This window comes from Cynocephalus volans, chromosome 12 (assembly GCF_027409185.1).
Source record: "Cynocephalus volans isolate mCynVol1 chromosome 12, mCynVol1.pri, whole genome shotgun sequence".
Classification (NCBI taxonomy): Eukaryota; Metazoa; Chordata; class Mammalia; order Dermoptera; family Cynocephalidae; genus Cynocephalus; species Cynocephalus volans.
The window spans coordinates 72,138,539-72,426,896 of record NC_084471.1 but is presented as its reverse complement, the minus strand read 5'-3'; the positions used below and the strand labels follow the sequence as shown (position 1 = coordinate 72,426,896).

Genomic DNA, 288,358 nt, shown 5'->3' with positions numbered 1-288,358 from the left:
TAGAGGTGTGGGAGGGGAAGGGCAGTTAGCGAGAAATTGGTTAGTAGACACAAGGAATGATTACGTTTTATTTTCCTTACACTTAGAATAAAATCTAAATTTTATTTGGATTTATACAATTTTTATTTATTTATTTATTTTTCAAATCAGGAAAATTACTATATTTATCATTACACAATGTAATCATTTTTTTTGTGGCCTTTACCAATTTCTCGTTAATCCTCCTCCCACTTCCACTTTCACATTTCTTTTTTTTTTTTTTTTCATGACCGGCACTCAGCCAGTGAGTGCACCGGCCAGTCCTATATAGGATCCGAACCCGCGGCGGGAGCGTTGCAGCGCTCCCAGCGCCGCACTCTACCAAGTGCGCCACGGGCTCGGCCCCACTTTCACATTTCTGGTGGCCTCAGTTCTGTTCTCTCTTTTTGAAAGTTCAACAAATTATTGTGATTGTTGTATCTTTCCTTCTTTTGCTTTTTGTTTAGTTGTTTATTTTTATTTTATTTTATTTTTTTTTAGCTCCCACTTAAGAATGAGGACATGTATTTCTCTTTCTGTGCCTGTTTCATTTCACTTAACATAATTTTCTCCAAATTCATCCATGCTGCTGTGAATGGCAGAATTTCATTCTTTTTATGGTTGAGTAGTATCCCATTGTGTGTATATACCACATTTTCCTTACCCAGTTGTCTATCAACATATATTTAGGTTGGTTTCAACTCTTAGCTATTGTAAATAGAGCGGTGATAAACATGGGAGTGCAAGTATCCCTTCAACATGATGATTTCCTTTCCTCTTGGTATACACCCAGCAGCGGGATTGCTGGATCATGTGGCAGTTCTATCTGCAGTTGTTTGAGATAATGTAGTTGTTTTCCATAATGGCTGCATTAATTTACAGTTCCACCAACAGTGTAGGAGGGGTCTCCTTTCCCTAAATCCTCACCAGCATTTTTTATTCTCTGTCTTTTTGATAAGGGCCAGTCTAACTGGTGTGAAATGTTATGTCAATGTTGTTTTGATTTTCATTTCCCTGATGGTTAGTGTTGTTGAGCATTTTTTCACATGTCTTTTGGCCACTATTATATCTTCCTTTAAGAAATGCCTGTTAACTCCTTTGCCCATTTTTTAATTGGGTTACTTGCTTTTTTATGATTAAGTGGTTTGAGTTTTTTGTGTATTCTGGATATTAATTCCTTGTCAGATGCATAGTTTGCAAATATTTTCTCCCATTCTGTAGGTTGTCTTTTTGGTCTGTTAACTATTTTGCTGTGCTTTTCAGTTTGATATAATCCCATTTGTTTATTTTTTCTTTTGTTTCTTGTGTTTTTGAGGTCTTGTTCATAAAGTATTTGACCAGTCCTACTTCCCGAAGTGTTTCCCTATGTTTTCTTTTAGAGGTTTTATAGTTTTGGTCTTATACTTAAGTTTTTAATCCATGTTGCATTGATTTTGGTCTCTGGTGAGAGATACAGGCCTAGCTTCATTCTTCTACATATGGATGTCCACTTTTCACAGCACTATTTCTTGAAGAGGCAATAAATGTATGTTCTTAGTTCCTTTCCAAAGATGAGTTGGCTGTAAGTATGCGGGTTGGTTTCTGTGTTCTCTATTTTGTTCCATCGGTATGAGTGTCTGTTTTTAATGCCAGTACCATACTGTTTTGGTTACCATAGCCTTGTAGTATAATTTGAAGTCAGGTGGTGTAATGCCTCTGGCTTTTTTTTTTTCTTTTTTGGCAGCTCAGGATTGCTTTGGCTATTCGGGGTCTTTTGTTGTTCCATATGAATGTTAGGATTCTTTTTTCCATTTTTGTGAAGAGCTCCAGAAATGGATGATGGCCCCATCTTACAACAGAAGAGGGGATGTGACTATATAAATGGGAGAGAAAGGAAAAAGCACCCAGACAATCCAATGGAAAACTATTACTCTGGTAATGTATAGCAATAAATTATTGTAAGAGTTTTTTCCTGGCAGTTTTGTGCCCATGGATCATAAGTAAACCATTGTTCCTCTGTAGAATGCTTTATTTCAAAGAACTCATCAACCTCAAGATTTCTTGTTTAACCCTCAAGCTTTCTTAGCTAATCCAATTCCATAGTTGTCACACCAAATTCATCTTTAGAGCTAAGAAATTCAACTATGCAATACCCTTTTTCTCAAGGAAAAAAATTGTGACAGGGACTTTTGTAGATTGTCTTTAGTTTATTAGACTTTGTCATCCCAATTTAACTTTTTGTATGTGACCTGAAAATATTTTGAAATATTAAATACTCTAATTAGTGTCAAATTTTCAAATGTAAAATCAACATAACCATACTACTTGGAAACTTATGTTAATGTTGAATTAATAATACAGAGGACTTAAAATAATTATTTAAGGACTTATTTAAGGTAAAAGTATATTTTTGAAATAAAAAGACCTAGCTGTATGGCTCATCTGGAGCATAGTTCTCATGTGGATCACTCTCCAATTTCAAATTTTTGGAGCTGCTCCTAATCTAGCAATCATTTACTGTTGTCATTTTAGCTACTGAGAAGACAGGTTGTCCTGACTACTGAAATGATTAATTTGGTAGGTGGTAGGTAGTGTATTAGTCAGTTTCTGTTGTTTATAGCAAAATACTTAAAACTGGGTGATATATAAAGAAAACGAAATTTATTGCTTACAGTTTCTGAGGCTGGGAAGTCCAAAGTCCATCTGTTGGTGGCCACAGTGACCAGGGGTCTCACACTGCAAGATGGTGGAAGCAGAGAGAGAGAAAAACAGACTCTCCCCTCTTTTAAAGCCCTCAGAACCACACCCCTAACCATCATTTTAATCCATTCACTACTGCACAGTCCTACAATTCAATCACCTCTTCACGGTTCCACCTTTCTATTACCATAATAGATTTTCCCACCCTCTTAACAGTCACAGTGGGGACTAAGATTCTAACACATGAAACTTGGGGGACAAAACTCAAGCTTTAATGAGTTTTGGGGGGGACATAATTCTATCCACTACAGTGGGGAAGATTTTAAACATATAAAATCTTCTGAATTCAAGTAAAATTACTTTGTAACATTTCAAAGTCCAGTAGTTCTTGGGCCAACTAAATCTATGCAAGTTCATTTAACAACTAAGGAAAAGAAACAGACTGTTACTAAACCAACGGAACTCAAGCAGCACTTTTGATCATCTGCCATGTGTCCAGCATTGTGGGAGATACAGAGAGTATCTTCCAGAATTTTACAGAAAAATAGCTCATGGAACAGATGGGACAATTGTGGACACTGCCGATTCTGCATACAGTGGTAGCCTGCCTATCATGGCAATTTATATTTTTGTGTTTCATTTCTCTACATGTGGTGGATGCCCTGGACGGTGGGACTGATACTCACTTGTGTTTATCACCCTCTGCTATGCCCCACCTCAGCTCTTCATTAGCTCCCAGCACAGTGATTGGCATGAATGGACAGAGGAATGAGAGAAGAAAGGATGAACAGAGACTGAAAACTGAGAGCCCGTGGAGATTGGTTCCAGGATCTCCTTCAGATACCAAAATTGATGGATGCTCAAGTTTCTGATATAGAATGGTGTAGTATTAGCTTATATTACTACACACATCTCTGTATACTTTAAATCAACTCTAGATTACTTATAAAACCTAATAGGATATAAATGCTATGGAAGTATTTGTTATACAGCATTGCTTAGGGAGTAACGACAAGAAAAAAGGCCCATACGTATTCAGTACAGATGGAATTTTTTAAAAAATAGTTTTGATCTACAGTTAGTTGAATCCAAGGATGCAGAACCCATGGATATAGATGGCTGACTATACTTCCATTTCCTCCTACAAAACAGATGCCAGAAATAAATCTTCAGGGATGAGAGTCTTCTTTTTTTTTTTCCCTCAAAAGAGTGGTTGAGTAATCAATGATGTTTAAGTCCTTGGAAGTCACAATTCAATGGTCTCTCCGTAGCTCCGACTTGGCTCCTCTTCTCCCCCTTTCCTCCTGTCCTCTCATCTCCTTGTGCCTGTGGAGTAACCAGGTCTACTCCTATGACTGGACGAGCTGATCAATTCAAACAAGTAGGTGACACAGCTTATTAAGAGAGCCACACTAGGCTTGTCGGCAAGGGCTAGATCACGGAAGATGGGTAGTGGTCTGGGTCAGCCACTCGTGAAATTCAAGCAGGCAGGCAACATGATAATAAAGGAAGAGAACTGATGGTGACCAAAATATCCCCAGATAGTCCATCACCCCACTGAGGCAAGGGAGACAGAAATAAACAAGTGGGCAGGAAAGTAATTTCATCTGATATTATATTTTAAAAGATGATACATAAATAGAACAATTCATTTAATGACTTTTAAATATCAGAAATAATGTGGAGATTAGAGTAGTATAAGATGGTCTCCAAAATTCTTACTATTACCAGAATTTGATTTTTTTTATAATAAACCCCACAGGCCTTTTGGAGAGTCTGTGGACCAATGCCTGAAGTCAATTCTGAAACTAGAAAAAAATGATTTTCTTTTTTGTCAGCATTTCTTTCCAGCCAGTAGATTTTAATCAGGATTCATGTGGAATAATGGCTAGTTATCTTTTATCTATTTGATATAAATTTAGTTTAAAGACCAGAATATTGTATCTTTAAAAAATAAAAAGGAGTCAATTTTGTTGAATACTACTGATTATTTTTTTTACACAACTGAGTACATGTAACCAAACATACCTGCGGCAGCTTTGTGGATACCCACTGTGCATTTTCCCTATTATTTTTTAATTATTTACTTATTCATTTATTTATTCATTTTCCCTATTATTTATTTATTATTAATTATTATTATTTATATATTACTTATTTATTCATTCATTTTCCCTATTATCTAAAAAATGCAAGAGGCAGAAGGACAAAGATTAAACCAATACTTGGAAAAGTGGCCAGAATAAAAGTGGCAAGTTTATTACCAAGAGTGATTTTTAAAAGTTTGCATATTTATGCCACAGGCTCTTTAGACTCACTGATTAGCTTCAACAATTAACTGGTGACATTAATGCTTTTTTAGCACTTTTTAATACTTGTATTGTTAAATATTTGTGGTAATAAATACTTGTAGAGTAGGCTCAAGAGGAGATGCCATCTCTGCTGGGCAGGAAGAAGTAGAAATGGAGGGAACTTGCCTCAGTTTCTTTAAGTTCTTTACTATCAAGAATGAACAACTAGTTTACCAAAAAGTCACTGCCCCAAGGCACCTCTACCCCCAACCAGGGCATTACTAACAGAGTGTTTCAGGGTTCTCACAGCAATTTCACATACCTAAGCACCAACCTGTGAGGGTTTGTAGAGGGGGAAACTGAGGCACCTAGATCTGAAGTGCCTCTCCCCGGAGAACATGGAGCCAGCAAGAGGTAGAGGCCAGATTTAAAGTTTCTCTAGAACCCAAGCCCTTTCCACCATGGAACTTGGCTTTTCCCAAGTAGATAGCACTCATTTCTCAACAAATAGAAGCCGGGAAATGTGCAGCCTTGGAATATGAATTAAGTCTTCCTCTTAAGGCTTATAGGCTTCTTAACTGAGAAGACCTCTTAAGACCTCCCCCCACAAATTCTTAACACTGCCAGTTATTATTCACCTAGCAAAAACAGCCTTTCTGATTTACAGGTTTACATGGAAAAATAAAATTCACCCCAGAATACCTTAAGAAATTTTCAAAATAATATGTATATTTTTGAAAACATTCTAAAAGCTGCTTTGAGAACTAGAAAGGCATACAAATACGAATAAAATGAAGTTTGAAAAGACCAGATGCTCTGGGAGGAAAGAGGTGGTTAGATCCTTTGAAATTAGACTGGAGAAATGGTGGTAATTACATGCGGACTGGGAAGGACACAGTGACACCTGGTCTCCTCACAACTGGAGACATCAGCAGATGAGGACCTGAGCTTTGCTTTGTGCCTCACAGGCTCTTATTGGCATAGTCTTACATACACATAATGTTAAAAAATTGTTTTCTTCAGAGAAGAATGCAAACTAATGTCAGGTTTTCATCTAGAGGGGACAGACACACACATACACTTTTACTCATAGATCCTGCTGGGAATGAATTTGGCAGAAGAGCACCCCTTTAGATCATTCTTTTCAAAAATCAATTTCATGGGCATTTCTTACAGCCTTCTCTCTCAAGATCCTTCTGATAGTGTTTGAAAGTATAAAAAATATGCCTAGCACATAGTAAATGCTTGTTGCATATTTCTTGGCTAAATGATTGATACAGGATGGATTGAAGAGAGGAGAGAAAGGCAACAAGAAATCCAGTTAGATGACTGTCACATGGCCCAGGAAGAGGTAATGAGGACTTATTTGGGGGCAGTGGGAAGAAGAGGGCAGATGCCAGGGCCAATAGACAGGGAGAGGTGACCTCTTTATCGACTATTCAGCAGCTTCTCACAGTCTGGAGAAACTACTGAAGACTCTCCATCAACTTCCCTTATGTCCTTCTCAGTCCTCAATCTCTATGCAAAAGTTTCTTCCCTGCTAATCACCTGGGAAGTCAACAAAACTACAGCACTTAAATATTAAAAGCAATTATACTCCAGTAACCGTTGGAGGCAACTGCTATACTCTTCATGATATATTTTATGCATAAAATATTCATTTTATACAGTCAGGTTTGTACAGAAACCTGTGCTCAAAAATTGCACTGGTTTCATCTACTGATGCTATGGACTATTTTGGTGGAGGAGGTAGAGGATAAAGGGGGGGGAAAGGGTAACCTGAAATCCTAGAATCCTAGTGCAGACTTTAGGGTTTTCAGGAGAGATTAAAATATTGGAACAAGTGTTAGTTCAATTCAATGATTGTGTATCAAGTGTCTTCTATGTGTTTATTGATGGGACTTACAAAAATGCTTACATTAAATTGCTGTCATAAGATTTTTAAGCATCTCCTCTGTGCATTTGACCTGTTCTAGTCAGTGTTCCTCCTTCTGATGCATCCTAAGTTGGTAAGGTATGTTGCTTCCATTCTAATGGGCAGTTAGCACAAAGAACTCTCGTCCTTTTTCTCTGTTTTCTCTTATGCACGCCTTATTAGCAGCTGGTTAGAGCTGCTGAGAAAGAATGCTATTCTAGAGACAGGATTTGGTATCAGGCAGAAGTATCTGGTACAGAACTAATCACACTTTTGGAGTAAAGGATTGTAGTGCAAAGTGAAAAAACAAAGGACATTTAAGACTAAAGAAGGATATTTTTAAGTTATGGCTCATGCACAGCAGCTAAAAAAGTATGTCAGCGTTCCTCTCACTCATGTGACCTGGTACTTGTGCCATTCACTTCAGAGTTGAAAATGATCTTATCAATATTCTTTTATTTTGGGGATTTCAACTTTCTCTTTTCCAATATGCCCATATAAAATGAGCCATCACCATGGGTAAGGGTGGGTAGGAAAAGGTAGAGATGAATGCTCTGCATGTGGAAAAAGAAAATCTGAAATATGCTGAAATGTAGTACTTGTCATAGGTCATGTGGGGTCAAAGATTCCAAACAATTCCTCTTAAGGGCACTGAGTACTAGCCAGAGTGCATTCCAAGTTCTAGAAATAGAGTTTCAGCAAGTTCTGCCAGATGCCTTGTACTGGCAGGGTTTCCCTTTATTATTCCCTTTGACTGCCAAGAAGCCACTCTCCCACTGCCATGTGCAGGTCAGTGGCTGATGTAATCAACAAATCAATCAATAGGTAGCAACTGGCTTTTAGAAACTGGCTCCATTGTGAAGGCTTCTGCGGGGTTGCATTCAGCCAAACCTGCCAAGGGCACATCGAGAAGGAATTGTACTAGGACATATTATTGTTCTCAGCTCCCATTCATTCTTCTATGAAACTTGCATGGGTTATTTTGGACAAGGAAGTGTGAATTTGGGATATTCCAGTGAACTCATCATCTCTACATTCCTCAAGGCTAAAATGATTAAGTCCCATATGTAGCAAACTTTTTCTGCCTTGTGAAGCAATTAAGGCAAGGATGGTGGTATCCAGCCCCTGTGACTCCACTTTACCACTTGTATTCATGGTGGCTACTAATTATCTATCATGAAGTTACTGCTAAGCCCAGCTGCAAAGCTTTCTCAGTCCAGCATTCCAGCAATTCTACTGGCATTAGTATTTGCCTAGATTAGGGAGCTGTGGCTCAGAGCTGCCCCAGAAGAATTATCCTGAGGAAGCTGTATTTAGGACAGGATTCCTTACTTGACCCCTCACTTACCCTGAAGAAGAAACCAAACCTCACAGTGGCTCAAAAACTAACCTAGGCTTCCAGGAAATGCCAGGATGAGCAATGCTGACCTTCCTGGTCTCATCCTAGTCTGTACTTATCGTAAATCTGGATTTATCTCCAGAGAAGAAAAATGCCAACCTTAACCTTTAATCACGTTTCACAGTCTCATTTTGGGCTATGCTATATTAGAGTACATAATTTTTGTTTCATTGAAAAGATGACTCTTTGTGACTAGTACTACTCTTCAGTAATTAAGTGATAACTACTTTAGGAGGTTTCCTTCCCCTGGAAATAACTGGATTCGTGCAAATAGGAGTGATAGAAGGAGAAATTATGTGCATAAAGTATTTCCGTGGTGGTAACAAAATTCATTCAGCACATACTCATTAAGTACCAGGTACTGCTTTAGCTGAAGGTCAACATAGTAGAATAGCACATGAGTCCTGCCTTTGAGAGGATGGAGAATGACATGTAGCCAATAGCTACACCAGTGTGTGATCCTTGTGCAGTATGAACAGTGTGCACATTCATGTCGAACCAGATGCTAAGAGAGCACAAAGAAGGGAGTGTCGGACACCAAGTTTATAGCAGCGTCTCAGAAAAGGTGACGCTGTTTAACATACATTATTGTCTTTCATTAGACATTCTCAAACAACCAAACCCATGCATAACAAACTGATGGCTTTTAAAGTGTGCCACTGGGTTCTGTAAACAATCATGTCCTCAGGTCATGCTATGGCCTGGTCAAGATTTGAGGCCACCACTGATTTTGTAAATGATTGAAGCATTACTACAGACCTGTGGGAAATAAATCACAGAGCTGTCTCGGTTGGCCTTTGCTCTCGGAATGGCTTGGCTTCTCATGATTGCAAGCTAACAAAGCTATTCAGGATAACCTTTGGCAGGCAAATTTGGAAAGCCTCATGAGCCATTGAGATGATCTTTGCAGAGCTCCCACTGGTGCAGCCGGTGGGATGATCCCGATTTAATAGTTTCTACTTTGAATGAGGATACACGACCCCGGTCAAGTATGCAGGGTGGCAATGAGGTGAGTTTGTGTGTGAAGCGAGCGCTGGCAAGCACTCAAGTACCAAGCCCAGCTACCCAGGGAGGGATTCCGCCAAGCAGCCCCGGCTGCCCTGTAGCCAAGGGCAGCTGGTTACTTATTTTGAGGCTTTCCACAATGGCAGATTTTTGAGTCACTCTCTCTCTCAAAACAATGCACAAAGTTAGGGCTTTTTGGCCATGGTCACTCCTATTGCCTGATTGTTTTTATTTGGGGCTTTTCTTTGTTCAGGATTATCTATCCTTGCATGTGGATTTGATGGAGACTCAAGGATTGAAAGGAGACTAATCTTTGTGCTTTATCATTTGTTAAAGCCCACTTAATGTGAGAGCCACTCAATGGGCCTGTTTGGTAGTGTATGCTGGAAAATGCTTTGTACTTAGACTTTGAAGACCTGGATCTAACACCTGAGCTCAGTCAAGTATTAGCTGTGTCCTTTAAGTCAAGTGATTCAACCTGTCTGAAACTCAGTTTTCTCATCTGTGGAAATGGGCCCTGGTTATAGAAAATAAAAAGATGAATTTTATTTTTTGTTATCCCAAACTGGTTTCAGCAGAGGTATTTTTGCTATCTGGCTAATTGTAAATGGATAATGGGCAACTGTGCTAAACCTCAATTGTCATTTTTGGAAGAGAAGTTTCTCAAACTGTAATTGCTTTTCCAACAGGCATACAACACTTTATCTCCTTTAATTATTTAAAAGGAATTTTGCAACTAATTTTTCCTGGAGCAGTTGTTACAGAACTGTTGTGTGTGACATGATATATCTCATAGAAGCATTCTTGAGAGATTTCTTTAGCCATTATACCAAACACTAAGCTAGTTGCTGAGGACATTGGCACTGTCCTCAATGACCTTACAGTCTTGGGAGGGAGAGAGCCAAGTAAACATACAACTACAACAGAGTATAATAAAGCTGAGATACATTCATCCACAGGGTGCTAAGAGAAACAAGCAGATAATATGTACCTCCTGTTGGATGTTCACAACCACCCCTCAGAAGTAGTCTTGCAAAAAATTGAACTTGAATTTGATCCAACTCCTGCCAATTTACAGAAAATACGAGAGGCAGGAGAAGGAATTAATGATACCCCAGGAATGCAATCAACAAAATAAAATTCAGATGGCAGGAAACTCTACAGGACAAAATGCCCCGTTCCTTCAACAGCAACAACATCACAATAAATTGCAAAGAGGAAAAAAAATGAGAGCTTAAGCAGCAGCACTTGGAGATTACAGGATGTAAAAGACTTATTAACAACTAGAATGTGTAGAATCTTCTTTGAACCCAGATTCAAATAAACTAACTGTTAAAAATAAAAAAAGAATATTATAAGAAAATTGGGGACCCTGAGAAGCCCCCCCACCACCACCCAAACAGAAGAAAAGAAAGTATCCTGTGACCAGGGATCCATGGGGAAGCCCTGGGAAACCCTCCCACCACTTGACCAGAAAACAAGACATGTCCAGCAACTGGGGACCCAAGAAGAAGCAGGAAGCCCTCCCACCACCCAAACAGAAGGCAAGAGAGTGTTCTGCACCTGGATACCCAGGCAGAAACCCTGGCAGCCTCCCAACCACTAGAACAGAAGGCAAGAGCATGCCACAAACACCACTTCCATGTAGGTGGCCCACCACAGCCACCACCACAGCTACTGCCACTGCAAGGATGGCTCACCACCACAGTAGCAGAGACCACCCTGCAGGCAGCCCACTGAACACTTAACTGCATTGACACAAGGAGAATCACCAGAAGAGCCTGCAAATAAAAGAGGAAGTTTTTCCCCTCAAAGCCCACTCCAGAGTAAGAGAAGAAACAACTGCTCTACCAGATGACTAGACATCAATGTGGAGATGCTAGAAATATGAGTGAACAAGAAAATATGACACAACCAAAGGAATACAGTAATTCTCAAGTATTGGACCCCATAGAGCAGGAAACACTTGAAATGACTAAAAAGGAATTCCAAGGAATGATCTTAAGAAAACTGAGAGATAAGACTCAATTAGAGAACACAATGAAATGAGAAAAAATTTCCAGGATATGAAGGAGGAAATTTACAAAGAGATTAATACCTTTAAAAAAATGTAGCAGAACTACTGAAACTAAAGGATTCATTCGATGAAATAAAAAAACACAACTGAGAGTTTAAGCAGCAGGTTAGAGCAAACAGAAGAAAGAATTTCAGATCTTGAAGATGGTCTTTTCAAAATAACCAAGACAGAGAAAAAAAGAATTTTTTATGAAGAAAGTCTAAGGGCTAGCTGACAACCTAAAGTGCACAAACATCCAAATCATGGGTATTCAGAAGGGGAGGAAAAAGGAAAAGGCATTGAAAAGCTATTCAATGAAATAGTAATGGAAAACTTCCCAGGTGTAGGGCAGGATATGAACCTTCAGCTCCAGGAAGCTAAAAGATCCCCAGAGAGATTCAATCCAAAAAGATCCACTGCAGGATACATTATAGTCAAACAGGTAAAACTCAAAGACAAAGAGAGAATTCTAAAATCAGCAAGAGAAAAACATCAAGTCACCTATAAGGGAGGCCCCATCAGACTAACAGCAGACTTCTCAACCAAAACTCTACAGGTCAAAAGAAAATTGGATGATATAATCAAAATACTAAAAGAAAAAAGTTGCCAGCTAAGAATACTATACCCAGCAAGGCTATCCTTCAGAAATGAGGGATAAATAGTGTATATTCAAGACCAAAAAAAAAAAAAAAAAAACTGCAGAAGTTAAGACCAGTGTTGCAAGAAATTCTCAAGAGAGTTCTGCATATGGAAAGTGAAAAATGATATTCACTGTCATGAATACACAAGAAAGAACAAAACCCACTGGTAAAAACAAAAATGCAAAGAAGAAAGAGAAAGAAAAGAAATCTTACCACCTCAAACAACCAACAAACATTGAAGATGAATAATAAAAGGGGAAGAAAGACACAAAAGATATTTAAGACATCTGAACAAAAAGCAATAAAATACCAAGTAAGACAATACCTAAATGGTACTGTAACACTAAATGTAAATGGATTATATTCCCCCATTCAAAGGACACAGACTGTCGGGTCCACTGCCGGCTGACCTGAACAGCCCTAGCCTCGTTCCTTTTGGTGGGCGAGCGAATGGCCCGGATTACTCTTTCCCTCCGGTCCCCTTTGGAAGGAGATGAGGGAAGAGAGTCGTGAAGAGAGGTGAGCACACCGCTGGCCCCAACCAGCCCGGTTTGAAGGACACTCAGAAGCAGCAGGGGTTCTGTCGAGCAGTCCTGTTTATTATCACACAAGCACTTGCTTTTAAAGGCAAATGGGGAAGGGAGGTTTTTTACATAATCCTATCAGCTTAAAGGTCAAGGGCATGCATCCTGTCTCAATGCCTAGCTATTGCAACCACGCAGTGTTCACGAGCACAGAAGCACATATTTGGCCAATAAGGGCTAAGGCAGGGTTTCTGCAGACACCCCCACCCTACTTCCTCCCGGCGCCGTCTTAGGCTGCCACGTTAATACGCCCTTGTGGGCCCATAATGGCGCCATTTGTAATGTCACTTAAGGTGCCGTTAGCTTTTAAGGCCCAACAACAGACTGACTGATTGGATTAAAAAGTGAACCCAATTATATGCTGTCCTCAAGAGACTCACCTCACCTGTAAAGACACACACAGACTAAAAGTGAAAGGATGGAAAAAGATATACCACACAAATGGAAACCAAAAACAAGCAGGAGTAATTATTCTTATATCAGATAAAACAGACTTTAAAACAAAAACCATAAAAATAGACAAGCCACTATATAATGATAACATGATCTATCCAGCAAGTAGACATAACAATCATAAATATGTATGCACACAACACCAGAGCACTTAGATATATAAAGCAAACACTATTAGACCTCAAGAAAGAGACAGACCCCAATATAATAGTAGTGGAGGACCTGAACATCCCTCTCTCAGTATTGGACAAATTATCTATGCAACAAATCAACAGAGAAACACAAGATTTAAAATACACCTTAGACCAATTGGACATGGAGGATATCTACAGAACATTTCATCCAACAACTACAGATTATACATTCTTCTCATCAGCACATGGAACATTCTTCAGGATAGACCACCTGTTACATCACAAATCAAATCTTAGCAAATTAAAAAAGTAATTGAAATCATTTTGATGGAGTTTGGATGTGTTGTCCCCTCCAAAACTCATGTGGAAATTTAATCTCCAATGTGGCAGTGTTGGAAACTGATTGAGTCATGGGGGTGGATCCCTCATGAATGGATTAATGCTCTCCCTGGGGGCAGAGGGGTAGTGAGTGAGCTCTCGCTGTATTAGTTCCTATGAGAGCTGATTGTTTAAAGGACCCTGGCACCTCCTCTCTCTCTTGCTTCCTCTGTCACCATTTTATCAGCTTGTACCCACCAGCTGCCTGCCACTTTTCTGCCATGAGTAGAAGCAGCCTGAGGTCCATGCCAGATGCAGCTGTCCCAGAATCATAAGCCAAATAAACCTCTTTCTTTTATAAATTACCCCGTCTCGGGTATTTCCGTTATAGCAACACAAAACGGACTAAAACACATTTCAAGTATCTTTTCAGACCACAATGAATTAAAAGTAGAAATCAATAACAAATTAAACTCTGGAAACTATTTATATACATGGAAATTAAACAACAGGCTCCTGAATGGCCTATGGGCCCAAGAAGAAACATAGATAATCAAAAAATTTCTTGAAACTAATTAAAATAAATACACATCATACCAAAACCTGTGGTATATTACAAAAGCTGTACTAAGAGGAAAGTTTATTACAATAAATGCTTGCATCAAAAGAATAGAAAGACTTCAAATAATGACCTAATGCTACACCTTAAAGAACTAGAAAAAGAACAATAGTCCAATCCTTAAAGTAGTAGACAGAAAGAAATAATTAAGATCAGAGCAGAACTAAATGAAATAGAGATCCATAAATGATATCAAAGATTGATGAAACAAAAAGTTGGTTGCTTGAGAAGATAAATAAAATGGACAAACCATTAGCTAGGTTAACAACAACAACAACCAAAAAAAAAGATCAGAAAAGACCCAAATATCAAAAATCAGAAAAGAAAAGGGAGATATTACAACCAATACCACAGATATACAAAGAATCATTACAGACTATTATAAACATTATACACCAACAAATATGAAAACCTAGAGGAAATAGACAAACCATTAGCCAGGTTAACAAAAATAAGAAGGAGAAAAAGAGAGAAGACCCAAATAACAAAAAGGAAAAAGGAGACATTACAACTAATACCATAGAAATACAAATCATTAGAGACTATTATAAACAACTGTATGCCAACAAATATGAAACTCTGGAGGAAATGGATAAATTTCTGGACACATTCAAACTACCAACACTGAAGCAAGATGAAATAGAAAACCTGAACAGACTAATAACAAGCAATGAGATTGAAGCAGTAATCAGCAGTCTCCCAACAAAGAAAAGCCCAGGACCAGATGGCTTTACTGCTGAATTCTACCAAACCCTTAAAGAGGAATTAAGACCAATTCTCTTCAAACTATTCCAAAAAATTGAAACACAGGCCAACCTCCCAAACTCATTCTATGAGGTCAGCATTACCATAATCCCCAAACCAGACAAAGAAAACTACAACAACAACAAAAACTACAGACCAATATCTCTGATGAGCACAGATGTAAAAATCCTTAACAAAATATTTGCAAAAAGAATACAGCAGCACATCAAAAAAAATTATACATCATGATCAAGTGGGATTCATCTCAGGAATGCAAATATGGTCAAATATACACAAGTCAATAAATGTGATACACCACACCATCGAAATCAAGGACAAAACCATATAACTATCTCAATAGACACAGGAAAATCATTCTAGAAAATTCAACATCTGGGCCGGCCCGTGGCTCACTCGGTAGAGTGCGGTGCTGATAGTGCCAAGGCCCCGGGTTCGGATCCCATATACGGATGGCCGGTTCGCTCACTGGCTGAGCGTGGTGCTGACAACACCAAGTCAAGGGTTAAGATCCCCTTACTGGTCATCTTTGAAAAAAAAAAAAAAAGAAAAGAAAATTCAACATCTCTTCATGATAAAGGCTCTCAGCAAATTAGGTATAGAAGGAAAGTCTCTCAACACAATAAAAGTCATATATGACAAACCCATAGCCAATATTATCATGAATAATAAAAAGTCTTTCAGCTTTTTCCTTAAGAACAGCAACAAGATGAGAATGCCCACTCTCACCACTCCTATTTAACACAGTATTAGAAGTACTAGCTAGGGAAATAAGGCAAGAAAAGAAGTAAAGGGCATCCAGATTAGAAAGGACAAAGTCAAATTTTTCCTGTTTGCAGATGACATGATACTATGTATAGAAAAACCTAAAGACTCTTCCAACAAGCTCTTAGAACTGATTAAAAATTTCAGAAAAGTTGCAGGATACAAGAAAAAGTCACATAAAAATCAGTAGTGCTTTTACACTCCATAATGAATTAGCAAAAAAAGAAAACAAGAAAGCAAGCCCGTTTACAATAGTCGCCAAAAAAATAAAATACCTAGGAATCATATCAACCAAGGAGGTGAAAGATCTCTGCAATGACAACTACAAAACACTACTGAAAGAAATTAAAGAGGACATAAAAAGATGAGAAGACATTCTATGCTCTTAGATTGGAAGAATTAGCACTGTGAAAATGTCCATATTACCCAAAGTGATCTGGAGATTCAATGCAATCCCCATCAAAATACCAATGACATTCCTCACTGAAATAGAAAAAAAATAGTCTTAACATTCATATGGAACAACAAAAGACCACGAATAGCCAAAGCAATACTGAGCGAAAAAAAATTAAGCCAGAGTCATAATACTACCTGACTTCAGACTATACTGCAGAGGTATAGTAACAAATGCAGCATGGTACTGGCATAAAAACAGACAATTGGACCAGTGGAACGGAATAGAGAACCCAAAAATCAATCCACATACTTACAGCCAACTGATCTTTGACAAAGGCACCAAGAACATACAATGGGGGAAGGACTGCCTCTTCAATAAATGGTGCTGGGAAAATTGAACATCCATATACAGAAGAATGAAACTAGACCTGTATCTCTCACCATATACCAATATCAACTCAAAATGGATTAAAGACTTAAATATAAGACCAAAACCCATAAAACTTCTAAAAGAAAACATAGGGAAAACACTTCAGGAAGTAGGGCTGGGCAAAGACTTTATGAATAAGACACCAAAAGCACAGGAAACAAAAGAAAAAAATAAACAAATGTGATTATATCAAACTGAAAAGCTTCTGCACAGCAAAGGAAACAATCAACAAAGTGGAAACACAACTTACAGAATGGCAGAAATTATTTGCAAACTACACATCCAACAAAAGATTAATATCCAGAACATACAAAGAACTCAAACAACCTCACAGTAAAAAAACAAAGAGTCTAGTTAAAAAATAAGCAAAGGAGCTGAACAGACATTTTTCAAAGGAAGACATACAAATGGCCAAGAGGTACATGAAAAAATGCCCAACATCACTAATCATCAGGGAAATGCAAATCAAAACCACACTGAGACATCATGTCACCCCAATTAGACTGGCCAGTATTAAAAAGACAGAATAACAAATGCTGGCGAGGATGTAGAGAAAGGGGAACTCTTCTATGCTGTTTGTGGGACTGTAAAATAGTACAGCCATTATGGAAAACAGTATGGAGGTTTCTCAAACAACTACAGATAGAACTACCATACGATCCAGCAATCCCACTTCTGGGTTTATACCCAAAGGAATGGAAATTATCATGTTTAAGGGATACCTGCTCTCTCCATATTCATCGAAGCTCTATTTACAACAGCCAAGATATGGAACCAACCTAAAGTTCATCCATGGACTACTGGATAAGGAAGATATGGTATATATACACAATGGAACACTACTCAGGCATAAGAAAAATGAAAATTCTGCCATTCACAGCAACATGGATGAGCCTGGAGAAAATTATGTTAAGTGAAATAAGCCAGGTATTGTTACTTTGCCTCCCACGGATTTGTCACCTCTCTTCCCCTGGGTGACAGAGCCACAAAAGATTACTCAAAGCCCATCTCTTCCAAGCAGTGAGAGACCCCAAAGGGATTAATTTCCTGGAACCCTCAAGAGAGAGTCATTCTTTCCTTTGGAAATTAACCACAAACTGGGGTTCTCTTCCTGCGTTTATTCTCCAGACCAGGAAGTTACAGGAAAAGAACATAGGTGGGGTTTAACAATAGAGGCTGGTAACATCAGTGAAACAAGCAAAGTGACATCCTATAATGCAATTTACAAAAGGCTGAGTCAATCCACCAACAAAAGCTTGATCCTAGCAAACACTGTCCTTCCCCACAGCAGCCTCCCCAGTATTTTACATATCGATCAAGTAACTTGTCTGTCCTTGTGCCAGCAACTTTGCTGTGTTACAGAGACTTTAGCCTGAGAAAAGTTTCCTATCTTTTGCAAGGTCAACATTTCTATATGTAATTTTAAAAGGTTAGGCTAATCCTGAGACTATAGGGCTTTGGAGACTAGGCCCTGTGAAATACATTTGCTCTACAAACGTCGGTGTACTCCACAAGGCACCATGTGTCCTCAACCATAAGCAGGTGCAAGGAAGGAAGGAAGGAAGGAAGGAAGGAAGGAAGGAAGGAAGGAAGGAAGGAAGGAAGGAAGGAAGGAAGGAAGGAAGGAAGGAAGGAAGGAAGGAAGGAAGGAAGGAAGGAAGGAAGGAAGGAAGGAAGGAAGGAAGGAAGGAAGGAAGGAAGGAAGGAAGGAAGGAAGGAAGGAAGGAAGGAAGGAAGGAAGGAAGGAAGGAAGGAAGGAAGGAAGGAAGGAAGGAAGGAAGGAAGGAAGGAAGGAAGGAAGGAAGGAAGGAAGGAAGGAAGGAAGGAAGGAAGGAAGGAAGGAAGGAAGGAAGGAAAAACCACAATAATACATTAAACTTTCAGAAAGAAAGAGCAAATCTGTGGTTACTAGAGGTGGGAAAGTGGGAGAAACAGGGGAGTTAAGGAGGACTTAGGTAAGGGGCATAAAGAATAATTATGACTTGTAATAATGAATATGCTAATAGTATTGATTTGATCATCACATATTGTACACAAATAATGATAGACAACAGCATAACCCCAAAATAGGTATAATCAATTATGCTTCATCTAAAAAAAATAAAAATTGAGAAAATACAAGCCATGATGAGATAATTGATATTAACAAATTATTTTTGCTGCAAGATTATGGTGATGATAATGTGGACATGTTTATAAAAGGGATTCTTATCATTTGGAATTATACACTGAAATATTTACAGATGAAATCATAAGAGTCTAGAATCTGCTTTGAAATGATCCTGGAAAGTAGGGTTAAGAGGATAGAAAAAACAAAACTGACTCTGATTTGATAACTATTGAAGCTGAGTTTTGAGCATATGTAGCCTATTATATTATTCACCCTAAATTCATATATGTTTGAAATTTTTCAAACTAAAAAATCTAAAAAGAAAACAAGGCCGACTGCATCAAAGATGGCTGAAATATTCAGTAACATTCTGAAAGCAAGACTGATCACAGGCAAAGCCACTGCTCGTCAACCCTGCTAGTTATTCACATAGACTACAAGGTGAATGGTGCTCTTTGGATTTGAGGGGGCAGGTGCTACAGCGGGTGCTTGACGAGGCCAATTTCAGTGCAGTGTTTGGAAAGGGAGATGAGTGTTGATGAGGAAGTGACAACAATTAATGTAGATGCCTTTTTTTAAAAGCATGGAGTGAGGATTAGTTAGAAGGGAATTTGGATTAAAAATAGAGACCTCCCACCTAAGATAGATACAATCGAAGCCATCGTAAAGGCATACAAGAAAAAGTCAGTAGAGAGACAAAGGCACTGCAAGAAGAGTAAGGAATGAGCAACATCTAGGAAGAGATATGAGGAAAGGAAGGTGAAAGAGTTGGGGTTTGAAAATATTGACAAGTACTTAAAATAGCTGTTGTGGGCTTTACACCACAATACGTTAGAATTTTGTGTTGTATATGTCTACTTGATTATATACCAGAAACGAACTTGTGATAGCTTAGACAAAAGATCATTTATTATTTGACTCCAGGGCTGTTTCGTGGAAACCTGAAGGAGGAATGCACCCTGACTTCAGGAAGGGGTTGAAGCCAGAACTGGACCTGTGTTTCTCTGTCTGTTGTCTCAATGAGCCTTCGCACGAGTGTTTCACTCTCTCTATGGACTGGCGTGGAATATGGACACCGCACAGTGCCCCAGAATGCAGGTAATACATATACGTGTCAAACTAAAAATGTTCCCAAACTGCTGCAAATTCACAGGAGAGGCAATTTAATTGTGTTTCCAATCTGATCAACTGTAACCAGTGAGCAGAATAAAAAAGTAGAAACAAGCAACTGGAGCCCCACAAATTGGAGCAGAGAGGGAAACAGTTATGAGAAAGGCTGGGAACAAATGCCTGTAGATTTCTACTAAAGATTTAAAGGTAAAATAAACTGTGATCACACAAGTATGTAGTTGGAAAGGGAGGAGAATTTTGATAAGCTTCAGATAATTGTGCGTATCCTTCTTTCATACTACAAGAAAACTTAAGTGATATTTCCTTAAAGATTAGTTGTATGTGGGATATGAAACTATATTAATGAACATTTTACACACTTTAAAATCCATTGGTCTACCTTTAAAACAAAAGCATGAAAGTACTAAAATAATATACAAATAAATACTTTGATAAATTTAGGGAAGGTCATTTCAAGCATGACACATTAAAATAGAAAGCATTTAAACATCAGGAAATACTTTAAACAAGAGACAAATGATATACTGGAAAAAATATTTGTAACATGTAGAGCAAAAGACTTGATATTGTTAATATATAATGCACCATTTCAAATTAATGCAGAAGAAAGTACACATAAATAGAAACATGGATAAATGATACAACCAGGCAACTAACCAAAGAAGAAATTCAAGTGGCAAATAAACATAAAAATTTTCAAATTGAGCAATGTTGTTAGAGGGCACATAAAACCAACACCATTTTGTGCCCTGCCTGCTGTGTTGACTCCTGCATAACTTCATTGATCAGTTATACCTTAACCTTACTGCCTGAGCCATCCTGCTATAGGGAACGGCATGGGAGACTGAGGAGTGAGGCCCCTTGTTCAGCAGGCTGCAAGAGGATCTTGTATGTGTGTTACGGCTCTGTGGGAATTTCTTGTTTGTTCACCTTTGGTTGCTTGACAAGGCTTCCCAGAATTAAACAGCCTAATCTTTTGGCTTAGTATGGCTTTGGGAAATTCCCTGGAGTTTCTCAAAGGACATGTTAAAACACATCAAAATTAACTGGTTTATTCAAAGGGCATTGTCAGTACTAAAGGTGTTTTTGATGCATGTTCCCGGTATGGGTTGGCTCAATTTAATTTTATTAATCTTTCTTGTTACTGATGTGTGCATGGACCCACTGTGGCTGTGGTCATGCTCTTGTACGTGTGGAATGAAGTTATTATGTTGGATTTCTATCCACATCCCCTAGGGAGGCGGTGGGTCTGAGTACAGTGGTGTTTACAATTATTTGATCATTAACCAGTTACAGATTTCTTTGTTTTCTCCCCACTCCCACAGTTTCACTTGACTTACCAAGAACATGTTGTTTCCCTAGTAATAATAAGAATGATATAGTGCGTTTTTGTTAGTTTGAGTAGGATCACTTAACTTTTCACTTTGTCCCCTGTGCTGTTCCCAGTCTATTGGCAGGGAAATAAAAGGTATAAACATTGTGATTTTGATTATAAATTAAAATGATCAATATAGAGAATAAGCAATATTAAATTGTCAAACATAACTAATCAATGTTATTAAAATCAAGTATAGTAAGTATAAATAAGATTTTAAAAGGGTTAAATTATAAGCTAAGAAGGTTAAAATTATAGTTCAAACTAAAAGTCTGACGCTCCTTAAAACCAAACATGCTGCTATTGTATAGTTTCCTGGCCACAAGCCACAGGCTTTGGGGTAAACTATTGATGCATGAGTGGGTGCTTTTATCATAGCATGAATGCTTTGGAACGTTCTGATTTTTCTTTTTCTATAGAGATGAAATAAGAAATGTTTTGATTAAAAGATAAATCATCATGTAAAAGATTAAGTAAAAAATATAAATAAAGCAAGATTCATGTGGTCGTTGTCCACACTTGCACTAGACATCTGTGGTCCGTCTCTTCCTTTTCACCAAATCCACACCACCTATTCAGGTCCAACGAGTCCTACGGAGCTGGTCTCCAGCACCTTACGGCAAGCTGTAAAAAGAGTATATGTTTCAGGGAGTAAATGATTTATTGCAGCAAGTGCCATCAGTGGTCTGAGCACTAAAATCACAAGACCCCCACTTCATGGATCACAAGATACATGGTGAATAATGTTATTACATTATTTTTCTTAAGATGTTTCCCTGAAGTTATTCTTAGTAACAGGGGCTTTCACTATATAAACACTCTCTAACCTGCAGAGAGAGAGCTCTCCTTGGCTCACATCTGATTCTTCACTGCATCCAGCTTCCTTGTCTGTAAGTTACCCTGATTAATAAATTTCTCTGATTACTGAATGGACCTGATTGTTTTGTTCTCCAGCCGTAAAGTACCTTCTCAATTTGGAGGACATTATATTTTAAGCCCCTCCTCACATAAATATTCTTTAAAATGCAAATTAAAACTATGAGCTACCACTTTTAACTCATCAGACTAAAAAACATGAAAAGGAGTGATAACACTGTGGTGGCATGAGTGTGGACAAATAGCTGTCATATACTCTTTGGGGGACTATATTAGTTTCCTACTGCCACTGTGACAATTTACCCCAAACTTCATGGCTTAAAGCAACTCAAATTTATTTTCTTACAGTTCAGGAGGTCAGCATCTAAAATGGACAGGCAAGCTACATTCCTTCTGGAGGGTCTAGGGGAGAATCTGTTTCTCTGCCTTTTCCGACTTCTAGAGTCTGCCCTCCTTCTTGGTTCATGCACTCCCCACCCCCCACCCCTGCCCCCACATCAGTGACTTCTGTTTCTCTGGTCACTTCTTCTCTGACTCTGGCTGTCCTGCCTTCCTCTTCTAAGAACCCTTGTAATTACATCAGGCCCACCTAATCCCCAAATCCTCAACTTAATCACATGTGCATATCACACTTACCATGAAAGGTAACATATTTACAGGTTCTGGGGATTAAGTTGTGGGCATCTTTGCGGGGAGGTGGGGCATTATTCATCCTACCATGGTACTAAATTGACGTAAACTTTCTGGAGGAAAATTTGGAAATATGCATCAACATCCTTATACAGTACATATTGGGTACAGTAATTCAACTTCTAGAAATTCATCCTAAACAGTAGTCAAACGAGTACTCAAAGAACAGGATCTGTCTGCATCATTGTTTTAGTAGGAAAAAACTTGGAAATGTTCTAAGTAAAAATCAGGATTTGGGTTAAATATATTATACCTCATCCAAATGATAGAATACCATATAGCTGTTACTAATGATGATCCGATTTATCTTTATTGATATGGAAAAATTCTCCATTGATAAATGAGAATTCCAGGTAGGTTAAAAGAGTTTACATAGTGTAATTCCACTCTGGTAAACACACATGATGTATAGATTTATACATATATGTTTGTATAGTAAGTTAGCAAGGGCATGCATGAAGGTTCTAGAGTAAAATGTTGCTGAGTGAAAGGACTTATTACTTTCTCTTTTTGCTGTGGAAAATGTAAGTAAGAACTAACTTAGGGACATTAAAAGGATGAGGGTTTAGCCAAAGTCAGAGGCCATGAATCTGCAGTGAGAACAAGGGAAAACAAGATTCCGGACATTGGCAAGTGGCTGGATCACAGAATCCAGGTTAGAGAGGGAAACGAGAAAAGTCAGGAGGGGTCTCACAAATCAGGAGGAAGTGGATGGAATACTGAAATGCAAGTCTCTTTCTAGAGAACATAATCTCAAATTCTCTGCTGCTCAATTTTTGAAAAAATTAGGAAATAATACTCGTGAAAAATTGTCAGAAGAATATGAAGCCTCTCCACTTCTCTTGTAGAAGTTTGCGCAAGAATAAGTCAAACGAGCAGAGAGAACCAGGTACTAAATCTAATTGTTTGGGGGCCTTTAGGATCACTGTCCATAAGGGCATCAGTGCCTGGGTTTCAGCCTACAGCAGTAATGCAAGCAGAAACAGCCACACAAAACTCATAATGGCGTTCATGGTGGAAGACAATCTATGGCGCAGCTCAGGGTCACTGTTCAGGGCCAAAGAGCCAGGTCATAGCCTGCCCAGGGTCATGAAGCCCTGCCAATAGCCCTCTGGCACTAAAGATATAAATGCTGTGACCTTTCCGCCCTTTTCTCCTTCTTACTGCTTGCACAGCCCTAGGTGTAGATCACCGCTGCGTTGCTTTAGATAGCTGAGAAATGTTCCATTTCCCGGAACAATTTGCCCTGTGGTTTTTCCCAGAAAACATCTGCATACTTCGTTATCTGCTGATTCCCTCCTGCTGGCTATATAAGCTGTGACCTTCTGGCTAATAAACTAGACTTGATCAGAATACTGTCTTGTCTCCATTTCTCACGTCTCTTGTCCCATCCAATTCCCACTCCCCCCTCCAGGGTCTACGTCGAATATCCCGCGGGTCGGGACAGGTCACCATGCTGAAAACGTGGTTTCTGCTAAACAACTGCTGTCTTGTATACAGTGTGGTGCATCTGGTCATGTTTCCCTCTTTAGCTGCTAGAAACCTGAGAGCAAAAATTGTAAACAATTTTGTAACTGTGTCTAACCCAACAGGATAACTTTTCTACTGTCTTCCATGTGCTGTTCTATTTTTATTTTTTCTTTACTTTGATTTCTTTTCCTATAAATTTATTTTCTAGAAATTGTTTCTCTTTATTTTGTTCAACTAGCTTTTATTTTGTTTTTTTTTTTAAAGGTTGTCATGTGCCAGTCACTGCTTTACAAGTGTTAACTCTAATACTCATAACAGCCCTATGAGAGACATAATATTATTATCTTCATTTTGTAAATGAGGAAACAGACACAGAGAGGCTAAACTTGTCTAAGAACACAGCATGGTTTAGTTCCAGGGCCCATGCTGTCACCCACTGTTCCCTGCTGCCTGCCTCTTTACATAGAGCATGTAAAAATATCATACAAATAAAAAACTTCCTTGACTAAAAAAAATAACCCAATGCCACTTAAGTTTTTCTTTTCCAAACATGCAAAGACACAAACTGAGTTTCTTAGGATAGGGTTACTGTTTTGAATTAAGAATAATTTAAAATGCTTCTTTCACCTATTTCCCATTTCTTTTTAAAAAAATAATACCCACATATTTTGTAATTATAAAAATGATACATACTTATTGCAAAAACTGGAAAAAATGCCAAAATGTTTAAAGAACTCACTAGTAATTCAATCAATAATAATCTTTTCGTATGTTAAGATCTCACTTTCTATATGCATAGGTACAAACATGTATTTAGATAATTGAGATAATGTGGTATATACAGTTGGATGACTTTTTCTTTTTTACTGGATATTGCATCATGTGTATTTTTCCATAATATTAATACTCTTCATGTGCATCATTTTAATAATATGTTTTAATGAATGTGCTACAATTAGAGTTAAGATAAGAGCTAATATAAATAATGTTATAATAAACATCACTGTACACATATTTTTGCCTACATCTCTCATAATGTCCTTAGGATAAAATTCTATAAATTAAAATATTTAATTTTCTTATTGAATTGTACTTATTAATTTTATGAGTTAATTTATAATATCTATCAGAATAAGATTGTGAGAGGTTTCAGTGAGATAGTGTGTTCCTATTTCCTGACCTAAGTAGAAATAAACGTTACAGTTATACAAACATTTGAAGAATATTAATCATCTTCTGGCAAATTCTTCTCCACTATAAAAAGAAGGGAAGGAAGGAAGAAGAGAAAGAAAAAAGGGAGGTTGGAAGGAAGGGAGGAAATAACTGTTCTTGTAGGATCTTTTCCCAATTTTTAAATCATTTTTCCTTTTCTCTGTATCCTCTAAGCCTTGCCTTAATGACCAGACTCTTTCTAACATGAGCCTCTGAGAAGAGAGGTTCTCTTACAGCCTCTGCATAGATTCGGATCAGGGAACCCTGACCCAGTGACTTGTGGAGAGAGATTATGTTTTAGCTTTTTTAAGGTAAAGAAGTCAAAGACATTAGTTTCTTAGAAAATGCCTGACCTTCTTTATGAAGTCTAATTCTGTTCCCACTTGTCATAGGTAATAATTTTTCAAATTTATATCCTATGTAATGTCGATTCACTTTACTGACCTTTAAAAATACTGATTCATTCAATAATCTCCTTCTATTAGAGTTTACAGTTGTTTGTAATTGAGGAAGTTGGACTGAAATAAAGCCTCCTGGGATCCAAGGAGAATTCATCTTTCCTTAGCCACCTCCATCTCAAACTGTGTTAGGCAAACTTCTGACATGGTCCCCAAGATTACAGACGCAGGAATAAACGTGGAAGGGATTTATAAATATGATGGGATTTCACTCCCATAATTAGGTTATATTATGTGGCAAATGTGAAGGGATTACACAGATGTGATTAAGGTCCCTAGTCAGTGACTTTGAGTTAATAAAAGGGGAGATTATCCTGGGTGGGCCTGACCTAATCAAGTGTGCTCTTTATAAGAGGGTTCAGGCCTTCCCGGAGAGATGCAAAGCAGCATAGATGCACTCCTGTTGGATTTAAAGGAGCACATTGCTATATCATGGAAAACGCCAAGTGGTGGGAAACAGCAGGCAGCCTCTAGGAATTTAGAATCTCAGTCTTACTCCTGAAAGGAACTGAATTTTGCCAATACCCTAAAAAGTTAGAAGAGGATCCCAAGTCTCAGATAAAATTGTAGCCTCAGTCAACACCTTGCTTTCAGCCTTGTGAGACCCTGAGCAGAGGACTCAGCAAAACTGTATATGGATGCCTAACCAACAGAAACTATGTGATAATAAATGCGTTTTTATATAAATATAAATGTATTGTTTGAAGCTGCTAAATTGGTGGTTATTTGTTATGCAGCAATAGAAAACTAATATACAAACACCGCTGTATTTATCTGTTTTCTTCATTAATGAAACATAACATAACCATGCTACTCCTGTTTCTGCACCCATCAGTAAGGCAAGGTCCTGTGGTAGAGACATTCCTGTATTGTTTGCATGGTTCCTCCCCGCATCCCAAATCTTAGATGCATATTTTGATTAATGATGACCACCCTCGATCTAAGAGATTCTATGATATCCCACTACCCCATGCTCCCACCCCCTCAGATACTGGAATCATTCTAGAATAACACTCCAGCTCAGGGTGTCCTAAAGCCCTTCAGCCTATCTACAGAGCAGTCTCTAAGTCCCACAACAACTTTTCCGGCTGTGATAACAAGAATGTGCACAGAAGCAAAGTTGGGGCTGGTCTGTTGCACAGGCGAGGTCCTGTATTCCGCTGCTGCTCCACATACTGACCTGATGCCCATTGAGACAAGTTTTCCCCCTGCTTCCATTCATAGACACAGTTCTCTTTCAGACTCAATGGGGCCCCCAAGTTCTCAGCATCCACCCCTCACAGAAGCAGTGTTTTCTCCCTTACAGGCCAATGGCTCTTTTTTCAGATTGTCGAACACAAAATGTCTTATTGTTCACCTTTCTCTGGGATTGACTGACTATAGGAATACAGTGGTGGTTGTGGAGAAGGGTAAGAAACTGGTGTAATCTTTTGCACCTCAAAAATATTCACCAATCCTCAGGTATCTGAGCTATCACATACACACACACACACACACACACACACACACACATTCTTTGGAAGGTCATCTCATCACAGATATATAGCCCTGTGGTTACTCTTGAATGAACCCGGTCTCTGGGAGATATTTTGAGAAGAAGGAGAGGAGACAGATTGCTTATTCTGACACATGCATCATTAGATTGGGGCAATTATTTTAATTCTTCAGTCTACTTAAATGGATATCCAAAGACACTATTAGTCAATATCCAATTTAACAGTTTTATAAAAAAAGACAGTAACAAAATAAATTTGAGTCAAATATATAGCTTCATATAAATGGTATCTTCAATACCTTCAACATAATATATGATGCTATTGTAGTTTTCTTTAAAAAGAGCACCAAAACAGCTCCGTCTCTAACACTGTACATAAGATGGCTAAAAAATAGCTAATAAAATTATATCCCCACTGGGTACTTGATAGCTCATGTCTTACCTTAGATAAATATATTTTTGTTTCATGGGGTTTTTTTAAAGCCTTTGCTTGAAACTAAAATCTGACCAACACTGTAGAGCAGGGATCATTCCTGAGTGTCACTGGAACTTCCTTGAAAACTTATCCACATAGAACCATTCTTTCCTTGAGTATAGAATACATTTACAGAAGAAAAGAAAATGTAAATGAGATTGCAATCATAAACACCATATTTCCTATTTTTAAAAAATATGTCATTAAAAGTGTTTTGTTTTTAAAAGTAAGGACATAAGGACATAAATACATATAAACATGAAAGTGTTGGCAAACAAGACTTCTTGGTTTCTGACATTCATTTATTTATGTCTCTCTGGTGAAACAAACCCTCACCTGGATAAGTTAAGGACTAGAGTAAGAACCAGAAAAGAGGAAATAATTTAGTGACTTTGTACAGACTACAGAAGGTCATGAAAGTCTCTCCCAATAAAAAGGTCTTCCTGCTGAAGTTGAGATCTGTGCTTGGAGGGTGATCAGTGTTTTTTGTAATCTAGGATGAAAGCTGGACTTATCCTGGGGCAGATCTTCCTTTAGTTCTGGAAGGGATCACTTCTGTGACCCAGTTTGGTTATAGATCTATAAGGCATTTCATTGTTTTGTTAGAAAGACCCAAACCAATAAAATGTCACTAATGCAGATGTTTCGAGTAACATATTGAGTGCTTTCTTAGCAATGTACTTTGGCATGTATTTTTGGTGAGACTAAGCCTTTGCAGAATCAGAACCACCATGGAGCAGCATAGAGATGTGGCTCTGCTCTGAGACACCTGGCTAAGGACGGAGAAATCAGCCAGTGCTCTGCTCACCAGTCCATGAGGTGCTAGTCTTCTCACAGGAGGGGCACCTTTTTCTAATCTTCTTTTAAGTGCCATAAAAGCTAGGTTTGCTGAGAGACATTTTACCTACCACAAGGTGTGCCAAGAAGGATCTGGGGATCTGATCTGATCTTCATCTTTTACTGAACAAAGACTATGAAGTAAACCGGGTTGATTTAGAAGTACCTAGACTGACTGATTTCGTTCCACAGACATGTTAAGCCTGAGTAACACAGACTTCAGGAAATATGGGTCAACTGTTGAGAGTGTCTTGTCTAAGCAGTGGGAATTCGGGGGAGAAGTTGGCAGACCACAAGCTGCAGTGGAGGGTGGGAGTGCTCCTAAACACATGAATGTTCTTCCTGGGAGCCATCCTGGAACCAGAAAGGAAATAAAGCCAGGACTGGGAAAAGAGTTTCTGCATCTGTGAGAAACTGAGCCCAGATTTAAGGTAGGAAGACAGGGGCAAAGAATCCTGCAAGATGGCATCAGTCTGAAGGTCAAGGAGAAAGAAGGCCAATACCAGGCTGGCTGGTTAGCTCAGTGGGTTAGAGTGTAGCCTTGTAACACCGAGGTCAAGTTTTGGTTCCCCGCACAGGCCAGCTGAAAAGGGAAGGCCAGTATGGGATGACCTGTGGATAGGCACGGATAATGGACTTAATGATAGTTAGACGTTTTTTGCCCACATTACAGTCCATTCAGTAATCTTTAAGCTCAATAAAGTTTTTCAAAATACCCAAACTTTCATAGTTTTGGAGAAATAAAGATGCCTAGACTCATGTGTGAGTTGCAGTTGTAAGGGAGAAGCCACTACAACGTGAAATAGCAAGTATCTGAGAGTGCAGCAGCAGCCTGGAGCAAGCTGGCTGGCCAAGTGACAAATGCAGGGCAAATGTACTCATGGGACGTGGAAGCATTCATTGAGGACTCTCAGAAATACCTGGTAAGGGGAACCAGATAACCTGGACTAAATGCAGTTGTTCAAGTCAGGAGCTTGAATTAAGTTAATTGGTACTGAAGAAAAGGTTGACCCTAGAAGGCTGGAGGTCGTTAAGACATGTGAGATACCCAGGGGGATGGGGAGAAGGGGCAGGAACGTGTATTGCTGGCTCTGTATTGCCACGGCAATTTTTCTTTTAGCCCATAAAAGGAAAGCTGACAGTTCCATTCTTACAAAGGGACTAGCATTTTCTTAGATGTAATCTCGTTTTCATTTTCTCTCTGTTGTGAGTGACATAGTGATTAACTATAAACATTTATGCAGAAGAATTCGTATTCAGATTCTTTAAGAACTAAGTATTTTTGAGAATTAAGATATATTCTTTCGATTTGCATGCAAAGACAGAAAAACAAATCAGATTATGTATTATTTTCTCTATAACTCTTGGTGTTGACTAGTTATCTGTCTGTTTTTCTGTCTTCCAGTCATCAACTCAGATGCCTACAAAAACCTGAAACTGCTGATAATTTAAAACATAAAATTAAATTAGAATCCCAATTCAAATAATTGCATATTATTTTGAATTTTAAATATTTTAAATAGAACTGCATGTTATTTCCAGATGGTTGGGACTAACCCAACCTGAAAAGGGTGTATTAAAATAATGGCATAAAGCCTGAGGAAAGCAAACAAAATGTAAAAGCAAGAAGAATGTTTATTAGAATTATTGATCCATAATTTCCTTGCAAAGCTAATGACCTAAAGGAATCTAAGGAAATGTTTACTTTTGTCCACTTGCAACTTAATATTAATCTAACCATATTGACTTGAAGTGTTGAAACTGAGTCAATAAAAGAAACTTCTATGATAGTGTCATAGTTTTACTATTTCCATTGCAATTGAACACCTTGGAGAGAATTTCACTGTAAAACACCACTGCCAAGCACTATGGGAACCACTTGCTTCTATTTATCTCCAACATCCATAATTTAACATAAATCATAGGTTTTAGGTAAGATAATAATTTTAATAAATCAGAATTGAGTGTTAAGCAAGACAACAGTGAAGCCACCAAAACTTATATGCAAAATAGTTCATTAATAAGTATTTATTGGGTGCTTTTTGTAGGAAGGCACAGAACTAGATGCTGGCGTTGAGGATGTGGGTAGGACCTATGTCATTTCTGCCTCTCATAGCTGACTGTCTAACCTGATGTTAAATAAATGTAACAAGTTACACAAAAGTGCATGGGTGGCCTGGATGCGTGGAGTACAGAACAAGAAGCATCAGTGCAATGTGGGGCAACCTCGAGTGTGGTTGGAGTTCCTGAATGATACAGGGAAGAATAAAAATATTTGAAGAATTAGGTCAGATTTTTTCCCCCAGATTTGAAGAAACTATAAACACAGAGATTCAAGACATTCAACAAATCACTAGCACAAGAAACTTGAAGAAAACTACACAAAGGCACATCATAATCAAACTTTTCAATAAAGCAATGACAAGTGACTTTTTAAAGAAAATAACAATATATTGTTGGGGTTTCTAAAATATATAGAAATAAAATATATACAAGCTATAGTACAAAGAAAGGGAAGGGAGAGATGGAAGTATGGAAGAATACAGTTGTATTGTTCTTATACTTTACCTGAAGTATTATAATTTCACTTTATGGTAGACTGTGGTAACTTAAAGTTGTAGATCATAAACCTTAAAGCAACCACTAAACACAGTAAGGAGGTATAGCTAATGAATAACAAAGGAGATAAAATAAAATCATTAATAAAAAATTAATCTAAAATAAGACAGAAAAAAAAGAATAGATGGGACAAATAATAAAAGCAAGATGACAGATTTAAATGCAATCACATCAACAACCACATTAAATTTAAATGGCATATGCATCCCAATTGAAAATTAAAAATTAAACAATTAAAAATTGTCAGGTTGGATCAATACAGGAAAGCCCAATTATATACTACCTACGAGAAACACGCTTTAAATATACAGACACAAATAAGTTAATAAAAAGATGGGATAAAATACAGCATGCTACACACTCAAAAGAAAGCTGGAGTGTCTATTTTAATACCTAAGCAGATTTTAGAGCAAAGAACATTATCTGTAATAAAGATAGTTATTTCATAATGATAAAACGGTCAACTCACTAGGAAGAAATAACAATCCTAAATATTTATGCACTAATAACAGGGTTTCAAAATACTTGAAACAGTGGCAGGGTACGTGCAAAGAGAGGCAGTGAGAGGTGGGAAGGCCGGCATTGCTGAGGCACGGAGTGGGAGGCAAGGAACGGGCACAGGTAAGACACTGCCCCAGACTTCCGGTCAAGATGGCGGAATAGACGTTCCCTAGCATCATTCTCTCCCACAAATCAACCGATTTAAACTGTAAAAACAACATCAAGTGCATACAGAACCGGGAGATGTCCAGCGGGGGAGGCAGAAGCTCCACAGAGACCACATGCCCTGCAGGGCCGCCAGTCGCACAATCCGGCAGATAGGCTTCACTGCTGCCACGCGGCTCCATTCCCAGCCCAGCCCAGCCTAGTGCACACAGAGTGAGGAAACGTCCGGCAGGGGAGGCGGAGGCTCCACAGACCACACACCCTGTGGGGCCGCCACTGCATGATCCAGCAGGTAGCTTCACTACAGGCACCTGGCTCCATTCTCAGCCTGGTCTAGTGCGCTCGGAGCAGGGAGACATCCGGCAGGGGAGGCAGGAACTCGATGGAGACCACACCGCTGCCACGTGATCCAGCACCCTGGCCCAATGTGTACGGAGCACAGAGATGTCCAGCAGGGGAGATGGAAGCTCGATAGAGGCCACACACCCTGTGGGGGGCCGCCGCCACGCAATCCAGCAGCAGGTAGGCTTCACTGCTGCCACCCAACTCCATCCCAAGCCCAGCCTAGTGCACACGGAGCAGGGAGAAGTCCAGCACGGGAGGTGGAAGCTCAGCAGAGACCACACACCCTGCGGTACCACCCTGTGATCCAGCAGCCCGGCAGAGTCCAAGCTGACCAGAGAGGTGGCACCCCAGAGAGGCCCAAGACCCGAGGCAACCACACACGCAAGGCACTAGTGGCCAACTGAGCAGTCACTGAGGTAGCCATACCAAATTGGCAACCAAGGCAACATCTTAGTCAGTCAATAGTGTCAAACCTGTGGACTGTGAAACCCCCTGCCACAATGAATAAACATCAAAGAAAAGATACCAGAAATATGAAAAATTAAGAAAGTACACCACCAAAGGATAATAACCCTCAAGCTCTAGATCCTATAGAACAGGAAGCCTTTGAAATGACTGACAAGGAATTTTGAGTGATAATTCTAAGGAAACTGAATGAGATACAAGAAAACTCAACTATACATCATGATGAAATGAGGAAAAGTATACAGGACCTGAAAGAAGAAATGTACAAGGAAATCAATGCCCTGAAAAAAAATGTAGCAGAACTTGCTGAACTGAAGAAGTTATTCAGCTAAATAAAAAACAAAACGGAGAGTTTAACCAGCAGGCTTGCAGAATTTGAAGAGAGAACCTATGAACCTGAAGATGGGCTGTTTGAAATAACACAAGCAGACAAAACAAAAAAAGAAAAAAGAATCAAAGACATTGCAGAAAATCTGAGAGAGAGATCAGACAACCTTAAGCACTCAAATATCCAAGTCATGGGTATTCCAGAAGGGGAGGAAAAAGGAGATTGCATTGAAAACATATTCAACAAAATAGTGGCAGAAAACTTCCCAGGTATAGGAAAAATCACAGATCTTCAGATCCAGGAAACTCAATGATCTCCAAATGTATTCAACCTAAAAAGGTCTTCTCCAAGACATGTCATAGTCAAATTGGCAAAACTCAGAGACAAAGAGAGAATCTTAAAAGCTGCAAGAGAGAAGCATCACATCACCTATAAGGGAGCCTCAATCAGGTTAACATCAGACTTTTCATCACAAACCCTAAAAGCTAGAAAGGAATGGGATGATATATTCAAAATACTAAAAGACAAAGATTGCCAGCCAAGAATACTCTACTCTGCAAGGCTATCCTTCCGCAATGAAGGGCAAATAGTATATTTCTCAGACAAACAAAAACTGCAGGAGTTCACCACCACATGACCACCCTTACAAGAAATTCTCAAGGGAGTACTGGGTTTGGTTCCTGAAAAATAACTACCACTGCCATAAAAACCCCGAAAAAATCAAAACCCACTAGTATAATAAAAATGGCATATATGAAGAGAAAACAAGCAAACAAAAAGGCTATCTACAACCCAAGGAACGAACAAACACAGAAAACAAACAGTAAATCAGAAAGCAAGGAACAAAAGACACCTAAGACAACCAAACAATAATCAATAAAATGTTAGGAATAAATCAACACTTTTTAGTAACAACTCTTAATGTAAAAGGCTTAAATTCCCCAATCAAAAGACACAGACTGGCTGACTGGATTAAAAAGGAGGACCCAACTATATGCTCCCTTCAAGAGACCCACCTCACCCATAAAGACTCACACAGACAAAGAGTGAAAGGATGGAAAATGATTTGCCATGCAAACAGAAATGAAAAACGAGCTGGAGTAGCTATTCTTATATCTGATAAAATAGACTTTAAACTAAAAACCATAAAAAGAGACAATGAGGGACACTACGTAATGATAAAAGGATTGATCCATCAAGAACACATAACAATCATAAATATCTACGCACCCAATGTTGGAGCAGCCAGATTTATAAAACAAACTCTATTAGACCTAAAGAAGGAAATAGACACTAATACCATAATAGCAGGGGACCTGAACACCACACTGTCAATATTGGACAGATCATCTAGACAAAGAATCAGCAGAGAAACACAAGATCTAAACAAGACTCTAGACCAATTAGACTTGGCAGATATCTACAGAACATTCCATCCAACAACCTCAGAATAATCATTCTTCTCATCAGCACATGGATCATTCTCCAGGATAGATCACATATTAGGTCACAAATCAAGTCTCAACAAATTCAAAAAAATTGGATTTATCCCATGTATTTTCTCAGACCACAATGGCATAAAATTAGAAATCAATAACAAACGAAATTCTGGAAACTATACAAACACATGGAAACTAAACAGCATTCTACTTAATGACATATGGGTCCAAGAAGAAATCAAGCAGGAAATCAAAAAATTTATTGAAACTAATGAAAATAATGATACAACATACCAAAACCTGTGGGATACTGCAAAAGCAGAATTAAGGGGGAAATTTATTGCATTAAATGCTCACCTCAGAAGAATGGAAAGATGGCAAGTGAACAACCTAACACTTCACCTTAAAGAACTAGAAAAAAAGAACAATCCAAACCTAAAGTTAGCAGATGGAAAGAAATCATTAAGACTAGAGCAGAACTCAATGAAATTGAAACCCAAAAAACAATACAAAAAATCAATGAATCAAAAAGTTGGTTTTTTGAAAAGATAAATAAAATTGACAAACCATTAGTATGGCTAACAAAAAAAAGAAGAGATAAGATTCAAATAACAAAAATCAGTAATGAAAAAGGTGATATTACAACTTATTCATCTGAAATACAAGGAATCATTCGAGACTACTATAAACAGCTATACACCAACAAGTTTGAAAATCTGGAGGAAATGGATAAATTTCTGGACACACACAAGCTCCTCAAACTGAGCCATGAAGACGTAGAAAATCTGAACAGACCAATAACAATAAAGGAGATTGAAGCTGTTATCAGAAGGCTCCCAACAAAGAAAAGCCCAGGACCAGCTGGATTCACAGCAGAATTTTACCAAACATTCAAAGAGGAATTGACACCGATTCTTTACAAACTATTCCAAAAGCTTGAAACAGACACAAATCTCCCAAACTCATTCTATGAAGCAAACATCATCCTGATACCAAAACCAGGTAAAGATATAACCAAAAAAGAAAACTACAGGCCAATATCCTTGAAGAATATAGATGCAAAAATCCTCACTAAAATACTAACAAACAGAATACAGCAACACATACATAAAATTATTCACCACAATCAAGTGGGATTCATCCCAGGGATTCAAGGTTGTTTCAACATACGCAAATCAATAAATGTGATACACTATATTAATAAAATCAAACACAAGGACCATTTGGTCATTTCTATAGATGCAAAAAAAGCATTTGATAAAATTCAACACTCATTCATGACAAAGACCCTCTATAGGTTAGGTATAGAGGGAAAGTATCTCAACATAATTAAAGCCATATATGATAAACCCACTGCCAATATCACCCTGAATGGGGAAAAGCTGAAAGCTTTTCCTTTAAGAACAGGAACTAGACAAGGATGCCCACTCTCACCACTCCTATTCAACATAGTGTTGGAGGTACTAGCCAGAGCAATCAGAGAAGAGAAGGAAATAAAGGGCATCCAGATTGGAAAAGATGAAGTCAAACTGTCCCTGTTTGCAGATGACATGATCCTATATACTGAACAGCCTAAAACCTCTACAAAAAAACTCTTGGAGTTGATAAATGATTTCAGCACAGTAGAAGGATACAAAATGAACACACAAAAATCAATAGCATTTCTATTCTCCAATAGTGAACATGCAGAAGGAGAAATCAAGAAAGCCTGCCCATTTACAATAGCCACCAAAAAAATAAAATACTTAGGAATTGAGTTAACCAAAGATGTGAAAAATCTCTATAATGAGAACTACAAACCACTGCTGAGAGAAATGAGAGAGGATACAAGAAGATGGAAAGATATCCCATGCTCTTGGATTGGAAGAATCAACATAGTGAAATGTCCATACTACCCAAAGTGATATACAAATTCAATGCAATTCCCATCAAAATTCCAAAGACATTTTTCTCAGAAATGGAAAGAACTATCCAGATATTTATATGGAATAACAAAAGACCACGCATAGCCAAAGCAATGCTGAGCAAAAAAAATAAAGCTGGAGGCATAACACTACCTGACTTTAAGCTATACTACAAAGCTATAATAACCCAAACAGTATTGTACTGACATAAAAACAGACACACTGATCAATGGAATAGAATAGAGAATCCAGAAATCAACCCACACACCTACAGCCATCTGATCTTTGACAAAGGCACCAAGCCTATACACTGGGGAAGAGACTGCCTCTTTAGCAAGTGGTGCTTGGAGAACTGGATATTAATATGCAGGGGAATGAAAGTAGACCTATATCTTTCACCATCCACTAAAGTCAACTCAAAATGAATTAAAGAATTAAATATACACCCTGAAACAATAAAACTTCTTAAAGAAAATATAGGAGAAACACTTCAGGAAGTAGGACTGGACACAGACTTCATGAATACGACCCCAAAAGCACGGGCAACCAAAGGAAAAATAAACAAATGGGATTATATCAAACTAAAGAGCTTCTGCACAGCAAAAGAAACAATTAACAGAGTTCAAAGACAACCAACAGAGTGGGAGAAAATATTTGCAAAATATACACCTGACAAAGGATTAATATCCAGAATATACAAGGAACTCAAACAACTTTACAAGAAAAAAACAAGTAACCCAATTAAAAAATGGGCAAAAGAACTAAGTAGGCATTTCTCTAAGGAAGATATACAAATGGCCAATAGACATATGAAAAAATGCTCAACATCACTCAGCATCCGGAAAATGCAAATCAAAACCACACTGAGATACCATCTCTCCCCAGTTAGGATGGCTAAAATCCAAAGGACTCTGAAGGATAAATGCTGGTGAGGTTGCGGAGAAAAAGAACTCTCATACATTGTTGGTGGGACTGCAAAATGGTGCAGCCTCTATGGAAAATGGTATGGAGGTTCCTCAAACAATTGCAGATAGATCTGCCATATGACCCAGCTATCCCACTGCTGGGAATATACCCAGAGGAATAGAAATCATCAAGTCAAATGTATACCTGTTCCCCAATGTTCATCGCAGCACTCTTTACAATAGCCAAGAGTTGGAACCAGCCCAAATGCCCATCATCAGATGAGTGGATATGGAAAATGTGTTATATCTACACAATGGAATACTACTCAGCTATAAAAACGAATGAAATACTGCCATTTGCAACAACATGGATGGACCTAGAGAGAATTATATTAAGTGAAACGAGTCAGGCACAGAAAGAGAAATACCACATGTTCTCACTTATTGGTGGGAGCTAAAAATTAATATATAAATTCACACACACACAAAAGAAAAAAAAACGGGGGGGAGAAGAATACATAACAATTACAATTCCTTGAAGTTGACATGACAAGCGAACAGAAAGGACATTGTTGGGTGGGAGGGGGGGGAGGGAGGAGGGAGGGAGGTTTTGGTAATGGGCCACAATAATCAACCACATTGTATATCGACAAAATTAAAAAAAGTAAAAAATAAAATAAATACTTGAAGCAATCTCAAGGAGAAAAGAGAAGTCCATAATCACAGTAAAAGTCTTGAACAGCACTATCAACTATCTTTACCTAATTGACGTGTACATAACATTCCACCTATCATCAACAGAATAGACATTCTTTTCAAGTGCACACAGAACGTTTACCAAGATATACCATATTTTGGGGCATAAGATAAATCTCAATAGATTTGAAATCATTCAAATTATGCAAAGTATGTTCTCTGCTCATGATAGAATTAAATTAAAAATAAGTAATAGAAACATATCTGGAAAATCTTCAAACATTTGGAAGCTAAATAACACACTTATAAATACCCCATGGCTCAAATAAGAATTCAAAAGATAAATTAGAAAGTATTTTGAACTGAATGAAAATGAGAGAATAACAAGCAAAATTTGTGGGAGGTAGCTAAAGTATTACTAAATGGGGAATTTATAGCATTAAATGCCCATAAGAGAAAACAAGAAATGTCTCAAACAAATAACTTCAGCTTCCACTTAAAACCAACCAACCAACCAGCCAAGCAAAATAAGTGTAAATTTAATTCAAAGTAAGCAGAAGCAAGAAATAAAAAAAATCAGAACAAAAGCCAATTAAACAGAAAAAACAAAACAAAACAAAACAAAAACAGGAAAAAAATCAATTCAACCAACATTTAGCTCTTCTAGAAGATCAATAAAATTAATAAACCTCTAACTAGACTGATCAGGAAAACAAAAGTGAAACTACAAATTACCGTTATTAGGAAAGAGAGCAGTAACATCACTGTAGATACTACATGCATTACTGGGATAATAAGAAACTATATGAACAACTTTATATCAATAAATTTGATAACTTAGATTCCTTGAAAGACACAAACTACCAAAGCTTACTCGAGAAGAACTAGATAACCTGAAGAATTCTATATCTATTAAAGAAATCGAATTTTTAGTTAAAATCTTTTCACCAAGGAAATTCCAGACTTGTATGACTTCACTGGTGAATTCCACCAACATTTAAGAAGAAATAATAGCAATTCTGCACAAACTATTCTAGAAAATTAAAAAGAGAGAAATGTTTCCAAACTCATTCTATGAGGCCCAGCTTACACTGATACAAAAACCAAATAATAACATTATCAGAAAATTAAAATTACAGACCAATATCCCTCTTGAGCATAAAATAAAAAATGATCACGACTAATTGGTGTTTATTCCAGAATGCAAGATTGCTTTAACATTCAAATGTCAATCAGTATAATTCTCCCTAGTAATAGATTAAAAAAGAAAAATCACATAATCCTCAAATAAATACAGAAAAAGGACTCAATAAAAATTTAACATCTGCTCTGATTCAAAATAAGCAAAGAAACAAACAAAAACTCAGCCATCCAGAATAGAAGGGATCTTCTGCATCTAAAAAGGGACATCTACAGAAATTCTGCAGTTACCATTGTACTTAATGGTATGCTTTGCCCCTAGAATCAGAAATAAGGCAAGCACACATAAAAAGAAAAATATTCTTGATCTCACTTATATGTGGAATGAAAAAAGTTTTTAATACATAGAAACAGAGTAAAACAGTGGTTACCAGGCATTGGGGTTGGAGCTGGGGGAAGCAGGGAGGATGTTAAGTCAGAGATTACAAAGTAGCAGTTATGTAAAATGAGTAAGTCTAGAGATCTAATGTACAGCATGAGGAATACTGTTAACAACATTGCATTTTATACTAGTAATTTGCCAAGAGTATATTTAGGTACTCTTACCACCAGAACCTAAAAAGAGACAGACCTGAGGGAAGGATGTCTGCTTCCACTAATTTTATTACAATTTTAAGGTAGGATCTGACCAGTGAAATAAGGCAAGAGGAACAAATAAAAGTCATCCAGTTTGTAAAGGAAGAATTAAAACTATGTTTATGGACATGACCTTCTTTGGAGAAAAGTTTATAGAATCAACAAAAATGCCACTATAACTAATGTGAGTTAAACAAGTTTGCAAAATACAAGACCAATTTTCAGAAGACAATTGTACTTCTATATACTAGTGATGAACATTATTAAAATTAATTTTAAAAAATAATTTCATTCACCTTCGCATGAAAAAGAATAAAATATTTAGGGATAAATTTGGCAAGCAAAAGACCTGAAACCACAAAATATTACTGATTAAAAAATAAAAAAGACCTAAATAAGTAAAAAAATACTCCATGTTCATGAATAGGAAGATTTAATATTGTTAAGATGTCAGTTCTTCCCAAATTGAATTATAACATTAATGCAATCCCAAACAAAATTTTAGCAGACTTTTTATAGAAATCAACAAACTGATTCTAAAATTCATAAGAAAGTGCAAAGGACTTCAAATAGCCAAAACAACTTTGAAAAAGAATAGCAAAGTTAAAGGATGTTTACTACCCGATTTTTAGACTTATTATAAAGCTTTGGTCATCAAGACAACGTGGTGTATTGACATCAAGAGAGAGACAAATAGATCAATGGAACAAAATAAAGAGTCCAAAAACAGACCCACACATATGTAGTTGATTGATTTTTTTTATAGAGGTGCAAAGGCAATCCAGTGGAACCCATTTCAACAAACAGGGCTGTAACAAGTGAATATCCATAAAAAAGAAAATTTAAGTGAACTTTGATTTATTTCTTGCACCATTTACAAAAATTATTTCAAAATTGATAATAGTCTTAACTATAAATTCTAAAGGAATATAACTTCCAGAAGAAAATACTGGAGAAAATCTTTGTGAGTTGGGCTAAAGATTTCTCAAGTATGACAACAAAAGCACAATCCACAAAATAAGAAATTGATAAATTAATTGGTGGTCACTAATTATCCATGCCAGTTTTCTTTTCTTTCCTTTTCTTTTTAAAAATGATTAACATTTATTATCTCTTATGCTTGTGTGGGTTGGCTGGGTGGTCTAGAACGGCTTCATTCACACATCTGGGGTCCCAGCTGAGATGACTGGGAGACTGAGCCTTCTCCCCACGTGGTCTCATCCTCCAGAAGGCTGCTCAGACTTGTTCATATGGTGACAGAAGTTTTCCCAGCAGAAAGGGAGAGTAAGTTCCAATGCAGAAGCACTTTTCAAAAAAAAAAGCCATCCGGGCTGGCCAGTTAGCTGAGTTGGTTAGAGCGCAGCCTTATAACACCAAGGTCAAGGGTTCAGATCTCCAAACTGGTCAGCCGCCCCCCCACCTTCCCCCAAAAAAGTCATCCTTGTAAAAAAATATATTTGAATTTTTTTTTTTAGTATTGACTTACGTAGAATAAAAGTAAGGTTGTACAAAAAAAAAATGAAGCACTTTTCAAGGAGCTATAAAATGCCGTGGACAATTTTTCAGTCTACCACAGGAAGTACACCTAAGTCATCTGAAACTAAATCTGCTGAATTTTCCACAGGTGTCAAAACCTGGCTCTGGAAAGATCCCCAAAGAGAAGTATCAAAATGGTTTAGAGCCGGGTAGTCTCATAATTTGCTTAGTTGTCCAAAGAGTCTACATGGGAGGAATCAAGACACATCTAGATAGAGAAGTTTTGATGCTTGTTAAGCAATCCATTTGGTTACCTCTTAGCCAACCCCAAGGAATGAATCTGGCTTCTCATTCGATGGGATTCACTGTAGATAATGGAGCGATTCCTGCCTGAAGTTACTTGGCAGAAGCCCACCAGAAAGATTCAGCAGACACAGAAGAGATGGCGCAGAGAACAGCTGGGCCCTCTGCTCTGGCTAGCCTCTCTCCCTCGGAGTACTAGTCTAGTCCTGAGGCTTCCCATGCTAAGTCTCTGGTGATGATATGTGTACCCAAGTGCTTACTAGACATTTCCATGTCTCAAACTTAATGTTGTTCAAACCAGACTTCTTGATTCTGTCCCAAACTTTTTTCAACCCCAGTCTTCACAGTAACCTAGGTGTCATCTTAATTCCTTGGGATTTTCCCTTTTTCTTAGACTCTGCATCTAATCCAGCAGCAAGTCATATGGTTCTACTTCTAAATACATCTCAAATCTGCCCACTTTTCTCCATTTCCATTGCCATGACCTTGGTCCAAGCCACCATTGCCTCTCGCCTAGAGAGCGACCACAGAGATCCTATCCAGTTTCCCTACTCGTTCCCCCACACTCCATATTCCACACACAACAATCTTTGAAAAATATAACTGAACAGCTCAGTAACACTGAGATTTACTTCAATACCACACATGAAAATGATACAGAGACTTCCATTATTATTAATAATTATTTTATTGATTCGGTTTCTGGCCCTGAATCTGCCCCTAACTTGCTGGAGGGCCTCTGGTCATCGTTCTGTAATAGCCAGCCATCACTTCTCTCCACATTCCTTCTGGAAATAGCAGTCTCTTCCTTTGCAGTACCACTACTCCCTCTCCCAAACCAGGTGAATCCAGTGGAGTCTGTCAGTAAAGGGAGCATGTCATCAAGCAGGACAAATTAGAATCCTTCCCTCAGATTTTTATTTAAAACCATAACTATTCTTTCTCCTTTTAAATGGCAAAAATATGAGGATGTGTGCTCTAAAATTGTGATGACCTATCTTCACCCATATGTAAATGCTGATCTATAGTAAGAGAAAGCAAGGACATCTTGCAGACAGAAGCACAGACATAAAGTGAGAAAAAGTGTGGCCTTTGGCTCTCCAGACCCTGATTCTGGCTTCTTCTTTTTTTTTTTTTTTTTTTATTGAAACATAATTGATTGTGCATATCTGTGGAGTGCAGCATTGATTATCAATAGCTGTGTGCAATAAGTGATGCTCAAACCAGGAAAAGTAGTATATTCAACATATGCAATGTAATATTTTTTGTGACCCATCACCAATTTCTCACTAACCCCCTCCCCCACCCTCTCCCCCTTTATCACCTCTATAGCCATAGTTCTGTTCTCTCCTTTTGAAAGCTCAATGAATTATTGTGATAGTTATATTTTTCTTTCTTTTTAAAATGAATTAATTATTTTAGCCCCCACTTATGAGTGAGAACATGTGGTATTTCTCTTTCTGTACTGGCTTATTTCACTTAATATAATTTTCTCTAAGTTCTCCCATGTTGCTGCAAATGGCAGAATTTCATTCTTTTTTACAGCAGAGTAGTATTCCATTGTGTAAATAGACCACATTTTCCTTATCCAGTCATCCATCAATAGACATTTAGGTTGGTTCCAACTTTTGACTATCATAAATAGAGCTGTGATAAATATGGGAGTGCAGGTATCCCTTCAACATAATGATTTCAATTCCTTTGGGTATATACCCAGCTGGGGATTGTTGGATCATGTGGCAGTTCTATCTGTAGATGCTTGAGGAACCACCATACTACTTTCCATAATGGCGGCACCAATTTATAGTTCCACCAACAGTGTAAGAGGTCCCCTTTCTCCACATCCTCACTGGCATTTTTATTCTCTGTCTTTTTTATTATAGCCAGTCTAACTGGGGTGAGATGATATCTCAATGTGGTTTTAATTTGAATTTCTCTGATGGTTAGAGATGTTGAGCTTTTTTTCATATGTCTCTTGGCCATTTGTATGTCTTCCTTTGAGTAATGCCTTTTCAGCTCCTTTGCCCATTTTTTAATTGGGTTACTCATTTTTTACTAAGTTATTTGCGTTTCTTAAATATTTGGGATATTAATCCTTTGTCAGATTCATAGTTTGCAAATATTTTCTCCTATTCTGTAAGTTATCTTTTCACTCGGTTTATTGTTTCTTTTGCTGTGCAGATGGTTTTTCATTTGATATAATCTCATTTGTTTATTTTTTCTGGATTTTTATGTGGGGTTCTGTATTCTTGGAATACTCAGATTGTCTGCAGCACCACTGTTGAAGTGGGGTACTCTGGGTGAGCTGCTAGCAGTTTGGGTTGGGATCCTTTGCCCCCAAGAGGGATGCTGGGACCACCTATAGCTCTTCAGCAGGAGTGGCCACTCTGGATAAGTTTTCTGTGGTTGTGGACAGGTCTCTGTGATTCTAATAGCATTACTGGGGCACTCTGGATCTCCTCATCTGAGGTGGGCTGTCCCACAATGCTGGGGCTGTGGGTTGGCTGCTGTCCCCTTAAGAGAGATGCTAGATTCCTCTGAAGCCTCTTTGCTGGGGCAGGCAGCCCTGGGCAGGCTCAGTGGTGTTGCAGGCCATATGCTTGTGCCCAAGAGAGGGGTACATGCCCTATACTACCTCTTCATGGCTGCACAAAATGCAAGAGCTCCTCACCAAAGAAGGTGGGGTCACTGGCAGTGGCTAGATACTTCACTTAGCTAGTTTTCTGACTCTGGAAAGTTTGCACACCAACCCCTTCCATCCTGAGGGTGGCACCCTTGCTGCTCTGGACCACCTGTTCCCAGAGCACAGGAGCTATGTGGCTGTGGGCATGGGCAACCCAGTGCAATGATGCAGCCACAGGGAAGTGACACCTCTGTGGGAGACAGAGTGATATGGTCTTGGGTGTGGGGGCCAATCTCAAACCTGCGACTCCTGCAGAAGTCTGGGGCCTGAGAGGTGAGGGCAGTTTAGCCTGTGGCTCTCCCCAGGTCAGTTCAGATGCATGTGCCACCAGAAGTTCCTCATACCAGGCCTCTGGCCACACCTGAGATAAGAGTATGGTTGTCATACTTGCCATCACAGCTGTAAGTATTATATGTGTGTCCAGCCAGCATAGGCAGAGTCACGGGCCCCCAAGCACAGGGCCTGAATAAGGGGCCTTCCGGGTCTGCAGGGAGCATTCACCAACCCCCTCTGTCCTTAGGGTGACCCCTTTGCTGTACTGAACAGTCTCACAGGGCCAAAACTAAGGGCAGATCCTGGTCCCAAGGTCACAGCAGCAGTCTGGGACCTAGGGGGTTGTGGGGTGGGGGGTTGTCCTTCCACCAGTCAAGGCAGCTACTCATGCCCACAGCAGTTCCCGACACCAAATTCATGGCCACAGGGGTGACGCAGACACGCCTTCAGGTTGGGTTGCAGGTCTGCTCACCTTCCTGTGGTCAGAAACTCCTCCTGAGACCCCACCTCTCTGGAGTAGGGGATGGGGTGAGAATTTTTCTGTTCTCTTTATGGCTATCCTGAGTCTCTGCACTCACCAAAGTCTCTGCTCTCCCTCAGTGTATTTCATCTCCCTTCTTTCTTCTTCTTGTCCAAGTGTAGCTGCACATTCAATGTATTCTCCATCCCTGTGGGAGAGACAAATAATATCTCTTTCTAGTTGGCCATTTTCTGATTCTTCTGTCAGTTTTCATTCATTTAAACTCCTACAAGTAGATAAATACTGACAAATTAGCTCCAGAAATCTACTATCACTAGCAGAGTATAACAGTGTCTATTTTCCTTTTCCTTATTGGACAATAACATTTAACAAAATTTTTGCCAATTTAAAAGGCCCTTTATCAGGTACCTTATTGTTCCTTTAGTTTCTGTTGATTATGGTAAAAGTGATTTTGTGTGTATGTTTATTACCCATTGGTGTTTCTTTTTTGTCAACTGTTAATTCATGTCAAAGATGATAATGGTCAGCTCCAGCACGATGTTGGCTTTCAGGAGGTGAGAGAGGGAATAGCAGAAAGTTTCATAAATGCATGACTTTCTCTATCTGTATCCAGCAATCTCAGAACAGTTGAGAGAAAGTAGAGATGGGTTTAGATAAAGTTGGAGAGAGAGGCAGGAGCCAGATCCTGTTGGATTTTCTACACCAGCTGTTTTCCAGGTGTGGTCTGGGGACCCATGAGGTCCTCTTTTTGTCAAATACTTTTCTCTGTAAGATTGGATTTTTCTGTATAGTTCAAACAAAACAACCTATTGCAACAGATTAAATGCAGAAGCAAATATGAGAATCCAGCTATCTTTTAGTAAAGCAGATATTAGAGATTTGCAAAAATGTAAAACAATGCCATTCTCCTCACTGTATTATTTTTGGTTTTGAAGATATATCTATTTTTCATAAAATATAGTATTTATGTTAGCATATGATAGATTTATGTTGTTCTAAAATTATTCAATAAATATTTTTAAATGTTCTTAGTTTCAATTTTTCACATATTACATATTGATAGATTTAGTCCACATAAACAAAAGCTCTTTGAAGCTGTTAATAATTTTTAAGAGTGAAAATGGCATAGGACATGGCCTGCCATCTATTAAAAGTAAGTGCAAGAACTTTATACAATGAACATATTTACATTGGTTATAAAACATTAAATGGTTTCTCTTCAAATTAAAAAAAAAAAAAAAAAAGAATGAAAAGGACTCCTGAGACCAAAATGTTTGAGAACCGTTATTTTAAAACATAGTCAGGATTTTGTTCTGAGAATGGTGACACCCGTTTGGAAGTCATGAACAGGGTAGTGATAGAATCTGCCTATTACTTTTAAAATATCCATCAGACTGCTGAGTGGGAAATTGACTACAGGGAAGGAAGAGATGAATCCAGAAAACGTAGAGGTTGGTGCTTTATTCTAGGCAAGAGATGGCCGTGGCTTGTCCTGAGATGATGTAAGTGGAGATGATTAGAAGTGTAAGACTGGGGATACATTTTGAAGGTGGAGCCAATAGAACATGCTGATTAAATGCTTGTGGAGCATGAGAGGAAAAAATAGGGCCAAATCTGACTCTAAGCCCCCAGTTACATGGTGGTATAATCTACTGAGAAGGGGAAAAAGGATTGGAAAAGTCTCTAGGCACTACCAACCCTCTCTCTCCCTGGAGCAAGAAGCCTCAGAAATCCACCTTGCACCTTGAAAGAGTGCATGGAAGTAAAGGAAGAAATAAAAAGGCATTGGTTTAATAGTTGCAAAATATTATCCCCTATTACATTATACATTGTTGCTTTGCCTCTCACGGATTTGTCACCTCTCTTCCCTTGGGTTACAGAGCCACAAAAAGGATTACTGAAAGTCCATTTCTTCCTAGCAGTGAGAGACCCCAAAGGGGTTAATCTCCCAGAACCCTCAAGAGTGAGTCATTCCTCGTTTGGGGGAAATTAACCATGAACTGGGGTTCTCTTCCCACATTTATTCTCCAGACAAGGAAGTTACAGGAAAAGAACATAGGTGGGGTTTTTAGCTAAGTATAGTTTAACAAGTTTAACAATAGAGGCTGGTAACATCAGTAAAACAAGCAAAGTGACATTCCATAATGCAATTTGCAAAAGGTTAAGTCAATCCACCAACAAAAGCTTGATCTTAGCAAACACTATTTTTCCTACAGCAATTTCCCAGTATCTTTAAATATCAATCAGTAACTTGTCTGTCCTTGAGTCAGCAACCTTGCTGTGTTACAATTCTTTATCTTACAATAGAGACTAGTGTGGGGAAAGTTTCCTGTCTTTTGCAAGGTTAACATTTCTATACGTACTTTTAACAAGTTAGGCTAAACCTGAAACTACAAGAAACTAGGCCCTGTGAAATATATTTGCTTTATAGTATACTCTACAATACATAGTCTCTAATCTCAACTATGTGAAAAAATGCATAGAAAAGGACTGGAAGGAAATGCCAAAATGTTAACAGTGGTCATCATTTATTAGAGGTTTACTAGAAGATTTAATTTTCTCTTGTACAGGTTTATGTATTTTACAAACCCTTTACAGTGACTGTTTATTACTCATATATGCAGAAATAAAATTATTTTTAGAGCAACCATCTAAAGCACAAAAGCACTATGTGGTGTCTGTGAACTTGAAGAGATCTCTTTTTGAAGATCTCCCTTGAAATTATGAGTCAGTGGAAAATGCTTTATGCATCAAGCATAGCTTCCATCCTGCTTCATCTGTAATGTTTACACCTTTACAGAGAATTATTTTCTGCCATGATTGTTTCTTCAACTTTTTAATTAAAACTCAATTCAGTTTAGAATTGACTCTTTTGGGTGATTTTTAAAAAGCATTCTTGAATAGAGTTTCTGAGTAACACAGCCCCCAAAGCAGTGGCAGGCTAAGTTCAAAGCTGGTCTCTTGTTTTTGATGTCCCCACACTTACAGGATGAATTTAACGTCAGGTTTTGGAGAAATCTATTCTGGAATGAAAACACATTTATCAGTGAGGCTCTACACGTGACACTTAAATTAAAAGGGAACAGACAGAAGGAAGTTCTCCCTGATGTTGATGAGCTGGATGTCCTAGTGAGCATGCCATGCCCTGGGGTGTGATAAGCCAGCAACTGAGAGCCTAGGTCTGAGTGGCTGCTGTGGTCAGAGGTCAAAGCAACAGGAAAAAGGGAAATGCCTTCTCCACACCTAATAAAACTCACTTTACTTGTTTCCCTTCACCTTTTCAAAAGACTGCCAAGGTAATTTTTTGATTTGGTACTCAGCTAAGAAAGCACTTAGCCATTTTCAAGTTAATAATACTTAAGAAATAATTGCCTCTCAAATCTCCATAAGAGTCTTTAGAGTCACAGAACAATGAGCACGAGCTTTGCAATAACAATAGCCTTAGTTCACCAAGGTGGTCCTGTAGCTTCCTGGTGTCCAGAGCATTTACACGTCTACTTTCTCCTGCATAACCTCTACCTCTGGAACATAGATTCTTCCAAAATCCTCAAGAGGTTGTGAGGGTGTGACTGTTGTCCTGTGGAGCAATAGGGCTGCCTGAGTGCTCTCTGGGCAGCCTTACTTTTCCAACAAGAGCCACTCGGAGGTCCGTCCATCCTCTCACTTCTTCTGGTGGTTTCTTAGACATTAATGACTGGCTGGTTTCCTGTGCTAACTCCTCACTAAGGCAAGATGGAGCATTTATATAATATATGTAGGAAATTCAGGCCCAAATCTCCTTGAACATCAAGGCCACTCTCTGCTCCTTATTTCATCACCCCTATTTTTGGTCAGAGTTCATCCAGCCAAGCTATCATGAGGTCACCTTTTGCTTCTCTGCCTGGCTTCTGCCACAATAACCATGCTGTCATTCCACAGACCTGGAACACTCTTCTTCTGCTGTCCATCTCTCCCAGAAAGAAAGAAAAAAAAAATGAATGAAAAAGAAATAAAGTTAAATTACATAGGAAGGTTATATTTAAACATAAGGAATAATCACTACATTGTAACATGTCACCTGAAATAATTTCCAAAAAAATTGTTGTGTGTTGTTTCTGGATTGAATTAAGAAAAGATGCGCTCATGGTGTTTCTGATCTGAGGCATCCACATACCCATCAGAAGAGTCTTGGAGAAGATGATGTCCTCAGGTCTCTTTTAGAGCTGTGGGTCCATGTTTAACACAGGGCAAGTGACTTCAACTCCTCCCACAATGTCAGCACATTGTCACAACAATCGAGGTGGTAAATACAAACAATCTAGGGACTAGTAAACAAATTTTAGTTTCTGCTAAAATTTTGGAAAGAAAATAAGTATGGTTTCTTATTAGGCCGTCTTCTAGCAGGAAAAAAGTGGTGTCATCCTCATAAAATCAATAAGATTAGTTATCACAGAGGTAAACCTAGAGATTGTAAATGTTTGCTTTAAGAGCTTTGACAACAACCAAAACTTCAATGAAGGGCATGGTGCGATCTCTGGGAGGCAGGACTATACTATAAGGAAAAATCTCATCAATTATACATGTTCTGTCTGGATAAAGAGCATATGAACCAAATCAGGTGGCCAGTGAGAAGTACAGAAATGGGAAATCTGAGTCATAAAATGGTAATACTTGTTAAACCACATACTTTGAGGGATTTGGCTGAACACAGATATAACTATTTAAATGTGCATGCTTTGTTAGGATAGGAGTAATTCACATAATCTCATCTCGTAATAAAATATCCTCCCAACTTATCCATAGTCTGTTTCATTCATTATGGTATTCACAAAGTGACTTTCTAATTACTAATTTAGGTCCCCAGCTACCTCAATATTAAAAGAAGGTATCCCAGATAGAAACACAAGCAGTGTGGTCATTAGAAAAAAAAAATACCTTACTTTTAATAAAAATAAAATCTTTTCGTAATATTATGTGGATAACAGCACATGCATTCAATAGATTATGATGAAGATCAAAGTAGAGAATATATGTAATACATCTGGTACAGGTCTGACCTGTAATAAATATGTGGTACTTTTCCTATCCCTTTCTCTCTCCTTGCTTCCATTCAAATGATAACAAATAAAAGATACAGAATAATATTAGCCAATTGATACGGAGTACATGCTCAGCTCCCTAGCCCTAACTAGCTGTGACCTTAGGCAAGTCATTGATCCTCTCTGGTCATCAGACTCCTAAGGTAAAGTGAGGGTTTGGACTAGATGATGCCTGAGATCCTTTTTATCTCCAATAGTCAAAGAAACTGAGTATTTGAGATTGGTCCTTAGAGTGTCATTTTGATTCCATTCAGCCCGTAATTCAATTATTCTGTTGAATTGATCTTTCTTAATGATAAACAAAAGCAAATCATGCAAACTTTCAGGTTAATAAGGCAGCAAGTTAGCAATACCTAACAGACCTCCTCTTAAGTTCCTATTAAAACATTTGTGAGAATATACAAAAAGATAACAACTGGCACTAGCATTGTAAACTGGATAAGAGAAGGTACATCAAAGTTCAGAGAAAGTTTTCCCTAATTGCATCATTAATGGAGAGGGATTGAGAAATATATTCTTGGACGGCACAAATACTACCCTTTAAACAAGAACAGCAATAACCCCAAAGCACGAAAGAAGAAGACCTTGACTCTCCCCCAGGACAAGGGGTTGCACGGACCAGAAAAATAGATACCATCCTCCACTGAACGGAGTTATCATCTGAGCCAGTCAGCATCATAACCTCCTTTTTCCGCATCAGCAGTTCTGTTTCTACATCCATTCAGAGACTACATTTCCCGGTGAGCAGCTCAGCCTGAAGTAGATGAGGCTGAGTAACGGTGTAATGAGTATGAAGTAGGGGTGGAGTGCTGAGAAGAGTGTGTGGTCAGTGCTGGGGGCAGGAACTGTCGTCTCTCATGTACTATAATTGCATAGGAATCACATTGCAATCATTGTCACAGATCTCAACTCCTTCCAGCAGATGCATGCTGTGCCCATAAGGTGTCATATGCAGGCTGTTTAACGCTCTTTGGCTAGATCTGGGAAGGAAAAACTGCCAGTCCCTGAGCGGGCAGTGACGGAGACATCACTCACTCTGGCCATTGGTGACCCAACACTGGACCTATGAAATTATTCTATAACATTAGAAAATGGGATATTTATACTAAAGATTCAAGGGAGAGCTTACTTTTTAAAACTACCACTACAAAGACAAATAGGACAATTCTTTTTCATAAAACAATTACATCAATGTTTTTACTAGCTAAATATTCTCAGGCTCATTGAGTGTTTGGTAGCCATTTCCTGGTTGATTTTGTTCACATGGGCTGCTTTGATCATAACTTCACAAAAATTCTCCAAGATACTGGATTAACTAGCATAAGTGTATCACCTTTAAAGGGTTCTGTCTACTGGAATATAGCAGATGTATTTTGTCAACACTGTGATTGAATGTATTCTTAATCTGAAAATAAAAACCAAATCGAAATTTCTGTTGTGTTCAATAATATATTAGATACAACACTGACTGTTACCAGAAGAGTTTAGTTCTGCTTTCTCCTCAGTAAGTCATGCTGAGAGAATGACTGTAACATTCTGAACTGTTATATTACTGCAATCAAACTGGCTCTGGTGAGGTTCAGAGTGTGGATATTTCCTTATAAAATAACAACCCCAATAAATGAAAGATGATTCAGAGCTTGCCCGTTTTTTGCTTTACCATTAGGGTAGCAGATGGCTATAGTTCAGATCCTTTGTTTCTCCTCCTATTATATCTATATAATTTAATATCTATAATGTTCTAGTAATATGTTAATGATTAAGAGATAACCCCCTTCTCGTATTTTTAATGGTTTCCCTATAGGACTCTAGAGGCAGCTGCGGCACTTGAAGAGCATGCACCTACCATGTGTCACATGCTGTCTCAGCATTCTATATGCACCATCTCCTACTGTATTGATGGTCAGTCTAGGAAACAAGCAGTGAGGCTGGAATGAAATTAGCAAGAGGAAGATTAAAGAAAGCTTAGAGATGTGGTCATGGGCCGCACTTTGCAAGGGCTTTGTGTCGAGATGAGGACTTTGTATTTTCTTCTGTGTGAGGTAAGAAGCTTGCTAGGTGTTCATCCAAATCTCTGTCCTCCTATTCCTCCTGGGCACAGACCAGACCAAATTTCACAGCATATATTGCACTTAGATGTGATCATGCGCCTGAGAACTAGCTAACAGAAAGTGACTGGAAGTGATGTGTCCTGCTTCCAGGACTGGAAAATAAAGGTGATCCACCCAGTCATGTCTGTGCCATTTCTCCTTTCTTGCTCTCAGGGGTCGAAATGTGGATGGCAACCTTCAAATCTATATATTGAAGGTGGCAGAGCCTCTATCACCTGGAACCCTAATAACACATTGAGAAAAGTCTGGCCACCACCCCTTTCACTCACCCAGAACTGTTGTATGAGAAAAAATTAACTTCCGTTTTGTTGAACCATAATATATTTGGTTCTGTGTATTACCATAGCCTAGGCTACCATAACACCCCCTATATCCATTCTCCCCTTTTTGCTGTTGTCATAGAACCCCTAATTTCTAGATTAGCACATGATTACATGGAATAAAGATTATATGTCTAAGCCTCCTTTGAAATTACATGTGGTAACAGCCAATTTGGGGCCAATAAGATGTGAGTGAAAGTTTTCAAGAAACATTTTCAATATTGAGTCCTTATGGACTTCTTTTCCACATCCCACTGGCCTGAAAGCAGATGTGATGACATTGAGCCATCTAGAACCATGTTGACAAGGGTTACACACTATGCATAATAGAACCATAAGACAGGGATAGCCTGGGGCCTTGACCTGCAGAGGCACCATTTACAGCCCTTTTATCTTGTTAAATCTGCAGTTCTTTGGGGCTTTGATTTCAACAGTTACCTACATGCTAAATAATCTAGAAGTCAACAGGAGATATTAAATAGGTGAGACATAATTAAACACAATCTGGTTTACATTTTGAAACTCTGGCTTCTGAACTGTGGGGGCCAGTAGAATTGGGAGATCAGTTAAAACATTATTGCAGCAATCTAGGTAAGAGCAAGCTGAGGGGGTGAGAAGTGGTAGGATACAGGATATTTTGGAAAGGTTTTGCCAATGGTATCTGATGTAGATTCGAGGTAAGGTTGTTGCCAGAAACAGAAGAGAGATGACTCCATCGTTTCTGACCTGAGCAGTTGGGCAAACGGTGGTGCCACTAACTGAGATGGAGAACATTGCAGAAGAAGCAAGTTTGGAAAAGGAAACCAAAAGTTATTTTTTGGTTAGTTATCCAGTGGAGATATCAAGTGGCATTCTAGGGAATTTAGGAGTTTCCAGTCTGGAATTTAGGAAAGATATTGGGACTAGAAATATAAATTTGAGGAAATCAAATTAATAAATGTATAACACAATTTACTAGCATAATCTTAAAGGGCCCTTTTTATAGCAAGAATTCAGATAAAACAGAGGCACTATCATGCTCAACTGGCCCAAAATAAAATTGTATATTTTCCTAATTGGCAATAAATTAGGACTTTATGCTCACATACTATTTTTGTTTATTTTTAATTGACATGTAAAACAATAATTGGTATCCAGCTCTGGATCCTTCAAAAGGTGACATAATACCGTCATGCATCATTTAATAATGGAGATATGTTCTGAGAAATGCATCATTAGGTGATTTCATCATTGGGCAAACATCACAGTTTATTACACAAACCTAGATGGTGTAGCCTACTACACTCCTAGGCAGTATGGAAGCATATTGCTCTGACCGCCGTCATACATGTGGTCCATTGTTAACTGAGACATTGTTATGTGGTGCATGACTGTATTTAAAAACATTTAGAAAGGGAAAAGAATTATTGGCATGATACCCAAAAAGACCATAGTAAATTGTCTTCTACTCGTGTTTTTTAATCACGATAACTATAGAAGCATTTCTGTTCATGATGCATTATTTGTCTCCCAAAGCAATGGAAAAGTCTTCATCAGTGGAAGCTACACTTGCTGAAGAACAGAAGGAAATGGCATTTGCATTTCTAAAGGCACAAAATGAAGGCGGTGCCTCTCACTGCTTCCCCTCCCTTGTCATCTCCCACTCTCTTCATGGGCCTTTATTCTCTGGGTAATTCTTGTCTATTTTTCCTGTTTGATAGTAGCCTCATCACTAGGTACTAGGAAGGAATTGAGTTACAGTGCTTTCCTGAGGCACATGTAAGGCCTACATGCACAATGGGATTAACTACCTAGACTTGAATGACCCTTCCCAGTTAATGTTAATACAATTTGCAAGGGTCTGCTCAATATATTCTTTTTTTTTTTTTTGTCTTTTTCGTGACCAGTACTCAGCCAGTGAGTGCACCGGCCATTCCTATATAGGATCTGAACCCGCGGCGGGAGCGTCGCCGCGCTCCCAGCGCCGCACTCTCCCAAGTGCGCCACGGGCTCGGCCCTGCTCAATATATTCTAAATGGTGAAAGTTGTATAGACAGAGCTTTCAATGGTGGATGACCAAAATCAAGATAGCTTATTAAATTGTTCCTGTTAAATTCCTGAGTGGCAAAAAGATGTCCTATATTATTTCCAATTATTTTCAGTCCCACATTCAATCCTGCCTTAATTACTTTCGATTCTTTATGTCACCTAAATCATTAGGTTCCTACATTAGTTTCCTGGAAATGTTGTAACACATTACCACAGACTTGGTAGCTTAAACCACAGAAGGTTATTCTCTCACAGTTCTAGAGGACAGAAGTCAGAAATCAAGGTGTCGGCAGGGCTGTGCTCTCTCCAAAGGCTGTAGGGGAGAAGGCTTCCTTGCCTCTTCCAGCTTCTGGTGGCTTCGGGCATTCCTTGACTGTGGCTGCATAACTCCAATCTCTGCTTCTGTCTTCACACAGCCTTCTCTTCTTCTCTGTGTCTTTTATAAGGACACTTGTCATCAGATATAAGGCCCACCACGATAATCCAGGATGATCTCATCTGTTAACATAATCACATTTACAAAGACTCTTTCCAAATAAAGGCGTGTTCACATTTCCAAAGATTAGGACATGGACACATCTTTTTGGGGTCCACCATTCAACCCACTGCAGTCCCAAATCTGGTCAATCACTAGAATCTCCTAGGTGACTTTATAAAATACAGATTCCTGGACCCCATCCTTAGGTGCTCTGGCTCCATGGACCTGTTGTCTGCACATTTTTGCTTTATGATGGGAGATGAGAACTACATCTGTTCAAAAAAAAAAAAAAATCTATGGATGATTCTGATGGCTGTTGCCCCCACCTTTCTTCCAAGATATTAATTTTTGAGAATGTTATTTTCATCTGTTATATCGCCAATGCATGAAAGGCAATATAATAGTAAGAAAAGCAAGATGATGAAGGGAACTTTCTGGACTTGGGAATCAGTCAAGCCTGAGTCTGAAATTTGGCTGTGTCTTGTACTATTGCCTAAATTCTCCAAGCTTCAGTTTTCTCTTCTGTGGAATGGAGATCTTTACATTACAGATAATTGTGAAGATCAATGAGATAACATATGTAAAACCCTAGCACAAGCTCAGTAATCAGTTAAATGGAAACCATTATTAGCAAAAGGTGGATTTGGCAGCCTATATTATTCCATATAGCTATAACACATTTATTCAAAATAACTTATTAATCATATGTCATGATTTGCAGAATTTTAATATAAAAAAAAGAATAGACTTTATCAGTTTTGTGATTATGGGAAAGTTCTACCTGCTATGGTGATGATTTTTCAACTTCTATATAGTTTTCAAAATCCTGGGTAAATGAAAAATCTCTAGTGCTCAATTGGTTCAGTGGCTGCACCTAAATCCCTGCTTTGGACTGAATTTTGTCTTCCCAAAATTCATATATTGAAGCTCTAACCCTTAATGTGACCATGTCTAGAGATAAAGTCTTTAGAAGGTCATTAAGGTTAAATGAAGTCATAAGAGTGGGACCCTAATCTGATAAGACAGTGGCTTTATAAGAAGAGAATGAAAGATCTCCATCCCTCTCTGCCATGAGAGACACAGTAAGAAGGAGGCCATCTGCAAGTTAGGAAAAGAGCCGTCACAAGAAATTCAGTTTGCTGGCACTTTGATCTCGGACTTACCAGCATCCAGAACTGTAAGAAATAAATTTTTGTTGTTAAGGCACCCACTCACTGGTATTTTGTTATGGCAGCCCAAACCGACTAATACAACCCCCCATCTAGTCTACACCTATTTTAGCACTATCCTGAAAGAAGATGTCCTCAGAATTTTGATAAACATCCCCCAGGCCTGCTACTTCTCCTTATTTCTGATAGGTGATATAAAGATGGCTGGGGTTCAGTGGTAGGGAACAGGGTGTGTTCCTAGAAATGAATTTGTAAGAAGCCCAGATCTTCAAGCACAAACTAAAGTCTCCTTATAGATTTCCTTAATGGGATTATCGGATCCATAGTTTTTCTTAAATCAGGATTGGTATTTTTCTTTAAGTAATTTTTTTTTAACTTTTTCCATGGGTAAATTCCTTGACCACATGGTGAATTTATCGTTCATGGCTCTGCTCAAAAAGCTTTGATATTCGCCACTGCTTTCAGTACAGTCAAAGACTCACCAATTCCCGGTTGCACGGACCTACCACGCCTTAGCTCCTACTCCTCTGTATGTGAATTTCTATCAGGTCAGACTGGTACACTGATGTCCTACTAACTGGCAGCGTTCTTCCCAACACCACACATTCCTGCCTCTCATTCCCTCTGCCTCCCATGCCCTAGCACTGCCTCCACATCTAACCTCCAACCCACTTCCCACTTCACCTCCTACATGTTTTGAAAAGGCTCTGCTGACCATGCCACACAACGACACAGTACATGGTAGCTTTATTCTTCCTGCGTTAACTATGACACTGCTCCTAGCACCTTGCACAGAGTACAAATAAAATATACTTGCTGATCTAAATCTATTTCTCTATACAAAGAGCCCTCGAACCTCTAAGGCACGTTCTGTGTGTATCAGTCATTTGGAAATGAATCATAAACCTTCTTAAGACAGTATGCATTTTTATGACCTGTTCTTTACATTTTCTACTGTTATTTCACTTTCTCCCTCTAGTATGAACGACACTGAAAGGCTTCTTGAGGCCCACCTCCCATGGATGAGATAGAGCTAGGAAAGACCACAGCTTCCAACCCGGGCTCGCCCACTTGTAAAAATTGCACTGTTGAGTAAGTCACTTACCTCACAATAAATTTCATCAGTAAATGGTCATCATAATACCTACATTATAAGATTTATGTGAGAATTAAATGATATATTGTGAAGAGTCTAGCACCGCATCTGCCTCATGGTAAATTCTCGATATACGAAGCTTTCTTCTTGTTATGTCCCACTACTCCCAGCACCTTGCCTAGGGTAAATATTTTTTTAAATTGTGGATTTAAATATATCTCTCCATATGAAGATAAAGTGGAAAAAATAAGGACAGATTTAAATTATTTTGTAAGTCCACTTCTCACTTGAAATGACCTGATTCTATGAACTTTAAAGTTAACCAAGACACACCGAACAGAAGGCAGCTCGGTGGTAAACAATAACGCTTTTTAAAGTAGCTGCTGCATTTTCCACATTTCTCTCATTGTTCATAAAATGGCTTGATAAGCCCACTAAATGATTTGAAATTCTTCCAGATCTTGTGAGCCTATTGTTTGCAATTTTATAATTGGCATTTTACAGTCACATTGGACTTGAAGGAGACATCCGAAAACTTATTGGAAGTGATAGAATTTTCTAGTTGTGGAGAAGAATCCTAAAAATTCAGAGACATCTCACTCCTGTAGATGTCCCAACAAAAGGTTAATGTGAATATAATTGCCTGTCGAAATTTTCCAATTATAGACTAGTTATTAGTTACCTTTTTTGGAAGATAGCTGAAGGCAGCTGTATAGAAACTCAAATTAAGGTTAAATTTGGATGATCTTCACCTAAAAATAAACCATAAAAGAATATATGCTCTTGATTAAAATTTGAGTATTCTACTCCTTTTGGTTCTCCTTTCTCTATATTGATCCCATGCATGAGAGGTTAATATCTTTGTGGAACAGAGACATGGAGTGACATCCATGTTGGCAGCACAGCGGGGCCAGAGGTAGAGACATTTCAGGAACACTAAAATCTCCATTTCTTTTTAACATAACCCTTTCCTGGTTTTCACTCAGCCTGAAGTTTCTACTTTCAAAATCATATTTATGGAAACAGTTTTATACACTGGTTTTAAAAAAACAATGCACACACACACCTATACAAAGGAGCACAATGCAAAATTTTTAAAAAGTATGGGAGTATAAAGGCCTACGAAGTAGTCCTATAAAGAAGGAAGTAAAATGTAAAAATCCTGTTTGAAAATTTTGTATGGTACAACCCATGTAAAAAACAAAATCTTTTATGCCCCAAACCAAAAACATATCTACATCTTAATATGGTTTTATAAATAGCTGTCATTCTTGTGAGCAACTCCGCCTTTGCAAAATTGTTCCATTCCCCCCTTTCACTCCCATGCCCAATGCTTGTTGTTCAGCCCAGCACATCTTGTCAGGTTTTTTAGAACAACTTGATTTCTGATCTCCCAGCCTCTACTTTCTTCCATTTCTCTCCAGAACTAAAACCATGAGGAAAGACAGATACTCTGCTCTGCATAGCAACCCCCAGAACTCATGGTGGTGGCAGAAGGATGTCTCAGTTCCTTCAAGTGGCTTTCAGCCCCTTGCGCAGGGTCCTTGCAGACTGGTCGCCTACTCTTCTCCACATGCACACTCTATGCCAACCACACCCTAGTCTTCCCACTCCCTAAACAACATCATACATTAGGCATTCTGCACACAACTTTGAACCTTTTCACACACTCTCTAGATGTCCTAAGCCCTTTTCTGCCTGGTCAAAGCATTCTAATCCTTTCTGGCCTCCCTCAGCTGCCACACAGACACTATGGGCAGAATCAGCTTATAACCTAGACACTTAAGAGTTCACAGCCCCAAGCTCTTCCTTCTGCCACGTTATTCTCTATTGTATTGTAGAATACAAACTATGACTATGAAGCAAGAGGCAAACAGCAGCCCAGGTCTCACATGGCTCAGGCTTCTCCTCACCCCACCGAGTCCAACTTAGCACAACCACATCTGCCCACAGGTTGCTCTGCTCAGCACCACCACTGGCAGCACCATTCTAAGTTCTGCAAAAGGGCCCAGGACTGGGAGGCCAGACTCAAATTTAGAATTCTCAGGCTTCTTGAAGTTCTATACAGGAATCTTAAGGAGCCACCTTCCTTCACCTTCTTCTCCCACACTGGCTCTGCTCAGTACCATGACAGGCCTCAAACACAGGCACATGCATACCTCAGCTGGCATATCCAAGTCAATCCACACCACCACCACCTCCCAGCTCCATCCTTTGGAAGACAGGATATTTGAGCAAAAGATTCCAGGGCCATAGATACCTAGAATATGATAGAAGCGAGGGCATGGGCTACAGGTAGCCACATCCCAGTGGTCCCAAGATGCCTTGCAGTATGGTAGGGACATGGCCACACCTGGGGCACAGATGGGAGTGGGGGGAGTGAGGGTGGGAGTCAAGGACAAGGGCTGATCTTGTCTTGACTTCAGAGGATGAGGCAATGGTGTGTCTTTAAATACAAACAATTAAAGGAGAATCTCACTTTGTGAACTGTTTGTCTCTCTAAAACAGTGGATCTTAAAACCAGAGGAGATTTTGCTCCCCACAGGATACTTGGCAATGTCTGGAGATATTTTTGGTTGTCATGCTTTGAGAAGAGCAGGGTTGCTACTTTTATCTAGTTGGTAGAGACCAATTAGATGCTGCTAAACATGCTACAATGAGCAGGACAGCCCCATCACAATTAAAAAAAAAAAAAACTTTCTCTTAAAGTTAATTTGTAAATTGGCTGTACATATATAATGTTGTTGCCAAACAGATCTTCTTAAAGCAATGGTTTATGTCACTTGACTGAACAAAAGATTTAATAACACTCCCTGTCCCCATTGCCTTAGTACTGAAGTCCGAACCTCTAAGCCTAGCATTCAATATTACTCTTTATCTGGAGACTACCCTGTTTAGCAATTTCATCTTTCCCTATTATCTCCCTATGTAACCTAACACCTGTGTCTATGCTACAGCCAGACTTAAATATGTGAGAATACCATGTGGCCATCTCTGATATTTTCCCATCAATCTTTGGCTTACTGCACCCATCCCCAGTAATGAATTAAGTCTTCAGCTGGACCTTCTAATGTAAAATGTTCAAAGTCAGAAACTGTCTATACTTGAACAAAATTACCCAATAGCATACATAATGACTGTACTGATAAGATAGTAATAACTAGCTCTTTCAGTTGGGAGGATAAAAAGATAATATTACTTATAAATCACTAGGAAGATGACCATTATGATGTCCCTAGCACATAGTGGTGCTTAATAAAGTCTCTTTCTCCCTTTATAATGGAAAAGGCATTCCAAGTAGAAAAATGCCTTTTGCAATTAATTAAGGTAAGGCTACTTGCTGTGAAAAAAAACACACAAAAAACCAAAAAACCATAATGACTTAGCACAATAGAAGCCTATTACTCACTCACATAAAATCCAAAACAGATGTTCCTGGTTGGCTGGTCAGGGTGGGAGGTAGGATGCGAGAGAAGGAAGGCTGTCCTGCACACCGTCATTCAGAGCTTCAAGCTGGGGTCTCCACCACCTTGCACATGTGGCTTCCAAGATCATCCTGTCTGTCAATAGTCAGCTGGCAGATAGGGAGAGAGAAAGCACAGAGAAGGCACCACCACTTCTTAACCTTCTTGGCCAAGACATGACACACACCATTTCAGCTCACGTTCCACTGGCAAGAACTACTCACACGGTCCCACCTGGATGCCAGGGGTGTGAGGCTGGGAAATGTGGACCCTGGCTGGGCAGGGCTTTGCAGCCACAACTCTACACTGTGGAAAGGAAGTTAGTCTTCTTTGCCACGGCAAAGCACAAGGGGAGAGGGGAGAAGAAGCACGTACACGGGGACACGAGCAGGCTTGCCTGGCTAGAATACAAACTGGAGCTTCGTGACAGATGAGCCAGAGAGTGGGAAACCCATGACCCCATCATCATGAATTTTATTTTGATTTAGGAGACAGTTGTGAGTCAGTCTTTGAAGAAGAGTTATTTGATAAACAATGATGTTTAAAACAAATACTGTAGCTTCGGAAAAATGTTTATTTCACTATAAAATGAGCCTGATTTTCATTCAGGCATACCTTCCTTATACTGCAACTCATAACTTAATAAATGAATCTTTGCATCACTGAGGACTGTTTTCACAGAATTCTCATATCCCTCCCAACTACCCACGTCAGTCCCTGTGCCCTCCCATGGCTGCAGGTGCTTCTGCGGGCTTGTGGAATCTGCTGCTGTGTTCATCTGCTGTTCTGTTTAATTGCCACCTCTGCTGTATTAGGCTTTCCTCCTTCTTTTGGCCCAGACTATTTATTTCTAAAACCCATAAGCATCTAGTGTATGTTAGGATTTGTTTCAAAGAAACTCAAGGGAATTGTGTCTGGTGATTTTTTAGTCCATGCATTTGGTGCAGTTAAAATGTCATTTATTTCTCTAGGCTTGTATGATGCTGTGCCAAACATGAAATTGATCTTAACTATACAACATGCACGTTTTGACATTTCAATACCTTTATTCAAATGTTAAAACAGAATTTTTAAAAAAAATGTTAATGTAGAAGATTTGTTGCTTTCCTATGTGATAATTTATTACATCTCCACATCAACTTTGATTATTCATAGAAACACATCTTTGATTTTAGAATAGAAGCCAATGGGAAAAGGAAATTTACAGATATAGAAATTCATATTTTCAGTCAACTTTTTGATGCTTACAGTCACTTAATAGTAGAATGTATGGCCGTATAATCTACTATTTTAACCTTTCATAGATTTAGAAATTGTTATTTTGTCCTCCTGATGCTAGACCACCACTACTCCTAGTGTGCCATCTAGTGGCTCATGCTGTGATATTTTCTCTTTGTTGCATTGAAGAGACTTTACATATGGAAAGGTCCAATGAAATTTGTTCTTTGATAAAATGCAGGGATAAGATAGTTGTGTAAAAGAGACAATGGAAAAATGTTGAGTCATTCAAAAATGTATGGGAGATTATGTGCAAATTCTTAGTTAGCCAATACAATTAAAAAATTACATGAAGCTATCAGAACAATTAAATACATTTGTTAACTTATTGTATCATGATATACAAACCATATGTGCATTAACAATACCCCAAGAACCAGAATATAGTAAAATGAATCTTACCTTACACTTAGACTTAATTTTACTCTTGCTGTTCAGGTGGTGCTTTGGGAGTCTGTAGGTCTATACTTTGAATATCAGTTCTCATTGTATATTATGTAAACAACGTATTTTTGAGTTTTCTGTTTGCTTGGATTTACAATTAAAAGTGATTCTGTATATGTAAAGGATCAACCCTACATTGCTGAGTGTGAGTGGCAGCATGTCCATCATTTTAACTGATCCTATGTAGAATTGTAACCGTAACCACTTGACCTTCATAGTGTCTTATTCCCAGTGAATATTAAATAAAGATTGAGAGATAAATACAATGATTTTTATCTTTTAGTTATAAAATGCCTTCAGATGCCTTATTTTCTAAACATCTCAAAGTGAAAAAAGAGATTACATAATTTTTCACAGACAAGTTATAGTTTTGCCATTAAAGATGAAAGGACAAAAAAGCAAAATCATATTCTCCAAACATATACAGATAGTAGTGAAAATAAAGATAAGAATTAGTTATTACATCGCTTCTCAGCCATTTGGCTAAGATCATGTGAAGAATTAGTTATTGCATGTTTCTTCTTGGAAAGAGCAGTTATTATTATGTTATTACTGTAAAACATATTTATTACTATTAAAGGGACAGTTATCATGAATGCAATCATTTCAGAAGAATTTTGTTTAAAGCAGACACAGGAAAACAAAAACAATAACCACTTCCATTTATTAAGTTCATAATATGCGCTACATGCTTTCATGCTTTTTTCATTTAATCTTCTTCACAACCTAATGACATGTCATTTTACAAAGAAATGGAGGTTGAGTCATTAAGGAATTTATTAGAAGTCACATTGCCAGTAAAGGGCCACTTCTGGATAAAACCTAAGTGTGTCTGATTCTGGAACCCAGGTTCATAAATGTGACCAAAAGTACATTATAACCATGTCATAAAAACATGCCTCGTGTGTATTTCTCTACAAAGCCCAGCCGAGAGCAGAGCAGCCATGCATTCTCCTATTTGCCATCATCTAATCAAGGGGAAAGCAAAGCATAAACAGAAATTAACTCAGGCTAGTATAAGACTTAGGGTTGTATGGTGGCTGGCCTGCCATTCGCAGAAGCAAAGCTACAATCATTGGGGAAAATGATCCTTAATATAAGGGTAGGTAAATGCCTTGTCAGAGTTTTTAAAGGGTGGAGTCATCACAAGAATCATCATGCAAGAACATATTCACTCCTGGTTTCCTCAGAATGACCAGTATTAGGCTCTCTATTTAGATATTTTTATTTTATAACATACATTATCATATATCATTATCTTCTCTCAACTATTTATTAGGCCAAGGTGTCAAGTCAGTGATTTTACCTTAAGTTGGGGCCTCTCAATCTTTTTTTAAAAGTTGCAAACCGACCACTGTGCCACCTAAAGGCCAAAGTATAAATGAGTATAAATGAGTCTCAAAAGTATAATGAAACTTCAAGAATACATTTTAATGCTGTGATCATATAAATTTTGTAAAACTCCATACTTTTTTGAGCTGCATGCTAATTAGACACAATGCTAAGCAACCAGTGTAAAAGATTATATATAACTCATAGTACTTTCACACAGCTAAACAAAGAAGTGGGAAAGCTAGTTAGAGTTTTTTGAAAGCCTTCTGAAGATTCCTGGGTTTATAATCCAAGGGCATTGTGACAGATACCATTTGTGTCCTCCCCACCCACCCCCCTACTTCTCCCAGCCAAAGGAACCTTAGTTTGTTCAGGTGGCAGCTGAGATCTCTTCCTCCTGAGAGAGTAGGCCTCTACCTTGGGGCCAAGGATGAATCATGATTGGTTTAAATCCACTTTCCTAATCTCATTCAACTTTTAATGGGAGTGACAACATAACAAGTTTTGGCCAATGAGAAAGAAATGGGAGTTTTGGAGTGAGGCTCCAGGGAAACGTTTTGCCTTCCTAATTAACATAGATACTTGCAGAAAACAGCCTTTTGCCCTTCTCTGCTCTCCTGCTAATGAAGGCATGGTCCCCACAGGCACAGCAGACGTCTGTGACCATGTGATGACAGTCAACATGAGGACAAAAATCAACTTACTAAGGATGGCAGATCTCAGACAGCATCATCAAATTCATTGAATAACTATATCCCAGTGCATCTTACCTTTGAATTTCTTGTTATATGACACTGTTTTATTCACTTAAGCTACTGTTTGTAGGAGCTTCTGTTACTTGCAGCCTTGTGTATTAGGTTGAACCATATGACACTGACATTTTTGTAGATCAAAATAGTTGAAGATCAGCAATTTCATATGATCCAACCAATTGCATGAGCTGATGCAGAATTCAAGGCCATTCCACTCCTCTAGCAGTTGAAACGTCTCCTCTTCCTCTCTCCTGCTACGCGATACCACCCAAAGTAGATCTTTTTTTGAATATTTCTGATATTTAATCGATGGTGTGCTGGTAAACCAGCTTGTTTGGAGGGAAAATCCCAGATTTGTTGATTTCTGTGGTAAAATACTCTCACCATGGCTCATTTTAAGCTACCAACTTGAAGTCACTGACTAAACAAAGAGTTGGAAAGAGATGAGCACAGTCGGCCCTCGTGAGTTGGCACCACAGCCAGCTCCAGCATAGCGCTGCCCACACAGGGGCCGCAGCTCTTGTTACAGTGTACGATGGGCTGAGCCAGTGCTAGGAGTAATTTATTATACCTGTTGCTGTTTCTCCTTGCAGGGTTGAGACAAAGATATAAGGAAAAGGATATAATTAGGACTGCGGGAAATTGACAATAGAAATGTATGTCTTTGCCCCTTGATTCATTTAGATCTTATAAGAAGAATAGAGAAAATAGGTAAGAGTAGCCACCAGGGAAGCAGAAAATAATATTTAATTAACATGAATTTTTCCCAACTAGTTCGACTGCTCACTCTATTAGTTGTCTCTAAAAGCATGGGAAAGAAGGAAAAATAAGATCTCCATTGTTTCTTCACTTTTTTAAAAAGCAGAATTTTGTTGCAGTTAAATAAGACGAAGCATTTGACTTCTGTTTGGGGCGGTGCCCTTTATAAAGCACCCCCGCCCCATACACACACACACACACACACACACACACACACACGCACACACACGCATACACAATAACTCATTTCCTTTAGCTGAATGCCAAATAACCGTCTAGTTTTCAGACATTGACTTTTTCATTAGTTTTAGATAACTGACCCAAGAAATGACTGAAATTCTTCCCAGTTTAAATCTAAGGTGCTCGGATGGACCGCCAGTACCAAATGCAAAGTCTCTACATTCTTTGCCCTGACTTGGTCTTCTATCATCTTCTCTCAACAATCCTAGTGTATTCAAATAAAGTGGAACAAAACACAACAGTAGTTACTTTGGCAGGGAGGAGGGGTGGTTCGGACAACAGTTGATTTATACCTTTGGCCAGATTATCTACATAGGCCATCCTGTCTGGAGACACAACTCTACACCAGTGCAGATTCAAGCATGCTATGATCCTCTCTGAACCTGAAACCTTGTCAAGCCAGATAACTGAACCAACCTAGATCTCTCCTCTCACTCAAGTTCCAAGTCTGATCAGTCAATAGCAATAATAACAAATATTTACTGAGCACTTACTATGTGCCTAGCAGATATCTAAGTACTCTGCATGCATTCCATTTAATCCTCACAATAATTTAGTGTTAATTTACTACCCCCATTTTACAGATGAGGAAAGTGAGGCATGAATAAGTTAAGCAACTTGCCCAAAGCCATGCCATAGTGGCAGAGCCTGCAAAATTTGAACCCAGGCAGTCTGTCTTGGAAAGTTGACTAAATTACTTTCCATCAGACCCAGACTAAACAGGGAGGGCCAGGAAAGGCATGAAGGAGGGAGAGGTTCATGCTTGTTTGTCTGAGATAAGAACAAGATTCCAAGGATTCTCTAAAACCCATCAGAAATTCTTTCGCATCCTTCACACATCTCCTGCTTTGCACGTAGGCACATGTTTCTGTGACAAGGTTTATCACTAGACATTCTTTAGAATTGCAGTAATTCAGATAAGATGCTCCAAGGAGAAACTGCCCAGCAATGACATCTCTATCAATGAACTGACAATAACCCTGACTTTGAGCCTCTGAAACCAATAACTCTGTTTCCAAGCAGCTCATGTGAATTTCTCCCTTTTTGCCAATAAAAGCTTTCTCTTACCCTTCCCTCATTGAATGCATTAATAAATTGCCATCATACACATTCCAGGTTATAATCCTATTTTCTATTCCCCAAAAAACTCAATATATTTGGAAATTTTTTTCTACTGTGTTTTTTTCTGGGTTAGCAGTCTCCAGAATTTACCACCTTTACTACCATACTCTATATGTTGGTAGAATTATGGTAGATCCTCCTGCTTAATTATTTCTCAAATGCATTTGTTCCTTCCTCAGTGTACCTACTGACTTAACACTAGTTAAGCTCATCATCAGATCTCACCTAAATTTATTGCAGTAACCTCCTAACTGAATTCCCTGTGTCTGGTCTTTCCTCCACTCTCTAAAGCATCCTCAACCCAGCTGATGGGGTGCTTTGGCCAAATTGTAATTCGTATCAAGTGCTTCCCTGTACCTTTCAGGATAAAATTGGAACTTCATCTCTTAATAAGCCTTGCTGTGTGTGTCATAGACCCTGCCTTCCTCTATCCACATTTCCCTGACATCTCGACAAGGCAGCCCTGCTAAACCACCTGCATTTTCCCAGACATCATGCTTTTCACAGAAACTCTTTAGCTTTGGGCACACCTTGCTTTCTTCCTGGAATGTGCTGGCTCCCTTTTTTCCATGTGGTTAATTTCTACTAGTCCTTCTAAACTGTAGTCAAGAGGCATCTTTCAGCCCTCTTCTATCCATTACAGTGTCCTGGGCCTAGCTCACATGCAAACTGTCCTCCAAGAGCCCTTCGTTCAGGAGGCAGACAAGTAAACCAAGTAATCCAGAGAAGTGAGCAATCCTTGTGTTCAAGTAACACATCTTACTATTCCATAATGCACAGTCCTGTAGTATTCAAAAGAATGACATCGTTACTTGAATTGCTATATTTTAAATGTAAAGATACTTTATTCAAGAAATCCTAGCCCGGATGTGTGTTTCTAGACGCACCTGTGCAGTTGTACCCACTTATTTGTCAAGTGCACTAGGAGGAGAACTGCAAAGTGTTCTCCCAGCAGACACAATTTTTAGCTTTATTTCCCTCAGTAGTTGTGGCTTTTGGTTATTTATTTTTTACTTCTTTGTGTTCTTTTTTTAATTTCCTCAAAAGTCTAACGGTACAAAAATAACTGTAAAAGAGGCTTTGGATAACCATGAAGATAACCATGAAAAAGGCTTTTTTATTTTTGAAATGAACTAAATGCAACCTATTGCTCTACTTTATAAGTTAATGGGGTTGGACCCTGCACACGAAGGAGAGAGAGGGGATGGTTAATTGCAAGAGAAGCAGCAAGTGTACTTCACAGGCGGGCAGCGCTGGAATAAAATTAATCTACAACTAAATGAGGAGTAAGAAAGAAAGAGTGTGTGAGGTCAGTGTATACTCCTAGGCTAGACTCTGACAAATTATGAGCCTCCCCCACCAAATGCTCCTCATACTCATCTCCCTCAATAGTCCATTTGCTATTCGATTTTTTGTGCAGCTAGTCAATTGATGAATGATTTGCTTATGCAGATGAAAGGCCAAGAGAAAAACTGCACTATACCAATACCATGGCCTGGTTTGAAGGGCACCAAGATATAGATTGTGCAAAACATTTTTACTTAAAGTATATTAAAGGAGTGCTGAGCAAGAGACATTATAACTGACAGAGACGTGGGAGTTCTTTGGAAGCCAAGCAAAGAATAAAAGCAGAGGGCAATAAACTGGTAAGAACCATGAGTCTTCCCCTACAGTAAGATGCCAGAAATATAAATATTTACGAAGTAATGTAGATGTTGCAGTTTCTAGAAAGTGTTTAAGTTTTATAACCCTTTGCCAGACTTGCAACTTTTTGAACACATCTGGACTGGATATTAGCTATTGGTACTTGAAATATAGTCTCACCTTCTTTCGTATGCCCTCTGTCCTGTAAGGGCTAGAAATCGAAAAACTACATTTTCCAAAATTGCTTGGAGTAAAGGTTTTAATTATGATTTGTGTTCTGTTAATAATAAAGAGTCATATAGATATAGAAAGGAGAACTGTGGAAAATCCCAGCTTAGGAGTTGTGGAAGCTGGCCAAGCAAGTTTGCCAAAATGTAAGTGTCTGTGGTAGCTGGATTCTGTGTTACATGAAGTCCCCAGCTTCACAGGTGTGACAGCTGTGACGGCAGCAGCTGTGACAGCTGTAGCAGGACAGTAGAGAGACAGGAGGTGCTCAGTTTCCCTGGGCTCAGGTTACAGTATATACCTCTGGGTTTCAAGCCGTTCCCCAAGGTTTCAGTCCCCTCCCACAGGCCCTCCCCTAGAGGAAAGTTACTGTTGCTGGTTAGACCTATTTTCAGTACCAACCAGTAGAAATTGAGACCTTAGGGAGACGGTGTATGCAAATCCAGTGGCTGGGCATGCTCAGTAGAGAAGGGTTATATAACCTAGTAGCAAGGCATGCTCAGCAAAGTGGAATCCATCGTCTGAATGACCTTCCACTAGAAGTGCTGGAGAGCACAGAATATTCTTGAATATGTTCAGTACCTGTGATAGGACTTGACCAATGAACATGCTTCAAGAAGAGACCAACTGAGCATGTGCAAGACTAATGCTACATAACTGGGAACCACCCCCTTGATTGAATATTCATTAGATGCCAAAACTGTAAAAGCCAAATCCCAGAAAAAGGTGGGTTTGTCACTCACTTTCCTGGGGCCAACCCACACTGCACTTTGCTGGCTGAGGTGTGTATACTTTGTATCAAACTTACTTTCAGCAGGTGGCTGCTCACTCTTGAGCCAGCCTGCACTCTGTACTGAACTTTAAGTATGTATTTCTTGCTTTTGTTTAAACTTGGTGTGGGCCCTACTCAGTCTCTGGAGCTAAGCCACGCTCTGTCTGTGAAATCTGCATCTCTTATCCATTGTATTAAACCTGTTCTCACTTTCTGTTGTGACTCTGCTCTTGAGTTCTTTCCTGTGGTGGAGTCAAGAACGTGGTAGGAGGACGGGGTGGGTTGAGGCTGACTATTGGGCCTCCCAGCCCCCCTCCTCTGACATCATGAGTAGCAATGGTGGTTACACATGAAGCCGAAAGTCCAGTGGTAGTCCCGTAACCTGTCAATGACTTCGTAAGTGTCTGATCATATATATTAACTTTCCTCCTAATTAAAAAACTTACGCAGATTTCAGTTTCATGCCCTGAACTCTGATATAAACTCTGAACAGCAACCTGAAGAAGGCTGACTTATTAAAGAAAATACCTATAGTTTAACATCTGTGACTAACTCTGTCCTACTCCAGTATACTCGGTCGGGAGATAGGTCCCAAAACTGGAGTAAGGGTTACTGCAGATCTGTTTAGGAATGTGGTACTTCCATATGCATCCTGTGGTTTAAAGTACGCGAGGCAGAACTGAGGAATCAATGCGTGTAGAAGGAATCTGTGTGAGGAGAATGGCCTGCGAATTAATGAAGGGCCATTACATGAAACTGAGTTTCTTACAGTCATTAGTAGTTCTCCTCCTCCTCTCCCTTTATCATCTCCTCTGCTGGGTTCTCCTTTTCTGGATCTCTGAATGTTGGAGTGTCCCAGGGCCCACACCTTGAGCGTCTCTCTGCACCTGTACTCACTCCTTCAGTGGTGTCATCTGGTTATATGGCTTCTAATGCCGTCATCATGATGATGACTGGAAGCCCTCCAAGTCAGACTCTTTCTGCTTTACCACGTGGTTAGTTTCTTCTGGATGAGTTGGGGACAGGATTGTGGAAAGGGAAGACAATTGACTAATACTTAGGTGTTTTGGCTCTTTTAAATTCATATGATTGGGGGACAGAGTCTTCTAGAAACCATCTACACAGGGCCTCTTAAGACTGTCACGTGAAGACCACTCACATTACACTGAGGCTTCTGGTATTTTTAAAAAATAGAAAAAAGACAAAATGATATTACAAAATTGTGGTACGTTTCAAATGTTTACATTTAACAAATTAATGCCTTTAAAGTACACACAAATGCAATGCCTCTACTCACAGTCTCATTTGGCATGGGCCCATGGCCTCCTGCTCCCTCCTCCTACTGGTCCTGCAACCATGTGACCTGCTGACACCAACCAAGACTTTGGGGAGGTGAAGGAGGGGGATGCTTAAACCAGAGGCTGTCCTTCCTCTGAACCAAAGGTCATAGAGCTGGGTCCCACCACAGCTGGCCTGCCTATCCTCATCCATTCACTTGCAAGGTTATTGTCAAATATTCTAATTCCTTGACAAGGACTCCCTTTTAACCAAACTTTAGTCGGGCTTCTCTGAGCCCTCTTCCCAACTAAACCTCATCTTTGGCCCGTTGAGCCAGTTTTTAGCAAGAATCCTGCTAAGCCAGTTTAGCAAGAATCCCCCCACCCTGACCCTTTGGTATCTAATCAAGTCCTCACCCTTCCTGTGGGCTATAAATCCCCAGCAGTCCTGTTGTATTTAAAGTTGAGCTCAGTTCTATACTGAAGTATCTCTCCTCTACTGCAATAGCTCAAATAAAATCTGTCTTGCCATTTTTAACAAGTGTCTGGTGCAATTTCTCTTTGACACCTTGCACTCTTTCATCTCTGAAATACACAAGTTTGCCCAAGACTGGAAAAAGCACATTAACTTCAGAAATGGGGCTTATAGACTAGAATGAAGTCATCATGTTAGAGGTCTGGCAAGCATCCTGCTAGTTCAGCCACCATGTGCTTAAGGGTAAAATACTGAACTGAATCAGTGAGAGGGTAAAGGCTGACCCTAAGCAACACTGGAGTCAATATGTTAACAACAGACCAGGCTCACCTTGCCCTCTTGCACTAAACAAATGACTTAAAAGTCCAAAAGTTGGTGTAAGGATTAGAAGCCTTATTCAGATTACTGGTATTCAACTAAATGTCTAACCAAGCAAACAAACAGAGAGAAAAAGGAGCAGTAGGGTACGGTTTGTCTTAGTCTCAATTGGCGGGGCAAACCTATTTTACTGACACAATAATTGATAAAAGCATTTCTCCCCACTGTTGTTGGCACAAAGAAGAAAAGTACCAACTAGATTTAAATCAGAGAAACAAAGCATAGCCAGGAACCCTCCAGGTTGCACCTGCGTAGTAGCAGATACAATCCAACCAAACAGCAGAAGAGGGCTCAGAAAATCAGAGAAAGGCAAAGAGAATTTTAGTGGCTTCCAGACTGCCAGTTACTGCACGGCGTGGGAATGAACCCCCACCACTCATTGAATCCCCTATCGGGAAGCCTACTCAAGCAAGGTCTTCATGGTATAGGACTGGACTTCCCACCTCTGCTAGTTACCCATCAGGGCAAGCTGTTGCCGGCCAGAGGGAGCAGCTTCTCACAGATTGAGAGGAGTTTAAGCTGCAGTTGTCCAACAGTCACTTTAAAGAGGAAGAAAAGGGGGGGGGGGGGAGTAAAAGAAAATAAAGCATTACCTTGTTAGAATTTAGGCCAGGGACTCCAGGACAGACTTACCAGCAGCAGAGACGTGGGAACAAAACAGTCCCAGTGGCCACTTGCCTCTTGCAGCTGGAGTCTTCTGTGGTGCCCAAAGCCTTCCAATTTTCACCAGTGACTGAATTAGGCTCTTGGATTCCAAAGCCATTGAAATGAACAATGTACCCAGCAGTAAAGCAAGCAAGGCTTTATTAAAAGAGGAGACAGATTTATTCATAAGGGGGGTAGCTACAGTAAAGCTAGCCCCCCGAGGGGAGCTGTTCAGCATCTTTTATGCGGAAAAGAGTTAAGGAGTACAGGCCAGTGTCACTGGAGGTGGTCCATGCTCTTCTTCCTGGTTGGGTCGTGGGCACATGCTCAGTAGATCCAAGATGGTGGTGGTGTTCATCATTGTCACCCCAGGAGGGTCACTCTAGCAGTCACCTTGAAGCTTTGTGTGCATGGGGGAATTCCTAAAGAAATCTTAAGGTTAATCTGTAACTTAATTTTTATAATCATGGTCAACAAGCCTTGGGGAGGGGTTTTACAACTCAGTATATATGTTTCCTTTCTTATCTCAGTCTATTTTATCAGGGCGGCCATTGAATAATCATTTGCCCTCAGGATCTCATAACTAAAAGGAGTGGAAAAGTAACAAAGTGTCCTCTGCAGGGAAAATGGAGTCAGTTTGGTTTACAGACCTAGCCTTTCTCTGTTTCAAATATTTTGTCTTCTGCTTACTGCCTCTTTCATAACATTCATCAGAATGCACAAAATACTGGGTTCGGGAGTCGATTGTATTCTTGGTGGTATTCCCATAACCCTGAATTATGGCATCCTATCTGCCTGCCAATTTTCTATGCTTAAGTTTGAGATTTTCTCTCTACTTTTGACCATCATCAAAGATTATCAAAACTGTCTTTATTCCTTCAGAGAGTTATTTTTATTTAAGTATCTTAGTGAAAAGCAATCTTAAAACCTAGTTACTCTAAAGAATAAAACACTTTGAAGTGTCATTTCTCTAAATATTTTTAACAGAGAGCATTACTTTGACCCCACGAAGGCATCTTAATTGTGAAAGGCCTGTAAGAACTGAAAGTGTCTACCTGATATTCAGCCTGAACAGCCTGAACTGAAACCACACCTCCTATCCACATTACTGTGACTTTGCTATTCTGTTTTCATCAGCATGTCTTTATTTTTCCAGGAGTCTTCTGCCCAGGCAAATGGTTTGATTGTTCATTACAGGAACTTCCTAAAAGACCCATAACCTCTTCAATGGAAGACATCAACCTATAGTTTGCACCTAAGATTCTTTGAATACCTTGTCTTGATGTTTCCACCAATCTTGGATTGTTGCATTCTGATCCTTACCCAATCCTGAACACCATTTTGAAAGACCCACCTTAAATCACTCTTTCAATTCTCAGTAAATTCTGTCTTTGCTTCCCCCAACTCTGAGACAATACCAAATCTTTGTGAGGTGGTGTTCACCCTTACCAAAGTAAGCAATAAACTCAGGTTTCTCTTATCATAAGTTGTGCTGGTAATATTTGGAGAACCACCTTTTGATAGCTACCAGGAATCTTGCATTGAGAGGAGAAATCTGTAACAACATTTTAAAATCATTAGAGAATACTTAAATGGATAGATGGCCCTAGGCTGATTTCTTTCAAATTGGATATTACAGAAGGGTTAGGGTTAGGGTTAGCCAGGAAATTCTTAGTTTGTTGGGATAGAGAACTCCATTAACCAATCCACAAGATGCCAGAATTCCATCAATCCTCAAGAATTCAAGAACTCACATGGGTCATTGCAGTGTCCACGTTATTTGAATTGGAATGCAAATATGGTAACATTTTGTTATGGAAGAAGAGAAAGAATATACATGAGCAACCATGAATTTTCCAATATCTGTCTTTAAGGCTTCTAAGAGCTGATAATGTAGCAAATTCAAAGAGAGAATATTTAGGGGATTTTTCTCCTGTTCAGCTTAATGGTGATTTTTAGTATTTCATATTCAAGAAGTCACTAGGGATAGAAAGGAGCCACTAGATGGCCCTAAAGCCCACCTTTATCAAAATACACACAAAATACATAAGCTGGCCAGAAGCCAAAGGGGAAAAAAAATCTAACCATTTGCTCATGAGTAAAAACTAGAAAAAGATAATTCATGAAAAATCATAAGGTCTATCCTATGTTTATTTAATTATTTAAGAAAATAAAGTCTTATCCCTTTAACATAGTAGCATTTTTCTTTCTGGAAACATAATAGGTACAATACCATAATAACCAACTTCTCTTCAATGTGCATAATTTTTGTAGGTACTAACATACAAACTGTTTTCTAGTGTTGACCAAGTTTCTAAGCAGGAATTCTATAGTAAAGAAATCCAGTTTATAAGAAATCAGTGAAATTGAGAGAGGCTGCAACTCAGCTGAGTTGTTTGGTCAGCATAAGAAACATGAGAAAGAATACCCCAGAGCACCTTTCACCCCCATGTGCCTACACAGTGTACAGACTGTCCCTGGCTCCAATGGCTCACAGGACACTACTGTGGTACTGCCACCCCTTACGGACTCCCCCTGGCCTGTTTGCTGCCCTGCAGGAACAAGGACTGTGGCTCTCCTGTTAAAGATTACCTCCCCATCGCCTGCTTTAATTGGTCATTAATGTGTCTGTGTCATGACAGTGCCAAGCACAGAATAGGTGCTCAACACAAGCTCACTAAAGAAGTTTTATACATTACTTAGGAGTGTTGCATTACTTGTATTTAGTACTAAAAATCAGTTGGTTTATTCAAAACAAAAACAGAAATGAAATAAAGAACAAAGTTCCACAGTTGTGTTGCTGCACAGTAGAGACAAGGGTTAGCACAGGAGGCAGTGGAAAGCACAGATTCATTGGCAGTGGAATGCAGAGGCCAGAGGTGTCCATGAGGCCTCCAGGAAACTAGAAGAAATCTTGGATTAGATATTAGATTTTCCACAGGACATGACATAGGTATTCAAGACAATATGAATAAAATTTTCTGGGGTCAAAAGACCCCAACAGATCTAAAGCCACTATATAAGCATTTTAAAATAGAAACTGCATAGGAAAGTGGGCAGCTGAAATATAAACAACAGAAAGGCTCTGCATAAATTGACTCAGGAGCCTCGTGATGCTGAAGGAAATGAAAATAGCCACAGGCAAGGAGACGCAGATGGGGAAAGACAGAGCCTTGAGGAATAACCTTTCTCAGGCACAAATGGGACCTGAAACAGCCACTGAACATTCCCTAAGCAAAGCCAATAAGGTCAAGAGTGAGCGTTTCTTAATCAGTTATAGCTGCAGATTCTTTAAAATACAAATGCCTAAATTTTTCTGGTAAAAGTCCATCTATTTACCAGATGAGGCACACAAAAATTAAGCCACTTGCCCAAGGTCACATGGCTAGTGGGTAGTGGAGTGGGGATTGAAACCAGACAGTCAATCTCTTACTGGGCACTGGGCAGGGGCTCTTAGTACTAAATCACCTCTCTTCATCTGGGGGAAAATTACATTTACAGCAGCTCTTCAGGCTGCAGACACTAGACCACTGTAGCCAGCTCTAGGTCAGTTTAGAAAGGTGCATAAACACTAATAATTCGGGAATATAAGGTAAAGACTTTAATTGTTAATTCATTCATTCAATAAATATTTACTGAACTCCTGGTATAAGCTAGGGACTAGTTCAGTGCCTGGGTATTCAGCTGTGAGCAAGACAGCATGGTCCCTCTCCTGAGAGTTTATAGTCTCTAGAGAAGATTAGCAATTAAATAAAATTTAATGAGTGATATAATAGTAAAAATTTAAGGTACTAAAAATGTACATTAGAAGGGGACATTCCTATTTTGGGGGTGGAGGTGGGGAGCTTCAGGAAGTGCTTCTAGGAGGAAGTGATACTTAAGCCCTCTAAAGTGTTGAAGTTAGCCAGACAAAGCTGATGGGAAAGAATAGTCTAGGTAGAGGGTGTGTGTGTGTGTGTGTGTGTGTGTGTGTGTGTGTGTGTGTGTGTACGCATGCATGTGAATGTGTTGGCATACATCTAGAGTCAAGAAACCATGGTTTGTTGGAGAACTGAAATGAATTACAAAAGTTCAAGGAGACTGAAGAGATGGGCAGAAGTGAAGTCATGAAGAGCTCCAAGACCTTCTAAGCCAACTTAAGGTCAAGTATTTTGTTTATGGATTTTGGTTTTTTTACCATTAGAATCACAATGTCACCAATAAAGAAACCATAATATAGCTCCTGTCATTTTTGTTCCTAATTAGTTTGTTAACTTCATTGTACATTGACCATTTAAAAGTGAGATTTTTTTTTTTTCTCATTAACCTTAAAATGTTTGGAAATAAACTGCTTAATATTTGGAGACATTTCTTCTGTTTTATGATGGAGGAAAATAAGTACTTATTTATTATCTGATAATGTGCTTCAGTTTGGGTTCTTTTTGTTTCGTGATTCCTGATGAAAGACATATGCTCCAGCTCTTCTCTGTTCAAAGGCCACTTCAAGGGTGAGTTCCAGAAAATAAATTAGAGTTCTTGTGAGAAAATAGGATTCTAGATATTATCTTCAGGCCCCTAGGCATCTGGACCAATTGTGTGAGTTGCACTGGAGGCCAGTGAGCAAGTGGTCATTGCTCTGCTATATCCTAAACCTAGATCATAAGGGATCCCAGCACATGGAAAGGTGGAGGAATGGGTAAAAAGATAGAGCTGCCTTTGTAAGAAACCAACAGAGAACTCCGAGTTGTTCGTGTATATGCTCTCTAGAAAGTGAAATGAATGTGGTGCCCAGTCTTGGGGAGATGTGGAGCCCTGTACAGCCAGGGAAATGGCTCCACCCCAGGTAACAAGGGGATCTGGACTCTCTATTCAGAGCCAGAGGGTTGCAATCCTGGGGGATTCATTTATTCATTTATATTCTCATCCAACAAATATGCCATGAGAACACAGTGGTGGAGGGGAAAAAAAACAGACAAAAAAATCTGCCTTCATGAAACTTATATTTTAGTGCTGTAGGTAAAATCCACCAATGTGTAAAGTAGAATATTTCATGACTACATTGGGTTTATTCCAAGAATGCAATTTTTAATTTTTATCTTACATGAAAAGAATCAGTCAGAGTAATTCATCACATTTAATAGAATGAAAGAGAAAAATTACGTATCATCTCAATTGTTATAGAAAAAAACATTTGGTAAAATTCAATACCCACTCATGATTTTAAAAAACAAATACTCCTAGCAAACTTGGACTACAACAGAACTTTCTTAACCTATTAAAGGATATTTACAAAACAACTTTTGATGAAAATCATACTTAATGGTGAAATGTTGAAAGCTTTCTTTTTGAGATCTGTAGCAAGACAAGCATTGTGTTTTTATTACAATTCTTATTCAATACACAACACTGGAGGACATTGAAGCCAGTGCAGTGTGAAAAGAAAAATAAATATATGGCACAATTAGTAGAAATTAAGAAATTGAAACATCATTATTCACAGATGTTATAAAAATTGAAAAGAACCTACAACCAAATCAAAAGAATTTATAAGTGGGTTTAGAAAAGACACTAGAATAGTGTTTAAAAATTTATTTGAATTTCTATATACTAGAAACAAAGAAAAAGATATTATTTATAACTTCGAAAATATCAAATACCTAAAAATAAATCTAGCAAAAGATATGCAAGCCCTCCATACCAAAAACTGTAAAACTCTATTAAGATAAATAAAATAAGCCCTAAATAATTGATGGGAAATACCATATTCATGGATTGGAAGAATCAAAATTGTAAAGAATAATCATTCCCAGATGGATCTATATATTCAATGTAAACACGTTTGATTGTTCTTTTTATTTAAAATAAAACTTGACAAGCTGACTCTATATTTAGTTAGAAATTCCAAGTGCTGAGAATAGCTAAGCAATGTTTTAACAAGAACAAAGGTGGATTTCTGATTATCAAGACTATAAAGCTACAGTAGTAAGACATTGGCATAAGTTAGGAGAATGGCACAAGGATCGATGTGCCACAAGGATAGACCAATGATGCAGAAAGAAAGCAAACCCAGACCTAACCGCACATGGACACTTGATTTATGAGAAAACTGGTATCATCGAGCAGTGGGGAAAAGGAGGATCTCTTCAACAAATAATATTGGAACAATTAAATATCCATATTTAAAAAAAGAAACTTGAAAAAAAAAGAAAAACAAACAGACACCATAAAGAAACAATAATTACAGATTTTCTTAGGCATAAATGTGAAAAAAATTAAAAGAACTTTAAAAAGGTATGATAGGAGAATATCTTCGTGATTCTAGAGTAGGAAAAAACTCTTTAAATAGATAAGAAATACTAACCATAAAGGAATCATAAAAGCAAAAATCACATATCTAATTACATTAAAATTAATAACTTTTGTTTGCTAAACACACCTTTAAGAGTGAAAAGCATGAAAGAAAATATTTGCAAACACAACAGTTTTTAAAAGGCTCTTATTCCAAATATGTAAGTAACTTCTACAAATTAATAAGTAAAAAGATAATCCAATAGAAAAATGAAATCACAGCAGAGGCTATTCAATTGGCCAATAAATTTTATGATATTAAAATTCCTCAAAAACAAAAAGCAAAAGACAAACAGGATGCAGAAGAGCGGAGAACTTGTGACTGAGAGGCAAGCAGAGAGCGGGAGGGAAGAAAGCCTGGGAGAGCATCGTGCAGGCGTGCCAGCCCCAGGCCCGGAAGGGTTTGTGTGGTAGTCAATAAAGCTCCACTAGTTTTAACTGGGATTCTTGGGACCAGTTCCTGCTGTTGGAAAGTTATCAGTTTTTTGTAGGTCTTAGGTCTTTGGGTCTTCATTAAATCCTCCCCTATTCCCTCACACCAGCTCTGCCATTTAGTCATCCAGCCTAATTTTCTCCCTGATGGTGGCTAAGTGCAATCATCCTGAAGGAGGCTTAAGGCTATTTCTTTTCCCATTGTAAGGGCTTTTGGGGCCGAACATGGACCTACAGTCGATTTGTTAGCTGGCGGAAAGGAAATGTGGAAAATGTAAATTGCTAATTGAATTTTTCTAGAAGAGACTGCTATATTGGCTTGCATTTTCAGGTACTCAGTTATGATGCTGTCAAATAAAATCACTCACAATGGTGACCATCTAATAACAACAAATGCAGATTACCTCACACACTCTTTTAACCCTTTAAAATGCTAGCTTGTGGCTTAAGATTAAAGATTTCTAGTAAGAAAACTTGCTAAAAGATTTGACCTGAAATCAGTGATGAAATCTTCTGCAACATTTTATGAGTAGCTGTAAGAAGAAAGCAATTATTGTCATTAAATCACTTCTCTGCAGAGGGTCTATACATGAGCTGGGTTGTTCATTTGGGGTGAAAGAACCTATTTGAAAATTTTACTCTGCAATGGATTTTACCCCAAATGGCCCTCAAAGCACAATCTGGGTATAACCAACTACCACACACCTATAACTAATATAACTTCAACTGTAACTTTATATATAAGGCCTATTGATGAAGTGGAAGCATTATGCAGATTATAATATTAAATAAGAATGCTACCAGTTATTCTTTGAAAGATTCAAAATAATGTTGAGGAAGCTTCTATTCATTTACATATTTCAAAGTATCTTCCATAAAGTAGGTAAGATTTTTTTTTTTTCATTTATAAGGACCAATTTTGAGTATGGTTCAACCGGACTTCATTCTGGAAAATCAATTTTTATGCATTACCAATTATTCACATTAATACATCATAATATCTATAATTTTGGACACTGATTTATTCATTTTATTTGACAGTAAAAAATAAAGCAACCCGAAATAAAATCAGCATTGCCTTGATGAAATGTCCTATTAATCTTTCACAGTTGAAAATAAATGCCACAGGTGAATGCCAAACAATAGAAAATTTATTAGGGTAATAGAAGAAAATTTAAAGTACTCCCCTAAGCACCAAGAAATAGGCCATATCCTGCAACTGCCTTTGAGTGGAAACTTTAAATTGGGTATTGACTTAAACAATAGTATATTTGAGCTAAGAAAAACGGAGAAAATACAGACAATTCTTCATCCTAATTCCAGAAAATATTGTGTATAGCTATAAACAAAAACAATGAAAGGACAGCACTTTTTTTCACATTAGTTGACACCCACAAAGTTGATGACCATGCATATGTGATTCATCATATAGTCCATTTCCAAAACCTTGCCCTACAGAGGAAACTGTAGGTTATTCCTTGGCAGGGCTGGCTTCGTGGGTGTGTGACTTGTGCTTGCACAGGATCCCAAGCTTAGAAAGGCCCTGAACTTGGTTTAATATTCTACTGACATTATCTTGAAATTCTTGACAATTTTTGAACAAGAGGTCCTGCAGATTTTTCATTTCATAGTGGCCCCACAAATAATGGTCCTCTTCCTTGATGTGAAAACTGAACTGTGTCATGGTCATACTTTATGTCCCCCTATTCCTTAAATATTAGGAAAATAGTTCTGACCATGGTCAATGTATACAGAGCCAAGCATTTCTCTTTCAGTCATATTCTCTTTCTTTCCCCTTCTTCTTCCTTGGATTTTTCCTTCTTAATACTGGCTTTTGTCTATAGCATATATATGTAGGTCTATTACTGAGCTCTTTATTGTGCTCCATTGATCCATCCCTGTGCCATAACACAACGTTTTAATCAGTAGAGCTTTATAATAAATATTGATGTTTGATTGCACAAGATCCCATCTTGTTTTTTTGAAGGGTCTTAGTTATTATTGGTTCTTTGTTATTTCACATAAATTTTAAAATCAGTTTGTGATGTTGAGATTTTAGAAGTATTGATCAATTCATGAGAACTGACACCATCACAATATTTCATGTCTATCCATGAATGTGGTATAACTTTCCATTTATTAAGGTTTTACTTAATGTCTTCAATAAAGCTTCATAATTTTTACCATATAAGGCTTACACATATTTCATTAGATTTGTTTCCTAGATACTATATATTTTTGTTACAATTTAAAATAGTATAAATATTTTTAAGGTTTTTTATTTTAAAGTATTTGTTTACAGTTTGTTTTTGAGGTAAAATAAACATACAGTAAAATGGACAAATCTACATGTACAATTTGTTGAGTTTTGACAAATGCAAACATCCATGTAGTCCATACCTCTGTAAATATAAGAACATTTTATGTAAAATAATTTTTTAAAATAACATTTTTAGCTTATAGTTGCTGTTATATAAAAATGCAATTGGCTTTTTACATATTTTTTGTAACCAACAACATCAAACTCTTTTATTTATTCTAAAAATGTGTCATTAAATTTTTTTGAATTTTCTAGGTAGACATTTATACCATGTTTAAATAATGACAACTTGTTTTATTCCCTTCTCAGTCTTAATTCCTGTTACTTCCTTTTCTTGTATAACTACACCATCTAGGCCATTTACTAGGATGTTGAACAGATGTAGTTATAGGAGGGTACTTAAAAAATTTTGTGGAAAAATAGAATTAAAAGACAATATGAATTTTTCCATGAACTTTTTGAAGACTCCTCATAATGAACATCTTTACCTTTCTTGATATTAAGCTTTAAATTTTTCACCAATAAGTATAATATTGCTGTAAGTTTTTAAAGATATTGTTAATCTGGTTAAAATTTTTTTCTTCTACTATCAGTTTGCTAAGGATTTTCGAAATGATGACTAGATGTTGAATTTTACCTAATACTGTACTTTGTATCTATTTACATAATTACTAGTTTTTCTCCTCTCATACATTAATGGAGTGTGAGGAGTTTAGCCAACTGTATAGTTTAAGGCAGCACAGTCCACACAAGAACCCTCTCACTTCTGACAGCAATTGCAAATTTAGGGCTTCCCAAAACCACCCTCAGGTTTGATAATACTAGAGGAGGATTCATGGAACTCATGGAAAATTGTTTTACTCATGGTTAGAGTTTATTACAGATTAAAATTAATAGGAAAGGATACAGATTAAAATTAGTCAATGAAGGAAGTATGTAGGGCAGAGTCCAGCAAAGCACCAAATGTGGTGCTTCTGTTGTCCTCTTGCCATGGAGTCATGGACACATTACTTTCCCAGTACTGATGTGTGACGATATGCACAAAGTATTGCCAAGTAGGGAAGCTAACCTAAGCCTGGTGTCCAAACTTTTTATTGGGACTCCATGAGGTAGACATGATGGATTTTCCATGTGGCTGATTTCAGTCTCCAGTCTCCAGCCCCTCCAGGTATGAACCAAAGTCCCCACCGTAAATCACATTCTTGGTCTTGCTATTGTAGCCAACCCCCACTCTAAATCATATTGTTAGACTATTCAATGACCCAGGGCTTCCAGGCAAGCAAAGGCTCTCCTATCAAACATGACATTCCAGGTCTGTAAATTTTCTGTTCTATTTTATACTGTTCTTACCAAGTTTTGATATCAAAATTATGTTAACCTCATAAAATGAGCTGGGGGATGCTCGCTCTTTTCCTGGAGTCTAAAAGAGTTTTTGTAAAATTGGAATTACTATTTATTAAATATTTGGTAGAACTTGTCCTTAATAATTGGTAGAACATGTTAGGATTTTCCTTAAAACTCAAAAGTGAGTATTGAACTTTATCTAACACTTTTTTTCTTACATCTATTAAAATTAACATATAATTTTTCTCTTTACAATGTTGATGTTATAAATTATATTCATAGATTGCTAATGTTGAACCATTTACTATTTTTTGATTTTATATGCTGCTGGATTTGATTTGCAAATATTTTTATGAAATAATGTTCGTGAGTAATTGGCTTACTATTTTTATCTTGTATTAATCTTATCTTATTTCATTATCAAGATTACACTAAATGTACATTAAGTTAAATAATTTTCCTTCTTTTTCTGTAACAGTTTGTATAAAATAAAGATGATCTGTTCCTTAAGGTTTTGGTACAATTTACTTAACCTTATGGCTCTGTTGCCTTTTGGGGAAGGAAAGTTTTGACTACCAACTACCTGTCATGAGGTGATATTGGTATGTTTGCATTTTAAAAATATCTTCCTTGAGTTAATGTTGGTTACTTGTATTTTTTCTTAGAAATACCTATTTCACCTAACTTTTCAAAATTACTGTCATAACTATCTTATTTTATTCTATAATTTAAAAATCCCTATTAAAGTTTACTCTTCTTTATGCCTAATATCATTTACTTATATCTTCTGTCTTTTTTCTTAATCAAAATTGCCAGAATTTTTAGTCTTTTCAAATAACTACTTTTGTGTTGATCAACTTTGTCAGGTTTTTATTTTATTAATTTATCCACTTATTATTTCCTCTGTTTCACTGTCTTTGGGATTATTTGGGGTTTTTTTCAAGATAGTTGAGTTTTAAACTAAAAGTCATTAACTTTCTATCTTTGTATTTTCTCTTATAGGTCTTTTAATGTCTACTAATACCCAAATACTACTTTAGCTATATTCCACAAATTTTGACACATGTTTATCAGCAACAAGTGCAAATGATGTGACTCAGGAACATGGGTGTGTGTTTCAGTGTCAGCAAGGACGGCAGTCTGACTAGACCCCAGATAGTGGGATAAAAGGGGTGGGTCAGATCATGCAAGGCCTTGTAGGCCATTGTAAGGACTTGGTTGATATTCTGAGTGGGGAGGCATGGCAGGATTTTAAGCAGAGAAAAGATATAATCTGACTTGCTTTAATAGGATCACTCTGGATGTATTAGTTATATATACGAATTTTACAATGGAGACTAATAAAGATAGGGAAAGATTAGGTCTGCCATTTCATCAGATAGGCCCATAACAGTATTTTTGAAATCATCTCCTGCACACTTGCTATAAGCATCTATCAATATGACGACTGTGTAGTTTATCATCCTAACTGGGACACTTCTGAGAATGAAAGAGGACATGATTGACAAGTATGCCAGGAAAACAGGTGCAAACAAAGACTGCCCTACGCAAACCTGCATACAAGGTCACCGTGTCTGTTCAGTACTTACTGTGACTTACCATGTGCCAGTCACTCTGCTGGAACACAGAGCTTCAACTGAGAATAAGAAAGGGTCCTAGTCTTCCCTTACTGTCCAGTGAGGAAGACAAATCCTGCCCATACAGTGTGATCAGAGCTATGGAGAACAAGCCAAGCAGGCTCTTTGTCCTTACAGACTATGTATGAACAATAATGTTTTTCATTAAAGCAATACTAGCAGCAGCGTATTTTCAGATCTAGTAACATCTTTTAGCCAATCTTTTTGACTTTTCTCCATGTGTCTTGTTTAATTAGTGCACCACTTACTGATAAACATGTATGCTTTTTCGTTGTCTTGAATTGCTTTCAGGTTGCTACATGAGTTTCCTAGGACGGCCATAACAGATTATTACACACTTGTTGGTTTAAAACAACAGAAATTTACACCAAGGTCAAGGGTTCAGATCCCCATACCAGCCAGCCAACAAAAAATTAATTAATTAATTTAATTAAATAGAAATTGATTCTCTTACAGTTCCAAAGACTAGAAGTTCAAAATGAAGGTGTCAGCGGGGTTAGTTACTTCTGGAAACTTTGAAGAAAACCGTTCCATGCGTCTCTGCTAGCTTCTGGTGGTTGCTGGCACTGCCTGGCATTCCTTGGCTTGTGGTGACATAATTCCAGTCTGCCTCCATTTTGCACCCCCTTCTTTAATGTGTGTCTCTCTGTGTCCTCTCCTCTTCCCATAAGGACACCAGTCATTGGATTTAAGGCCCAACCTAACTAGAAGATAATGATATTTTGAGATTCTTAAGTAATTATAACTACAAAGACCTTATTTCTAAAAAAGTAACATTTTGAAGTTCTGGGTGAACATGACCTTGTAGGAAACACTATTCAATCCATTCCAATTGCCTGAAATACAAAAACATAATGCTAAAGTATAAAAGAACAAACAGCCCTCCTAAATGAGACTTTTGAATTATTTGGTACATTGTTCTAGATCTGAGGAAAGGATGTATATCAGTGGTGAAATTGCTTTAAAAAGTACTCAGTTGGGAAAAAAATGGACGGGTCAGAGAAGAGAAAGTGTTCACAGCAAAAGGTGGTGGCTTCTGGGGAGGACAATTATTTAACAGACCATCTATAAAGCAGCTGAACAGTTTAATGTACAAAAGTAAATAAATCTGATAATGTCTCCATGGAATATTTAAAAACGCCTACTCAACATTTATTCAATATTGGTGGTACAGTCCATTTTGTGCTGCTATAACAAAATCCCTGAGACTGGGTAATTTATTAAAAAGTAGAAATTAATTTCTCACAGTTCTGGAGGCTGGGCAGCCCAAGATCAAGGTGCCATCAGGTTTGGTATTCACTGAGGACCCAATCTCCACTTTCCAGTGATGCTTTGAATGCTGCATTGTCCAGAGGAGCACTGTTCCTTGCATGGCAGAAGAGCAGAAGAGAGAGGACCCACTCCTGCAAGCCCTCTTAATAGCAGATTAATACATTCATGAGGGCAGAGCCCTCATGACCTAAACAACTCCCACTAGGCCCCACCTCCCAATACTGTGGCATTAGGGCTTAAGCTTCTAACACAAGAATTTGGAGGGGACAAAAACATTCAAACCATAGCATTGAGTTTCTATTAAAACTACTAATTTTAATAACTTAGTTAGATGCATAATAAAAAAATGTGTTAGCACCAATAAGCATTTCACTAAAGTCAGCCCTAAATCCTTTCAGGTGCAAATGATTTAGAGTGATTTATTGGCATGATTTAACTTTGAGAAGTAAGTAGCTATATTCTAATATTTAATAATATATCTAAAGATATAACTATACCAACCTCCTAGATTATTGTCCCTTGTTCAGCATGTTTCTCTGAAAACATTTTTCTTGGGAGAGGATGTAGACTAGAGAACAGACTTAGAACAATATGTGCAAATTACAAAGAGACAGAATAGAGCAACATTTCAAAAACTTCTAATTATAAGAGCTTCCAACCAAAAGAAGCACTAAATTAGAAAACATATGGGCATCCATTGCGGATGCTATATCATGGAGACTGTTGGGTCCCTTCCACCTCTAAGATTCTACGATGTCCCTGAGCTATGGAGAAGTGAGCTGAGAATCCTTACATGTCCAGGTGAAGAGGACTAAGGCAACCAACTCAGTGAGGTGGAGGGGAATGTTTCAAGGTCTTGTTGAAAATCCATATCCCAAGCCAAGAGGTGGCCCAGATAACAATAATACAGTGTACTATAATAAAAAGATACTTTGCAGGCAGGTAGATCTGTCTTTGAATCCTGGCTCCTTCATCCCCTCAAGTATAATAAATATAATGTCTGTGTGTGTGTGTGTCTCTGTTCCTTCATATATCTCAATTAAAATTCGAATGTGATTAAATATGCAAAGATTAAATATACCTGACATTCTTAATAACTAGAAAAGAGAAAAAAAGTTGCTTCATAAATGGTGAAAACCCAAGTCATCAATTATAACTATTTACAGAGGATGTATATACTTTTAAGATTTACAATATTTTTTCTCTTAACATAAAGAGGAATTGTACCAATCTAAAAAATTGTTATAACATGGAAGTTATTTGCACACATCAACATGGCAACCCCCCCCTCCCCCACTGTGTGCTGTATGTAAAAATACACGTGCTCATACTACTTATGAGAAATCGAGTTATCACTGGCCCTTCCCCCTCCATTTCACTTCCCAAACAAGAAAATATTTTATGTGTATGTTACAGAAAATATTCTTTCTTTCTTTGGAAGAATAAAATACTAAGGAAGAGTGTATTTCCACTATTTTTAAATATTATAATGCTCTCATTCATATTGAGTTATTTTTACTGGAATGAGTGAAAAATCAGCTTTCTTTCTATAAAACTTTATTGAAGCAATATGAAATTGGTGTCTGCTTTTTCAAGTAGTTCTGTTACCTTAGGTACTATAAAAATAGCATAACATTTGGAAACTTGAATAGGGCTAGTTTTTATAGACTCACACTGTTAGGAGACAATTTTCCATGGGTCTTTCAACGTTTCAGCACATCTTACAGAGAGGCATTGATTGCCTTTTGCTTTGGACTATATTTTCAAAGATGTCTGTATAGAGAACAATTTTGGCAGATAGAGATAGTATTTCCCTCTGCAGCAAAGGATAGGCATGTCTGCTGTCCAGTATAATAAATATAATGTCCCTCTTTGGAGCAAAGAACCAGGATGCTTACTGCCCATTATAAAAGATTCAGGTCACATGCACATATCATCTGGCCTTTTTCCTTTTGCCCTTTGGAAGTTGGGGCTTGAGGAACTGGTACAAAAATGCTGATAATCTGGCTATTACTTACCCAGGAGTCTGTGCCTTCTACCAGAACCCATGATACTGTGGCAGGTTAACTAGCTAGCTTGTGGGTAAGGCAAAATCTCATATCCTTTGCAGCTCTTGACACGTATCTGAAACTTTGATTTGATCACTGACAGAAGGAACTAAGGAAAGACACATAGTCTTAACAAAGTGAGTGAAGACCTTGGGAAGCTCTGTTATACATTTTACTAACTTCATATTGAGAGAAATGTCTCAATTATTTCTATTTTTTTTAATACTGAAGGCCCTGTAAGAGGACCAGAAAGAAAGAAATTCATTGTAAACGAGAAAAAGCTTTATTAAAAGAGCTCTGCACTTGGAACTGGGAATTTTAGGCCCTTGGATTCAAGAGTCTGCTGCTGGAGCCATGGACAAGTCACTTAGTGACAGAGGTTGAGTGATGTAATGCTTAAGGTCCCTTTTAAGTTCTAAAGCCTTCGATGATCTAATCTGAAAGCTATCATGATTCCCTTAAAAGAAGTTTTGGCCACATGATTTCAGCTTTGTGGCAAGCCATGCCTCAATCAGTTGCAGTGCCTGCGTTGTGTATCAGTCTTTTGCTACTTACATAATGAATGCAATTACTAGGAACCCTTTTGGTGATTTAAAAATAACCCATGACTTCAGTATGAAGCCATGCACAGAGTTAGGTACAAAACTGCCCAAGTAATCTAGCTGCAATTATAAGATTTGGGAAAATGTCTTCATTCCTGAAGGGTAGTATAGTTCAAAGGTTAACAGCATATATTCTGAAGCCAAAACACAGGGCTTCCTATCCTGGCTCTCCCACTTACTTAGGTTAGCTGGCCAACCTGAGCAGATTACCTAACCTCTCTGTACTTCAGTTTCCTCATCTGTAAAGTGGACATAACTATCATATTTACCTACATAAAGCATCAAGAGTAGAAGCCTGGTACCAAGTAATTGCTGGCTCAATGTCAGTTATTTTATGAGATCATGTCTCAGGAGATAATTAGTTCTCAACGGTAAAGGACACGTAAGCACAAACTGACGCCTCTACTATGTTAGATCCACTGATTGCTTTCTCAAAAGCTGATTAGCCTAAGAGAAGGCAGAGACACTTCTACAACTCCAGTTGTTGCCGGGGGTGGGATGGGCAAGATCTTGATGCTACCCAGGTCTGACCTTTTCTTCTACTACTTTCTCAGCCACCTTAAATAAGCAAAACCAAGGTTAAATCTGGGGACTACACAGAGTACCAAGAATAAAACCTCTTAAATGAGCTTTGGATGAATGGAGAGATTCAGCAAGTGCATTTCTTTTCGCATCTGAAATTTATCCACAAAGAGGTTTTCAGAGCAGTAGAGTGGGGCTGTTGCCCTCTTGTGGTTCTGTTGATAATGATGCCCCTACAGTCACATAGAATATGGGGCCACCTCCCATACCCCACTACAGTGTGATGAAAATAATAGTAGTGATAACTAGCCTGGCAATTTGCCAAACTCTTCCACATGTGTTTCTCATGCAAGCCTCACAACAACACTGCGAGGGTGTAAGGTAGGAAGAACACATCATTTAAAGTCAGAAGTCAATTGTTTGGTAATTCACCCAAAACTAAGTTCCCACCATGTGCCAGGCACTGCACCAGGTGATAGAGATTCAATGGTAACCAAGACAGATAGTCCCTGCCCTGCCTCTCTGCTCTGTGATTTCCTTGCTGTGTGATCTGGGGCTGGGCAATCAAACTCTCTGAGCTCATTGCTTGTGCACAGCATTAATGCAAGCAACAAATGAGAGACTGGAGGTAAAAACTCTCTACAAATCATAAAGCATTAGAAAAATGGTAGCTTTTATTATTAGCTATGGAGGCACAAGATTAAGTGCTTTACATTATGTTATCTCATTTAATCCTCAGAGAAGTGAGTATCATGGTCTACACTTTTCAGGAAAAGGAATCTGCGTAACTCGCACAAGGGCTTACAGTGGCATGTGGTGTTGCTGAGACCTGAGTCAGGGCTGATGGACCAAATATTCTGTGCTTTCCATCATTTCAAACTGTTATCACTTCTAGGGGCCTTGTCAATTGATGGGCATGCCTAAATGAGGAAAGATTGAGGGGATAAGTGATTTCCCCATAACTACTTATGAAATGTTCAAACGAAGGCCTTTTCATTTAAAAACCCAGATCTCCTTGTAGCCTCAGCTCTTTGGCTCTTAGTTAAGCTTCATCATAAGCATGCCCATTCTTGTTCTAACCCTTTTGGCTAAGTAGTTTTGATTGAAAGGGGATGAGGATTAGGTGCTTATAAATGTGGGTGGGACTGGGGGTTTCCATAGCATTCTGATTATGAGCCTTTCCTGTGGGTTTTTATATTAGCAGTCTGAATGGATAAAGGTGCATAACTCAGTGACAAATTCACATTCTAGCATGCCTGGAGCAGACCAGGAAAAAGTGAGTGTGACAACTTGTAAAAAGGTGTGTGTGTGGGTGTGGGTGTGTGTGTGTAATCAATTATATATTTGTAGAAATCAGAGGAGTGTTAAATACCTCCTAGAACCTGGGAGTTTTCTGAAGCAAGAAATCACATAAGGTAGTATTTTATATCAATGCTTATAAATTCAAGGAAATCGAAATCATAGTACACATTGTTTAGACTAATTAAAATGAGAATAGTATACCTAAAAACACGTGAGAGACAATAATAGCTATAAGCAAATAAATAATTTTGAGTCACATCTTATATGGAGGATTGGCTCTAAAATCAGCTCATAAAGTGAAAATCACATAGAGTAAAAATGGATCGTGAAAATATTTTTAATCACCTATTGAGTATACTGATCATACTGATTTTTTAAACAAATAATACATTTTGTTTCTTTGTCAATGGTTATGAAACCTTTAAAACCATTCATGGGTCCTTTCCCTGGGTTTTGGAACTCCTGCAGTTTTCGACTTGAGTACGTCTACTGTGCAAGTCATAGGGTTTGTAATGCTGAGGAATGTCCGTTCAAGGGTATATCATTAATTTAACTAACTTCATTTATTTTTATTTATTTATTTATTTTTTGTCTTTTCGTGACCGGTAAGGGGATCGCAACCCTTGGCTTGGTGTCGCCCGCACCACGCTCAGCCAGTGAGCGCACCGGCCATTCCTATATAGGACCCAAACCCGCAGCGGGAGCGCTGGTGCGCTCCCAAGCGCTGCACTCTCCCGAGTGCACCACGGGGCCGGCCCTTTATTTTTATTTTTATTTTTATTTTTATTCAACCTTATTTACAGCCATTTTACAGCCATAAGTGCAAATATTATGAGTTTTGACAAGTGTGTAAACCCATGTAACTTTCATCATGATCAAGATATATCACATTTCCTTCACCATAAAATGTCTTTTTTTTTTTTTTTTTTTTTTGGGCAACTGACTGGTAGGGGGTCCTGAATCCTTGACCTTGGTGTTATAACACCACACTCTAACTGACTGAGCTAACCAGCCAGCCCTTAAAATGTCTTTTAAACCCCTTGTAGTCAACACAACTTTCTCACCCAGGCCCCAGCTGTTTACTGCTCTACTCTCTGACACTATAAATTAGATTTGCAATTTTTAGAATTTTACATCAGTGGAATCATATGGCATGTGCTCATTTGTCTTGTGCCTTTCACATTTCTGAGTTTGTTCCTATTTATTCTTGGGTAGGATTCCATTGTGTACTTAAATCTTAGTATTTTGAATATATCTACATTTTTAAAAAAATTTTAACTTCTCAATATACATTTCATTCCGCTTTCCCCCCTCCTTCTCTCATCTCAACCCCCTCCCCACTACATCATACCTGGTCATTTCTCTTAACAAGTGCAAGGAATTGTTGTGATTGTTGTGTCTTCTTCCCCCCTTATTTGTTTGTTTATTTATTTATTTATTTGTTTGTTTGTTTGTTTGTTTGTTTATAGCTCCCACAAATAAGTGAGAACGTGTGATACTTCTCTTTCTGTGCCTGACTTATTTCACCTAATATAATTTTTTCTAAGTCCATCCATGTTGCTGCGAATGATAGTATTTCATTCTTTTTTTATAGCAGAGTAGAATTCCATTGTGTAGATATACCACATTTTCTGTATCCACTCATCTGATGATGGATATTTGGGCTGTTTCCAACTCTTGGCTATTGTAAATAGTGCTGCAATAAACATTGGAGTATAGGTATCCCTTTGACATGATGATTTCCATTCCTCTGGGTATATTCCCAGCAGTGGAATAGCTGGGTCATATGGTAGATCTATCTGTAATTGTTTGAGGAACCTCCAAACCATTTTCCATAAAGGCTGCACCATTTTGCAGTCCCACCAACAGTGTAGGAAGGTTCCTGTTTCTCCACAACCTCGCCAGCATTTATCATTCTCAGTCTTTTGGATATAAGCCATCCTAACTGGAGTGAGATGGTATCTCAGTGTGGTTTTGATTTGCATTTCCCGAATGCTGAGTGATGTTGAGCATTTTTTCATGTGTCTGTTGGCAATTTGTAAATCTTCCTTTGAGAAATGCCTTGAGCTCCTTTGCCCATTTTTTAATTGGGTTACTTGATTTTTGACTGTAAAGTTGTTTGAGTTCCTTGTATATTCTGGATATTAATCCTTTGTCAGATGTATATTTTGCAGATATTTTCTCCCACTCTGTTGGTTGCCTTTTCACTCTGGTCATTGTTTCTTTTGCTGTGCAAATACTTTTTAGTTTGATATAGTCCCATTTGCTTATTTTTCCTTTGGTTGCCTGTGCTTTTGGGGTCATATTCATGAAGCCTGAACACACTCCTACTTCCTGGACTGTTTCTCCTATGTTTTCTTTAAGGAGTTTTATTGTTTCAGGATATATATTTAATTCTTTAATCCATTTTGAATTGATTGTGGTATATGGTGAGAGGTATGAGTCTAGTTTTATTCTCTTATGTATGAATATCCAGTTTTCCCAGCACCATTTGCTGAAGAGGCAGTCTCTTCCCCAGTGTGTAGACATAGTACCTTTGCCAAAGATCAGATGGCTATAGGTGTATGGGTTGATTTCTGGGTTCTCCATTCTATTCCATTGATCCATGTGTCTGTTTTTTCTGCCAGTATCATGCTGTTTTAGTTATAGCTTTGTAGTATAGTTTAAAGTTAGGTTGTGTTATGCCTACATCTCTTTTTTTTTTTTTTTTTTTTTTTTTTGCTCAGGATTGGTTTGGCTATGTGTGGTCTTTTGTTATTCCATATAGATGTCTGGATGGTTTTTTCCATTTCTGAGAAAAATGTCACTGGAATTTTGATGGGGATTGCACTGAATCTGCAGATCACTTTGGGTAATATGGACATTTTCACAATGTTAATTCTTCTGATCCAGGAGCATGGGATATCTTTCCATCTTCTTGTGTCCTCTTTAAGTTCTCTCAACAGTGGTTTGTAGAAAAATCTGCATAGAGATTTTTCACATTCTTGGTTAACTTTATTCCTAAGTATTTTATTTTTTTGGTGGCTATTGTAAATTGGCAGGCTTTCTTGATTTCTTTTTGTGCATGTTCACTGTTGGAGTATAGAAATGCTACTGATTTTTGTGTGTTGATTTTGTATCCTGCAACTATGCTGAAATCGTTTATCAAATTTAAGTGTTTTTTTGTAGAGGTTTTAGGCTGTTCGATATATAGGATCATATCATCTGCAAACAGGGACAGTTTGACTTCATCTCTTTCAATCTAGATGCCCTTTATTTCCTTCTCTTCTCTGATTGCTCTGGCTCGTTCTGCAACACTATGTTGAATAGGAGTGGTGAGATTGGGCATCCTTGTCTAGGTCCTGTTTTAATATCATCCCATTTAGGATGATATTGCCAGTGGGCTTATCATATATGGCTTTAATTATGTTGAGATACTTTCCATCTATACTTAACTTGTAGAGAGTCTTTATCATGAACAAACGTTGAATTTTGTCAAATGCTTTTCATCTTCTATGGAGATAATCATATGGTTTTTTTCTCTGCTTTTATTGATGTGGTGTATCACATTTATTGATTGGTGTATGTTGAACCAACCTTGCATCCCTGGAATGAATCCCACTTGATCATGGTGTATAATTTTATGTATATGTTGCTGTATTCTGTTAGTATTTTATTGAGGATTTTTGCGTCTATATTCATCAAGGATATTGGCCTGTAGTTTTCTATTTTTCATGGATCTTTGTCTGGCTTTGGTAGCAGGCTGATGTTTGCCTCATAGAACGAGTTTCAGAGAATGGCCTCTGTTTCAATCTTTTGGGATAGTTTGTAGAGAATTGGTGTCAATTCCTCTTTAAAGGTTTGGTAGAACTCTGCAGTGAACCCATCCAGTCCTGGGCTTTTCTTCATTGGGAGCCTTCTGATAACAGCTTCAATCTCTTTTATTGTTACTGGTCTGTTCAGATTTTCTATATCTTCTTGGCTTGGTTTTGCTAGTTTGCATGTATCCAGAAATTTATCCATTTCCTCCAGAGTTTCATATTTGTTGGCATATACTTGTTTATAGTAGTCCCAAATGATTCCTTGTATTTCTGAGGTATCAGCTGTAATATCACTTTTTTCATTTCTAATTTTTATTTGGGTTCTCTCTCTTCTTTTCTGAGTTAGCCTTGCTAAAGGTTTGCCAATTTTATTTATCTTTTCAGAAAACCAACTTTTTGTTTCATTGATCTTTTGTATCATTTTTTCAGGTTTCTGTTTCATTTAGTTCTGCTCTGATCTTAATTATTTCTTTCTGTCTACTAAGTTTGGGTTTGGATTGTTCTTGTTCTAGTTCTTTAAGGTGAAGTTTTAGGTTATTTGCCATCTTTCCATTCTTCTGTAGTAAGCATTTAATGCAATAAATTTCCCCCTTAATACTGCCTTTGCAGTATCCCACAGGTTTTGGTATGATGTGTCACTATTTTCATTAGTTTCAAGAAATTTTTGATTTCCTGTTTAATTTCTTCTTGGACCCATATGTCATTAAGTAGAATGTTGTTTAATTTCCATGTGTTTGTATAGTTTCCAGAGTTTTGTTTGTTATCAATTTCTAATTTTAAGCCATTGTGATCTGAAAAAATACATGGAATAATTCCAATTTTTTTTGAATTTGTTGAGACTTGATTTGTAACCTAGCATGTGGTCTATCCTAGGGAATGTTCCACATACTGATGAGAAGAAAAATATTCTGAGGTTGTTGGATGGAATGTTCCGTAGATCTCTGCCAAGTCCAATTGGTCTAAAGTGTTGTTTAGATCTTGTGTTTCTCTGTTGATTTTTTGCCTAGATGATCTGTCCAATGTTGAGAGAGGGGTGTTCAGGTCCCCCGCTATTATGGTGTTAGTAGTGTCTACCTCATTCTTTAGATCTAATAGTGTTTGCTTTATAAATCTGGCTGCTCTGATGTTGGGTGCATATATATTTATGATTGTTATGTCTTCTTGATGGATTGATCCTTTTATCATTATATAGTGGCCTTTTTTAAAACCTCTTTTTATGGTTTTTGGTTTAAAGTCTATTTTATCTGATATAAGAAGAGCTACTCCAGCTCGTTTTTCATTTCTATTTGCATGGTATCTCTTTTTACATCCTTTCATTCTTAGTCTATGTGAGTCTTTATGGGTGAGGTGAGTCTTTTGAAGGCAGCATATTGTTGGGTCCATCTTTTTAATCCAGTCAGTCAGTATGTCTTTTGAGTGGGGAATGTAATCTTTTTACTTTTAGAGTTATTATTGAAAGGTGTTGATTTACTCTTAGCATTTATTGTCCTTTAGTATTTTGAATATATTATCCCATTCTTTTCTGGCTTTTAGGGTTTCTGATTAAAAGTCTGATGTTAGTCTGATTGGGGCTCCCTTATAGGTGACTTGCCACTTCTCTCTTGCAGCTTTTAACACTCTCTCTTTGTCTTTGAGTTTTGCCAGTTTGACTATAACATGTCTTAGAGAGGACATTTTTGGGTTGAATATGTTTGTGGATCTTTGAGCCTCCTGAATCTGAAAATCTGTGACTTTCCCTATACCTGGGAAATTTTCTGCTATTATATCATTGAATATGTTTTCAATGCCATTTCCTTTTTCCACCCCTTCTGGAATACCCATGATTTGGATATTTGAGCACTTAAGGTTGTCTGTTACCTCTCTAGGATTTTCTTCAATTTCCTTAATTCTTTTTTCTTTTTTCTGGACTGCCTGTGTTAATTCAAACAGCCTGTCTTTGAGGTCAGAAATTCTCTCTTCTGCCTATTTTAGCCTGCTGGTTAGACTCTGTTGTGTTTTTTATTTCATTGAATGAATCCTTTAGCTCCACAAGCTCTGCTACATTCTTTTTCAGGGCATGGATTTCATTGTACACTTCTTCTTTCATGTTCTGTATATTTTTTCTCATTTCATTGTGTTGTCTAACTGAGTTTTCTTGTATCTCATTGAGTTTCCTGAGAATTGTTGCTCAAAATTCCTTGTCAGTCATTTCAAGAACTTCCTGTTCTATAGGATCTAGAGCTTGAGAGTTATTATTTTCCTTTGCTGGTGGTATATTTTCTTGATTTTTTGTATTCTGGTACCTTTTCTTTGGTGTTTAATCATTGCGGCAGGTGGTATCATGGTCCACTTGGTCCACCCTGATGTCTGGCCTGGATCCTGAAGGGACTGCCAATTCTGGGCAGTGGGGACTAGCCTGGGCTGGGGATCTCCCAGCACCTGCCTGTTCCAGCACGGCTGTCTTGGGGAATGTGGGCCTGGTGGCTCTTGGGCCTCTCTGGGCAGCAGGGACTGGCCTGGGCTGGGGGTCCCACAGGGCCTGCCTGTTCTGGCGTGGCTGACTCTGGACATATGGTCCCAGTGGCTCTCAGGCCTCTCTGGGTAGCAGGCACTGGCCTGGGCTGGGGGTCCTGTGGCACATGGCTCCTGCCTGTTCTGGCACAGCTCTCAGGCCTCCTGTTGTTGCTTTTTAATAGTTGCAAATTGGTTGATTTGTGGGAGAGAGCAATGCTAGGAACTATCTACTCTGCAATCTTGACCAGAAGCCTAATTTAACTAACTTTAAATGTATGCATGACATGACTTCATGCATATACTTAAATACTTTCATTAGTAAACAAGAGAAGATGAAAAGTAAGCCAATATATGGAATTGAAAAAAACAATTAAGAAACAAATTTGAGGAAAAGAAGAACAAGAGAAAAATAAGACTAAAGAGAGACATTAATGAATTAGAGAACTAAATTGGTTGAATTATTAAGTCCAAGAATAGACTTTTAAAACAATAAAATAAAATGAAAAAACCCCTAGAGCTCACCGATCAATGAGAATGTAAGCTGTTTGAAGTCATAATGCCCGGCCTATTACAGGCTCACATTAAATATTGTTTAAATGAATGAACAAGTTAAGAAAACAGGAGATTGGAAAACAATTTGGCTTTTTAAAAAATATATTGACATTTGCTTATTCTTTGCACAAACAGAGGAGAGAGACAGCGAAGGAGAGGCAGTAGATGTCTAAGGACCAAAACTGAAGGTGGTGGATATCACTTCTGCCCATAAGCCAGGGGCAGAGCTCACTCACTTAGCTCTCCTGGATGCAGAGAGGGCTGGGAAAGGCCCTCTTCCTCTTCCCAGGAAGAAAATGAGTTGCTTTGGTTTCTCTGTGATAGACAATACCCTGGTATTATCTTCTCTCCCTCTCACCTCTGAACACATTCCTTGTCTGTACATAGGCTGTTAGCACTTTATGTTGTGTACATCTTTTCATGGCTTATCTTCCTCAACCAGATGGTAAGGTCCAGGAAAGAGAAACTATGTCATGTCTTAAACTTCTTATCCTAAACAACACCCAAGCTGGAGCCCTGTGTGCTCAAAAATTCCTCACTCCTACAGAGTGCATTTCAATTTACAGAGTGTCTTCACAAATTTATCTCATGGTTGATTGCTGAAGTGGAAGAGCAATATATCTGACTTTATGATATATGAATGTTTGGATGAGCTGCAGAAGGTTGAGCAAAGCAAATGTTTCCATTCCATCCAGTCCAGCCAGCCCACATAGACGTAACTTTTTCTTTCCCTCCTAAAATAAACTCCTCTGGGTCACAGTGTATTTTTGTTTTTCACTGCTGTCATTTTATTTAAATGTTTGCATCACTATTCCTAAGTGACATGGGATTTCCTTCTTTGTGCTATCTTTTCTATGTTTTGTAAGAGGGTTATTTTAGAAACCAATAACTCCAAGATGGCAGAGCTGTGAACAGATGGAGACTTAACCCCTGAGTCTGCTTGGAGGACAGCTGCCAGGAGATCTGCATGACCTGAGTTGGACTGTGATATGAGTTAGAAACAAACTTTTTTTGTGTTAAGCCACTGAAATTTGGAGGTTGTTGTTACAGCAGCAAGCATTGGTTTGCCTGACTCATACATCCTTGTCATCTCAAGTCCTGCCATCATCCTAGGTGACTTCTGTGTCCACACAGATGCCACTTCAAAGCCTTTGCCTCACAGTTTCTCTTAACCTCATTAACTTTCATAACTTCATTCCCTTTATTGACAATTAGCCACAATCCTAGAGCTTGTTATCCCCTAGAGCTTCCGAACTGTACCTGCTCTTCAACCTCATCTAGTTCTCTTATCCACTTTTCTGTTACACCTTTCCTGCCTTCACTTCCTTTCCTACCCGTTGTATTCCTAATGTCCCATGAGCTCAGTTATTCTTTAGGTTAACCAGTACGCTAAACTCCATTGACCACTTGTCCTTCCATCAGACCAGTTTGGAGAAACTCTAAACCTGGATCAGTCCTAGGGCTCATGTTCTCCTATGCTTACCCTGCTGGGCACTGCTAGGGGGGAAAAATCACACAAATGTGTGGACGTGTTGTCATCAGCTGAAAAGCCCTTTACATTCCCTATTTTCTTTCTCTTATTTCCCACAACTATCATTTCAAATCTTTTCCAATCTGTCACTTCCCTTCACTCTCATCAAATGACTGTCTTCTCTATTTCACAGAGAAGCTGTGATCTTCAGGCAAAGATTACCTCAACATCCTACCCAGTCCTCCAAATCCTGTTTGTGTCCACACCCTCCCTCTTCTTCCCTCTTCTCTGAACGGGATAGATGCCCCTCCTCTCTTCCCACTGCCTTCCTTCCTGCTGTGTCACGCCTTTGCTTCATTTTTTACACCCTGTCCTAGCTAGAACTTCATTCTCTCCCCTCCTGGCTTCTCCTCCCTAGCATTAGATGTGCCCAAACCTTCTGAACTCCAACAGCCCTCTGTGCATTCCGCATCCCCCGCATAGTTCAGGCTCTGTCTCTTGTTTTGCATCCTCCCATCCAAACTTCTTGAAAGAGATGCCTGCACTTCCTTATTTCTCATGCATTCCTCAGCCCACTGCCATCTGTCTTCCTCCTTCACTTAACTACTTGTGCCAAGGTCACCTGTTCCTAAATCTAGTGAACATTTCCAGGCTTTATCATCCTTGATCTCTCTGAAGTATTTGGCCCTGCTGGACACTGTCTCCTTTTCCTCATTTGGCTCCAGTGATATTATCCTTCCCTTCTGGCTTTGCTCTCCCTCTTTGGCCACGCCTTTTCTGGCTCCTGCTCTTCCAACTGCTTAAATATTGCTGTCTCCACTATTCCATCCTCTTTTCTTCTCTTCCTACATTTTCTCTGATTTATTTCATCCACTCCCATGGCTTAAACTCCTAACTGAATGCTAATGACCAAAATCTAAATCTCTGGCTCAGCTTTTTCTTCTGATCTCCAGGCATCTTCATTCATCTTTGTACCGGTTGTTTCTTCTTTCATGCCCTACAAGCTACTCAAACTCGACATGTCCAAAGAGAAACTCACTTTCTTCTCCCTCAAATATATTCTCTGTCTTGGAGAATGGCATCGTCCTTTTCTGTACCACCCAAGCTGTAAGACATAAAGTCACTCTGGATGCTTTCCTCTACCTTCCTCCACCTACTCAGACACCAATCTTGGCAATCCTAGTGAGACAGAATAGGCCTAGACCTGTGAACCAAACTAACTCCATTTTCCCCGCAGAAGATATTTTGTTACTTTTTCCCCAGGGCACATGATTACCTCGTGGCCCACCCTGATAAAATAAACTGAGATAAGAGGGGAACAGATGTTCACTGAGTTGCAAAACCCCTCCCCAAGGCTTGCTACAATATAACTGCTAGCTTTGTTTAAAACTTATTATCTACCCATTCTTTCATTTCCCATAATTGTAAAAATTAAGTCACAGATTAAATTTAAGACCCCTTTAGGAGTTTCCACATGCACACAAAGCTTCAAGATGACCACTACAATGACCCTCCTGGGGTGACAATAAAGAACATCACCACCATCTTGGCCTACTGAGCAGGTGCAAGGAGCAAAGCCCTAACTGAGCATGCACCCATGAAGAACAGAATGGACCACCTCCAGAGGTGCAGAATGATGCTGGCCTGTACCCCTAAGCCTTTGCCCTATAAAGGACCCTGAAAAGCTCCCCTTGGGGGGCTAGCTTCTCTGTAACTAACCCCTTTATGCATAAGTCTATCTCCTCTTTTAATAAAGTGTTGCTTGCTTTACTTCTGGGTGCATTGCTCAGTTCTATGACTTTGCATAAAGTCCTAACTCGGTAACCTATACCAAATCCTAACGCGGTAACACTAGCATCTTAATATCTCTCAAATCTACCTCTCTCTCCATCTCCACGGCCACATCTCATTATTTTTTCCTGGATTACTCCTATAGTTCCCTAACTAGTCTGCTACTTTCTCCTTACTGCAGTCAGAAAACTCTTTCTAAATTACAAATCTATTCATTACAGTCCACCTGCTAAAATCCTTCACAGGCTGACCCCATGGTTTACGAAATAAGACTGAAATGATGTGGGGTGGCACATGGGACCCTTCGTAATCTGATTTCTCTCTTCCTTTCCAGCATCCCCTTTGCAGAAACTATCCCTGCCCATCTTCAACTATAGTTCTGGAAAAAGGAAACTACTTGCAATTCACTGGATGCACCATGTTCTCTGCAGTCTCTCAGACTTTAACCATGCTACTCCCTGAAATCTCCTACCATCCACTCCAATTCACCTTAAAAACTCATTCTTCAAGGCTTGTCTTAAAATATATCTTTAGGGAAGCTTTTCTGGACAATCAGCACCACTATCCCTTTTGTTCTCCTATAGTGCCTTGTGCATATCTTTGTTATTATCCATATATGAGTAAGAAATAATTTTTCTGTCTAATTTCAATGAATTACTAAGTTCTAAAATCCTGCCCTCCTCTTGCTATTGGGCCACTGAAAGGCCCCCTAATTGGTTTCTCTGATTCTGTTTCAACCTCCCCCTAGCCTAACCGATCTCAACATTACCACCAGAGGGATCTTTTCAAATGTAAATCAGTGTCCCTGCCCTACTTCAAAGGGGTCTTTTAAGGAAGGTTTAAATCAGAACTGGTAGATATTCAGAAAATGTTGCTCTAATATGTGAATACATGTATGAGGTCAAAGATGGCTTCATAGAAGTGGGATTTTTACTAAGTCTTTTAGGATTAATAGACTATCAATCAGTGGAAAACACTAGGGAGAACATTTTTTACGGGCCTCAAGCAGGCCAGATTGGAATGGATTGCTTAGATAGAAGAATCATGGGAATTAACACGAGAAAAGTTGCCTGCAGCTGATATAAGGAAAATTTTGAATGCAATCCTGAAGAGTTGTGCAATTAAATATGGTTTATGCTAGATAATATTTAGTCCTGCATCTAATTTCCCTATTTGAGACTAACCCAGTTTAGGAAAGTTAAATAGTAATTAGGTGGCAGGTCATATGCAGGGTCTCAGAAGACTGATTGCAAATGCAATGTCACAGCAAGGTCGGAGGAATCCAGGAGAAATGTTGGGAGGGAAAGAGCTGAGGGAGCAGATAGACATAATTTTAAGAGCTACAATTTAAATGTCCTTATATGAAAATAACTGAGATGTAGACTGACCTAGAAAAAGTTTTTTAAAAGAAAACCATTAGTTACCATAGTATTTGACCAAAACCAGTACCTTTAAAATACTTAATATGTAAAGGTTTATTAATGCTATTTGATAAAAGAGAAACTTCAGACAAAATAAATTTAACAGAGTTTATTTGAGCAAAGAACAATTCACAAATCAGGCAGACGTCAGGACCAAAAGAGATTCAGAGAACTCCACTCTGCAACGTGTGCAGTATTTATAGACAGAAAAAGGCTGAAGAAACAGAAACAAGGAACAGAAAGCAAATTGGTTGTTTCAAAGTTACTTTCCCTGTAAAGTTAAAGTAGAGGGGACTTCCTTATTATTCTGACTAAAACTGGCCTGTCTGGGGATTCAGCCATTACCACTCACTGAGTCCTGATTTCTGGGAAGGTCAGATAAACAGCTTGGTGGCATGGAATTTTAGCATGAGTGACTCCACTTTGATTTGTCTTTTGGGGCCTGTTATAAGAGGTAAGTCCCAATCAATGGCTTGAATTTTATTCAATATATTGTAGGGGGAAAAAATGTTTTCTTTATCAATCAATAAGCTCATGGCTGAAGCCCTAAAATAAAATAGAGATTAACAAGAGAAAAGAAATTTACTTTGTATGTTTTACATGACAGGGGAGCCTTCAGAAATGATGACTCAAAGACACAGATAAACATGTATTTTTATGCTTAGGTTTGATGAAGAGGTGGATAGTTGTGGAGAAGTATGATTGGACAAAGGGGGGACGATCTAATGGTGATAAACTGGGTGGAACTTAGCAGGGCCTGTTTGTTCAGATTCTTCTCTGTGCCCCTGTGTCTTTAGAGATAGAATGTTCCTTTTTTTCAGGTATAGGAGAATAGGTCTTGAATGGGGGTCTTCTCTCAGGGTAGAAGGGTGAGGGGGAGTTGAGAGTGGCCTTCTGCTTCTGCCATTTTATCAAACGCCAAGATGTCATATTTTGAAATAGCATGTTCTGAAACCTTTCGATATTCTAAAATTATCATACTCTCATGAAAATAATTTAACCAGTAGGAATAGGCAAGAACAGCAGAAAAAGAGTGCTATAATCTAAAGAGAAAAAAAAAATGCTACAAATATTTTTTATCTCCAGAGAAAGTGATAGATTGTTTAAGACTATACTCCAGTGTGTAGAAGCTCGGTTATCAAACTCAAGTGTTCAGGGAAACACTATTCTCTGTTTACCATAAAATAAATAGTTTTGTAATAGGGAAAGTTTCCACTTAATGGTATGAATCATCTTTGATTGGCTAATAATTAAACAATTGATTTTAAAATTTTTAACATACTTGAAGACTGGGAAAGGTTGAATTAATATAGTTCGTTATTATTTTTAAAGGCTTTTAAAAATAATAGATTGAGAATAAGAACACCAGGATTAAATTCTGAGACCTACAGTGATAATAGACCTTCATGTGGGTGCATTGTATCAATCAGTCAACAAATACACAAGTCTCGTTATTAAAAAAAAAAATGAAATCTGAGTACTAATGAGATATATATTTTGCAAACCTAGATTAAAGTTATATAATTTTTTCTCGAGAACAGATTAAATGTTAGCTATCAGGATTCTGAATGTGAGTCGTGACAATATTATGGGATATAGACACCTAACGTAACATTTAAGAGTAGACGACATGCACACACAGTGGATTGAATGTGATTATTTCCATCTCTATGTTAGACTGACATTTACTGAAATGGCAACAGCCTTAGGAGTAACACAAAAAGGTAATCTCTACTGGTTACATACCATTTAAGAAAGGTGGTGATAGCAAGGATATAAACTTAATGCTAGAAATTGAGCTGAATGATAAGACATAATGTGTTTTCAGACTGAAAATGGCATATATGAGCAGACTCCGAACAGTGAGATTCTAAGGAATGTATTACTCTAGCAGAGAAGTACTAAAGCTTATTTAGACTAGCACTAGAGTTATCATGAAAGGGAGAGTGATTTAATAAAAAAAGAAAGAAAGAGGAAAGAGAGTTAGAGAAAGAGAGAGGGAGCAAGAAACAGAGAGAGAAAGGAAGAAAGGAAAAGGAGACATGAGAAGGGGAAGAGAGAAAATTAAAAAGAGCAGACTAATACCTGGTGCCAAATTCAGTGGGATATTTTTCCAAGAGAATAAAAACAATCTATAAAACCTATGACTATAAACATGAATAACATGTATGAATGTAAATTCTTTTTTTTGAAAGCTAAAACCAATATTTAATATTAAAAATTGCTCATTCTTAAGAGTTTTAAAACACACAAAGCATTAATTAAACTAAGCCTTTTTTTCACATTTTAAAAATCAGTAATAATTCCTTAACAGAATCAAACATTAAACATGTTTAAATTTCTCCAATTCTCTTTCCCTCCTTCTTTCTGTCTTACAATTGATTTGTTCACATCAGGATCCAAACGAGTTCTGCTTTTTGCATCGGTTGCTATGTCAGCTGTCTCTTAAGTTTCTTCCAGTCTATAGGTTCCCCCTTCATGTAATTTTTTCCCCTTTACCTCATAAAATTTCCCACAGTCTGGATTTGCTGGCTCCATCCCTGTAGTGTCATTTAACATGTTCCACTGTCCCCTGCATTTCCTGGTGATTGGTGGCTGGATCCTGAGGCTTGGTCTCACTCTGGTTTGGTTTGCCTTCAGAGGTGGATATTCTTGCTGCAGGAGGCCCATTGTGTCTGATCATCTCTCTGTGATGTTAGCAGACATTGATGATCATTTGCTAGATGCGTTATTTCAATAGGGGTTTGCAAAATACCATATTCTAATTATTTTATTCCCTCTTTATTTACTAGCTGGAATACTTCAATAGACAGAAATGTTCCCTCCTCAGCTATTTTCCATTACCTTGAGGAAAAATGCATATAGGAAACACAGGACAAATGCTTGACTCTTCCCTTTTACTTACTAGTTTTAGGAAAATGAATTGTTTCCTTACCATCTTCCAAAGAGACTGGGAGTTTGTTTGCTTTTGTTCCATTGTCATTATGATTTTTTGTAGTAATAAAAGTCAGTTTCTTTCTTTCTCTCATTTGCATTTTTGTTCTACCAGTGGGTTTTGTTCTTTCTTGTGTATTTGTGGCAGTGGATTCCAGATGCAGAACTCCCTTCAGAATTTCATTCAGGGCTGGTTGTATGGCAGTGAACTCCCACAGTTTTTGTCTGGAAAATACACTATTTCTCCCTCATTTCTGAAGAATAGGCTTGCCGAGTACAGTATTTTGGGCTGGCAGTTTTTTATTTTAGTATTTTGAATATATCATCCCATTTTCTTCTGGACTATAGAGTTTCTGTTGAGAAGTCTGCTGGTAGTCCGATAGGGACTCCCTTATAGGTGACTTGATACTTTTCTTTTGCTTCTTTTAAGATTCTCTCTTTGTCTTTGAGCTTTGCCAATTTGACTATAACGTGTCTTGGAGAGGATCTTATTGGGTTGAATCTGCTTGGGGATCTTTAAGCTTCCTGGATCTGAAGGTCCATGTCTCTCCCTATACCTGGAAAGTTTTCTATTATTATTTCATTGAATAGGTTTTCCATGCCTTTTCCTTTCTCCTCCCCTTCTGTAACACCCAGATATTGGTGCCCTTAAGGATATCTGCTAGCTCTCTTAGATATTCTTCTTTTTCTAAATACTTTTTTCCTTTTCTTTGTTTGCCTGGGTTATTTTGAAAAGATCATCTTCAAAATCAGAAATTCTTTCTTCTGCTTGTTCTAGCCTGCTGCTTAAGCTCTCAGTTGTGTTTTTTATTTTGTTCAGTGAATCTTACAGTTCCATGAGTTCTGCTACATTCTTTTTTAAGGTATTACTCTCTTTGTAAATTTCTTCCTTTGTATCCTGGATTTTTCTGTTTTTTCTTGTTTCTTTGTGTTGTCTGAGTCTTCTCATATCTCAGTGAGTTTCCTTAAGATTGTTGCTTGGAATTCCTTTTCAGTCATTTCAAGGGTTTCCTGCTCTATATGCTGGTATTTGAGAATTACTGTATCCTTTTGGTGGTGTCTTATTTTCTTGGGGTTTTGTATTTCTAGTATCTCTATATTGATGTCTGGTCATCTGGTAGAGCAGTTGCTTCTTCTATTACTCTGGAGTGGGCTTTGAGGAAAGAGACATCTTATTCTTTTTCCAGTCTCTGCTGGTGACTCTCTTTGTGTCAATGCAGCCGAGTGTCTGATGGGCCACCTGCATGGTATCTGTGGCTACTGCTGTGGTGTCAAATTGCTTTTGCAGCAGCTGTGACTGTGGCAGTGGCTGTGGTGGGCCACATGTGTGGAAGTGGTATTTTAGGCAGGTTCCTTGCCTGCTTCTGGGCAGGGGGTGCTGCCCTCAGCTCCTGCCTAGGACCCTGGGCATGCTCCTTGCCTGCTTCTGGGCATGAACACAAATTCTGTGGTCACTGTCAAAATGATAATGCCTCTTGTGTTTTCAGAAATATTTTTATGGGATATTTTCAGTTATTTTTACCTAGCTGTCAGTAAATACTTCCTGGAAGTTGCCAGAAAGTGAATGAATGAGAACATCTAAAACAATGAATAAAATAATCTTATTATGTCTACGAGCAGAAATAAGAGCCTGTTGGCCAAATGGCTTCAGTGTCTACTTTTTGGCACAAGTATCAAGGTGCTACCAGACCTAATATGTGTAAGACATGCTCTTGGGATCATTTTCCAACAGAAGTGTTAGATTTATGATGATTATCTTCAGTCTGAAAGGGTCTCCCCTGTGGCCATTAGTAGCATCCTTTCCTGAGACGGCTGGTAGAGACCAGAGAACCTGTCTGCTGTCTGTGGTAGATTGCTTTGGACAAGCTCAGGTAGGTATTTGGCCCTGGAGCTCACACTCAAAAAGTTCCCCAGTGCAATGACAAGCATTCTTAATTCTCCTATTGCAAATTTTAAAAAATGGTGTGGCTAAGTTGTCCAGGTACCCATCAGCATGTGGCCTTTACTCTGACCTCTGGCAGAGAGAGGACTGTGTGGCCCTGCAAAGAGCACAGGCTTTGGAGTCAAGGGATGTAAGATCAGATCCCATCTCTGCTACCTACTGGCTATGTTACATAACCTCAGCAAATTTTCCCATCTGAAAATGAGTCTATTAATGCCTACCTCACAGGGATATCTGACTTCTTTGCAATTATGTTAGCAAAGAGCTTGGCACTGTGCCAAACACACAGAATAAGGTCATGGGACCTACAACAGTTATTTTTGGCAGCTCTAATGTGTTGTTGCTTAGATTTTTTTTAAAAAGCCTTTAAAAAAGTGAAGCTAAAAATTGTAGAATTTTTATCTAATACCCAGTGATATCTGGATGCTTATTTTCAGTAAAATTTGTGGTAATTTCAAATTTAGAATATTAATAATGAATCAAAAAGGGTGGGCCTTATCCAAGAATAGCCAAGTGCTTTGAAGCCACATAAACTTGGGTTTTGATCTTGACTTCCTACTTACTAGCCACATGGCAATGTGGGATTAATTAATTTCTTTCCATTTTCTCAAATGTGAAATGGGGCAATAGTGCTTACTTTAATGTGTTGTCTTGATTAGATGAAACAACGCGTATGAATTTTTGCTTTGCCATTTACTCGCTGTGTGACCTCACATATTTCTAAATCCCTCTGTACTTCGGTTTGCTCACAAGGCAGGTGGACTTCACAGTAATCCTAACTCAGAGGGTGTTATGAGGATGGCATGGGTTAGCTCACGGGAGGCACTTAAACAATAGCTGGCACATGGTAAGTGCTCAATAAATGCTGGCTACCCATTTTTCATTGTCACTTCTTTATCAGTTTTGCTGTTGACAGCCAGAAACCAGGTTGTGAGATGGCAGTGACACAGACCTGAAAAAAAAAAAATGCTTTAACAGTATACAGTGTAACAGGCCAAGAGGAGCAACCTAGTGCAAGTGGAGCACTGCCCGCTGTCATCCTGGGTTTAGTGTTATATGGACTCTCAACAAGAAGCAAAGAGGGGTGGAGGTGGGAGGGGGAGTGGCTGCTGTGGAAACACTGATGGAGGTGACAGTAGCAGAGGTGAGCCGCCTCTGAGCCACTGAACCGAGTCCTGCTGCTATCTCTGGTGGTCCTTATCACCCTACACTTCCCATTCACAAAGCACCTCACATCCCTACGTCATATTTATACTCTGATGTCCCCCCTGGGAGTAGGCGCATATTCCGAGTGGACAATCTCCACTCAGGACCTCACCCCAGTTAGGTTTCTTCTTTTCCTTGGTGTTCTCTGTGGCAATGCAAGTTTCTCCTCACACCAGGAACTAATTCAGAAATACATTGCCATGGAGGTTGCTGGAAGTTTGCACGCATTGACAGAACAGTTAATTGGCCCCACAGCCTCCACAGAGGTCATCTCTGACTGTACGTCAGAAGTGACTCAGTAAACACTACATCTCGATGTTTATTCACTACAGCTGTCAGAATTCCTCCTGACAGAACTAGATTCCCAAAAAAACCCTGCTCCAAAGATAGGAGACAGCTTATTAAATTTGTGTCAGGCCTACTGGCTGATACGTTTTAAGGCCAGTCTGATTCCTTTCAGGCCCTTGACATGTGCTAATTGGCAGATCTCTGTTAACAGATGCTGCAAGGAGACAGACATTGGGCTTCCTGCTTCTCCTGTACTCAGCATGACGTCTTTTCATAAATACCAAATGGGATGCCTTACACAAGTGGGAAATACATGCTAAATGGGTGCTTAGATGTATTTAGACAGTTTATTCATCCCTGAATATGGCACAGTATTCACCTCTTTTGGGGGGTGAAGAATATCACAAAGTATAGGGCAAGGTAGAAAATGTGCCACGTGGAAATCAGCCACATTGCAAACCGTAGGTGCCTGTTGTGGCCTCTCCTCACTTCAGAGTTCACTGCAGTGGGCAGGCTTACAGATCCTTCAAGGGCATTCATTCACTCACTCAATAAATATTTATTATTTGTTGGGTCAGGTTCTGTTGTTGGCACTGGTAGTACAACACCAAACCAAACAAAAATTCCTGCCCTCATGGAACTTACATAGTAAGTAAAATATACAGTAGGTCATATGGTGATGAATACAATAGAGAAAAAACAGGAGAGGGGTATGAGATGGGCTTAGGATGGGGTGGGGAATTCAACTTTAAATAACCTGGTCAGAGTCCTCTCTAAGACAACATTTGAGCAAAGACCTGAAGGAGGCCAAGCTAGTCAGGGGGAATTGGGGGAAGGGTGTTTCAGGAAGAGGGGAAGAAGCACAAAGCCCCTGCATGGGAACGTGCTGGGTGTACACAGAGGCCACCAGATAAGAGCAGAGTGAGGCAGGGGACAGAGCAGTGGAAATGAGCCAGAGAACTGGTCAGGGTGGGTAAGGGCTTGCGGACCTTCATAAGGACCCAACCATGGCTACATTTTAGAATCCCCTGCAGAGCTTGTAAACTGAGTGAATCAAAATCTCCAGGGTGGAGCCCAGATATGGGAATGCGTCTGAAATCTCCACATGTGCCTCCAGTGATTAGCCAGGGTTTGAAAGACATTTAGTGGTAAGGTTCTGAGCAGAGGAAGGACATGAGCTGGCTTATGCTCCAGAAGGGTCATGGTGGCTGCACTGTAAAGAACAGACCCTAGGAAGGCAAGGGTGGAAGCAAGGAGACCAGTGGGGCTACTGCAGTAACCCAGTGAGTGATGCTGGTGGCTTGGACGTGGGACATGGAGGTGGTGAGAAGAGGTCCCACTTTGGGTATATTTTGAAGGTAGAGCCAAGGGAATTTTCCCACAGGTTGGGTTTAGGGAGTAAGATTAAAAGAGTAGTCAAAGATGCTCCAGGGTTTTGAGCCTAAGCAATTAAATGGATGGAATCCCCATTTGACCAAAATGAGAAAGACCATGGGAAGCACCCAGAAGATATTTCTAGGTGAAATACAAACACTTCACATGAGAACACCCTTAGAGAGTAAAGTGCTCAGTATCTGGCACTTAAGTTCACTAATGCTTTTAAGAGAGAGTGTGCGGGGTGGGGCTGGAGGGCAAGTAGCTATAGCGGAATATCTTTAAGGTGGTTTGTTCGAAGCATTTCCCAGAAATAAGTAGAGAAGATGAAGACGTAGCCAGGAAAAACTTCTCATAAATTCTTCTGCCTTCATCTCCTCTAAATCTCTACACCCTGTGGGAAGAGACTTCATTGCCTGGCAGGAATCCTGGCAACTGCCCCTAAAATCAGAGAAATATGGGATGCTTGATAGTGGTAGATAACACTCCCATCTCCCCCAGTGTGCAGTGCTTAAAACTGAATACCCTGAGTGACAAACAGCAGGAGAGTTAGCCAGTCACGCCATCATTATATGAAGAAAATCCTTATATAGCAATGCCTGAATCTCATTCTTTACAAAAATCTTGGACTTTGTACTGTATATGATTTCATTTTCAAAAATGCTGCCAAATTCCTAAGATGCTTAATGTTGACCAATTAAATAAGAAAAAAAGTAATAACACATTTGTCATTCAAATCACGGCATTCTATAGCTAATTAAGGTCCTTATTGCAAATTATATATAATAATTAATGCTATGCTTTTGCAATTGAATCCTTACGTGAGTAAGATTTATTAACACAAATAGCTCCTGACAAACTTGGCCCAGGATCAAGCAATATATTTCCTCTGGGTTTTGGGAAAAAGTCAAAGTTATTATAAATGGTTGCTTAGGGGAGATATTTGCTGTTTTCTCCACTGATTTGAAGTAGGTCAGATTGAGAGCTGAAGACTTCCCTAAGGTTGTTATCAAGTATGAATATTAAAAAAAAAAACTGAGAACAAATAAAAAAAAAAAACTTCTTTTAGTCTTTCACATCACAGACCTTTCATTGTGTTTCCACCTCAGGCAAGATACTGTCTTTGGAAAAAGGAATACAGTTGAAAGAATAGATTTTTTTTTTTAAAAAATCAAAAATCAAATAAACTGTGCAATAGCTGTCCAAGCCTAGACTTTGAAAAAGATTTGCTGTAGCACAAATGCTTTGGAGAAGAATTTAACCGTGCAGAGTAGGGGCAAAAATGTACACAAATGCTCAATAAGCAGTTTGAACTGTTGTGATTTAATTCTGCAGGCCAATCTTGTGATATTTTCCCCTTGAAAATCACATCTTTCTGTCTCTTCCCACCCAAATCATTCATTCTTATAAAACTGGCTTAGGCAAATCAATATCTGGACTAGCAATGTAAATTTAATTACAGTGAGGCTTGGGTAAACATTAGCTCTAAGATATTTCTTGGTCTATAGAGTGATAACCGAATTAAGTAGGATTATTTCATCATTACAGTATTAAGCCCACATTGTTGCACAAGAGAAGCTAATATTTCTAACTTTTTTTAGCCTAGCAAAATATGCTATAAGCATTTACATGAGCCCATTTAGTTGTTTCCTCCTTGAAGAGCTATGACAAAGGAATACATTGCAGCTCCATTTTCAGTGCAGAGAGAGAGGAATGTGAAGAGGGAGCTTCACACTGGCCCCCTCCAAGGGGTCTGGTGATCAAACTGCCCAAAGGCCCCATTTTAAGGCAGTTTTGTGGATGCCGGTGCCCTTGTTTCCTGACAGCCACTTGAGCTGAACCACCACACACCTGGGCACACTCAACAGTCTCGCCTTCCATCACGTTGCATGTCCAGCTGTGGAAAACAAACAGGACTTCTCTAAACATAGAGTCCTCCCCGAAGCCTCTGCTCAGGCATTATTTCTTCCAGGTATCTTTCCCTGACCTTCCTGTCTTGGGTATTTCTATATCAGGACACTTGCCTCATGATATAATTATATTTCTGTCTGCCTTTGAAACCTGGGAGCAGCTGGTCATTGTTGACCTCCATCCAGGTCAAGCTCAGGGACTGGCACATATTAGGTATTCAGTACTGTTTGTTGAATGAATGAATGTAATTGAAAAGCTAAGACATGCAAACACTTACTGTGTGCTAGGCTCTGGATGAAGAGGTAAAGAGAGGCAGAAGGATAAGAGCCAGCACTGGTTGAGGGCCAAAACAGTGTGCTGCCAGGGTTATAGGGCATCACTGCAAGGGAAGAGCACAGAGTAGAATCTTGAAAGCAGAGCCAGACCACTGAAGGAAAGGTAGCCTCAAGCCAGCTCAAAGGGGGTGGGAGGGCAAAGGGGACCTGATGAGCAAAGCCCCCTTATGAAGCTGAAAGGTATTACAGTTTAATTACAGTATAGCCATTAAGAGACTGGGTCTGGACCCAGACAAAACTGCATTCAAATCTTGACTCCTTTACTACATGTGTTTGGTCAAATCACTAAACATTTCTAAGCCTCAGTTTCTCCACCTGTAAAATGGACATAAAAATAATAACCTCCTCATAGGAATGAGACAAAATATATAAAGCCCTTAGCATGGGACCTAAACATAGGAAATGTTATTATTGTTATTAGTCTCATTCCTCATGACCAGGCCACATTTAGAAGGCTTCACAACCAAACTGTGATGGAGGTGAGGGTTGGAGCTCTGAGTGTACATAGAGAAGCAATGTAAAATTTTAAGGTCTCTTCCTCCTGTAGATTTGATCAAGAATGATAGTATATCAGCGATAGAATTGTAAATAGAATCCCTGATATTCATTTCAGAGCACTATTAACTAGCTTGCATCACCTCCCTACAATATCAGCTTTCTGAAGTTAAGGATCCCAGCTAAGGTAACATTCACGGCATCTATGGGATGGTTATCTAGGGCTCAAGCCTGTGCCACGTTAGCTCAGTTAGTTAAAGCAAGCTTTCTGCCAATTATCTTCCTTTCTCACTTCCTATTGGCCAATGTAGTCACTAGTAGATTGTTTTAGTCCGTTTTGTGTTGCTATAACAGAATTACCTGAGACTGGGTAATTTATAAGGAAAAGAGGTTTATTTGGCTTACAGTTCTGGGACAGCTGCATCTGGCACGGGCCTCAGGCTGCTTCTACTCATGGCGGAAAAACAGCAGGCAGCCGGTGGGTACAAGCAGATCACATGGCGAGAGGAAGCAAGAGAGAGAGAGAAGGTGCCAGGGTCTTTTTAAGCAACCAGCTCTCACGGGAACTAATAGAGCGAGATATCACTCACTACCCCTCTTCCCCCAGGGAGAGCATTAATCCATTCATGAGGGATCCACCCCCATGACTCAGTCAGTTTCCAACACTGCCACATTGGGGATCAAATTTCCACATGAGTTTGGGAGGGGACAACACATTCAAACTCCATCATAGACAAATCAACTCTTAATTACTCTTGAATTGCTTTAGGTTTATTTGTTTCCTCTCCCAGTTGTACTGTAATCTTCTTTAAGGGGAGAATGTAGTTATTATGCATCATTTATGGCCTCCACAGTATCTAGCAATGCTCAGTAATCTTCTCTTGGTCACCACTAGCCATGTGATGACTCTTGATCCTATGATTCTTGAGTCTATGACACTAAGATCCTATGGACACTACAAAATTCGCTAAAAACATATTTGATACTCTGCTAATATATTACCTTATAGAGAATTTTAGCCAAGTAAGCTAGTGAGACTATTTTGTGAAATAACTTTAAAATTGCCTTGAGAAATCTAATTTTAAAATTAGTTTTAAAAAATCTCCCATGGGGTCTGAATTGTCTGTAACACTTTTCTAGGAATTTCAGACAAATTCTCTGATACCTGTTCAACACAACTCAATAGAATAATAGAACTTTTACCCTGGAAATTGGAGTCATTTTTAATTTTAAAAATATTGAAATCAATCATTTATTCGTTTAAATATTCTGATATGTAGTTTACAGAGATAAAGCAGATATTTATTTTGCATATTAGGCAGTTTCATGTGTGAAGGGCCATCAGACTAAAAAGAACAAATAGATTATAGGAGGCCTTGTCAATTAAACCTATATCTCAGGTAAATTTCCAGTTTTGCTACTTGTGGCACACTGTGTTTTATAGGAAAAAAAATCATGTCCACCTTTGTTATGACTTATAATCCCCTGACTTTCCATTCCTCTTCTCCCCAGACTTGCTGTGAGCATTAATTCCTTCACACTCTCACATTTATTAAAAGTTTACTTATGACCCATGCTTTCCAAAGTCATCCTCTTGGTAAAACACCTATATGAAATCTGTGGAGAGGTAATTTTTAAAAGAATATCATGATAAAAACAGCTTATTAGCTGGATCACCTGGGAAAATTATTTATCTTTTCTGAGCTTCTTTTTCTCATCTGTGAGGTAATATTTTCCATCTTTCAAGGCTGCTGTAATGAGGAATGATAATAAGCCAGCACTACCTCTCACAGTGTGTCTGGTACTTAGTAGATGCTTAGTAAATTAAAGCTATTGGTATAAATTCCATACGTACATTTTACAATTTACATTGTCTATTTTCCCATATTCTGCTTCCTCTGGTCCTTATTGTAAAAGGGCTCCCTTCCCTGGTATCTATCCACAAACAATGGTCCCTTAAGCAGTCCTCTAAATTATTCAAGAGGATTTTATAAGGGTTGTTAGGTCTACTTTTTAAATATTAGCATTCAGTAGTACTTGCGTGGACAAACTAATCATCATCTTTTCACACTAACTTTCATATTATAATATATAAAAAACACGGGTTTAGTGGCTGGCTCTTGGGCAGGGAGGGATGAGAGAAAACCATGAAAAAATCTTAGGGCTGTCTGGTTAGCTCAGTTGGTCAGAGCACGGTGCTGATAACACCAAGGTCCTAGGCTTGATCCCTGTACCAGCCAGCACCAAAAAAACACAAACAAACACAGTCTTACTGTTCTCTTTAAAAAATATTATTCTAATATATTGGGGAAAAAAAGGAGTTTGGGTCTCTGTAGATAAAATCTGCATTCAAACATCCTTGGGATATATCCTCACTTTACTATGATCTAATCAAATTTGAAAGCTCCAAAGCTCATTGTTATGAACCCGATCTGTTGTAGCTGCTTTCAAACTAAAAATAGCTTTAAAAATAAAAGAACCAGTGATTTAGTCATCTGAAAGCAGTTATTCCACATTTTATAATTTAGAAAACCATAAGTCGTAAATTACAGCCGATAGTTCACTCTAAGTTTCATTCAGTATCAGTGAACCAAACTCTTGTAGAAAAAAAATGTTAGAAAAAAATATATCAGAATTTTCTTTTAGAGGACTAAGATTCTTCTTTTTATTAAATCAATTAGCAAGTAAGAATAATGTATTTTTGACATAGCCTCAAACACAAATTTGCTATGGCCCATTTGAGGATGTGTTTCATCAAAATAAGTATAATAAAAAATTACATGGTAAATTTTTAAAAAATATTATGGGCAGGCCTTATCTGTTTCCTGGATCAGAATCTTTGTTTCGGGAGTGTGCAGAGGGGTAACTGCAGGAAACCCTTGCTTTCTTAACTTTCTCCTGAGAGTATTGAGAAGCCTAGTTTTGACCTTGTGCTAGATCATTTGGTAAACCAGATGACACTGACTGAAAGGTGGCAGTAATCACGCAGCAGGTAAGGTAAAGGAAAGCCCATGATGTTGGAGGATGCTTAGCTATATCCTGTTCTAACAGTGCTTAGCAGGGTGATCCAAAATCAAATGTCTTTTCAGAATTTGGACTCACAGTGTGTCTTCCTGTCTCTCTTATGTTTCCACCCCCATAAGTTTCACCTACGTCCCTTCTGATTAACATTTTAGAAAAATGTTCATGGAAAAAAATAAAAACCATTTTTCTGTGCAAATAATTCAAGAAATTAAAGCTAAAAGTGAATATATTTAAATGTCTCTACGACAAACAGCAAGGACTAATGCAGAACTTGGCTATAAATAGGAAAATTCTTTCAGATGATAAATCTTAAAAGTGTATTTAAAAAAATTTAACTCACAATAAATTATAGAATACATTGTCATAAACATACAGGAAATAGTGGATCCGGTATCTTTATTATAGTGAGAAAATACTCTGAGCCTGAGAAAATTTCACTTTTATGATCTTGGCTTGATTTCTCCAATAAGTCTCTACCTCTCACAACTATGTAATAAAAAATACTAAGTGGCTTAAATGGATAACCCAGTTACAAAAATCCAGATTTTTACTTGGAAGGAAAATTATATAAAAGTTTTGAGTAGGACAAATTTATAAAGAAAAAATTAATTTTGCTCCTATATTTAAACTACATATGATCAGGCTCTTACCAAAAAATTTATACACCAAAGAATTTAAAATTCCACTTTATAACATTTAGTTCCATGCCTTTTTTTTTTTCATAACCATGCTTTCTTATTTTTGCTCAGAACACAAATTTGCTTTTCAGTGTTCAGGATTTTTTACACTTTCTTTTTTTGGGATATAAGTATCTTAGTTTTCTATCTCAGCCCATCCTATCCTTTAACCAGTGAGTAAATATTAGGATCAGCCAAGATTAGGTTCCACTAATTCCCCATTCCTAGCACTGTCCATATCTCCCTGCCAAATTAACACTTATTTCCTAGGATCAAGGTTTGAGGGCTGGCAGGACCTTAGATGTCCCATCCAGAAAAGATTCGATTCAGGGATCCTCTCTGCTATTTCCTTGTCACACTGTCAAAGTCACAGTACAAGGGCATGGAAAGATTCATATTATCTTTTAATTCTATCTTTCCACAAACTTTATGAAGTACCCTCTTATTCAAGGTTCCTTGAAGCAGCCTTGTCCGTTGCCAGGTAGCTTATTGGTTCAAGAGTTTTTCCTTGTGTCCAGACTAGATGTGTGATCCCAAACGAATCACAGTATCTCCTCAGTCTGGATTTTTCTAAATATGAAGAAGAGGTGATGATTGCCAAGGCCATACAAATCATAGGATCCGTCCTAATTATTTAAATGGCAGCAACTAGAATTAAACGCTTGCTTGTAACATTTTTGGTTCTAAAGGACTTTGAAGGGTGAGGTCAGTGTTTAAGGCCCAGAGAAGTAATTTTTAATACCATGCCGTAAGAGTTTTTTAATGCTACTGAGCACTAGTTCTGCATCCTATTCTCTACAGATACATTTCCTGGCCACTTGTTCCTTAACCCCTTTCAGTCTGCCACTGAAAGGCCCGCATGGCATTTAGGCATCACGTAGGGCACTCTCACCACGTGTCTGTTATTATTATTATAGACACCATTCCCAGAAAACCACCACTGTTAGAGGCAGCAGTTAATCTTCCACCCTCCTCTGCTTCTCTGTAATATTTGTCACTGTTGCCCTCTCCCATCTTTTAAAAATTCTCTCTAGCCCCAGTGACAATGCATCCTTGATTCTCCTTTGCCATTTTTTGATAACTCTTTTGTCTGATTCCTTGGTTCCTTCGCCACGCCCATGCCCATTAAAGGTAGCCATTCTTTTGACCCCCTAATCTTCCCCAGTGAGAATGCTGAACCCCACTTCCCTTCTATCTGTAAAGAATTCTGTCACTAATTCCCTGTTTGACCTTAACCCACAACCTTCTCTGGGATTCATTCATTGTTGAGAAAGGGGAAGAATGTATGCATTCATACTTGATGATCCTGATGTCTATACAGTGCTATGCTGATTTCCATCAGTATGTGGTACAATTTCAGAAAACCAGTGTAAGTCTGTGATGGAGCAAGACCACCCCCAAATCATCAATTCCAGTATGGGAAGGAACCTTCACTTCACAGCTGAAGAAACCTAGGACCAGGGAGGATATTTGATTACCTCATGGTAGGGATGGGGATAGGAAGGAGGTCTCTCTGGCTCTCACTTGTTGCAAAATCAGGGTTTAAGTGTCTTCCATGGTTAACGTGAATAATTGTATCAGAGTAAAAGGTGTTAATAGAAGGTATAAATTGGCCTAGAACACATTAAAGCCTTCCCCCTCTTTAAAAAATAAACTCTATACTGCAACTACAAGAATTTTGGAGAGATATTTGCTATAGATGGTGCTTTACACAAGATAGCACAATCTGATCACGTAAAACATCTTAGATGAATGTTTTTAAAAGACAAATAAAACAAAACATCAAGTTACGGAATACATATATTTACATTAGTTCACATGTCCAAAGCACAGTACAGTAAGGTCTATTTAATAGTTCATATAATTTAAGATTTACATATACACAAGCATATGAACAAATATTAATCTGCCAAAACAAAAGTTTAGGAAGTTACTCAGACATTTTGGTGTTGACATCTATATATTTATGGCAACAAATAACAATGACTTTAATCTTTCAATGAGATCTTTTGTACAAAGATACAGAACGGAAAGAAGACAAACACATCTACCTTTCTTGCACTATTTATCTAACACCACAGAGGATATGGCATTATCCAGTAAATTTTATCAGTGTAGTCTGTTCACTCTGGTCTGAAATAATGCTTTTGACTAAGACATTACCAAATTGAAGTTTACTTTCTGCTTTATAAACAATTGGTTGATTCTTCCTTCTACATCTTTTAAAAATACAATAGAACTAATGCTTGTCTGTAAAATAACTCAACTTTGGTCCTAATAAGTTAGCAAAGTCTATTTTTAAAGAACACGAACACATAAAGTCTATTTTTTCTTTTAAGAATCCTGAAAAAAGGGACAATGTGAGTCATATCACCTCCAGACCAGCTCTGAAATTATTAATGGTTCTAAAGATTATGATATTATTATCTAGAATTTAAACTTTGGAAAACAACCCCATCTTTCTTTGGAACATTGAAGAACCAGAGTACTTTACTTCATTTCCTGTCAACCATTTTAAGAGACCATGTGGTTGTATTTAAAAAACAAAAAACAAAAAACAACATGATTTCTGTCCTGCTGTTTATTTCGCAGACCACACACAAAGTTAAATATGGAGAGATTAAATTACATCATACAAATACAGGCACAGAATTAACTGGACGCCACAAAGGGTGTGTCTGAAAACACTGAATTGACTGAATCCGAGTCGGATTTCACCCTTGTGGACTTTAAGATGCCCTCAGCTATAACCGTCTCACTGGGAAAGAGCCTGACCTTCCCATTCTGGCCTGCTGCGGTATCCTTCAGGGGCTCCAAAAAGACCACTCTTTTACTTGCACCTGCCTTCCGTTCATCAGCGGAGCCATCACTAGCCGGGCCGGGAATGAGAATGGATGAATGGGCATTGCTTTGGTTTAGCATATTTTTCTGTCTCTTGGTTTTACACTTGCAGGGACATGGGGTCAGATAAAGGTACAGAAGTACCAAAACAATACTGGCCACGCAGGCGGCAAGAGTAGTAAAAGCTGTGTTAAATGCCTCATGAGCATGGGATTTGTTGACGGTGAAATTGCTGACGTTTATTGTGACATCCACAGTTTCATTTAACAGGCGTTGCCTATTCATTGCAATACAAGAATACACTCCAGCATCCTCAAAACGAGGGCTTTCTATAACCAGACTTCCATTGTGAAACACGTGAAAGTTTTCTATCTCTTTATCCGGCTCCAGCAATCTGTTATCTGGACCCACCCAGATGAAATCAGTATTTGCATTACCAGTCTTGCTGTCACAGTGGACAATCAGCCTTTCCCCGACCTGAGCCTCATGAATAAAGCCAAGTGCACGGAAGGAACCATTAATGATGCTGTCAGAGCAATTCATAAGGCTCTCCTGGAGCAGAAGCACTTGATGGAAGTGCTTGGAGTCAGACCACAGGCGACAGGTGTAATCGTTCTTAAAATCCATCACTGAGCTAAACTGCCTTCGATACCAAAAGATCAGCAATGAGTACAGGGAACAGTCACAGACAAAGGGGTTTCCATGAAGGTAGATGCCTCTCAGCTGTTTTCCTGGCACTAAGTTTATATGGTGCATTGGCATGGAAGGGATCCGGTTATAAGAAACATCTAAAAACATCAGTTCAGCCAGCTTGAACCGTCCAACATACAAATCCATAGGAAACTGCGTGAGAAAGTTTCCACTTAAGTATAGTTTTTGCAACCGGGAAAGCCCTCCAAACGCTGACGGATCCAGATAGGAAATGTGATTGTTGTAAAGCAGGAGCACTTCCAGAAACTTCAACTCTTGAAACACTGCATTTTTCACTGTCTTCAGCTTATTGGATGATAAGTCAAGACACTTCAAATTTGGAGTTGTGGAAAAACTGCCCGTGGAAATGCTGGTGATGTTGTTATGACGAATAATTAGGGTGTTCAGCTTTACTAACGATACCGGAATCCACTCAGAATCCAGAAGCCCAATTCTGTTATAACTCAGATCCAGTCTCTTAATCAGTCTGAAAAGGTTTCCAGGCACCTTGGACAGGTTTTTGTTGGTGCAGCTGAGAATGTCGGTGGCACAGATGCAAGCGGTGGGACACACCCCGGAGGCGCCCGGGCTCACAGTCACCGTGATCATCAACAAACACAGCAGCTCCCTGCAGCCCGGTCTGACAACTCCAGACAGAGTGGGCAGTGTGTGTAAACGTAAAGACATTATGGTCGCCTCGGAGCCTCTTCCCGGCGCCTTTCCACCAGCCCAGACTCCCACCAGTGAACCTGGTAAACAACATTTAAGAGGGGAGAACAGCAGAAGTTAACCCTTAAGAATCATACCTTATTTTCTTTCCGATAACTTTTGAAATGGATTTTATTTCACACTGGGGAGCTCTACTTGACTTTTTACTATTAAATACATTTTTTTCCTGGGTTACTCCTGCTCCTCGACATGACAGTCACATTCTCTCAAAACCAACATCTGTCTCACCATCAGAAACTCAATTTTTTAAAAAAGATGCTTCCTGCGTTTTTTAAAACTCCCTCCAGCAGACACAAAAATATATAAACGCATCCTATAAACAATTAAACGGAAATATTCATCAAGCCCCCAGTCCAGAAAACAACTCACGAGCTGGGAAGCCTCTCGGGCTCCGGGGACAGGCCGCCGGCAGTGGTGTCTTCTGAAGGTCTGCGCGTCTGTCTGTCCACGCCTGTCACTTGCACGTTCCAAGTTCCTTTCCCTCTTGCTCCCGGCGGGCGGCAGCCTCTCGCAGGCTCTCAACTTTGGGGAGTTTCGACAGCCGCGGTGGCGGCGGCGGCGGCAGCCCCGGGCGCAGCCAACCTCTCCGCCGGCCCGGGTTGGTTCTGCCGGGCTCCTCTCATTGCACGGCTGAACGTACCGCCTCGGCGCTCTGGCCGCCGAGTGCCCGCGCGCGGGGCGCCCCGCTCCGGGAGCCCGGTCCGAGGGGCGGGGGCGCAGGCGGCGGGTCGACCCGCCCCGCCTCTCTGCGCTTGGGAGGCAGCAGGACCCGGGGCTCCCGCGTGCCCAGGTCGGGTGCGGGGCGGGGAGGCCAGTCCCGCCCCTGCGCGTCCTCCCGTCTGCGGGCACCAGCTCCACGGCTGTGGAAAGGAACCGGCTGGGCGCGTGGCGGGGGACGCGCGGCGCGGGAGGGGGCGGCGGCGCAGCCAATCGGAGACACGGCCGGCGCCCCCCTCGCTGCAACCCCGCGGCTCCGCCGCCGCCCCCCGCAGTCCACCTCCCGCTCCCCCTCGGCCATCGAGAGCCGCCGCGCGGGTGGGGTGGGGGATGGGCAGGGGTGCACATCTGAGGCCCGGACCCCCGTCCGCGAGCGTGGACGCATCCATCTACCCTCCTGCCGATTGCGTCCGTTTGGGGGTCGGGAAGATTAGGGGGGGCAGACGCCCAGCCCCGGAGGGAGTGGTCGCAGCCTTGGGGACCCACTTGGTTGCGGCCACGCAGGTCGCGTCTCTTTCCCCACCGAGTCCACTCAGTTCCCCGACCTCTTACAGCTTTGCTTTGGGGCGAGGGCCAAGGGGGCTCAATGCAGTTCACTTCCAAGGTTTACAAAATTAACACAGACGCAGCGTGACGTTTCCGCCCACATTTGGGGATGAGGTCGGGGGGAAGGGAAGTCGGGCACATTTCCTCTGGTGCGCCCGGGATCTCTGCTTGCGGGAAGGAAGCGGGAAAGCGCCTCGGGGATACTCCGCGCCCCCCTAGGTGATTCCCCCTTTCCTAAACCCAGGAGGCGGCATCAGGGATGGTGCTCAGTTGGAGAAGGAGGTAGGCAGGTAAGAAGGCTTGGAGCCGACCTTCCGGCTGGAATGCAAAGACAAGGGTATTAACCTAAAAAAGTAATAATAATCCGAGAGCCAGACTTTTTTTTTTTTTTGCAAGTGTTCTCCAGGCTGTCGCCAGAAGGGGTGTCCGCGCGGAGGCCCTTCGAACCTTCCTGCCAGGCCGGGCAGCCACCCGACTCCAGCGTGCTTTGGCCCGGCAGGCACGGAAAGGTACAAGCCGGGCGAGGCCATGCAAAAGTGAGATGGAGGGAATGTGCCGGATGAGCCTTTCGATTAAAAATCCATTTTTGCTTAATTCCGAGATAAGTTTTAACGATGAGATTAGACTGAGCCAAATGGCCCATTTGGCCATTATATCCGGATTAAAAGAAATAAATTAGTGCCCTGACAAAAGATGCGAACCACAGCAGAAGGGATAGGGAGAATAAAAAGCAGACCAAATTGAGAAAACAGTCGGGACAGAGCACAGCAAGTAATGTTACCTAAAAAATAAAAATGATGACAACGACAATCAACTGTTCCCAACCCCCCCCAAACACACTAATTTTACTTAAATTTAATGACAGTCGGTCCCTACACTGCCCATGAATTGTCCATGATGGCTGTGGTAAGCATAGACCAGCACCTAATTTAAGTAGAATTGTGTGCATTGTTAATTTAGTCAGCCTGTTTGTGGAATAAATCCAAAATAGCACTGTTAAATCAAGATATTTTCAGGTGAGAACAACTGGATTCCTTTTAGTTTTAGATTCATAAAAAGTTGAATTTTATCATAGTAGAGCCTAAAATTCTTCATGAAAACATACCTCACTGTGAGCTCCCAAGGGATAGGCAGAATTTGAGATTTTCTAATATTAGGCCTCACTCCTGGGGTTCTCAAAAAACTTGGTCTCTAGGCCTTCATTTTTATAGAGATAGAATGGTTAATACAAAGAAAAAGATTTAAAATTATTCAGAGGAATACTTTTTAAATGACTAATAAATGACCAGGTTTTTGCAGTATATTAATAAGTAACTAACATCTATGAAGGCAGAAGAAAGACCTGCATTTAATACAAAAATAGTCTAAAAAGAAAAAGTGACTTTCAAAAATGAAAACAGGAAGCTTATGTTATCATAGTTGCAGGCATATCATAGATGCATTATGCAAAGGTTACACAGCATAAACTATATGCACTCAAAATCCACTGAGCAGGCTATCCATTTGAAGAACTGATTTTGGGGGTTCCACTCATTTGTTGAAGGGAAGAAAGTTGTGAAAGGTTTGGGTTTACTAGTTGGGAGAAGAGAAAGGTAAGAGTTGCCCTTATTAATGGCACACAATATGACCTCATTTTTGTGGAAGTAACATTTTTATCTTTCCAGCATCCCAGAACTCTCTTCACCTTCTTCTAACAGATCTCCTTTTTCCACTAGAACATAACTTCCATGAGGGCAGCAATTTTATCTGTCTTGGACACTATTCTATTCCCAACTCCTAGAGCCCTGCTTGGCATGTTCAACAAATTTTTGATCCATGAACTGATGAATGGGGAAGCTATTCTAGGTGGTTGAGGGATGGTTTACTCCAACTGAGTCTGTTGGTTGTTGTTCTGCTCTTTCTACTGCAAAAAGCTTGTCTGAAAGATGGAGGAGAAGGAAGGAAAAGAGGAACCCTGCAAACATTATTTGGGTCCTAGATCCAGAAGTGCCCGAACACTTATATTTCCTTTTTAATTACATTTTCCATCCCCCCCCTTTTTTTTTGCTTAAATTGTTTTGAGTTATACTTAAGTACCTTGTGACTAATAGAGCCCTAATGCCTGTAATGATAGTGATAATAAATATGTATTGGGCCATTATTATGTGCTAGACACTGAGCTCTATGTTTTACCTGCATTATTTCATTTACTGCTCACCACAACGCTGTGACATTATATAATCCTATAACCCAGATGGTAAACAACTGTGTTTCAAATTATTTGAAAATGGAATGGGACAAAATTATCTCAAAGTTCTATTTGAAGGATTTAGATTAAAGAGAAGAGAGACATTTCTGCCAGGGTTGCCAAGACAGATGGTTGAGTTGTCTTCTCAGGAGTTTAAAATAGAACAGATAGATATTTCTCTGTCCATGTGGCATAATCTATTGGTATTTTGACCATTGAGTAAAGGAAAATAGAAAGTGGCTTGACACTTGGCATGATTCTGAATCTGGTGTGCTGAGGTGGGTGTGGTGATATGAATTTCTGGCTAGGTCTGGAACTCCTGCCTGGACACAGAGATTTGAGTAGATGAAATCTCAGGAGTTCTTCCAGCCCTGTGATTTCCAGAATTTCTCAGGTTGTAATTAAAGACATAAAGAATTAGAGATATGATACAAGAGATTGTTACAGCACTAGTTAGATGATTTTAAGTTGTTTTTACGAATAATTAACACTTTGATAGCATTTTATATCCTATAAAACGTTTTCACATTCTTTATTTCTCTTGATTCTAGCATGTGTCCTGTCATCGGGTATAATTTGGACATTGGCAGATATCTATTGTGTTGCCTCTTTTTTTTAACCTGGGGGCACATTGGAGGTTCTTTGGAGATGGTGCTTACTGGGGTCCCTAGCTCTGCAAGCACCTGATTGCTGCACACAGGAATTTTCTGTGGAGGTTTCCTCACTCTGGTGGGCAGCACCCTTAATAGGGTTTTTATAATGTGGCATAAGCCTTAGAACCATCTCTCACCCAGGCCTACGTCTCTCACTATGTGGAGACATTTTCAGGAGAGAATCAGACTCTAGCTTCTGTGTTCTCTGAACTCCAGGAGGCATGTGTCAACTTGCAGCTTGATTCCCTGGAAGATCCCTCTACCTGGCTGGAATGGGGGGCAGGGATGCACTCAGGGAAGTACTAGGTGTCCTCCCCAGAGAGAGCCCACAACGGCGCAACTCTGTAAGCAATCTGCACTCACCCATCAGATTTTTCTTCTCTTATCTTCACTGATATAGGCTGGATGGTTTTTTTAGTTGTTTTTTTTTTTAATTCAGTTGAGATAAGATTCACATAAATTAAAATTTACCATATTAACCATTTAAAAATGTACAATTCAGTGATTTTTAGTATACTTATAATATTATGCAACCATCACCACTATTTAATTCCAGAATATCTTCATCACCCCAAAAAGAAGCTCCGTACCCATTAAGCTGTCACTTCCATTCCCCTTCCTCCCAGTCCTGGTCAACCACTACTTTACTTTCTGTTCCTATGGATTTGCCTTTTCTGGACATTTCATATAAATGGAATCATACATTAGGAGGCCTTTTGTGTCTGGCTTCTTTTACTTAGTGTAATGTTTTCAAAGTTTGGTTGGAGTTTTATAGCTAAAGATTGCAGAACCAGTTGGGATCATCCCTTGAAAGTCCTGCATAGTTGGTTTAGCTGAACTTGAACTTAGAATGTGGCCCTGATGCCCAAAGTTCCATTTACCAAGAGTCTTAAATTATAAAAGTATTAAACTCCTGTGTGATTACAGAAACCTACCAGTATTACAAGATAAGAAGATCTAAGATCTAGTCTTGAGCAAAAATCCTTTAACATCTTCATAAACCCCCAAAGTTAATTGGGGATATGACAATTAGTGGTTTCTAAAGTTTCTTTCAACTTCAAAAAATTAATTTGTTTTTCTTACATCAGTTTGTCCTCTGTTGCTAAGGTCCCAGGAACACAGACTTAGAAAAGAGGTACTAACCAACTAGAGCAGGTGTGGGTTTAGTTTCTTCATCTGGATCAGTTAGTGTTGCACTGGGTAGACACAGGCTTCTCCTCTCTCCCTCCAATTAAAGATGTCAGTCCCATTGCTTCTTCAGGAAAAGTAACTTAAGGCAAGTTCTCTATAACTGAGAGACTGCTTTAATCTATTAAGTATTCGACTATGTTTGGCTATCACTCATTCATTGCAGCAACGTTTCTAATAAAAAAGAAATGGACACATTCTTAATGTGCAACAGGGATGTGGGTAAGTAAATTAGTGTATATCCATCTCATGTCATATTATATTGTCACTAAAAATAATGTGACAGGGGAATATCTGGTGATATAGCAAATAGTTATAAAATGGTATGATTCCTGTTTTTGTAAAAGACAAAATATATGTATGAATTTCATGATATGCATAGAAGACCATCTGAGAGAGTATATACCTATGTCTTAAAAGTCGCTTTTAAAATATTTCTCCTCTTTCCTTATCTGTATATTCTATTATTCTGCAATGCTTTTGTGATAAGAAAAAGTACAATGAAAACATAATTGTTTAAAGTCACGTGTATCAGTGTTTCTGCTTAGTTGTGATTTCTACTTAATAATCAGCTACTGTAGTCTCAGAGAATAAAACCCTCTCCTTGGCTTCTCAGGCAGGAAGAAACTGTGATCTCCCCTGTTTTGAGATCTAATAATTGCTGTCCTGCCTTAGTATTACAGCCCTCTATTTGACAAATATTTACTAAGCACCTACTGTGTGCCGGGCACTATTCTTTAGTCTGGGAATTATAGCAATACATAGATGCTGCCATAGCCATCCTAGCCTGACTAAAATGAGGCACATAATAGGCACTTACATATTTCATAGTGGCCACGTGGCCGCATTTCCAGGTTTGGGACTCAACATGCTTGGTTGGGATCAACTCCCAACAGCTCTGAGTCCTTCTCTCCCAAAGCACATTCTTAAGCTAGCCTTTGTGAAGGTGGCATGGCCCTATGCCACTATTTGTTTTCCATGTGAAACCAAAATAAAAATAACTAAAAACCCTTTTTTTCTAATCCTAAAAGTACTGTGTGCTTGTTGTTGAAAAATTGTGGAAGGTATAGGAAAAGTATAAATAATCAGAGAATGCCATTCATAATCTCACTAATAAATTAGTTTCTGTTTAAAGAATAAATCCATTGAAGTGAGAAACCTGAGAAGTTTGCAAAAGAATGGGTTTTTTTCTTTGTCATTATTACATAATGAGAGAAACAAGCAGACTTTTTTTTTTTTTTTTACTGCTCCAGAATTCTCAGCCTTAGGAATGAAATAAGCAGAGGAAAATTTGCTTGAAAAAACAGTGTGTCAAAACCATGCACCTAGCATTCTGGTTACCTCTTAAGATTTTGGTCATAAATGGTAGGTGCTCTAATTTTCATTTTGCTCATTATTAGCCCAATGAGATCATCTAATTGAATTCCTAAACACTATTATATCTTTCAAAATTGGGGTTAATTTTATCTGTCTGATAAATACAGATAATATTTAACAAATCCAGTTTAGAGGACTATCTGAAGCATTCAGACTCCTATTTTATGTCCTTTAAAAAATTCGATTTCCTGTAGCAGTAATTAATTTATCATAGCTTTATGAAGGTGAAGCTAATTATTCAAAGTAATATCTAATTTGAAGCAACCATTATTTACCAACCACATTAACATAAAATAAAATAAAGCAAAATTGAGAGGGAAAAGAATAAACTCTCTGCATTGTGTGGCCAACACTATTGTAAATACTTATTTAATTATTTTTAGCAAATACAAGGCCCTCTGTGGTGGGTGCTCCCTGGGAAATTTGCTCTGGAACTCTGGCCTTGCAGTTTGTGACAGTGAAAAGAAACATGCCATTAATATAGGAGGAGGCAGACAAACCTCTGGAAAGATCCAAGAAAGTGATGTTGAAAATAAGACCTAACACCTGCTGCATTCTCACCGTATACCAGGCTTCTCATGGAATCCTTACAAGGCCCTAAGAGATGACCATTAACATCCCCATTTTCTAATGAGGCCATGGGGCTCAGCTGGTTTATGTAACTTGCCCCAGATTAGTAGTAGAACCAGATCTCTTACCGAAGTCTGTCTTGCTTTAGTCTCATGCTTAACCAGTAGCTCAATGCTCCCCATTTAGGGAGTAGCAGGATCAGCCATAATTTAAATTCCATTCAGCAAGTATTGTTAGTCCTGGCTACACTCCCAGAGCCATGATATGGTTGCTCTCCTCGAGGAATTTGTAGTTATTAGAAGTATGTATAGGATATAAGGCAGTATAGAATACAATTCCAATTGGATATAGTCAAGAGCCAAAATATTTGCAACAAAAGATATGTACTTTGGGGGCATTCGAAAATTCTAAATACAAGCAGAATTTTAGATCTTACTCATTTTGTTGACCGAGTATCTGATCACTATAATAATATGAACTCTATGGCTCATCTTATCTCTGGCATTAACAATAAAGAATTATAAGGAAGGAAAGTAGTATGTCTCTCCTGACATGTACCAAGAGCCTGAAACACTCTCTAATTAAATGCCAAATGACATTGTGTAAAAAAATGGTGATGTAGTAAAATAGAGCATTGAATAAAGAATCAAATCCTTAGATTTTGGCCCCAGAACTTCCATTTAGTAAATGTGTGATCTTTCAGATTCTCAGCTTCCCCATTTGTAAAATGGAAATGCAGTATCAATATATGCTCTGTTTGACTTCACAAAGTTGACTGAGATAAGATATGTGAAAAGTGCTTTGGGAACTATAAAGCTGTAGAAGAGTACTGCCTTATTGCCTGTGTGCCTTCAACATGGTCTGACACAGCACAGATGTTTAACAAACGTTTGTTGAACGTAATGGCTAGGGTTATGTACAAAATAAACAGAGCTGGAAAGGTGTCTCACCACAGTGATGTTTGTACTAATTATGTGGCTCCCCTGAGCCTGGTGCAGAGTACAGCAGGTTCTCATTTGGCTCAGCTCTGCCTTACTTGCCGTGGTACTCTCTCAGCGGTTGCAGGCTGGTGTGAGTCCACTGGTCTGCGTCCTGTGGGGACTTGAGGTGGCATACCGTGGGGAACAACGTTGGTGGAGACCTTTAGTCAGGAGTGATGATCAGCAATCTCAATACACACTGGAGAGAACCCAAAAAGCAAAATAAAACAAAAAATAGTAATAATCACTCTCTCCGGAGAACAGTTTTGACATGCCGTTACTTGCCTCTTACACTGTGATAAAAATACATGGTAGGCAACCAGCGTAGGTTTCCTTGGCAGCTTTTGTGTAGAAGAGGTCAGGTGCAAATCTGAACAAGTTGCTGGAGGATGAATGTGCTCACTGACATTTCTTACTTTGTGGAAACAGCAGGATGATGGAAAACATGCTTATTGTGGCAGTTGTCCACATTTATCTCAAAGTAGAATTTTCCATTCACTCAATTATATTTATTAAAACTATTGGACATCTAAATTCCTCCTTCTAAATTCTCTTTGTTGGGAAGGCATTGAGAACCTTGGCTCTTTGGCTCTATTTTCAGCAGAATATGCATTGACCCTATGAGTATTAAAATGTTTGTTTGTTTGTTTGTAGGGTATGCTTAGGGGAGAGCTGGGTGGTGGGCTCTTCAGACATGGCCACCTTCATAACCTTAAAAAGGCCCAGCTTGGCAGGCCCAGAAACTTGATATTTTTCACATCCCATGTATCAATTTGATACACGGAGAATGATTTAAAATATAACCCAAAAGAATATCTACCTGTCCATTTCTAGCAAGAATCTAGTGGATCAGAACTTGATGTTGGCTTGATCGTATTCTCTGGCTGTAAGAAATCTTTGGGAAGCCAAGTTCATAATCATAAATATGTTTGGTGAGTATGAAAGAATAAAGAAGAGCAGTTCATTTGATGAGTTTAACGTTTAGTGGTATCAAGCTATTATACATGACAGATCCATTGCCACAAGAGAGATGTGTCTGCCCAGAAGACCACATACTCAGATTAAATGGATATGGCACTGGGCAGAAGGCACGATGCCATTGATCAGCAGAATTTTACATTACACAGGAAATACAATGGCATCATGATTGTACCCCAGTCAGAAAATTGCTCTATTAAACACGATATCTCCCCTTCTTTATCAGTACAATATCAGAGTATGCAAAGATACACCACCACCACAAATAAGGTACGAGTGGTGATCACACAGAGGAGAGCCAGACAGACAGACAACATAGAACTCGTATCAGAAAGACATTATCAGAAAGCTGAGGAGCCACCTGGAGAGAAAAACCATCCCCAGAAGTAAGTCATGAGAAGCAGGCATTTTGCAGGACCTCAATAAAATGTGATTATGAATATGTATATTGAAAATAAACTGAACAATTACATAAGCAGAAATTGAGCTCTGTCCAAACATTTGATGAAAAAAAGTTCCAGCGGAGACAATCATGAGAAAAGAATCATGTAGCACGCACAGAGGAGGATTAGCAGAGCGAGGGCAACACACTCTTGTAACCGTCCCCCAAATCGAGAAACAGGACATTTACCACCCCCAAGTAGTAATTGCTGTTCTGACTTCTAACAACATAGATTAGTTATGCCTGTTTTTGTACTTTACGTAAATGGAATATGTAGTCTTTTGTGTCTGGCTGTTGCCCAACTTTATGTTTGGGAGATTTGTATTTTTGCATGTAGTTGTAGATAATCCTCACTCCTATATGATATTCCATTGTGTGGCTATATCACAATTTACTTATCCATTTCATTGATGACAGGCATTTGGGTAGTTTCTAATTTTTGTCTATTACAAGTGCAGTTGCCATGAACATTCTAAAATATGTCTTTTGGTGAACATATGCATACATTCCTACAGGGTATATGCCTAAAACGTATTTGCTGGGGTAACAGGTGATGCATATATTCAGCTGTAGTAGTAAGTGCCACTTTTCCAAAGTGGTTTTACCAATTTCTTCTCCACAAGCAGTATATGACAATCCTTATTCTTCCACATCCTTGCCAACATCTTTTTCATTTTAGCCATTTTGATGGGTAGATAGTGGTATTCAATTGTGGTTTTAATTTGCAATTACTTGATGTTTAATGAACTTGAGTGATTTTCCATATGTTTATTTAGACATACTCTTTCATGAGTCTTTTACCCATTTTGCTGTTGAGCTGTCCATCTTTTTCTTATTGATTTGTAGGTGTTCTTTATATATTCTGAGTTTGTGTTTTTTAATATGTGTATGTATGTATATTATATATTATAAATTAATATACAGGTTAATATTTTCTCCCACCCTGTGGGTTGCCATCTCACTAATTTTTGGTTTTAATATAGTCAAGTTTATCACATTTTTTTTCCATTATGGTTAATGAGTTTCATTTTTGTTTTTTTAATTTTCTATTTAAGAAAGCGTTGCTTACTCCAAAGTCATGAAAGTGTTTTCCTCTAAAAAAGCTTTACCGTTTTATCTTTCAAATTATTTCTGCAATCCATCTGGAATTGACTTTTACATGTAATGTGAAGTAGAAGTCAATATACCTTTTCTTCCATTTGAATATCCAGTTGATCCAGTGCCATTTATTGAAAAGACCTCCTTTTCCCTACTGCCTTGCAGGGTCATTTTTATCATAGATTATGTGACTGTATATGTGCGGGTCTGCTTCTGGACTCGCTGTTCTGTTCCATCGGACAGTTACCTGTTCTTGTACCACACAGTTTGTGTTATCATAGCTATATATAGTAGTTTCTGATATCTCATACTGTAAATCTTCCATATTTGCATGGAAGTGTGTATTAATTTGGAGAGAACGAATATCTTTACAATACTGAGACTATCAATCATACCAATGCATATATTTCCATTTATTTTTTATTTTTTTATTTTTTCCTCAATAATATTCTGTAGTTTTCAATTACAGGTCTTGTACATCTTTAATTAGATTTATTTCTAGGTGTTTGAGTTTTTTGATGCTATTTTAAATGTTTTATTTTCTATTTGTTTATTGCCAGTATATACAAATATGACTAATTTTTGTATTTTGACTTTGTGTTCAGTGTCCTTCCTATACTCTCTTATTAATTTTAAGAATTTGTCCATAGATTCTTTAGCAATTTTATACGTACATGATCTTATTGTCTGGGCATGACTATTTTGTTTCTTGTTTTAGCAATTTTATATGTACATGATCTAATTGTCTGGACATGACTGTTTTGTTTCTTGTTTTCCAGTCTCAATGACTTTTATTTCTTTCTCTTGCCTTTTGGCTAGACCTCTGGTTGCAATGTCATATAGAAGTGGTGACAGTGGCCATTCTTGACTCAATCTCAATCTAAGAGAGAATTTTTTCATATTCTATTATTGAGAATGATGTCTTTTTGTTGATATTTTGTTGATATTCTTTCTCAGATTAAGAAAGTTCTATCCTTATTTGGTTACATGCTTCATCACAAATGGTTGTTGAATTTATCAGATGCTTTTTCTGCATTCAAGATGATCATGTGATTTTACTCCTTTTTCTGGTAATATGGTGAATTATGTTTATGATTTTTGAATGTTAAGCCACCTGGACTAAACTGCAGTCAGTTTACTGTATCAATGGATTTGGTTTTCTAATATTTTATTAAGAATTCTTCAATAATGTTTATGAGAAAGAAGACTGCAATTTTCTTTCTCACAGTGCTTGTCAGGGTTTTAAAACCAAGACTAGGCTATTCACATTTTTTTTAAAAAAAAAGTTTGAGAAGCTCTCCTTTTGTTCCTGTCTTCTTCAAGAATTGTACAAGGCAGGTGTTAACGTTTCCTTAAGTGTTTGGAAGAAGTCATTAGTTAACTATCTGGGCCTGAGCTTTTCTTTTTAAAAAAATAATGGGCTCAATCTTTGAAAAACATACAATGAACTATTCATATTTTTCATCTTTTGTTCTGTCAGCTTTGGTAAATTGCATTTTTCAAAGGATTTTGTCCATTTCATCCAAATTGCCAAGTTTATCAGCATGACGTTGTCTTTAGCCTCCTTGGATTATCTTTTTGATGTTTGGGTGATCTATAGTAATATCACCTTTTTCATTGCTGTTGTTGCTCATTTATATTCTCTACGTTTTTTGATCAGTCTTGTTTGTATTTTGTCAATTTTATTAATCTTTTCAAAGAGCTTTGACTTTGTTTGATTTTCTCTATTATATGTTCGATTTTGATTTCCTTGATTTTTTTTTACCTTTATCATTTCTTTCCATAGGTTTGATTGCTGTTCTTTTTATAGTTTCCTGAAATTGATACTTAAATCAGTGATTTTAGCCTTTTTTTCCTAATTTCTGAATTTAAGGGTATATAACTGCTCCTAAGCACTATTAGTTTTTTCCCCATAATCTTTGAAATGTAATTTTTTATTATTCAGTTTAAAATATTTTCTAATTTCTGTTTTTTTCTTTCTTTATCCCATGGATTTCAAGTGTATGGTTTAATTATTAGGCAGTCGGGTTTTTTAAAAAATTGTGGTTTTGATCTCTAGCCTACTTCCATGGTGACCAGAGAAGATATTATGAAAGATTTCAATATTTTGAAATTGTTGAGATTTTCTTTACAGTAGAATGTATTGTTTTTAGTAAATGTTCCTTCACACGTGAAGTGAATATAAGTTGGTGATTAGTAGATGGAATTTTACATACATGGCAATTAGATCAGATATGTTAATTGCGTTATTTGTATATTCTATATCTGTCCATTTCTGTTGCTTATAATGGAATACCTGAAACTGGGTAATTTATAAAGAAATGAAATTTATCTCTTGTAGTTCAGAAACTGGGGACTCCAAAGTCCAGGGAACGCAGCTGGTGAGGGCCTTGCTCTTGGTGGTGACTCTCCACAGCGATGCAGGGTGTAGCATGATGAGAGTGGGCTGAGCAAGAGTGAGAGCTGCCTTCTCACTCACTCTCCTGACAAAGCCATCAGAACTATGGCCATTACTCCATGAATGGATCAATCCATTCACAAGGGCACAGTCCTTACATTCTAATCACCTCTTAAAGGCCCCGCTTTTCAAATATCATAATCAGATTCCCCACCCTCTTAGCACTGTTGCAATGGGAGTCAAGCTTCAGTGAGTTTTGGGGTGACATTCGGTCCACAGCAATGTCCTTACTCATTTTGATTTTTGGCTTGTTCTCTCAGCTATTTCAGAGAGATGTGCTAGTGTCTCCCACTATGATTATTGATTTGTACACTTTTTGTTTAATTTATTTTGAAGCTATGCTCTAAGGGGCATAGAGATTTAGGATTATAATATTTTCATATTGGATTGACTCATTTATAATTATGAACTGTCTCTCTTTATCTCTAATAGTATTTCTTGCCTTAAAGTTTATATTACCTGATATTAATATAGTTAGATAGCTTTTGGGGGGGTGGGGATGGGTTAGTGTTTGCATGGTATGTTTGTCTTTCCTTTGGAATTAAACATTTCTTTGTCATTATATTTAAAGCATAGAGTTGAACTTGTTTTTTATTTAGCCTGATAATCTTAGTCTTTTACATTCTTTATAATCACTGACATAATTGGGCTTACAACTGCCATCTTATTTTTCATTTTCTACTGGGCTCTCTTTTTTTATATTCCTTTTGTTGTTATTTTATGTTCCTTTTTATCCTTTCTTGCCTCTTTTTAGATTATTTAAAACTTTTTTATCATTTGGTGTTTGCATTCTAATAACTTACAAGCTATGCATTTTTTAAAAAATTCCAATTGTAGTTATCCTAGAGATTACAACATATATTCTTGACAATACAAAAATTATGCAAATTATTATTTTTACCACTTCTCTGATATTATTAGACACTTAGACCTTTTAAACCGTTTACCCCTCTTTATTTTTTTAAATTTATTTTTTGTTCTTCTTGCCATGCATCCTAGTTCTACATATATTTTATACTGTAAGGGGCATTATAATTACTGTTTTGCACAATCAATAATAATTTACAAATATTCATATATCTATCTCCTCGAATGTTTTCGTTTCATTCTACATTTCCATATTTCTGACTGGAATTATTTTCTTTCTGCCTGGAGAATATCTTTCAGTTTGTCTGAAAACATCTTTGGTCCACTTTTATTTCTGAAGGATGTTATCACAAGATATAATCCTAGGTTGGCAATTATTTCCTTTGAGCACTTAAAGTTAACAATATTTTCTTCCAGCATTCATAATTTCTGTTGATAGATTCAACTGTGAATCTTACTGTTGCTTCTTTGAAGGTAATTTTTTTTTTCTTCTGGCTGCTTTTATGATTTTTCTCTTTCTCTTTGTTTTTCAGCAATTTGGTTATGATGTGGCTACATTCAGTGTTGTTTGTATTTATCCTGATTCTTGAATCTATGTATGGATGTCTTTTTCTTTGGAAAATTCTTGTCCATTATCTCTTTGAATATTTCTTGTCCTCTATTCTCTCTCTCTCTTTCTTTCTTTCTTTTTTTTAGGAACTCCACTGATATACAAGGATTCTTCAAAAAATTTGTGGAAAAATTGAATTAGAAAATATGAATCCCTCCATGAACTTTTCGAAGATCCTTCGTATATGTAAAATGTTCCACATGTATCATGTTCTTGCTATTGCTTCTGTTCTTTTTTCTCTTTGTGCTTTAGGGTAGATACTTTCTATTGGCCTGTTTTCCAGCTCACTGATCTAGCTCACCATTCACTAATTATTCAGTGTCCAGTATGCTGTATAACTTATTCATTTCGGTTACTAATTTCAGATATTTTTCAGATGTTTACAGATCTAGAGTGCTTGTTTTATTTTGTAATAAATTCTAACTTTCTAGTGAATATCTCCTTTTTATTCATCATTTCTCTATATTCATTATATTAATCATAGGTATTTTACATTCCTTTTTTGGCAACTCCAATTTTTGGCTCATCTGTGGGTCAGACAGATCTGAGAAGTTTAGTTTCTTTCTCCATTTTAGGCCTTGTACACTTAGCAATTACATCCCTATTTATACAAACAAACGTTCTCTGTATTTGATGATTCAGTTTAAGAGAATGTTTACAATAATTGGGTTCTCCTTGTTTCTGAACCAAGTTTTATCTCAGTGAGACTACATGTTAATCATGGGGGAGAGGAGCTAGGAGAATCAGTACCTTGGCATTTCTGAGCGCTATACCTGTGCTTCAACTTTCCAGCCTCCTAGAAAACCCATTTCTTTACAGCATCATATTCCATCATTAGTCAAACTTTCCAAATTTTAGAGATATCTTAGTGTCACTGCTATTTAGAGATGATCTAGATCATATACTGGGTGTTGGATAAACATGACCTAATAATATAAACATTGTTTGAGCTAATTAGGCTGACACTGATTTCAAAGATCTGTTCATCTTTAAAATTGATGTTGCTTTATCTTTAGGACTAAAGGGCTAATTATTTATCTTCCCTGTCTGTGTGTGTGTGTGTGTGTGTGTGTGTGTGTGTGTGTGTGTGTGTGTGTGTGTAGTAATATAATGTGTACAGATGTTTTCATAAATTAATTTAACTTTCCACGTATCTTGTTCTCTTTAGATCATTGAGGCAGGGGCAGTTTTCTTATATGTTGTCATTCTCTGCAGCACCTAGAACAATATCTTTCATAAACATAGACTTAGCTTCACAAGTCTATGGGTTGGATTCAATTGCAAAATCTATCTCTTGCTTTAAGAGAAACCAATATTTAAAAATCAGACTTTTTATTCAGAGGATATTACAGATATTTCTTGCTGTTTGGTAATTATCTGCTTTGGAGATGTATTTGTTTTTCAATGAATGCTTTAATCAGCATCTATTCTATACATATTAGAAAAGAAACTTGGAACTTAGCTACTATGTAAATTAACTATGCTAGTTTAAAAGATATTTGATTAAGTAATTACCAAAAATATATGTATGTTTGTGTAAGACAATGTTAATAGCAAGGTCAGGCAACAATATTGATTTACAATAAAATACCGAGTTTACTCAGTCAAATTCAAGCACTGGCTGAATGGTATTTTGTAGTCTTCAAGGAACATTAATATTCAGCCTCTCAGTTGATCCCCTTAATAACTTGATGGATTAGGCAAAAAAGATAAAGAAGCAGAGGATCACAGGAAGAAAGGGGCTGGGCTTACCCACTTTCACACACCTTCTATTGACAGAGTCAGGACTTAAATTCAAGTCCCTGAATGCCTAGGTCAAGCCTATGACTATTTTTAAATATCAGCTAAAAATACCTAAAACAACTCACATGTTTGTAAACGTAAATGTGCCTATGGAAAATACATCCCTCAAAATACAGTTTAATTACAACTTCTTAAATGATCACCCTCTTCTTTTTTTTTTTTCTCTTTTTTACAGCTTATTATCACTAGATTTTAAAGAATCAAAACATACCTAAACATCTGCCTGGAGCAAACACAGTGAGTTTCCTCACTATGGAAGCTCACAGTAAAGCCTTGTATAAGTGGAGAAGGAGAGAGGAGGCTGATCGTACTATGTTTACTTTAGTCCTTAGGCTTAGTTTTTGTTTCCAGGCACTGGATTGAACTCAGCTTTTTGAGCCAGAAATTATCATTGTTTATGTATCTAAATTTATTAGTACTCTGCTTTTAGAAAGTTTTAGGTACAATAAATGCCAAGAGTATTTTGGGAACTTCTTAATGGTGAAATCTACATTGCAGTCAGGTGGAAAGCCAACAAATATGAACTCCAGAGAGCAACTGGTAAAATAAAGTTTTGGAGGATATAGGACTCTTCTGTTCTTCTAGCCCAAGGCACAACGTAGGTGTAGGTGTTAGCTCAAGTTAACTGAATGAATGAATGAATGAATGAATGAATGAATGAATGAAAAGTACTTCAGTCCCTAACTCTCCAGTTCACCCAAAGATTCTCTTAACCCCAGTCACAGTGATGGCTGTGCTACCATTAGAGCCGCCATTTATTTTCTGTGAAATGTGGAGTAGAAAGAAAGGATGAAGAGCTAGAAACCAAATTTTTATCCATGTTGCAACCACTATCCTACTTGGTTTTTGCGCCATAGCAAAGAGTCCTGCCCTCCAAGTAAGGCTTTCCCCATGCCACACTGTGAAGAGGAAGCATTTGGTTTCGGGTTGTAGTTGACATGCTTTGAGGCATTTGTGCTACCTCCCCCGCCCCCATCTCTGAGATTTCCTACGGTTAAGTTTCTGCTGGAAAGCACAAACCTAAGTGGCTTGACCCCACCCCATGTCCACCTTGCACCACTCTGATTAAGACCAGGGTGAACTTGTGGACCACAGCAATCAGACTGTCTCTCATGATTTCATCAGGTCGCAGAAACTACAGTCAGTGACTGTGGACTTCAGCCGAGGGCTCACATCCAGTGAGGGCTGAGATTGGCGCCAGTACAAGACACAGTCAAGTACAACCAAAGCTGCTTGAGAGCAAAATTATAAATAGTCAGAGAAAGCCAAAGTCTATGGGGAAAAAAATGGGCGTGCTCTAAAAAAACAAGGAGGAGAGTCAAAAGAGAAAGTTAAAAAAAAAAAAAGAAAGAAAGAAAGAAAGAAAGAAAGTCATAGAACAGAGACTGCCTGACTTGAGTTTCTTTCTATTGCCCAGCTTTGGTCACTGTGAAGTCCAGCGGACTTCGTTTTCTACCTGTGGATGTCTGTAAAATTGCCGGCTTTATCTTTACAGTTAACTTCTCTTTTTAATTTGAGTTAATTCAAGTGAGATTTGATTCCTAGCAACCAACAATCTCTGACTAATGGACTTCCCCGTTCTCCCCTGGGCATCCAGTGGTTTGGTTTGGCCCTTCTCTTTGTCGTATCAGGAAAGAGAGGGATCTGCAAAACTTTCAGACTATCGAATACAAGATTGCTGACTTTTCCAGTAACATTTTGGAAGAGCATAGCAGTGAGACGGCCACGTGAGACACTAAGGAATATCGATTCACAACACCATTTTTGGCATCACTTGTAATATCTTTCAGGAGGAGCACCAGAGCACCTTTTGTGATCTCACTAGCTGGTCACTTACTCTGCCTAAAAGGGCTATTTACCATTACACATCAACCTTTGTTTGTCCCCCCCACACCCCCACGTACATATACTCCATACACAACATACTATACAAACTGTTCTATCAAATTGTGAATGCCTTGTAAACAGGAATTATGTCTCCACTATTATATAGTTAGCACCTTCACAGTCTAACAGTTATAACTTTTATCTGAATGAACATATGTCATACATATAATTTGAATGGATGATATTTCTTCCCCTCTCATGAATGTTTTGAGAACTTCTGGGATTAATATTCAGATAACACTGTTTCAGAAACCCTTCTTTTCCCTTTCTGGACTTCCATGTGCCCTTGAACTTCTGGGAGCTCTGCTAGAATTGTTTGAAGAGCACAAGGAAGACAGGAAATCCATTATTAGTTTTTACTTAGCCCAAAAAAAAAGACTTAGGTAGCCCAGTCACATTAATTTATGAAGTAGTGATTAAAGGAGCCGATACCAGCAACTGAAAGGGACTTTCCAAGCCAATGCAACCTTCCATTCCATCTGACACTCCCAACATCGGCCTCGAATCCATCCTCTGTCAATCATCAAGCCGACTTTCCAATGAAGACGCAGCACATTTACATCCATTCAGGTACAGGTGTATAAACCCAGTGGCTCCAAAGGGCTACACTGTGTAATGTTTAACTACTTACTTGAAAAAAAGGGCCATTCTCACAGATTTCCATCTAAGGCCAATGAAGGAACATTAGTAGAAACTCTTGAATCTAGGTCTATTCATAAACACTTTTTTAGAAAAATAATTTTCATTAATAAAGGACTTTTTTTCTAACAGACTATCATTAACATTTTATTTCCCTTTTCTCTATCACTAAGGGCAAGAGTAATATACAGAACACTCAAAAGTTATACAGAAATAAAAGAAAATTATGTGTTTGGCATGCTTGTCTCTCTACCATATTATGTTCTTGCCTTTTTTGGTACAGTAGGAGGACTTACTTTCTAAATATTTCAATTTTACAGAATGAGTCATTGTTAGTGTAGAAACCAGTTGAATCATCCATCCATCCATCAATCAATATACTTGTTTTCTTTTTTCTTCAATATGCTCATTATTATACTAAAAAAGATATTAAGAATTCTTCCATTTAAAGCACTTCTCCCCTTCAATTATTTGTTCGGTTCACAATAATATAGTAAAGCTATCATTAACTTTGTGTTGGTTCAGATTCCTATTCAAAATATTGAGTCAGAAACTTGAGTCGCGTGTAATCTTGTAAATCAGTATCTCAAATCTGATTTCTTTCTTACAGGCGGTAAACATAAAGTCTGGAAAGGGCAGAATAGAAAGAAAATCTTTTAGGGCCCTGAGAAAGACCAGTCGGATTCTGGTGAGAAAGACCAATTTGGATTCTGGTGGTAAATCTTTGCATTTTTCACTTAGTCTTTAAGTAAGAATTGACTTAAAGAGTTATTTGATCATCTTGTTTCAAATATAAAGAATCAAATTTGCTGTATCCCATTTTAAATATAATCACTTGGGATGTTGGGTTAACGGTAATATATTAACTTGTTGGGCACATCTTTTATTATTTGTGCCAGATGGTTTCAAGGAAAAGAAATGTAGACAATCAGGAACAAAAGCTACGATTTGGGGTGGGGAGTGGAGCCAGGCAGAACACTGGCCTGGGAGTTGAGAACTGAATGCTAGTGACAGTGACATCACCAATGAGTTGCACGGCTGTCACTTACTTGGTTTTCTTGTGCTTCAGTTTCCCCATGAGTAACAGGAGGTTCCTCCAGTGCCTGATATCTCATTCTAAAACTCATTGACTGACTTTTTTTTTATTATTTATTTCTTGTCCCACAACTTGTGACACAAAATCTTCCCAATTATTATGCATTTAACAATCCACTCTGCATTATGTATTAAATGAAATACTCATCATTAGCCCCTTTAATCTTTTGCACTTTAACTATATGGATTATATGGAGAAAACAGTAAATTATAAGGAAGATTCGAGTTCATTATGGATTATTTCTAAAAGAAGAACTCAAGGAAATAATGTCATAGACAGTAGCTTCTATCTAAAGTATATTGACTCCTAGGTAGTTCCCAAGAAATTAAATTGCTCTTACTGAAAGCAATTATCCAATACATCCAATACATCCATGGATGTATCCAATACATCCATGTTATAGACTCATGGGCTACCTGCTCATTAAAACACGTGGTCTACCAAAATCATATTTTAGCATCATTAGCTTTTAAATACTAGAAATCATTTTAATGCTGGGAAAGTCTGATGAGCACGATTACATGTGGAAATTTTCAGATAGAATGTATCAAGAAATGTAAGTATATTAGACCGTTTTTAACATGCTTTGCCATTTTTTGAGCAGTTTCACATCATGTCTTTACTTGTAATAGGAACACTAATTGGTGCAAAGATAATAGACTACACTACTATTCCCCCAACCCCCACCCCCAGTACTGTATTATACAATTTTCCTATCAACATGCTGCCAGCCTGCAAGGAGTCTTGGTGATGTCAGGATGAGATTCTGGATTTCCTTTCAAGGACAACACATTGTAATATTAGGTTGAAACATAAAATTGCCATTTTTGGTCAAAAATGATTGACTACTGGCAGTTTTATATGGCTCAAGCTAAAGAGTCTTGGGTTTGAATTTCAGTCCTGAGAGTCAAATGTATGTCAGCTCTGGCCAGTTACTTATGTTACCAAACCAAGTGGGGTTTGTTTACCCCTGCGCCACAGAAAGCCAGTCATTGAAGCACATGTCTTTGCAGTAGAGAAAGAAGGTTTAATCACAAGGTGGCTGTGGGAGAAGGCGGGAAGGTGATATATTTATGGAGAAGTGGTTAGGAGTTGTGCAGGGTGTGGGGAATTGAGATTGGTCAAAGGTTCTGAAGGAGTCCTTCAATGACAAGCACCATCATAGGCCGTCAGCATCAACAGGATCTGGAGGTGGAGCCCTCGCCCTCTGACATCAAAGGTCAGGCTCGGTAGAGATATGTGCAGGCTCAGCCGGCCTAGCCCATTTTGGGTTGGGCCTAGCTAACCTCAATGATTCTAGAAAGAAACCTTAGGTACACAGCTTGTGACTTCTAAACCAGAGATGTTACCGTAAAGGGCAGATGGGAAGAAACAGAAAGAGAAGTTAGTTATAGAAATTTACTGAAAGGATGAGCAATTCAAACAGGGAATAAACTTTCACTGAAAGCCACAGTTACACTTTACTAACTGCTGAGCCTTGGTGTGTGAATGGGAATAACACCTACTTTGTAAGATTGATTATTAACTTAACACTGAGGCTTAGTTATGACAATAGGAGCACTGTGCTTGGAAATAGTAAATGTTTAAGAAATAGTTAATGATACAAGATTATTTTCATATAAGTAACTTAGGGAGTTTCCTCACTATTCCTTTAGCAATTTCTGCATATATGGCAAAGGAGGTGGTTGCTATGGGAGAGAGAAATAGACAGTGTTTGTTAGGCAAGCAGAATTTTTAAAACCCCTATAGCTTTTAAAGGCCTTCCATTCCTGTCCTGTGTGCTCTGGTATGTCCTAGTAAGGTCACCAATAAAGTTTGACACTAGTCGGTGGAGCATCTAAATAGGAAATGTACTGAAGCCTACCAAGAACAGAGTTTAAAAAAAAAAAAAATCAAAGCACTGAGCAAACATTCTGAATTTTTGGCAGAGGACTTAGACTGCCTGAATCCCCACGACTCTCTGAGTTATTAATAGTGACTGACCTTGCCATATTTTGAGCAGATATATGTATTTCTATGTCGTACAGTATCTGTGTGTGGAGACATTCAAGGCTCCACAGCCTTTTGAAAAATGTTTTATCCTGACAGAAAACAGGGCAATGAGGATGCCATTGTGTCTTCTGAGTAGCACCCACCACACTGCACTCAGTAAACGCGACAGCAAGGATGGGCGCTGCAGCAAGCTGGAGTGTGACTCCCATCTGCTCTTCCAGAGCCACGATGAAGTCACGAGTTGCAAAGCAGTAGTAATTCGCAGCTATTTATGACCATTTTAATAGCGAAGGTCTAGATTAAAGGCTGTGTTTACATGCCATGCAGCACAATGGTTCTGTGAATCATTCCCACAGTAACTTTTGGTCAAACGAATCAACCAGGTAATGAAAAGCCAACCAGTTGGTCCTGAAGCTGTGACTAACAGATCTCCACATTAGCTTCTGCTTTCCTGCCTGATGCTCTTCTGCATCTGAGACCAAACTGACTCCTGCCCTGGTGCACGCAGCCTCCCTTCCTCTGTCCCCCCTGCAAGCTACAGCCCTGCTACTCTTTCTCTGCTTGTGCTCAAAACACTAAGACATCAGATAAGTGAAAGGAGCTTTGGACACTGCTAAAGGACACCTGTGCTCCTAATTAAGAAAATATATTTTTAGCACATGTTTATTTTCTCATTGTCATTGCTCCATTATGTGACTCCAATTAGTGACCCTGATGGCTCATTTGCATCAAGATCAGTAAAACCCTTTCATTTTGTCCACTTAAACTGACTTGAGATTTTAGTTAATTATCACTTCTTCCCGACAGTCTGAAGGTCAGACTATTTCCTCTGTTTCACTCTGCGGCTAATCTCCTCATTAAGGGTGATGGAAAATGAATAATTAAACATGTGCCATTTTCATATTTCAGGTGAAGAGAGGCCCTAAGATCCCAGAGGATGCCATAAGAGGAAAAATCAGGAAAATGTCGAAGACCCTACCTCCTGAAAACATGTAAGTTTCTCTCTGCTGGCTTCCTGGTAGAAAAGCTTCAGCTAAGGCCCTTCCCCAAATTGAAACAAAACAAAATGAAAATGAAAACAATAGTTATTGGGCTGGGCTCTGACTTGGGGCAAGGAAGCTAACCTTTTCACACTAAAGGTTTTCTCCATTATATAATGGGAATGATAATGGTTAGCGCCTTGTCCAAGTATTGTGAGCATGAATCGTGCTTACAGCAGTGCCTACCACATAGTAAAAGCTCAGTAGATATTAATTATATCATCATTTTCATTATCACCTGGGCAAGTCATCTTCTGAATCCTGTGGGTATCAGGCCTCATCCAAACATCCACTTGTAGAGTGTTCAAAAGTTCACTTTGGTGCACCAGAACAAGGATTAAGGGTAAATTGTGTTAGACTCTGGAGGGAAAAACCCAGTTAGCCATGTCTCTAGGGCTTTAGGGAATTCAGCTTTTACCCAACCTCTTCTAATTACTGTAAAAAGACTTCCGGGGGGTAGAGGTGGTAGAAGGTAGAAAGACATGGTTGATAGGACCCAGAAGACCACCCCTGGTAAGGGAAGGTGAAGCCACCCGCAGCAGCCTCCACTGGTGCAGTCTGAATTCTTGCCACCAGCTCCCGGCCTGCCACCTCTGCTCCTTCCTCTTGTTCTCCAGCTCACAGGAAGCCAGCTCACCCTGGACCCCCCAATCCTGTTCTGTTGAGACTAGTCAGGGCCCACCTCTGTACTTTGACTGCTGTCTCATATGACCATGTTTTAGGGGCATATTAAGCTCATGCTGACTAAAAGCGGATTCATCCCTGGTAAGGGAACCCTGGTCCCATTACGAACTACATCTGCGTCTGATTTGGTCATTTCTTTTGCTGTGTCAGGCAGTGGACTGTACAAGTGAGGATAGCACCCTTCAAGATGCAGAATTCAGGGAAAGCTCTATAACGGATGGAGGGTCTTGGGTGAGTTTGGAAAGATGACTAGGATTTGGTTGACAGGGTGAATGAGGAAGATGTTCAGGTAAGTGAGGAATGTGAGCAATGGGCAAAGGGTCTGGGCACTGTCTGCGAGGCCGAGATGGGTTCTGAAAAAGGGTGGAGGTGGCTAGGGCTGCTCAGGCACAGACGAGTGGGGAATGGTCTGTGGGTCAGGTCAAGGTCTTGGACTTTATCCTGCTATCAATACAGACGTTAGAGGGGGAAGCATTTTATAGAAGAAAATGGTGTAGTGTTGTGCATGGGGAATTGGTAGGGATAGGCGTTGTAAAGCTAGGCGACCATGCTAGTTGTTGTGGCTCTTTTACCTTCCGGTAATCCTGCACTGACTGGGCTGATCATTGAGTTAGGGCTGGATCTGGAGCTCCCAGACCCCTCAAGCCCATTCACAGACTGGATCACAAACCCTTCACACACCAGGCTGGGTCACTAGACTCCTCACCCAGGTCTATGAGCTTGGTAACCAGCAAAAAGGTCCCTGGAGCCATAGGTTGGAAAGCATGGCTGTGCGGGGGGATGTGTGGGGGGATGCCGAGGACGCCCTCCTTCCTGCTTCACCAAACTCTCTCGCTCTCCTCTCTCCCTCTCTCCCTCAAGCACACAAGAATAGCAACAAAACTAAAAAGATACATTGGCGTGCATGCGCACTAACCACACACACACACACACACACACACACACACACACACACACACACACACACACACACACACACACACACACACACACACACACAATTTGCTTACAAAGGATGCTGAACCACACCCAACTGGACCCGAGGGACCTGACCAAACTATTCTATTTTCCCAACAGGCGTGATGGAGGAAAATTAGGGACCTAGGGCCTGAGATAATGGGGACCTGGGAATGAAAAGGAAGAGAAAATGCACTGGGGTGGCTGTGTGATCATAGGCACTGGTTATATGCTCAGGGGGTGGAAACCACTGCTCAAAACTGAATCTTAAAATTTATCCAGTCGTTTTACCCAACTTAGTCAATCCTGGTTGGATCTTTGTGGGGAAAATAGTTTGCTCTTTTTAAAAATAGTCTAGTAAGCAGCTTTAAAACTGCTTGTGGAAGAATAAAAGTCACAGGAGAAAGAGTGAATAGAGCGTGAGTGACTGAAAGAGTGGCTGAAACGCTGATGTCTTTCGGAAGAACACGCACGCGAACTGGTGAATGCGTGCGTCACGCTGTTACCAGACGGCGACTCCAGGTTCTTGGTCAAGCCCTGAAGAAGAGTCTTTCACGGGACCAACAAAAGGAAAGGGAAAAGGACCAGACAGGTGGAACATAATAGAGCTTTATTACAAAGCTAAAGCACGGCGCAGAAGCATGCGCAGGCATCTCCCACGGGTGAGGAGCGGCCCCCGGATTCCTAAGGGGAGAGTTTGTATGTTGTTCTGGGAGGGGGTGTTTTTCTGTCCTAACTAAGGGGAGGAAGATTGGCCATGGGTGAGGGTCTAGGGTAATTAGGCCTAACAGCCCGATGCAAGGTTTCATCAGCTTTCTGTCACGCGTCCTGAGTGTCTGAAGTTTCTGGTCATGCGCACTGGAGTCACTTTCCCCTTAACTTCGTCTTTTCTGGTCTAATATCGCGGGTGGAAGGTCGTCTGCACTTGTGTTCCTCCTAGTGAGCAGGTGCTGTGATTTTTGTAAACTGCAAAGTTCCAGGCATACGCACTGATTGGTCGGGTGGTCGAGCTGTCGTCAGTGCATTGTAGGTCCATTAGCCGCTGGTGCTGATCCAGTCTGAATATTTATGAGCAGCCTCTCTGAGGCGTGTCCCTACTCTGTCCTGCCTCCGTGTGACAAGCGCAGTCTCATAGCTGCACCATTCTCTCATCAATATTGGGAAATTCTTTCTAGATCTCCCATGAGGAGTAGGAAAAAATTCGAATAATGATGCAGTTAGGTGTATAGTTTCTAATTGAAAAGCTTATATCACAGTTAGAAAATTAAATCTGGAGGAGAACTTACATGGGCTTTCGTCATTTTACAGAGGAATTAACAGGACAAGACAGTAAACAACCCACCCAAAGTCACCCAGCCGGCCTGCGTCAGACCCACGGCTAAAGGGTAAGTGCTTTGACTTCCAGTCCAGTGCTATTTCTGCTTTGCCACAATAGTCCAAAAAAAAAAAAAAAAAAAAAATCATTTCCTGGCGAAATATATTCTCCTGTTTATGGAATTAAATGATTAACTGCCAGATAGTCCTTGTGTGGAAGATGCCTTCACCCAGGGGTGTGGGGTCCTAGTGGAACGGCAAGGGGCGCAAGTCAGAAAGTACAGACTTGCAGGCGGCCCCGGGCTCCCTCCGGCCGGCCCTCCTGACTGGAACGTGACTCCATCGGCAAACAGTGACTGAACCTGCACGTGGCCACACTGGGCCTGGTGTGCAGGCCCCAGAGTGCGGCCGTAGAGCCTCCTGCCAGGGAGTCCGTGGGAGCGCCCCCTCCTCTCTGGGCGAGCCCCTCCTCGGACTCCGAAGGGGTCCCTCCGCACAGGGTACCCTCCCCCCATAACCTGTTCTCCATCCTCCACAGTTCCCCACCTTTCCTGGGAAAAGTCGAAGGAGGAAAATCTCCATCCTGTCCGAGCACACGTCTTTTCTTTTCCCTCCAACCTTTTCTTCTTTCTCAGCCCCTGCCTCTTCTGCAGGTGAAACCGCTTTTCTCCACAGACTTTAGGACCCTGCTACCTCTGCTTGCTCTGCCACAGCCTCCTCCCCAGACCTCTTTCTCTCTGCCCACTAAGAGCTAAGAACCGGAGATGCCCCGGTAACTGCCCGAGGTTACTGCAGACTGTTCTTACGCCATCTCAGCGAGGGGGCCCCAGTCCAGGCACCCAGAGTCCCGGTTATGGGACGCTGCGGAGCTAAATTAACAGAGACTCAAACAACTGTATTTTTTTTTTTTTTTTTTTTTTTTTTGTGACCGGCCGCACCGCGCTCAGCCAGTGAGCGCACCGGCCATCCTTATATAGGATCCGAACCCGCGGCGGGAGCGCTGCTGCGCTCCCAGCGCCGCACTCTCCCTGGTGCGCCATGGGGTCAGCCCCAAACAACTGTATTTTAAAGAGTACGTAGAACAGGGACATGTGCAACTGAGAGTCTTTGAAAGGCTGTAATTGCTCAACCCAGTGAAATACTCAAGCAGTGTGAGTTTCATTAGGTTGTTGTTCCATTAAACACAGGCCAATTAAGAGATCTGTCTGGAAATCCGGCTTGATGATAGTTCCATTTTGAAATTGGGTCAAATAGAAATATAGTGATAGGTGGCAAGTTTTTAAGCTAAATTCTGTCCTTCACATAATGTACATGTCAACTTTTTCTGTAAACTTGTAAGTTTTTAGAATTAGATAGAACTTTGAATCTTTTTCTTTTGTGACCATCTTGTGGTGTTAATGTTTAGCTCACCAGACGCTTATTCTTTGATATGTGCCCCTGGAAGGCCATGAATGGTGGGGCTAGTTGGATCTTCTAACTCCAGGCATTCGCCTCATTTCCTTTTTCTTTCATACAGTGTATCTTAATTATGATTCTTTAACTAACGTCAGAATCATCTGGCACAGATTTATATTGAATTTATTATCAAGGTTAAGTTGATTTGTTATTCAGTCATTCCCAAAATGTGTTAGATGCCAACTACATGTCAGGAATGTTCTAGGTGCTGAGAAATTCACAGTAAATAAAAGTGCCTGTGGTCTCTCCCCTCATGGAGTTTACATTCCAGTTCAGCAGACAAATGATTGTACGGTAAATGTATGATTAAAATTGTGATAAATGAGATAAAGGAAGAAATGTGGTTAAGAAGTTAAAACCTAACTTCCAATGGTCATAATTTTATCAGTTGGGATTCTATCTGAAGAAACGTATTTCACACTATAAGAAAAAAATTGATGATGAAAATTAAATAAAATAAATGTACGTTTTATAGACACATTAATTATGTAGAATTGAACTATTTTTTATTTTCTGCCCCACACTCCTTCCTCTTTCTTATGGTAACAAAGTTCACTCCAGTTATCAGAGATGGTCACATGATCCAAAAAAGAGGCTAACTTGAATCCTCCAGGATCTGTCTATGTAGACCTGCTGGGAAGGTTTTTCCCTTGTTGGCCATAGACTAGAGGGGATATGAGTCTGGGCTGCTGTTGTCCACGACCACCCTATTTCCCCCCAAGCCCCTTACTAGTACGTCTGAACTCACACGGAATAAAGCCAGTATGGAGATAGAGCGAGAGATGAGAGACAAATAAAAAGAATCCCAAAGTGGGAGTTCCTAGCTTCAGGCACACCTAAGATCAGTCCGTGGCATTTTCCATGGTTGAGATATAGAGAACTTTAAACTCCAGCTATTTCCAGCTTAAGTGAGTTTGAGTCAGTTTCTGTTACTTGTTAATCATGAGCCCACATGAACTCAGAAAGCAAGCAACTTAATATTGTAAATATTTATTAGGGCGGAGTATTACACGGGTATGGGCTGCCTGGGTGTATCTTAGAATGAATCTGCTGAAGTTCAGATTTTCTCGGTTAGTCTCTTTGAAGCAATTCTTCATTCTGTCAAGTACCCTGATTCCTTGTTCAACATGAGGGTGGAAGGTGTCAGCCTTGATATTCTTCATGGTTGATTCATGTTCTGATTGGTGTTGCGTCTGTATCAATAGGCTGGAAACCCTTGTGGGATCAAAGGCTCACCCACCTCCATGGACTATTGTGTTGCCTTTCCAGGTGCAGGTGTATGGGACAGGGCAGCATACACTCTGCCATAGAAGGAAGGAGGCTCTTCTCTTTTCTTCTCTGTGGGACACAGGTAGGGAACTGATAGATGGCAGCCTTAAGGGCCCAAACTGAAGAGGGTAAACTGGGGTGAACTTGTTGAGATTTTGCCCATTTTCCTAGAAGAACCAGAGAGCACAAGGCATCAAATTTAGAGCATTATGGAGGCCATGGCACAGCCCCTGATGCCAGCTTCCACGGAGACCAGATTCCAGCAGGCAGTACTTCCTCCACTGAATGTGCAGCACAAGTGGCACAGCGGCCAGTGCCGACAGGGCTGCAGTGACCCTGCAGGGAAGGGTGCGGTGCCTCAGAGATGAAAGGAGGCAGAGCTCAGGCACTGGAGTCACACAACTCGGGTTCTCCTCCCACACATCAGCCAGTTCCACAAGGGTCTGTGCAGATACAATGTTCCCTGGAAGAGAAAATTGGTGGAAAAGTATGTTTTACTCCCAAGACTTCTCTTTACATCCAGGTGAGACTCCTAAGCCAAAAAACAATCGGGGTCTTACTGCCAATTACAAGCTGGGTGTCCTTAAGAAAGACGTTTAAACTTTCTGAACTTCAGTTTTCTCATATGTAAAATAGGGATAGACATAGTAATTTCTGTATAGAGTTGTCTGAGGACTGTATTAGTTCATTTCTGCTGCTTGTAACAAAATACCTGGAACTAGGTAATTTATAAGAAAACAATTTGTTGCTTACAGTTTTGGAGCCTGGGAATTCCAAAGTCCAGGGAACACATCTAGGGGTGGCTTTACAACAATGTAGGGTGTCACATGGTGAGAATGGAGCAGAGACAGAGAACTTCTCATGTGCTCTTCTTTTAAAGCCTTCAGAACCACACCACTGATCACCATTATTAATCCATTCACTAGGCATGGTCCTTACAATCTAATCACCTCTTCAAGGCTCCACCTTTCAACTATGATAATAGGATTTCCCACCCTCAACAGTTACAGTGGGAATTAAGCTTCTAATACACGAACTTTAAGGACACAATCCACAGCAAGGACAAAATCACAATATGGGAAAATGAAATGCTATACCTGGTATCTGAGCTCTCAGTAAATAGTAGGGAGATACCTGCCCAGCAACCGAGCTGGGGTTACTATCCAGGAGTGCAGACTGTGTTGACTTGCTGATTAGTGAGGAGTTCAGGTGGAGGGTGAGCACGCATTGCTTTCTCCAGTTTGAGAACCCTGAGATCTGCTACTGGAGTGGGCTCTGATGGGGGCAAGAGTCAAGTGGCAGAGAGAGTAGCCCAAATGCTGCTGAGCTTCTCAGGAGCTGATTCAGCGACTGCCCGTGCACACTCAACTAGGACCTACATACACTGGCTCAACAATCTGAATGGAAGGTGAAATAGTGGGGTTGATGAGGAACAACAGATCTTTCCCAACCACTTCCTCTCCCAGAATCTTTTGTACCCTTCACATTCCTGTTCAGATTCTGTCTGGAAGCAATACAGTTCCCAAATATGCATCAGATTGCCTTTTCCCCAAGTCTTTGCCAGGCCTGTATGATCAACTTTTTACTTTTTTCTAATCTGATCAAATTGTAGTTTAGTTTTCATTTTCCTGACCACTGGTGAGACTGAGTATCTTTTCACACATTTATTGGCCATTTGCATTTTCTCTTAGGTTTCACTTGACTTTTACAACAGAATGGAATCATCTTTAGAATCAGTCGTCTGAGCACAGCGTTTATTACGGCCATTCTTACTTCATTTTGTTTTCTTCTGTTCTTTAAATGTCATGCCTCTTATTAATCTTTAACTTTTAGAAGTGACACACAGACTTTGTCTTCCTTTGGCAGATTTCTGATGATAGGTAGTATGTGTTCATCTTTTGGATCCATCATGATTCAGATATTGAAATGAAAACTAAAATAACCTTTCCAGTTTGCCTTTAATCTGAATTTGCAATCATTATAGGTCAAGTGAAAATCACATACATGATAGCACTTTACTTATATTTTTGCACAGAATCAGAGGCAGAATATTGTAGAAGGAAGTTTCAAGAAGTTTTGAGTACTAGACTTAGGATTTAAAAATCCCTGCTTGCATCCTTCCAACAATCACCATGTAACCTTCAGCAAATCATTTCCCATTTCTCTCTCTGTAAAGGGGGCAAGGAAGCAGTTTGAGCTTTATCAGTCATTCTCAACCCTGGCTACACATTAGAATTACTTGAAAAACTTTCTAAAAATACTGTTCTAAAAACTAAGAAAAAAAAATTTTTTTAAATACACCCCAGGCCAGTTAAATTACAATCTCTGGGGGTGGGATCTATGCATGAGTATTTTTTTTTAAGTGCTTAGGTGAGTCTCATGTGCATCCCAGAATGGGAATCACTGAACATGATAATCTCTGATATCCCTTCTAGCGAACATCTCTGATTTTAAAGGTTGAAATCTGGGCATTACATCAAATTCTTTGGTGATTTTTAACCTAGTAAAATGGAGACTCTATTTTCCCACACAATGCAACATAGTTTAGGACTGGCCTCAATGTTAGGCTTGGAGGATGTTTGTAAGTGGGCAGAATCCTTCGTGAATCTTCTTGCTTTTCCCTTTGCCCCTGTTCATGTCTGGAAATGAAACGTTGCTATGGGCTTTTGTTGAGCTGAAAAGTAGATGAACAGGGAGGAGTAAATGAATGGACAATTAGTCATGTAAATCACTAATCCAGAGGACAGCCAGCAACCACTTCTTCTGTCCCCGCTTTGAGGTCAAAAACAAAAACATTGTGTTTAGAAGGTGTAAAGTGAGCTTTGCAGAAATAGTTGCCAATGAGGAAGAAAGCACAATGGGGTTTTAATAAGACCCATTTCAGTAAACAATTTTTTACTCAAATAAGTAGCCATTCAGCTGATCAAATTAATTATGAATTGCAAACATATTTCACCCAGGAAGTGTTTTGTGACAGTCTATGGTTGACATGGACAATGTGTCCAGGATAGAGTCTGGACCAAATTTACTAACAAAGTATTTCTGCTGTACAAGGGACTTAAAATATTATTCGTGAGACAAAACCCTTAATGCACAAAGATACTCCGTAGTACTCATCTAAATCACATGGTAGAGACCATAAATGCAAGAGAAGCAGCCTTACCCTGAATTTCAAGTGAGAAATGTTTTGGGAGCCGTCTTTGTTACCATTCAGGAAAATAATTGAAGAAAGGGTATGAGGCTCCCTGAGAAACTGCTTTACTCATGAAAACATGAGCTTTGTTTTTAGATCAAACTCTTTAGATCTTTCAGATGATTAGTGATCAGGACCTTCTCTTCTGGGTCAATAATCCACACATACAAAAGTTGATCCAACATAAAGGTCAATTTCCCAGGCCACAGATGCAGGGAAACATGAAGTCACAGCATCAAAGGTTTGAGCTCTTCAGTTCAAAAACTATATGCAGCATTGTAGAATGTTCTGCTGTTCTTTGAAGTTGATTTATATAACTTCAAATTTCAAAGAGAAATACATTTCTCCTCCCACTGAATGTAATTGCTTTAAAAGTGGTCTGTTTTTTAAAAAAATTTTGGTCGAACTGAAAATTACATTTAACGTTTGAGTTGTCTTAGCAATAAAAGCCCACGAATGCTAAGAAGCTTGTGTTTTGAGGACCTGTGCAAAGCACAAGGACACAAAGATGAAGACAGGACATCACCCTGACCTGGAGAAGTTCACTCTCTAGGAGAACCCATACCTACGTGAAAGAGTATTGTGGAAGATTGCCTTTAAAATGCTTCAAAATGCACGTACTATCATTTTATGATAGGAGGAACATCTCTACGGTTGTCACTGACGCTCAGAAGAAACAAATGCTTATTAGATAGACACAACACAAAATTTACCATCTGAACCATTTTTAGTGTACAGTTCGGAGGCCTTACGTACATTCCCATTGTTGTGCTCCCATCACCATCATCCGTGCACAGAACTCTTTCCGTCTTACAGACCTGAAACTCTGCACGCATTAAAAAAATAACTTCTCATTCTTCCTTTCCCCCAGCCCCTGGCAGCCACCATTCTACTTTCTATGTCTATGAATCTGACTCTTCTAGTTACCTCATATCAGTGGAATCATCCAGCATTTTTCCTTTTTTGCTTAGCTTATTTCATCCATTATAATGTCCGCAAGGTAGATTTAAAAAAAAAAAAAAGAGCTAATACTTTAAGTGTCTCATGAGCAACTGACTATACTTGTTCTAGCCAACGTATCCCAATCTACTGACAGATCTTATTAGAACATCACTTCTTCTGGTGGTAAAAAGAGCTGATCAGATGTCATTTTGCCCATAATTGAAGGAAATCAGCATCATTTGTGGATTGGCTGGACCCATCTGTGGGCTCTGGGCTCTCAAAATCACCAGCACGGCCCCTGACCACTGTGCGTGGAGGTCATGTGGCTCCTCGGCCGGCTGACTCAGAGCTGCTGCCAGCCCCTGGCCCATGTGGGCTTGGCGCTTGATTGAAAGTGTGTATTACCATCTGGTGTGTGGGTTTAGCAGTAAGAATGAGAGAATTGGGCTCTCCGTGTCACATGTTGCTATTATTTTATTTAATACTTGTTACATGGCCAGCACTGCACCAAGTGCAGCATAAAACCTGAAATTATTCAATACACACTATTATTCAAGGGATGCTTCTGCCAAAAGTGATTCAGGGGATTCCTCCCAATCCACTGAAAAGCAGCCTCATTACCTAATCTCCTTTAAATACAGACCCTTGGTTGTTTAAATTCATAAAACAGTATTTTTAAAATTCTTAGGTAAGTGCCTTTTCCATAAGAGTCTGTAGGTAAATTTCTCTCTATGTCATTAAGTTTCTATTTTGAAGGAAAATATATCTTTTCATATTCTCTGGTGTCAGTGCTGGAAATGAAGCCACTATTTCCATTCACTATTTCCCCAGCTCTTTCTATTTTTAAAATCAGTGATTGTAGCTGAAGGTTTATTTGTGATTTCAATCACAATCTATGTGTTAGACCGTAGTAAGTAGAAATTTGCAGGTTTTTTTAAATAGGAAATCTGTTTCCAAGGTACATTATTTTACCATAATGCCTTCTAATATTGTAATCTTCAACAAAAACTTTGTAAAGTCATATTATTTGCAAATGTACATAATAGACAAGGTACCCGCCTTTCTCTTGCACCCTTTAAAAGACTCTTCAGTTCTCCCCCGGGCTCCAGGGAGTACTGGGCTTCTGTAAGTGCCCTCTCCCTTTGGCTAGGAGACTAAAGGTGCATTTCCACAGTAAAGAGCCTCAGCCCGCAGCAAGCAGGAACAGCTTCTTGGGCATGTAAGAGGCAGTCCTTGATCTGTCTCCTTTCACATACCACTGCCCTGCTGAGTGCAAAAGCAAATGGAATTTCCTTTCTCTTCCTCTTAACTGATATTCCACCTGTCTTGGTAAGCTTGCTTTACAGTCTGTTATCAAAAACTGGCCAGTAGAACTAGCTTTCTTTAAAAAACATACTCAGTCCCTTCGCAGTTATCTGGGGCTGTCTTACTCATTCCGTGAAGTAATGCTGGGTGCTGGGTCAGGTGTCTGGGATGTATTAAGATGCATCAGACAGAGTCCTTGTCCTGGAGGAGTAGGGGAGAGGATTTACACTCAAATTACTGTTGTACAAGTCAGAGCATGATGCATGGTGAAGGCTATGGGAATTCAGATGATGGGCAAATCTCTGAATTTAGGAATCACAGATGAGGAATGAAAACACCCAACTTTTCTTGGACACATGCTATGTATCAGGTACTGTATTAGGCAGCTTACATACGTGATCTAGTTTAATCCCCACAACAATGATACAATTAGGCATTTTTTACTCCCAATTTAGAAATGAGAAGAGCAAGTCTTGACCAGGCCTGTTAGCTCTTCTTTTATACTTTTTACTGCACTATTCCATACTGACAACACTTTCTGCTTCACATCCTAGTCCCCTATTCCATCTTTCCATCCCGAAAGGAGAAGGAAGACTTAGGAGGCCTCACACAATCAGCTTTTTATCAGCTTTGAAATGCATTTTAGTTTGCATGAGAAATTTGTAGGGCATGTGTAGAGAGAAATTTATATGTCCAAAGGGTAGCCAAAAATGTGGTGTTTTTTTTTTTAAAAAAAACGTGGTTTTGAGAATCACATAGTTTATTTAGAGGCACACACTGGTGAAGCCTTTCATATGTTTGCATAATTCTTTCTTCCTCCTGTGATTCCAGTCAGGAAAGGGGAAAAAAAACTAAGTTTGGGACTTGGTAATTTACTAAAGAGTTGCTAGGGTCAGGGAAAGATGCAAAGCTGTACGGGAGGGACACACTTCTGTAGAGCATGGCTATCCAAATTCAGCTTCCACACACCTTCACGAGTGCCCACCACGCCCCTCTACTTCAGAGGTTTATCTTTTACCATTTTATCTTCCTAGCAAGCCTGGGAGTTGGATGCGAATCTCCCCCGTTTGACACATGAGGAAACTGAGGCCCAGATAGATACTTGTAGTAAGTAATAGAGTGTAAATCCAGCCCAAGTCCAGCTTATGACTTAAAAACAGATGTGTTTGAAATCTGGGAAAAGGCTTTTTAGCTAATTAAAACCCTGCCTGTCAAAGCCTGAAAAGCAGCTTTTTCCACACTTTGCTCTGTTGCCTTAGCATCCTGGGCAAGAGACGGAGAAATTACCTTGGGGAACAGACCTGAGTCTGGCTGATAGCACATGTGCACACACCTTGATTCTAGCTCAAAATTAGGTTGCCCTGGTTTAGCACAGGCTGCCACCTCCCTGCTACTCCTGCTACTGCTTGATCTGTACAGCTTTCTCAAGACAAAGTACATGTTCTTATCCCAGAAGGCTTAAGGTTGCTGACACCAAGCCCTCCAGCTGGAGCTGGGATGGAGATTCCTATCACCAGAGACTGCCACCAAGGTACAGACCTCAGGGTAAGCCTTCAAGAGGTAACTAATTTCAGCATCTGGCTTTCCATCATGATCATCTTACTCCAAAACATAGAATGTTTTTAGGAAATTCTACTTTCATGTTTCCTGCTGTCCATTAAGCAAAGTTTAATAACATCGTCTGGAGATACAGGTGGGAGAAGGTTTGGAAAATTAGACTGTGTGCAAATTAAGAGTATAACTTTTGTTTGAGTCACTCCAAAGTTGGTATCTTTTTCAAAAAATAATAAAAACAGATATAGCAAATTATGTAACTTCTGGTCCAATTGACTATGGTCTGAGTAAATTGTGATGTTACCAGTCTAAGTGCATAAAAGGATATAGATCAAAGCCTGACACATAGGTTAACAATAAATGTCTGTATAAATGAATAAACACATGGTGGTTTTAGGACCTTGCCAAAATCAGGGGTGACAGCCTTCTCTAGATCAGGCCTAATTTTGATCTTTATAATAATTAGGAGGAATTTCACGCATAAAAATTAAAGAGCAGTTGAAAACTTCTTCTACTGTTCCTTTATTCTCTGCCCAAACCAATATTAAACCACTTTGTATGGTATCTGCACTGGATTCTGACCTCTGATGGTGTGGTTTCTTTCCTCCTCATCCCCCTTCTCCTCCTCCAATGCATAAGGACTATCTGGACCCTCTATTTTGTGCTTTTCCAGGGACAAACACAGAAGGTTTTGTCCTAAAGCTATAGCCATGCTCACAAGGTACAACTGCAAACTGCTTCAAAAAAAGGTGTGAACACTTTATTTCCTGCCCCTTCTCCTGTCCTTTATCTCCCTTCCCCCTTCTCCCCCTTACCCTCCTCTACCCCAGTCCCTCTCTTCTACATCTTTTTCATCTTCTTTCTTTCCTTCTCCTAGAAATGTTTTAAGTTAGAAAATAATGTGCTGCTTTGCTGTGAAAAAATATGGTATGGATTGAATCTCCTTATTCATCTTAAAGATGAAGTTCTGTTTCCATCTAGTATGCAACCATTTATCCTGTAAGTGATGTGATCATGTGATGATTATCTACAGCATATTGGAGGCACTCTTTGAGATTTACATCTCCATAAAATCCTTTTATGTATAAACCCTTTTATGTGTACAATGAAAAATAATTGTGTACAATGTGAACTGCTATGCTAGGCTCTGATCCTAAGTTGTATAGATTGGTTTTTGGCATCTCAGAGCACTTCAGCTTTTGTTTCACATCAATGAAACTATGTTCTTTCAAATTAGCTCACTAGAAATCTTTATTAATAAGAATAATGAAAAATTTAAATATACAAGGTATACAGAACAAGAAAATATTCCTGAATCAATTGTTTCATGATTTCTATTACTACATTTCTTTAGTGTTTTCTTTCAAAATATGATAGTCATTTTCTAAGTATGTTTCCATTTATAAATGACCTTTACTATTAAGATATTGTGTTGGATCTACATGATGCCAAGTATCCAGAAGATAAATACAAAATTCTATCATCTAAATTTTTGCAGAGACACCCTTAGTTTAATGAGCTTTGAATACAGAAGAATATTGATAAGTTCTGCATACACCAATAATTATTTGTTCTATTTATAGAGGTACACAGTTTGTAAAAACACCTGAATTATTCCCAGTCTGCAAATAAGTTTACTTTTTTAAATTTAAAAATAATTATATTTAAGTCCTCATGAAGTTATGAAAACATTAATTGGAATAACAAAATGGACACATTTAGTATACAGGAATCACTCTCAGTGCTTATCATCACTATAATTTTTAATTAGGCATTCATCACTTGGCCTTATAAGCCACTCTGGCAGAGGAATATGTACAATCCAGTGGTTCACTGCAGCCCTGTTTTTTTTTTAAGAACCGTAGCTTAATGGTGTAAATTTTTGCACTGACTTACAGGTTTACACCACAGAAAATTAGTTTCAATTGTTATTGCAGTCAGCATAATGTTTCCCTGAATATGGGCAGAAAGCCACCTGGATCCACACACTCCGTTTTGATCCAGAACTTGATATTTCATGTTGTCTGAGTGTGACTTACATCATAATTGCTCAAACTGTATTTTGTTAAGTGTGAACTATAAATGCCTTTTTTATGTCCTCAGTAATAGGAAATCGTTAAACATTTTGCAGCTGCTTAATCTTTTAGTCAAACTATATAGTATGGAAAACTAGATTAATGGAGCCTCTCTCCTTTCAACCTCTTCTCGCAACACCTTCCACGCAGCTTGAGAAAATGAACATCTTCCCCAGGGCATTGAGCAGCTTCTCTGTAGGCTGTAGTTGAGTCCTTCAAATCTGGAAAATGAGGATTTGGAGATGGGTATAATCCTTGGCATTTGGATGATATGTAATTTACAAGTTTATCTTGCTCCCATTTGTAGAGCTTAGCTGTACAGTACAAATCTTGTCAAAAACCTGTTCAACGATTAAAGATCTATTAAGTGGTCTGCAATGTCCTGTCCATTTTTGAGAACTCACAAAAGAATTGGTCATTAATCTTCTGGAGATTATAGTATCCTAAATCAAAAACAAGTGACCTGAGTCCATTTTCTTTTGCTATTTTCTTATTGTAGTGGGAGACATCAGAGTTTCATGGGAAGCATACCATGGTGTGGGAAGCAGAATGCAGAAGGTATGCTTATTAGGGTAGAATGAAGAATTTAACATTTGATGATTGTTGAAATCCTACTTTCTAGCATACTTACATGGTTAGGTCACAGGCAAGATTATTTGGCCAGATGTGAAGCTTGTTTGTTTCCTACAAAACAAGGTGCTTCCTTTGATAGTACTGCCTTTGATGCCAGTCCCATTCAGGAGATCTATAGTTGGTTATTTATAACTAGCAGTCAAACAATCTTTGCTACAACTTTTATTAAGTAAAAAAAAAAAAAAATGCTTTCATGTTACTGAACACTAAAAATTATTTCATAAGACATAACAGACAATACTTGAGCCACTTCTAAACAACCTCATATAAATCCACTTGTGCCCAAGCTAGTTGTATTTTACCCATTCAGAGATTTTAAAAGGGGTTTCATTTTTATAATATCAATTATCTGTGGGGAACAGAGATTGCACACACACAATTTTAAAGATATTGCATAATCTATGTTTCAGTCCATATATTGGTACATGATTTTGTTCATTTCTATGAAAGTATATATATCTTAACCACCTATATTCAGAGCAGTCATCTTAACAGCAATATTCAACTTTTGTTCTTGCCTTCTTATAATCCACCAAGTTTTTACTCGAATATAAAATATATATTCAATAGTTGTTAAGATGACTGTTCTGAGCACAGGTGATGAGCCAGTGCCTCACAAATGTCAAATAAGTAACTTTTTTCTTCCCCTTTTGTTTCTATTATACTTTCATTTTACAAAATCAGGATCATGCTTATTTATAATTTTGAATTCTCTCTTTTTATTGAAAGTTTTATTGTAACAGGCCTCTCTCCCGAATTATTAAGTATCTTCTGAAAATATTTTAGTGGCTACATGATCATTATATTTTATGAATGCATCATTTACTCAGCCACTCCCTACTGTTAGAAATTTTGTTGTTTGCATTTTGGGCTATAAGTAACAGCACAATGAACATCTCTCTACACACTTTTAAACAACTTCTTTCATGTGCAATTGACATAAAATAAACTGCACATAAAGTGCATAAGTTAATAAGTTTTCACATATGGATACACCCACAAAGCTATCGCTACAATCAAGATAATGAACATATCTATCACCCCCCAAAAGTTCTCTTATGGCCCTTAGTAGTCCCCCCTTGCTTCTCACTCCCATCCCTAGGATATTACTGAGCTGCTTTATACCACTAGAGATTAATTTTAATTTTTTAGAATTTTTTTTGTATAATAGAATCACACAAGGGGCCTTCAAAAAGGTCATAGCAAGAGTCATATTATCTTTCAATTCTAATTTTCCACAAACTTTTTTGAAGTACCCTTGTACAATATGTGTTCTTTTTTCTGGCTTTTTTCACTAAACGTAATTATTTTGAGATTCATGCATGTTGTTTTATGTATCAGTTCATTCCTTTTTATTGCTGAATTGTATGTATATATCACAATGTATTTATCCATTCACTTCTTTATGAATATTCAGGTTATTTCCAGTTTTTAGCTATTAGAAATAAAGCTCCTATAAACATTCATTTACAAGTCTTTGTGTAGACATATGCTTTTATTTCTTTTAGGTAGATAACCAAAAGTGGAACAACTGAGTCATGTGGTAATTGTATGATTAACTTTTTAAGAAAACCATCTGCAGTGTATGAGAGTTCCAATTGCTCCACATACTTAACCAACACTTGTTATGGCTAATCTTTAATTTTAGACATTCTAATAGGGTATGGTAATATCACTTTGTGATTTTAATTTGCATTTTCTCATGATTAATGATATTAAGCAAACTTTCATGTCCTTATTTGCCATCTGTATTTGTCTTTGGTGATATGTCTGTCAAAGTCTGCTTCCCTTTTTTTTTTTTTTTTGGCATCTTTATTTGGAGAGTTCTTTATATATTCTTGATATAGTTTCTTTATCAGATAGGTGATTTGCAAATATTTTCTTCCAGTCTGGTGCTTGACTTTTCAGTATCCTAACAGTATCTTTTAAATAGGTATTCTTGACTTTGGTGACGTCCAATTTAACAGGTTTTATTGTATGAAGCATAGTTTTGGTGTCATATCTGAGAAATCTTTACCCAACTGAAGTTCACAAAGAATTTCTTCTATGATTTCTTTTAGAAATTTTATAATACTATGTTTTCCATTTAGATCAATAATGTATTTTGAGTTAATTTTTTTTTTACAATGCCCAAGGTATAGAGGTTTCTTTTTGGTTCTTTTTCTTTGTATATGGATTACAAATTGTTCTATAACCATTTGTTGAAAACACTATCCTCTCTAGTAAATTGTCTTTGTACCTCTGCAAAAATCAATTGACCATATTTATGTGGGTCTCAAATTTCTGGACTCACTCTTTTGTTCCATTGATTTATCTATCTTGATGGCAAAATCATGTTGCTTTAATTACTGTAGCTTTTTAATACATCTTAATACCTAGTATTAGCCCTCCACTTTTATTCTTTTGCTTTTGTTTGTTTGTTTTCTTTTTTTTTTTTTTTTTTTTTTGGCTCTTCTAGGTCTATTTGAAGTTTATAGTGAGCTTGTCAATTTTGACACACACAAAACAACCTGCTTGAATTTCGATTGAGATTGTGTTAAATCTATGCATCATTTTAAGAATAATTGATACTCTTAGAAGAGCATGGTGTGATAACATCAAGGTCAAGGGTTCAGATCCCCTTACCAGCCAGCCACCAAAAAAAAAAAGAATTGACATCTTAATAATATTGACTCTTTTGATTCATAAGTATTGTATTAGTCCATTTTGTGTAGCCATAATAGAAATACCTGAGACTGAGTAATTTATAAAGAACAGAGGTTTACTTGGCTTCCGATTCTGGGACAGCTGCAACCGGCATGGGCCTCAGGCTGCTTCTACTCATGGCGGAAAGCAGCAGGCTGCCAGTGGGTATAAGCCGATCACATGGCAAGAAGAAGCAAGAGAGAGAGAGAGAAGGTGCCAGGGTCTTTTTAAACAACCAGCTCTCATGGGAACTAATAGAATGAGAACTCACTCATTAATTCCCCCTCCCCCAGGGAGAGCATTAATCCATTTGAGGGATCCACCCCCATGACTCAATCAGTTTCCAACACAGCCACACTAGGGATCAAATTTCCACATGAGTTTTGGTGGGGACAACACATCCAAACTCCATCAAGCATAGTATATCTTTCCACTTATTTAGAGCCTTGATTTTTCTTCAGCTTTGCTAAACTCATTTATTAGTTCTAATGGGGTTTTTTGTATAAATTTTATAGTATTTTCTGCATAGACAATCACATCATCTGCAAATAAAGACAGTTTTACTTCTTCCTTTCTAATCTTTTCAAAAAATCCTTTCCCAAAATGATTTATTCATTTATTTTTCTTTTTTTATTGCATTGGTTAAGCCTCTAGTATAATGTTGAATAGAAGTGGTGAGAGTGAACATTCTTGTCTTGTTTTCAATTTTATGGGGAAACATTCAGTCTGTTTTCATCGTTATGTATGATGGTAACTGAGTTTTTTGTAAAAACCTTTTTTTTTTTTTCTTCCCCCAGTTGAGGGTTTTTTTCTTCTATTCCTGGTTTACTGTGAGTTTTTATAAAGAATGCATGTTGGATTTTGCCAAATAATTTCTCTATATCTATTAAGATGATCACATGCTTTTCATTTCAGTCTGTTGATATGGTTTTACATTGATTGGTTTTCTAATGTTAAAACAACTTTGCTTTTTTTGTTATGAAGTATTATCCTATTTATATAATGTTGGATTCAATTTGCTAAACGTTTTTTAGCACTGTTGCATTAAGTTTCATGAGGGATATTGGTGTGTAGATTTCTTTTTTCATAATATCTTTGGTTTGGGTATCAGAATAATGCTAGACTGAGTTGGAAATTATTTAGTCCTCTGTAATTCTCTTGAAGAATTCTTGTACAATTGATATTATTTCTTTCTCAAATTTTTGGTCAGATTTAACAGAGAAGCCATTTGAGCCTGGAGTTTTCTTTGTGGAAAGATTTTAACTTCAAATTCAATTTCTTTATTAGTTATAGAATTATTTAAGTTACTTATTTCTTCTGAAGAGGTCTCTCATAGTTTGTGTCTTTCAAGGAATTCAGCCATGTCATCTAAGTTGTCGGGTTTATTGGCATAAAGTTCTTCATAATATTTCCTTATTAATCTTTTTACTCTCTGTTCAATCCAAAGTGTTGTTAGCTCTCCAATATCCTATTTTGGTAACTTGTTTCTTCTTTCTTTTTTTTTCCTCATTGGTCTGGCTGATTTTCCCCAAAGAACCAGTTTTTAGCTTCATTCATTTTTTCTATTGCTTTTATGTTTTCTATTTCACTGATTTTCACTCTGACCTTTATTCGTTCATTTCTTCTGCTGACTTTGGGCTCTATTTGCTTGTTATTTTCTAATACATAAGGTGGAAGCTGAAGTCATTGATTTGAGATCTTTCTTTTTTAATATAGTCTTTTTAGTGCTATAAACTATCCTTAAAGAACTGCATTATCTGCATCCCATACATTTTGATATGTTTTGTTTGCATTTACATTCAGTTTGGAATACCTTATAATTTCCCTTTGATTTCTTCTTGGGGTTATCAGAAGTGTGTTATTTAGTTTCCAAATATTTTGAGACTTTCTAGCTATCTTTCTGTTATTAATTTCTAATTTAATTCAACTGTAGTAAAAGAAAATACTTCTATGACTTGAATCTTTTAAAGTTTATTTAGATATGTTTTATTGCTTAGGATATTGTCTATCTTGGTAAATGTTCCATGTATACTTGAAAAGAATGTGTCTTCTGCTATTGGGTGGAGTTTTCTGTAAGTTACATCAGGTCAAATTGGTTGATAGTGTTACTCAAGTCTTCTGCATACTTAATGATTTTCTGTCTGTAATGGTTCAATTGCTGAGAGAGTGCACATTCATTTTGCATTATGATACCTTTTTATGCTTCATTAATGTTTAGTAAGAAAACAATGCTGTTAGTGTCATCTGGAAGATCTCGGTATCATTGATGCATGAGAGCATCCTTCATTAATAAAAACAACACAAAAACATTACTTAGAAAAGGTGTTCTGTAAATTTAGATCTTGAAAAGTTTGAATTGTTGTCTGATTATGCTAGTTTCAGTCAGATCAATTCATGAAATGATATAGTGGTACGAACACTGTGGCCCAAATGCTGATAATAATATTTTAGTGATTTCAATTTGCTTTTAAAAAATATTTTAGTTGTAGATACATGTCCTCAAATAAAATTTTACCAGGAACTTCAATGCATATAACAGATAAAAGTGTTTAATCTGTTTAAAAGTTTTTAAGGTACGAAGGATAGAGAAGTAACCATTCTTATCTGGACTCCAATTGCTCAGCCTCACTCTTCTCCTAGAAGTGACCCAAGGTACCTCAGCTGGAGTCTTAAGACACCATGGAGAACACTGAAAACCATAGATCTACCCAAATACTCTGCTCAACAAGAAAAGAAAGGTGATACCATTTCAAATACTTACTGAAGTAGAATGGTAAATAGATTTCAACTGTTGTGTCAACTGTATGGATTGGCAAACTGCATAGAGAACTGTGTGAAAAAATTTCTGAAAGTGATTCCTGTCTCAGCAGTAAAGTAAAAGAGCATGTTCAGTTAGTGATGTTTGCCAAGGATGGAGGTGGGGGAACCGGCAGGGCACACCTCATGCATTTGACATTCCTGGTCTTGAGATATAGACAGATTTGATGTTCAAATCTGGCTTTACGTTTCTGCTGAGTTGAATTATTTGTTTGATAAAATATGGAAATTATGCAATGGGGTTAGTAAGGCTTTTCCAAATTGAAATCAATGGAGGATGCTTAATAGAACAGAGCTTTTGATAAGGAAACATGAGAAAGTGAGGAAGTGCAGGAAGCCATTTCAGAATTTCCTTCGAGGCATGTCAGTAATCTGGTGGTCTGGCAAGCGAACCCTGAAACCGGCATCCGCTGCTCCCTTCTCCAGGGTCTGTCATATTATGACTCAGCTGCTCTCTTCTTTTCTGTCACTGCTCTTGCCACTAAAAAAAAAAAAAAAATTCTAATTCTCTTTGCCTAAAAGGCTTCTGCTTTCTGCCTTCTTTCTGTATATCTCTCTGCTACATTCTTCTCTGTACATCTCAAGTTCAAATTCCCAGCAAAGAGTGATAGGTCAACTTTCCAGAATGGAGTGCTCCTTTGGGCAGAATTCTCATGCTAGGTTATTTAAATACTCCTGAGATCTGGTACCCACGTACAGTCCTACCACCTGTGGCTAAGGTGACAAAATCACAGGTAAAAAGGATGAAAAAACCATGTGTCTGGCAGGAACTCTGAAGAAACCCAGGAGGGGGCAGTGTGCCTCATAGGCATGGAGTATAGCCTGTCCATTATAGCATCTTCAACAGGGTAGTGTACACCGATTGGACTTGCTTGGTATCGTATAAAGAACACATTTCCTTACAGTGAGCAAAAGCAGTGGTTTTCAAACTGTGCTTGGCAGAAAGTCTTGAGTTCTGCCCAAAGGAGAGACTTCATAGGTAGGTAGGACTCTGAGCTCTCTATGCCCTTTTTCAACCAGAGCAGTTTCACATTATTCATTTTTACATATATATTGGAGTTTCAAATAAAATTTCACTTGAAGATAACATTCCACTATTCAAAAATAGTTTGAGAGCCACTGATCTATAACAGCAGAAAAACTTTTGCTTGGAAAAATTTAATAGGACATACAATGAAATACAAGGTCAGTTAATGTCTTTTACACAGTTTTCTGTAAAAAGCTTCTGGGAAGTGTAAACAGGAAAATTGAATAGGGTTATTTCACAAAAATTATATTCTTCATTACAGTTGTTTGTATGTCTTGGATGTTATCACGGGAAATTGCTTAATTATGATTGTCAATATATTTTTGATCAGTAGGGTCAACATTTTGATAGCAATGATCAGACTATAAATTTACAAAGGTTTAAATAGCACATTATTAGGCCTGTTTGATTTTGTTTACAGCTACAGAACACTGCCGCATCATGGTAAAAGTCATAATAGTTACCTGTGGTGATTGAGATGCGTCACAGCAATTGCACACATTACTTAAATGTTAGGCCAATGCATAATTTTTTATTACAATTACGATTATTACAGTATGCTCAGTCATCTGCCAAGAACAGTTTTTAGCAACTGAAGACATCTTGACGGTATTTATAAATTTGAGTTACTTTTATAATTGAGGAAACATATCTTTATTCTACAATTTGGGACATCCCAGTATCTATCACTTACTTAAAAGGTTATTCCTCCAATTAAAACGTCAAGCCTTTGTCACTTGCTGGCATAAAACTATCTGATACTCTACTAAGCATTCCACTCTTCAGGCTAAGAAAATACACCCCCTATCCTTCTCAAAATGCACCCAAAATGCCCTCCTTAACCAATGCAAGAACCTTTGCTTCCTCTCAGAAACTCAGTGTATCTATAGCTTAAGCAGAAAATTATTCAAGTAGTATTACTTCCTAGAAAACTTGTTAGACTAACTGAGTAAATAGTTGCAGTACTTCATCAGCCAGAACACCCAGATGTGTACACTGTTGTCCCTCATCAGTCCTGGCTGGGCTCACTCCAGAGCATTCTCACCGTTGACACCACTGAGCACAAAAGGGAAAGGGAAAAGAGGTTGGAAGGAGCAAAGGAAGGTTTTTCTCCATAGGTCATTTCCAGTTTTATCCAGCATTCTGATTGTGCTGACACAAATGTCATGTATTGGTTCATATCCACATAAAAAAATGAGGTTGGAGTGAATATAGATGTCCTGGGCAGTAATGAGTGTTACATGGAAAGTCCTTAGCGTCAAGGTCAACTTGCAATTAGTTGCAGTGTTCCCAGTGCTTTTTGTTTTTTAATAAACCAATAGATGGCTGCCAGTACTCATGTTAATAAACAGCAAATTGCCCCTTTCCTTTTCATGAACTCTCTTATTTGCATATGAACTTCTTCTAAACAAGTCAGTTGAGATGGAGCCTTGATTTATTTAAGTGGATATGCATAAACATAGTTATGGGGAAAAAATAATAGCACCATAAAAACATTACACTAATTAATTTTTATTCCTGTGTGTACTTAAGCCTGGCAGTCTGGAGCTTTGATCTAGTTTATTCAAACTAAAGCTAAGGCCCTAATATCATTTTAATAGAACTTTTCCCTCTGAAATAAATACCCCTATATAAATGTCTCAATGCTATGGCAGAAGTAAATGGCTTGCACTTGGGTTTATAATTCAAAGCTTGAATGCAGTCTTCATATTATCAGGAAAGCACTCCATCACACCCAGCACGGTCTGTGTGAAGTCGTTAGGCTGAGAGTCAGGCTCCATCTGACAGTAAAGTCAGTTTTAGCCATTGTACTGTGTGTAAATCAGTTTCCAGATGGCCCTAACTAAACTCTCAAAACTTCCCAGCTACCTCAGAATCTGTGTTGTCAGTGCTGTCAGTTGGAAGGAAGATTGGAGGGGATGCTGTACATGACTTAGGCCAAATGCATCACTGTTACTGGAATAAAACCCAAACCAGGACCTTCTAAGGCTGGAGAATAATATCTTCTTAAAGTTGAATAACAGCGTCACTACCGGAGGAGAACCAACACCCAGCAGGTACACAATCAACACCTGTGGAATGTAAAGTTAGAAGCTTTTTTTCGTTAAAGGTTCTCATTATAAATAGCATATTCGGGGGGAAAAAACAAAAGAAATGTGGCAATAGGATAATCCTATAATATCGATCGGTAGATAGTTCAATATACTATTCTACTTTTATGTATGTTTAAAATTCTTCATATTTAAAGGTTAATAATATATATTAAGGTAATTCCCCCCTATTTATTATAAAGAAGCCTCTAGAGAATATATTCTTTACATGTAATTCTGTAAAATAATACAAAATTAATTTAAATTATTAAGACACAAATATTATTTTTTGACTCCTTATTTTCAAATATTTATAAATCTGCACAAGTTTGGAAGTACAACCCTTGATAAGCTAAACTAAATGAGGCAACATGATGTTAGAAAACACATTTTCTAAGTATCTCAAGGTCCATGATTTCTGTGGCAGGGATTATAGTAAGAGGCTAAAGAAGATTCTATCTCTGTCCTAAAATGATTTGCTCTGATGGGTGCTCTGATGTGGCATTCCTTGTACAGGGCCCCCCAAAAACAGAAATAAAATGGATAGATGACTCGACCAAAAGCAGTCACATAATTTTCAGTTCAACAGTAGTGTCTGAGGCTTCATTATGGGAGTGGAGCAAGGCCAGGGGCAGGTGGGTACATCATGCTCATGACACTTGGAAGAATGACTGTGGGAGGCCTGGGTTCCATCCAGCCCAATAACCTGATACTCACTGAAACCTCTTCAGAGTTTTCACTGGTAAGATCCTGTTGTATGTTAAGCAAATCACAGCTTGAACTGTGTTAAATATTACAATACAAGCATAAATTAAATCCATGTATATTACTTGTCAGGACAAGGTATTACTGGAGGAGAGGGTCTGGGGAGGCTAGATCACTAACCTTTTGACCCTGTCCCCTACCAGGTTCTTGATTCCACCACAGGAAAGCATTCAAGGGCAGAATCAGAGTAGAAAGCAAAAGCAAGTTGAACAGAAAGAGTAGGAAATACACACTTCACAGACAAAGTGCCAGCTGGCTCCAAAGTGAGCAGCAGCCCCACTTTCTCCTGGCTTCCAACTTTTACAGTTGGCTATCTATACATATTGATGCTATCTATGAATATTTAACTAAGAGGATAGTTCCTAGTTATGTAACTCTTATGTAACTCCTAGCCTGTGCATGCTTTTTTTGTTCCTTTTCCAGCATGCTCAGTATCAAATTCCAGCATATACACCAAGTATGCGTAAAATATACATAGTGCTCTCTAGTGCCTCCAGTGGAAAGTCATTCAAGGACAAACTCCTTTTTACTGAGCATGCTCAACCACTGAAATTGATCAAACTTGCCTCCTGTGGTCTCAATCTCCCCACTTTGGTGCTAAAAATAGGTGCAACAAGCAACAGTAACTCAGGGCACAGAGGAGGGGCCTGAAACCTTGGGGAGTGGTTTGAAACTCAGGGGAGTGGCCTGAGACTCAGCCTCAAGGAGACTGAACACCTCCTATCTCAAAGGAAAAGAAAGGAATCCTACTGGTGACTTTTAACACACAATTTGCAGTCACCAAGGCCCCTGTGATAGACTGAATATTTGTAACTCCCGCAATTCATATGTTAACATCCTAACCCCCAAAATGATGGTATTGGGAAGCAGGACCTTTGGGAGGTAATTAGGTTCCACCCTCAGGAGTGGAATTAATGCCCTTATAAAAGAGACCCAGAGCGCTCTTGCTCTTTCTGCCCTGTGAGGATACAACAAGAAGACGGCAGTTTGCAACCCTAAGGAAGACCTTCACCAGAACCCAACCATGCTGACACCCTAATCTCTGACTTCCAGCCTCCAGAACTGTGAGAAATAAATTTCTGTTGTTTATAAGTCATCCAATCTGTAGTACTTTGTTATGGTAGCCCAAACTGACTAAGACAGTTCCTGACTGCTTTACTATGTGAATAGTCAATCATTGTATGTTCAAGGATGTATCCCATAATGGGACAGGCATTTTGAGTCACACGCAGAGAGTAAAAAGGAGATTTAGAAAATGCAAGGCCTTTTTGAGGTTAGTACAGAAGATATTGCAAATTTACCTTGTACATAAGATTATGTGTTTGTTTTTCTTTATCAATATGAAAACTTTTCCTCCCTCCTTCCTTTCCTTCCTTCCTTACATTATTTTTTTTCAATTCAGTGAAATGTACAGAAGACATTCCTTATTAATACTTAAAACAAAGAAACAAAAACTACATGTATCTGATTAGAAAATGGAAAATCCAAACAGGGCAAAAACATACAAAATAGAAATTACAAGCCACCTCTCGCCTCCTAAATTGACTCCTTCCCATTCAATCTTTCACCTCAAAGGTAACTGCTGTTTAACAATGGCTTATGCATCATTCATAACACAAAAGGATACATGGATGTGTATACATCTGTTCACATATATTTTTCAATCTATTTTTCTTCTTTTCTAATCCATAAAATAGCAATCATACTATATACACCTCTTCTCTCATTTTTTGCCTTACTACCAAATATTAAAAATTATTTCATGTACAGATTTACATTATCTTTTAGGCACCAGAATTTTCATCTATGGATTCACCTTTATTTTATTTCACCAATTTCCTACTGATAAGAATTGGTCAAGGGCTGACCTTTGGCTCACTTGGGAGACTGTGGTGCTGTTAACACCAAGGCCATGGGTTTGGATCCCTATATAGCGAAGACTGGTTAGCTCACTTGGGAGAGTGTGGTGCTGACAACACCAAGTCAAGGGTTAAGATCCCCTTACTGGTCATCTAAAAAAAAAAAAAAAAAAAGAATTGGTCATTTACAGTTTTTTACATTACAAATAATTTTGTATTTAATGAGTTTGTTGTCCATCCATAGATCTAGGTGAATTCCCATCACTATATTTGTATAGTAAATTCCATACTATGGACTTGCTCCTCCAAAGGATATATGCAATTAAGATCTTTATAGAAAATAACAAAGTGCTCTCCAGGAGGGTGTTCACATTTATACTCCCACCAGTAGGGTACAAAGGGGCCTTATTTTCTTCCATACCTTCACCAGTACTGCATAACATTCAACTTCTTTTTTTTCCCCAAGCTGATAATCTCATGTTTTGCTATTCATTTCTTTTATTATAAGCATCTTTTATGTATGTATTTGCTATTTGTAGTCTTGTACTGCAAACTTCACAAACATATCTTTTGCCCATTTTTCTATTGATTTGCCCGCCTTTTAATTATTTTGAATGGGCTCTTTGTAAATCAAGAAAATTAGCTAATGGTTGAAATAAATTATTTTCTTGCCTTCACCTTAACAGATGGAATTTTTAAGGCCCTCTTATATAAAGAATTTTAGCCTGATTCCATTTAAAAATGAGGTATAGTAGATGACAAAATCCAAACTGCAGCCTACCTTAAAGAGTAAGTGAATAGTACGAAGGCAGCGTAATGTACCCCAGGGAAATCTGAGCAACCATAGTTGAGAAAGAAACCAAATATTCATGCCTTTATCATCTACATAAAACTTGCATGCTCAAAAAGCGACTCTTTCATGTAGCTCTTCAACATCTTTCAAAATCCTGAATCTTCCAAATTTCAAGTGATGCTGCTGACAAAGGTTAAGTTCCATTTCGAGCATATTAGCATCATTGTGAAATAGTATTAAGAAAATCTTTAAGTTAAGTTGATATCAAAATATACTACAAGTTGCAGTCCAGCAGGAGAAGTGTGTTATGGAAAGGCCATTATGATTAGGGTCCGTGGACTTGGATTCTAGATGTGCCTCTGTTCCTCTCTTGCCACATAATCTGGGAAAACTCCCTGAAGTTCTCTGTAGCTCAGTTTTCTCATCTATAAAATGAAAGTAATAATAACTTTTCTACCTATCAAATACCTCGTTTTGCTAATTAAAAGAACTCATGGTAAAGCATTTTGCAACCATACAGCATTCTCAATTACTTTAATTGTTGGAAAGTAACCTATCTGTAGATTACTTTCAGCAATGTTTTATTGACTCTCTGGTTGTTCTCCAACTTGTAAAAGATTCTGGTACTGACTACAAAATCCAATATGAAAATTTCCCATGAAATGGGTATAAATATAGCCTCGATTTATTCTATTTCCTTCATATTTCAGCATTTAATTAAATATGCACATTTTAGATTCTTATTTGATCATGTTCAGTATATGTCTTTAAATATAGGAATGATTAGAATTGGAGTCATCAACAAATCCAAAGCAATCCTTTGCAAAAATGACTTATCTGTAATGGGAAATAAAATATTTAAGGTAGATAAAGTAAGACCTAGAAGAATGCTGTTAGATAGATTCTTATATAAGTGTTTCTAAAATGTTCCTATTCTGATCTCTAAACATTTAGGGAAATCTTTTCTGTCTTTCAAAAAAGGAATCATTTTAATGTTTAAAATTCACAAAGCTTAGGTAGTCCCAAAATCAATGCTGTTTCCTGAGATGTTTACATTGAAGCTGAGAAGTTTGAGCCGCTTTAGAGATTTTAAACTTAATTCAGAACCACTCGACCTTGCAGATAAAGAGGGCATTATGATTTAAGTGCAAATGGTCAATTTTGTTGCAGTTGCCTGTGAGCGGTTCTGATGGTCAGAGAAGCAGCCCTCATTCTGCAGTTTCACATAGCATAAAGGCCCATTACTAAAAGAATTCATTCCTTAAAAAGTTAATGAGTTAGGGCCGGCCCCGTGGCTCACTGGGAGAATGCAGCACTGGCAGCGCCGAGGCCGCGGGTTCGGATCCTATATAGGGATGGCTGGTGCACTCACTAGCTGAGCGTAGTGCGGACCCCACCGTGCTGAGGGTTGTGATCCCCTTACCGGTCAGGAAAAAGTTAATGAGTTGGGTTAATTGTACCAGACATGGCAAACAGGACATGTTCTCCAACATGTAGGGATACTTCCAAAATGTGTCTGCTCTTTCCTCTATTTTACACCATGTACACACACACACATGCACACACTCACTCACGTGCTTCCGTATGATGCCTGCTTCCTGGATAGAACCTCAAACATGAGAAGATAAAGGGAATTCCTGAGATCCTGGCAGGTTATTTTCTTAGGAGCCATTTCTTCTTGTTCTCTGTTTTTTCTCAGATCAGGTCAGCTTTTCTTAGCCTTCGTACTGCTTGACCTCATCTCACAATGGCACCAGTAGGCCTTTATTTTTCCAGGCTAAGTGTAGATTGGAACATTCCTAGACGAGTAGTCTAATTTTAGTCTTGCCTTACGCATGACCACTTTTGACTTCCTAACTTTCGGTAACCTGTCTCCCATTTATTAGGCTGTTGATTATTTTCTCAGAAGATTCTGCATGTTCTTGGATTTTAAGTCAGCTCTAGCCACTATCAGTAACTGATATCAACAAGAGTATCTAAACTCGATAATGTTTCATTGCACACAGTGCTTTGAATGGATTCAGTTCATATTTCACCTTTATCTTAACTGCTATCATAGCTACTGTGAAAGTCATTGCAGCATATAAGGGTCTTGTACACAGTTCTTGCCTTGAGCCTAGACTCAGAAACTGTGCCTTTTGTTCAAGTCCAAATGATCCCCTTGCTAAACATTCTGCATTTGCATGCCAGCCTGCCACCTGGTTATATCATCTTTAATAAACAGACGTTTCAACATCTGGAGAATTTCCAACAGACTAATCTCCATGTGTCTTTGGGATAATGCTTCTCAACTATTCCTGGCTCTTTCGTACTTCTGCCGCCTTTTCCCTCCCTGCTTTTTTTTTTTTTAAAGCATTAATCACTATCTAACATCACATTATATATTTCTTTGTTTATTATCTGTCTCCCCGAATAGAATGTAAGTTTCATTAGTTCAAAGTCTTTGCTCTTTTGTACCACTCTGATACTTAGTACCTAGAATAGTGCCTATCCCATAGGAGGTGCTTACTAAATATTTGCTAAGTGGATGAATGGCTGATTTCTGTAACCTTGGACAAGTTACTTCTCCTTTTGAGGCTTCTACCTCTTTGTCTGTGGATATAGATAACTAAGGCCAGTCAAGAAAGTAATGGACAGGGGCAAACCTCACAAAGAGCTACCCTGCATCAGGGGGTCAGGGGAAGGCCCTCTTAGCACATTATGTGCATATCTAAGGAAAGAGAAGTTCAGGCAAAGAGAACTGCAAATGCAGAGGCCCTAAGACAGGAGCATGTTTGGTGCGTCCAAGAAATGGCAAGGAGGAAGGATGGCGACAAGGGCAAGAGGGTTGGAAATAAGGTCGGGAAGGTCGCTGGTGGCCACATAGTGTTCGTGTGTGGGATTTGTGAATGTGTGTGTGTGCTTGGTATGAATGAGAGGGAATGTATATGTGGTATGGTACATGTAGTGTGGGTGGGTAAGTCTTGAGTTTGTGGGAGGGTGTATATAGTATGTGTATGTGTGTGGTGCAGTGTGGTATGTGTGTGTTTGTGTGTGTTTGATGTGAGAGTGACATGTGTGCATGTTATGGGGTGTGTGGTGTGGTGTGGCACATGTGTGTAGTGTCTTTGTATTGAATTGGTGGAGAAGGAAGTGTGTATATGCGGTACAGTGTGTATGTGTGTGGTATGCTGTGTGTACAGTGTGCAGTGTGTGCATGTGTGTTTGGTGTGGGAGGAAGTGTATGCAGGATAGTGTTTGTGTGGTGGTGTATATGTGTATTGAAGTTACTACTCGTGTTCCAACAAAAGCTGGTCAAAACTGACCCTGCCAGGTTGATTGAAAACCCCAGATTGAAAAGAAAAGAAACTTCCATTTCTGTTTCCTTCTGAACAAGCTCCCAGGATTAAAAGACCGTATGTTGCATATGTTACTGCATACTAATAGGAAATTGGCTTATCAAATAATCTAGATTTTTTAGTAATGCACTGATGCTTTCTGAGGAAGAACATTAATTTGCTTCTGCTACATCATCATGATCATTGAAATCTAATATCTTTCAACATTGTAAATATATAATGCAACAAAATATGTATTTTAAAACAAATCTATAATACATTTTAAATGAGTACAGAGTTTTAAGATTCATTTGCTTATAATTCTGGTTAAAATGTGGGTTTGAAAGCCCAAGGATTCTTGACCTATATTATCTATTCTCTTATGCCTTGGCACCTTGGGCTGCCAAGAAATGTACATCAAAGTGTCAGGGACAGCAAAATTTGCTGTCACCTTCAACTGTTTTATGAATTAATAACTGTACGTAAAACCTCTCTCATCATTTAGTCAGTGTAATGAAATGATATACCGTTTCTGTCTTGACCCACATAGAAAACACAACCAAGATTGAAATACTAATGCTTTGCTTCACAACCGAGATTGTGGTGGTTTTATGCAAAAAAAAAAAAAAAAAAAGGAAATCTATCCAAAATACAGTGGATAAACATGGAAAAGGAAGAACAAGGGAAGGAAGTCCCCCTCCTCATTTTAGTGTGGTTTGTCCCTAGAGGTACCACGATGTGTTTACTTGCTGAATATCCTGAGCAAAAAGAAAATGGAAGTAAACCTTCTTAGGTAAGATTGGTTATTTCCTGAAGCAGCCTTGATCTAGGAATAGTTTCTAAGACATTCTTGGTGCTCGCAGATGACAGACTACACCTCTCTAAGCTGTTTCATACTTAAGAGACTCAATTCCCTGGAGATACTTAAGAGGATAGAATTGTACTGTATAATCATGGATTGCTTGAAGCCCTGCAATCAGAAGACTGGTTTGAGTAACGGCTTTGCTGTTTACCAGTTACAGAGCCTTGGGAAAGTTGCTTAATTTCCTCCTCACTAAGTTTCTGTTGAAAATATAATAAGAGAAGCAAGATTGTGGAATAGAGGGTTTCACACTCATATCTTCCCATAGCAACAAGATTGGCAGCCATCCATGGACAAAAGTGCCCTTGTAGGAGCTTTGGGACCCAGGTAGGAAGTTGCAAAACCCAAGCAGAGCCCAAGGCCAAAGAGGACTGTTTTGTGCCCGCTCAACTAGCTAGCTTGCCAACTGTGGTCCCAACAACAGACCTAGAAACAACATAGCCCCTTTGTGGACTCAGCTACAGCCGGATTTGGCCTTGGTCTTGACCCTAGAATCATCCACCAAGAGACCTGGGAGGAATCACACCCACCTGTGCTTTTGGTGACAGGCCTATCAACTCCTCTCAGCCATGGTCTGAGAGCAGCCCTGCCTGCCCAGGAACCTGCTGGGAGGCATACTTGTTCATGGCCCCAGAAGCAGGCCTGCTGAACTAGGTCCTATAGCAGACTGAAAAAGCCTTGTGATTGGGCTTCAGCACCACTCAGCTACAGTCCAGGCAGTACACCTGTCCTTGCCCCCAGAGGCAGGCCACAAGCTTGTCTGTGGACTCAGAAGCAGCCCTATGACTCAGTTCCAGCCCCTTTCACCACCCAGTGAACCAGTAAGAATGCTCTCAGGGACCCAGTGGGAGCTACACCCATCCACCCACATGTGAATAGGCCTGCCATCTGCAGACCAAACTCCGAAACTTTAAGTGGACCTTTGTCCCAGTCCTACTGACCAAGGTCCTAGAGGCTGTCAGGTCCATCCAGGGACTAGACAAGTTTCACACCCACTCAAGCCCCTGGTAAGAGGCCCACCAACTGCAGACCCCCCCCACACACACACCACATACACAAATGTTAACTATGTGTGAGATGTGTGTTGCTTTGCCTCCCACGGATTTGTCACCACTTTTCCCCTGGGTGACAGAGCCACCAAAGATTACTCAAAGCCCATCTCTTCTGAGCAGTGAAAAGCCCCCCAAAGGGGTTAATCTCCCAGAATCCTCAAGATAGAGGCATTCCTTCCATTTGGGAAATTAACACCAAATTGGGGTTCTCTTCCCACATTTATTCTCCAGACCAGGAAGTTACAGCAAGAGAACATAGGTTGGGTTTTTGCTAAGTATAGTTGAACAAGTTTAGCAATAGAAGCTGGTAACATTCAGTAAAACAAGCAAGGTGACCTTCCATAATGCAATTTTCAAGAAGTTAAGTCGATCCACCAACAAAAGCTAGATCTTAGCAAGCATTCTCTCTCCTTACACAATTTCCCAGTATCTTCACATATCAATCAGTAACCTGTCTGTCCTTTGAGCCAGCAACCTTGCTGTGCTACAGTTCTTTATCTTACAACAGAGACTATAGCCTGGAGAAAGTTTCCTGTCCCCTGCAAGGTCAACATTTTATATGTACTTTTAAGAAGCTAGGCCAAACCAGAAACTGTAAGGCTTTGGAAAACCAGGCCCTGTGAAATACATTGACTCCACATATGTGTTAATTAATTTGACTGTGGTAATTATTTTACAGTGTATGCATAAAGCAAATCATCATGCTTCACACCTTGAATATATACTATTTTTATTTGTCAGTTATACCCCAATAAAAGTGAAATAAAAAGACATAACAAGGGACTGATGGTAGAGTGAGGATTAAATAACCAGTACATATAAAGTACTGAGCACAAATTAAGCACTAACATTAGCTATTAATGTTCCACTTTGTGTAAGTTTTAGAAGTATATATGAGTATAACACCTAATAAAGACCCATACAGCTTTCAAAGTGTTTTCACATACATTATTTGACGTGCTCCACATAACAACCCATTATAGTAGACAGAGAAGGTAGTGTTACATTTGGCAAAAAAGGACAGATTAAAGAAGATCTATCACTTCTCCAAGGCCCTATCATGACCATGTCATGGAACCAGAATGTGAATGAAAGTCTTTCATGTCCCAGAGATCTTTCCATTAGACCAATTGGCCCAGTATAATATTGAGTTGATATGTGGCTCTAGAGAAAATATAAGATTCCAACAGAAATTTTAGGTTCTGTGTAATGGGAGTGTCAGAGGCTTCCAAGACCACCCTTAGGTTCAATGATTCATTAGAAGGACTCACAGAACGCCTAAAGCTATTATAGACATGGTTATTTATTACAGTGAGAGGATGCAGATTAAAATCAGTAAAGGCAGTGGCGCACAGGGCGGATTCCAGGAGCATCCAGGTGCAAGCTTCCAGTTGTTCTCTCCTAGGGGATTTGTACAAACAGTGCCTAATTCTCCCAGCAAAAATATGTGATAATACATACAAAGTATTGTTGCCAACCGGGGAAGCTCACCTGAGCCTGGGTTCCCAAAGTTGTTATTGAGGGTCAGTTTCTTGGGCATGGAGCCACCTGAGTGACTGACTTTAACTACTGTGCTCAGTACAGTTTCCAGGCCTCCAGAGGTCAAGTGACACAGCATGACCCAGACCCTAAGCAGACAAAATAGGTGTTCACCATAAACCACATTGTTAGCATAAATTATCTGGTATGGCCCAAGGTCTCAGGTATACAGACACTCTCCTCAGGAAGGATATTCAAGGGCTCAGAAGTTATCTCGTCAGAGCTAGTCAAGAGACAGTCCTTTCTTTGGAATGTGCAAAGTTTGGGCACTCCAAGTTTGCTGAGCTAACCCTTCACTGCACAGGTATAGTGTCTGGGCATCCTGAAGATACCAGCGCTCTGCAAAAGGTACCTCAGAGACAGACCCAGCCCAAATCTGAGCCTAACATCCAATTTCTAAATTTGACCCATACATCAATCCTCTAGGTGATGAGAATTTTCAGCTATTGAATTGTTACCAGAGCCTGGAAAGGCTGCCTTTGATCCCAGTTATGTTAGGAGTTCCATGTCTCTACCCTGGTCTCCCGACTCTGGGAGACCTCCCACAGAGTGAAAACGAAGGAGTCCTTACTATCCAGTTACCTACACTAAAGTAAGGGCTTTATTGAGTATTCATATTCAGAATTTCATCTAAAAGAGAAATGGGTAGGAATCAGGTAAAGAAAATTCCACACAGAATGGCTAAAACAGCTAGTGCATTTATTATTTCACTAACAAGAAATCCCAGGGTTGTCCAATTCAGCACCTTGACAACATCATCAAGAACCCAAGTTCTTTCTTCCACCCTTCCAACCTGACTGTCTTTGTCCATTCGAGCTGCTTTAACAAAATGCCATAAACTGGGTAGCTTATAAACCACAGAAATTTATTTCTCACAGTTCTAGAGGCTGGGAAGTCCAAGATCAAGGTGCTGGCAGAGATGGTGTCTAGTGAGGGCCCACTTTCTGGTTCACAGACAGAGCCTTCTGCTGTGTTCTCACATGGTGAAAGGGTCAGAAGATCTCTTTGGGGCCTCTTTTATAAGGGCACTAATCCTATTTTATAAGGGCAGAGTCCTTATGACCTAATCGCTTCCCAAAAGCCCCACCTCCTAATACCATCATCTTGGGGGTTAGGACTTTAGCATATAAATTTGGGGGGAATACAACCATTCAGATGACAGCACTGAGCACATTGGTTAGCTTTTCTCATGGTTAAAAACTGTCTGCAGCAGGTGCGGGCATCGCATCTTCACACTCTATAATACAGAGACAAAAATGGGATGTTTCCTTGTGTCTCTTTTACTGAGCTAAGAAACCTTTCCCAGATGCCTCCCCTACTAGCTTGCCTTCATGTTCCACTAGCCAGAACTGTTCTTCCTAAGCCAGTCACTGGCAAAGAAAATGAAATATTCACTATTGGGTTAGTATAATTAAACTTCAATAGCTGGAAGTGGGAATGGAAACAGTATTTCCTAAAGCCCTTGGTTTCTTGGAAGAGTGTGGATACTAGAAAATATTCAGGGCTCTGTTAGAAAAGAGTGAGTAGAGAACTGTTATTGGGTTGGCAACCAAACAGATATGCCGCAGCCAATTCACAGGCAGAGTAGCACAACATGAGACGTGGTTCAGCTTCTGAAACCTCCAGTCCTCATGCGGCATCACAGGGTTCATTTGTGTCACTGGAGTCTAATGATTCCCAGGAGAAAAACGCAAAGGCCTGAAAAAGCTATGCTTGATGCTCATATAAGCTGTATTTCCCCACATTTTGTTGAGGCGTTCTCCACGAAGGAAAGTCCTCTACTCTAGGAAGGAAATGTACCCTTTGTTTCACAAATTTATTCGTCATAAATTCGGATATTCCTACCCCATTGTTCAGATTTTGGTGCAGCTGACTAGAATCCCTTAAATCTCTGACAGGTCTCTCTTACCAGAAGGACCACAGCTGTTTTCAACATTTGTCATCCTTAAGAGGCTTTTCCTTTATCCCATGAGATTATTACAAACTTAGCACCTTCTGTCCTCTTTTTCCCTCCCCTCCTGCCCATTTCATTCTCCACTGTCCACATACCTTCAGGTTTGGTAACATTCTATGGGAAAGTGGCAATGCTGAGAATCTTCTCCAGTAAACAAACACAATGGAAAATTCCATTAACCTAACAACTCCATTGGCTATTCCCAATCTTTTCAATTTACAGAAATAAATCTGTGCTCTCAACGGATGGAAACAACTTTCTAGCTATTATGTCTCAGTTTAAACATCACTCAGTTGCTTTCATAATTTGGTATTTTTTGTATCTAGCTTCCAAATACAAACCTAAAGCTGACAATACATTTCACTTAAGTGCTTCCCCTCCAGAGTTCCCTCACTGAGGTAAAGACAGGTGCTTTAAAGGTTGATTCTGGAGCCTGTCAACATGAGAGATTCCTCAGGAGAATGAGGGGTGAGAAGGGATAGCACAAGAATTCTGTGGTGATGCAGATACGCTCTAACACATGAGCTTGTTTTAGTAGCTTTTCCTTTTTCTCTGATTACAAATTAATGCTTATTCATTGTAGAGAATTTAGGAGGAAAAAAACATGTTTCCTTTATATAAGGATGGGCAGCTGTTAGTGGAGATGTGTAGGAGTATATTGAAGGCAAACATTCTAATGAACAGAGTGAGTCGCGTACTGTACTTGCATGGTTACTGTAGTATGGATCCAAGGCAGAAGTACAGATTGCCAGTCCTTATGCTGGCAATTTGTTATCAGGTACACTTACCACTGACATCTAAAACATCTTGATATTTTCCTATAGAAATATGAACCAGGTTAATTCAACAAATGTTCAATCTTAATTAGCTTGATTGTGGTAATCATTACATAACGTACCATATACAAATCGTGACATTATACACCTTAAATATACAGACAGTCCCTCGCTGATGATGGTTCAACTTAAATTTTTCAACTCTGTGATGGGTTTATCAGGATGTGACCCCATCAAAAGTTGAGGAGCTCCTTATGACTTATGATGAGGTTACAGTTTCTACTGAATGCATATAGCTTTTGTAACATCACAAAGTCGAAAAATGGTAAGTTGGGAAAATAGAATGATTTAATCAGGCCCCCTCACCTTAGGTCCAGTTGGGGGTGGTGCAGTGCATTCTTTGTAAGCAAGTTGTATATGGGTGGAGTTAGTGCCCATGCATGGCACCGCCACTTGGCTGGCATTTACTCCCTCAGGTGTCCTCCCTGTGCGGCCATGCTCTCAAACCTACAGCTCCAAGGACCTTTTTGTCTGGTTACCTAGCTCGTAGATCTGCATGTGAAGGGTTTGTGACCCAGTCTGGACAACGGGCTTGAGGGGTCTGTGAGCTGCAGACCTGGCCCTAGCTCGACAGGGACCATCTGCTGTGTTGCCAGAATTAAATGTGTGTTTGATTTATGATATTTTTGTCTCATCACGGGTTACCCAACATAACCCCATTGTATGTTGAGGAGCATCTGTATACATTTTTTGTCAGTCATAGGTCAATAAAGTTGGAAAAAAATGTTCAGCAACAAAGTTTCTGGAAAAATTGAATTAAAAGATAATACAAATATCTCCATGAACTTTTTGAAGACCCCTTGTATATATATTAAATTTCTACTGCTAGAACAGTTCCAGGTACTGTTCTAGATCAAGGGGTATGGCAGTGAACAGAACAAAGCTCTCATGGAACTCACATTTTGTAACTAAGACAAAGAAATAAATATATAAGGTGCCTCTTGAACAGAACCCTGAAGGAAGTGAGGTGCTCACCCATGTTGATATCTGGGGAAGAGCATTTCAGACAGAGAGAAAAGCAGGTGCAAAGGCACTGAGGTGGGAGCATGGGGGGTGTGTTGAAGGAGCAGCAAGGAGGTCAGTGAGACTGCACTGGGGTCAGCAGACGGTGGGGTTGTATGGAGATGGGGTCAGGGAGGCATAACGAGGCTGGATGGATCCTGTAGGGCTTAGACCATGGAAAGGACTGCAATTTGACTCTAAGTTAGAGTAGAAAGGCCTGGAGGGTTTTGTGCAGATATGATCTAACTCCAGTTTTAAAATTAGTATAAATGGTAATGAAGGAGCTGTTACAAATGAGTAACATAACCACAATGAAGGGGATGTAGAGGAAAATAACCTAAGTAATTTTGGAAAATAGTGTTCTGACTGTATAAAAGGAGTCTTTAAAAAGTCCACGAAAATATTCATATTATCTTTTAATTCCATTTTTCCATGAACTTTTTGAAGTACCTTTATACTGTGCATTAGTTTGGGCTCTACAGAAATATGAAGCCAAAGGTTTTATATAGATATAGATATATGGATTTATTATAAGGATTAGCTCATGTGGTTATGGAGGTCAAGAAGTCCCAAGATTTGAAGTTGACAAGCTAGAGATCCAGGAGAGCTGATGGTATAAGTCCAGTCTGAGTTTGAAAGGCTGAGAAGCAGGAAAGGTGATAGTGTGAGTTCCAGTCAAGTCCAAAGGCCTGAAAACCAGGACAGCCAAAGGTGTAAGTTCCCTCTGGATCCAAGTTCGAAGGCAGGAGAAGACCAGTGTCCCATCATCAGTACAGTCATACTGAGATAAAGGATTCTTTCTTACTCAGTCTTTTATTTTATTCAGGCCTTCAAGGATTAGATAAGGCCCACCCACATTGGAAGGCAATCTGCTTTACTCAGTCTATTCATTCAAATGTTAATCTCATCCAGAAACACTCTCACAGGCACACCAGAAGTAATGTTTAATCAAATATCTGGGCATCCTGTGGCCCAGTCAAGTTGACACATAAAATTATCATCATATATGTAAGGCTAAAGAGAACTATACAGAAATATTTTATTCTGACTGGTACATTTGGTTTTCACAGAGGTATGGGTTAGCAACTTAAACTACTTTAGGTGCATTATAGGATTGAGCACATAATTGAATAGATTGTGGGTAATGAGAGCCAGGTACATTAAAAAAGGAGAAGGAAGGGGGAGATTAGAGTGAATCCTGTGGTCTTGCACTGGAATCACAGATACCAATGTAAATCATGGTTTTAAACAGACAGACAAATTAACTGATCAATACATAGACAGAGATAGAGATGTGTATGTATGTGCATATATACATACATATATTTCTTACTTCTGTTTGCTGAAAGGTCCTGGAAGCAGTGACACCCCAGTAATGATGAGCACACCTAGCACCCACCCAGTTCTTGATTTCTAAAAATCGTTCTCCAATAAAAGAGGCCAGGGCTCCTTAGAGAGATGGTTGATTCCAGGCATGGAGATGGAAAGCACATGATGAGCCTATGGTACCAGAGAGTAAAGAAATGCTGGAAAATATGATGGGGGCAGGCCAAAAGAACATGAGAACCAATTGAAAGGAACTCCCAAAGACCAAATACAGGACAAACTGAGCAAGAAAGTAAATAAATCAAATAAATATCCATGAATTTGTACTGATACAAGTAAATAATGGAATAAGTTATTCAATTCTTCTCTCCAATAGAATTCCAATTTATAAAAGCAGAAGGAATGATAGAAAATCACTCTTTCTTAAACAACACAGCAATAGCTGTTATAGGCAAGCAACACTGATGGATGCTATAGTTAGTGGACAAAACTATGATAAACAGGATATTCTGCACAAAGTATCTCACCACGTTACCATGGGAAAAAATCATAACTTTATTCTGGAGAAACCCGGCAGACACCACCTTAACAAAATGATCAGCATCACCAAATATGAGACACGTTGACATCATGTACCTTCTGATATGATGCACTCAGAAGAGCACAGCATAACTTCTGCAGTCTTCTTGCCAAAAATGCACAACCTCTGTGGAATCAGGAGAAAACATCAAACAAACCCAGTCTGAAGGACTCTTCAGAAGTCAAAGTCAGGAAAATAAACACTGAGAAATTGTGCCAGATAGAGGAAACTAAGGAGACATGAAAACAACACGTAGTTGGAGAAATTTGAATGAGGTCTACTGATTAAGTAATAGTATAATATCATTTTTATATCATAAAAAAATTAGGCTGCCAGTTAGTAAAGTTATTAACAAAATGATTATTATATAGAAGACTATATAGATTATTATATATTAAATGTAATAGTTCTAGGAAAGGAGAAAATGCTTAGAGTTTAGAATTTTAGAAATTCAAATTATAGCTGAATTACACTTTAAAATTATACAAAATGTTACAATCAATTTGATATACAAATTCAAAGTGATTTCGGTTCCATTCATGTCAAATCTGATAACTTTTCTTATCTCCCAATTCAAGTACTTTAAATACGAGGACAAGGAACTGTGAACTGCTAGATATCACCAAAAGAAAGGAAATGTCATTTATGCGGGAAGAGGAAGAAAATTAGCTCTCCATAACTGATTGTCAAACCTCTGGATGGCCTTTAGGGAAAGATTTTTTTCAACTGCTTTTAAACGTCCAGTTTTATTCTTCCCTCTGAATTATGAAATACATAATATGAACTATTCTTTGCTTCCTTTGTCCCATTTCCTTCTCCATGAATTGACCTTTTTATTCAAGTTCATTCCCAGGAGAAGACTGAACCTGAACTGCTCCAGGCTAGAGCTTAACCATGTGAATTTCCTAGGCAGTCTGATAACTCTTCACACTGGTATTCTTTCTGATGTGTTTCAATTTGTGTTTGTGTTACCGGCAGACCAGGCTCAGCTTGCCCTCTTGCCTTAAACAAATAACCTGAAAGTCCAAAAGTTGATGCAAGGATTCGAAGGTTTATTCAGATTACCGGTACTCAACTAAGTGTCACAGAGAAAAGAGGAGCAGTGGGGTCCAGTTTAGCCTAGTCCTGATCGGTGGTGCCAACCTATTCCATTAACAGTAATTAATAAAAGCAGTTCTCGCCACTGTTTTCAGCATAAAGAAGTAAAGTATTGACTAGATTTAAATCAGAAAAACAAAGCATAGCCAGGAGCCCTCCAGGGTACACCTATACAAACGTGGATACAATCCAACCAAACAGAAGAGGGCTCGGAAAATCGAAACCAAGTGTAGCCGGGAGCCCTCCAGGGTGCATCTATACAGAAGTGGATACAATCCAACCAAACAGAAGAGGGCTCAGAAAATCAGAGAAAAGTAAAGAGAATAAAGCATTGCCTTGTCAGAATTTAGGCCAGGGACTCCAGGAGAGAGATCTACCAGCAGCAGAGACATGGGAGCAAAATAGCCCCAGTGGCCATTTGCTTCTCGCAGGTGGAGTCCTCTCTGGTGCCCAAAGCTTTCCAATTTTTGCCAGTGATTAAATTAGGCTCTCGGATTCCAAAGTCATAGAAATAAACAATGTACCCAAATAGTAAAGCAAACAAGGCTTTATTAAAAGTGCAGATAGACTTATGCATAAGGGGGGTAGCAACAGTAAAGCTAGCTCCCCCGAGGGGACCTGTTCAGGGTCTTTTATAGGGAAAGGAGTTAAGGGGTGGCAGGCCATCACTGGAGGTGGTTCTTCTGTTCTTCCTGGTTGCTTCTTGGGTGCATGCTCAGTAGGCAGTGTTGTTCATCATTGTCACCCCAGGAGGGTCATTGTAGCAGTCACCTTGATGCTTTGTGCACAGGTGGGAATTCCTAAAGGGGTCTTAAGGTTAATCTGTAACTTTTACAATTATAGTAAACAAGACTTGGGGAGGGGTTTTGCAACTCAGTAAATATCTGTTTCCTCTCTTATCTCAGTCTATTTTGTCAGGGCAGCCCATGGGGTAATTATTTGCCCTGAGGGGTCTCATGACTGAGGAGTGGGAAAGTAACAAAGTGTCCTCTGCGGGAAAAATGGAGTCAGTTTGGTTCACAAGCCTAGCCTTACTCTGTTTCATTTGTTTAGTGGGGTGGAAACTATTATGCCCTATACCACTATGTCACATGCATTTAACATATTATACCATTTTGGGGAGACAACTCTCCAGGGTCTCTCACATTTCTACACATCTGGACTGACTGCCCTTTGTTCCAAACCATCTGGCCCAGAAGACTTGTCTTCCACCAGCATCCATAAAACAGTAACAGGCTACCTTTGTTAGCTTGCAAGAAAGGTAAAATCTCAGTCCCTTGGCAGTTCCTGAGTGTCCTTTTAACTTACCAGACAGAGTGTTCTTTTCAGACACAGGATTTTAAGATTGTTGGTTCATTCATGCCACTTGCTTATGAGCACCACAAAAATACTCATTTGAAATAGGTTTTAGCATCTACAGAAAGTTGAGCGGGGGAGGGATTGTTTTGTTTTTAACCATTTCTCCCAAAGGTCAATGTCTCCTTTGTTGGGAACAGGACCAACTTGTGTTTCAGCTACCATGTGGAGCTGCTTTCCAAAACCTGACTTAGCTGGTATCATATTTCTGATTTATGCCAATGATATCTTAGCACCTTTGTAGATGGATTCCCCAGGCAAATGTCTCCTAACCTACTTTATAACCTGGTTCTGCTGCCTATAAAAGTGTATGTGTTCACATGCATGTGCACGCGAGCCTCCTTTTCCCGAGTAGGTGACACCAGCAATCTGGGGTCCCAACTACCTTCATTCACTTAGGGCTCTGGTTTGGGGGGTCATCATGTTAAGACTTAAGGCAGTAGGGACTCATGACATGTATGGGACAGAGGGGTGTGTGTGTGTGCATGAGTGTGCGTGTGCACACACGTGCATGCCCTCGCCTGAGCATCTTCCTGCTACCTCCTCCCCCATCAGTAAGACTTACCTGCTGTGATCAGCATGTTTCTACAAGCCTGGAAACTACATTCATTACATTCTTGTCTGGTTCTAATTTAAAAACAGCTTTGAAAAATCTCCAACTAAGTATTTTTTCTTTTTGTTTTTGTTGTTTGTTTTTGTTTAGCAGGGAAGAGAAGTTTGAGGAGGTAGGGACAGGGTGCCAGATGGTATGGATCACATAGAGGACTGAGCGGAGGGATGATCTGATGTGTCTTCTCTTAGCAACAGATGTGTTGCCAGGTTGCAACAGTTCAGAGAAAAGAGATGAGTATTTGCCATGAATCTTATCTTTTCTTTCGGAGATTTATTAAATAGGAACAGGATTTTGCTCCTTCTTTTATCTGTTGGCTTCTAACCAAAGTAAAATGTTCCAGATGTTGAAAGGAACTACCCTATTTCATTTGATCTAAGATTTCCTCCATTATAAGATACTTCATTATTTTATGATCAACTAAGAAAGAAAAATCACTGCCAATTAAACTATGACATATCATCTGTTGTAAAACACCTCCCAATTTCGGAGACGTTAAAATGTTAAAAACAGTGTGTCACGGATGAAATATGATACGTAAATCGAGGGTTGCAAAATCTTTGTCAAGGCTATTTCACTGTGTTTTGTGGTCCAAGTTATCATTTGAGTTTTTAAACCCTGAATAAATAATAATAGCTACTACCAACTGTTGAATACGTGAGATGTGCCTGTCCTGTTGACGTTCATCATCTCCAATCCTTTCAACTGTACTGCCCGGAAGTGGGTACAAATCCCATTGTACAAAGCAGGAAACAGCTCCTGGAGGTTAGGTAAAGTATGAAGGTGAAGCTGCCAGGAGTGGGAGCTGAGATTTGATCCCAGCCGGGTCCCTCTTCAAAGCTGAGATGCTTTTGGTTCCTCTAACAATTGCTGTCTTTGAAGAAGCTGCCTGAGGTGAGAGTGGCTTTGAGGATGTTACCAAATCTAAATACTTGTGGATTGTTTTAGAGACAAGTTCCCACTCATCGCACAGCTGTCACACAGCAGTAATTGTGAGACTTTGCTCCTCTCTTTCCGCCAGAGTTAAAAGTGAAAGGCAGGCGAGGGGGTGGCTGTTCACCTGCACAGAAGTCATGACAGACATAACAGGGCTAATGCTTCGTGAAACTGCCAAGTGCAGCGTCACTGTTTACCTTCTGTCAAGTCTTCATTCTTGGGAGGGAGAAAGCCCTTTCGGTATCCATCTTGATAAGGTTTTTGGCCTTTTCAAGTGCCTGAAATGTTACGCTTCTAATTCACGAAGCAATGTGTAAAATATTGCTTGTACATTATTTAAAATGTATTTTTTCTTTTTTTCCCTGTGATTTGAAGAAGTCATCATCACGGCCAAGAACAGAATTTTAGCTGATAGCAAAAATCTAAAGCCTTGAGGTAATGTTTTATCACTATTTGTTATTGTATCCAAAGAAGAGGCCTTGACAAGTGTTGGCTACTGCTGGGTTACCATGGCAGTCAGTAATCACTCAAACAGAGATGGGATTTTAAAAGCCTGCTTAACCCTTTTTCTTACCCGGCAGTGCAAAACTGATAGAAAGATTTTCATTTTGTGCAATATTATTGGATGAGGCAAAGATATCCCTTCATGATGCGTTCCCAGTCTTGCTCCCAACCGCCTGGGTCCTCACGCCCCCTTGCTCCCTTGTTCCAGACATACTGAACCACGTACATTTGTTAAGTGTGCCACAGTCTCAGGTGTCTGAGCACAGGTTCACATGCCACTTGCGTCTGGAACACGCTTTAGCACCTGTCTTATCCCCAACTCCTACTCATCTTCTATTCTGTGAAGATACTACCTCTTCCGAAAGCCTTCCTATCCTTTCCTCCACTGGGTATTGGTTAGATACAATGTTCCAAGTGCTCCGGTAACACTCTGTATTTACCTATATTTTAGCACATGTCACTTTGATTATAGTTGCCTGCAGCAGTCTTGGTGAAGAACATCTGGAGCTGGTCTGCCTGGATTTGAAGCTCTTCTTCGTTACTTACCAGCTAAGGGGAAGTTTAACAACAAAGGTCACCTGCCTCTTTGTCTGCACCTCTGTGGTCAGAAGCAGTAATCAGCTTTCCGAGCACGGATGTCCATGTTTGGAGAATAGGGTGCTTTTTTGCTCACTCTGGCTCCTGTAGGCTGTGTGCAAGCTGCTCCAGGAACACACGGACAGTTGCTCGCTGTTACAATTCTCACCGTGTAACGGAGATGCAGAAAAGGATTACTCAAAGCAACATGAATGCAACGAGAAGCCGGAAGAGACTGCACCTCAGCAACTCCTCTGTTGGAAGGAGAAACTGGGTGCAGCCCCGATTCAAAGTTAGCTTCTGTTTTTATAGTAAAGACAAGGATATTTCACAAGAAAAATCAGTTGATTCAGTCATTTCAAAAGGACACAAAGACATGGGCAACCTGGCAAAAGTTATCCATAGCTAAGTATAGCTTAAGCAATGGAACATAGTAAAATCATTAAAACTAACAGTGTATATTCCAAAGTATAATTAGTGAAATGTGAAGCTAATTACACTGTGATCAATATCTTTAACTTAAGACACAGCTATTTTTATAACAGCTTACACAATCATTACATTCCTGTGATTCTATCCGTGATTATATCTTAAGTTTCCATTAACAAAATGTTTTCCCTTCAGCAAATATTTCTCACATATTTTCCTACAGCAATTCTTTAAAATCTCTTAACAAGATCGGTAATGTCTACCACTTGTTAACTCTAAAATCATTAAAGTATACAATCCCATACCTAAACACTGATTAGAGTTTTATTAGATGGGCCATTGCTCCACTACCTGTAAAGGACTTTACTTCCATACGTGCATTACCTAAAAACCCTGTACTAAAAATCAAACAAGAATCAAGATTTCTCACCCTCTACAGCCCTCCATGGGGCTGGCGTTGGGGGTGGGCAGCTGCTGCTGTACTGAGAACTAAAATTGACAGAAATTAAACACAATTTACAGTCAAAGCCTTCCCTCGGAAGTTGCAAGCCTTCAACAGATTCCTGAGTTCCAAAATAGTTGATCAGGCAGATTCTGCCAATGCAGTTGTTGTCTAGGAGGGAAAACAGATTCCTGATGCTTCCTATTCTGACATTTTCCCAAAATCCTCTCTCTAAATTAACTTTTAAAAATATTTGTTGGACAATTTTTTTTCTATTTGGGAGCAACTTTTTATAGTGTGTGTTAATACTGTAATGAACATCCTTGTGTCATACATTTTGGTATCTTGCACTGTTCTGAAAACTTTTTTCCTAAACTGTTCATACACCTTCCAAAAGTTTATAAACATACCTATTTTATTGTGATCTTATCAGCACTGGTTTTTATCTTAAGAAAAAATCTTTACCAATTTATACGTGGAAAAAAATGGTATCTAATTTTTCCCCTTCCTCTATAAACTGATTGTGCAGATCATTATTTAAACCTTTCTGAGCATTAAGTACTAGAATCCTCTGTATCTACTTGCTGTTCTCAGGGGCTAATGAGGTGTGTGGAGCTCTTTGTTCCTACACTGAATGGCCCCAGATGACTGGGCTTTCTTGAGTATTGGTCCTGTGATTTTAGCTTATCCCTGCATTGTCAACGTTCATATGTGACTTCTTGCTGCTTTCAACAGGACATCAACTCTTCTAATTCTCTCTTTTTGATTCACTGTGTCAAACAAGCATTTATCATATGCTTACAGCGTGCAAGGTTTTTAGAAAGATTTTGAAGTAAAGAGGAATACAAATATTAATAAGACATAGTACATACTTACCCCAAAGAAAGAGACTGAGATATAAACAATTATACGAAGGGGTCACCGAAGGTGCTGAGCAATAGGACTGAAAGTTCCAAGTGGGATCTAGTATTTCTTAAAGCATGATTGTTCTAAAATTCTACCTCAGGAAATTGGTATTGTACAAAATCCTTCCAGCCTGTTGGCATAGAAACCAAATAAACAAAATTAAGTCCTGTGCTAAATGAGATTAAACAAGCTTTGACTTGGAGCTTGAGAGATTTTTCTGTGATAAGGGCTCTAAACCTGCTGTCACTGACTCTAGGAGCTTCCGGTGGCTGTTCAGGGGGCATTCCTGCTTCTTTCATTGGTCTCAGCTATATTTCTTAGAGGAAAGATTTGGTGCTGGGGATGTCCAGTGAAATTAAGTGCTTCTGTGTGACGGTGAGAAAGGATGACATTAATAATATGGTGCCTTTATGAATGAACAGTGTCTTTCCTTTTGGCATCTCTTTGAGAAAGATGTTTACATGGGGGTGACCAACTGGTTGAAATGTAAATATTACTCAATATCTTAGGTACTTTATTTACATGTAGCCAAAACACACATTTTGAAAACTCTACTTACATATAATACCTGAATGCCTACTGTGTGCCAGGCACTAAATATTTGGCAATGTCTTTGCAAATTCCTAACTGGAATTGTTTTGTTTAATTCTCATCTTGATCTGCTAGTATCTTGTAAGCCCAAATTGTGGTTTGTAATAAGATGACTTTTTTTTTCCTGTTGGATCTATAGAACCAATCTCACCAGGAGAGTATCTGATTTAGCAAAACATTTATTCTATTCCCTATAACAGATTATTCCACATAGTGCAGCTGTGATTGCAAAGATAAAACTATTTTACAACCAGTAATGAATGAAGGGTAATTTTACTAGAATTGCTTTTCATTTTTGTCAGCTTTATGAAGGTTTTCACATTTTCACATATATAATTCCAAAGAGTATATGTGCATCAGGAAAACATTCTGAGAACTTATTTGGCACATATTCCTTTAACAACTCCACAGAGAACTAGATCATTTATTGTTTGTTGTTTCAATTATTTTTCTACAATGAAAGGATTCGTAAGGCTAAAAAGTTCCATCCTGTATTTACTTGTTCAAGTGTCTATTTTAGGTTTTTATTACTAATTCCTTGATTTTCTGTCAGCACTTAATGGACAAAAGTTGACTATTTAAGTTATACACCCCCAAAACCTTGCTCTTCCATTTTAAAAAGTTGTTCCAGATCACTGACTCAAAGCTATCCTTTGGAGCTGGTTATGTACATATTATGCTGTTACTTGAATTGCCTTCAGGGGCTACCGAAGCAAAATGTGCACATTGGTTCTCCATTCAATTGAAAAGTTCAATGTGTAGTATTAATTTGACTTTATATTAGTAAATGAAATTATAAATTTAGTGGCAAAGCAAAATCATATGACAACAGCTGTACCTATTAAGATCATTATTGTGGCATGATTTCTTTAGGTTATATCTAAGAACTGTTCTTTCCTGTCATCACAAATGATTTTATCATTCCCCCTTCCTCCACTGAGAGAATTGAACACTAGCATGGCTTCTAACAGCTCAAGGTCAAGGGGGTCTCAACTCAGCCCCTCTTAAGTTCTTGCCTGAGAAATCTCAAGGCTGCCAAAACAATTTACTGTTTGTTCTAGCCAACACCTGAAGATTGGGCCCCTGTCTCTCAGTCTCTGTGGGACTGTAGAAGCCTAACTTTGATACGCTTCAGTCATCAAACCCAGATGGTCTAATCACACTGAGCCAACCCCCTTTCCTGATTTTTGTAATTTTACACATCCCTGACTCTGCTTGAGCCCCCCCCATTCTCCCTCCCTATTGCTTTATCCTCACTTTAAAATGCCCAGTTACCTCTATACAGATAGAGTTGATGGAGCTCAGTTCCATACCCAAGTGTCTTTTTTTCCTACTGTAGTAATTACTGAATAATTACTTTCTTTGCCTTTAACTAGTGTCCAGCTTTGTTTTTCTTTAACACATTTAGCAGAAAACTTAAAGTAAAGCAATAAAATATGAACACACAGAAACCTTTAGCTCACTTCAGAAACATGTCATAGAGATAGTCTATAAGTTAAGTACAGTTGGATGGTGACTGCCACAGTCATGACAGTAAGTGGTTTACAATCAAGTCTAGTAAGATGATTTGAATTAATGCTTTGCTCATCACCATCATTCCTGCTGCAAAATGAAAGAATCAAAGACGGAAGTCTTTTTGCAAACAAGTAACTAATCAAGAGGAGATGTAGTAAAAAACGAAAGCATCTCTCTTATCAAAAGGATTAACTTTTCTGTTGGTTTTATAGGAGGGAAAAAATTATTTTTCCATTTATGCATCTTAGGTTCATTCACTGGAGCCCACAAATAAAATAAATAAAAGACAGATTAACAAGAGGGGAAAAAAAAAGCCATTTTAATTATATTTATACCTACATATTTACACACAGGAGTTCACAAAAAAAATATGGCTCAAGGATGAAACCAGGTAGTTGAAGCTTATATACCATCATAGGCTAAACAAAGAAAAAGAGGTTTGGGGCTTCTATGTGGGGGAGGCAAGTTACAAGAAGATGACCAGGAAAAATATGGAAACAAGGGTTGTTTCCTTCTCCATTAATAAGGGTTGTTAAGAGCCCTTAGTCAAAGCCACCCATGCACCTTACCTGTGATTGGGCTAATGAGATGTGAAGTGTGTTTTGCTTGATTTGTCAGAGGAGAGGGCCAGTTGTCTGTGCATCCTGCACATGGACGAGGACACACGTGTATGCAGTTTTGCTGCTAGCCTTATTATGACAATGCAGAGAACCAGTTTTAGGATGAAGTTAGTGGCTTAAATAGCAGTGTGGAGAAATGGAAGGAAGCTGGATTCCAGACAATGCTGCTGAGCCCTTGAATCAATCAGTGCTGCAGCCTGCCTCTACTTAAGAGTCACATAAGAATTCCCTTGTTGTTTATGACATTTCGGGGTTGTTACTGGAAGCCAAAGACATTGTAATTGAGACGGGAATCTGCATGGTGTTCTGTAAGGTTTCCATGTCCACTAGCAGTAGCAGGGCCCACAAGAGGGAGTCAGTGTTCTCCAGGGAGGGAAGATGGGCCTTCTAGCTCAAGGGAGCCCCTGGGGCGAAATACTTAATGGTATCTGAGCAGAGGAAGATTGACCAGCTACCAGAGGAAACAAATTTTAATGAGGAAAGGTGGTTGGGGAGGGGGCAAGAAGTGATAACGAAACCAGCTTGACACTGTGAAGGCAGCTAAATGTGCCAGATGTGTTTGGGTGAGGTAGAGGGGAGATGAACATTGAAAAGAGGAAATGATAAAGAGAGCAAGGCAGGAGGAGACCAGAGATTTATTTTGCTATATTCCGGAAAGGTATATGTCACATTTGAATCACCTGGTTTATTTTTTCGGCAGCTGGCCGGTACGGGGATCAAACACTGGACCTTGGTGTTAGCAATACCATGCCCCAACCGCTCAACTAACTGGCCAGCCTATTTAGTTTTTTTAAAGATCAGCTAGAACTTAGCTCTCAATCCATCTGGTCCTGGTGATTTTTAAAATAGTAGGTATTTTAAGCCTCTTCCAGTCTTTTCTATGGCATTTGATCTACTCAAGTTTTGTGTTTCTTCTTAGGTGAATTTTGTCAGTTTATATTTTGCAAGAAAATCATTTATTCCCTCCAGGTTTTTTAAAGTATTGCCACTGAATCTAATACCCTGCTCTCAAGTTTTCAGTGTCTCACCTGTGATGTTTTCTTTCTCATTCCTTATCTTGTGTGTTTTCCTTAGTCCAGCTACTGTTGATTTACCTTATTAAGTTTATTTTTCCTTTCTACTACTTTTCTTACTTCTTTGCTTTTTCATTCATTATTTTCATTTTTCACTCTTTAGTTTTTTCACTTTGGTATTTTCTTTTTCTAATTTTTTAAAGATGTATATAACTGTCTTTTACTTTTCAGTCTTTAGTCTTTAAAGAAAAAGGCATTTAAAGCTACAAATATTCCTTTCATAGGTTTCCACATGCCTTATAATGTTTGACTTAAATAGTACTTTTGTCATTGCTTCGAAATAATTTATAATTTTTGTTATGTTCTTTTTGACCCAGAGTTATTAAAGTGTTGTTGTTATTTATTCTCAAGTATTTTGACTTTTTCGCCATCCTTCATTATTTATTTCAGAGAATGCGGCCTGTAAAATCTTACTTTTAAAAAAAGTTGTTTTTTTGTAACCAAGAATATGACCAAATGTCATAAATGTTCCATGAACATACAAAAATATGAATATTTTCTGCTCAGTACTTTCTTCTCAAAAGATATATGGTTTAATATTGTAGGGGAGGAAAAATATCTTTTCCTTCTACACTCCTAGGTTGTTTTCTGGGTCCCTGGTAACAAAAGACAGTAGCAAGAGAAAAGCATAAATATATTTAATATAAGTTTTACTTAATACAGAAGCCTTTGAAAGGAAATGAAGACCCAAAAAAACAGTTAAAGCTAAGTATTTTTATACTAAGTTAGATGAAGAGTGGAAAGTCATGGAAAAATATGATAGGGCAAAAGGGGCTTGAGCTAAGGATGATAAATTAGAGAAAACATAGCAAGTCCTGCTGGTTTGCATTCCTCTCTGCATCCCTTCATCTTCCCATCTTTGGAGATAAGGATATTCCTTCCCTCTGCGTATAGGAAAAGCACCTCTCAGGTGAGAGACTTGTGTCCTCTTTCAGAGGAAAAGGGAAGGTCAATGAGTCCCTTTTGCACCTCCCATTTCTCAAATTTCTCCAGCTAAAATATTCAATATGCCAAGGCACCTTATTTGGGGGTAGTATTTCCTGAACCCATCATTTCATTAATTTTACTATTTAATTTCTATTTGTCATTACTACTAATTTTTTCCCCCACTGAATCTGGATGATTCTGAAAGAAATATATTAAAATATTAATTTTTAATTGTATTTTTAATGGAATTCTTCTTGTATTTCTAATACTTCATATATATTTAGCAGCTATATTATCTAATACATACGAGATGTTGACTGGTATATCTTTTACATAAATCATACTTTTTAACATTATATAATACCCATCTTTAACCTCATTGATGCTTTTAACTTAAATTTGGCCGTATCTGGTATTAATATTAGTTGCTGCTTTCTTTGTGATATCTTTTTGTTCATACCTTTATTTGAGTCTTTAAGCATTAAAACACCAACAGAATATAGCTTAGTTTTGTTATTTAACCCAACCTGCAGTAAACAGGATAGTTTAGCTCATTCATATTAAGTATAACAACTATTTTATTCATTCTAACTTACTTAATGTTTACTCAGTCTTCCTTTGTGACCCCCTCCCACCTTTTTTTCTTTATTTTTGCTGACTTGTTCAAGTTACTATACATTCTGTAGTTTTATTAATTGGAAGTTCCACTAAACTCTTCGTTTCCACTGGAAGTTACCATCCCTTTGTCATCACGCACGAGCTTCTGGATTGGCGTGTGAAATCCACGTGCTATTTCCTCCCTACCAGGTCACGCTTTTCTCACCACTCCCATCAATAATTGAGGCCTTTGAATACTCTTACTTTTTCATCTTTCCTTCTATATTTTCTTTAAAATGCTTTTACTCTACAGAATAGAACCTATTCCATTTCTAAAGGCCTCAGTTTTTCTGAAATAGTTTAATACTTTGGGTTTCAGATCATCATTAGACTTCCCTTGTACTAAATTCCTCTTTTTAAAGACTATGTATTTAGCAGTTATGTGACACAATCTGACTCTGTTAGCATCTATTTGTGTTTAACTACATTTATTGCAAGATATACTGCTTGCTATTTTTGTTTTTCTTCTTCACCTTCTACTCTGATCTGATTTCCCTAAGATGGAATAGGAGGACAATATTTTCTCTGAATTCCTGCATAGCCACAAATATGTTCTTTTCCTTCTGACAAATGAATAATAATAACCTGCCCCTGGATATAAAATTATTGGATTGCTGTTCTTTTCTCTTTGATAATATCAATTCTTATTAGATTCCAGAGTTGTAGATGGCAGAGTCCTATATCAGGCTGAGGTTGCTTCTTCTTTTCCTTTTCTTTTTAAATATATTTGCTCTTTCTGCCTCTATAAGATTTTTTGTTTTCTTTATGCTTAAAGTTTAGAAATCTTAACGAGGATATGTCTAAGCATATAGATCTTGGTAATATATTTCTATCTGCTGACTCAGAGAAATCTCATTTGTAATTAATTTCCCCTCTCCTCAATCTGTCCTTTTATATTTTTCTAATATTTACTTGCAGATCTCCTGGATCTGTCTTCCAAGTCCCTTATCTTTTTGCTCATGACTTCCATCTCTTTGAATTTTTGTTTTTTATTCTGAGATACTTCTTCCAACTGATCTTTCAAGCCACTAATTTGAACCCAACACTAATCATCCTCTTCAGTTCACCCACTGCCTTGTTTAGTTAAAAATATCATGGGTTGCTTTTTTTGTCATTCAGTTCTCCTGTTGTTTTTGTTTTCATTTTAGGGTTTTGTTTTGGTTTTTTTAAGTATTATAAGTAATACCCTTAAGTTCACTTTTACTTTTTTCCAGCCAAATTGTTGCCTCTCTGCCCTGGCAGTTCTGTCTTGCCAGCCGCTCCTGCTGTGAATGTTCTATTATTGTATCCTGCCTCCTGCTATTTGATGGCCTTAGGCCATTTGGTCTCTAGATCAGTGCTTCTCAAACTTTAATGTGTACAGAATATGGATATCTGGGGATCTTTTCTAATTGTAGATTCAAACTCAGAAGATGTGGAGTATGGCCTGGGTGTCTGCATTTCTAACAAGCTCACAGGTGGTGCCCATGCTGCTGGACCATGGGCTACACTTTGAGTGCCACAGCTACTCAAACTTTAGCATGCATCAGAATCACCTGGTGGGTTTGGTAAAACAGATTGCTGGACCACTCCCAGTGTTTCTGATTCAGTGGGTCTGGCATAGTGACTGAAAATGTACATTTCTAACAGGCTCCCAGGGGATGCTGAAACTGCTGGTCTGTGACCCACACTTTGAGACCCACTACTCTAGGTGGGCCTCAGGTCCGGTTGGGGGGCACCTTATGTGCAGACACTCTGGCCAGTGCTAAGAGCTACAGTTGATTCTTTCAGGTAGGTAGGTGGTATCCAGCAAGTTCAGGAAGTTGCAGGCTCCTGCTAGAGCACCAGAAGGAAGCTTCTCTCCTTCCTGGTGGTCTCTTTGGCTGCAAAGGCCAGTGCTCAGGGATGGAGCAGTCTTGGCCCACTTGTACAACTCTCCTGTAGGACCAAGGAGACCAGAAGGCCTCCCAGGAATACCTACATGTGCGAGTGCCATCTCCCTTCAGAGGTCTACAGATTTCCTTGGGGCCAATCTGATAGTGATCTTAGGGCTCTTTGCATCTGGTCTCCAGGTTCTGATTCAAACTAGAGGACAAAAGTTCTGTACCAGTTGCAAGATTTTTCTATCCAACCTAGTTCAGACCAGGGCCATGCTCTGATACTCCAGGCTGAGCCTGCCTGCCAGCTGCAGGAACCACTCAGCTCAGGAAAAGGAGCAGCAGTTGGATTGGCATGGTAGAGAAGGGATGAGGAACAGTATCTTCCAAACCCCTCAAGTGCTGGGGAGGAGAAAAGCTGGAACTGTAGGAGTCAGAAAGGTCCTATGGAAGAGGAACATGGTGAGTCTTGAAGAATGGGTAGAACTTAGGACAGAGAAAGGGGAGGGTATTCCAGGCAAGCAGGTAACAGCTTACCTTAAGTCATAAAATCAGGAAAGTTGCATAATAATTATCCTGGATGGAGTTTTAAGGAGTCATGGTACATAAAATTGGTTGAATAAAATTTGATCCTGATCAAGGAAATCAGTGAGGCTAAACTGATAAATTTTGAGTTTGATTCTGAATGTGGGAGAGAGCAGCACGACATAGTGAAATAGCATGAACTTTTGACTTGGGTATAAATCTCAGTACTGTACTTCCTGGCTTTATGAACTTGGGCAAATTGCTTAAAATCTCTGACCCTGGTCTTGCAAAATGGAGGTAGCAGTGCCTTCCTCCAGACTCTTGTTAGGAGATCATATCTGCAAAAGTTAACAACATGCTCAGGACTGAACCTCTCTCCTCCCTTTCCTGGTGGTATCAAGTAGGGGAAGAGTTGTCTGCTGCGGTCCCACTCAGATCTTGTGCCCCTGGAAAGCAGAAATGTTGCTGGGGGGAAAGGGGTTAAGAAGGTAACATGAAGAAATAATTTTGCAACAGACAAAGCTGAGAAGGTACCAAAATGTATTTGTGCGATAGTGCGGTCAGTCTTTTGGGAAACAAATTGTTGAAAAGGGGAAGACAGGACAATAAGGGGAAGAAAAGGAACTGAGAGCGTGAAATAAAAGGACATTAAAGATTTCCTTTACATTTTTGATTCAGGGTCAGTCATGTAGGAGACAAAGCAAGTGTCACAGAATGACGCGTCAGACATTTAACTGGATGGTTTAAACTACAGCAGGTTAATAGAATGAAGAGACCAACCATCAGAGAAGTTGTAGATTCCCCCCAAAGCTAATATGTAATAACGTTCAGGAAGTTCAGAATCATTTATTATTTCTTTTGCTTTGTACATAAATGTGTAAATTTTTTCTTTGAACATGGTGAGATGAAAAACAGAATGATTATGATATTTATAATGGAGTTTTAGCCATCCCGTCAAATAAGAGTCACAGTCACTCATTTTAGGATGAATATGATTAATCTCTGAGGTATCAGAAGAAAAATGTAATCCCAAATGAGAGATATTATTTTCATCAATTGTTTAAGTATTAATCCAAAAAGAAAAGTTTCACATCTTAGAAAAATAATCATAAGAGCCTCACAAATACTTCTCAGATTTCTCATGTTTTGAAACACTGAGGAAACCATCTGTGGGGGCGCAGCAGATGCACTGAAGAGTATTCTTATTGAAACAAATTAAGATAAATATACAGTATACGCAAAAGTGTCTAGCATGATGTCCAGCATACAAGACAAATTCAGTAAATATTGTGGGAATCTAATTAAACCCTTTAACCCAAATTTAATCCAACGTGCCGTCAAGACTTCTGCTTCTTGTGCGTTCCTGGGTGGCTGCTCGTACTCTGCCCACTGGTCTTGGCATGCATCAGACCCTCTCGGTCCTAGCTCCCCATCTTTTCCAGCATTTATCTTTTACAGACCTAGGCAATTTGAATGAATATGACAATTTTATAAGGGGATAGGAAAATAACTTATATACACTTTTTCACATCTGGGATTTAATTTTTTTTTTCTTCTTTTTAGTTAGAGTGGCTCACTGTCCTTCCTTCCTCATACCATAGGAGTTAAGTGCATAACCTCTGGAGTCAGACGTTATGCACTTAACGTCTGTCGCTTACAGACTCAAATCCTGGGTCTGTCGCTTACGGACTCAATTAACTTGAGCAAGTTACTTAGTATCACTGAGCATTAGTTTCCTCATCTGTAAAATGGGAATTAAAACTACCTACTCCATACTTTTATTTTTCCGGTTTTTATTTTTATTTTTAAAAATTTTTTAATTTTTAAAATTTATTTTTAATTGACACATATTGGTTGTACATATTTATGGAGTACAGAGTTCTATTTCAATACATCTATACAATGTGATATGATCAAGTCAGGGAAGTTAGCAAATTCATCATCACAAACATTTACCATTTCTTTGTGATGAGAACATTTGAGCTCCTCTCTTCTAGCCATTTGAGAACATACAATTAATTATTATTAATTATAGATGCCTACCACTACTGTAGACCACTAGAACTTATTTTTCCTATCTAGCTGTGATTTTTCTACTCCATACTTTAAAAGAGATAATGTAAGTAAGGACGTGGCAAGGTATCTGGTGGGTAGTAGGCCTCAATTAATGACACTTTTGTTACTTATAGCACTTATAACTATAACTATGTACCATGTACTTCATATATTTAGATACTATAACACATAATCATTTTTAAATACCTTTATAACATCCTTCCTCAAATTCCTCTATTTTTGATGGTTAGTATAGGAAAACTGAATAACAAATTGTGGAAAAATCGAATTGCTAGCTAAGTAGAATATTTACAGTTAACACATGGTTAACTGGCTTTATCTTAGAAATATAATGTTAGAAATTTAATTTGACTTTTTTTTTCACATTGCATCATCATAGACACAAGTGGCCATGTGTCCATAATATCTAGGCAACGAAAACAAGTTCAGTGTAAAAGTAGTTATTCACTCTGGGCTTTCATATTTATTTGAGTTGGTAAATCAATATTAACTTGTGCAGTATCTTCATATCCATGAATTAAATTCATTCAAGGCTTTATTCCAAAGGAGCCAAACCTCATCATTAATTTTATTTGGTCATTATCTAGAATATTGTAACAATTTTTGAAAGTCAGGTCATAGAAATTTCTAATGTATATAAATCCCAGTTTGGAATTCAGAAACCTATCTGTTTGCTTTTTTAAATATTGGTATATTAGCCAACAGTTCTTTAAATAATATTATTGCTCAGTACTTTTTCTTCTTAAAAATGGCTAAATTTCAGACCAGCTAAAATCAGGAAAATATAAGGAAAAGAAGTGTGATATTGTGATTTATAATAAGAAATATATATTTTGGTCTCCATCCCTGGCTTCTGGCACAGAGCTCCTAAAACCCTTGTAATTTCCTGAGTTATGGTGACAGGTGCATCTTTGGTTCTAATATTTGGTCTTTGAGCTTGGTTCCTGACACAGAGCTCCTAATCCCTTGGAATTTCCTGGGTGACAGGAGCATCTTTTGTTCTCGTGAAGTGGACTCATTCTTGATGGGTTCCTTGGCCGGGGCTGATCACCAGAAAAAAAATAAGCCATGGTCAGAAGCTTGGAAACTTCTGCCCCACCTCCCATTCCCTGAGGAAGGGAGAGGGGCTGGAGATTAAATTAATAGTTGGTCACGTCTATGTGATGAATCCTGCATAAAAATCCTGAACTGTGGGGTTCAGAGAGCTTCTAGGTCTCTGAACACATGGAGGTGCTGGGAGTGCGGCTCACCCGGGAAGGATATGGAAGCTCTGCACCCCTTCCCCCGTACCTTGTCCTGTGCATCTCTTCCACGTGGCTGTTTAATTGTATCCTTTAAAATATCCTTTGTAATAAATTCAGTAATAAGTAAACTGTGTTCCAGGGTTCTGCAAGCCACTCTAGCAAATTATTGAACCTGAGAAGGAGGTCGAGGGAACCTCTGATTTGTAGCCGAGTTAGAAAGAAGTTGTAGATCATTTGGGGACCTACAACTTGCAACTGACATCTGAAGTAGAGGGTAGTCTTGCGGGACTGAGCCCTTAACCCATGGGACCTGACACTGTCTCCAGTGTCAGAATTGAATTAAACTGTAGGACACCCAGCTGGTGTTGGAGAATTGTCAGTGTGGGAAAAAAACCCACACATCTGTTCACAGAAGTGTTGAGTGTTGAGAGTATAGGAGAAGGAAAAACATTGCTTTTTCCTAAACAAGAAGCACAGCTATCTCCAGTGGAGATAGTAAGAAGATACAATTGCAGCTGAGTCCAGGAATCAGGGGAGGGAGAGCAAGCAAGCCGAGCAGTGTGAGATGAAGGACCAGCTGTGGACTCCGACATGCCTCACAGCAGTGAGAAGTGTGGGCTGAGCTTTCGTTCCACTCGTGGAGATGAGGAAAGGGAATGCTACCCAGTTACAAGGTGCCCAACAAACAAAAACGCTCATGGTGGCACACGAGGAAAGGCCACAAAGGCATGACGAATGCAGGCACTGGCGGCGTGGCAGGCAGTGCCTACTGAGTGACGTGCTGAAGAAGATTATATTGTGTGTGGAGGCTCAGGTTGTTAGGTTTGTTTCATCGTTGGAGAGACAGGAGAAAAACATCCCCTTATGTAAGAGAGCATTTTCACTGATGACTGCTCATGTGCACATTCACCCCATTACCTCGCTGTGCACACTAAACCTATATGGACCCTCTGATGTATAGAGAGGCTTCTGCTTGGTGACTGAGATGAAGGGGAGAGGAGAGATGGGCATTGTGGCATCTGTACCCCAACTAATGCCTTAGCCCAGCCAGGGGGCAGCGTGGGGGTGGCAGCTAGAAACTGGAGGAGTGTTTGCAAAAAATGTTTGAGACTCTAGCCAAGGAATGAGTGCCAGATGCTGATAGATCTATTTTCATAGGAGACATTACAATTCTGGGAGAGGGTAAAGGCCAGAAGCTGAAAGAAGAAAAAGGACTCCAGATGTGATTAGATCTGCTTAAGGGCCCACATGACCAAGTGTAGCAGGGACTTGGGGGAACTTTCTCCCTTCCTCTTCACAAAATCCAGCACCGCATTCATACCACAAGAATATGGCACCTCTAGCATGGGCACCAGCCTTCTTGCCTCAGAAAGTGGTGGTTGGCAGTGGCAGGTAATTCAAATGGTGGACAAAGACATCAGTAAGTGCAGACAGAGAAAGGATATGGTGGATGCTGTGTGGTGACTGTTTTTGACAGACTAGTGTGTGGGCAACTATGAAGCACCCACATTAAGGAAGTTGCCAACATAAATATAGATACTTGAGCAAGGTGGTCTAAGGGTCTAAGTCACTGTTTGAGAAGATGGAGTGCTGCCACAGGAGATTCCATAGGCTGGCAAGGACAGATAACATCGGGTTTATACTTTCAAACAGTGGAATGGCAACAGTCTGATATCCCATATAGCTCTTGACACTATCTCAAAAAAGAAAAAAAAAAGTGCAGAAAATGGGGAAGGTACCTCAAATGCATCAGGGTCATGAATTGAACATAAGATTGACTCTCTTCATGCTGAGTAATGTAAAAATGCATTACCATTGTTTACAAGAGATCCCAAGGCAATGTCAATCATTTTTAATTTTGAAAAGAAGGATTAATTATATAAATTTGTATCTAGATGATACAAATTACAAATGGAAGTACTGCCATAATTTGCTTTATGAAGCACCCAATTACCTACCATGAGGTTGCAACCGCAATTTAGACCCTAACCATACATTTACACCTTCCTCTTCTCTGCTTCTCATCTTCTACATCTCTGAAAGGTTCATACAGGACCTTATGTGCCAATGCCATTTAGTCTTAATTAGGAAAACTAAATATGGAGTTTACATTGGGAAGTCTGTTCTCAAAGGTGACCCAAGGGACCATGAAAGTTCATCAGAACCTCTGGGAATGGTAGCTGAGGAGGGGGTTCTCACAAAGCTTTGCTATCAAATGCAAAATTTGCACTGATAGAATAATTCATAACCTCAGAGTCTGCATCTTCTTTAAATTTGAAGCCTCAATTAATTGGAACTGGTGAACCAATCTGATGAAATAATATTTCTGGTTAATTAACCCTCTTTTTAAAAAAAGCTGTCAGCGTCTTTCTAAATGCTTTACAAGTCAACTGCTGTGCTTTAGGAGGTGCAGTTCCATTCTGACATGAGATATACTGTGCTGGTGATTACAGACTTCACAATGCCTCTACTTCGTAATTCTGAACATTGCTTCTCGTTTTTCTAGTAGCAAACATATTTTTTCACTCATTCATTTATTCATCAACCCATGTGAGAAATGTTGACTGAATGCCTACTCTGTGCCAGGTACTGTTCTAGAGGCTGAGGGTATAGCAGAGAGCAAAATAGAAATCTCTTCTTCCATAGAGATTAACTTCTAGGGCAATGTTGTATGTACAAAGAATAAGACACTGGGCTGACCTAACTTAACGCTAGGGTATATCCTAGCAGTTGATTTTTAATTAATCACTGAGGTCAGCTAGTTTGTCAGTTGATGCTTTCTCCTGTTATGTATGAGGATACTTTAAAATGTTCATGGAAGGATTTGTATCTTTTAATTGTATCTTTTCACAAACTTTTTAAAGTACCCTCATATATCAGGATGAAGTACCAGAACTTTTTTTTTTTTCCTCATTGTAATTTATTTCCTCTACTAAAAAAATAAATAAATAGAAGAACTCCACTTTTTGTCAGGGCCAAACAGAGGACAACACATGGTTACCAACCATTACAGCCCTTCTGCCATCCTAATCCTGTCACAAGAAACATCTTGTAATTTCCCCCCTTTCAAAATCAGAACTGAACCCAACAAGCTCAGAGCAGAACTGGATGTTACTAATAGTTCACTCCCACTGATAACGGGAAGGCTGAAGGATTCAAAAACCTTTTCAAAGAATAGTTTGATGTAATTTTTAAGTCACAAATAGTTCTGTTTCTCTAAACAGGCATTTTTCAGAGGAATGAAGCCCAGTTAGAAATCTTAAAACTGAAGACAGCCAGCAAAACTTGGAGGTAGTTCAGAAAAAAGCAGCTGAAATGAAAGAAAACTAGGGAGATCCTAGTGAGAAGATGCTTGAGGAACCAAATTTGTTTCTCCGAATTGGTTGGGTAAGACAGAGAGAGAGAGGGCTTGGGAGAATTGAAATATACATAGCAGTGAGTCACTGTAAGCCACAGACCTACAATTCTGAGACAGCTAAAGTTATGCTACTACTATACGAGGTACTATCTTTTATAAGCCTTTCTGTAACTCAGGAGGCAGATATTATTTCTATTATTCCCATTGCACAGCTGAGGAAAACTGAGGCTTAAGTAACTTGCATAAGGCCACACAGCTAGTAAAGGCAGAGCTGGAACTTGGACCCAGGCTGGCTCCAGAGTCCCAGCTCTTAGTCACCTCACCATACAGCATTAAGCACAGAAACACCCAGCTGCCCATAAGGATGTGAAAAAAATGAAGACATAGAACAAACGAGATGTTGATACTCATCAGTCCAAGATTGTGAATGCAAATTGGGTGTCTTATTGGGAAGGATGAAGTTAAGTCTGCCTGAGAGCTAAAAGCTAAATCAGAATGGCTTTGGGGGGTCTCTTTCTTTTGGTAATATTGAAAGGATGGTTTTTACTCTTTACACCATTTGGAAACAGATGAAGTTGTTATGGAGTGGATTTGGCAAGAAAGCTGCAGACACTGAGCGAGTTGAAGAGTCAGAAGTTTATTGCGCCGGCGGGCCACAGACAGGCTAACGCTCTGAAGTTCTGGGCCCCAAACACAGGTCTTACAGGACTCTTTAAGTTTCATTTCTTATTATATCTTAAGCAGGCAGCTGCTGGTTTCAGCTTCTCAGGATTCACACGACCTAAGCAGCTATGCAGGCAAGGTTACAGAAGCGAGGAACGCAGGTGGTTGATGACTAGCTAGGCTGACTTCAGGAGGCCCCTATAGGTAAGCACATTTTGCTATAGAGGTATTGCACAAGCAAGGCAAGATTTTAACTCTGGATTTTCCAACAACGTAAAGAAAATTAACGTCTTGATTAAGTAATATATCTGATATCTTGGGAATGTTAACCACCCAATTAGGGAGTGAACTTTTGCCAATTAGGGAAAAGTAGTGTACCTATAACTCAGGTATTCTGAAATTATGAGTGTCAGACAATCATTCATGTCATAATAATTCCGTATAGGTAAAGAGGTGGGCAAGATCTACATAGAAAACTTCTGAACTCTATCTCTTCCTATCTAGGGATGAAATTCTTAAATATATTTTGCTTTTAAATATTTGCTTTAATATTTGACTAGTATAAAAGACTCTCAAGAAAATTTGTAGAAACCTTTCAAGAAATCCAAGATGGCAATGTGCTAATGTTTCCTAAAATGTGCTTATAGGTGATGCACCTCAAAAGTGGATTCCACAGTCGAAATATGTATTTACAAGCACATCAACATCAAACTGAAGGCTCTGTGAAGTTTAGCATAAAGATTTAACTTAGGCTAACTACCACTTTCCAATTATATTGGCTACAGAACAATTTCATTTTTAAAAATACCTATAAACCATACACTGAACCTGTGTTTTACTGAACACACTACAGTGCATTGCTTAAAACTTACATGCTGGTGATTTCCACTACTTGGAATTACAAAGTGCTTTTGTTAATTGCATGTTCTTGCTCAGCCTTCTCAGAATGGGCATCACATGAGAACACACCTATCTAAAGACATCTCTCCTTGTGAATATTGTCATGTTTTGGCAGTGTTTGCTTTTTCCCAAATGCTCTGCTAACTATGGAATCTCTGATAATGACTCCTAGGAAAATGAGGGCCCCCTGAACCCACTCACTGCTGTGCTGGGCAGCGGGGTATTGTGTGAATAGAAGAGATATGGTTCCTGCTAGAGGAGAGGTGGAGGGGGGGCTAATATTTTAGTGAGAGAAACGGACCATCAGATATGCAAACAAGCAATGAGAGAGAGTATCTTTCATTGTAAATCTATGAATTAGTAAATGATGTCCACCTCAACTTCATACATGTTTTAGTTGGTGTGAGCTGTGACGTGAGTCCTTACCCCTGGATACTTGCAGGAGGCAGGTTCGAGACAGTGGTGTGCTGGTAAACAATCAGTTGGGGGGAGAGGGGGAGGGGTGTGATTCATAGCATTTGCACATTTCCATGATGCAGGCACTCCCAAGCTACCAAGGTGATGCCAAGTAGCTTCCTGGAACTTAACCATCTGCTCCTATGAGCTGCTGCCACTAGCTGGGGCCACCACTCCAGTGGTTCTAGGCCTTCAAGGCAAGTTCAGCCAGCATTCTTCTCATCACAGACTTTTGGATTTCACAAGTAAAGGAAAAGAATTTTTAAAAATTAAAGACTAACTTTCTAAAATCTTTTTTTCCTTCTTTCCTTTCCTTCCTCCTTCCATCCTTCCTTTACTCAGCAAGGACACTAAATAAGTGACAATCTACAATCACCACCATTCATAAAAGAAAGGATTTTTTATTGGTAATGAATATTCATGAGATACAAACCTGATTGTCACCCCTTGTGCCCAAGATGTGAAGTCCAGATCCATACTGGCAGCATGCCCATTGCCATACATTGTGATTGTACTCTGTGTCCCCCACCCAATTATCCCCAACCTCCTTTCCCCCCTTCCCCACCCCAAGAAAGGATATTTTAATACCAAGAAAGTGGGAATAACATGATTTCAGAATAAGGAACAGTTCTTTACATTAAATTAATCTAGATCTATGAAAATTTTATTACCTTACTTATTTTTCTAATTTTATTATGAAGTAGGAAAAATTTTGTGTATCCATTAGAATGTTTTTGGCTACAGAAAATCTGGCAGTGAGTTAAATTAAATTAACTTGGGGTCATTTTTTCCCACTTATCGAAAAGTCAAGAGGTTATTGGTTGCTGGCAATAGTTCAACTGTGCAGTGATGCTGTCAGACTCCTACCCTTTCTATAGCTTTCCCTTCCACCATCTCTAGCTTTATTCTTCATGCTGTAGCCTCATAGTCACAAGACAGCTGCTGCACTTCCAGGCAGATTAAAGGAAAGGGGCAAACGGCCTTGATGTGAATTGAATTGCATCCCCTCAAAAGATATGTCCATGTCTTAACCCTAGATACCTGTGAATGTGACCTAATTTGGACATAGAGTCTTTGCAGATGTAATTATTTAAGATGAGGTCATCCTGAATTAGGATGGGCCCTAATTCAATAGCCAATGTCCTTATAAGAAGAGAAAACAGGACCAGCCAGTTCGCTCACTTGGGAGAGTGTGGTGCTGACAACACCAAGTCAAGGGTTAAGATCCCCTTATCAGTCATATTTTATTAAAAAAAAAAGAAGAAGAAGAAGAAGAAGAGAAAACAGAGCAAAGAGGAGAATGCCATGATAAGGCACAGACACACACAGAGGGAAGAGAGTCACGTGAAGACGGAGACAGAAATTGGAATGATGCGGCTGCAAGCCAAGGAACTCCAAAGATTGCTGGTGTAGGAGAGGAAAGAAATTATTTTTTTCTCTACTCATTTTAAGTTCTTCAGCAGGGATCCTGAATGTTAGACTAACAAAAAACAGATTAACAAGAGAAAAACAGAAGTTTATTAACACATGCATTGCACATATGCACAGGAGTATTCAGTGATGAGTAACTCAAAGGAGTAGTTAGAACTTGAATTTAACATTTAGTAAAGAACAATAGTTTGTAGAAATGTGACAAGACAAAGGAAAATGACCTTAACCTTGTAGGGGCAGCAAATTGTGGGAAGGCAAATATATGGGGAAATTAATGGTAGATAAGGGCTAACTGGCAAGGTAGGTTTGTATAGATTCCTCTGAATGACATCTTGTCTCCAGTGACAAGGTTGTCATCCTCTTCCTGGTACGGGAAGTGGAGGGGGACACCCTCACACGGGGTATTTATGTTCTGTTTTCAGGTTGATGGGGGAGGACAGAGAGCTCATCCCGAATCTGCTTTTTCTCAATAGTCTGTAGCTCAAAACAATCCATATGCTAGAGTGGCCAACTTTGGGTGGCCCACCCTGAAACCCTTCATTGGCAACCATCAGAAACTAGGAAGAGGCAAGGAAGGAGTTTTCCCCAACAGGTCTCAGAGGGAGCATGGCCTGGCTAACGCCTTGTTTCAGACTTCAAGCCTCCAGAGCTCAGAGATGGTAAATGGCTGTTGTTGTAGGCTACCCAGTTCGTGGTGCTACTTTGTTATAGCAGCCCACAGAGACCAACACAGGTCTCTTCATCACAAAATCTTGTCTTTATTTAGGACATCTCGGCAAGAATGGGGTCAGGTGCCCAAACTAAGAACAATCATTGGCCAAGGGAAAGGGGATTTTTGTAACTGCTTAGACCTTTCCTGATTCATCCTTGGACCTGGGGTAGAGACCACTCTCCTTACAATCAAACATCTCTCCCCACCACCTGAACACACGGGAAGAAGGAACATAGCTCTTAGGAAGGCCACTGGCAGTGACTGTCACACCTGAAGATAGACTGTGATGCTACTCTGTGTGTGGGCCACACTTTAGAAATGCTGCCCTGTTCAACCATGATGATGTCATCTCAGCACAGATCTTCACATTCTCCAGAAGCACTCAGAAGTTTAGGTAAAGGGTCCAGGGGTATAGTTCTAGGGTAAGAAGTTAGAAATGCTGAGGGTATCTGAGAGGTCGTGTTCACAGGCAGAGACCACGGGACCTCATCTAAAACCAAGAGACGGATGGTAATTTTGGTGAAAACAAAGTATTGGGAAACTGGAAAACTCAGGGAGGAGAAAAGCAGATGAAATCATCTGATACTGATGAAAATCCCCCATCCCTACTCCAAGGGAGTTATTAACCCAGTTTCAAAAAAAGAGAATGAGAGAGAAAAGGGAAGAGAAACAATATTGTTTTAACTGTAGGCAGCAATATATACTAAGACAGGTGGTTTTAATCTTTAATTAGTGAGTGTTTAAACAGTTAAACCCAGCACTAAGTAGTAAATATATCAGTGTCTTAAAATATGTATTTTCACAGCTAAGATGAAGACTAAATATGCTAATGAATTCAGCACCAAAGGCCAAAGGCAATGGGGAGAGCATCCATCTCCCAGGCAAGTGCCAACTCTGCGAGTTCTGGAATTCTTAAACATTAAATTAGCCTCACCGAAGGCATACCTGGGAACTACAGTTTTATCATACGGAGGCCAAGTCTTGTGTTCTGCCCAGCGGGACTGTGGCTTATGAATTAGAGGAAAGTTATGTGTCCACTGGGCTCTTTCTCTACATGCCAGCCCAGGCCCATCTGCCAGCTGATCTGCCTGCATCATCTTGACTGCACCAAGCTCTTTGACTCATGGCTTCTTTATTCTCACAGTTTGCCCTGACTGGGAGCACCTCCTCCTTCTCGGTGTCCCCTCGTTTCCCAGACATACATCTGTCATGGTACCATAGCATTTTGTAGCATTTATTAAATTACATGTCTTATCTCCCCTTATTTTGGGAACAGTGATCATGCCTTAGTTATCTTTGTGTTCCCCAATGTCGAACATAGTTGGGGGCCTATTAAATGTTGGATGAATAAATAAATTATTAAAAGCTAATCCCAAGGGGAACATCATATCATAAATTCTTCAGCTGGACTTCATAGGGACTAATGATGTCCCACACAAAAGCCCTATAGGGACAAAAATCCAGGAAGGGTATTGGCTGCAGGTCTTCCTGACCTACCTATGGAGAAGCATAGGATATACTGCGAGCCATAAAGTAAATATCCTTAGAGCTAATCTGATGTATCTCTGTGAAATTCTATGCTTAGATGTGTTGTCATCTCCCTTTCTAGTGTACAAATTCTATTTTCTTTGGAAATTGAAAGGAATGTGAGCCATTTCTTAGGTAGTTTTGGGACCAAACTGCTTCTCAGAGTTAGGGACCTCCTTCTTTTAATGTGCACCTGAACATTCAGCAGTTAGACAGAAGCAAACGTAATAAGGAATCTCTCTTCATCCAAATTGAAATGTGAAACATAAGCTGCAGCCATCCAGTGCCACTGTGGCAGAGGAGGAAGAGAGTTTGGATGAAAGTGCAAAGAAATGCAGAGGACCATTGGAAGCATGTTCATTTTGCTTGTTCTCCTTACAGACAGACGTGTTGCTCGTAACATGGATTTTTCCAGCCCTGGTTATACAATTGTTGGATTTAGGTGGCAGACTCATGTTGCTTCTTATTGCAAAATGCCTCCGCATTACATTCTGCCCTTTTTTCATTTCTGCAGTTAATTAGGTCACTGTGAACTTTCTCTTCATGTTTACTGACAATACCAGAAATACGTGGGGCAATCTCCACCTATCTTGAGACCTCCTACCGTTCTTCATGATTTGTCTCTCCCTGCTGTTCTTTTTCAGTTCCTCTACCTTACGTTTTGATTATCTTCTCTTTTTCCTTCAACTTTATTGCTCATTTCATTGGTTTCCTGCTCCAGAGTCTGGAAGTCACCCTGAGAAGTTATCTAAGCAGAAGAGCACACATTGTGTTTTCAGACCTTCAGAGACAGGACTGCCACTACCTCACAGGATGCCTTCGTGTGAACTGAAAAAAGATGTCCCTTCCTCTGGGCAGATGCATGGCTTGGTGGCAGAGGCCAGGCTGATTTCTGCACCAACTCCATTGTGCACTCTGTGCCATGAATAATAACCTGCCCAACTGGAAGGTGTAGCTCTGTTTAGAGAACAGCCCATAATACTGCTTAAGTCATTACAGCAACACTATTCTCATGATGAAAATGTTCTTCTCTAAAGTCCATTTAATAAATGAGTGACCTTGGACACACACTTATTTTCCCAATTTTCAGTAGCTGACAGGTCCTTAAACACTACTGAAGGCTACATAGTGGCTTTCTGCTGTCAGTAACATCAAATCCAAAACACCATGGACTTATTTGTAAGGCCACCTCCCCATTGTAGTGCTATATTGCCATCTCACATTTGTCTTCATTTCAGCAAACAATTAATAAATATGGACTAGGAGCCAGACTCGACATTCCATCTTTTGTTTCTCCCCAGCTTGGCATTTTTACTTCATCTAGAGCTATGACAAAATGCACATTTTTGAAACTTCCAAACAGAAGGCTCCAGGGATTTGGCAAGTCCTGGGCATGACTTTCTGCTGCTTCAGGCAGGGATCCACAGAACAGCGGCCTCTTAGGTTAGTTGCTCCAGGCCTGCCCAGCACTGCCATGAGCCGCCTCACCCTCCTGCTCACAAACCCTCACACCCACCTCAACGCTCAGTGACTGAAGGGCACAAACTAGTTCAGAATTATTTGAGGGAATCTCTAGTTATAAACTCTACGCAGAAGGACAATGATGATACTTTATTCACAAGGTATTTTGTTATTTAGAAAATACTTTCACATGCATTAGCTCATGTAATCCTCAGTTGGAATTACCGTCCAGGAAGCAAAATGCATGAACTCAGACTAGTAAAATTCAATTATCTTTCAGGCTGGCTATCCCACCCTGTCCTTTTCCATCATGCTGGTTGATTCACAAAAGGGAACAAGTAAAAACCTGCCACAGTATGGCCCCAGTTTCTGGATCTCAGTCTCCAAAAGGGGTGCACACCTCACCCCAGTTCTTTCTGTTCTGACCCACCTCTTCCTTGCCCTGGTCTCCAGCCTTTGGACTCCATGTGTTCTCTCTGGCCTCTTCTTGGAGACCTTTCTTTCTTCCAGCTCCTCACAGGCTAAGGATGAAGTGATTTCTCTCAATTCCCTTTGTGCTAGAAACACAAGGCCCTTTATGCCTTATACCAGTTTCAGAGAGAAACCCTCTTTATATGCAGCCATCCAAATCCTGAGTCTCGGATCCCTGTGATTCATTTGTATATAATCCTTATCCTTTTCAAACAGCAGTAATATTAACTAATGCTTACTACTTTCTCTGGGGCAAGTGTGACACTGTGCTTTCTATGTATTATGTCATTCTATCTTCTCAAGACATATAAGGGATCTACTATAAGTATGCCCATTTACATATGAGACTGAATTTAAGCAACTTTTAGCAAGAGGACTCTGCTGATCCCACAACCCTGAGCTGTCTGTCTTCTGCCAGCTTCATACCTCCATAAATTTAATTGAATTCCTTAGAGACACAATTTTTGTTTTGTTTTGTTTGTATTTTGTTTGTTTGTTTGTTTGTTTGGTGGCTGGCCAGTATGGGGATGCAAACCGTTGGCTTTGGTGTTACAACACCACGCTGTAGCCAACTGAGCTTTTTTTCTACTATTTTTTTCTACTTTGTGAAGTAGAGCTATTCACAATTTACAGATAAAAGGCTCAGAGAGGTTAGGTAATTGGCTCAAGCTCAGGTAGGAAGTAAAGAATGGAACCAGATTTTGCATCAGGCACCAGACTGTCCCCACTCAGGTCTCCAAGTCAGTCCAGAAACCAGGGGACCATTCTCTGTAATAAGTCCCTGATGGAGATTCTTGCTCTCCTCCACCCTCCACTCCAGTCATTGCTCAGCCCATCCTCTTCTCCCCACCTCTTCAGTCTCCACCGTAATTCAGATTCCTGCCTTCATTCACCTGGATAGCTAGGGAAGAAGATTTTGGAATGTTGACTGATTCCAAAACAAAAGATTAAAAATTACAGATGACTTTTATAGACTACAAACATTTGTTATAGTCCGCCATAGAGACAAAGACATACTTCTGCACACTCAGCCCTAAGTGGCTTAAATCATGGTTCTCTAGGTAGTTAGAATTGTATTTTCACCCTGGGGTGTAAATGTCCTGAGGATCAGGACATTGCTCCAGTCCTGTAAATCATTTGAAGCAACCAGAGAGCCTCCACATTTCTAGCTTGGGTTGCAGTTCATCTGTTTTACGATTGCATTTCACCAGTTTATTTCAGAGTGTCTGCCATTTTGGCCTCAGTTCTGATAACTGCATGGGTTTTTTTTTTTTCACTCTGTTGTTGTGGTTTTTAACCCATTTCACGGGTTGGTCTCTCCAGGGCGGGGGCCTTGCCTTGCTCTTGCCCTCCCTGAGTTTCATTCCTGGTTTTCTGCCTCCCTGAGTTTTATTCCTGCCAAGCCCTGCCTTGCTCTTGCCTCCCTGAGTTTCATTCCTGCCTACTTCCATGACTTTGAACAAATATCACATGCTCGTGATGTGCTTTTGCTGTGCTCTGCCAGTTGTTGAGACCCAGGGTCATGTGTGGTAAGCCCTCCCTGCAGTACTGGCTGCTTGCCCTTTGCTGCCAGCATCCTTCAAACAACTTCCCTCCGTGCTCCTAAAACATGTCTGTCTCCACACTGCCTGCGTCGACTCAGGGTTGGTTCTCTTCACAGGTACTGGAAGTAGTTTAGAACCATAAATGTCCCTTTGATATCTACTTATTGCAAGCACAAAAGAAACTTTTTCAGAGCAAAGGAAATCCATCATTTTTGACAGACTGCTTAGACTCTCAACAATGAAGCAATGAACAAGAAATATTAAGGTCTCCTGGTCTTCTGGGAACCCTGGAACAAAGTACTCTAGTTAATAGTCTCAGATGACCTGCCAAGAAGAAAGGTCACACTGGTAGGAGTTCCATGTGCTATTTAAGGAACAGACCTTAGATGGAAGAAGCAGCAATATATTACCAGGGTTTTAATGAGGAAGGGAAAGGTGCGATGTGGCAAAATTAGACAGAAAATGGAATTGTTGTGTTCAAAAACAACACTGGCCATTTATCCTGCTTTGTAATTCCATTCCAAGTTATTGTCTTCATTTTGAATATTATGAATTATTTATTAATATTATATATTTAACTTGCTAAATGAAGACATATGTTCTTATATGAGAGGGAAAAAAAGCCTGTTTTAATCTTTTGAAATTAGTCTTTAAAAATATTTCTAAAAGCTAGAGCTGGGGTGGGGGGAAGAAATAAAAAAAGCTAAAGCTATATCTCAAGGGAGACAATGAGGATCATGAGAAAATGAAACCATTTATCTTCATATTAATTGTTTACAATTCTCCATCTAATAGTTGGTGGCTGTAGTTTGTTTATTCCTTTTCCCTCTACCTGCCATCTTTCCTCCTCTGTTGGTCTTTCTAAATTCATTTAGAGGCAGCAACTCCCCCAAAAAACAACATGATAGTAGAACAGAGGAGGGACGGGTGTCATGTTAAGGAAACATGCTGCAATGAGAGCCAGAAACAAGATTGCTTATAGCAGTCCTGGTATAGTTTAATATCAGATATTGAGGTAAGTCAGGGAAATTTAAGAAAATTATAACTGAGTCCACCAGAGTTGTGACAAGGTAAATTGACTTAACTTACGCCATCAGCCCCCAGCATTTCACAACTGATGCCCAGCTTATCAAAGTTCTTCTTCTCCTGCTCCGCCACCTCCTCCCCTCCTGCCCTTAGTTTACCAAGTTCTCCCTTCTCCTGTTCCCCTGGAGTGCCCCCAACACCCTTAGCAGAAGTTCTCATTAGACAAACCAGACACCCTGTACCTGGATATAAAAGATGGAAAATTTTAAATTTCCTGCCTATGCTGTTTTGGGCAGATAGAACAAAAAACTATATCAAGATACAAGCAGGTGACCTAGGAAGGGGACTACCATGGGGAAGTTTTTGCTGTTCCTGAGTGATTAACTTGCTTATCTTGGCTTCTGTAACCATCTTGCTTTAGGCCTTGCGAAACCCCTCTCTCTGCTTCAAGTGAAGAGGGATGTAACTAAGGCTGTGTGACTATGTGATTTTTTGCCTTTAAAAACTCCTCAAACTTAGGCTCACGACTCCTCTCTCACCAGAATATCTGGGGAAGCAGCTGCCGGCTAATAAAGACCCTGCTATATTTTTCAATTGAGTGTTTGGTTCCTTTCTGGAGCGATGATCTCACAACAGCACTTTTTCCATTCTCCACATCCTCACCTTCTATTCACTTTTTTTGTCTAGTTATTCATTATTCACTTTATTATGCTCATGCAGCAGTCACAACTTAATGTTACAGTGCACTATGATTATTTTTTAACCATATTCTTTTTTTCTAAAGTTAATAATTGCCTGTTTTAAAAACTGCTTGATTTTCTGTCTCTATTACAATTCTTCCCACACCTTTCAATATCCTATCAGTACAGTTTTCCATAAGATTAGTCAAAACAGGCCATGTATTTATTTCAATTCCAAAATAAATGATTCTTTTAGCTTTGCAGGGAGTATTAAATATAGCTTCATGTTATGAAATTTGAAAATCTTGACACTTTCAAAGTAGAATGTTTATGAGTGTAACTTTTTAAAAAATATCTAAACCATAAAAAATGAACCTAAATAATATCATAATATCATCTTTGAGTGGCAGTGCTTTGCTAGGAAGCAACAGAACTTAGGAGCTGAGTCTCTGGCATTAGAGTGACGAGCTCCAAATCTGGCTCTGCCACTGATGTGCCGCCCTGAAACAAGACACTCAACCCATTTGTGCCTCAGTTTTCTGATCCATAAAATGAAGACAGTAGTACCTACCACAAGGATTGTTTGAAGTTTAACTTAGATAATGCATGTAAATTACTATATATATTGCCTGACACACAGTAAATGCTCTGTAAATGTTAGGTATTATTTTGCACAATAGCAAAGGAAGAAACAATTTTTAAAAATACTGAAAGATTTTATCTAAAGCTTATGTATGAAGAATATAAACATAAAACCAAAAGGAAAATAATAAGCCAGAATAAAAACATTTGCAGTATATATGACAGGCCAAAAGGTTAATCATTTAATATATAATAAGCCTTAGATAAAATAAAAAAAGAGGCAAAGTACATAAATTGGCAGTTTATAAAAGAAATAAAACAGGCTATGTGAAAACGTATCTGCCTTCACTTGTAATAAAAATTGCATATTAAAATATAATGATACACCAAAAAATGGTATGAGGGGGCACTATTACTGATTCCATGAACATTAAAAGAATAACAAAGGAATATCAGGAACAACTCTATGCCCACAAATATGATAACTTACATGATAATGGACCATTTTCTTGAAAGACACAATCTACTAAAACTCACACAAGAAGAAATAGTCTGAATAAACCAATATCTATTAAGGAAATTGAATTGGTAATTAATAACCTTTCAAAACAGAAAGTACCAGGCCCAGATGGGTTCACTGGCGAACTCTAATGGACATTTAAGGAAAAAAATGATACTAATTCTCTACAATATCTTCCAGAAAATAAAAGCTGAGGAAACACTTTCTAATTCATTCTATGGCATTACCCTAATGCCAAAACCAGAGGAAGATATTAAAAAAGGAAAACTATAGACCAATATATCTCATGAACATTCATCAAAAAATCCTCAACAAAATATTAATAAATAGAATCCAAAAATGTATAAAAAGAATTATACACCATGACCAAGTGGGTTTTATTCCAGAGATACAAGTCTAGTTCAACTGATTTGAAATCAAATAATGTAATTCATCACATCAACAGACTAAACAAGAAAAAAAATCACATGACCATATCTATATATGCAGAAAAGCATTTTACAAAATCCTACACTCGTTCGTGATTTTAAAAAAAAAATACCCTCAACAAACTAAGAATAGAGGGGAGCTTCCTCAACTTGATAAAGAAAAGCTACAAAGTAACTGTACCTAACATCATGCTCAGTGGTAAGAAACCAGATGCTGTCTCCTTAAGATCAGAAACAAGGCAAGGATGTTCCCACTCACCACTCCATTCAACATTGTACAGGAAGTCCTGACCAATGCAATAAGACCCCCAAAGGGTAAATAAAAGTTATACAGATTGAGAAGAAAGAAACAAAACTGTCTTTGTTCACAGATGACATGATTGTTTGCAAAGAAAATCCCAAAGAATTAACAACAACAACAACAAAACCCTCTTGGAGCTATTAAGTGATTACAGCAAGGTTGCAGAATACAAGGTTAGTATACAAAAATAATTGCTTTCCTATATATCAGCGATGAACAATTATAATTAAAAATACAACTTAAAATTAAAAATACACCATTGACATTCATACATCTGAAAATACTTAGGTATAAATCTAACAAAATATGTACAAGATCTATATGAGGAAAACTACAAAACTCTGATGAAAAAAATCAAACAACTCAGTAAATGGAAAGCTATTCCATGCTCATGGATAGGAAGACTCAAGTTTGTCATGCTATCATCAGTTCTTTCCAACCTGATCTATAGATTCTACACAATCCAAATCCAAATACCAGCAAGTTATTTTGCAGATATCAGCAAATTTATTCTAAAGTTTTTAAGAAAAGGCAGAAGACCCAGAATAGTCAACATAATATTGAAGAAGAACAAAGGAGAAGGACTACCCAACATCAGGACTTAACTATAATGCGACAGCGATCAAGATAGTGAGGTGAAGGAACAGACAAATAGATCAATGGAACATAACAGATCCCAGAAATAGACCCACATAAATATAGTCAACTGATCTTTGATAAAGGAGCAAAGGCAATTCAATGGAGAAAGGATCGTCTTTTTAACAAATGGTGCTGGAACAACTGGACCCACTTAAGAAAAAAGAAAAAAGCTGACCTAACACAGACCGTACACTTTTCACAAAAATTAACTCAAAATGAATAATAGACCTCTTAGGAGAAAATCTAGGTAGCCTTATGATTGGCAATGAGTTTTTAGATTCAACACCAAAAGCATGATCCATGAAAGAAAAATTAATAAGTGGGACTTTATTAAAATTAAAAACTCTGCTCTGTGAAAGACACCATTTAAAGGATAAAAAAGGCGAGTCACAGACTGTGAGAAAGCATTTTCAAAACACATATCTGATTAAGAACTTATCCAAAATGTATAAAGATGTCTTAACATCTAACAATAAGAAAAACAACCCAGTTAAATAATGGACAAAAGACTTAAATAGACACCTCACTAAAAGAAGATATACGGATGGCAACTAAGCACATACAAAGATGCTCAACATCGTATGTCACTAGGGAATTGCAAACTAAAACAAGGAGATAGTGTCATACCTGTATTAGAATGATTAAAATCCAAAACACTGGTAACACCAAATGCTGGTTAGGATGTGGAGCAACAAGAACTCTCATCCATTGCTGGTGAGAAGGCAAAACGTTATATCCACTACAAAAGACAGATTGGCAATTTCTTACAAAGCCAAACATGGTCTTACACAATCCAGCAATTGTACTCCTTGTAATTTACCCAGATGAGTTGAAAACTTATGGCCATACAAAATCCTGCATTTGAATGTTTATAGCAGCTGTATCATAATTTCCAAAACTTGGCAGCAACTGAGATGTCCTTCAATAGGTGAAGGGATAAACATATTAGGGTACATCCATACCATGGGATATTATTCAGTGGTAAAAATGAAATAAACTATCAAGCCACAAAAAGGCATGAATGATTCTTTTATGCATATTGCTAAGTGAAAGAAGCCAGTCTTAAAAGGCTGTGTACTGTAGGATTCCAACTACATGGCATTCTGAAAGAGGCAAACTATAGAGACTGTAAAAAAAGCAATGGGTGCCCGGGTTTCTCAGGGAGGAAGGGAGGAATGAGTAGGTAAAGCACAGGATTTTTTTTAGGGTAATGAAACTATTCTGTATGATACTGCCATTGTGGTACATGATATTATATATTTGCCAAAATCCATAGAACTATATAACATAAAGAGTAAATTTTAATGTAAACTATAGACTTTAGTTAATGTTAATATATCAATACTAGTTCATCAGTTGTAACAAATGTACCGCAACAATGCAAAATGTTAGTAATAGGGGGATCTTTGAGGGGAGGGTAGAAGCTATATGGGAACTCTGCACTTTCTGCTCAATTTTTTTGTAAACCTAAAACTGCTTTCAAAATAGTCTACTGATTTTTTAAATTTTATAAAATTTAATTTTTATTATTTTATAATGATATAATGTGTTTCACTTATGACATTTTAAAATTATTTTAATATTGCGGTATCTACTGTTGGTGAGAATATAATCTATTCTCTGCTCAAGGCTACAGTTATCTTTTTAAAAACTACATATTTATTAATACATATACAAGGGTACTTCAAAAAGTTCATGGAAAATGCAATTAAAAGAGAACACAAATCTTTCCATAAACTTTTTGAAGTACGCTTGTATATCCATATGTATAATTATTTATATATAAATATATCTTCCCCTGCTTAAAATCCTCTATTTACTTTTCAGTGCCCTCTATAAAAGAGTCCGTAATCATTCCTATACTTTAAGAACCTACAGCAGTGCTTAGTCTATCTGCACTAATCCATACTACATACCCAATAAATATTTGCTAAATGAATGTTGAAGGAAATGCTGAGTGTAGGTGACTATGATCATTCTGAAATGTGCTCTCATCTAGCCTATACATATATTGTCACTTTATCTGTAAGGCCATGGTTATAATGACAGACTCGGCCAAATGCTTTGCTGGTATCAGCATACAATGTGCATACAGCATTTGTATTAGTCCGTTTCTGTTGCTGAAAACTGAATACCTTTAGCTGGGTGATTGATGAAACTAAAATGTATTTTTTACAGTTATGGAGTCTGGGAAATCCACTGTCCAGGGCGTGCATCTGGTGAGGACCTTGTTCTTGTTTCTCCACAGAAACACAGGGTGTCATATGGCAAGAGCTGGCATGAACAAGTTCTTACTCTCTCTCCTTATAAAGCCATCACAACCACTCCCAAGGCCATCCATTACTCCAGGAATGGACTAATTCATTCATAGGGCACAGTCCATACGATCCAATCACCTCTTAAAGGCCCCACCTTTAAGTACCACAATTGGATTTCCCGCCTTCTTTGCACTGTTACAGTGGAGATTAAGTTTCCAGCACCTGAGCTTTGGCGGACACAGCTGATCCGTGGCAGCATTCCACTGCTTCACCAGACCCATAACCCTAATCCATCCCAAGTCAGCTCACCAGAGAGGAAGTGGGAAAAAGTAATAGGGAGAGTTAAACAGTAAAGGACCCATGTAATGTGAGTTAAAAGGCACAGTTGCTCATTTAAATTCTACGAAGGTACTTCAAAAAGTTCATGGGAGAATTTATATTCATATTCATATTCTATGTTTCCATGAACCTTTTCAAGTACCCTTATGTTTCCTCATTGTTCTGAAAAACAAAATAGAGATTTGTTTGAAGTTACTTGAAAAGCTTTTTTTAAGTTATAGCTAGTATGGTTATTGATACTTCCCTAAGAATATTATATTATTATTATTCCTTAACAAAGGAAGTAAATATTTTTAAATTCATCTTTGAGGAAGGGCATGTATAAACCTGAGCACCCATCTGAAAATGGGCCACTAAGCTCTGCCCAATTATGAAAAAATATTAGAAGCCATTCAGATATGTACCATATCAGTATATTGGTGTTACAAATATCCAGTTATCTATAGTCATTGTAAGCAATGCAAATAAAATATAAACAACACCTAGAAGGTACCTATGAGACATTTGGGCTTTGAGAACCTGATTTCAATGTGCTACAAAGATTTTTTTTTTTTTTTTTTCTTCAATGAGAATTCGTTAAGAAGTCTTTGTACTTAAAAAGGTTCAATTTGCCATGACGGGGAGTTGATACTCAATAGACCATCTCAGCTTCTATTGCTGGATTGGTGAGACTCTGGGAAATTGTGCCAAAATTTGCCCACCAAGAAATGATGAAGCACATGAGCTTCTAGACTATGCCAGGCTGGATGTTGCCTGGGAAACCATTACTGGCTTTTGCTACAGTTAAAAGAGAAAGTCTGTTCCTGAGACGAAAACAGTTTGAGGATTCTCTATCTCTGGTCCCTCTGTAGCTTCTGCAGTCCTCATTGCTTACCCTGTCTAGTCAGAATTTAAAAACCAATAACTACAAAGCTGCAAAGCTGTTTCGTTTTACCTATGCAGTGGCTTTCTTTTTTTTTTTTTGGCCAATGTTTAAAAATCAGGATATAGCTCATGGAAACCTGTATTTACTTGCAGCTTTTTCTTTCTGAAAAATTGGAATGTCTGGCAGTATGAAAGCCAAATTCCCTTCAGGAAGTAATCTGCTAAAGTAAAGCAGAATGGTGACTGCCCACTTGAATCACACCTGTGTTCTGCAGTTTGCCACAATCTGCACTACTGCCGATTGTCCCCAACACTGAGGCCAAGTATTAATTCTCATTTACCACCATCCTTTCATTTCTGTTTTTTCCTTATGATAGAGAAGTATTTCTCTTTTTCCATGTATTTATGAGGAGTGGCAAAACAAGAGAAATAATAAAAAGTGTAAGAATTTACAGTGCTGATAACGGCAAGGTCCAGGGTTCTATCCCTGCCAGCTGCCAAAAAAATAAAATAAAAATGGGGCTGGCCAATTAGCTCAGTTGGTTAGAGTATGATGCTGATAACACCAAGGTCCAGGTACCAGCCAGCTGCCAAAAAAAAAGAATTTTTTAAAAAAAGTACAGTTCTTGGAAGAAGTGACGATTATTCTTCCATGTTTAATATGCAAAGTGAGTACATGTACAAACAGCGGACGCTGCTCATTTACTCCTTCACATTGCAAATCTGGTCCCTACAGCTATTTGACGTTGCAAATCCTCGTCTGGTCTGCAGACATCTGGGTGTTCTTGGAGCGTGTGTGATGCTCTGGATTAACTCCCTGGCCTAGCTTGCTGCCTAGTTTCCTTAATCCGCTACCACCTGCAGACCAGGAAAGGCAGGTCATGCATCTAAAAGTAAAGGTTCTGGGTGGCTCTTCATTGCTCCTCCAAATGTGACTGCCTCGTTGTCTACAAATAAGCTGATTTCTGTGGATGGCCCATAACATTTCTTTCTAATTTAGCAATAAATGCTGTTTAGTCAGTGACTCTTAGAATAAAAGTATCTGGATATCCTAGCTCAGTTACCTCCCTAATCATTTAATTTTCCTTATAATTTAGATTTTATGTAGATAGTATAAACATAAACTAATTTAGCCAGTAGTTTTTTTAGGAAAATGAGGAAAGGAATGAAGGGAGGGAAGGAGGAAGATAGGGAGAGAGGGAGGAAAAAGAAAGGAGGACCGTAGTTGGCACTCAATAAATGTTAACCATAACATTGACCATAGTTGGCAGAAGGCTCAGTCTGGTTTTTTCTTGAGGGGTGTAGTGGTGCTGGCTGGTACAGGGATCCCAACACTTGTCCTTGGTGTTACCAGCACCACTCTCTAACCAAGTGAGCTATCGGCTAGCCCGGTCCAGTGTGTTTTGCTCCACCTCATTGGTAATTCCTTCAGCCTGCTGGAGACAAGGTAAAAGTTCATTTCCATTTTCTTCAGTTTCTTTTTATATGAATTGATCATTTTAAAAATCCTAGATTTTTAAAGGACCTTGTTTGTTAGAAAGGAAAGTGAGGAAATAGACCTGAATGTAGTCGTGGGTACTGTTCCATTTCCACGTTCTACTCTGTGCCTACAAATCCCAGTACTCCCCAAAATACACACATGGTGACTAGATGGCTAGGCCAGCATCTGCTCACCCCGTTAAGTAGGTGAGAGCCTGGACAGCCAGGGGCTTTGACAGACTCACCTGACTGAAGCTGGAGCCAACTTCACTATTCAGGGTGGAAGGGGCTTTGAATGGGATGTTAGCAAACAACCAAAATCTCATTAAGAGAGGAACTCATAGAGTTACCCTCTGGTCCTAGCAAGGGGCCTTCAGGGAAAATCTTTTCAGAGCTCAATGGAGACCCATGGTCAAAGCACTGAGAAATTTAATTTAGCCTAAAGGTGACAGACTGAGGACTAAATTAGTTTGAATTTTTGTCCCAAATAAGTAAAACAAATTGCTGGGATAATATCAGTGCTGACTTGAATAAGCCTGTTGGATGGGTCGAGATGAAGTGGGGAGCTGGCAACAAGGCTCATCTGGTAACACAACTGTTGCTTTGCCTCCCATGATTTGTCACCCCTTTTCCCATGGGTGACAGAGCCACCAAAGATTACTCAAAGCCCATCTCTTTTGAGCAGTGAGAAGCCCCAGAAAGGGGTTAATATCCCACAGCTTCCTCAAGTGTGAGGCATTTCTTCCATTTGGGAAATTAACCATGAATTGGGGTCCTCTTCCCACATTTATTCTCCAGACCAAGAAGTTACAGGAAGAGACATAGGTGGAATTTCACTAAGTACAGTTTAACAAGTTTTACAATAGAAGCTGGTAAAATTCAGTAAAAACAAGTCAGATGACATTCTGTTAGGCAATTAAGTGATCCACTAACAAAGGCTTGATTTAGCAAACATTCCTTTTCCCTCCAGCAGCTTTTTAGTAACTTTACATATCAATTAGTAACTTGTCTGTCTTAGAACCAGCAGCCTTGCTGTGTTATGATTCTTATCTTGCAACAGAGGCTCAATAGCCTGGGGAATATTTCCTGTCCTTTGCAAGGTCAATATTTGAAACTGCAAGGCTTTGGAGAACCAGGCCCTGTGAGGTACATTTGTTTTATGAATCCTCTACCCACAACTAAGAGGCAAGACTCTACCTAACTAGCTCCACAAAAGAGGGAGCCCTGAGCCACCCCTCTGGAGCTGTCTGAGGCCACAGGAGCATGCCCTCCAGTGGTTTGAGGCTGCTGCCCGGCCAGCCCCTGATGGAAGTGCTGTCTCTCTCTCCTGATAGGACAAGGATGACCCAGCAGATGAGCATGTGGCCAGGCAGGGCTCCAACTCCCCTTTTCTCCTTGCAGCATGGGTAACTGTGTCGCATGGCCACTGACCTTCTTTCCTTCCTCTTTCCTTCTCCTCTGGACCAGGCAATGAAGGGACATGACACTAAGGCAAGCTTCCTTGCACAAACAGGTAATGTGCATTCCTCCTCATAAGACACAACCACAATGCAAAGAACTTGCCTTGGGTTGTGAGCTGCATCCCAGCCACCAATTATGCTTTAGACGTCCACTGAAAGAACATACTCAGACACAACATTTGGGGGCTTTTTCCGGTTGAGCTCATCTACTTAAAGAAATAATAAGCTCCTTCCCTAGTTTTCTTTAACAGACTAAGCATATGACAGGCAAAGGCTGCAGATTTTTCTTAGCCTACTTCCTCTCAAAATGTTGTCTGTGGTTAATCAGGCTTTGTGAATGACAGTTTCTCCCTCAGATTTTGTGTGCTAACACAGCTCTCTGAATCTCCACAATTTGTTGGGTTGTTGTTGTGGTGGTAGTTTTCCTGAGGAATGTAAGCAATCATAATAAAGTTTTAAATAAACGAGGTATAAGAAATTTTCCCAGGGTCCTGATTCAGTGACTCCACCAGATGTCAAGGATTTCTGAGCCTGTTGTCCCTACACACATACCTGCACCCAGAGCAGCCACACTCTAAGTGATGGACATAGTGCTGTCAACTTAGCATCAGCCTTAATTCCTCTACCAGTTATAAGTCAAAACAGCCTGCTTGGCATTGCTGCCGTATTTTAATTTCTGTTTAAGTCACCATTCTCCGTGTGGCACTGTGGGCGTGGCATCAGTGAGGTGTTCGGTGTTAGGGACGGGCAAAGAGGTGGGCTGGATTCGGACCTCGCTACCTACTCGCTTATTGGCCTGAGACTAAACAGGACCTTCTAAGAAGCCCTTTTCTTCTTCTCACGTTCCTCATGGAGACAGTAATACCTACCCTGCAGGGTAGCTTTAAAGGCAGCAACTAATGAATGTGTGACAGACGCCTGGATATAAAGTAGGCTCTCAATAAATGGTTGCAGTAATTATTATTGTTGATTTTGTAAAAAGAGTTAGTGCATCTAAAATGCTCAGAATAGTACACTCAGTAAGTGTTCATTATTATTTACTCTTGTTATCAAAGGGAATTGGAATGCCTTATCCATTTGGGATCTTCAGGCTTCACAGAAGTAATGCTATAGATTTGGCTACTGTGCCTGTAAAGGCAGGAAGGCTGGTATTTTCAGAAAATTTTTGACATGATTTAGCAGGTTAAACTCAGCCTACAAAGGGAAGTGAAATTTAAGATCGCCATATCAGAAAGAGCAAAGACTGCAGGTTAGAGAATGGGTGAGAGGAAGAAGAGAACATATGTGGGAAGATACACTGGGAAGCCACAGCGGGATCCCTGATTTGCACTGAGGCAGAGGGTGTAGGGAGAGAAGAGGACTGATCAGAGATTGGTTTCCCAGTTAGAGTCTGCTTTACTCATGGAGAATGAAAGGGAGGAAGGAGTCACAGATGATCTTGAGATTTCTATCTTGGAGCAATCATGTGGATATGGATTCCATTTACTGAGAGGAGGAACAGGCTTGGAAAATAGAATTCATTTAGAATTTATTTTAAATTGGGGCCGAGCCCGTGGCGCACTCGGGAGAGTGCAGTGCTGGGAGCGGGGCGACGGTCCCTCCGCGGGTTCGGATACTATATGGGAATGGCCAGTGCACTCACTGGCTGAGTGCTGGTCACGGAAAAGACAAAAAAAAAAAAGAATTTATTTTAAATTGGATCCTTGCATAGTCACAGAGTTTATTCATCCAGCAACAAAGAGACATTTCTTTACTCAGATATTTTTGTCATGTATTTTAAAACTATTCCATGATTTAACCAGCATACATCACTAAGACTAAATGCATATATAGAAAATAAATACAATCAGTCTTTTGTTGTGATACAACTATATAAAGTAACTCGGTCCACAGTTATGCAACACTTAGAAATCATGACTAAGAAAATAGAATATTGACATATGAGTCAAGATTTACGATGACAAGTTAATTAAACTGATAAACAGCAGGTTCAGAGATGTGGAAGTAATATCTAGTTTTCCATCTTTATTTAAATGTATTTCAGAGAAACAGCAACAAAATATGTTAAGGAAAGGAGCATCCTAAAGGAGAAAGGAAGGCAACAAAAAGTAACCAGAGGCTGGCCAGTTAGCTCAGTTGGTTAGAACGAGTGTTATAACACCAAGGTCAAGAGTTCGGATCCCCTTACCTACCAGCATCGAATAAAAAGAAAAAGTAACCAGTAACATTATTTGTGTAAATGATGATTTAGAAAAATACTTAAAAGCCTACTATTCTACCAAGAGGATGGATAGTGATTCACAATTAACTTAGAAAACAAGCAATAAGAAGTAGGTCAACTGCTATATTTACAAAACAAATATCCTTCTGAAAATAGTCTGACCAGAAGCCACTTTTCACAGTGCTATTTTCAATCATTTTCATATTTTTAGTAGAATTTTAAAAATCTCTTTTCAGTAATAAAAACGATACCTTAAAATAAGGCCATAATTGTATTTCCAACACTGAATTATAATTGCCTGCTTCTGTGTTTTCCCCTCACTGGACTGTGAGCTCCTGAACACAGAGGAGACCGTGTCTTATTCAACCTCAAACCCTGGGCACCAAGTACTGTGCCTGGCAGTGGTTTAGGGAGAGGCTGGATGAATGTTTATCTAATGAAGGAAGAAAGGAAAAATAGCACACATCAAAAATATTTAAACTATTTCTACCTTCCTGGATAAAACAACTTCATGTTCACTAATTTAGCAGTTATTATCATTTAAAAATGTTAGAACATTTTCTTTATAAATGTAGTATAACCAAATTTCAGATAATTTTGAAAATAAAGAAAATTACTGCATCCATAATCCCACCATGCAAATAAATGACTGGTTAGCATTTTATTTTAGCAAATAAATGTCACCACTATTAGAATTAATTTATAATGCCACTTAAAAGCATGCATTTTTTGAAATATCCAGATTTTGAAAATTGACAGTGTTGTTGATAGAGCCCTCAAGTATGACAAGTTGAAAAGAAAAATAAAGGGTATTTTAAAGAGAAATTTTTAAATGTGAAAGGTAAAAGACGCCTCCATTGATTGGGAAAGAGATGGTTCTTCTAGCACTTTTCAGGTCTAGGGACGAAGCTTCATTATTTGTGTAGTTTCTACTAACATGGATTAAGGAAAGGAAAATTTGTTGTGACTAATAAATAGCTAAGTCATCTGATCTGGAACATAAAAAATCTCAAATAGAGTATTTGAGAGCTACTGGCCTGGAGTTTGACAAAGTTGTGCTCTTAAAGATGTGGTAACCAAGTGAACTTAAGAGAACTGGACAACAGAACAGAAAGTTACTAGGGGCTTGGGGGAAGGTGGAAAAGGGAAGTTGTTCTTTAATGGATTTGCAAGATGAAAAAGTTCTGGAGATCTGTTTCCCATACCATTGTGAATATACCTAACACTACTACGCTGCACACTTAAAAATGGCTAAGTTGCTTAAAAAGAGAGAGAGAGCCAAAATCAGAAAACTAATTCAGTGGTTTGGAGTCTTCTTTTCTTTTTGACCAGTGAGGGGATCGCAACCCTCAGCACGGTGTTGTCTGCACCACGCTCAGCCAGTGAGCACACCGGCCATTCCTATATAGGATCCAAACCCGCAGCCTCAGCGCTACCAGCGCCGCACTCTCCTGAGTAAGCCATGGGGCCAGCCCTGGAGTCTTCTAATAAAATGTAATATTATTTAGAAGTGAGAGACATTGCTAAATAAGGTAAGGTCCAATTTTCCTAGGGTATTAAATTATTCTTTGTGAAAAAGAATTACAACCTTTAAAAAAAAATCATGAACTGTGACTCTGGGACTATGGGACTGGAACCGAGGCAGACTTGTCCTTAGTCCAAGCTTAGTGGTTAGTGTGGGTGTGTGATTCAGACAGTTGCTCCATCTCCCTGAGCCTCAACTTGGCCTAAGGATGGTTTCTGTTGTCCCCTTCCACTTGCAGAGTCTGTTCCTGCAGGGATACGGTCACACCAGTCCATAGAACTGTACCCATCAAACAGGGTACTTGTCAGTATTTACATTATATTCAGTGGTTAGTCATACTAATTGCTAAAACAAATTGAGCATTTACTCAGTGCCAAGCACTCTGCTTATTTAGTTTTTGCAACTGAGAGTGGGCCCAGAGGGTTTAAGTAACTTCCCAAAGCCACACAGCTTATGGGTTAAGGAGTTGGAACTCTGAACTGAACTTTTCTGCCTGCGAAAGGCATACTCTGAACCTAAGCTATACTGGAGAATATGGAATGTGCATAAAACGTGAGAATTCTATAAAGTTTGTAGAAAAAGTTTAAGAAATCCTGACAGAATGGGATGTTTTATAAATTCATTTCTCTCATTCCGTACATCTCAAATAGTGAAAACACAGATTTGGCTCTTCTCTCTGTAACCTCCCAAATCTCAGGAACTCTAGTTTTGCTCATCAACACCACAAAGTTCGTATTACTGATTTAGTGCAGAATTTAGTTCTGTTACTACATTGAACTTGTAAGAAGTTTTAATCTATAATCTCAAAATTCTTAAGATACTATCAAAGAATACTGTGTCCCAATAGAATCAAATTATTCACTTTTCGTATATGCTTAAAAATGCTAAATGAAAGTGTTTTGAAGAGAAATTGTCAAAAATATGTAGACTGTTTAAGTCATAAAAGCAAAGAAAAAGCATATTGTTTTGTGATTTGCCAAATTTGGTCCTTTTTTTAAGGTAGCCAGGAATAGATTTGAACACAAGCACACCAACTGGTTGAAATAAATGCATTTATTAGTAAATATTTAATGGGCTGATTTCTGGCCCACTTATAGTACTCCGTTCCAAGAAGATAAGAAAAATAACCATGTTCCTTGAAATAGAAAATGTGGATAAAATGATAATGGTTTTGCTGATAAGTTTAAATTAGTTTGTGGCTGGAACTACTGAGAGTTGTTGATATTACAGGAACTTTTTTTTGCCCTTATACTCAGAATATTTTTCACTGCCTAATTAAAATATTTGGCTTTTAGGGGTTTGTTTTCAAATATATCATGATTTTAAATAAATTATGAATTTGTAACAGCATATTAATGTACATTAATACAAACCAGAAAGCAAAACCCAAATCCTGATTAAGTACAATTTTTTGCCTACTCTGCATCTATACTCATGTGGCCGAGACAGACAAGAGAAAGCCAAACAACCAGGCTACCAACCTTCAGTGAGCCCTCCCATTCCCAGATGCCTGTCTCATACCTCCTCTCTCCTCAAACCTCTAATACCACCTTCCCCATTTCACTCTCAGCTGATGGCCTTGGTGTGCACCTATCCAAAGCCAACATCTCCACTCAGGCAGTAGATCTCACCTGTTTGCCAACTCGAGAATATTAGCTAGCAATTCTCCCCTATTCCTCCTGTGTCATCTCCCTTTCCCTGTTTACTGGATCATTCCTGTAAGCATACAAGCACACTATTACTGTTCCCATCTCCAAAGAAAAGAAAACTTTCTTAACCCCACTTTCCCTCCAGCTGACTTGCCATTATTTACAGCAAAATTACTTGAGTATGGTATTGTCACCAATTCTCCTCCCATTCTTTCTTGAACCACTCTAATCAGCCTTTGTCCCCACCACTCCATCAGGGTCAATGTCCTACATGATACTACAACCAATGGTTAAACTTCCCACTTAATTTATCAACTGTCTCTGATGCAAACAATCCTCTTTTGAATCTTCCTTGAAACACTTTCTCTTCTTGGCTTCCAGGACCCCTCTTTCTCCCAGTTTTCCTACTTAGGTACTCTTCCTCCACCTCTTCCTGACCTCCTACTCCCAGAGTGTCCCAAGACTCAATTCTTGAACCTCCTTTCTTCTCTAGCTTCACCTTCTGCCTTGGCAACAGCACCCAAGCCAAATCGATATGGACTTCTCCTCTGAACTCAATACTCGTATGTCCGAATCCCCATTCAACATCTCAGTTATAAAATGTAAAAGCATCTCAAACCTAACAAGTCCGAAACCAAACACTCGACCTCCACCCCCCCAAATCTGTTTCTCCCAAATTTTCTCTTAACTCAGTAAATGGCAACATCATCCTTCCTGTTGCTCAGGCCAGAAACTGTGGATCCACCCTGGTCTCCTCTCCTTTCCTCACATCCCACTGTCTCTTCACAGGCAAATTCTGTTGCTGGCTCCACCTTCAAAATATATCCAGAATCAGACCACTTTTCGTTCTTTGACTAATATCACTTGTCGGAAGCCGTGCATCCATGGGAAATGGCATGGGAATGTAAAGAAGACGGTTCTCCATTCAGCAGGGCTGCAGAGAATCTCCACGTGTGTGGCTGGGCCCTGCAGAAGCCTTCCCAAGAATCCCTATTCCGGTATTCCCTGGATAGCATGGACTTGTCAACCCCCCCAGGAATGATTGGTTGTTTATGGGAATGCTTATGCTCTTGTGCGTCTGCTGTGAGGTGGCAGTTTCAGTACCCCCATTTTTGGAAATACCCTTTAATAATGATACAAATGAAATTACATTTTTCTTGGTTAATGAAACTGGCCTTTTGGGAAACTTCTCAGTTAATAAAAACAAGTTTGATCTGATTAATGTAACCCAGGTAAAAATGTTGAAAAGTACACCTGGGTACTTTTACTTCATGATTTGTTTTAACCATTGTTCAGAAAAGAAGATACAAAGAAACCGAGAGGTCTTCCTGTACAGATAGATGGCTAAGGTGGTGGGGCAAAATAAATGGTCTCAAGTAACAATAAGTTTTCCTGTAAATTTACCCAAGGCACAAGTTGCCCGGGTCATTATTCTACCATACAGGGGTTTGGTTCTCATTGTCAGAGACGACAATTATGTTGGTTAAATATTAAAGAAAAAATCTGGTGGGCCCCTGGAGGAAGAAATAGCATGCAACATGTAGGAGCTGATAGACCCCTATTTCTTATACAGGGCCATATATAGAGGACAAATATATGGTATGGTAAGATTAAATATGAGTAAAAGATTTAAAGTTTTGTTTATGGAAAAATCAGTTTGGGTTGATCTTTCCATAAACAGGTTTGGGCTTTTAAGTTGTTCAAAAATTTTTAAACAAAGCATCGTTTTACACAAATAGCTAAGATCATATTATAAAAGGGTGTGCTTTTTAAATAATTGTTGCCTTTAGTCGATTAAGATAAAAAATGAAAATCAAAATAGGTGATGGATATGTAAATCATATGTAGTAAGGGTTAAATGTTTTACTTAAAAACCACATGTGCTGCCAACCATGAGAACTCTGGCCACTGGCCACAGACCTCAGTTTAAAACTCTTGCTTGCTGGTTAAGTTTGTTTCACTTTGAAGAATGACATGTACTTTTCTGGGAAGTTATGATCTGTGACTGACTGGGAACAATCGGTTGGGGTGACTCACTACTTTCGTCACTTTGAAGAATGATATGTACTTTCCTAAAAGATTATGATCTGTAAAAAATGATATGTAATTCCTTAATATGATTCAGTAGAATCAAAAAGAGTGTAAACATGATATAAATAAAGGAGAACAGCTTTCGTCTGTCGTCCACTGATGGCCTAGACATCATTGGTTCATCGTCTTTCTTTCTTTTTTTGCCGACTCCACACGTCCTTCTCGGGCTCCAAGAACCAGCTGGAGCTGGACTCCGGCAATCACTGTGGTCCAAGCAGCAGCTCCTACATTATTCAGTAACCTCTTAATTGATCTCCCTACTTCTCCTCTTGCCCCATACTGTCTGTTCTCCACAGAGCAGCAAGAGCGGTCATGTTAAAAATAGTGAGGTGGTGGTACTTTTCTGTTCAAATCCCTCACAATGGCTCCCAAGGTAAAAGCCCAAATCTTTTCAATGGTGCACGTTCTCCAGCATCCACGTCCCCTTTCTTCTCTGACTCCATCTCCTGTTTCTCTCTTTTGTTCCCTGCAGTCTAGTCATACTCACCTCCTTACTGTTCCTCTGCTTGGAACTCCCTTCCCCCCAATTTCCACATGGTTTGCTCCATCACTTCCCTCAGGACTTTGCTCAAATGTTGCCTTCTGGAGAGACCGCCCTACTTAAAATTCCAACCCAGGACCTCACACCCTCCCCATCCAGCACTCATATTCCTCTTCTCTGTTATCTAACGCATTATTCTACTTACTTTTTTTTGTTGTTGTTTTTTAATTATCTACTTCCCCCAACTCAAATGTAAACTCTATAAGGGCAAGTATTTTTTTTAAAAAAAACGTTTTATTTATTGCTGTATCCCCAGCACCCAGAACAGTGCTTGCCATAATTATTTATTGAATGAAAGAAAGAGAGAATGAGTAGATGGGTCATGGTTAAGGATAGAGAGATCTTTTATCATACACTCCTATGTACCTGATACTCCACGTTTATTTTCTCATTCAATCTTTGCATCTATGTAGTAACTAGCATTATCACCCATTTAGAAATGAGAAAATCAAGTCGCAGAGAAATTAAGTGACTGCCAAAGTCATACAGCCATAAGTGACTGAATCAGGTTTCAAACCCAAGTCTGTTGTCCCCAAAGCCAGAGGATCTAATGGTTCACTTATCTCACAGCATCATAGCTTTGGCCTCAGTCCACACCGTCAGAGGACATGCACAGGACTATACCACAAATCAGTCTGAGTGGCCTCCAGACAGGCAATCATATAGGTCAGTGAGAGTGTCGCATCTCTGGGTGTATCTGTTCCTGCCTCATGCTCCAAGATTTTGTGAGTACAGGTTGACCATCCCTAATTCAAAAATCGGAAATCAGAAATGCTCCAAAATCCAAAACTTTTGAGCACCAGTATGACACCCTTGCATTCTGATGGTTCACTGTACACAAATTTTGTTCCATGTACAAAATGATTAAAAATATTGTATACAGTTACCTTCAGACTGTGTGTATAAGGTGTATATAAAACATAAATAAATTTTGTGTTTAAACTTGGGTCCTATCCCCAAGCTATCTCATTCTGTATATGCAAATATTCCAAGAATCCAAAAATTCCAAAGTTGGAAACACTTCTGGTCTCAAGCATTTTAGATAAGGGACACTTAACCTGGAATAGGTTTTTATACCATTTCAAATATCTGAATGTTTGGAACAATCCATATGATCAGTTTACCAAAAGAATTTCTGTAGTTTAACATCTGTTCTAAGTGGTACTCATATTTTTTTTCCAGACAACCGCCTTTAATAAAAAGAGATGTTGAATCTTCATGAAGGAACGACAAGAGAATAAAATATTTCAGAGAGATATAAAATATTTCTGGCAGAATAGTTAAGAAATCAATGGCAGCGTTGCTTCTAGAAGGGAGACTGAAAGATTAGGCAGCAAGAAAGGGAGAGAACATACTTCTCACTCATATCACTCGTACCTTTTTAAATTTTGTGCCACGTGCATGAATTACCTTCTTAAGAATAAAATAATTTAAGAATGACAGTAACAGCAGTGCACCCTGTGTGGCCTCCTGCTGAGAAGACAGTGAAGATGGCAAGCTGTGCAGTTAGGAGAGCTGGCTCCCAGTCCCTGCCCTGCTCCATCAAAGTGACACATCATTCAAGCTCTCTCAGGGCCTCAGTTTCACCATCTGCAAAGTGAAGATAATAATTAGAGCTTGTTTGCTTCATGAGAGGAGATCTGTATGAGAAAGGGTATTCCAGGTATAAAACATTATACACCCATAAGATGTCATTATCTTTTAGGAAAAAGCCAAGTTTGGTAAGAAAAAAAGACAGCTCACCGAGCTTTGGAACATGAAATGGGGCCAAAATAGCAATAGGAGCTGTCTACGTATATCATGATAAGTTCTTGGAAGCAAGAAAAATCAGTTGAAAATCATTTTACCTTAAATGTAGAGAGTATAAACATGATTATCATTTGTACTATTACAGCTTCTCTGTTCCCCGGTCTTGTGATGATTACAGAAATTTTAGTCACCCTCCCCTAGATTGTTCTTTTATTCTCACAATGCACAGACTAGCTAGAATCTAGAGAACTGGAAAGATTTGCAACTCATTTAAAGAATTGCTAGAATCGAATAATGTTAGATGTTCAAAGTTAGGTAGCAGACTACTCTGAATTTTAAAATATTAAAACTATCAGTTGGGTTCTAGATCGAAACCCTGACTTGAGACAGTAATTATTGTATTAAAATTCATGGAAAAAATACAAAATAATCTGATTGATGGCTAAAGACAAGAGGATGAAAACAGTGTGTAATGTATGGAATTACTTTTTAAGCCACACATTGGGTCATCAATGACGTAAAGTAAATTATTTTTCAAGGAAAGACGATTATGTCACTTTATGGCCTGTTTGTCTAAATAGCTTATTGAAAACAAAAACAAAGCTAAGCACGCAAAGCGTGTAATTCAGGACTGTTTTGGAATCTGTTCCTCTTGTTCATTAGCTATTTTTATACTGCAGGGGAGGAAAAATGGCTTCTCTCCACCTTTCTAAATTCTTTGTCTGGGCTACAAATTAAACTGACATAGACAGATTAACAGGGAAAAAAACATTTTTAATTGTGTGTACACACGGGAGACCCACAAAACGGGAGACTTGAAGAAGGGCCAGATGACGGAAGCTTATACGGCATCCTGAGCTACAGAAGGGAACAGGGACTTGGGGCTTGGGCCTTCTGGGGGGAGGTGGTGACAAGTTATGGGAGGGTGAGGGAAGGAAATTTATGGCGAATAGAGGTTGTCTTGTTATGCAGATAAAAGTCTCGCGGGTAATAAAGCTTGTCTGGAGCAGCCCTCTTGCTGATACAGATACTTTTAATAATGTAGATTTCCTATATAGATGTAAATTTATCTTACAAAAAGACAGCTTTTCAGAGATACTCCTGTGTCTGGCAGTTTCTCAGAGTAATTAGTTCGAAATATGCCAAAGAAGTGTATTTTGGGGTGGCCTATATTACAGTCATATTTTGGGGTGGTGTGTTTTGAGCCCCAACAATACCATTTTTGGTAATGGAGAAATGCTCTATCCTAAAGTGTTTAAAACATACATAGAAGATTCACTGTTTTGAGGAAAACTTATAAAGCTTTGTTTCATAATTTTTTTTTTTTTCTGATTCATTTCCTCCTCTTTCATCTTGGTATTTGTAGGGGCGGGGATAGTGCCCCTCCTCCAAATCATTCCCAAAAAAGAAAACAAAGGTCTGTGCTCATCTAACTAATCAAAAGATCTTTTTCCCTCTGAAGCACACTGTCTCCACCCCACCCCCTCCCCACCCCCCGCCCCCAGTTATGTGCTGGTTTCAAGTGGAGCACCAGGGAGGAGGCAGAAGGTCTTGTCCTGGCCCTGCCACTTGCTGTGTTTACCTGCGGCCTGTGGCTCAGACCTTTCGTCTTCTGTACAGGCTCAGGCTTGTAGTTTCCTGCAGCTCTGGACTGGGCTACTCTTCCACTAAGAAGGTGGTGAGATGATCGAGTGAAAGGATTTGGAAGCAGTTTGTAAACTGGAACATACTGCCTAAAAGTGCAGGACTATTACTATTAAATGTTAATTAGAAAAGAAAGATCCTTCCTCTCCTCTTACCATTTCCCCGTATCTCTTTTTCCATTTCCTCCTTCTCCTTTCTAACAACTTTTTAAGCCATGAACACACCATACCAGCAAGAGCAATAAGAGCTGAGAGTCTGAATTCTTAAATAAAACTGAGGAAGAGTCAATATAGGTTATACCCAAATTACCAAGAAAGGTGAAACCAAAACAAGTTCAGGGTCAAATTCTAGGAAGTTGTGTTTACAATTTTTACCACTTCATGTATTCACATATGTCAGAGTCTTGAAGCTTCGGTCATTCTTCTTCCACTTCCTGAAGCAAGAAAGTAAATGCTGACTCGTGTCATTTGCCCCAGATGCCACCGGAAATGGCATCTCTTCCCCAGACACTAGCTTGCAAACAAAGCAGCACCCACAAGTTAACTTATTTACCCTGTAGCTCAGGCTCTGGGCTCTCTGACCTGGCCACTGTGATCTGCAGCCAAGAAATGAATCTCTCTAGGGAAGAGATCTACAATCAACGGAGAAATGCATTTTTAACTCTCCAGTTAGTTTAATGAGTAAGTCCTTTTCAATTTTCATATTTGACTTTAAACATTAATTTTTCATTTCTGACAGCCTTTTTTGGGACCCTCATTTTTTAGGCACCAAGTATAGAAAGGAATCACCATCCTAGCCCACTCCAGCCCACCCCACTTAACAGCTCTAAAAAGACAACTGTTACTTGGTAATAACAAAGCATTAGTGATTGATAAACTACTAAGTTTCTAAAATTGGACAGTGAAAGGAAACAGCCAATTCAGTTGTGAACTGGAGAAGGGATAGGAAGCCTCTCTTGTCTGTGCAATCTTGTATGTTGCGGTTGACCACAAAGGCTTGGCATCAGTTTTTACTCCCAGCCCTGCTTTTTATAAAATGCATGTCCCCAGGCAGATTACTCAATCTTTTAATCTTAATTTTCAAATGTGTAAAATGTGGAAAAATAAAGTACCTATTTCTTAGAGTTCTTAAGAGGAATAAATAGTAAGCGGGTAAAACACTTAAAATACTGTCCGGGAAGGTACTAAATAATGTTATTAAATGTATTAAGTAATGTTATAAAAAAAAATTAGCCATGCTAAATAGTAAGTTAAATTAGTGTTACTGAATAATAAGTTAAATACTTAATTTAACTGGAAAGCTCCCTTAACCACGAAGCCCATCTCCCAAATATGCTGGGGAGCTCAGAACAACAATAACAGTGAACATTTGTGGAGTTTACAGAGCATTTCATTTGATTTCCACAGCTGACTCTAAGGTAGGCAATGCAGAGCTGTTGGCTTATTTGGGGAACTGGAGGAGAGGGGAGAACCTGAGAGCTCTGCTGGACATGGCAGCAGAAAGAGAAGCCCCCAGGTCCAAGCTTGGAGATGCAGGGAGGAAAACCGTGACTTGGGAAAAGGCCTACTGAGAGAAGGTGGCATGTGAGCCTGGGGGATAGAACATTCATTTCTCCAGCACAGACTCTTATTCTCTCCCCTTCCTCACCCTCCGGACCTTGTCCCTCCTCGTGTTCCAACCCATAGATCTTGAAACTGGGCAAGTCCTCAGTCCCACTCTCAACAGGCAGAGGAGCGGGAACCCGTGTATTCCAGATCCCTCTAGGAAGTAATGTGGGTAGGGACCCAGGTAGATAGAGTCTGGCTCTCAGAACCCCATTTTTAAATTCAAAACTTTTTTACCATAGAACACTATTGCATATAGAATTCAAATACTACGGCATTAATAATAACAGCAATAGAATAATATCCGTTTTTAAAGCTCTTTTGTGTAATCTCAGAGGAGCATGGGGCCATTTTTCTCATTTAAAGGATGAAAACCCGAGGAGCACAGAGATGAAATGAGCATCAGAGGTGGCAGAAGCCTGAGCTTGCTGACTCAGCTGTGTGTTCCTGTCACTGAGAAATGGGCTTTTGTGGCCAGTCATGGAGACACAATTTTCAGAATCCAATCTGTTCATCAGTTAAAAACAACTAGTGGTCAGTATTAGCTCCCCAATCACCTTTCTTTTTCAACCATGGTAACTTTTTATTCAGCCACTGATTAGAATCTGGGGTAATCAGTTTAAGTATAAAAAACTGAAACACAAATACAGCTTTACTGCAACACTGGGCTTTCTGTGGACCCCTAGGAAGACTAGTTAACAATCAGGATGATGAAAATCAAAATAAGTTAACTTCATACCTGCTTTCTTTTCTCATGGAAAAATTTAAAGCAATGCAGGAAACATTGTTTTGTTTTTCAACAGAGAACAAAGAAACTACACGCAAATATTTCTTTCTAGATAAGATTATTTTTTTCCTCTTAATTTCAACAGATATTTATAGCTGAGGTTAAAAGCTCAGGCTCTAGAGCCATATGTCCTTTTAAAGAAACAAAACAAAACTTTAAGCTTATCTAATCAATCAGAAGATTCATTGTCAATAACAGACCAGTTCTGCTGTTTGCTAACTGGGCAACCTCTGGCAATTTACATAACTTTTCCTTGCCTCAGTGTACTCATTTAAAAAATGGAGATAATAATAGGTACTACCTCACTGGGTTATGAGAATTAAATAGGCCTGGCACAGAGAAAATGCTCAGTGAATGCTAACTGTTATTAGGCACAAGGTACTGGATCATGAGGGGTACAAGGGTGGGTGAGACCCACTTCTGCCATCAAGGACTAGGATACAGTAGGGTAGAAAGGCACATGAGCAGTTAATTATAGCACAAAACAGAACCAAGTGTTAAATAGAGGCATCCGTCAGAAGAAGGAGAGAGATTTTTCTGTCTTTAAGAATAGGGACTGCACTCAAAATTGCCTTTCAAAGTGGGTCTTTAAAAGGGAAGAGGATTTCCATAAGAGAAAGGGGTTGAGAACATTTATGATGAGTCATCAGAGCAAACAAAAGAAGATGAGAAAAAGCCCTCCAGGCTTACACCCCCAAGCTTTGGGAAGATTCATAGAAGGATCATATCCTAGTTTAAAAAAATTAAAAGTTTATAGAATGCAAAATGTTGGAGTCATGCTAATATATCAAAAGAATATGAAATTTAAAAACCTAAATGATAAAATTTTATGTGAAGGAACATATATAAAATAAAAGCTATACCATTTTAGAAATAATGTTTCAATCAAAGTAAGACACATTTTTTTAAGGATTAAGAGAAACTTGTGGAAAGGTAAAAACGTGAACCATAAAACCTAAAACAGAGGTGAAATTGGTCACTGTGCTCAGCTTACCAAAATACACAAGGTTACTTGTTGGAAGTGCTAAATAAGTGTTTTTATATTGGAGTGCCATGGAGGAACTTTGTCATGGAACTTCCTAACTTTGGTTAGGGAACTTACGTCATGAACTTGGCAGACCCTTAACAGATCACACCCTTTTGAGATATTACCATCTGGACTTGGGAAGACTCAACTGTGACTCTGTGACAAGGACTTAACTGACCATGACAGACCTCGAGCAGAATATAAGGAATGGAGGCAAAGCCCCAAGTTGCTGCAGTCATTAAACTGCTGGATTGCAGGACGGTACTGCCAATGAGGTGCTGTTTCCTCCAGGAGTTCAAGAAGGGACACAAGTGTATGCCGCTCTCAAGCCAGTTCTCAAGGACCATCAATCACACTCCATCAGATGTGTCCAGTTCCTGGTAGACGTGAATCAGGAAAGGACTTAGTGCCAGAGATGTGAGATGCCTAACCTGCTCCTAACAGGATTGTTGTTTTGCCCCCCACAGATTTGTCACCCCTTTTCTCCTAGGTGACAGAGCCACAAAGGGTTACTCAAAGCCCATCTCTTCTGAGCAGTGAGAAGCCCCAAAGTGGTTAATCTCCCAGAACCCTCAAGAGAGAGGCATTCCTTCCATTTGGGAAATTAACCATGAATTAGGGTTCTCTTCCTGCATTCATTTTCCAGCCCAGGAAGTTACAGGAAGAGACATAGGTGGGCTTAAAGTTTTAACAAGTTTCACAATAGAAGCTGGTAACATTCAGTAAAAACAAGTCAGATGACCTTCCATTAGGCAATTAAGTGATCCACCAACCAAAGCTTGATCTTAGCAAACATTCTCTTCTTACAGCAATTTCCCAGTATCTTTACATATCCATCAGTAACCTGTCAGTCTTTGAGCCAGCAACCTTGCTGTGTTACAACTCTTTATCTTACAACAGAGACTCAATAGCCTGGGGAAAATTTCCTGTTTTTTTGTAAGGTCAATATTTGAAATTGCAAGGCTTTGGAAAGCCAGGCCCTGTGAAGTACATATGCTTTATGCATATTCTACACAGGATAAAAATAGGAGTCATGTGTAGTGTGCCCTTCAGGGATCATTTAGTTTAAATAAGAAGTAGGGTAAGGATTAATTTTTGTGTGTGTTTAATAAACCAAGTGATTCAAGCATCCATATCTTTGTCTCTAATGGTCCTTGCCCACCAATAAGGGCCTGTGTGTGACTGTACTTCAAATAGCTCACAGAAAAAAGACAAAAAAAATACATATATATATATTATGTAAAGTTCATGGAAAGATTTATATTACCTTTCAGTTCCATTTTTCCATGAACTTTTTGAAGTACACTCATATTGTAACATCTTCTTCCCTCAAGTGTATGTATGTGAATATATATATATATTATATATATATATTTACATACACACATATATATATTCTTTTCATGTGCCAAGTAGTAGTTGAACTGACCTACATTCAGACAATCGATCAGGATTTTGATGTCTCAGGAATAGTGAGAACAACAGCAGTCACAGAAAATAAAAATGACTTGATCCAAGCGTTTCAGAAGCAGGGTTTATTTCCACCCAGTTATGTACCCCCAGCCAGTGTTTCAAGCAAAATTAGACAGCAGCTCTCTGAAACTGCATAGCAAGAATATGCTGCCATCATTAATTCAGCCACAGTTTGCTGGGAGGGTAAATGGGAGTCTAAAAAATGTGGAAGTCATAGAGGCCCACATGGACTGTTACTCCGCCTTGCTCCCCCCCTTTCCCTGCTGTCCCTGTCCTGAAACTTTATTCTACCCACATGAATGTGTCTGGAACTCAGGAGACAGGTATGGGATAGAGAAAAGGATAATAGCTAAATTCCTTGAGCACTTAAAAATATGGCAGTATCATGCTAATAACTTTACATATGTTCATTTAACCCTCACTTGTTAAAAACCTATAGGAATATTATGCCCATCTTGTTGAGGATTCTTCAGAGCAGAGAGGTTACTTAATCTGCCAGGGTCTGGAGACCTAGTGGGGCAGGACGTAAACCCAGGGCCCTCCTGGCTCAGCCCCTGTGCTTTACTGCCTCAAGTCATCTGAATACAAATGGGAATTGATAAGGAGATGGTCCATTGTAACCATCCAAACTGGAACGGGCATGTGTGTATGTGGGGGGGGGGGGGGTTACTAATGATTATGCTCAGAAAACAGGCACAAACCAGAACTGCTGGGACAAATTGGGACATAAGCTCCCCTTACACACCTTCTCCCGTGACTGACAGTGGGCAAACACAGGAGGGTGAGGATGTTGAAGAGAAGAAAGGAGCTGGTTAGTGGCCTTGAGAAAGACCAACATTTGGGAATTGCCAGAGAAAGAGGACCCTACAAAGGTTGCTGGGGAAGGACAGGAAACAAGAGTGTCACAGACACAGACTCGAGGGCAGAGGTTTTCAGAGGGGAGGAGTCAACAGTGCCCCCCCCTCCCCCCCGTGAGGACCAACAAGCCACCACTGAGAGTAGCAACAAGGAAATCATGGGTGATTTATTGACAAACATTTCTTTGGTTTGGTGGAGTTGGAAGCCAAATTAAAGTAAAAAGAGGAGTGAGTAGGAGGTGGGGACCAGGACGCAGTCAAGCAAACAACTCTTTTTTGAAATGTGGCCTTGAAGCTGCGGGGCGAAAGATAGGACTGTCCCCGGAGGTGGAGTCAAAGTTTCCTTTCTTTTTTAAAGCAAGAAACTACAATGTGTTTAAGGCTGAAAGGAAGGAGCCAATGCAAAGGACTGAAGAAAATGCAGAATGCATAATTATCCCTCCCAGGGGGATACACTGGAGCAAAGTCCCAGAGCAGCTGAACTTTATACCTAGGGAAGACCTGCAACCAGACCGGAGGGGTAAACTTTATACCTAAGGAGGTACACCTCTGCCTTTGCTGGAGGGTGGAAAGGGGACTGGAGAGGGGAGTCTGAGTGAGGTTATGTGTGCACAAAATTTTGAGTTTTCTCTAGAATCGGATGGGGAGGGCTTGCAGTCCAGAGGTTTAAAGGGGGCTCATATCTGGCCAGCACTGTACAGGCCCTTTTTATCTTCAGGCTCTCTTTTTATCTTCACTCTTAGTCAGTGAGGTAGGTGACATTGTCCCCGTTTTAGGGAAGAGGAAACTGTCACTCTGAACTGTGGGCAAACAGACTGAGAGCACACAGCTGTTCGGGGGTAGAGTCCACGTCTGGCTTCATTGTCTCTTGGAGGTGAAAGCCAGGTCACCACCTTCTGGTATCTTTCATTCGTGGTAGAAGGGCAAGAGGTGGGAAGTTAGCAAATGTAGTTTAAATAATGGCCCAAGACCATAATGTCAAAGTTTGCCATAGACTGTACATGACTGAAATCATATTTTTGTTTTTATGAATTGCTTTGATTGACTTTAGGAGATCCTTTCATAAAACAAAAGTTTTTAAAGATGAGGCCATTTGAATAAATGATCCATGGTTTATTTTTTGTTTTTATAGAAGTTACCTGAGTATCAGGTGTTATAAACTTCCACTTCATCCACTTCATAAGGAATCTCCACTTTCTTTTTTTTTTTTTTTTTTTTAGGACTCTGAGTTAGTTTTATTAGTGTCCTGATACCTTGTTAAATTCTGAAATCACAATGATGAGATAAATTTGACTAATCATTTAACCTTCATACATATATATTATTTTTTTAAATTTTATTTTGTCGAGGAATCGCCACTTTCTATGGTTCACTGGAAATGTTTATATTAGACTATTACTATGGAAAAAATATGCTGCTTTAAGAATTTTTAAACTTGGTAATTTTCAGACTTAAAGTGTTTGAAATTCTTTCATCGATATTTTATTTCAAAAGCATTACAAATTTAAGATTATGGCCTGGTAGAGATGATGATAATATAAATTGAATTGGTGGTTCCTGCCTCCATAAGGTAAACTTTGATTACTCAGAGCCCAGTTTGAAGTTTGTTATTCTAGTTTCAAATTTTCATTTATGTCACATGTATCTGAGATTTTACATGTGTCTAAGGACTACGTGAGTAACCAAGTTAGAAATATGGGCCAGACGGTGTGATTTCATGATACGGGGATTGGGTAGAGGAGCAATGATGTTTGTCGGGAGATGTGAGCCAAATTTGCAGAATGACAGCTGTAACAGCCCTAGAGAGATACAGGTGTTCTCTAAATTTTTACTGAATTTATTAGTGGGCTGCGAAACTGAGGCCTATTCAATAGGTGAGGTCACTGGGAGTGGCAATTAGAATCAGTCTTTCAGATGGTTATTTGGCAATTATTTCTCTATTGTATTACTTACCATAACATCTCTGAGGACTTTTCTGTTTTTTTTTATTTGCTCCTAAAACCACTTTTTAAAATAGTAGGCCTGAATTATTTCCCCCGCTTTGCAGTTGTATGGAGGAGTGAATGTTCACTGATTTGCCCCAAATCAAAAGATTAGTCTTTAGAGAATCTCCAATCCACAGGCCCATTAGGTCTTCCCAAAGAGAAGTTTGAATTGTTTGCTTTTCTTTTTCTCTTAAAACTTTATATGGCATGTAATTTAATTTTTGATGAATTCAAATCCAACTTAGAAAATTAAGCAAATGCCATGACATATGAAAGTCACAGAGGTGATTTCAATTATTTTCTTATCTATACCATTGTCCCATTAAAATTTAAGGGGATCTTGGAAAGTTCAAATATTGGTTTGATCCCCAAAAGTGCAGTTAGAAGGAAATGAACTATTTATATTCGCAGTACAATGTTGCATTAAAATAATTAGTCATATGCAGAAAACTTCTGAACTAGAGCAAGTACTTCCTACAACTAATCAAAACATCCTAATTGTTAGTGACTATCTCTGTGATTTAAGACTTCTCTGCAGGGTCTCTGCAGCAACTGGCCTATTTCAGTGTCACTTTTCTTGTAAGTAAAGAACAATAAGAAAAGAAAAAAATTTAATTACTACAAAACATTGATTAATGGAAAGTAAATGCTATGTATTTGGTTTGTGATAGTTATAAAGCAATGATTTATAATTCATGGCTTATGAAGCTATTAGTAAAATTATCTTCAAACAGGGAAATATAAGCAAAATGTCTGAAAGTAATTTATTGTAGCAGTAGCCATTATTAATGAATATTTCTGTCACAGCTTTAGCCCAAGCCCAAATTTTACTTCAAAAACAGAAAAACATGGAACTACTTATGATTTGGGGAATTGTCATTAAACTCTTAAAATCCTTTTTTAATTTGAGGTCAGAATTAAGTCACAGGTTGCAGTGATTGTCTATATACCTTCCTCGCCCCCCTTGAGTCTGCCAATAGCCTTTGGTGCCTCATTTACATACCTCAGTTCTACCAGCCAGCTCCTCCTGCGATCTCTCTTTGGGTGCCCATTACCTTACCCCTTCTCTTGAGAGAAGAGACTACCTTTTTATTCCACCCCCTTGCACCTAGCACAATATCTGTCTATCAATGATTCTTATTCAATGAATGTATGAATCTGTTAAAATATCTACTGTATTAGTCCGTTTTGTGTTGCTATAACAGAAATACCTGAGACTGGGTAATTTATAAAGAAGAGAGGTTTATTTGGCTTATGATTCTGGGACAGCTGCATCTGGCACAGGCCTCAGGCTGCTTCTACTCATGGTGGAAAGTGGCAGGCACCTGGCGGGTATAAGCAGATCACATGGCGAGAGGAAGCAAGAGAGAGAGAAGGTGCCTGGGTCTTTTTAAGCAATAGCTCTCACAGGAACTAATTGAGCGAGAACTCACTCATTAATCCCTCCTCCCCCAGGGAGAGCATTAATCCATTCATGAGGGATCCGCCCCCATGACTCAATCAGTTTCCAACACTGCCACATTGGGGATCAAATTTCCACATGAGTTTTGGAGGGGACAACACATCCAAACTCCATCATCTACCAAAACAAATAAGTGAGTTTAGCAAATCTGAAGCAAAGAAAGCAGTTTAGGCTAAAAACACCACTCGTTTTTCAACTCCCTCTTTTATTTCATTTTTTATAAATAAAAAGAGCTCTGAAAATAGAGGTTAGCAGCCTTTTTGAAAAATAAGAGAAGATTTACCTATCCAAAATATTCTTGTCCACCCACTCCCCTAAAAATCCTTTCGATTTTGTTACGTTTTGTTTTTAATCCTTGGCATTTTAGTTTAAAGTTCTGAGGGTGTCTGAAATTTGTTAATCTTGATATAGTTGCAGTGTTCTTTATCAAGAATTTTATGAATTTCCTTTCAGTTTCAGCTTTTAACTGGAATGCATCTTCCCAGTCATTTTCCCCTCCCTTTTTTTCTCTTGGTCGTATCTGCATGCTCCACTGAAGAACAGTAAGAAAGTCTTGGGTGGACATTTGCCTGATTGTGGCTATGAGCTCCTGGAGCAGGATTTGAGTGGAGTAAGTTCACTGGTTGGGATACAGGGCATGCAGAATTCTTCAAACACTGGGAGGCCAGGAGTCTGTAGAATTTTGTTTGTGTTATTCTAAAATGTAGGTCTTTATATTTTCTCGTGTCTCTTGCTTAAGATTAAGGTATGAGGTAAAAGAGAGAGAGATATATATACTGTTACTCCCCACCTCCTCCCCTCCAAGTCCACATGACCACCTCTCCTGGGCAGAGTAGGTGGTTGCCTGTCCATGCATAAAGGCACACCCAAAACCCTAAACCCTTCTCCTATTAGAGGTGGGCTTTGGAGTAAATCTTAGCTTCATCCCATCAATATCCTTCCTTATAAAATGGGAATAACAGGAATTATCTCATAAATAGGTTAATGTTTGTAAAGCACCTGGCATCTAGTAGCCATTCAATAAACATTAATTTTGTTTTATTCAATTTCTTGCATTATCTCATTTGATCTTCATAGAACCCTGCTAGACAAGCAGCACAGATATTATAATCTCTCTTTTACATATGATTAAACTGGTGTTCTGAAATTTGCTCAGTAGTAATAATAACTCTTAACAGTGCTTACTATTTGTCAGGCATTGTTCTTGTCCCATTTTACGGTGAGGAAAATTAAGTCATAGAAAGGCTAAATAACTTGCCCAAGGTCAAAGAGCTGGCAATGAGAAAAGTTGGGATCCAAACCCAGGTAGAATGGCTCCAAAAGCAATGCTCTTCACTAGAACTCTGTAGGGAAAGATCACCCCTACCCATCTTACTACTTAACTGGGATTTTCAGCTGTGTCTAAAAACCATATTAACACGGGACAGATTACAGGAGAAAAGTATACAAATTTTACTAACTTTTACATGTACACAAGACAGTGAAAACTCCAAGAAGTGACCAAAACACATTGCTTTTATACCTTTTGGGCAAAGAGTAATAAACTTTGTGATAAAATGACAAGACAAAGGGGTCTGGGCTGGGGGGTAGTAAATTCCAGGGGAGTCTCTAGGAGATAAACAGAGGGGTGTAGATCTAGAGGACGGTAACAGTTCTTTTAGTAAGCTTATTTATACAGATCCATTGCCGCATCCATTTTCAGATTCTGGTGACAAAGCTTATGTTGTGTTGGTACAGGGAAGGGATCTTTCTTACAGGAATTTTTATGATTTGCTATAGGAAAGAAAGGACAATTCAGACAGCCCTTTTTTCAAATACCTCTTCTCAAGTGACTTCAGCTCAAAAATATTGATGTCAAAGAGGCATATTTTGGGGTGACATTCTGGTTTCCTTCAACTCTAAAGTGTCTCCATTTCTCACAGTTTTTAAGTAGTGAATTTGAATCTGTCCAAGTCTAGGGCACTTGACAGTCAGAGAAGGAACCCATTAGGCTATTTAAACAAAGTAACCACTGGAGAGGAGACAGCACTAGCTTATCAGATCTGCCAACCTTGGGAGAGAACACATGAGTGGGAGGAGTGGGGAGGATGTTGAATTCCGTAGGGTACAGGGCACAGAATGTGACCAGAGAGCTGGCCCAGACAGGGCACACAGTCAGAGCTGGGGTGGTATGAAAACCCTGGAAACACAATGGGAAAGAGTGTCCTTCACATTTTGCACTTGGAGGCTTGGGTATGGAGTGGGGAGAAAAACTATTCCCAAAGGCCCCTGAACTTTCCACAGTTCATGGCCCCTTAGTATTTTCTACTTTGTAGTATAGTTATCAATGAGTATTTCTGATCTTCTCAGGGGCAAGACCATGTTTCACTCATTTTTATATTCCCCGTGCAAAGCACATAGAAGGCACTTAGTAAGTATAAGTTGGATGACTAAATAAATCTAAACAAATGAGCACGCTTCAATCCCAAAGGGATTTGGAGTTTGCTTTCATTTTGTTTTATTTTATTGCACCCACAATGAGCTAAATCCCATTTTTATACTTTTTTTTTCCTGGTAGCAAAAATATTTTAATGAAGGTTCTTTGGGGAAAGATAAGTCAATATTTTTAGCTGCTCTCTTATCAAACTTAATATTCTACTCATTTTAATATTTTAATTTTTATACTTATACCCATTTAAAACCACAAATAAGATAGGTTTTAAAAATCGAATGTGTAACTTAGTAACTGCTATCCCTCACACCTATTAAAATGTTTACTAGTGCATAAAATCTTACAAATATCAAGCCACAATCGATTGTACAGGTTTCTGTGTAAGTGTATGAAGTGTTCTTCCCAATTTGAGATTTGTTAGCAGTATTGAAGTATGTTTCTACCTTTTAGTCATGGGTGGATATGAGTCGTAAATGGCAGCTTGAAATCAACTTCATCCGAAATTTTGGAGATAAGTTTCAAATCTTTTAACATTTCATCCAATGTGTTGGGTAGAAAATTTTTTTACTCTACTGTTTTAGCTTCAGTACCTGGGGGTGTACAAATTAAATTAACAAAAGATAGATTAACAGGCTAGATTAAAGGCATAGAATTTTAATTAAAATTAACATGCAGGGATGCACAGGAAAGAAGAGAAACTCAAGGAAGTGGTTAGACTCCAGACATATATACCCTTTTAGCAAGGGAAAGAGGGTCTGGGCTTCAAGGGGGGAAGTGAATGAGAAATAAATGGGGGATCTAGTGGAAGATAAGGGCTGTTGTAGTAAAGTCTGCTTATGTAAAATCATCTTGGTGTTTCCCTGTCTTCAGTGAAGAGAACCTGCCTGATGATAAGTGATGAGTTGCTCTGCTCTCCCTGGGGGGGCAGAAGGGTGTCGCCTTCCTCAAAGGGAAATTTATGCCCTGTTTTTAGCAGATAAGGGGAGAGCAGAGAACTCTGTCTGCATCTGTTGATTCTCTGATGCTTTCAGTTCAAAATAATCCTTATGCCTAAGTGCATGTTTTGGGGTGGCATATTCTGATCTTCAAATGGAAAGCAAAGAATATTACAGTTGAAACGTATCTGAATTATTTCTAGTTTTATCTTGATTTTTTCCATTCCTACTGGTAAGAAACAGCTGCTTCCTTGTCAAAGAAATCTGTTTTTATAATGTTTTCTGACCTGGCAGGGGTACTCTTTCTGTTACCTGTTGTATTTCATTTAGTTCTTTTTAAGTTACAAAAAAAAAAATCAATATAAGACTATATTTACCCCAAAAAAGCAGGGGAGTCATCCATATATAGCTTCAGGGATACGAGGACGCAATGTGGGAAGTAACTTCAATTTAATGTTACATCACAAACATTCTCCGTGTTCTTGCCTTTTTATTTAACAGCTGTAAAGTTTGCCTAACCGTTCTCCTACTTGTTTGATATCTGGGCTGCCTCCGGACTGCTGACAGGTCATCCTGGGACACCTGGGGACAGGGGTGGGGGAGGGGAGGAGAGCAGTCAGCCCCTCCCCTCCAGGTGGAGCCAGAGCAGCCTCCAAGAGTAGCCTTAGGCGGTTCAGAGGTCATGGCCCGGCCCTAAACTGCAGCCAGGCCAAAGAGGATGTCTGGCTCCCAGCTCTCCCCTCTCCCTGGCCCAGGCTTGGTCGAGCCTGCCTTGCGGGTGCCCCAGGCCCGCTCCCTCGGGGCAGAGGCCACTGCTCCATCCCCTTCTCTTTGCCCTCCCTGCACTGTGCGCCCCGCCCTGGAGTGAGTCCCTTCCAGCCGCTCTCTCCTTCTGTCCTAGCAATCCGCAGGCCCACCTTGTGCAAAGGAGAGAGAGAGGCCGAGCGCCCTGGACATCATGGTCCACCTGCTGGCCTCCGAAGTCCGCCAGCTGCTCCACAACAAGTTCGTGGTCATCCTGGGGGACTCCGTGCAGAGGGCCGTGTACAAGGACCTGGTTCTCCTGCTGCAGAAGGATTGCCTGCTCACTCCTAGCCAGCTCAGGGCCAAGGGGGAGGTGAGCTTCGAACAGGATGAGCTGATGGAGGGAGGCCCCTTGCACAATGGCACCAGCTACCGCGAGGTCCGCCAGTTCCGCTCGGGCCACCATCTGGTGCGCTTCTACTTCCTCACACGCGTGTACTCCGAGTACCTCGAGAGCATCTTGCAGCAGCTGCACTCGGGCGAGGACGCCCCCGACCTGGTCATCATGAACTCCTGCCTCTGGGACCTCTCCAGGTACGGTCAGGACTCCTGGAGGAGCTACCGGAAGAACCTGGAGAGCCTGTTTGGGCGCCTGGGCCAGGTGCTGCCTGAATCTTGCCTCCTGGTGTGGAACACGGCCACGCCTGTAGGCGACAAAATCACCGCAAGTTTCCTGCCGTGTAAACGGGAGCCCTGGGTCCCCTTCCTGAAATTCGCCGTGGTGGAAGCCAACTTCTACAGCTCTGCGGAGGCGAAGAAACACCACTTTGATGTGCTGGACTTGCATTTCCACTTACGCCACGCGACGTGCCACCGGCACACGGACGGCGTGCACTGGAATGAATACGCGCACCGCCACATCTCCCAGCTGCTGCTGGCCCACGTGGCCGACGCCTGGGGCGTGGAGCTGCCCCATCGCCTCACTGTGAGCAAGTGGATCCAGAATGGCCCTGCCAGGGAACCACCTGGACAGGGAGTTGAGAGGCAGCCCTGGGGCGACAGAGATCAACTGGCCTCCCCACTGTCCCCACCCATGCCTCCTCCCAGGCGTGGCCCCCTACTGCCGTTCCCACGCCTGCCCCCGCCCCCACTGGCCTTCCCACCGTCCCCACCTGCGCCTCCTCCCAGGCGTGGCCCCCTGCTCCCGCCCCCGCCCCCACAGCCTCATCCTGTTCCCCTTCACCAGGTGACGCCTCAGTTCCCGCTCTGTTCTCAAGATGCCTATTTTTCCTCGGACCATATTTACCAGTCAGATCAATTCTTTTTCCATTCGGACGTCCCCTCAGGACTTTCCTCCGAAGCTGACTTTATGTTAGGTCCCCAGCCGCCTGTCCCCTGCTTATCCACATCCTGGTATCAACAGCGGGCCCCTGTGGTCCATAGGGGTTTTCCTCGGTCTCGTCCCCGTGGCCCATATGTACCCTGGGGACGGCGGGGCAGGCCTTCGAAGAGACGGCCCCCAGCCCTCCCAGAGTCAAGGCCTCAATAGACTGACCTTGGCCTTTCTCTTCCTCATGGACATGGATTGGACAGATGGTCTGACTCTCCCTTTCCCTCCACATGGCCTAAACAGACTGACCTCATTGACTTAAGCCTGAAGCACAAGCTTGGACTTCTTTTTGTTCATTGCTGTTACCTCAAAAGGCAGAGAAGAGCAGTCTGACCCATTCTTGTTGGCTATAGCCTCTTCCCCACTTCTGGGGTCACCAAGCATTATTCCTGCCTCCCCTAGTCTCTTGGCCTTTTAGTAAAAATAAAATTGAAATAAAGAACTTATTTTACAAAAGTAGTGTGAGTATTGTGTGTCTATATTTAATGGGTCACTCAACATTCTATTAAAGTTAGCTCATTAAAGAACAAGGAAGGACAATATCTGCTGAATGAATAGTTGTGGCATTTACCTGATAAACTATTCAAAATAGTTTGTCTAAAGTAATTCTTCTAAGAGTTTCTGTAAAACGGATCTGATTCCTTACAATAAGCCAAACAAACAAAGAAACAAAAAACCCCTAGCTTTTTGTGATCATGTTTTCCAGAGATTCTCAAAGAGTTATCGAATTTTGGAGCTGGAAAAACTAAAGACATAAAATTTAACCATTTACAAACAAGGAGGCTGAGGCCAAGGGAGATGAGTGACTTGTTCTGGGTCATGCAGAAAATCACTCCTCCACTAGTCTCTCTCCTAGTTTGTACCAGCTCTAGTTTATATTAACTTTCAAACCACACAACTGATTTATACCACAGCAATATTAAACCAAGAAAAGAAATCTACTAAACATGGTCTTCTTACTATGAAAGTGAGGGCAAAAAACCCCTAACCCCCTATAGCTGCACAAGCAGAAGTCTATTGGTTGGACGTGCAATGAATTACGTATGTAAGCTAGAGTGGATGGCATGCTTGCAACTTAATGGTTCCTTGAATTGTCCTGATATTTGGACTTGAGAAAATTGGAGAAAAATAAGCTGTGCTCAATGACAATGTGAATCGTTATTACAGAATAAAACTACAAGTTGGGAGAGACCATACAGTGCATAAACCCCTTCTACATCAACTCTGACTGATGACAATGGCCACCTATTCTCTATTTTGTAGGAATGTTAATATCATTAAGACTGTTTAAATGTTAGGACCTTTGTCACACTGGACTGGTGAAATGCTAATACTTAGTTAAAATAGTCAAAATCCGATATGACTAAAATTGTTCAAACGAGAGGATTTTTTCATTGAACTGATTTGACTTGTTTATGGGTCCCCAATATGACCATCCCTAAATTTGACAACAAAGATAAGAAAATGTTATCTTCCAAAAATGAAGTTCATGAAATCACAAGAAATGGATGAGGTCATATACCTATAGAAGAAATACATGGCAGCTTTTAATCCACTGAAAACATTTATTTATCTCTGTGTCTCAAATCCTAGCACGTCTGTCACTTAGTAAATACTGAATAGTGTTTCTTCAGTGAATCCATGAGTGAGTGAAGAGGTGTGTTCCTGATGAGACTACAACCCGTCTCTAAAGAGATAATATAAACTGATATTAAATCTTCATAGACAGTTAAAGTAATATTGCTGAAACAGCATGACAATGACTTTTGAGGATCCAGAAAGGTAGTCCCTACAAGTAAGAATATGTCAGCATGTTCCAGCATAGTCAGGAGGGAGGGGACCTGTCTGGCTCATGTACATGTTTTAATCCCATGGAGATTAGTGCCCCAGGCTATGAGATTTGGTAACACTGGCCATGAAGATAAACCATTCAGGTTTTATGTTTCCCAAGCAACACCAAGCAGCATTTAGCTGCTGATCTGAGTAAACTGATACATTTAGTGTTTATATTTCCATTGAATAAACCAACAAATTGGTGATGGTTTATATCTGTCTCTTGTAAATTAGGTTAGTATTTATTAATCCTCCTTAATCTGATCATGCCTGATGAACAAAGGAGTTTTCAGATATACAGTGCTGAGGACCAGACACTGAATCAATGATGAATCCACGATATTATGGATTAAATTGTGTCAACCACTCGAGTTCTCTTTCTCTCAGTTGGGCAAAAGTGCAGGTAGGAGGCTGGCTATTTAGCTCAGTTGGTTAGAGTCTGGTGCTGGTAATGTAAGACCCGTGCACCATGCACAAATCCCACACGTCGGGATGGCTCACCTCACAAAGACCATGAGATAGAGACTGTTGCAATAAACATGAGGTTTTATTATTCCAGCATGCTGGGGTCGTCTTCAGGACAAAAGTGCCCCCCAGTTTACAATACAAGCACCTTTTATACAGTTTTTCCTGAACAGATCTTTATGACAGGATGAGTTGTTGGTTATCTGTGGTGCCCTTGGATTTATGGGCAGACGTTAGCAGGCTGGCACCCTGATAGATCTGTGGCGCCTTAAGATTTACAGGTAGGCTTTAGCAGGCTGGTACCCCCAATAAGGAACGGTGCCTCTCTCAATCTTATATCTTCCCTGGGGCCTGGCCAGGAGGCTCTTAGATAAGGAACTAGTCAGTTCCTGGAACCGGGTGGGGGCCATTCCCTTCTTGAAATGTTTAGTGTACTTGGGCCCGCCTGCCCTTTGTATGGCCTCTTTAGAAGCTGCTTAATAGCCCCTTAGAAGCTGCTTTACTTAGAATGTCATTAGCAAGCATTTGTCACAAAACTGTGTATACTAAAGTTTATATTTTTCTACAATCCCCTACAATTCCACTAAAGTTTATATTTTTCTACAATCCCCTACAGTAACACAAATGTCTAGGGTTTGATCTGTGTACTGGCCAGCCTCAAAAAAAAAATAAACGGTGCAGATAGACTTGGATAGAGACAATCTTATCCTTCACAGGTGTATTAATTTCCTATGGCTGCTGTAACAAATAGCGCAAACTTGGTGACTTAAAACAACACACATTTATTCTCTGACAGTTCAGTAAGTCAGAATTCTGAAATCCATCACTTCAGAATAAAATCCTGTGTCTTACAATGTCCTGTGTGATCAGGCTTCTGCCTGCCCATGCAGTATTATCTTCTGGAACTCTCTTCATTGCTGTTTAGGCTTTTAACCACCCAGGACTTCTTTCTGTTCATACAACATGCCAAGCTCTTTTATAACTTGGGTCTTTGAGCTTGCTATTCCCTTTGTCTGGAATGTTCCCTGCCTCCTAATTCTTTGAATATCTAACTCATCCTTCCATCTTCACCTTCCAGTTCACCTCCTAAGAGGCCTTTCATGACATTCATTCCGAAAGTACTGCTGTGATCACGCTTCATTTTCTTTGTACTGCGTATCCCACTCCACGATGGCTTCAGTAGTTGCTTGTTAGCCTTGCCTACTAGAATGACTACTCCATGAGTCTTGTCAGCTGTTTAATTCCCAATGCCTACTAGTGCAGTGCCTGCTAAAGACATGTTCAAGTACATTTGCTTTAGTCAAATGTTCAAGAATATAATTAACTCACATTGTATACTCAAGTAAGAATGCAATTTGTATTAAAATTGAGCAGTATTTTCTTAAGAAAATGTCTACAGAACTCTCCCATAATTTCACCTAAGTAATCCTGGGTGGATAATTCCCTTCCCCCATTCCCCCAGCCACTACCTACTGGGGGTAAAAGGCTGATAGCATATTTGGTGGACACTTGCTTTAATTTCATACATATCCTGGTCTTTTTATCTTCTAGCCTAGGGCTTTCTTCTTTGCCCATTTTTGCTTTTGTCTCCTTGCTCCTTAAATCAGGAAACGTAGCATCCCAATCAAGCTATTGTCTGGTAAAAAGAACCACAACTGTTCAGTATTTGTGAGAGAAATTATTGCTCTATTGTTAAGACTTAAAATGCAGGGTTCATTTGGCCTATTCTTCAGCCTCAAGAAATGACTGCACTCAAAGCTTTTCATGGCCTGACTCTTGTCTCAAGCTTTCTGGAAAAAGAAAAGAAAGAAAATAGTAAAAATAGTGATTAAATTGACATTATAAGATTCTACAATAATATGTTATACTGAAGGCCAAAACTTTAAATCTGTAACTATATTTCTCCGTAAGTACAAAAAAAGCAAGGCCCAGCATCTGAAAACAAATGGGAACTCACATCCTGCTGTAGGATCGGCCACAGCCCCTCTTCTCTCAGCAGCCATGAGTGCTGGTTGCTCTGGTCGCTTATTGCCAGTAGGCAACATTCACATTAAATTCTGGAGTTGTGCAAAGTGGTAGTTCCATCTCTTTGATAACTTTACGTTCTTGAATTCTGCAAAAGTAACTTGTGTTGAAAACTTAGATTATTAACACTCATGTCAGAGAAAGGATTTACCATTGTTTTAAACTATTGTAGGTTTGTTTCTATAAACTCTGGAAACAATATTCTCACTCTCACAACTTCAAGAAAGTCCTCTACCATTGCATGTTTATATAGTTTTTTTTCATAAGACTTTACCCATGAAACTTTAAGGAAACACTTCCTAAAATATATTCCTCTGAACTGTAATCTTTATTCCGTATGTATTCTATAGGTAAGGATGTTTGCAAAATGATTCATTCCTTAATAGCTTTATGTGGAAATTCACAATGACCTTTAATGGATTAGAGGCTCTGAGAAGTACTGCATGAGATAAACTTGATTAAATGGGTTTAACCTAGTATTTCCCAGATTTATTTAGCCACAGAATCATTTTTATATGTAGCATATTTTAAAAACATATTTTGAGAAATACTGCTCTAGAGAATGCCAGATAAAATAGTTGAGGAAAGTGAAAAGAAAAAAAGGTTTGTGAGTGACATATATGAAGTCCTTTTTTTTTATGTAGCATTGTAATAATATGTGCCCAAATATAAGGTAATATGTTAGGTAAGCCTGGGACGAGCATGGGAATGGGTAGTTAGCCGAAGTGGGATGAAATGGACCAGAAATCCTTGTCCTCTCCTTCCTCTAAGGTGCGGGACACATTGGGACAGCCTACCTTGATATAAGTTCTGGGGCATGCCCAGTCCCCTGCAGAAGATGGTATGCAGTGGAAGTATTCCAGCTCAGGTATGTGATGCCTGGCACAGGGTCACAGAGCATCCCAAGGAACACCCCAGTGGAGCATGGTAATTAGGAAGTAGAGAATAAACAGTATTCTGGAGCTGAGCAGTTAGTCATTCAACAACAGCACCCTCTATCAACACATAACAATGTTTTTAGGAGTAGGACTCCAATCCCTGGGAAAGAGCCTATCTTAGAAGAACGAAAGCACCAGAAGGAGCTACTGAGGCAGGACCAGAACACCCCCTCACCCCCCACAATAAGAAGAGACAGAGCCAGCCCATGTGGTCAGGTGCCCTCCATCTCTGAGCTGACTGATACCTAGCTTTTTGAGGGTAGCTTCTTATGTTCATTTCTCACTCCCATGCCTACTTAGCAGGTACTCCATTTTGGTAAGTAGTATTTGATCTTATATTTCCTCTTGGTAATTACGTCACACCACCAGATTGATCCTTTTCCTATCATCCTCTCTTCCACACCTGCACCATGCCCCTAAGGCAGTGGTTCTCAAACTTTATTTAGTGTGCATCAGAACCTCCTGGTGGGCTTGTTTAAACACCATTGCTGAAACCCTCCCACTCCCAAGTTTCAATTCTGTAGGTCTAGAGTGGGGCCGTAGAATTTGCATTTCTAGTAAGTTCTCAGATGATGAGGAACACAGTTTGAAAACCACTACTCTAAGTTTTTCCCCCCAAATAAAAGTATAAAAAGAACCATGTATTTCCACTGATGTAGTCACAACCTATATTTAACCATTGTTACCATTTTACCATATTTTCTTTATCATCTTTCTGAAGTATTTTAAAGTAAATTATTTCATAATATTTTATACCTAAATATTTCACATATGGGAAATGAAGACATTTTCCTACATAACCACAAGATTAGTATCACATCTAAAAAAAATTGATATTATTTGTGATATCATCTGATACCCAGTCCCAAAAATGTTTTCTACAGCTATTCAACCTGGAATCCACTAAAGAGTCACCATTGGATTGGCTATTATGTCTTTCAAATTTCTTTTAATCTAGAAGAGACCAAACACACAATGTCTTTTTTTTCCCCCAATACACTGACTTGTTGAAAAGACTTTTCCTGTAGAACATTCCACTTTCTGTGTTTGTCTAATGATTTCTTCATGGTGTCATTTAACTTTTATTTTAGCCCCTGTATTTCCTGTAAAGTGAATACTAGATCCAAAGGCTTGATTAGATACAAGTGAAACATTTTTGGTAGAATACTTCATAGGAGAGGTGATGTCTTCACATTGTACCACAGCAGGAGGCACATAAGCTGGTTTTCCCAATATTAGATGCTAAGACTGATCACCAACTAAGAGCAGAAACTGCTGGAAGCCTCCATTTTAAAGTTATGTTTCCCCACTTGTAACCAGTAAGTGTCCTGTCGGATGATACAGTGGTACCATGTAAATCCAGATGCTCTTGGACCTACAATGGGGTTACATCCCGATAATAGCAAATTGAAACTATAAGTCGAAAATGCATTTAACTGAACATCATAGCTTAGCCTAGACTACTTTAAATGTGCTTAGAACACTTACATTAGCCTACAGTTGGGCAAAATCATCTAACACAAAGCCCACTTTATAATAAAGTGTTCAATATCTCATGTAATTCATTGAATACTGTACGTTATATCAAAATTGCAATGGTTTCACACCATGGTAAAGTAAAAAACTCATAGGTTGAACCATTTTAAGTTGGGGACTATCTGTATTCCAATTCCTTATCAATATTTCACTCAATTGTTTTAGCACTCATTGACGATTCTTGTTTGGAACTGATTTCATTAAGGGTGGGAAAATGGTGATTTTTCTGATCTTACCATAACTTGTACATTTCTCAGCTGGCATTCTTTTGTAAATAGATTTTTTCCATAGACGAGGGCTATATATGGTTACCCTGTGCTATGGTCTAAATGTTTGTCTTCTCCAAAGCTCATGTGTAAGTTTGATCCCCAATGTGGCATTGTTGAAAGATGGGGCTTTGGGGAGGTGATTGGATCATGAGGGCTAGTCCCATATGAATGGGTTAATGGGTTAATGGATGAGTGGGTCATCATGGTAGTGGCTCTGGTGGCTTTATAAGAAGAGCAGGTGAACACGTTAGCATGCTCCTGCTCTTGCCACTCTCGCCATGTGATACTCTGCATTGCCCAGAGTCCCCACCAAGAAGAAGACCCTCACCAGATGCCTCACCTCGACTTTGGACTTCCTAGCTTCCAAAGCCATAAGAAATAAATTTTATTTCTTTATAAATTACCCAGTTTCAGTATCCTGTTATAAGCAACAGAAAACTAAATAAGGCACCCTGTAATACACTTCCTACAGAAAAGCTTAGCGGCCATGAGGTGTGGCAGTGGTAGTAAATGGACTCTACTCTCAGACTCCCTCTTCCAGTTAGCTGGGGCTCTACTGACAAGGACCCAGGCTCAGGGAAAAAGACATGACACTGATCAATCGTCTGAAATGTAGTTCCAGATAGAAGCCAGCTCTTTGAAACAACCCAAGAACCCCGAAATCAACTGTGGGAAATGGCTCAGAGCTAGACTGGCAGCAGAGATATAGACCAGGTGGAGATGAACCTGCACATAGAGAATAAATAGTCTTGGTTTTGAGGATGGGAAGGAGCCAAAGGCTGGGGATTAGGTAAGACTTTATAAAACTAGCCCATTGGGCCAGTTAATGGATGTTAAAAGCAGAAAAAACTCTTTTGCATGTGAAGTCATCTTCATGTGGGAATTGTGTCTTTCCTAATCAACCAATAAATAAGTGTTTACACATCAAAGTGAGGGTATTTGTGTATCAATGCAAGTTGGCAAATGATATACTGGTCTCATTGGTTCATCGGCAAATACACATTTGCTAACTCAATAAAAAATATTTATTTTGTATTAGGCAATAACATGAAATGTTCTTGACTAGAGCTAAAATTTAGGTAAGAAAGCCATGTTATATAACAGTATTCAAGAAAAGGGCTGTTCAGTTAGCTCAACTGGTTAGAGTGTGGTGTTATAACACCAAGGACAGGGTTCGGATCCACATACTAGCCAGCCCCCCCCCCCAAAAAAAAATAAATAAAGATTGCTACTGGGGTGAATTAATTTAAAAATACTTTACTAAGTAACTCCTTAATATCATGTTCTCAAACCTTTCCACTGAAATACCTCTATTATGGAGGAGACTGAACCGGTATATACTAGAGGTCTGCCTGCAGCCACCTACTCCAAGGATTAAATTTATTTCATGCCTCATATTAAAATATTAACTGAAATTCTGTGTTCATTCCATTTAATATCATTTGTTTTATAAATAATAATAATAAGAGTAATGCCCTTTAAAACGTTAAGTAAAATCAGTGCTATAAAAATACAGTGGGATTCAAGGTCCTCATCTGTAAAACAGGGGGATGATAGAACATCTACCTCACAGGATTATTATGAACATCAACTGAGTTAATATTTATAAAGCCCTTAGAACTGTAATGGCACATAGTTAATACTATAAAAATATTTGTTAACTAATTATCATTATTTATAATAATAAATAATATTATCAATTATTATTCTAAGTTCATCCTATTGTTTTACTTAACTCACGCAATCACCTGCCAGGATATTAGTAACCTAATTGGAGTGTGATTTTAATATTTAAAGACATATGTATGGGTACAGTAGGAGACAAGGGAGAATGTGATCGTTTATTTGTGCTAAGTTAGAAAAGGGATCAAAGAACAGAAGGAAATGGCATGAAGCCCGGGGCATTGGCAGAGGGGCAGCTGGAGTATCCAGTCCGGTCAGTGCAGACATTTAACGAACCTGTGCCAGGTGCTAAAGGTCTGTGGAAACCATAGGCAGCTTTTGAGATGATGTGGTGCAGTAGTTCTTAGCCCTCTTCCATCAGAATCACCTAAGGTGTCTGTTAAGGATGCAGAGTGTACTGCTCCACTCTGGATGTACACAGTTAGAATCCCTGGAGGTGGCCCTAGGAGTCAGGATTTTAGACAAACTCCAGTTACTATGTAAGTAGAATGTGAAAACCATTGTTATAAGAGATATTGCTGAGTGTTAATTCACTTTTCTCCTTACAAAAATAAATTTTAAAATAATATTTTTAAAATTTTAAAAAATATATATAACCTACTCACTATGTCAGAATAGCCTAGAATTTTTGGCTGGAGGAAAATTTAGCAGTCAACGAGTCCAGTAATTCCTAATTCTGGTGGCACATTATAGTAACCTGGGTAGTTTTAAAAAAAAAAAAATACCAGTACACAGGCCCTACCCTTAAACAATTAAATCAGAAATTCTGGGGGCAAAAACCTGGACATAAGTGTATTCAAAAGTTCTTCAAATATTTCTTATGTGCAGCCAGGATTTAGAATCACTAATCTGGTCCAATGCCTTCATTTTGCAAGTGAGGAAGCTGAGGACTCAGAAGTTAAATAACTTGCCTAAGGTGGCAGAGCTCTCTTCAAAAAGATAATCGTGTAAGATAGACTGGCTATGCAGTGTTTTTCAAAGTAAAGGTAATGACCCATTAGTGATTTGTGAAAACAATTTAAGTCATTTTTGAGCAGAATTTTTTTAAAAACAAGATAGAACAAAACAAAAAAATATCAGAGTACAAATCTGATGCTCAAGAGTACAAATCAGAGTACCAATTTGTATAAGAGTACAAATCAATCATGTGGATTGAATGCCCTCCCAAGCTCATTGAAGTTTAATCCTCACTGTAACTGTTGAGGGTGGGAATATGATAATTATGCTAATTGAGAGGTAGGGCCTTGATAATTATGATAATCAAGATATTATGATATTATGAATATTGAGATATGACAATTGAGAGATAGGGCCTGAAGAGGTGATTTGATTGTGAGGACCAAGCCATAGCGAATGGATTAACCCATTTAATGGTTTAATGGTGGTCATGGGCATGTGTCTAATGGCTTTAAAAGAGAGTACATGAGAAGCTCTCCCTGTCTCTCTCTGCTCAAGCCATCCACCATCTCAAAATGTGATAGGCTGCATTGCTGAAGTCACCACCAAAGAAGACCCTCACAAGATATGTTCTCTGGATTTGAACTTCCCTATCTCTGAAACTTTAAGCAATAAATATGGTTTCTTTGTAAATTACTCAGTTTCAAGTATTTCTGTTATGAGCAACAGAAAAGGACTGGTACAAAGTAGTAATAATATTATTCCATGGGGTGTGTGTGTCTGTGTATTCCATGACTAGAGGTAAAAATATAATTATTATAATGGTTGTCAAAAAAGCTGGAAGATCCTGCTCTGGAGTTTCCTTAAAATTCCACCCTCTAAGGTTAGAAGCTGATGTCTGTACAGGCATGATGCTGCTGCCTCCCCTATTGGGTAAGTAGCCCACGAGAGGCAATGGATGGTGTTGAGGTTAAGAACGTGGGCCTGGGGGTGCACACACTTGGCGTAAATGGAGTCTGTGCCCTTTATTGGTGATGGGAGCCTTAAACACCTTATGGCTCAGATATCAAACTTGAAAATAAAAATAATAATACTCACCTAACAGGATGGTTAGTTTTAAATAGCACATTATCTGTGAAGCACTTAGCATAACTCCTGGCACATAGGAAATAGTCAATAAACACAAACAATTAAAACTGCATCCATGATTTATCATTTCCTGACTCTGAGAGAAAAATAACTAAAAATGTACCAGGATTAGAATAATCTTTGGAGGGATGTATATTCTTGGGTCTAATGTTTATTTTAGAAAGACAAAAGCTAAAAAAATGGCTAAAATAATTGCTTTAGCTATATTTACAAGAACATTTTTCTATTTTCACAGAACTTGAAATTATGGTGCCACAAAGACACCTGCTTATTTTGGAGACAAAACATTTAATTTTTTTTTTTTTTTAAGAATGGCCTTGTATTGCAGGTATATAAGCCAGTGTGCCATCAGCCATTTGGATGTGTGGCTTGTTTAGCTTCACTTTTAGTGTCTTTCTAGAAAGAAAGATGTTGTTCAATATCTGCATGAAAAAATGTTTTGGTTCATTTCTGGTGGCTGGATCCCAAATAAAATGAAAAATTAGGCTGTTGGACCAAGAATTCCTGACTGTTGGTCATATACCTCAGTTCCTTTCTTTGCTCAGATCTGTGCATGTCCACACAGTGTTTCTGGCATACCACCCCCTTTTTAATATGGGTCTCCACAATCAATGAACAAACTCCCCGTACTCGTCCATTGTTACACTTCAGTTCTGTGAAGTGACAAGCACTCAAGCTGTTCCTAAGTAATGATGTGCTTGGGATGCTTAACGTTCGTGTGGCAGCTGGTGAAAAACCTTAGTTTTCTTTTTTCTCTTATTCCTGTGAAGGCATATGGTTGTTCTAGAATGTTATTTGCATACGAGGGTACTCAAAAAAGTTCATGAAAAAATGGAATTTAAAGATAGTACGAATCCTTCCATGAACTTTTTGAAGACCCCTCATATATGCATTTACTTATATACATACACACATATACATATATACATGCACACCTGCATATATACACATATACACACGCAGTGGACTATGATTATATAAATTCATAGGACATAAACGTATTGGGCTCAGCATTGTAGAAGATTTAGAGATGAATCAAACTCTAGCTTTGTCATCAAGGTGCTTAATATCCAGGAGAGAAGATATAACATGTGCACAAATAATTCTAATCCAGGAGAAAACACACTAAGTGCCAGGAGAGACAGCTACAGCATGACAAAGGAAGGGAGACTGCCTGCATCTGACAGATGCAGGAACAGTGGAGACCATGGCAGAGGATGCATCTGAGCTGCATCTTGAAAGATGGACAGGACTTGCCTCTGCTGATGTGAGTCGGCCTGCCCTCCTGATGAGGGAGAGCATAAGCAAGGATCTGTAAGCAGGCAGATAAGCATGCCCAGTGACCACTGAAGAGGTCCCTTTGGCCAGAGCACAGGGCTCATGAAGGGGAGTAGAAGTCAATACATTTGGAGAAAGAAGTTATATATCGGTATTCTTGGATGTAGTAACAAATTGCCACATACTGGATGGTTTAGAATAACACAAATTTATTGTCTTACTATTCTAGACATCAGAAATCCAAAATGAGTCTCACTGTGCTAAAATCAAGTTGTCTGCAGGGCTGTGTTCCTTTCTGGAGGCTCTAAAGGAGAATCCATTTTCTTGCCTTTTCCAGCTAGAAGCTGCTCGTATTCCTTGGCTTGTAGCTCCCTTTCATATCCAAAGCCAGCAATGACCAATTGAGTCTTTCTGACTTCACATCACATCACATCATCTGCCTCCTGCTTCCACATTCAAGGGCAATTGTGATTACATTGAGTGCACCTGATGATCCAGAATAATCTCCCCATCTCACCGTCAGCTGATGAGCAACCCTAATTCCACCTGCAACTTTTAGCCCATTTGCCATAAAACAACATATTTATAGGCATGGACACCTTGGGGGGGGGGGTGTCATTATTCTACCTACCACAGGTTGGAACCCAAAATCGAAAGGCCCTGAATTGTCATCCCTATTCTTCATGCCAAGGGAAAAAACACAATGTCTGTTTTCAGAGTAAAGGTGGTTTCAGTTCAAACATTTTCTTGCTTTTAGCTAGAATTATAGCAATTTAACATAGTAACTCAGGTTGTCTCATACTGATTGGACATTCTAGTTGGCAGTAATAGATGACTTTGATTAATAAAAAATGGGGAAATAAATTAAATATTGATAAATGCAGTTTGGTGCGCTCAGCTTTTCAAGACACAGGGCCCTTTGGGAGGGAAAATCATAAAAGAGGATCTCAGTAGTGGAAAGATTAGGAACCACTGCCTTAAAAAAATATGGCCTCTGATTATTCTAGTTGGACTTACTTGTGTTTATGGCATTTTTCTCTGTTATTGACAGATCTCTAGGGTTGGAGGATGAAAAGTTTAAAAAAGATTTTTTTAAAAAACTGATTTGACAAATGTATTTCATCTTCGAACATACTTATGGTTTAATCAATAATTCATCCCTTAACATCTCTCTCTTAAAGACTATCTTGTCTGTTGTCTTTATGGATGACAAATTAGGAAATTGGGAAAACAAAATACCTTCTCGTGTAGATAATAAAAACAAATGACTTAAAGCTGTGAAACAGAAAGAGAGAAAACCATCTGATAAGGCAGGAAGTACAAATAAGATCAAATCCACCTGTACTGGAGCAGTGAGCTGTTCAGATGCCCTTTATTTATTTGCTTAGCCAATTTGAAGATTTTCCCTTTAAAATAACGCTTAAATTAACACATTCTGTGGTGAACTACAGGATCGGAAGTTTACGCAGCAGTTAATCACACTGAGCACAGATGCCTTTCCATTATAGATGTTTGTATGGAGTATATTTTTCTTAAATTCCTATTGCTTATCTTTCTGGTTTGAATAAAGAAATGGTGAAAAGACAGTGAACAAACTAGTTATATGGAGAGAAAAATCTAGGCAGGGAGAGGAGTGTCACTGGGCACAGGGACTCTGCTCTGGCCTGTGCTGCCATTTTTCGACACATCACAGTTAACACTTCTTGAGCACTTGCTATGTGCTAGGCATGGTGCAGAATTAATGATCCTCAGCCACTGTATGAACCGTGCTCTATTATTAGTCATATTTCTGATGGAGAAACTGACACTTAGGGAGGTTAATTCACTTGCCGCAGCTCACACTATTCGTGAGAGAGGAGCAGGGAGTCAATCCCCAGGCTGTCTTTTAAAAACACCAATGCAGTCATTTCATTTCCCTACTTTGTAAACATTATTTCTTTAAACCTTACAATCTTGCGGTTCTCCACCCTGGCTTCACATTAGAATCACTAGGGGACCTTTTACAAATACGATTGCCTAGAATCCACTCAAGACCACTTAAAAACACCGACAACAATACTAATGACAGCAAACACGTATTTTGGGCTTACTGAGTACTCAGCGTTTCTCTAACCTATCTGTATCTAACGTCTATCTGTCTATCTAGTCTCATTTAATCCTCAGAACGAGCCTTGGATGAAGATACCATTAACTATCCCCAATTTACTAATGAGGAAGATAAGGCTCAGGAAGGTGAAAAGTGAAGCTCAATGTCACGTGGCTAGTAACTGGCAGAGCTGGGATTCCACTCCCAGGCAGTCTGGCTTGAGTCTGTACTCAGAAAACAGTAACCAATCAAGCAAATAAAACAGCCACCAGAACAAAAACCGTTGCTGGTAACCTCTGGAGGATGCTAGAGAACCAGCCCACTATTTTTAAAAATAGCAAATAAAGAGGAAGAATCAAGCATTTATCCTGCCTTTCCATGTATAAACTGTACCTCAGGGTAACTAGCAGATGAGAGGAAGAGTCTCTGTTTTTAGGAGAATTTCAGCTAATGGATGAATGAGTGACAGCATTAGAATATCATCTTTCTGCCACCCTCAATGAAATAATGAATCTAGTCTGTTATCATCAACAGATGAAAACTTCTCAAAAAGATCGGTCCAGACTTTACATCCTTCCTAATAGAAGTGCACATGACCACCTAGGAAGTGTTCTTGCTAGAAAAATCAAATCTCTTCAAGCTTCTAGAAACAAATACCTTTTTCAGATAAAACAAGAGACCAGAGGAACGAGTTAGCACACCGTGGGAATGCAGTCAGCAAATTCTGGACTAGAACTCAACAGACTAAAGACTTTATTTCCTTCATTCCTAGAATGAAAGAGAACCTACAGATAAAGAAATTCATATAAACTAATTACAGAGTATGTGTGCATCGTATTTGGATTCTGCTTTGATCAAATACCTGTGAAAAAATAAAATTTGAGAAAATTTGAACATTGACTGGATATTTGATGTCATTAAAATAGCTTTAATTTCTTTTTGATGTGATAATTACATTGTAGTTATGTTTTTAAAGAGTCTGTACCATTTATAGATACATACTGAAAAATTTGGGGGTAAAATGGAAAATACATATAGCAATAATTACTAGTTTAATAGATATTGAAAGGCGTGCATTTAAAGCAGACCTGATTTGAATCCTGGCACTATTCAGCACTTGTTTGTTTCCTCAACCACTTAATTAAGATTGTAATTCTCAACATCTTTATTTTATAAAATACCTTGCATGTGGCAGGTTTTTAATTAGTGGTTGTTTAAAGAATTAACGGTAGTGATAACATTATATGAGATTAGAGAAACCCCAAATCCTTTTCTACAGCCCCCTGACCAAGAAAGTGCTACTCAGAAATAAATGACAAATTCATACAAACTTCTGTAGGGCTATCATCGCTGCTCTGCCATTCTCACCTTTATCTTTTGTTGACTTCTCTATTACACTCCCCAAATGGCTGTTCTGAATCTTATCTATTTTTTTTTAACCCCTCAAATATCCTCTCAAGACATGGAGCAGACCAGGCAGAGTCAACCCAAAGTTTCTCATTTTCTCTTCTGTACCCTTCAAAAAGTCTCTTTGACATTGTACTTATTGTTTCATTCATTTATTCATCATTCACTCAACAAATGTTTGTTGAACTCCTAGTTTGTGCCGGGACTGGACTGGGTGCTGAGGACACGACAGTGAAAATAGACACGGCTTCTTCCCTGTGGACACTTGGAGACCATGTGAACATGACTTGGCGTTCTTAGCCCCCTTCATCCTTTTCTCTTCTTTTTTCCTTTCAAAGACTAATGGTTCCGGGCCGAGCCTGTGGCGCACTTGGTAGAGTGCTGCGCTGGGAGCGCGGCACGCTCCCGCCGCGGGTTCGGATCCTATATAAGAATGACTGGTGCACTCACTGGCTGAGTGCCGGTCACAGAAAAAAAAAAAAAAAAAAAAAAAGACTAATGGTTCCCACCTTCCCCAGAGACTTGGAGAAATCAGTCTAGCCAAGTGAAACACAAAAATAAAAATAGTTAAAATGGATCTGAGCTCAAATCACGGTCCTACCATTTAGTAGTTTTATGACTTTGAGCAAGTTAAGAACCCTCTCTGATCCTCTGCCGTGATCTGCAATATAAGAATGATACCACCTAACTCACAGGCTGTGGGAAGCCAAGCAGAGCACTCCGCATTTGGTAGACACCTGATAAATAGTAGTTGTCATTATTATCACACCATCCATTTTCTCCACTCTCACCTATATCTTTAATTTTTCTTTTCAGTTTTTCCTTCTCCTCTTTACCTAAGGTCAAGTCCACACCACACAACCCTCCCAGACGATCATGGGGCCGCACAGGCACTTCTATTCCCAGCTCCGAGCTAACTCCCACTTACATTGGGAGAAAGATATTCCCTTCCTGCTACACCTCAACAGAACCACACCTTTTCTTATCCCTACTCCTGTCTTTAATATGTGTTTCTGTGTCTCTCGTTTAAAGGATAAGATGCCTGTGACCATCACGCACACACACAGGACCCTCTGGGGGCCCAAAGACCTCAGAGAAAGGAATTCCACTTTATCTGGCTCTCATCGCACTCAGTTATCACACGTGCCTTTGTGGTTACATTGGGAATAATGTTCTGCATGTAAAATATAGAGCTTTTAACTTTCAAGAAATTGTTTGCAACTGTTCTTTTATCTTCCACTCAAGCTTTGCTAGGAGCGATGTAGGACTGCTCTTACTAATATCACCTAGGAGTGAGAAATTTTCATCCCATAGCAGTTAAACAACTTGCCCAAGGACAGGCAAGCGGGTAATGGCAGAAAGAGTTGCTCCGTTCTTTCTGTAAACCAAAAGAGAATTCATCTTCCCTAATCATATCACATAATATCAAGATTGTTGCCTATAAATAAGAATCTAGAGGGAGAAATGAGGTAAGATAAGAGAACAAAGAGACTGAAGAAAAATCAGGGTTTGAGAAATAAGAGGAAAAGGGCTAAGTCAGCATTTTTTTAGACAAAGGGTCTTGGATTGCTGCACCAGACTTGACTGTCCTCTCTACTGAGGCATTATGATCTGCCTAGCCATTCTTTAAAACATCTTTCATTCACCCATTATTGATTGCCCGCTACTGGGTGCCAGCCACTGGTTATGGACATAAGGACACAATAGGGAAGAATTGTTCCCTAACACTGAAATTTTGTTATAAATGCAGGTAGCTACAAGTCAGCCTGCGGTGCTTCTCTGTAGAGTTATTACAAATGACCACATTGTTTCTCCAAATCCACCTCGCTAGGGCCAAAGCACACCCTTTACATCAGAGTCCTAATCTGTTCCTCAGTTTAGCTACCCCTTGTCCTGGAATCCTGGCCTCATCATGGGATTCAAATAGAACTGTACAGAAATAGGCTCTTTTGTAAGGTATTCTTGTCTAACTTCATTCCAAGAGCTTAACTTTTCTCTGCTACTTCAAGGGAATTGGTCAAAGAGAAGGGAGAATGGAGAAAAAGTGCAGGTGGCATCTAGAAGGCAGAATTCTTCACCTCAACCTTTAAAATATACATTGACAAAAGGTCACGGCTGAGACTCTAATGCTTCTGGAGAGTGCAGTTAGGGGATAACACTCCCGTAGTATAGATACTAAATCCCTGATTGATTGATTGCTTGATTTTTTGGCTGCTGGGTAGTATGGGGATCCAAACCCTTGATCTTGGTGTTATAACACCACCCTTTAACTAACTGAGCTAACTGGCCAGCCCAAACCCCTGATTTACACAGGGGCTGAAGAGCTCCAAGAAAAAGTCTTGAACCACATACAGGTGAAGGGACTAGACATATATCAATGTGTTCAAAGCATGCCAGGGAGCCCCAAAGCAGCCAGATAAAGGGAAGATGATGGGGGTGACTGAGGAAGATCCTGCATAGGGGAGGGAGCTAGGGGTGGTGGTGGTTCTAGGAATCAGCCTTTCTAACACCCAAGTGCAGCAGGGCTCTACTTCCAATAGCAACAACACTTGGTGGGATTCCAACCTCGAGAGCACACATTAATTTCAGCCGCAGCAGCCGGGCACTAGGAATAATATTCTGGCTCAGTGGCACCACTGTAGACGTCAGGTGAGAGACTGGGAAGTTGGGAAGTGAACAATAAGCAGGACACATGTGAGCCCAAGTGGAGAGCCCCAGAAACTGCCGAGGAGGGGACCATGGTCTAATCAGCTAAGCCCAGATGCTCCGCTGACTTTAGGCCTTTCTCTGCTAGTGTAGTATCCAAAAATACCATCAATCTAGTTCCAAAAGAACTGATGAATAATATTAAGGTCTCTGAAAAAGGAAGCCTCAATAAATAGCTGTCCTCTTTCCCACCTGAGTTCTGAACAAATTGAGGAAATAAAACAGATGTAGAACAAATGCAGGTCATCTTCGTCACTTCCAGAGGCCAGGCTGGAAGACTAGGTTTCAGGTCTGGTGGTCAAATGGGTTAAAATTAGATAAGAGCTGCCCATAGTCAGGCAGTTGCTGAGCTGGGGCAGGCCTGCCTGGGCAAGACTTACACTACAGAGAGACATTGCGCTCTCTTGGAATGCACACCCTGGAAAGGAAGCAGTGGAGCTGAGCCGACAGGCCCGCTGATTCCTCCAAAATTATGATTGGATTCCTCATTCCAGAGCCCCAGGGGTGGGATGAGAAAAGGGACAAAGAGCAACAAGAAATTCCTCATTATAGAAATGAGGAGGGGAGAAAAGATCCTTCTCCTCTGTATCAATCAGGGTTCTACCAGGAAAATAAAATCCACACAGCATTATTAAATAGAAGATATTAAATGCGGGCAGTTATTAAGGTGTTACAGGAGCCAAAAGAGTAGACTCAGTAGATGATTAGCAATTGGAAAGCCACCACCCACCTTTAGGCTGGAGGGACAGAGGAAGGAGCTGGGAACCCCTGGTAGACACGAGCATCATAAAAGGCCTATTCGGGCAGGAGGTGGGCAAGAGCTAGAACCGCAGAGGAGTTGCAGCTGCTGCCAGATATGCCTCCAAAGCCAGAGAAAACAGGTGTGCAATAACCCTGGCTTTTCCTTTCCTCCCAACCTCCAGTCTCCATCAGTGCCTGTCACTGGCGACTCTTGGCGAGAGTGGGTGGTCCGGAGAGCCTGGGTATCATAGCATGCCGCAGTCAGACACACAGAGCAGAGACAGGGAAGGGATCTGAGAGCAAATGGCAGCTAGCCAGCACTGCCTCTAATGAGGCAGAGCTGTATTACATTTTTGTAGACAAAGAGAATTTATACCACATATCACACACCCAAACCTTCCTAAATGTCTCTCCACCATTTCTTCAAATTCTCTCCTGCAGCAGCCACCACGTCTCGCTCCATCTTTCTTCCCCACCTTAGCTCTCTCTCTACCTTACAGGCTCTCTCCCGTCCCCCTCCACTTTCTGAATCCCCTCAGAAAAGCCTTGTTTAAAAGCCTGGGGGACTTCAGTTCACTCCCTTCTCACCCTCTCTATCAACAACGACTCCCCTTGGAGCTCCTTGGATGACCACTCAGAGCTTTTAAATGAATATTGTTTTCCCAAACAGAATTAATGGGATCAACTCAGCATGTGCAGTTTAGTCAAGCTCCAGACAGTCGAGTTAGCCAAATAAGGAGAGAGTATGAAACTGCTCAAAATAACATCATCAACAGGAGCTCTTCTGTTTCCCTCTCCTCTTTCAAATTGTAACAACTGACTGCTTGTTACACTGGTCAGTGCCTAAGCCGAAATCAGCCCCTGCATTCTCTATCTGGCCTGCATAGGTGTCTGTCATGCACTTAACAGAACTGAAAGGACTTGTTTCTGTTTTATTTTCTTGGAACCTTAGAATTTAAATATCTGTTGATCAGCTTATAGGCTCATTCACTAAAGAGAGTGATAATCATTGCTATTTCAAAGCAGATAAAAAAAATAAAATACTACGATTTTCCAATGAGGATAGGGCATGGTACATAGTAGAAGTTTAAGAGCTGTCCTGATTGATGGAAAAAAGTTAAGATACAGATAGGTTCTATGATTAATTGAAGGTCATAATATGTCTTATGCAGTGATCTTATCTGAACTGCAAAGAACAACATAAATAACAGTTACGTCCTGTATAAGGACATTTCAGTCAACAAGGGACCACATATATGATGGCAGTTGGAGTAACAGGCTATACCATAAAGCCTAGGCCATATCATCTAATGTGTAAGTTCTCTATGATGTTCACCTAAAGATGCATTTCCCAGAACATATCCCCATTGTTAAGTGACACATGATCATATTTACATGCTTAACATTATTGTTGATAGTAGTAGGGCCAGGATAAGATATAAATACGGATGTCTTGCCACTCCAGTCCATGTCTGTTGGCTGTTAGACTGTCTTCCCAACATGTTGGGATTGCAGCATCATTGTTAGATGCCAAGGCTGTGTGGTCAGGTAGGCGTGAGTCTAAATCCCAGCTCTGCCACCTATTAGCTACTTGACCTTGGACCCAGGTCTTAACGTCTGCTAGTTTAGTTTCTGTATCTAAAAAATGGGGAAATAGTAGTACCTTTCTCACCATGAGGGATGAGGATTCAATGAGATGATTGATATTGTTGGGGAGGAAAACTTTTCCTCTACCCTCTTAAGTTTAGTACTTGGGGGCCTGTGAATTAAACTAACAAAAGACAGATTAATAGGAGAAAAGATATGTAATTTTTGTTAATATTTACATGCACAGGAGTTCACAGAAAAAGGAGTGAAACTAAAAGAAGTGTTTAGACTCAGAGGCTTATATACCATTTTAACAAAGGAAAGGGGATTTGGGCTTGGAGGGACAATAAATCATGAGAAATTGAACAGGAAATATACAGGGGAACTAATGGAAGATAAGGGTTATTTTAGTAAGGTCTGTTTATGCAAACTCATCTATCTGTCTCCAGTGACAAGTCATTCTTCCCTTCCTGGCACAAGGGGGAAACACGTTCACAAAGGGACATTTATGCTCCACTTTTAGGGAAATTGGGGGAGAGCAAAGAGTTCTTTTTGTATCTGTTGATTCTCAATTGCCTTCAGCTGAAAATAATCTTTATGCTAATGTGGCACATTTGGGGGTGGCATATTCTGATGCCTTAGCACCAGGTCTGGTCACAGTAAGCACTGAATAATCACCTAATATTAGAGTAGAATATGCCCCCCCCCCCCAACCTGCATTGTAGTCCTGGTGCTCAGCCACAGCCAGATGACACAGAAAGGGGCGAAACATTTTTTTTTTTTTTTCCTCCAGTTTTTCTTTCTGGGCTCTTACAAATAACATGATCAATACTTAAAACATATTTGACCCACCATGAATGGCTCACTCAAGTCTGTCCTCTCCTCTGCAGTGCTCTGCCTTGGCCCTGGTTCAGGTTCATCTGGCATACACTGCCCTCTGTCCAGCTCCTGTTCACTCTTCCAGATAGGATCATGTACTAGAGGAAATGCAGAATCCTTCATGGGTTCTCTACTGCCTTTAGGGTAAAGTTCAAGTGAAAAGCCCAGCACCATCTGCTCCATACGTAACTTTTCAGCCCGAATCCCCTCTCCCCTCAACTCCCTCTTTTTCCCAGCCCTACTGAACTAATGGTGACCACTGACTCAGGGGTGCATCCTCCTCCCTCCAGGCCTTTAACGGGGGTCATTGCTGCTTGAAGCTCATCCCTCCCCCTTGTTCACTCAGTCACTCGCTAGTGGCTGAGAAATATTGTCAATATTGCTTCTTCACCGCCTCCCCCCTCCTGGCTGAGTTAGATGCTCCTCCAAGTCCCCTTTCCCCTGCAGAGTTGTAATTGAGCATTTTCTTCTTTGTCCTTAAGTCACAAACTCTTTGAAGAAGGGACCACATTTAGTTTACCTCAGAATCCCAGTGCCCAGCACAAGCCTGGCATAGAGTAGATGCTCCTTAAGTACTTACCAAGTGGATGATTCCATTTAGTCTATCTACAGCGACAGCTCTGTCTAAAGTTCAGGGCTTCTGTAAATAATATGTAAGATGAAGAGGAGGTGACTGGTAGTGATCCTGCAAAAATATGTGGGTGAAAGGAATGGCTGTCATGCAATGAGGAAATAGCCTTCGTAGATTTCCTTGTGGAAGATATATGTTAATTTCCCAAATGTATGAGCATCTGTGTATTTTTGTGGGGAATGTACAGTGTCTTTTCTAACACTGAGATGTTTGAAATGGGGTTATTTCCCTTCCAAATGGAAACCAATTAAATAAATTATATTTTTCTCCCTGGTGCTTACAAAGTGTAGGAGTTGTCACCAAACATTACTAAATGTTCTAATTTAGTCATAAATGGGCTGAAAGAATGTAGCATAATTATAAGTCTAAAGTAAGTTGTTCTAAATATTTTATCATGTTCAGCATATGCTGTTAAAAAAACCTTCAAACTATAATTGTCAACATTCAATTCACAAAAAGTAAACAACAGCTGAGTATAATGGGATGATAAAGCATCTTGCCATAATTCCCAACATATGGCCAAGAGTATATCCGTTTCGAAGTGGAAGATGATCACGTTTATCAGCTGAGCCATTTTCTTTGTTTGAATTCTTCAAATCGGGAAAACATCACCAGGAAAACTGTGGACATTTTCCTGAAGCAGATGGGGAAATGAAAATGTTGGAAGGTACAGTTAGTCTCAGGCAGGAGGAATTAGGAATTCACTGTAAGGCCAAGTCAAGAGCACCACACATTTCTGTAAGAGCAGTCGTTCCCCGGTTATCATGCAAGAAAAGAACAAGTGCATGCTTTGGGGGACCCGTGTGGACACATTTCTGTTCATCGGTTTTGGTTTCTGTGAACAAACTCTGATGCATCCAGCCTGTATCACACCTTGCCATGATTTATCTTCATTTTCAATGCATGGACACTTAATCTGTTCCTAGGGAAGGCCCCCGGAAAGCTGCTTGATATTTCTTTTTCTTTATCAGATGTTTTGCATACTTGGGTTTAAGCTCAAAGGAGATTCTTAAAAACCATTCATCTTCAGAGTGAAGCACTGGAAGCGGGAGAGGCATCCACGCACTGCTCTAACTAGATATCTTAAAGCCCCCAGAAGGGAAAGGCAGAGGCAATCTCCAAAGAGCAGGTCTTGCTTCTTGGTTGAGAGAGATAAGGAGCAGATGCCCAGCTTTGGGGAAAAGGGCTTTGCAAAGAAAATGCTGAGTAACAAGATGTCCCTTTGTTTTTCCACATAAATGATGATATTCTACCTTACACTGTTTGGAATGAGCAGTGGGGTTTGGGAGCAGGTATTGGATGAATAAATTAACAAATCATTGAACTAATTAGTTAATTAATAACCACACCTAGGCAGAGAGGTATGAACAAGAGGGCTCACTGAGAACTCGCTGAAGATGAAAGGACCTGTTCCATATGGCGCGGTGGAGTGGGAAAATACGGCAATTTGCAGGCAGGACTGCCTTCTGAGCTTCAGTTTTCTGGCAAGAGTAATTGGGAATGTTATGAATATGGTTTGCAAGCGTAAAATACCATAAAATATTACTTATTTCACTCTGCTTTTCTCCTTGATGAGCTGTTTTAAAAATGATAGCATTATAATCAATCAGATTAATCTCATTGAATAAAAATAAAGGCTGCCTTTCCCCAGAGCTCTTCATCATGCCATCTAGTGTATCTGTCCTTGCATGGCAATTCTTTCCATATAGGGACTCTCTGTTGAGCTCAAAAGAAGATCCAAGGAGGAGAGAGGTGGGGACCACAGAGACAGCACTATCCACAGGCACACACACACTGCTGCTATTAAGGCTACTCAAGAGAACATAAAACAAAAGAATTCTAAGAAAACAAAAAGACTTCAGGGAAAAACTGAAGATGACTTGTCTGGAACAAAAATCTATAAGTTTCACTGTATGGCCTCTAGACGGGACAGATGGCACCGCTTTTGCCTGAGACAGAGAAAAGGAAGAATGGGGATTCTGAAACATTCCTAATAATGAGAGAACATGCATGACCGAGCTGTTTGATTGATTCACTTCTATCACCATTTGTGGAAAGCCTGTTATGTTCGGGACCATCTTAGAGGAGCTGAGGAAAGGGAGGGAGAGTGTAGACCAGTGTGCCCTCCAGAATCACTTTGGGAATGACAGAGTGACAAGAAGCATGCCAAACCTAAGAGGGATCGCCAAAAATAGAATGAGTCTTTTCTCAGAGAAAAGAAAGAACAATAGGAGCTGGGAAGTAGCAGGGAAAGAGCCCTGCTGTGCGAGCAGGTAGACATTCTGACCTCTCCTCTTCTGCAGCACACAATTTCTTCAATGTTTGATGATGATGGTGATGGTGGTAGAAGAAAAGTAAGTCTTAAAAATAAAGTGAAATCGGGGGCCAGCCCGTGGCTCACTCAGGAGAGTGTGGTGCTGATTACACCAAGGCCACGGGTTCGGATCCCATACAGGGATGGCCGGTTAGCTCACTGGGTGAGCATGGTGCTGACAACACCAAATCAAGGGTTAAGATCCCCTTACCGGTCATCTTTTAAAAAATAAATAAATAAATAAAAATAAAAATAAAGTGAAATTGGAGGAAATGGGGTCTGGTCCCTATCCCAAGTCATTTAATCATGAAAAGTAACTGGATTTCATTATAATAAACATTATAATGACACCTATTTCATGGCATGGGTCCTAAAGGCAGTATTCTAATCATTATCTTCCTCGAATAATTTTGATAATTTTGATTCTTCCTCTTTATGATGTTCCTTTTCGTCCATTATCTTGTCGTATGGTGCTTAACCTAATAACTAAATGTCGACTTGGGAGATGGTAATTACATGTCCTGTCCTATTCTCCTAGTTTAACTTGACCTTTTTCTTGATGAGGTGTTTTCCCCCCTTGAGTCCTGGCATTTCAATGCCACCTAGGCAAGGTATTTTGGATTATTCTTTGCTGCAGAACTTTCATATGAAGGGTTTCAATGTGAAAAGTAAGTCTGTCATTTCAATTTTTAAGCTAACAACATTTTTGCAGATTTAAACAGGTACTGCCCAACTTTCTAGACAAAGGCACAGAATGTGTTTTGTATATTACATGACAGATGACAAGTGCTTCCAAAGAATGTAAACATTATTTCAGGTTCTAGATCTCTATCTTGTTTAACTTTTCATTACTTACTTAACTGAGAGTCATAGTGATTTTCCTGCAGAAGGAATATTATTTTTTACTCATATTGAGATTTATACTGACTTTCCAAACATATGTATTTTGGGGGAACATTGTGTGTGTAGGAAGAGTGCGTTACTCATCAAGTTTTCTTGCTAATTGTTCGTTAAAGTTTTTTTCTCATTTCATTGTTCTTAGTGAGCTATAGATGCAGTGGTTTGTATTTTTCGAAGCAGATCTTTGAAAGTTGGTAAAATAATTACACTTACACTTGTCTTTTATGCCCCCAAAAGAATTGACAGTGCTTGTGAAATGTCAATAATTCTGCATAGCCTAATTAGATTATCGAGGAAGCTCAGTTTTATGGTCTATGTTTCATTTTGTTTTGTTTTGTTCTGAGAAAAGGAGGTCAGCAGAACACTGAAAGCCACTTTTCTGGGATTAATAGAAAAGGAAGAATTTACAGCAAACAGCTCTGAAAGGATTTTTATAGAACACTTTTCAAATTTATAGTCAGTAGGCTTGCAGATTAAAAAAAGATCCAAACAAGGAAAATAGGCAAAATTAGTTTCTCAAGAAGAATGTATGTTTGGATACCGCTTAAATTTATGATTTTAAGGTAATTCAATATCACTCTAATTCTAACACCGTCCTATATTTTTCTACATAGTAATACTCCAGTTTAGCTCAGCGAGATTTACAGATGTTTGCTAATGCCCAAGGCATCTAGAGCAGCTATTGAGTCATCCATCCATCAATATTTAATGAGCCCCCACTAGGAGCAAGATAATATGACCCTATGCAAGAGACACTTTTAGATGAAATCCTAGTTAGTTCTAGTTAAGAGAGTTAAGCACTATCATTACAGTAGTTATCACATTGTTCAAATATCTAGCTCACATTTGCAAATAAGCGAAACCTGAAATAAACTTACTGTGTTTCAATCACTGTGTGCCTCAATTTCATTGTGTGTAACGCTGCGGTCCTCCTATCTTTACAGTATCTTCACACAAAACGGCGACTCAGTAAGGACTTGTTGGTAGCAGGCTGACTCCGTGTAGGTATAAAGAAAGTGACAGCCCCTTACCCCTACCCTGCCCTGCAAATTGGTTGCATTATAGGGCTTCTTTCCATTTTCTTCTAATTAACTCTCAGCCGATATCAAATGAAATGGGCCCAAACTGACCCAAAGTCCATGTTTACAGCTTTGATCAGATTGACTTTCACCCTTTAAGCAGAACCCACTGAGACAAAAAGCAGACAATTTTAACTATAGCTGCTTCTACTGCGGGGGATGAGGTGTTTGGGCTTTATTGTGCAAGACAGGAAGTATCCAGAGAAAAGGAGGAAGGGTATGAACTTGAATTGAGTGCTAACTCTGTGTCAGGCACCATGCCAGCTGTTTACATAAACCATTGTTGAATCCCACAGCAATCTTGAGCTGTAGCCATTTAAAGATAGAAAGGAGGCATCTCAGAGGTAGTTAAGAAACTTGCCCAAAGTCACACAGCTCACATTTGGCAGATCCTGGACTGAAACTCAGACCAGTCTGCTTTGAAGGCCATGCCTTTTCTACTTTGCTCAGCTCTTCCCATCCTACCTTCTGTAGTGAGGGACACCTGCATGGCAAGCCAACCATTTGAATTAGGCTCTCTTGACTTTGAGAATAAGACTCAGGTGCCCTCAAGTAATGAAGAATGTGCATTGCTGTAGAAATGAGGAAACAGTGATCTCAGCCTCATGACCAGGTCTCAGAGAATCCAGGAAAAGCAGCACCACCAGGTTTCAGAAAGGGTAAGAATGGTCAGACCCAGGCCTCCAAGAGACTGGAATGAGAAAGTTGTTAAATGCCAAGATAATTCTAGGAGTGCACAAGGCAGAGTTACTGGGTCTTCCAGAAGGCCACCCACCAGTAATGTGACCTGTTTACCATCTGCGAGTTTGCTTCTCTGGGCATCTCTGGTTCTCTCCCACTGTCAACTGGCCTCCCCACCTTTACATACAACCTTGTTCTTAGCATCTGCCTGCTACTTTGACTTCACCTTGCTCATGGCTCCTCAGGGGCCCCACTCTATTGCCAGGCCTCTTTCTTATGCATATTCTCAACAACTCTCACTGCAAACTGTCCCATTTTCTCAGTATTTTTAAAATTCTACTTCCTGAGCATTAGACTGCCAGCTCAAAATTATTTGAAAGGGTATTTATGCCAGAATATCTCATGGGCTACCCTTGAGTTAGGGGTCCAGCCATGTCTGGTCACCCCAAGAGAGCTGTAGGTGCACCTCCTTCTTTTAGGAGTGGGTAGGGCCTTGACAGGCAGGGCGACTGACATGTTGACAGTGATTGACAAGAACAAAAACGGAGCTCCCATCAGTATCAGGTCAGCAGCAGAAAGGGGAGATCACAAAATGGCGGTGGCACAAGATGGCAGCTGAGTGGAGTGGGGGGAAGGCTGCACTGGGGAGCTGCACTGGGATGTGATGTAACAATTTTTGGTCAGGCATTGAGAGTGTTTGGGGAATGAGCTGCAGATCATAAGTCATCAATAAAACGTCTGCTGAGAGTAGACAGCTTCTAACAAAGGAATCACCAGAGACCTCCAGGAATGCTTTTTTTTTTTTGGCAGCTGGCCTGTACTGTGATCTGAACCCTTGACCTTGGTGTTACCAACACTGCACTTTAACCAACTGAGCAGCCAGTCCAGCCAGAACACTTCTTTTCTCTCATCTGGTTATGAGTTTCATGGAAATGTGTACAATCTCACTGAGAATTGAGATTTTTTCTTACTGCCAGCCTTGGTACGCAATTGAAGATATGATATTCATATGTATTTTATCTCTTAATTAAACTGATTAAAAACATTTTAGTTATATAAATAACATGCAAATATGTTCTCACTATGAAAAATTCAAACAGTACAGGTAAGCCAAAGACTGCCTTGGCCCTATTTCCCAAATCTTACTTTTCTCAGGACCTTCCAGAACTCTGCATATACAGAGTTCTATTGAATTGTTTTACGTAAGCAAACAGTACTTTGCAATTTAGATCCATTTCAACCAAAATAGTTAGGTGAGGATTTCTACATCTCATAAATACCTGTGACCAGTTTTCACTCACAGATCCTGAATGCCAACAAAGGCTAAATAATTTAAGCAGCAGGTAAATCAAAGGCCAAAGGGATCATTTGGTCAAAGTACAAAGAGGCACAAGGATGATGATACCCCAGGAGTAGAGACAACCAGCGGCTTGGCTCCTACCTGCTTTGGTGCTGTGAAATCTACACATTTGCCTGATAAATATTAGCCAAATTGAACCAGTGTAGAAGTCAGGGTCAGTTGATGAAAATGGAAGTTCTTTCACCACAAACAACTATAGAAAGTCCCAAAAGATGAGAGTAGATAAAGAAGGATCTAAGCAAACAAATGAAAATTTATTTGACATCCCTCCCTCCCCACAAAATTTGTTATTTCCATTCTAGCCTCATCATCTAAAACTCTTCAGGGAGGCTTGAGTCAGGAATTCTACATAGAATCCTCAACAATTTCTAATTCTAAAACTTCATGAATTAGGAATAATCAGGAAAAAAAGTCATGAATTTCAAAATTCTCTTTTCTAAAGTACAGGTTAATTACTAATTGTATATGTCAATTCGAGTTAGTCTAATTAGGGTCATTACACCTTATAAGTGATTGGCAATCAGGGCATCAATTAGTGGTATTTATATGTGAACCTGTGTTTTTAATCTGCTAAAACCTATTTGCTTAGTCCAAAATCATTCAAGCATTGATTAAACTTGCATTATAAACCATATATGAAGGTGAAGTTTCTGCTATTCTATTCCAACATTCCTCCTCTGCCCCCCAACACACGCACTGAGAGTACTTACTGTATCTCATACGTGGCTTTGGTATTCTGTGTGGAAGGAATACAATTTCACAGAACATCAACATCAGACAAGGCTACTCTGTAACCATGATGGATCAGTATGAAAACATGACCTAGCAATCTTGTTTGAACACAGAGAAAACATGAGTCTTGTCCAAGCCACAAACACCCCCCCCCAGCTGATATAAGTGACAGCTGCTTCTTTACCAGTTGCAACTGTAGCCTCCCTCTAATCTGCCCTCCCTGTAGGTAACATTTATTAAGACACTAATCATAGAATTACCGCTGCTTCCTAACAGCATCCAGTCCAGAGCAAAACCTTGCTTTATTCAACTCTCCCTCAAATCGGTAAACACAGCCTAAGTACTGCAATAAGTCTTTTCTAATACCTTCTCACCAAGACACCCCATGTTTCCCCATGGTGTGTATTCTCCCTCACTGTAATAAACTGAGTGTACAAAGGTGTTCCTGGTGGTCTTAGCTGGAGAGTATTGATGTAGGTGAGAATTCCTTCAGCCGAGGGGTGGGAGAAATGAGGTTGGGTGGTAGGACCAGGTCAGTTTATGAGCTTGAAAGTACAGGTGGGCTCAGTCTTGAAAGCTAGACTGAGGCCATGGGAAGGAAGGAAATGTGTCATCAGCCATGTAGGAGCAAAGACTGACCAGAATGGATATTATGGTATTGGAAAATTGATCTGGCAGTGCACTGTTAACGTGGGAGTGGGGTGGGTGGCCTGGGCTATTGATCACTGTTTTACACATAAGAAAACTGAAGTAGCAGCTAAGTGACTGCCCAAAATTTGCACATTAACTAAGGCAGTGTTAGGCAACTGTGTTTTAGCCGATGTCTAAGACAGCAGCGGGCAGATGGGAGGAACACCAAAAATGGCTGCAGAGAGTTTCAGGTCCCTAGAACAGCACGTTTTTCAAAAATCACAAAAAAACCCTTCCCCTTCCTCCTCACCACCACATCCCCTTCCCGCGTGCGTGAATTTCTCCACCTATAGAAAAATCCCAACTCAGCTGAAACCCCGCTGGCTTCCCTCCCCTTCCTTCTTAGCCAATAGGAACAGTCCAGCTCAGCCTAACTGGGTATAAAAGGCCCAGCCCGACTCTCCCTGCTGCTGCTCCTCCCGCTTGCAAGAGGGCAGCTGGCTTGTTCATCTTGCCTGCCTAATACGCTTTGGTTGAGTCCCTGTCTCTTGGTGTGTCTTACTTTTGCGCTCAGGCCGGGGCTTTTCCTTTCAGGCAGGACATCCAAACCTCTTGTTTTTACTGTAGTGGCTCCCCAACACCCCACCTACCTCTCCTGCCTTAACCACACGTTATATTACTAGAAATATGAAACCATTTATTGGATTTTTAAAAAATCATCTAATATAAAAATTCCAATGAAGAATTTAATAAATAAAACAGTTCACTCTCTACTCTTGACCTGACTTGTATCATCCAGTAAGCCAGCAGAGAAGGGAGCATCTTTGCTAACTGCTCAGCACTCAGTCTTGTTTTTCCAGGAACATGAGCTTCTCTATCTCTCACAGCTCCCCAAAGTTCATAGAGAAAGCTCCAGTACTCAATTCGAACCCTAGTCCTGTTGCATTTCTGCACTTGGCCATCCACTGCAGGCCTCATTGATGCCCTGAGAGGTCCAGAGGAAAGGGACAGCTGAGAAAACCTGCCCCTGGTGGAGATGCATTCATTCCAATGAGTAGAATGAGTCTGTATTGGACTTAGGCCTGGAATTTCCACAAAGAGGACTGATTTCAAAGGAAAATAGATGTTACAGGACTAGGTCACAAAGAAAGGTATCTCAGCCTTGGAAAGGACAATGTATCCCAGGCTGTGAGGGAGAAACTGCTCATTTCCCTTACCTGTAAGTCTGTTAGCACTGACTTTCCTCTGCACCCTTGGGTTATTCGTGTGTGTTTTGTCTGCCCCTCTAGACTGCCAAATCTCTGAGAGCAGATCACCGTGCTGCTTCGCCTCTGTGATCTCCATCCACAATGCTAGTTTAGCGCCTGCCACCGCTTAGGTTCTTGCTCATTGACTGACTCACTTCGAATCTGAAGTGCACTGAAGAAGCATTTCAAAAGTAGTTGACTTTCTCTGATGGGAGTTTTGTCAGCCAGAAGCTGATGCAGGGTAACTTCTCAGTGAGGTGTGAATTCTGAGTGCTAGGAGAAGAGCAGCATGATTGGAAGAGAGGTACATTTCGCTAAAATACACTCTGTTATCTTTGTTTTACATTTAAATGAAACATTTGGGTCTACATGAAATTTGGATGACACATTCAGGGCAATTTCCTCAGCATGATTCAGGTTGCTGATTAGAGAATCAAGGCCTCCTGGAGTATTCTGTTTGTGTTACTGATTCATTAAGGGCTGTTTCCCAACTGTGGGGTGAATTCCATTTTCCCTTGGAGAACTGAAGAGCCTTGCCTTTCAGGCACAGCCAAAGTGAACCCTCTCTTCAAAAGTCCCAGTCCCTAAGCTGAAGCTTCTGGGCTCCCTTCCTGACTACACAGGAAGGAAAGAAATGTCAGCTGCACTGTGTAGTGAAGAATTAACCTTGTCCAAAAGAGGTCTAGCCTTTGTCCTTGGCTTCTGGAAGGTCATCTCTAGTGTCTTTCTTTTACCTGGGTGCCTTGTTCACAGTGGATAATCAGTGCAATTTAGGGTGGAGACTGGCCACTCCCATATAGCCTTAGAGTTGGGGCTGTCCTTGCCAGAAAGACCAACATTGTGCCTTTGGGTGGAGCCACTGGTCACCCAGTATTAGTGGCCTGGAGACTAAGATCAACCACATGGCCAATCAATCAATCAATCATACCTGTGTAATGGAGTTCCAGTAAAAACTGAACACTGAGGCTTAGGAGAGCTTCTTTGTTGGCAATACTCTGTGTGTACTGTCACATATCGAGGTCACACATTGATGTCACAACATGTCCTGACTCCACAGAGAAAAGACAGCAGAGGCTCTGCATTTGGAACCCTGCTGGACTCTGCCTTATGTGTCTCTTCCTTTGGCTGATCTTAATCTGTATCTTTTGCCTGTAATAAACCATAACTGTGAATATACCAGCTTTCAGTGAGTTCTGTGTTTCTAGAGGATACCAAACCAGAGGGTGGTTTTGGGAACTCTCTGAAATTGCAGTTGGGTCAAAAGTGAGGGCAGCACTGAACACTGTGCCCACTAATGAGAGAAAAGGATGTAGCTCTGGTCAAGGCACCTAAAAAGGATGCTGGGAGGCCATCTAAGCTTGAGCTTTGGGCAAGAACTGTCTGAGAACACTCTGAAATTTTGCATTCAGCCACTTCACAGAGGTTGCAACTTCCTGAATGAAGTGATGTTATGAATTCGCTGATTGCTATTTTCTGCTACTTCCATCAAACTGGAAGGTCCTTGAGTAAAACCCACCTCAAAGAACTGTTACAACTAATCCTTTATGGACAAGGTTGGTTGACATACTAGCACCAATTACAATTATGTAACCACCATCTCCTTTTTGAAATCTTTTTCCTTTAAATACTATTGACTTCTCTTTTGCCCTCTGGAGGATATACTCAAGGCAATCTGAGTGTGTGTCTTCCAGGCTGCATTCCTCAAATTTGGCTCAAATAAACTCATTGTTTTATATTTTTTCTTTAGGTTCTTCTTTTAGGTCTGCGACACCACTGACTTCATAATTGGCCCTACATTTCTCATAAACACTGTCCCAGAAAAAAAAGACCCAGACCCTGGGAATAAGAAACTAGTTTGCTCTTAGGGGAAGGTCGATACAAAAGACTGGGAGTGCCCCAGTTTTGGGTGCTGATGGTGGAGGATAGGGGCAAATATTCTTCATGTTCACCTGTAAGCCTGACAAAATCTATCAATGGTAGGTTTGCCAGCTAACGAGAAATATCTAGGGGAGTCTGCTTTGATGGATTTTAAAGCATAATGAGAGCAGAGTATAGAGGAAAGAGCAGTGAACTAGAGAACACCAGACCAAGGATCTAGCCCAGGGTCAACCTCTAGAAACTCCTGTGAGTCTGTACAACCTAGTCTCCTGGAATTTAGCTTTTCCTATCTGTAAAATGGGAATGATGGTCCCTGGCCTGATCATTTCAAAAGGCTATTAGGAGAAACAAATGAAATAATGCATGTAGAAAAATTTTAAAAACTGTGACATGATATTAATAGAAATAGATGTTAGTATTGTCATCTTACTCCTAGCCATTTTATAGATGAGGTCCAGAAGGCAGAAGTGACAAATATTGCAAGTTTGTAGTAGAAGTGGAATCTATGTCTCCTAACTCCCATGCTGGTGATTTGTGTGTGTGTGTGTGTGTGTGTGTGTGTGTGTGTGTGTGTGTGTGTGTGTGTGTGTGTGTGTGTGTGTGTGTGAGTGATTTTTAAATAAAACAGTACAAGAGCAATCCCTTGTCCAGAGATATAGGTGTTAGATAACCCCAGCTGTTTAGGGTGAGCAGGAAAGTGTCTCTGGACACTACTTTCTTTTTTTTTTTTTTTTCTAAGATGACCAGTAAGGGGATCTTAACCCTTGACTTGGTGTTATCAGCACCACGCTCTCCCACCTGAGCCATGGGCTGGCCCTTGGACACCACTTTCTAATGGAACCCTGCAACCATGCAGATAAGGTATTTTACATTTTTCTTCTAATGGAAATTAGTCTAATATTAAGCCTATTGATTTGACAGTTTATTACTTACCAGATTAGAAACTACAAATAGGTGAAGTAGAGCAGCTAGAGGCTGGTAAGAAGTGATACCTAGCAGAATAACAGCAGGCAGAGCAGTTTCAATTAGAGGCAACAGCTCAATGTAATTTATTTGCATTGCTGCACAGGAGAGGCAGCTAGTCTCCACAATGATGTGCCTGAGTCATTAAAAGAGATTTAAATGATGTTCAGTTTGCCCTGAAAGAAGCCTAAGGAAGGAAATAAAAGGTGTAATTATAGAAAAGAGGGACATGATTTTCATTTTGTGCAGACAATATAATTGCATTCAGACAAAACTTAAGAGAATCAACTGGAAAACTATTAAAATAACAAATTAATCAATCTCTGTTTCCTCAAGGTTGTTGTGAAGATTGGCATTTGCACATGGCCTGGAACACAGTAGGTTCTTGACAAACAGGAAAGAGTAAATGCAAGATTTATATACAAAAATCCAGAGCTTTTTAGTACGTTGGTACTTAACGGTTAGAAAATATAATGGGGAAAAAATAGGGTTACATTTGTAATAGCAATGCAAGCCCCAAATCTAAATCTCAAGAAAGAAGAAAAAATGTCTGGCACTTATATGAGGAAAATTATAAAATCACAGAGAGAGAAAAACGATTTAACAAATGGAAATATAAGCCAAGATACGGAATGGCAAAACAAAATGGTATAGAGATGTCACTTTTCCCCAAATCAACTTACATACTTGGAGTAATTCCAGGCAAAATCCTTACCATACAATTTTTGGAACTAGGCAAAATATCTTAAAATTTCATCTGGATTCATAACAAGCAAGTATACTGTAGAGAATCTGTGGAAGGGAAGGGAAGGCAGGGGAGGGATGGTCCTAGCATACACAGTATATTGTACAGCTCAAATAATTAAATCAACAAGGGACAGGCACAAGTCTAGTCACATCGATGGAGCAGACAGCTCAGAAACATATCACAGAATTTGTTTTATGAAAAAGGAGGCATCACACATCAATGGGGAAGAAACCTTACTCAATAATTGGTGCAGGGATAAATGGTTACTATTCGGGGGAAAATCTATTTAGATCCTTACCTTATACTCTACACCAAAATAAGTTCTACACAAATTAATTGAACTCAACTTATGGATAAGCTTGCTTCCTTACTCCCTGAGAAAACTGAAGCAATTCTCAGATACCCACCACCCCTCTACTCACCAAACACCATTAATACCCCTATATTTTGCTTTCCTTATTATTTAGGAGCAAACTGCCTTGGCTCCTATCTAAGGCCATTCCTTCAAGTGGGCTCTGGAGCAGCTCTGTCCAATAGAAATAGAATGCAGGTCACAAACGGAACTTTAAATTTTCTAGTACTCACATAAAAAAAGGTGAAAAGAAACAGGTGAAAATAATTTTAATATCTTTTATTTCACTCAATGTAAATAAAATATTATCATTTCAACATGTAATCAACAAAAAATTATTAGTAAGATGTTTTATATTTTTTTCTCATACTAAGTCTTTGAAATCTGGCACGTATTTGACACTCGCAGCGCATCTCGATGTGGACACAATTTCCAGTGCTCACTCCCCACGTGAGGATTCTCACTCGCATATTGGACAGTGTGGCCTCAGACCCCCTCCCTTGTCCCGACTCAGGACATTGCCCACTCCCTGATTGCCCTACAAGAATGGATCTTCATTTCTCTCCTGACTCAATCCCTTTTTCATGTAACTATGCTGTTATTTTTCCTCTTTTAAAATAATCTTCTCTGGACCCCACTTTTTCCTCCAGAAACCCTGTTTGACTGGCCATTTTTAAAGCAAAATGACATTGTTCTGCTACAGTCCCTGTTTACAATCCCTTTCCTAACATTCTTCTCGAAATCACCCCACTCAGGCTTTTCTTCCCAGCACTCCAACAAAACAGTCTTTGTCAAATTTGCCAAATGACCGTCACATTAATTCAATGCTGAATTCCGATTTCTCATCTTGCTTGGCGGTTGAGCTGACCACTGTCTGTCTGAGAAGCCTTCCTCATTTGAATTCTAGGATTTCACATCTTGCTTTCCCTCCTCCCTGTGACTCTATTTACCTGAATCCGCCTCATCTTCCCAGACTCTCAGTATTGAGGGCCAGCTTCATCCTTCCATCAGGAAATCCTGTTGCCTCTTCCTTCAGCATATATCCAAAATCTGACCACTTTTTAACACCTCTACTGTGACACAGTGGTCCCCACCATCATATCTCACCTGGACTATTGTAATAGCCTCTTAACAGGTTACACTATTTTTGCTTCCCTACACTCTTATTTTCAACACAGAAGCCAGAGTGATCCTATCAAAACCCAAATGATATCGCAAACTCTCCAATGGCTCTCCTTTTACTAGAGTAAATGCCAGAGTCTTTACGGTGTTGCGTGAGGCCTCCCTTACCTCTCTGAACACATCCCTTACCATTCTCCCCTTTGCTTACTCTGCTCCAACTATAGTGGACTCCATGCTGTTCCTTGCACATTCCAAGCACCCTCTGGCCTCAAGAGCCTTTGCACACACTATTCCCTTTGCCCAGAATGCTCTTCCCCCAAATATCTATGTGGCTTACTCTCTCACCTCCTTTAAATCATCTTCTTCAAATGTCTTCTCAAATGAAGTCTACTCCGACCACTTTCACTGTAATTGCAACAAGCCCCCACCTCCCAGCCCCTGTCCTGGCACTATTGATCTCCATAATGCTGCATTCATTTTTTTTCCCCATGGTCCTTATTACCTTCTAATATATCATCACGTAATATACTGCTTTTTGTTTCTTTACTCTAGAAATAAGCTCCACAAGGACAGGAAATTTTGTCTGTTTTGTTTTTTGGTATATAACTAGAACAATCTCTGCACATAACAGATGCTCAATATTTATTAAGTAAATGAATATTTAATTAGATGAATGAGATGTGTATGGAAAACTACTTTCTAGACATAGAAAAAATAAAAAGGAATCACAGAGAAGGGAATTCTAGATTTTACTACATACAAATGTAAGACCTTAGCATGTATAACAAAACACAAAGATAGTGTACTAGACTATATGTTTTAGAAAATCCTCAACTCTTTCTCAAAGACCTTTTTTAATTTCAGAGTGAATGAATGCTCATAATAAAAATTCAAGTTTTAAGTCATTTTTTGCAACTCTTGAAAAAATACTTTATTATAAGCACTTTCGTTGAAGGCTGCCTACATAATCTTATATTTTCTGCAAAGTACTGATATAAATTAGGATTAATTATGGAATTTTTTTTACCACTTTTAGTTTGCTATCCACGCCTGTTTTTCAAAATTCCTGTTAGTCCTTGATCCAATTTTTTATTTTAAGCACTATTGTAAGCAAGTGAAACCTTAAAAAGTAGGAAAGACATTTTGAGCCATTACTGGAATTTAAAATAAGTTTTTAAAAATGCACATGGAATTATCTTAATGATATTAAATAGCTTTGCTATAAATAATCTTCTAAGGAACTTATATAAAAAGCTTTTAGGTAATTAAGGCCAACTTTTGACATTGTTTTTCAATCAGAAAAGATTTTGATTGAGGCTGAGAACAGACTGAAGAGCTTGCTGGCTGATGCTCCTGTGTTTATCAATGTGCTGCAGGCTGCATCGGGAGCCAGGAAGGACCACGTTCCAGCATGCTCCCACTGTGCAGATGAGAACACCAAGACTCCTCTTCCATGCTACATCTTAACAAAATCTGTGACATGAATGCCTGTGAAATCACCATTAGGTCAAGAAATAAACTATTGCAGCACCCCAGAAGGCCTAGTCTGCTCCTTTTCAATTATAACCACTTCCCTTCCTCCTGTCCTAGAGGTAACATCCATCCTGGCTTGGATAATAATCAATTCCTTGCTTTGCTTTGGATTTTTGCCACCAAAATATGTACCCCTAAAGAATATACTTGTTTTATTCCTGATCTTAGGGGGAAAAAATTCAGTCTTTTCACATTAAGTGCGATGTTAGTGTTTTGCAGCTGCTTTTTATCTGCCTGAGGAAATTTCCTTCTATTACTAGTTTGCTGAAAATTTTTTTTATCATGAAAGGATGTTGAATTTTGTCAAATGCTTTCTCTTTGCCAATTGATATGACTATGTATTTCTTCTTTAGACTATTGATATGGTGGATTGCATTGACTGAATTTTTTAAAATATTAAACCAGCTTTTTTTTTTTTTTGGCAGCTGGCCAGTATGGGTATCTGAACCCATGACCTTGGTGTTATAAGGCTGCGCTCTAACCAACTGAGCTAACCAGCCAGCTCCAATATTAAACCAGCTTTGCATTCCTGGGATAAACTCCACTTGGTCATTGTGGTTATTAATTTTATGTGTCAACTTGAGCAGGCCACAGGGTTCCCAGAAAAAATATTGTTTCTGGGTATGTCTGTGAGGGTGTTTCCAGATTAGACCAGCATTGGAATCTGTGGACTCAGTAAAG

General features: G+C 39.2%; 3 protein-coding genes across 3 annotated transcripts; 2 read left to right on the top strand and 1 right to left on the bottom strand.

The window, feature by feature from the left end:
* Positions 1 to 117,349: 117,349 nt before the first annotated feature.
* Positions 117,350 to 120,668, bottom strand: AMIGO2 (adhesion molecule with Ig like domain 2). Its single transcript, XM_063076136.1, has 2 exons — positions 120,190 to 120,668; positions 117,350 to 119,840 (listed from the first exon to the last, which is right to left on the bottom strand). The coding sequence occupies exon 2, from the start codon at positions 119,776 to 119,778 to the stop codon at positions 118,213 to 118,215; it is 1,566 nt and encodes a 521-aa protein (XP_062932206.1). The 5' UTR covers positions 119,779 to 119,840; positions 120,190 to 120,668; the 3' UTR covers positions 117,350 to 118,212.
* Positions 119,780 to 230,987, top strand: LOC134391729 (uncharacterized). Its single transcript, XM_063115695.1, has 4 exons — positions 119,780 to 119,843; positions 120,173 to 120,456; positions 142,858 to 142,940; positions 230,098 to 230,987. The coding sequence occupies exons 1-4, from the start codon at positions 119,780 to 119,782 to the stop codon at positions 230,348 to 230,350; spliced, it is 684 nt and encodes a 227-aa protein (XP_062971765.1). The 3' UTR covers positions 230,351 to 230,987.
* Positions 230,988 to 248,852: 17,865 nt separating this feature from the next.
* Positions 248,853 to 250,187, top strand: PCED1B (PC-esterase domain containing 1B). Its single transcript, XM_063115533.1, has one exon. It carries the CDS (start codon positions 248,853 to 248,855, stop codon positions 250,185 to 250,187), a length of 1,335 nt encoding a protein of 444 aa, XP_062971603.1.
* Positions 250,188 to 288,358: the final 38,171 nt, after the last annotated feature.

Excerpts from the sequence above, each read along its gene's own strand:
- AMIGO2 (XM_063076136.1), bottom strand. The coding sequence starts at position 119,778 with ATGTCTTTACGTTTACACACACTGCCCACTCTGTCTGGAGTTGTCAGA.
- LOC134391729 (XM_063115695.1), top strand. The coding sequence starts at position 119,780 with ATGGTCGCCTCGGAGCCTCTTCCCGGCGCCTTTCCACCAGCCCAGACT. Across the intron at positions 120,457-142,857 it reads CTCTCATTGCACGGCTGAAC|GTGAAGAGAGGCCCTAAGAT; the intron begins GTACCGCCTCGG and ends TTCATATTTCAG. Across the intron at positions 142,941-230,097 it reads ACCCTACCTCCTGAAAACAT|GCAAATTCTGTTGCTGGCTC; the intron begins GTAAGTTTCTCT and ends GTCTCTTCACAG.
- PCED1B (XM_063115533.1), top strand. The coding sequence starts at position 248,853 with ATGGTCCACCTGCTGGCCTCCGAAGTCCGCCAGCTGCTCCACAACAAG.